The 238,294-nt window shown below is 37.7% G+C and overlaps 21 protein-coding genes, 2 long non-coding RNA genes and 3 pseudogenes across 42 annotated transcripts; 7 read left to right on the forward strand and 19 right to left on the reverse strand.

Annotated features, from left to right (window-relative positions):
* Window positions 1–27: 27 nt before the first annotated feature.
* LOC137725936 (SNARE associated Golgi protein family) lies at window positions 28–6,080 on the forward strand. The gene is made up of 4 exons (XM_068464782.2): window positions 28–658; window positions 1,917–2,187; window positions 2,269–2,439; window positions 5,632–6,080. Exons 1-4 carry the CDS (start codon window positions 402–404, stop codon window positions 5,761–5,763), a joined length of 831 nt encoding a protein of 276 aa, XP_068320883.2. The 5' UTR covers window positions 28–401; the 3' UTR covers window positions 5,764–6,080.
* Window positions 6,081–6,810: 730 nt separating this feature from the next.
* On the reverse strand, window positions 6,811–10,846 carry LOC137722610 (calcium-dependent protein kinase 4). Its single transcript, XM_068461654.2, has 7 exons — window positions 10,007–10,846; window positions 9,172–9,315; window positions 8,885–9,037; window positions 8,655–8,770; window positions 7,605–7,772; window positions 7,240–7,464; window positions 6,811–7,157 (listed from the first exon to the last, which is right to left on the reverse strand). Exons 1-7 carry the CDS (start codon window positions 10,527–10,529, stop codon window positions 6,999–7,001), a joined length of 1,488 nt encoding a protein of 495 aa, XP_068317755.1. The 5' UTR covers window positions 10,530–10,846; the 3' UTR covers window positions 6,811–6,998.
* Window positions 10,847–15,814: 4,968 nt separating this feature from the next.
* LOC137722619 (subtilisin-like protease SBT3.11) lies at window positions 15,815–18,573 on the reverse strand. The gene is made up of 3 exons (XM_068461666.2): window positions 18,117–18,573; window positions 17,930–18,027; window positions 15,815–16,028 (listed from the first exon to the last, which is right to left on the reverse strand). Exons 1-3 carry the CDS (start codon window positions 18,323–18,325, stop codon window positions 15,955–15,957), a joined length of 381 nt encoding a protein of 126 aa, XP_068317767.2. The 5' UTR covers window positions 18,326–18,573; the 3' UTR covers window positions 15,815–15,954.
* Window positions 18,574–18,916: 343 nt separating this feature from the next.
* Window positions 18,917–21,589, forward strand: LOC137726088 (NADH dehydrogenase [ubiquinone] 1 alpha subcomplex subunit 8-B). The gene is made up of 3 exons (XM_068464956.2): window positions 18,917–19,064; window positions 19,145–19,354; window positions 21,342–21,589. Exons 2-3 carry the CDS (start codon window positions 19,167–19,169, stop codon window positions 21,472–21,474), a joined length of 321 nt encoding a protein of 106 aa, XP_068321057.1. The 5' UTR covers window positions 18,917–19,064; window positions 19,145–19,166; the 3' UTR covers window positions 21,475–21,589.
* A 1,057-nt stretch (window positions 21,590–22,646) lies between these two features.
* Window positions 22,647–31,373, reverse strand: LOC137725671 (uncharacterized; annotated as a pseudogene). Its single transcript, XR_015963098.1, has 11 exons — window positions 31,232–31,373; window positions 29,946–30,519; window positions 29,270–29,614; window positions 29,073–29,188; window positions 28,658–28,865; window positions 28,038–28,561; window positions 27,662–27,913; window positions 27,358–27,549; window positions 27,199–27,273; window positions 24,554–27,070; window positions 22,647–23,441 (listed from the first exon to the last, which is right to left on the reverse strand). The product of XR_015963098.1 is annotated as an uncharacterized LOC137725671 (transcript).
* On the reverse strand, window positions 31,111–34,738 carry LOC137725670 (pentatricopeptide repeat-containing protein At1g71210, mitochondrial-like). Its single transcript, XM_068464440.2, has 2 exons — window positions 31,570–34,738; window positions 31,111–31,420 (listed from the first exon to the last, which is right to left on the reverse strand). Exon 1 carries the CDS (start codon window positions 34,347–34,349, stop codon window positions 31,662–31,664), a length of 2,688 nt encoding a protein of 895 aa, XP_068320541.2. The 5' UTR covers window positions 34,350–34,738; the 3' UTR covers window positions 31,111–31,420; window positions 31,570–31,661.
* An 8,363-nt stretch (window positions 34,739–43,101) lies between these two features.
* On the reverse strand, window positions 43,102–46,657 carry LOC137726045 (uncharacterized). Of its 2 annotated transcripts, XM_088694932.1 has the most exons (4): window positions 46,441–46,651; window positions 46,023–46,076; window positions 45,198–45,273; window positions 43,102–43,766 (listed from the first exon to the last, which is right to left on the reverse strand). In XM_088694932.1, exons 3-4 carry the CDS (start codon window positions 45,264–45,266, stop codon window positions 43,203–43,205), a joined length of 633 nt encoding a protein of 210 aa, XP_088551058.1. In that variant the 5' UTR covers window positions 45,267–45,273; window positions 46,023–46,076; window positions 46,441–46,651; the 3' UTR covers window positions 43,102–43,202. The 2 variants fall into 2 exon arrangements, with proteins under 2 accessions (XP_088551058.1, XP_068321005.2); XM_068464904.2 differs by lacking the exon at window positions 46,023–46,076 and having other exon boundaries at window positions 46,441–46,657.
* A 3,328-nt stretch (window positions 46,658–49,985) lies between these two features.
* Window positions 49,986–54,412, forward strand: LOC137726600 (putative cyclic nucleotide-gated ion channel 8). Its single transcript, XM_068465537.2, has 8 exons — window positions 49,986–50,224; window positions 50,830–50,957; window positions 51,329–51,917; window positions 52,057–52,266; window positions 52,391–52,698; window positions 52,838–52,949; window positions 53,119–53,355; window positions 53,518–54,412. Exons 2-8 carry the CDS (start codon window positions 50,899–50,901, stop codon window positions 54,223–54,225), a joined length of 2,223 nt encoding a protein of 740 aa, XP_068321638.1. The 5' UTR covers window positions 49,986–50,224; window positions 50,830–50,898; the 3' UTR covers window positions 54,226–54,412.
* Window positions 54,413–55,775: 1,363 nt separating this feature from the next.
* Window positions 55,776–62,562, forward strand: LOC137726064 (uncharacterized). Of its 2 annotated transcripts, XR_015963099.1 has the most exons (8): window positions 55,854–56,316; window positions 56,863–57,618; window positions 58,656–59,011; window positions 60,534–60,745; window positions 60,949–61,047; window positions 61,165–61,421; window positions 61,528–61,706; window positions 62,002–62,562. XR_015963099.1 is itself a non-coding variant. In XM_068464926.2 (7 exons), the coding sequence occupies exons 1-7, from the start codon at window positions 56,058–56,060 to the stop codon at window positions 62,047–62,049; spliced, it is 2,067 nt and encodes a 688-aa protein (XP_068321027.2). In that variant the 5' UTR covers window positions 55,776–56,057; the 3' UTR covers window positions 62,050–62,562. The 2 variants fall into 2 exon arrangements, 1 of the variants encoding a protein (XP_068321027.2); XM_068464926.2 differs by lacking the exon at window positions 60,949–61,047 and having other exon boundaries at window positions 55,776–56,316.
* A 2,785-nt stretch (window positions 62,563–65,347) lies between these two features.
* Window positions 65,348–66,241, reverse strand: LOC137725054 (uncharacterized). The gene has a single exon (XM_068463660.2). It carries the CDS (start codon window positions 66,050–66,052, stop codon window positions 65,582–65,584), a length of 471 nt encoding a protein of 156 aa, XP_068319761.1. The 5' UTR covers window positions 66,053–66,241; the 3' UTR covers window positions 65,348–65,581.
* A 7,398-nt stretch (window positions 66,242–73,639) lies between these two features.
* On the forward strand, window positions 73,640–77,074 carry LOC137725762 (uncharacterized). Its single transcript, XM_068464543.2, has 2 exons — window positions 73,640–76,431; window positions 76,512–77,074. The coding sequence occupies exons 1-2, from the start codon at window positions 73,830–73,832 to the stop codon at window positions 76,817–76,819; spliced, it is 2,910 nt and encodes a 969-aa protein (XP_068320644.2). The 5' UTR covers window positions 73,640–73,829; the 3' UTR covers window positions 76,820–77,074.
* An 89-nt stretch (window positions 77,075–77,163) lies between these two features.
* On the reverse strand, window positions 77,164–84,964 carry LOC137725763 (dihydrolipoyllysine-residue acetyltransferase component 5 of pyruvate dehydrogenase complex, chloroplastic-like). Its single transcript, XM_068464545.2, has 6 exons — window positions 83,732–84,964; window positions 79,424–79,615; window positions 79,240–79,327; window positions 77,934–78,004; window positions 77,744–77,827; window positions 77,164–77,656 (listed from the first exon to the last, which is right to left on the reverse strand). The coding sequence occupies exons 1-6, from the start codon at window positions 84,611–84,613 to the stop codon at window positions 77,552–77,554; spliced, it is 1,422 nt and encodes a 473-aa protein (XP_068320646.2). The 5' UTR covers window positions 84,614–84,964; the 3' UTR covers window positions 77,164–77,551.
* Window positions 84,965–85,866: 902 nt separating this feature from the next.
* LOC137725867 (uncharacterized) lies at window positions 85,867–91,570 on the forward strand (annotated as a pseudogene). Its single transcript, XR_015963100.1, has 7 exons — window positions 85,867–86,330; window positions 86,850–87,002; window positions 88,430–88,671; window positions 89,284–89,506; window positions 89,644–89,793; window positions 90,977–91,101; window positions 91,193–91,570. The product of XR_015963100.1 is annotated as an uncharacterized LOC137725867 (transcript).
* A 69-nt stretch (window positions 91,571–91,639) lies between these two features.
* Window positions 91,640–96,643, reverse strand: LOC137725866 (S-adenosyl-L-methionine-dependent methyltransferases superfamily protein). Of its 2 annotated transcripts, XM_068464688.2 has the most exons (6): window positions 96,168–96,643; window positions 95,782–95,845; window positions 95,259–95,451; window positions 94,361–94,434; window positions 93,389–93,544; window positions 91,640–91,890 (listed from the first exon to the last, which is right to left on the reverse strand). In XM_068464688.2, the coding sequence occupies exons 1-6, from the start codon at window positions 96,418–96,420 to the stop codon at window positions 91,764–91,766; spliced, it is 867 nt and encodes a 288-aa protein (XP_068320789.2). In that variant the 5' UTR covers window positions 96,421–96,643; the 3' UTR covers window positions 91,640–91,763. The 2 variants fall into 2 exon arrangements, with proteins under 2 accessions (XP_068320789.2, XP_068320790.2); XM_068464689.2 differs by lacking the exon at window positions 95,782–95,845 and having other exon boundaries at window positions 95,259–95,467; window positions 96,168–96,638.
* Window positions 96,644–98,464: 1,821 nt separating this feature from the next.
* On the forward strand, window positions 98,465–101,181 carry LOC137725841 (protein SENSITIVE TO PROTON RHIZOTOXICITY 1 pseudogene; annotated as a pseudogene). Its single transcript, XR_015963101.1, has 2 exons — window positions 98,465–98,757; window positions 99,394–101,181. The product of XR_015963101.1 is annotated as a protein SENSITIVE TO PROTON RHIZOTOXICITY 1 pseudogene (transcript).
* Window positions 101,182–101,458: 277 nt separating this feature from the next.
* LOC137725840 (FHA domain-containing protein PS1) lies at window positions 101,459–105,833 on the reverse strand. Its single transcript, XM_068464646.2, has 6 exons — window positions 105,373–105,833; window positions 105,070–105,275; window positions 102,925–104,760; window positions 102,656–102,791; window positions 102,160–102,551; window positions 101,459–102,049 (listed from the first exon to the last, which is right to left on the reverse strand). Exons 1-6 carry the CDS (start codon window positions 105,689–105,691, stop codon window positions 101,813–101,815), a joined length of 3,126 nt encoding a protein of 1,041 aa, XP_068320747.2. The 5' UTR covers window positions 105,692–105,833; the 3' UTR covers window positions 101,459–101,812.
* Window positions 105,834–106,644: 811 nt separating this feature from the next.
* LOC137726766 (uncharacterized) lies at window positions 106,645–109,356 on the reverse strand. The gene is made up of 4 exons (XM_068465728.2): window positions 108,961–109,356; window positions 108,742–108,847; window positions 107,106–107,254; window positions 106,645–107,009 (listed from the first exon to the last, which is right to left on the reverse strand). Exons 1-4 carry the CDS (start codon window positions 109,099–109,101, stop codon window positions 106,914–106,916), a joined length of 492 nt encoding a protein of 163 aa, XP_068321829.2. The 5' UTR covers window positions 109,102–109,356; the 3' UTR covers window positions 106,645–106,913.
* A 5,116-nt stretch (window positions 109,357–114,472) lies between these two features.
* Window positions 114,473–116,238, reverse strand: LOC137725055 (GRAS family protein RAM1-like). Its single transcript, XM_068463661.2, has one exon. The coding sequence runs from the start codon at window positions 115,991–115,993 to the stop codon at window positions 114,566–114,568; it is 1,428 nt and encodes a 475-aa protein (XP_068319762.2). The 5' UTR covers window positions 115,994–116,238; the 3' UTR covers window positions 114,473–114,565.
* A 6,823-nt stretch (window positions 116,239–123,061) lies between these two features.
* On the reverse strand, window positions 123,062–126,440 carry LOC148697141 (uncharacterized). Its single transcript, XR_015962093.1, has 2 exons — window positions 126,204–126,440; window positions 123,062–124,764 (listed from the first exon to the last, which is right to left on the reverse strand). It is a non-coding gene; the product is annotated as an uncharacterized LOC148697141 (long non-coding RNA).
* A 6,839-nt stretch (window positions 126,441–133,279) lies between these two features.
* On the reverse strand, window positions 133,280–144,542 carry LOC137725959 (embryogenesis-associated protein EMB8). The gene is made up of 14 exons (XM_068464805.2): window positions 144,048–144,542; window positions 143,874–143,963; window positions 142,026–142,087; window positions 140,273–140,373; window positions 138,110–138,199; window positions 137,596–137,718; window positions 137,116–137,193; window positions 135,900–135,985; window positions 135,373–135,421; window positions 134,808–134,864; window positions 134,597–134,727; window positions 134,432–134,515; window positions 134,065–134,131; window positions 133,280–133,891 (listed from the first exon to the last, which is right to left on the reverse strand). The coding sequence occupies exons 1-14, from the start codon at window positions 144,320–144,322 to the stop codon at window positions 133,445–133,447; spliced, it is 1,740 nt and encodes a 579-aa protein (XP_068320906.2). The 5' UTR covers window positions 144,323–144,542; the 3' UTR covers window positions 133,280–133,444.
* An 18,000-nt stretch (window positions 144,543–162,542) lies between these two features.
* Window positions 162,543–166,277, reverse strand: LOC137721994 (sucrose transport protein-like). The gene is made up of 4 exons (XM_068461007.2): window positions 164,728–166,277; window positions 163,251–163,314; window positions 163,029–163,072; window positions 162,543–162,916 (listed from the first exon to the last, which is right to left on the reverse strand). The coding sequence occupies exons 1-4, from the start codon at window positions 165,958–165,960 to the stop codon at window positions 162,731–162,733; spliced, it is 1,527 nt and encodes a 508-aa protein (XP_068317108.2). The 5' UTR covers window positions 165,961–166,277; the 3' UTR covers window positions 162,543–162,730.
* Window positions 166,278–174,553: 8,276 nt separating this feature from the next.
* Window positions 174,554–184,016, reverse strand: LOC137725673 (protein PSK SIMULATOR 1). 2 transcript variants are annotated; one of them, XM_088694934.1, is made up of 14 exons: window positions 183,813–184,016; window positions 183,517–183,575; window positions 182,956–183,386; window positions 179,895–180,220; window positions 179,655–179,747; window positions 179,462–179,552; window positions 178,485–178,578; window positions 177,712–177,809; window positions 177,153–177,222; window positions 176,686–176,789; window positions 175,856–175,972; window positions 175,630–175,706; window positions 175,415–175,459; window positions 174,554–175,333 (listed from the first exon to the last, which is right to left on the reverse strand). In XM_088694934.1, the coding sequence occupies exons 3-14, from the start codon at window positions 183,310–183,312 to the stop codon at window positions 174,817–174,819; spliced, it is 1,989 nt and encodes a 662-aa protein (XP_088551060.1). In that variant the 5' UTR covers window positions 183,313–183,386; window positions 183,517–183,575; window positions 183,813–184,016; the 3' UTR covers window positions 174,554–174,816. The 2 variants fall into 2 exon arrangements, with proteins under 2 accessions (XP_088551060.1, XP_088551061.1); XM_088694935.1 differs by lacking the exons at window positions 182,956–183,386; window positions 183,517–183,575; window positions 183,813–184,016 and adding an exon at window positions 182,051–182,151.
* Window positions 184,017–194,525: 10,509 nt separating this feature from the next.
* On the reverse strand, window positions 194,526–201,799 carry LOC137726429 (protein-tyrosine-phosphatase PTP1). Of its 9 annotated transcripts, none has more exons than XM_088694937.1 (9): window positions 201,242–201,799; window positions 201,075–201,171; window positions 200,908–200,990; window positions 200,673–200,813; window positions 200,282–200,416; window positions 197,759–197,907; window positions 197,526–197,667; window positions 195,000–195,149; window positions 194,526–194,908 (listed from the first exon to the last, which is right to left on the reverse strand). In XM_088694937.1, the coding sequence occupies exons 1-8, from the start codon at window positions 201,425–201,427 to the stop codon at window positions 195,027–195,029; spliced, it is 1,056 nt and encodes a 351-aa protein (XP_088551063.1). In that variant the 5' UTR covers window positions 201,428–201,799; the 3' UTR covers window positions 194,526–194,908; window positions 195,000–195,026. The 9 variants fall into 9 exon arrangements, with proteins under 9 accessions (XP_088551063.1, XP_088551067.1, XP_088551062.1 ...); XM_088694941.1 differs by having other exon boundaries at window positions 197,526–197,662; window positions 201,242–201,794; XM_088694936.1 differs by having other exon boundaries at window positions 194,526–194,894; window positions 201,242–201,789.
* Window positions 201,800–212,900: 11,101 nt separating this feature from the next.
* LOC148697142 (uncharacterized) lies at window positions 212,901–213,770 on the reverse strand. Its single transcript, XR_015962094.1, has 3 exons — window positions 213,567–213,770; window positions 213,158–213,482; window positions 212,901–213,033 (listed from the first exon to the last, which is right to left on the reverse strand). It is a non-coding gene; the product is annotated as an uncharacterized LOC148697142 (long non-coding RNA).
* Window positions 213,771–216,599: 2,829 nt separating this feature from the next.
* On the reverse strand, window positions 216,600–220,556 carry LOC137726991 (MATE efflux family protein). The gene is made up of 4 exons (XM_068465944.2): window positions 220,351–220,556; window positions 220,106–220,168; window positions 219,145–220,020; window positions 216,600–217,447 (listed from the first exon to the last, which is right to left on the reverse strand). The coding sequence occupies exons 2-4, from the start codon at window positions 220,157–220,159 to the stop codon at window positions 216,860–216,862; spliced, it is 1,518 nt and encodes a 505-aa protein (XP_068322045.2). The 5' UTR covers window positions 220,160–220,168; window positions 220,351–220,556; the 3' UTR covers window positions 216,600–216,859.
* An 8,890-nt stretch (window positions 220,557–229,446) lies between these two features.
* Window positions 229,447–234,630, reverse strand: LOC137725556 (G-type lectin S-receptor-like serine/threonine-protein kinase At1g34300). Of its 5 annotated transcripts, none has more exons than XM_088694948.1 (3): window positions 231,034–234,630; window positions 230,601–230,709; window positions 229,447–230,046 (listed from the first exon to the last, which is right to left on the reverse strand). In XM_088694948.1, exon 1 carries the CDS (start codon window positions 234,392–234,394, stop codon window positions 231,821–231,823), a length of 2,574 nt encoding a protein of 857 aa, XP_088551074.1. In that variant the 5' UTR covers window positions 234,395–234,630; the 3' UTR covers window positions 229,447–230,046; window positions 230,601–230,709; window positions 231,034–231,820. The 5 variants fall into 5 exon arrangements, with proteins under 5 accessions (XP_088551074.1, XP_088551073.1, XP_088551071.1 ...); XM_088694947.1 differs by having other exon boundaries at window positions 230,601–230,720; XM_088694945.1 differs by adding an exon at window positions 230,203–230,297 and having other exon boundaries at window positions 230,601–234,630.
* Window positions 234,631–238,294: the final 3,664 nt, after the last annotated feature.

Here is a 238,294-nt window from a genome sequence, read left to right on the forward strand (position 1 = left end):
TTAAATCGTTAATGTTCAAAATAGGCTTTGGACCAATAACTATTTTTATCAATTTTGATTGCAAGTTGAACAATCGCTTTGGCTAAAAAAAGCCAATTTCATTTTTCATTCGCTTACCATTATTTTAGTTGCTTGTCAACCTAAACTGAATCTGATTTTTGAACACCAATACAGAAGAATTGAATCTCCACTTCAAAACCATATTCAATTCCCAAATTTGAATCGAAGAATTTGATCCGCAACATGTGTCTGTCTCGGATTTGATTGATGTGGGTCGCATTCTAAAAACTCAGTTCGACCTTCTTGACAACGAAACGAAGACGCAAAATTTGTCGATGAATGAGTGTTATTATTGAAGTGGCCCCTTATCATCTTCCTGTCGGTGCTGGTGCAATCCGTACATGGCGGCTCCGAGAAATCTGGCGGGGGACGCCGGGAGGCTGCCTGTGGACGAGGAGAATCCCAAGGAGGACGATTGGTCCACCGGCAAGAGGCCCAAGTCCGATAGGTTTCCGCTGTCGCGGTGGGAATTCGCAGCGGCACTCGGCGTTTTCTTGGTCTTCTCTACCGGTCTCTGCTGCGTCTACTTGACCATGCCCGCCGCCGAGTACGGTAAACTCAAGCTGCCGCGCTCCGTCGCCGATCTTCGCTTGCTCAAGTACGTCCCTCATTTCACGATTCAATCAAATTCTCATTTGGATTTGTTCATATTTTTGGAAATATATGATAATCTAGTTGTGTTGTGATGGGTTATTGAGATTTTGTTAAGATTAATTTGATAATTGCGGAAGATATGATTATGTGGGCTGCTTGTTATTGTACCTTTGGATTAACATCTGAGTTGCTTTTCTCTTTCTCTGATTTGCATAAGATAGTGTCACATATGTTCAGTTGATTTGGAATTCGAAAAAAAAATTATGAAACAAGTAGAATTCAAACGTCGATAGGGCTTATTTTCAGTCACTATGTCATCTAATTCACCTCTGCACGGTTTAGGATGTTGGTTCACATGCATACTTGAAGACTTTGGTAGAATGAGAATATAGAAAGAACTTTCATTTAGACTGCCATTTTGCATTTTAGACTTTACAGAAAGAATTTATCTTACCCGCGATAACTCAATATGGAAAGTTTTACGTGAATGTTTCTGTAAAGAAAGTTTAAGCTGGGTGTGAGATATCTGCCCTGAACTTCCCTATTATAACTCCTGAAGTTATAAGTAATTCATCCATAAGCTGAAAATTTTGATTTCTGCAAGTTTTTATGCAAATTTTTCCTAATATAAAGGTGAAGTACATAGATGATGAGCTGTCCTCAAATTAAACAAAAGGAAAGAAATCATAAATGGAGCATCAACCATAAGGGTACCAGTGTAAGACTGTTCTTTAGGAACATAAAAACCCAATGACCACAACTACAAAAAGAAAAAGGAAAAATATGTTCTCTTCAAACTATTGCGATATGGAAGCCTGAACCGAAAGTCAATAGTATCTCAAATCTCATCTCTCCATTGTCTCCTTTAGAACAACCTTGGCTTTCTTTCCATTTGTAGAGAACCCTATGTGTGACCAAGAGAACACATTTCCAAAATGTTCATGCTCACTTACTAAGACCATATCTCGTGACTTAAGTTTCCAACATTTGGAGGAGAACTGAAGGGAAGTCATTCATTTCAAACAGCCGCTTCCAAATCCTAGAAGCGACTGGGGGAACCTATATTCCACATCATTTTTTCACATGACACACCATCAGAGAGACTGACACAGTTTTGGCCTATTCCTTGAAGTAATGTCATGTTTTCACTTTTGTGTGTCTATTTTATCCAGTACTGTGGCCTCTATGGTCCCCATTTAACATTAGTCACTTCCCCTGAATGCTTGTTTTGATTTTTTAATATTTTTTATAATCTTTTGCAGAGACAATCTGGCAACATATGCCAATGATTATCCAGCACAATTTATTCTGGGTTACTGCTCTACTTACATCTTCATGCAGACTTTTATGATTCCTGGGACAATTTTTATGTCATTGCTAGCTGGAGCTCTTTTTGGCGTAATCAGAGGCCTTATCTTGGTTGTCTGCAACGCTACAGCTGGAGCGTCATCCTGCTTCTTTTTGTCTAAGTTAATTGGAAGGCCTTTGGTTAGTTGGTTGTGGCCAGAAAGGTTGAGATTTTTTCAGGCAGAGGTACTTCTTATTACTTTGTTAAATTTGGTCAATTCTGCTATCGTTCTTCCACTACTTTAACCTTAAATTTTGTGCACCCAGATTGCAAAGCGTAGGGAAAAGCTGCTAAATTACATGCTTTTTCTTAGGATAACTCCAACCTTGCCGAACCTTTTCATCAACTTGGCATCTCCAATTGTTGATATACCGTTTCATATTTTCTTTCTGGCGACTTTTGTTGGTCTTATTCCAGCATCTTATATCACAGTCAGGGTAAGTTCTTTCTACTCATTAAATGACGAAATTCTATTTTCTGTAAAATAAATGGAACTTTCTCATCTTACTATCTGGTTGTTTTGGTGTCTGTATATGGGCCTTGCTATACTTTTTAGTAACGAATTTGTCCAATAAAATAGTTAAACAGTCCACACTGCTTAGATTAGTTCTGGGCAGCATTTTACTTCATTGTTTTGTTATGCTATAGGAGGTTTTGGACTTGAAGGCCTTGAAGTATGTCATATTTAGAGGCAGTAATCCATAATCGTTGATGCTGTGGTGGGGATTGGTCAGAGAAGCATGGGTCGATTGGGTTATTATTTTTGAGTTACGTTCAAACATTTTTTGTCAAAAGTATGTCTTTTGGTGGTAAAGGGACAGAATTCTGTGGAATGTCCCTCTTTTAACTATCTCTTGGGTAATGTGGTTGGACAGAAATATAAGAACATGTGTGGAGTTTGGCTGTGGCTTCTTTAGGGAGTATAATGGGGATCTACAATAGAATCCTTGGGGAAAAAAGGTTAAGTTTTGGGTGTTCTATGTATTATTGCTTTCTTGGGTAATCATATGAGCTTAACTTCCTTGTAGTATCTGTACTGTGGTTTCTTGCTTTCTCCAACCTTTAGAGATCTTGCATATTCTTTAATTTTATTAGAAGGGGGAGCTGCCATAGGATAGTTTTTAGAGTTGTATTGCAATGTTAGAGTTGTAATTATGGATTTGGTTTTAGGTTTGTATCATATAATGGGTGGACCTCTGGTTTACTAAGTTTTGCATCGCAATTGTAGCTTTTTAATAAAATTCTATTTCTCACATTTGTGGAGTCTGGAAAACACAGGGTAACGCCAGTGGATTGCAGAAGAAACTTAGTAGATATGTGTTTTGTTGTCTTATCTTTACTCTGAAGTGTGATTCACAGTCACGTGGGATATTTAGATTGTAAGGTCTTCAACCAACTGCTGGCTAAGGTAGCCTGCTGGGAGGTCAGGCAACTGAGCCACTGAAGAAATCAACCAACTATGTTGGTTGACCTCCATTACTGAAAAAGTTCTGGTTTTGGTTCTTCTCTTTTGACAACGTGTCTTGTCCAACTCCCATTTACTTGGGAGTCCCCTTTACTCCTAGGGTCCAAGATATAAGTGAACTAGTTTTAATCAAAGTACTAGGCTATCTAGCCAGTCTAAGCTTATAGTGTGGTAAACTCTCCTATTAGCAAGATCTTGCAATAATTTGATGTTATATTGATCGAGGCCTTCAAGCTTCTTGCAGATGCTCATGATGTCTTCAATGAATACCTAAATCTGGATCCAAGTCTTTCATGAAATTTGCAAATTTTATAGGCCTTTTCTTTTGGTTGGAAAAGTTCTAGACCTACCTCATGGTGTCAAAAAAATTTATTTTTGAATACAATAAATCATAAAGATAACAAATTGACTAATTTATAGTAAACATAAAGTGAATAGAAATTTTTATATCGTTGCGATGAATTAAGGGGTATCAGTAAAGTTGTTATTGTCATGTTCACTGTGCTGTATAATTAGATGTAGGACTTGCTATGTTTGGAGGTTGATTTGTCCATGTGAGATAGACAACAACAACAACAACAACAACAACAACAAAGCCTTTTCCCACTAAATGGGGTCAGCTATATGAATTCTAGAACACCACTGCGCTCAGTTCTGTGTCATGTCTTCCGTTAGATCCAAGTACTCTAAGTCTCGTCTTAGAGTCTCTTCCAAAGTCCTTCTAGGTCTTCCTCTACCCCTTCAGCCCTGAACCTCTGTCCCGTAATCACATCTTCTAACTAGAGCGTCAGTAGGCCTTCGTTTCACATGTCCAAACCACCGTAAACAATTTTCTCTCATCTTTTCTTCAATTTTGGCTACTCTTACTTTACCTCGGATGTCCTTATTCCTAATCTTATCCTTTCTCGTGTGTCCACACATCCCATGAAGCATTCTCATCTCCGCTATACCCATTTTATGTACGTGTTGATGCTTCACCGCCCAACATTTCATGCCATAAAGCATTGCCGGCATTATTGCCATCCTATAAAATTTTCCCTTGAGCTTCAGTGGCATTCGACGGTCACACAACACGCTGGATGCACTCTTCCACTTCATCCATCCAACTTGTATTCTATGGTTGAGGTCTCCATCCAACTCTTCGTTCTTTTGCAAGATAGATTCTAGGTAGCGAACGCAGTTGCTCTTTGGTACTTCCTGATCTCCAATCCTCACCCCTAACTCATTTGAGCCTCCGTTTGCACTGAACTTGCACTCCGTATACTCTGTCTTTGACCGACTTAGGTGAAGACCTTTAGATTGCAACACTTCTCTCCAAAGGTTAAGCTTCGCATTTACTCCTTCCCGAGTTTCATCTATCAACACTATATCGTCTGCGAAAAGCATACACCAAGGAATACCATCTGGAATATGTCCCGTTAACTCATCCATTACCAATGCAAAAAGGTAAGGACTTAAAGATGAGCCTTGACATAACCCTACTATTATGGGGAAGCTTTCGGTTTGTCCTTCATGAGTTCTTATGGCAATGGCAGTCCTTGCTCCATCATACATATCCTTTATAACTTGGATATATGCTACTCGTACTCCATGTGAGATAGGCCATGATAATTAAACCTTATTCAGTTAGATTGCAGCGGATGTTTCTGTTGGACCTATCATGATGGTTTGTGTTTTTTCGCCCGACAGCTATAGAATTTAATAACTTCACTAACAATATTGTCAATATGTTTGAAGAGAGCTTTTGGATAAACATCAAGTATATATCTACTTAGAATTGCTTTCTTACATGTATTTATGTGTTGTCCCTCTCCAAATAAAAATATGACGGATTAAATTGATTTTCATCATGCTAACTTGTGTGCCTTGTTGTATGGTCACTTTGTTTGCTGCGTTGATCATAATAATAAAATAGAGCTTTGTTGCACATAGAAAAGGCATCACAATTGTGACCAAATCAAGATACACATAAACAGAACATCTGATCCCATTGCTTTATAGTGTAGTTGACATCCTAATTAATGCAGGTCATATTTGAACTGTTTGGTTACAACCGAACATCTTGGACTGTCAGAAATCTGTTTTTCAATTTAACACATGACAGCTTCTTTTCGTGAAATGTTTTCGTTGTAGTAATCGATAGCTGCTCATTTTGTTTTTCCAGGCTGGCCTTGCTCTTGGAGATCTCAAGTCCGTCAAGGATCTCTATGATTTTAAAACTCTGTTTGTGCTTTTCCTCATTGGTTCTGTGATTATACTTCCGACCGTTTTGAAGAGGAAGCGAATCTATGAATGAAAGTTCCGGTGTTGGGGACTCCATTCCATACTTCTGTCCAGAAGGCAGCTCGTGTAGTCTGACAGCTAAATAGTGCAAATGTTACAGTATGGTGAAGCTTAATTTTTCCAGGACCCAGAAGGGAGTGTCTGTTTTTCGATATAGGCTCTTCAAAGCATTCTTTACTAGGTAATGTATTGTTACAGAGTTAAAAATGATGTTTCGAAAGCTGCTGTGCGAAAATATTTATGAATTTATCATTGCTTTAGGCTCGTGTAACATTGATAGTCCTTGTAACATGGTTTACAATTATATAGCAAATCTTATATTTTTTTTCCGATGTGGTTGCCCTTTTTGTTAGTTGGAACTGCTATACTTTTCTATATGGTTAACCATTTCAGGTCCAGTGGAAGTTTGAAAAAGTGTTGATTTATACGTTTTTAAGTTGTAACTGAATGCAATGAGGATGATATGTGGAAATTGAAATGGTTAAATATTAAGGAAATTGTGATTCAAATGGGATTGGAGAAATTTTTGTATACAGCAGTGGGACGAGTTTCCTCATACGTACTTGCCAGGATTGCCTTGGATCGTTGGCTAATTATTTACTATCGGACATTGTTGACCTCCTGCCCAAGTCACCAATGTTGGAAAGGTCGTCTGCGGTTCAAATAACAGTGTTTAAAGATGAAAGAACATTTTGGGTTTAAAAACTTCACAAAACATCAATCTTCAGAAAATAGCGTTAAAAGATTCTTCTACAAAAGTTGCTTGAGCAATCTTTCCCAGAACTCTACGTTAATGATTCTCCTACAAAAGCGGCTTGAGCCATCTTTCACAAAAAGCTGTTAAAGCAACTTGAGGGGGGAGTTAATTAGGTTCATTGAACAATTTGGCTCATTAAATCCTATACATAGATTTGTTGACTCTTCTACATTAGGTTCATTGTGGCCAAGGGAGGCTAAAATGCCTTTGTGAGTTTTCCCGGCCCCCGGAAGGGGTGGATAACCGTAACTTGCCACCAGTTGTCCCCCTTTTTAAAGAGAAAAAAACTAAAACAAGTCAAAATTTTCTCTCCAAAAGACAATTAGCAATGAGATTACCACGTATTAAGCTCTAACAAGGCCACTTTGTATACATATAAAGCAAAACCCTTGGAATTAATCAGGCAGCACAAGATTAAGAAACGTAAGCTATTCATCAGTTCCTTTTACAAATTGAATGCTTACAAGAAATTGCATTTCTCTGTTACTATCTCATTCTCCAGCAGACGAAGACGTAGACTGATCTTTTATTCCGAAAGCGTCACCCAAATTAAAGTTCAAATTGTTTCTCATGGTTCTGCTCCTCCCAATTCCTCCATCACCCCCCTTCCTCATCATTGCAGCAAACTCCCCATAATCGATACGCCCATCCTGCCAAACTTATGCATTTAGGCTTCCGAAACTTGAATAATACTATTTCTCATCGAAATAAAAAATGAAACTAAACACTTACATTGTCTTCATCAATCTCTTTGACAATTTCATCCAGATGAACGTCACCTAGACCAAACTCCTTGCAAGCCTGTTGAAGCTCATCGACGGTAATATATCCACTGCCATCTTTGTCAAAAAAGGAAAAGGCTGCAATCAAATTCTCCTCTCTTTCCATCTTGTTTAAGTGCAAGGTAGCAGCAAGAAATTCGCCATAGTCTATTGTTCCGCTGTTGTCTATATCAGCCTGCCAACATTGCCGAAGCAAAAATCATTTTGTGAGGGTCATTCGTGTTAATAGCGTTGGAGATCTAATAAAAACTTAAATGGGAGGATATTAAAACTTCATAATATGCAGCCACAGTTTATGGGGATCAATCTATTAACTGCTTCCATAAGAGACTTGATTTCAGACTCCATTAGCTCCGAGCCCACTTTTTTCAATCCTTCTTTAAGTTCCTCAAATGTTATTGTCCCGCTGCTATCTGTGTCAATCATTTTGAACAGCTCTTTTAAACCACCAATCTCTTCTTCTGACAGTCTTTCCGCTATCACCTGCGCAAAGAAAACAAGAATGTCACAGTGATACACATTACACCATCACCAAAACAAAAAAGTGGGCACAGTAGAAGAAGCAACAAATCGCTGTCATCAGAAATATCAGAGATAATTGAGTGAAAACTCCAGACGTTCTGGTTAGAACTTTACCTTAACCATAACTGATTGAGATATATAAATCGTTAGTGTCTGCCAACTTCACTATGGCCAGAAGTTGCATATTTAGTGGTTAGAGAATTGAACAGTAAGTGAGAGGTCTTCCCTCACTCTCACGTCTCAAAACCTTTATTACAACAACAAATACTCTCACAAGTCACAGCATACACTCATCTTGTGAAGTTGATACGAAAAATATATGATAAAAACATGTGTATTACAAGGAGAGTGACAAGTTTTGAACAAATCAAAAGCGATATTTCTGCTTAGACCAACCATTATATAATACAATGTACACTGCAAACAAACATTTCTTGATCATTGGCAAACAAACATTCCATTGGTTGCATAAGAATTATTCTGCAGTAAAATTTGGTATACTATAGATTTTTCAACTCCATTCAAAGATGAATGCAATGCATAAATGGAGTTTCGATCTGGAAACTATAAAAACTGTGTTTCTTGGTTACAGACAACGTTTTCAAGGTGAAATGAACTCCCAAGTTCCATCCCGTATCGTATTACTTCCATTTTAAAAACTACTGGTTACTAAAGTTATGTAATTATTTGTTATCTCAGAAATAGCCTTGAAAGAGATTGGAGTGTAACTCTCATATTGGATGATAAATGAATTTACCAATTACTGCCAGGGTGCTGCGTAAAATGAAATAGAATGATCGATCTATAAAAAGATGATAATGGTTAAACATTTGCAAGACATACACGGAGTGCCATCTTCTTAAGCTTATTCATTGCTGAGAACTGCTTGAGGCGGGACAGAACCGCAGAATCTAGTGGTTTATCTGGGGCAACTCTGTCGTCTACAATCCAGGGGTGACCTGAAACGATCCATTTTAGAGTTCAACGCAGCTAGCATTTTGGATATAACCTTATCTATGCAACTATCACATAAAACTTAATTGGCATTGTAAAGTAGGTATTAAACCACTCACATAGGACTTCATGGGCAGAGATTCTTTTCTTCGGGTGCCTCTCAAGCATCTTATACATGAGATCTTTCGCACTTTCTGAAATATTAGGCCACGGCTCAGATTCAAAATCTATTTTGCCATGCAAAATCTGTCTGAAGATCCCTGATTCAGTTTCTGCAGATACATATTGAAAAATTAATCAACTCACAATATAGCAAAACAATCAAACGTAATAATAAAGGTATGCCTCACTGATATTGGTGTGATAGTCCAGAGTGCAAGAGATTGTAACCGTAGAGGATCACTACCTGCCCAAAAAGGAGGAACCCCGCTTAGGAGGATGTAAAGTATCACACCAGCACTCCATACATCCACTTCGGGTCCATAAATCTTGGACAACACCTCAGGTGCAACATAATAGGGACTCCCAACTATGTCATAGAAATATTGTCCTGGAACAAGAAAAGGTAGAGCAGAGCACGTAACCAACCATCTTTATGCATGATAAAAACACCATTCAAGCTTCAACGGGGAGAAAGAGAAGAACACAAGGTAGAACCGCATTTGATACAGGATAGTGATGGCATCAATTGTATACCGGTTTGAAAACCAAAACGAAAAAACAAAGCATTATTCTGGTAAAGTAATACATTCGAAATTGTGTTTATGTAAACGGACTGTCTTAGACATAGAGATTGATGAGTAATTTCGAACCAAAAAGACATTAAAACTGTTGAATCTAGCGATGCAATATAGAATCAGGCTTGAAAGGAAAGAAATTTCTAAATAAATCTAGCAACCTCCAAATATGGCATGGAGAAAAATACAATATCGGGGAAATAGCTCCTGTCTTCTCCCTTTTAGGCGGAGCAGCGGGGTTTATGTTTGTTCAACATATCCAAGACTAGGTAGAGAAACAATCTATAACCAATAACAGTATGGATGTATAAGTCAAGCAACCCTAAAGATTGAGTACGCAACAAGGCACGAGAAATCTAATTCAGCAAAATTAACGAGTTGAAGAAATAATCAGAAACATTCTCAAAATTGATGGCAGACCAACATTTCCAATTCCAATTCTAATAAAAAGAAGGAACAGGTAAAAGTGGATCTGATCTGGAAATGAAAGGAAGGAAGCTGAACCTGGCTTATAGAAGACGGACAAGCCGAAATCGGTGGCTTTGAGCGTGGCATCATCGGAAGGCGTGTCGAACAAGAAATTCTCCGGCTTGAGATCGCGGTGCATGACGCCGAGGGAGTGGCAGCCCTCCACCACCCCAACGATGGTCTTGATGAGCTTGGCCGCCTCCCTCTCGCTGTAATGCCCCTTCTTGACGATCCTATCAAACAGCTCGCCGCCGGCGCAGAGCTCCATGACGAGGTGCACGAAGACGGAGTCCTCGTAGGTGCCCTTGATCTGGACGACGCTGGGGTGCTCGGAGAGATGGTGCATGATCTGAATCTCCCTCCAGACGTCGTCGTAGTCCTCCTGGCAGAGGAGCTTGCGCTTGGGGATGGACTTGCAGGCGTAGTGGGCGCCGGTGGGCTTGTGGGTGCAGAGGTAGGTGGTGCCGAATTGTCCCTGGCCCAATTTCTTGCCCATCAGGTAATGGTCTCTCAGCCGCGGCGTTTCGTACGGCAATACTGAATGCGATCCTTTCTTCATTCTTTCGACTCGATTCTCCGATGACGATGAATTTCTTCTGATTTTTTTAGTTTTTAATTTTTATTTTTGATTTGTGATTCGATCGTTTTCCATGCTTCTCCTTCGCCTCTGAAACTGTTATTTCTGTTTGTTTCTATATCTCTCTCTTCTTTCTCTCTCCTTGTGTGCTTGTGGATTATGGTTGATCACTATACGACCACTCTCCCTCAATTGTTATTTATCATTATTATTTATATTAATATTTTGTTTCTTGGTGGGGAAGTAAGATTGGAGAGAGGGAGAGGATGTGAGTTTGTTAAATTTGTTTGTTTTGTGGTGTAACGAACCGTATTCAGCTTCAGCTTTGTTGCGCGCGCCTTCTCTCTCTCCTCTCCTCTCCTCAACCCACATACGTTCCCTCCACGTTAGCAATTCATAAATACGACAAAGGAAGAAAATTCCTCTATTAACTTGACATCCGACCGTAGAAAAACGTATTTGGCGCGACTTAACGTTCATTCATCCTCAAATGTATAATAATATACATACGTATCGTTTAGTCCTTTATATAATGAACTTAATGTAGAAGAGTCAATAAATCTAAGTAAAACAATTAATGAGCCTAATTGTTCAATGAACCTAATTAACACTCTCGTTCAAGTTGGATAGAAATTGCATTAACATATTTCTGTGAAAGCTGATTCAAGCTACTTTTGTAGGAGAATGGAGAGGCTTTTAACACTCCATCTCAAGTTGGAGAATGAAGGTAGAGAACTCCCAATTTGCGTATCATAACCAAGACCTTCTCCTTGCCAAAGGCTTTGTAAAAACATCTCCTAGCTATTGCGAAGATGCTTTATGTCGAGTAGCAATCGTGCCATCAATTATCTTGTCTCGAATAAAATGACAATCCATCTCACTATGTTGTGTCCTCTTTTTAAAAACTAGATTTGCCGCTATATGTAAAGCAGCTTGATTACCACAATATAAACGTGAAACTCCTGAATAAGTCAACTGTAAATCTTCCAATAAAAATCTCAATTATGTGACCTCATAACAAAGTGTCTGCCATTGCCTTATACTCAACCTCGGTAGAGGATAAGGAAACGGTCTTCTGTTTCTTTGTGCACCAAAAGATGAAAACATTACCACAAAAAAAAAATTAAAAAAAAAAAACAACACAATACCCAGTGGTGGAACGACAAGTCATGGGACAACCAGCCCAATCTAAATCACAAAAAGCAACTGAATTTAGTTATTGAGCATATCCATGTAAGGTTGTCATGGTTCATGCATAAAACGGCTAAGAACAAGTACGAAATAAGTATATCCGAACAAGTGATAGTGACACAAATTAGTCGGCCCACTAAACATTGATCTTTGGCAAGATCCTTGAACAATTCGCCGTTCTCTGAAAGTTTGACATCTTCCATTGGGAACTCCACTAGTCTAGCTCCCAGAAAACCTTGATTTTTGAGTACTTAAAGTGCATATTTGTGTTGTGAAATATAGATGCCGCTTTTGGAAAGAGAAACTTCAATGCCCACGAGATATTTCAAATTTCCAAATCTTTAATGTGAAAACAAGTATGAAGGAAATTTTTGAGAGACCTAATTGCACGAACATCATTACTTGTAATTATAACATCGTCAAAATATGTCAATAAGGCTGTGAAAGACTTTCGTGAACTGCAAGTGAAAAGTAAAAAATCGACCTTGAATTGGTTGAAGCCAGCGGCAATAATGGCTTCGATGAATTTGGCGAACCATTGCCTTTAAGCTTATTTTAAACCGTAAAGTGACTTGTTGAGGCGACACACAAGATTCTTCCCCTGTCGCCGAATACCAGGAGGAAGGGACATGTAAATTTCTTCATCTAAGTTGTCATGGAAGAAAGCATTGTTGACGTCAAGTTGTTGAAGAGACCAATTTTGACTAGCAGCAACGGCAATAAGGCAGTGTACGGTGACTGTCATGATAGTCAATGACTTCAATTTGAGTAAAACCTTTGGTGACAAGACGGGCTTTGTACCGTTCGATGAAACCATTTGCTCGATGTTTAATTTTGAACACCCATTTGCAATCAATCGGAATCTTGCCAAGGATCAAAGTGATGAGAGTCCAGGTGTTGTTGGCAGCAAGAGCATCAAGTTCAGACATATGGCCTAGCGCCTGTGAGGATTAGTACTTGCTTTTGCAAAAGAAAAAGGCTCCAAACTTCAACGGGCAATGTTTCGTTAAACTCAAATATACAATTGAAAGATGTTTCGTATGTGCCTAGTTTTAAAGTCGATCTTTTATTCGTTGGTAAAATTACAGATGGATTGAATTGTTTCGTCACCTTTTTTCCTCTTGTGTAAAATGACTTGGGTTCGAAGGCGACGATTGGTGTTGGGAAGCACCGTGGTGACCTTTACTACCTTGTTGCATTGGTCTCCTCCACCATTGTGGTAGCAAGAATCCGCCATCTTCAGCCTTTATGAATTTGTACCTACAAAACAATTAACACCTTCGATCGAAAATCAAAGCCTCACCCCCACGAGGTGGGGAAGGGTTTGGCCAATGGATCTCCGATGCCTAAGTCAGTAACTCTGAAAATATTGAAAGTTTAGGGCTTGTATGCTTGGCGTAAAGCTTACCAGTAAATGGTGGAGATGAGGTATTTATAGGAGGTCGTCAGATATGGGTGTAAGGTTTGCCCTACACATGGCAGCTTCCGAGTGGCCAAGGTGAGTCAACCAGATGGATGAGGAAGGAATAATTCTAAAATATTAATTAGGAGATAATATCTTGGAATTATCAAGTAAGTATCCTTGATTGATTATCATGAAGATTCCTTATTTGTTGGTTGTTCTCCAATCAGGAATATATTAAAGATGGGATTTGGTGATTAACCCAATCTTTAATACTTTTAATTTTTCCATGCCACGAGCAAATGAGCTTGATGGTGTCGTAGGTAGTTGTTCGAGCCTCCACAGATGTTGAACTGGGCATGGGAACATTTGTGTCTCTTGCCATATAATAAGGCATTCTTGTCTTCTTTGGAAAAAAAAGTCCACATGTCGTATTCAGGATTTCGTGATTATTTTTTGCTCCACAACCACTGCGCATTTCAACTTGGGCCCATGCGATGATGGTGGGTCCCTTGACCCCGTGTGTAGGGTAAGTCTCTTTAGCTCCACGTGGTTGTCAATGTGTAGATCTCTCACATGTGACCCACGAAGGGGAGCGTATTGAAATATCTCACAATCGAATCTCACAAAAAAGAAGAGTTTAAATATCCTAACCCCACTTCAACTAATACCAAGACCTTTTGTGATAAAACTCTACACTTAACGGATTATGCAGGTAGTAATTACCAAGTTAGAGACAATATCAGTATTGTTAGAAGTGAATCTTTGACCCATCTCTTTGATAATTTCACATGATATCACCATTTCCCTTTTAGAAGTATTGGTCAACTACCCCACCACAACTTTGCCCCAAAGCACACGAGCATGCATGGTTCCTTAGAGACCCAAATAAGAGAACATGCTTTCGTACCTGACTTCATGTTTTAAGACTAGCTATTACGTACCCGAGTTTAGGATCAGACCCGAACCTTCATACATCTTATCAGGCATCCCCAAAGGAACACTCTTCCACCAATAGGAGGACTACTGCACTCGTCGGCATGCGTACCCTAGCCTAGTAGATGACTAATGGACTTCTTCCATATCAATAGTAGTTGAAGGAAACAGGTAACCGAGAACTAAATTATGAACTCATGTTTCCTTTTCTCTGAAACCTCTGTTTAGTCCATTGATCTTTCTATGTTATCTTTTTGGTAAGTTTTCTTGTCAATATGTTTTGAACAAAAATTTATATCCACAACACATGTGAAATCGGAAAACTGTAATATTTTCCTTGACATAAACGAGTACCTAAACTTCATGACAACTTGGGGGCCAATTGACATGATTCTTTTTCCTTACTTCCCTATTTGTAAGTTCTTTGATTTCTTCTTTAACCTATTTATATTAAGTACACAAGCTTTAAGTCGAATATTTCATTTACAAGTGATGAGGAATTGTCACTACACAGTGATACCAATAAACATTACACTTTCTTTTGAGTAAATTAAAAAGGAGTAATTGTTGTTTACCCTCTAAACTATCACCAAATTTCAGTTTACTCCTCAACTAATTCTTTAACCAATTTGCCAATTTTTACCTTCATTCAATTTTTTATTAAACAGTGTGGCATGCCAAGTACGGGTGCAATTTGAGTTGGGTTAACCCGAATTCATCCATGTCCAACCTGATTTCATAATCAATCAGACCAATTAAAATAAAGTAAAAACTCGTTCAAACCCAACCCAACCTCAGCCCGATTACTAGTAGGTTAAGTTGGGTGATGCTCTGCCCACTAATGAACCACACCTAACTTGGTTTCTAGTCCAAATTGCTCATGCATATATTACTCATCCCACTTCATAATATATAAGTTAGGTACAAGTTTGGGAGGGCTATACTTGAAGTTTGCTGTTTGATTTTCATTTGAACAATAAATGATAGTGTTGCTTTTACATTTCTTTTGGTTGAAAATTTGGTATTGTCTTGTAACTTAATTTCAACTTTACAATGACATCACACGCTATTTGGTTTATCTTTTGTATGGATAATGATGATGTGTAAAATTGAATTTTAAGTCATTTTGATATTATTTGGTTCAAAATTTGAAATTTATCTTATACAATAATGTTTTACAAGATTGACCTTTATATGAGCAAATCTAAAAACTGAGTAAGCTTGAACTCAATTTAAACCTAAACCTGAATAAACTCACATGAATCGAACTCAACCCAAGCCCGAATTAGAAATGTTGGGTTAGGGTTTGGTTGAGCTTCTTTCCATTGAATAATGACACATTGGCATCTTGGTGTTGAATAATGACATCATCACCTAGGCTAAACCTCTTCCGAATAAATTGAAGAGCAACTTAGATGGACCGGCTACACCTGACGTCCAGTTCAATAACACAATACCACAGCTGCTTTTCGCCTACTTTGATATTTTTCCATCACTTCATCTGAATCCTACCCTGCCCCCATCGATGATTGACCCAAAGCCTTCTCAAATTAAACTAAAAACTTAGAGCCAGGGCCTGATGTTTGTAATCCGCACTGCAACCTTACAAATCATCTTTGGAACATATCTCATATTTTCCCTAGGAACCAGACATACGCTCAAATTACTACCTCTGCAACTTAACTGGGAATTAATAATCTACGAAATCTATATATACAACATATCAAAGTTACATAAGTACGGCAATCTTAAACTTTTATTATGAACCTTATTACGCAAAGATTCACGGCATGCCAAGAGTAAACAAGTTTGTTGTCTTATACACCAAGGTGGATACTTGAGTTTAAAACATGTTCTTATGTATGGAGTTCAGTTCCTCTACTGCAGCTTTCCCGGTCCTGAGTGTAGCTGGAGTGTCCTGCTTGGTACAACCTGAAGGACCCCAGGTAGCTCTGCCAATATCGAGTAGACAACAAAAAAATTGAGTATTTATTTCTAAGAATCCAAAACTGGCTAGTTTACCGGACTCATAACTTGCATAAAAGATCTATTGCTGTAATTCAATAGTCAGTAAAACGCCTAAAAGTGTGCATAATTGAGAAATGGCTTTGTCTAAAATGGTTTTCCTCTTCACTTGTAACTGAGAGGTCTTAGGGTCGATTCTCGCCAAGTACAAATTTGAACCACATTATTGCTAGCCCATTGTGAGGCTTAGCCCACTCCATTACCCCCTTAGTGTAGATAATATCGTTTGTTCAAAGAAAAAAGGTTTTTTCTCTTTTGTTTTCTGTTTATTTTTTGAAGGAGAAACGACTTCAACTCACTTTTGCAATGCACATGCCTTAAAGTTTTCCTAGCATCAATCAACAAATTACTCATATACATTCATCATCTGCCATAGTAAATAGATGAAATACCAAATTTGACCTAAAATGTGAAAAGCGAATTCATATCAATGCCAGCCTAGAGACATAAACAAAATGCCATGACACTTTACAATATGAAAGCCTATGCAACATTTGTCATGTGTTTAATGGTAATAATACCCAACAAAAACAACGACAACAACAAGAAAAGGGATACAGTGCCAGCCATCAGTACTGAGCATGACCAAGAAGCATTGTACAGCCTAAGTTAAGCAAAAGTAAACTCTAATAATGTGAATCAACAAGGAAACAGTAGGTGTTTTACCAATTGGACACTCGTAGGGGCAACAATAGTAGTATAAAACTTCTTTTATAAAGATAACATATAAAAAATTACATAAGCTAACTTTGAATCGTTTAGAAGTTAGAACCACAAAGACTCTTAATCAACAACAGGATAAGAGGATTATAGAGATTATATAACCAATGACAAACATTAAAAACATGATTTGAGGTTCTATTTATTTTATTTCCTCAAGTTTGGGTATGTCAAATTTAGCATATTATGAATTTCACGGGCGTGAAACTTTGGAGTGTGTGAGGGACTTTGAAGTTTCATGGAACCTAGGCTAAATTTGTCAGGAATGCACGACAAAAATTAGAGGAGGGACTAAAAGATGACTAGATATAATCAATACATTTGAGAGATTGCTCAAATGACTCCATGAAAGGTCATTTTGAAAGCCCCCTGTTAAGTGTCTTTGTAGCGCATTTGTAGTGTTTTAGTAGTAGCTTTGTGGTGTTTGACTAGTTCACTAGTAGTGTTCTCGTAGTGCATTTTTAACAATTTAGTCAATGTTCCTTGGGACTTTGGTCTAAACATAGGGTTAAAGTCCACATGGAATAAGGACCCAGTAGTGTGAGCAAAACTGAAACTTTAAGGCCTTGTTTGGTATAGAGCATTGAATTGGAATGGATAAGAAATTCTTTTCAAAGTATATTGAAGGAAGAAATGAAAAAATAGTGACCAACTTAAACGTAGCAGAGGGATTACTCAAGAAGAAAACTTATCGGTCCCAATCCTCCCCAAAATGGTAGGATTAGAGGGTTTTCCATTACAATCTCCTATACCAAATTAGTCCTAAGATTCTGAACATGCCAGAAAGTGATAACAATAAACAAGCAAAGAATACCCACAACCGTAGAAACAGATGCGGTCGGGGGTCCAAAACAAAGCTGAAAGAAACCCACAGAAGCTAACCTATCAATCACTACACACCCAATTCCCCAGTAGAAAGAATCGATAGGCTACCGGGAACTGAGAGATCAACTTTAAAAATCGACTCCTTAAGCTTGAAACATTCATATTAACCATGTGAAAGAGGAGTACAAGGGATGGGATAAATAAACAACATTTGCTAGGAAAACCTGAGGAGTACTCATTATCAACACTACAAAAAAAAAGGGGAGAGAGAGAGAGAACTAACTTGAAATTTGGTCGACCTGCTGAGGAGTGAGCTTAGCGGAGAATCCACTGGCAGCCGTCTTGTAACTGTATACAAGAGCCTCCCTCGCTGCCTCCTCACTGTATGTATAAATGTATGCATATCACAAATTCATTTTTCTTTGGTTTTCCCAGGAAACAAACAGTAGATAAAGGATGGAGAGAGAAACCTGCCGAGGACGGTGGCTAGGGTTCGGATGTGGTAGGACTCAGGCTCCTCATTTTCGAGAGGGCGCTCGGTGTAAATGATGTGGACCGCTGTTTCGGAAGAAGCAGCAACGACGGATTTGGGAGCAGATTCGTCGGCCATAGCGAATACAGAGAAGATGATGAGATTCAGAAGCAAAATTGAAGACAGGAAAGCCTTGGAGCTTATCATTCCTTTTTATACAATTAAATCACAATTTCAATTTGGGAAAATTCCTTATGGCAATTTAGGATATGACTTAGCTGCTAAGATATCTGCGTGTGTTTGGTAACTCCGTCTCTTTCTTTGGCTTTTCTGCCTTGCCTAGTTGTCTTTGCCTCTTTGGCCTGCACCTTGGAAGTTGGAAATGGAACCTTCTTCCCTATCCTTTCTCTCCCATTTTTTGTTTACTTTCTATTTTATTTCCTTTGCTTGAGTTTTCTCCAATGCGCTCTGGCAGCCGTCTCCAACCGACAGCCAAAAGGTCATAGGGCTCGTTTTAGCCCTGTCATAAAAAATCGTCTTCAACCGAAGACCAATGGGCTATAGGGCCAAACATAATTTATTATTTAAAGAAAAATATCATTTACCCTCTGTAACTTAAATGCACATAGCCCATTATGTGGCTTAACTCACTCTCCCACTCATATCATAGATAATATCATTTATTAAAAAAAAAATCGCAAATCGGTCAAAAAAAGCCTTATTCACTCATCGATTACAAATTGGGATTTATCTTTGCAGTGCAACAATTATTAGAAACTAATTGGCACAATTGAAACTATAGAGAAAAATACATGGGCCAAAATTGAAATTTGCTATTTTATCCTTTTCGTTTGCTCCTCCAACGCCAAGTCAGTCCAGGTGGTGTGTATGTTCGGCCGAGAGAACTCATTCAACCGCAGAAACACAACAGAAACGAGGCGTAAAGGTGCGAACTTTACCAATTCTGCGCTTTCTTTTCCAATTAATATCTCAAAATTTACAATTTTTAAATTTTTATTTTATCAGAAACGATCGGAGGAAGTGGGAAATGGCGAGCGCAGTGGACCCAGCAGGAGATCCGATACCAACATCGGCCGTCCTGACGGCGGCGGCGAAGCACATTCAGTTCAACTGCCAAGCGGAGAACGTGGCTTTTCTCAAGTGCAAGAAGAAGGACCCAAACCCTGAGAAGTGTCTCGACAAAGGTCGCCAAGTCACTCGATGCGTTCTTACCCTGTAAGCCATTTCAAGTTTTCACCCTGAGATTCGTATGCTTTGGACCCTTTCCCTTTGGAATTGAAAATTTTGATTAACTGGGGTCATGGTTTATAGAGAATTTGAAGCATGGATTGCTCAAATGAGCTCGATGTGGTTCATTGGTTATATACAATTTGTGGGTTGGATTACTCAAATGAGCTAATGTGACTCATGGGGTTGTATAGAATTTTTGGATTGGGGATTGCTCAAATGAGCTCAATGTAACTCATGGTTTGTATAGAATTTGATACTTCGATTACTCAAATGAGCTCAATATAGCTCATGGGTTATAAAATTTGAGACTTGGATTGCTCAAATGGCTCAACGTTGCTCATCGGTTATAGAGATTTAGAATTTGCGACTCAGATATTTCAAATGAGCTCAATGTGGTTCATGGGTTATATGGATAGTTCAAATGAGCTCAGTGTGGCTCATGGGTTATAGAATTTGAGACTTGGATTGCTCAAATGAACTCAACGTGGCTCATCGGTTGTAGAGAATTAGAATTTACGACTTGGATATTTCAAATGAGCTCAATTTGGCTCACGGGTTGTATCGATTGCTCAAATTAGCTCAATGTAGCTCATAGGTTATAGAAAACTTAGACTTTGATTGCTCAAGTGAGCTCACTGTGGCTCATCAGTTATAGAGAATTAGAATTTGTGACTTGGATATTTCAAAATGAGCTCAATGTGGCTCATGGGTTATATCAATTGCTCAAACGAGCTCAATGTAGCTCATGGGTTATATCAATTGCTCAAATGAGCTCAATGTAGCTCATGGGTTATAGAAAACTAGACTTCGATTGCTCAAGTGAGCTCAATGTGGCTCATGGGTATTAGAGAATTCCCAAATTTTTGTTGAGCTAGAGACCAATACATTGTGATGCACCAATGTTTATTACATTGCATGACCATATATCCAAACAAATGTTTAGAGCAATGCCATATGGTCTAGCTCTTATGTTTTCATCCTCCTCATTACACTCAGTTAGTAGTTAGCACCAATGATTTTTAACAGATGCATGTTACAACCTGTGTTAAATGCAATATATGTTTTAAACCATTAGTCTTGGTGCTACTTACATGGAAGCTATCAGTATTACTCTTTTCTTGTCATACATATCAACTTTACTTCATAAAGTTTGTGAGCTGCAGCTTTCAGTATCCTTGGTCCACACCTTGTTGAATGTAATAGTGCATGCTTACTCCAGGTTTCTCTTAAGTTAAAACTTAAGATACATAACCCCTTATTCATTGAACACTAATGGTGAATGTGTACAAAGTAAGCCTAACCCAGGTAGCACATTGAATCCGGGTTTTATGACGATATAGTATCATTTTGGTCAAATACTTTGTTGTTTTTCTGTTATATTCTGGACCTTTTATGCTCATTTTTTCCCCCAGTTTACATTTCATTGTCTGGTGATATTTGTAGACATCCTGAAGTTGCCATTGTCCTACATATTAGCAAATAGCAACGTGCACAAATTATGCAATGGCCTAGAACCACTAGAGAAAGCTTACCCATTTAATTAGGTTCCATTGACTTCAAGTTCAGGAGAGTGTTTCCCAAATGAAAAAGGAAAATCCCACTGGTTCCTAGATACTCACTAACAGCCTTTGAATTGGACTAATTTTCAAGGATCATCCTTTTTCTCTCTTCAAAGTTTTTTGAATTCTGCATCACATTCTTATGTTTGCACTATTTAAGATTTGGAGTTGTTTTTCTCAGTGATTTGATTGTCCAGTTAATTCAATGATGTCTATGGAAACTTGAGCGATAATGGTATTGGAAACAATCTATCAAAGTTTCCAAAGAATTCATCAAGAAATTTGCATAAAATGCTTCAGATCTCGCATCAAACAGACTGATATACATGTCAGCACGTGCTTCTTTTTTCCATGCAGCAAGGAGAGGCACTATGCCTTGTTACATTTCTAACTATGACATTTTGTCCTTGCAGGCTGAAAGATCTTCATCAGAGGTGCACGAAAGAGATGGATGCTTATGTTGGATGCATGTATTACAATACAAATGAATTTGATTTATGTCGCAAAGAGCAAGAGGAATTCGAGAAAAAATGCCCGTTGGCTTAAAAACATGTCCCTAGTCCCGCCATTTCCACAATAATAGGTGCAGCGTGCAATGAGCAATTGGCGTTACGTACAATTTCAATGGATCTTGTTTTTTGATCTGAGCTATTTTCATCGTGTTTGTATGTCGAATTTTTGCTTGGGGAATGCTCCTTTGAAACATGAAGCATGATTGACTTACTTCTGTTGCACTTGGAATTGTTGTACCTTACATGATCCGATGGCAACAGGGCAATAGCAAAATGAGTTTTACATGCTTTGGATCATTAAATTCTTCTCTACATGTGAACTCATGGTTCTTCAAAGTACCCTATATTCTGGAATTTTTATTCTTTGAATTATCTTTGAACAATAACCTAATTTGACATATTATGAATATTGCTTTTAATTTTCTTTTTTAAACCAGGTCCTACGTTTATAATTTTAAATGTAACATATGGGTTGGAGTAGAAAGAAATTTAACGTAGACTCACAACTGTTCAAATTAACATTTGACATTTATCGTTTCTTTTTTAAACCAGGTCATATGTTTATAATTTTAAATGTGAAAAACATATGGGTTGGAGTAGAAAGAAATTTAACGTTGACTCACAACTATTCAAATTAACATTTGACATTTATCTTTTCTTTTTTAAACCAGGTCATATGTTTATAATTTTAAATGTGAAAAACATATGGGTTGGAGTAGAAAGAAATTTAACGTTGCCTCACAACCGTTTAAATTAACATTTGACATTTATCTTTTGACATCTTTATTGAAAATGTTCTTAAATGCCCTAGAGTATACTATACTATAAAGATAAATGCTAAGCCGACTTTCTTAAAAGTGAGACTTCTTATGGATTCTCTGTGAGCTCACAGTTTAAAATCGATTTTCATGCCAACATTATAAAACATTCTTTTTCTTGCCAACATTATAAAACATTTTGCCAAAAACATGAAATGGCAAAGAGTCCATGAAAAATCTCACTTTTAAGAGAGAAATCTTCAAATTCATTGAATGGAGAAATTTCACTGGAAATTGCACGATCAGACGTTCAGTTTTGTTCACTTCTCACCCACACTAAAAAGGTGGAAAACAGCTTTGGAGTTAAAAACTCAAATAGAGTATCAAACGGGCTCGAATTGAGCCAACTTTTAGCAATTTTCCTTTTTTCTTCCAGGATTCTGAGACAGGAGCGTAAAGTTATCTCAATACATATTACTTACATAAATACATACATACATACATGCGTGCATGCATACAATACAACACATACATACAATGCATGTCAATTCCTGAAGCAATGCTGTGGTGGTATGATATCCAGTGCAGAATACAAAATATTACAAACCCAAGCTCTATCTCTCTCTCTCCACTCTGGTAGTCTGTTATCCACTCTGGTAGTCTGTTATCGACATATAAGTGCGATCGGGTGGTTGCGCAGAAACAAGTTCTAGATTAGGAACTCGTTTGGATATGCTTTTAAAATGACTGAAAGAGCTTTTGGTAATATTTTTGGAAAAAATCCTTAGTTAAAATGTTAGTAAATTCTGGAAAAACACTTAAAGTGCAAGCACATAATTGGTGTTTCTTGTAGAAAGCACTTAAAGTGCTTTTGAAACCCACAAACATTTTTTCTAAAAACGCTTTCAATCATTTAAAAGCACATCCAAACAAGCCATAAGATTATGATGTCCACAAGAAGTGCATAGCATCCAATTGATTCAACTTTCTGGATTTGAGGGATAATTTGTAAAGCTCCCTCAGTTTGCCAGTATCCACACACCTGTTGAATGCTGAAGCTGGCTGAGAAACCGAAGATTTGCTTGCGCGTGAGGAAAGCGCCATACCCAGCATCTTCTTCAAAAGCATCTGCAACTGATTCCAAAACTTGGCATGTACCTCGAGGTGGTTGGTTTTCGAAGAGTCCAAGTCTGTTTCCGACACATACCATCCTTCAAGCAAGCAAGACAGCTGATTCCAACATCTGGAACACAAGAAACATTTCAGCTCTTCGAGTATTTTAATAACAGAGACAGTAACAGGAAGACGAGAATATATAAACTATGAGTCTATAACTATCTCAATAAAATCATACAAAGTCGTAATATGATGAACTCTCCAAATAAAAAATAGCATAACGTTCAATATGTAGTCAATATAGTCAGTGTACTTAGCAAGACTAACTATGCAACGTAACTATGACATGTATTTATTTAATGATTCAACCCCCAAGAAAAGATGCAAACCAATATACGTTAATTAATTGCAGTATAACTAATTAAAATGTATAGATGGACTCAGTATTGTCACTGCTTGATGTGAAGACTAAGGAAGACAGATGCAGCAGTACAGATAGACAAGAAAAAAGAGGAGTTTGATCAACTTCCGCTAGTCTGAGTACATCATGTCCGATTTTCTTATGGGAGCCAGTGCGAGAATCAAGATCAAATCCCTTGATCAGATCCTAATCAAATCGCACTCCTAACCAACTTAATGTCATGATCCATGATGATAAACGGTACACGTCAGAGAGTCGTTAAGATGAATAAAAAATGTGTCAGCCAGGAATATAAAGGGATAAGATCAAATAAGCTGAAGTTATAAGAGACATAATCTGTTCATGGCTAGTTGTATAGCATTCCCCCTCTTTGCAAAGATCATAAGAGTTCACCAAAAATGAACAAATTCAAGAATAAAATTTCTTTTTATGGAACAAACAAAGGCAAAGGAAGAGGGAAAGGGAGTCGGAAATCTAGAACAACACCAATGGGAAACAAAAAGCAACCAAAATGGCCAAGACACCATGATTTCCAAGCCTATAAAAAGGCAACATGAAGGAATGCAGATCGATAAACTAGGATTCAATTCCCCTTAAAATTCCTAAATTAGCATAAAATCTCAATTTGCAAAGAAAAAGAGCAAAAGAGCATTATGCCTTCATCAAATAATTAACAAATCTAATTTTTCTCATCTAAAATACTTAATTATATTTTGATTTCGCACACAGCTCTACATGTGGTGCAATTCATGCATGCATGTGTATAAGCATTATTTGAAATTCAAAGCATTATGTATAAAGCAAGTTCAAGAACTTACTGCATTTGAGTGTAAACGGCTTGAAAGGCTCAGTGAAAGAGCTGCTCTCTCTATAAGAATAGTTAGGTACATGGTAGGATGCGTTTTTGGGCGATGAAAATCCATGGCCTCTTGCATGTTCCTCTCCGCCAAGGATGCATATTGCTTGACCCGTTGGATAATTGTGTTTTCACCTTTGGATAAGTTGTTTTTCTTATGATCTGGCTCTAAGAATTTCAAACAACAATCCCTTTGGTAGCAAGCCAACTGAAAGTAGGAATATGCAGCCTCCTGTTTCCGCAATTCACCTAATGATTCATAAACAGACAGTGCCTCCCTAATGGCATCATTAGCTGAAATCTCATGCTTTCGTGATTGTTTTCTTGATTTTCTGCCACTAGGACTAGTGAAACCAACATGCACATCTACCATCACTCCAGTTTCATAGACATCAACAGTTGTATCTTCTCTTGCCAAGAGCATTCCAAGCCTCAGATACGTATGAGCAAACTGTGTATATACCTCAGTCCTCAATTTGTTTAATTCAGAGCCAACCTCTTCAACAACAGCATTGAGTTCTACTTTTGCTGCCCCATAATACTTAAGGGACTCACTATATTCTAACTTTGCAGTCTCCAGTGCATGGTTGTATGCGTTATGAAAGATTGGATGCCCCTTGAGACTATCAATCTTTGATACCATCTCTTCTGCCAATGCCCGTCTTCCATGCCCCAAGTTACAGTTTATCAATATGATATTGGTATGATCAGAGACTTCTCTCAATGCTTTTATAGCATCTACAAGAGCAAATTCAGCTTTTTTTAGTTCTTTCCTTTCAAGCCTGTTTCGACCCAGTTCATTGCATACCCACCCTTTCTTTTTCATTATAGATTGTAGTTCTGCAGAACTGGATGGAAGACCACCTAATGTCTTTGAAGCTTCTTCATAACAGCATAGGGCATCTGAAAGTTTGTTTTCAGCATCTGCAACTGCAGGACCACCAAGGTACTTGAATATGCCTCCATTTTTCACTTTCGTTGTTTCTCTCAGAGAACCATTAGATTGGGAGGCCAGTATTGGCCCCATGTCATCCACTCCTAAATTGCCAGATTCCATGTGTTTCACTACAAGCTGATCTGTATTCGAAGATTGTACTATGGTTTTGCCATTTCTCTTTTGGTGTAGATATCCGCAATCAGAAACCTTTCCACTCTCCATTTTTAAACAAAGATTATCATCTTCTGGGTCTCTCAAAAGGGGGAAGGCATTGCTCTTAGCATATGGTCTTTTACTGTATTTCCTGCCAGAACTTACTGAGCCCATATCACCACTACTACTATTTGCACTGCTACCACTGCTTGCCCTATCACTCTGGCAGCTACAATTTACTAGAGAACATGAACTGCAGTTTTGTGTATACTGCCCCAACTTCTTCTTGAGCCTTTTAACTTCTTTGACAACCTCAGATGATACTTGCAACTCTCTAATAGAATATTTTCTCTCCGCTGGTGGAGAGATTGTACTATCCTTAGCCAAATGGAATTCAACATAAACATCTCCAACCAGTGTCCATGCCTTGGCCCAGAAGAGGTAGATGGATGAGAACTGCTCGAAAGAAAGACAACCATGGGTGGAGCTGGAGCTCAGATCTTCCTGACCACTATTAGATGATGTAGTCCTTTTATTTGTATAATCGAATTTTATCGGTGATGAAAAGAAACTATTCATGGAAGAAATGAATTTTGTGTCTTCCAGATGCTGAGGCATTGATCCACATACAGAACAGGCCAATTCTACAACCTTCAATGCTTGATGCAACTGACCCTCCTCCTAATAAGCTTGCCCAAGTGCCAAATACAACCCTCCAAGCAAAAGAACAAGTTTCCACACCTTGTGGTCCAATGTTGATGTCGGAAGCCATTCTCTAATGTCACACACTTCGATACAGTCAGCATCACCACATGCACAAACAGAAAGATTAACAGATGAAGGTGGCCTATCATGGGTTTCACTCTCCTGGTCCATCAACTTGGATTCAATAGTTTGCAGTTGGCGCATCCATCTGAGAGATTTAGTAGCTTGAGAAACATGATGTATTGCAGCTAGCTTATAAGAGATTGGTTCAGCAACAGTTTGAACTACATGTCCGTTTGTTGCAGGCAATTTGCAAACTGCAGAGCTTTCAATACCAGAGGAATTTGGTACAGCTTCTGTCAAATCTCCGGAGTCCATGCTACCTTCTGTTATCAATTTTCTTGGAGAATATGCATTTGCTTCTAAAGTCATCTTTACTGAAGCTTCAGTTACTAAATCTTCAACATTTTGACCATCATCATACAATTTCTCCTCTCCCACCAGGCGGGATTGTTCATGGACTGTCGATTCAGAAATGCTACTTAAAAAGTCCAAAGAATCTTCTTCAGCATCAGTAACGGTAAGTTCGCATTCTACAGGCAGATCATCAGACGCTAATTCCAGCTCTTCATTGTGGTTCAAAATAAGCCTCGCAAATTGTTCATGTGCAGATGCACGCACAACCTATTCAGCAGTATATCAATTACGGTTATCATTTCATTTCTGTGACTTAATTGATTTTGACAAACATCCTGAACTGGTAACCAATCAAATAAAAAGAAAACAAAAAACATTAGTTCATAACACAGTACCAGATGATCTGGCGCATCTAGGAATTCTAAACATTTTTGGAAGAACCTTGCACACTTTGCCATATTATTTGGAGCCTGCAGGTATTCCAAATGGATTAGTAATAACTAAAAAGGGAACAAAGGAAGGTACAGAATAAAGTAGTCAAAATTCTTCCACACCACTGATAGTGAAAGCCTGTGAGCACTTTGATACAAGAGAGTCCCCAATGAATACAGAGAATCACTTCTTCCTCGATGCAATAGAGAAGGAAGGGAGCTTGAGCTATCATCACAATCATTAGAAGAACAGTTCTTGGGAATAACAGAAAGATCGAAGAGTTGAATGACATCTTCCCCAGCATTTTTATACAGCTGAAATTTTGAAGATATCATGAATATTATTATGGGAATTGCAAAAATAAAACTGCAAAAAGAAAGGGCAAATGGAAAATTAGTTTAACATAAAATTAAATCACATCAGTACCCAATAAGCTCCAGGATCTTGCTTGCAGTTTTCTTGAAGGAACCTCAAAACAGAAAGGCCGTTTTGCTGCACCACATCAGGATGAAAAGCAGGAGCGCCTTCCTCAGAGATCCCTCTTAGTAGAAATATATCATCTGTTTTCAAAAGCTCGTATCCCTGCACTACACCGTTTTCATGATAACAAATGGCCATCTCAGGCACACTTGCCATGACATTGTCAAGCCAGGCTTCAAGCCAAGTTAATGGTGTAACCTGCCAATAAGATTAATAAAAAGGAAAAAACACATAAACAAACAAAACGAGGAAAACAGTTATTATGCAAACAAAAAAATGGAGGGGAAAGAACAGGACAAAAATTTTGGTACGCCACTTCAACCTGTCGTGACACATCCCAGAGATGCAAGCTAACAGCAACATATTTTTCATTACTGAACAGAAGCAAGTCACTTCCTATGAGGATGCGGAAATTGTGAAATTGCCAAAATAAAACCCTTAGAAACCCATCGTTACCAGCTCTTCTATGTTTTTCAGACTCTTGTATTGAGCTTCTGGACTTCTCGCCAACTAGTGAAGCCTTTTTTACAGGATTGCGCCCCTTATTTTTATTATCCTTCTTATTTGCCAAAAAGAAATCATCGCTCTTAACCTGTGCATAGTCTGAACGATCTGATTTTCCACCCAGAGCAACATCATCATGCTGTCCCACAAAGTGAGTATTTGCCCCAGGAAAGAACAGAGGAGTTTGATTGCTCTTGTGATAGGACATGATGAGTTGGCGGGCAATCACAAGCTTCCATCCGAACAGAATGCATAGCAAAATTCAAAAACAAAGACTGATCTGCACCTTTTGATTGACTTTTACTTCTTCTTATTAACTTTTCCCCCTCTTCAATGTCAGGCCTACACTTGAGAAAAGGATCAGATAAGACTTTCGTTTCTTCCTAAATTTTATAAAATACAGGTTAAATAGAATATCAATTAGCAGGCTATACACACCCAGTATTGAGAACAAGCGTCTGTCCGACACGCTGAACTGCAATTGATAGTCGAGCCTTGGAATACGGCATTTTGAAGATCTGCTTCAGAATGTCAGCTGGAGCAATGACGTCGATCTCATCCCCATAGTCAACCAATCCAGACACCGCAAGGGCCTCGCATTTTCTAGTGAGATTTGATGTAACAGTGCCACCATCCCAAGCTATATCTGTCAACTCAGATGATACCATATCCATACCATGTTTGTTACAGTTTCGAAATCAGAAGCCAAAAATAATTCTAAATGTATCAAGCTAAAAAACCCTCGAATTATTTCAAAATTACTACCATCCACATACCCTATATAAAATTCTAATATCAAAAACTAGAAAGGGGAAATATTATTAAACTAAAACTGAAAGAGAAGTGAGCATACCTCGGCCGGCCTTGGAGTGCACGGCAGCAATGGGAAGAACTTTGTCCGGCGGAAAGAGCGGCGGGCTCTTGAGGTCGGTCTCTGTCGGAAGCATTCGATACCGCGGAGCACTCACTCTGAAAATTCACAAACAAAATCAATGCAAACTGAAACAACTGTAGAGAGACAGAGATAGATGGAGAGAGAGGCGTACGGACCTTTGGTGGGAGGGAATGAGAGCGGAATCGAAAGAGTGGAAGGCTTTGTCGGTGGGAACAGGGATGGAGCCGCAGAGGAAGCCGACGGGGTTCGGCCTTTCGATTTCTAACTTGCCGATGCACTGAAGCTCTCGAGAGCCATCGGAGCTCGACGGTGCCGATGAGGCCCCTGATTTCTCCATTGCTGTTCAGTTTGCTAAGCTAGGGTTTCAATTCAATCTAAATTTTGGATTTGCCTTCCTTCTCAAAATTTGGTAGACTCTCTGTTAATAAGGTTGCTTCTCTTTCTTCTGGAAACTTCACTCAGATCAACTGCAACTCCTGATGGACGCGAGAGCTATTCGACTATTGCGCAAAAAAATTATCGTTGCTCCAATTTTTTTATATTTAAAAATAAAAATACATTGATGTGATCAATATGCTAGTGAATATAATATTGAGTTTCTAAGCCACTTAGTAACACGCTCAGTGGTATTCCTCTTCACTTCACTTGTAAGTGAGAGGTTTTAGGTTCGATTATCGCCAAAGGCGAATTTGAACCAAATTATTAATAGCTCATTATTATGAGGCTAAACCCAACCATCTTCCACTTGGTTGCAGATCATATTGTTTGTTCAAACAAATAAAAATAAATAAATAAGCATTTACATACAAAGAGATACTAAAGATCATTTACCTATCATGGTGGGTGTTATTTGTTGGGAGATATGGAAGGAAAGGTGTAATGCCTTTTTCAAGGACTCTGATGTAATAGCAAAGCTAAGGAGAATCTCCCTCTCTATTGCAGAGATGCTTGAACATCGGTACAGAGTGACGAGGGCTCCTGCCGCCACTAGAAGAAATGCGATTTGTACCCCTCCCACACCCTCTTTTGTTAAAATAAATGTAGATGACGCATGGAAATCATCGTCCAATCGAATCTTCTCATATCATATGTCGAGGAAACTGAAGCAGAGGCTGCACTTGCAAAACGTCACATGAGGGAGCTTGATGTGTAACGTTGCTTTGCTCTATTGTTCATTTCTTTTGCCATATCAGCAGTTTTAATGAGAATCTCACTAGACCAAGAAAACGCTTGTGCAGCTAACTTCAACGTTTACACCTATCTAAGCATAAGACGGCCTCATTGTCCACACAATGCATATATTAATGAATGAACCCGTGTCAACAATCAGTGCATTGAATGAGGATATTCTTCGAGTTGTCCATAAACTGCGAACTTTGGCAGTATCCGACACTTGGGACGAAGCCTAGAAAAGGGGGGTGAAGGAAAGAAATGTTGAAGGTAAACATTATACAAGGCAAACAAAATGAAGATTTAATCTCAGACAATAAGACACAAGACCACAACTTAATCAACGACTAAGATTACTTCAACTCATCAGACTCTAGCGTTTTGTGGATTCAATCATTTACTCTCTCGTTTATAATCTGAGAAACTCTATCATCCAGCTATAAGTATTACCTAATAACAAACACAGATATATCCTGTTTTCTTATTTTCGCTCGGCCTAGACTTCAAGTTGCATTGCTGATGAGGACTAGCTAGTTTGTGGACGACATGAAAATTTTTACAGGCATTTATGCAGCTAGCACATTAGGTTATGAGGACTTCAAATGCAAGAAACAAACACGAATACAGACACATTCACTTTAAAATCAAAATGCTCATCTTTTTACATCTGGTTTGAGAACCCAGCTGGTTTATGGATTTTTTAAGAAACGGATTTTCAGATTCTTCTTCTGCACTAAAATATCTCCGTCTCATGTCGAATATCTCAAACCACAAGGTTAATCAGCAGAGCAGGTAATGTAAAAATAAAAGAGCACAAAGCAGCAAGTGAAAACAAACCAGAGAAGCAGACACAACAGAATCCCATTGCATGTTGTTTCTTCCATTGGAAGCGGACAGATATATCTCAGGTGTTCAAAGTAGAGGTACACTGGAATAAAAAAACTAACCGGCAATCATCAGAAAAGCACCAATGTCGACGTCTTCATTTTCCTTCTTTTTCTTGCTCTCTAGTTATTTATATCAATATATACCACATTCTTTCCACCCATAACTTTCGAATTTCCATGTTGATACAAAGCAAGAAATTAAAATCTTGCATGCTTGGAATCACGACTTTTCTTAACCAAATTAAATTTCTGCATCCAAACCCGATGTAAGTATTGAATATAGATTAATTTATTTCAAATTAAATTACACATAAATCATACATCATTATATCTTTCCTCAGCAGTAAATTAGAAGTTACACATAAATCTAAATACTCCATCTGAACAAAAAATCTTACCACAGTATGAAATATATTATCATGCAGCAAAACTTGTGTAATGTCTATCAGATGCCAGACATTGGAGCACTAGTGACTTTAATGAAATCCAATTAAAGGAGTAGATTTGTGCGCCTTGTTGGATAAAACCCTTTCCGGTACATCACTTCTACCCATCTCTTTGCCTCAGATGTCCTCCCATGTTTAAGAAAACCTTGTACTATGGCGTCATAAGTCCAACGATTAGGCTCGTAACCTTTCTGGCACATCTTATCGAACAAAGCACAAGCATGCTCCATGTTGCTCTGGCTTAGTCTTCTAATCAACATATTGTGTGTGAACACATCTAGCGGAAAGCACTTTTCAATTACTTCTTCCAAATTCCCAATATCTTGGCTCACCTGAATACGACCAGAAAATGCACCAATGAGCAGACCAAGCATTGAACAACCAGACATCTCATTCTGCTCCTCTCTCAGCCGTACCCAAGAATTGTAGAGCTCTGGAGTTTTCAGAGAATGCAATAGAAGTATGTTACCAGTAAAGGATGTAATATGGCGGCCAACTTTCTCCAAGTCATTTATGAGATTTACTGCCATATCAAATTCTTTATTCCAGCACAGCAACTGTATCAGAAACTCGTAACAGTCATCGCTTGGAACGACTCCCTTCTCTTTCATTTCCATCAAGAAGTTAACTGCAATTTCTGCCTTTTGGGCTTTGCATAGACCAACGATCAGGGCGCTGTATAGCCTTCTCCCCAACACCTTTCTTCTCTCGTGCAGATCATTGAAGAAGTTCAAAGCATCCGAAATCCGTTCACCCTTCAAATAACTCTGCAACATAATAACATCAGATCTCAAATTGGGCTGAATTCCACTCCGCTGCATCATCTCATATACTTGTCTAGCCAGATCGGGCCTTTTGGCATACCCAGCTCCGTAGATGAAAAAGTTGTATACATCACAGCTGGGTTCCCTACAAGACAACTGCATCTCCAACAAATTAAAAAATTGCTCATCTGGATTTTCCATATCACATAGACAACAAATTACATCTTTGAACAGCTTGCGAGTCGGTAAGTGACCCTTTTCTTGCATTTCAATCAGAAGTCTGGCAGCAATATCCCCCTTGCTCAACCCGTTAAAACCATTTATCAAGCTAAAGTATCTACTCTTTGTAGAACCCTTGTTAATTCTATTGAGTTCCCCATGTATCAAATACGCGTCTTCTACCCTCTTAGTTCTGCAAAGAGTTGTAATGAACTTATCATATGTGGAGTTACTTGGCATAAAGTTCCGCTCTAGGGCGAAGGTAACCAACTCTTTCATCTTCTCGAGCTTTCCCTCTCGGCACAATGAGTCTGCCAGAATAGAAAACGTTTTCCTTCCTGTAAAATAACCTTGTTCCACAGAATGCTTCATAACTCGATACGCTTCGTCAATGCTACCTTCCCCACAGAAAACATTGATCAAATAGTTGTAAACCATACTATTAGGCGTGAGCCGAAACTCGGATCTCGAATTATATAACTCAAGTGCGACATCCACCATCCCCGCTTTGCAAAAGAAGCACAAGGCAGCATTCATGGTGACCTTATCAGGGGATATCTTATTCTCCTTCATCTCCATCAGCAAATCACAAACCTCCTCAAGGTGATCCTCTTTCAGAAGGCTACATATCAAAGTATTGTACCTAAAAGCATCGGGCACATATCCTTCCAACGACTTCTTTTTCTGAAAAAACTCCAATGCTCCATCCAACCTCCCAGCCTGAACAAGATCGCGTATCCACACACCATAAGCACTCTCCATGAGAGCCACCCCCAAGTCCCGAAACTCCTCGACTAATTCACCAGCCTGCTGGAACTTCTTATGCTTACAAAGGGCGTCCACAAGGACACTGACTGCATGCCCGGTGACGGGCTTGCCGTCAGACACCAATTGGCGCAAATAGGCTTCAGCTTGATCGAGCAACTTCTGCTTACACAACCACTTGAGCATGATGGAATGGGTGATTTCGTTCTCAAAACCCCTCAAAGAAATCTGCTTGGCAATGACCTGAACGGCATCAAAGCAACTCTCCTCCACCAAAGCATTCAAAAGGACATGGTAGGCAAAGGAATCCAGGTCCAGACCATGGAAGCGCATTTTACCAAACAGTTGGAGAGCAATGTCGGGCTTGCCGGCGACAGCGTAGCCCATGACCAGCGTGTCGTGAAATCGGACGGTGTGGGCGTACCTCTGCTTGCTGTAGGTGGAGAGGACGTCGAGCATAAGGGACATGAGCTTGGCCTTGGAAAGGATCTTGAAGATGGCGTTGAAGGTGGCGCGGGTGTGGTGGAAGCCGGGCTGGCGGCCGGCCCAGTCGAAGAACTTGAGGCAGGAGAGGACGTCATGGTCGTTGCTGCCGTAGCGTAGGACCTCGAGGACGAAGGACTCCGAGAGGCGGACGCTGAGATGGGAGAGGACCAAGACGTCGTCGTCGGTGGAGGATTTGAGGATGAGGAAGATGTGGTCGAATAAGGCGTCGTTGCGGGTGTTGAACCATTCTTTGAAAGAGAGGACCACGTCCCTTGCCGGAGTCAAGCGAGCTGAGGTTGAAAAAGGAGCGGGGGTAGGGGGAGCGTTGGGGCCGAAACTGAAGGAACAACAACCGCTAATGCTGCTGGTTCTGGTGGCAGCAGCGGCGGCGGTAGTGGTGAGAAGAAAAGTGGCATCGAGGATGGCGGTGGAGGAGCAGCAGAGGGAGCAGTTGGTATTGGCCTTGGATTTGGCTAGATTTCTGAGTGAAATAAGCATAATTACGACCGTATTATTAATTTAATTGGAAGAGTAGGAGGAGGAGGATTCAGGGTAGTGAGTGAGGGTTCAGCCACATTTGCGAAACCTCGTCGATATTGTCGATAGCGTAGCTCCTGCCGCCTCCGCCTCCGCTGCCGCCGAACCCCAGCGCAGGCACAATTGGTTTCCCTCTTCCGTTTGCCAGTTTGCCGGTCCTGGTTAAAAAAGGACAGGGTTTATAAGCATTGGAAATTACCAAGATGCCACTTGAGGATTTGATGAGCGGAAGAAGCTAGCATAGCAAAAATGTCAACGGTTAATGTTTCAAAAGAAAGGGAATTCCAGCAGCGACGGCGTCGTATTGAGCCTGAAGCAAGCACGAAAGTAGACATGCGCAATGCAGAATGCAGATCCACGGAGGACCGGCTCCGAGTACCCCTAGTTAGTTTTGCTAGACATACACTAGTTTCAATCATAACCGTTAACCATTGCAAGATAGACATCCGATGGTTCAGACTAGATTATACCAATTATTATTTTATGAGACACTTTCTTTCTTTAGAGAATAACTTTATAAGTAGACAAGTTCCGATCGCTAAAATATATCGTACGCTAAACTTTTTGCCTTCACTATTTCATCCAAGAGAGTACTCCCAGAGTAATGTAAGACAACCTCAGCATTTCGGTGCTACCTTATACACGGGTCAATCCCACGAGCTATCCATTCGCTTCATCTATCCTTAGGAACATGGATTTGAATTTCCCTCTAGTACAACCTTTCTACTACAGGTTCGCTACTCGATTTATTTGCTTTCCACTTTCAAGAAAGAGTAAAACATTCGTGTCAAATAATTTCTTGAAATACATACAACAATACAATCATTTGTCACCACAAATGCACTTGTTCTTCACCCACACACCCATAAAACTAACTTACTGAAAGGGAATAGTTACCGCCAATACCAAATAGTAATCCGCACTCCTCCAAAAACAATTTCTCCTTATTTTCGCACCATGAGTGCTAGATAACTTTTTTGAGTTCATACTCTCTGTTAAAATTATAAAATTCAAAAAGCATATGCACACTGTGAATGCAAATTTTCATCTTCTTCTTCTTGAACGAAAATACATCTGCAAAACAATTAAAACTTAAGATCAAAGCAAAGAGCCACATGCACCATGATGAATAGGGGGCTTTGCCCGAAGAGTCTCCAATACCAAAGTTAGAATTTGAGAGAGAAAGTGTTTAGAAAATTTTAAGAGAATAATGAACTTAGGTTTTTTGAGAAATGTGGGGCTATATATAGGGATGTAGCCGGCCCTATTTGGAGAAATAAGGATTGGCCACTTATGGTTGAACTTGCTCTAATTGCAAGATATTATGTCAAATAATATCTTGCAATTAATTTGGTAATTAATCCCAATTTGAAAAGAATAATTGGGAGTTACCTTGTGGATGAGGATTTGATAAGGAGTGATGAGAGGGTTTTAAATAAATATCATTGTAAAAGTGGTTGTAAATAGATTTTCACATGTAAATAATGTTGCTTATCGTATGAGTTTAGTCCCCCCTGCATATTTTATATGGTTTTAAAACTCATAGGCGCGCACCATTTCTTGTTAAAACTTAAATCTAAGGGTTGAATTGCAAACTCAAGCATTTCCTTGTAAATAAAAAATAATAATAATCCTTGACAAAAAATTTACAGAACACAGAAAGTAAAATCAATGGTGACTAATTATACATGAAAATGAAAGAATAAACCGGATTAAGCCATCCAAAAAGGAAAAGTAATACCACCATAGCGATTGCAGGGTTGGGGGAAGCAAAGAGCAAGGAGAAATAAGGAGGTGCCCTCCGGATGCGCAAAAAAATAGAAATGATTTCTGGGGTTGGATGGGGTGTGCAGGCTGGCGGACTTGCTGGGGAATTGTTTTTTGTTCGAATTGGAGTCGAGGAGGAACATAGAGGAGGAGGAAATAGAGTTTTCTCGCTGTGCTGTCGAAGAGAGTGAATGACTAAGAACAAAAGTAAATCTTAGAAGATGAATAAGAACGGAAAAGGCGTTTCTAGGTTGGCCTCCTATGAAATTGGGTAGTATGGAAAGCAAAGGCAGACTTAAATAATTATCAATGTCGTTGAATAATTAAAACAAAGGAAAACTAATGAAAAAAACTTAAAAACTTTGAGTTTTAACGATAAGGACAAAATAAAATGTAAAATGAATAGTACTAGGATTGACTTTATAGTGTAAAAATATGATTTTTCGTTAAAGTGAACAGTACCGGGAGTATTTAGAAATATGAAATTTTACCTCATGTGAAGCTTCCGAAATATTGATATCGTGTTCAATTCGCTAATTTTTTTCTCAATCAATGTGTTTATAGTTAGAATTTTATTCAACAATGGAGTGGAGGGTGAAAAGGGTTTTGATAATTAAAGAAGATAAATAATACGTTAAAAGTTATTTGGGATGTATTTAGAAATTTTTTATTTTCTTTAAACTTGATAAGGTGGAAATTATCATAGCATAGTAGGTTACATAATACTCAATTGCTGAGCTAATCCAATATTGATGGCAACCCTAATAGATTCCCATATGAACCAACATTGAGCGGCTCAGATGCTCATTTCTCCCACTTCAAAACCTAAGCGCCGTTTCCTTCTTCATCTCTGCCAAAATCAAATTAAATCCTCAAAAGTCCTCATCAAACCCAATGGATATTGTGAAGACGTTCTGCCGCAAGTGAATATGCAGCCAATGGATACTGCGAGGAAGGTTTTTAAAATACTTTTGCAGTCTTAAACCTGACGTAAATAAACTGTATTATTTCAAAATTTTAGAATACACATTAATTCTTTTCAGAGAATGAATCATGATTTTCTTTATTGATATATGTTTTAACAAACACTGGAAGCATATCGTGTCTACATACAAATACAACAAAAGCCCGAATGTAAATTACTCAGTTGGCATAATTGTCCTTGTTGTCCAACCCGTTTACATGGGTTTAGAAAACTGAAGCCCGGGATATATATATGCTCTAGGAAGTGGATCGAAATAGGTAATTGAGTATTTTGTTAGAGCATTGGAATAGAGAGTAAGAGGATTATCTCATTCGATATCATTGGTTATAAAATTGAGGATTTGGAGTTAACGACTAGTGTGAATGAGGTAAAAACACGAGTTTGGCTTGACTTTGAAGGCTCTGCTTTATCCGATAAGTTTACTGCAACTCCATTTAGAGGTTAGTCTAGTTATTTTTTATTTTATTTTTTTACTTAACTTTGAATCAATTGAGACATAATTTCTGAGTATATTTGAAAATTTTCTTGTATCAGTTTGCACTATTAAAACGGATGAAAAACATTTAATTGAAGGGTGTAGTTTTCTTAGACTCCACTTTTAGTTTTACCTCGACCAATATGACGAGCGATCAGTTTATCTAGTATATCCGAAGATCCTCGTGCGGAAAGATCACGGCCACCACATTGTCAAAACATTGTAAGTAGGGCTGGGTTCGGTTTGTTTCGGTTCGGTTTTTTCTCAAAACCGAAACCGAACCGAAATTTCGGTTCGGTTCAATTTTTTTTCGGTTCGGTTTTTTTTTGGTTCGGTTTTTTTCGGTTCGGTTTCGGTTTTTTTCGGTTTTTTTTTTTTTTTTTTTTTTTTGTCTCCCTCCAAAATTATTAAAAAAAAAAAAGGAAATATGAAAGTTCACATTCATATTAATAGGCCAGGCGGAATGAAAAATAAGGAGGAGGAGGGTTAGGGTTAAAGTTAAGGGTTTTGTTAAAAAGATTAAAAAATTAAATTTTTTTCGGTTTTTTTTTTTTTTTTTTTTTGTGTCTCCCTCCAAAATTATTAAAAAAAAAAAAGGAAATATGAAAGTTCACATTCATATTAATAGGCCAGGCGGAATGAAAAATAAGGAGGAGGAGGGTTAGGGTTAAAGTTAAGGGTTTTGTTAAAAAGATTAAAAAATTAAAAAAAATCTCACAAATCCTGGAGGCATGAGGGTTCGAACCCATGCCTCCATGCTTGTAAAGTTTCACTGAAACCAACTTGGCAACAGGTTCTGTTTTGTTATGATTGTATGACTAAACTATTTATAAATATTCAAAAAAATTATATATATATATCGGTTCGGTTCGGTTCGGTTCGGTTTCCGAGCCTCAAAAACCGAAACCGAACCGGTCAGTTTCGGTTCGGTTTTTTTTTCGGTTCGGTTTTTTTCGGTCTCGGTCCGGTTCGGTTTTCGGTTTTTTTCGGTTTTCGGTTTTTTGAACCCACCCCTAATCGTAAGTTATACATTTTTTGTTGTCTTTTTTTTAATGAGGCTTATGTTAGCATGTTCTTTTTTTTCGAACTTTGTGACCTAAACCTTGTATAATTTGTTTGCCGGCACTGCAAGCTTGGAAATTTTGAATTGAAAAGATTTAAATACAATAATATTGCATTGTTAGTGTTTATGGATGTTTTGTTTCCAATTTGTCAAATTTTGCATTATCAGTGTCCAAAATTTGCATTGTTAGTGGTATACAACTCTAGCTGATTTTCTACACTGTTGGAGGGTTAGGCATGTGTAGCTGCATCTAATAATCGGTTCCTCCCTGTTTGGAGAGATCAAACCGAAACTAAAAAAGGATTCGGAACCACAAATGCATTAATCGTTTTGAACGATGCGCTAGTCGGGGCGCGGACTCGAGATGTAAGATGATTTGCCATTTTTTACTGTATATATTTTTTTGTGATGAGATCCAGATGTCGGTATGATGCTTTTGGTTTTTGTTTTTAGGGTTTCTTTGTGATGAGGGAGATTATTTGTAATTTTCATATGTGATTATTTGTTTTTAAATATTAATACTGTGTTTTTGTTTTTTGCAATATCTGAGTTTCTGGCCATGGTTGCCTCTGTACAACTCTCAACAAAATGTGCTAGAATTACCCTTTTAACTAATCTCCATAACCATATGTACATGTTTTGAGTTTGAGGAAACATATTGGACAAAAATTGTTGTTTTTCCTTTCTGCATATGGGAGAATTACCCTTTAATTAGTTTCATATCCCTAATTTTGTTTGTTTTGATGAAGAAACGAACTTGCTATACCTAATTAGTTTCATACCTTATTTTATTTTTGTTTTAATTAGTTTCACAATTAAGTGTCTTGCGTGCAAGTTTTTTTAATTTGAAATTAAGAAAGCTATGTTGCTCCCTTAGTTTGGCTAAGTTTGTGATTAGTTTGAATGAGATTGAGAATACAAAGTAATTAAAATGATATCATGTATATGTTATTAATTTGTGAACATTTCCGCAAACAAAATAGAAGATGCAGGTGAGAAGAAAGAAGAAGAGGCTTTGGATGATTCTATGACTCAACTACAACTTAAGAATGCCCCGCCTACTTTAAAGAAAAAGAAGAAACGTCGCCGTACTTCCAAGTGTTCAGTTTGCCTTTAGAAGGGCTGTAACGAAAGCGTGTGCCCCTATTGGTCGAGGATCCCGCCTGGCGAGACTACTGTTGGTGAGGGCTAAGAACTAGCTTGTAGGAGCTGTATTCGCGAGGATAATATGTGTTGGCACAATATGTCATATGCTCGCGCCATTTTCTGTGTTAATTATGGCCACAGTTTTCTTGACTACCTGATTCCAGGCAAGACGTAGACGAAGTGACTTACCACCTGCCTATATCGCACAAGTCATCCGACTCATCCGTTGTTTAGCAATGACTGCATATGAGCCTGCTGAAGCTGAGGATTTCCTGGAGTCTTGCTTAATTTTCTGCTCATCCCAATCCCAATCCCATACTCTAATCAAAGGCTGAAGTGAATCCTTGAGAGATATCAACTAACCTAAACGCTATTGACTCGTCAATGAGGCTCAAATATTAATAGCAGATGGCAATTACAGCCTATTTTTCAATCAAGTTAAAAGTGTTACCAAGGATTCTGAGATTGTGTGACATACAAATTTGGTATCAGCGGAGTTGTGTTTTTCACTTTTGGTTCCACCACTTCCCCAATGGCCCAGATTCCACCACCTTTCACGTTATACAAGCGGTGCACGAATTCCTTTTTCACCTTTCCGGAAGAAGATAACTGCTAGATCACGGATGAATTTGCATGTCCAAAACCAACTATCCCATCAACTGCCGCGGGAGATCTACCCAGATTCCCAGATTGTTTAGCTCCACACCTGTTCCACAAGAGATGCAGCTTAATACACACAAAAAGAGCATATAGCAACAACGAAGTATGCAAACTCATAGTAAACCAACTCAAAATGTAATCTAGTTTTGTATCTCATATTATGCTAGTTTTAGTATGACAATTGCGCAAAACTCACTCGAATACTACAATCCTTTTTGGAAGGATGCTCTAGATATCGAGTTGTTGCATTCGACTATCTTTGCCTTATTTACTTTGAACCTCTTCACATAGTCGCGAAGCGACTTCTTTGGGTTCTTCTTGAAGTTGAACAAATGGCCGGACTTCTTCTTGATCGAGTTATAGGATGAATATTCTTTGGTGAAAACCAAAGAAAGTTCATGGAAACTCCGGATGGATTGTGGGAGCAGGGTATGGAACCAATCTTGCACCTCGTCTTGTAAAGTGGTGCGGCATGCTAAATTTGCGTGGATGCTTTGCATGCTCAATCTCGTCCGTGAAGGATGACCTGCTTATGTTGGTCATGTCTCATCGTAGTGCCTCATCAGTGACTTCGTTGTGTTGGAAATCATGCAATTGCTCAGTCAGGAGCCTCTCTACTTCTTCCTGAATTTATCTTTGTTAGGGTAGCGGAGCTCTCAGCTGCCCCCAGTCGTGACCTATTGGTCTAGGCTACCCTTCTATGTGTCCGGCTGGTCTATGTTGCAACTGCTATGCATGTGGTTCGTTCATAGTAGGCGAGCGAATTTCACGTAGGCTAGTAGTTGAACTTGAGTCAGATTGAGTGATTGCTTCTCTTCATCCACCATACTACCTACTCCGATGTGAGGTGGATGATGCTCTTTGTGGGCCTAGCCGTGAATAAACACTTTGCTTGGAAGGTTGCTTATGTTGATTATCGAAGTGTGGCCCCAAAAGTGAATGTATGCTCGTTTGTGGGCCTAACTGAAAGTGCACGCTCATCCGCGCACTAAGACGAGAGTATACGTTATCTCGGGGGCCCAGTCGGGAGTGTACACTGCCAGAACGCTCGGTTCATGACTAGTTGAGTGGCTGCTTGCCGGGATGCTGCTGGAGAGGTTCTTCGTTTGCCCTTGTCCTACTTCGGGACACCTTGTCTGGGGCACGTTGCATCTCGGTGCGCTACAAGAGCTGATTCACCAAGGTCGTCTGTTATGCGAGGGTGCTTATTCACCATTTGGGTTGGAAGAGCTTAGAAGGTATGCATTTTTTGAGTAATGGAACTGTAATGGACTCTGGGCGCGAGATTTGAGTTGGGATATGTTAAATTTGCAGAGAAATATGATGAAAATACCCTCGATTCAATTGTCGGCCCAAAAATCTGAAGCAGGGATGGTTGAACCAGTCTTGGACCAGTTTGGGCTACTTGGAAGGCCACTGGAGTGGGCTACTTCGCATACAGCGCATGTGGGTGCTGGGCTTGGGCTCGGCTCAGGATCGCACTGGGTTCGCGTTGGGTCACAGCTTGGGCCTGCTCACCTTGGGCTTATGCCCGTGTAGGCTGGAATGACGTGCCTTGGGCCTGCTGGTCTTGGGCTCACGCTGGCCTTGGGCCGGCTGTTGCTAGGTGGCCTGCTCATAGTGGATAGTGGGCTTGCCGAGGGTCGCTGTCGTGGTTGCTACCACGGTGGCTGCCACGGTGGTGCCTCGTGGGGGTGGTGCCACTCCACTCATAGTCGTGTTGAGCCTTGTGGATCATCATGGTCCAAATCCTTGAACGTAGGAAGTTCCGTTCATTGTGGTTTCCGAATTTCTAGCCATTGTACTTTTCTTTTATGTTTTATCAAAGAATTTTTATAAAAAAAATATAAGAATAAGAATGTACGAAAATCTACAAATGAACAAGAAATGAGAAACTTTGAATGCGAGAGTTCTTCAAGCGTGTGAATCAAGACTCTCAATGAAAGCACCAATTTGTAGATGCAAATTTCCGCCTTCTTTTTCTTAGACGAAAATGCACCTGCAAAACAATTAACACTTAAGATCAATGCCAAGAGCCTCACGCGTCCACGATGAATGGGAAGGGTTTTGGCCGAAGAGTCTTCAATGCCAAAATTAGAATTTGAGAGAGAAAGTGTTTAGAGAATTTTAGGAGAATAATGAACTTAGGTTTTTGGAGAAATGTGAGGCCATATATAGGGGTGTGGCCGGCCCTATTTGGAGAAATAGGACCGACCACTTATGGTGGAATTCTTGCTCTAATTGCAAGATATTATGTCAAATAATATCTTGCAATTAATTTTGTAATTAATCCCAATTTGAAAAGAATAATTAGAAGTTACCTTTGGGTGAGGGTTTGATGAGGCATGATCAGAGGGTTTTGAATAAATACCATTTTCATCACCTTTGACATCGATTGAGCCATTATTGTCTGTTGCATGCACGTGAGAATCCCGGTGTGCCTTAAATGTAATTTTATCTTTTTACCCAAAAGTCCACGTATCGCCTTTATAATTTTCTTGATTATTTTTTGCTCCACACACACGTGTCAAATTGTGATTTATGCTTTGAAAAATGAATCACCCCAGGAGTCGGATAACATTTCCCCCCCCCCCCCCCCCCCCCCCCCCCAACTGAATTATACAGAAACGTTTACCTCATACAGATTGTGATGTTTCTTTGCAATAGATTTACAAATTCAATTGGCTACGCGAAAATTAAACTCCTTCAAAAGCAATTCTAAAACCGAACCCAGCATCGCGTGCACTGTGCCATACAATCTCCCTTGCAATCAACATTGAAACCCAATACTCTTGGATTTCGAAGAAGGAGGTTTCGGAGAGATTTCCCTTTTATTCCCCACTCCTTTTCCAAGATCTGCACATTGATTTTCACCTCCTGTTCAAGATCACATCCAAGAACCTCTGGAAACTTTTTTAGCAACTTACACAGGTCATCGTCAGAAAGGTTTAAACTCCGAAGATAGTCCAGTGTTTCGCTTACAATCTCAAATTTTGGTACCTCCGTTTTCCGTTTTTCACCCCAGTAAGGTGAATGAACCAGGCCAAATGCTTTTCCAAGTATCTTCTCTCCCTCTTCATTGCTGATACTAAATGCAGATAGAGCTTCCTGGCATGTTTCCCATGCCTTCCTGTCTTCATCTTTCAAAGTCGTATTTTCAATCTCTGCAGTTGAGTGTAAAACCCATTTCTTGGTGGACAAACCTGGTGAGCAGGCTCCTCCATTTGGATTTTGTGAAAAATTGCGCAATCTGATATTTGGTGCTGTATTTACAACATCAAGCTGCAGCAAGAGTTATCATAATATTATGCCAAACTGCAAACTTGAAAGGGAAAATGGAAAAAATTTCAACCGTTCACCCCTAAAATTGGAAGCAACGCTCCTTTGCAGACCATAAGTATAAAAATTGAACATCAAACAGAATAAATAATAATGGAAAAGGCAAAGCATAGAAAAAGTTACAATACGAAGATATATCCATCACCAAACAGGTAAGAACAAATCTACAGTCGATCTTGTTCAGCCATAATTTTTGTCTCATGTCACTCATTACATATCATGCTTTTTGAGGTTGTGTCGTCATTATAATTGATTTTGTTTACGCTTATTCTTTAGAGTTCTTTTTATTATTTTGTTTCTACACAGAATGCTCTTACTGGCCAGTTTAACATCAAGTCAACTTACATTCTAGTGAAAATTTTGGAAAAGAGAACATCATGGAATTTACATTGTACCACTCAGCCGAAAAAACAGACACATACTTTTGAATGGACCAAAAGCACTAGGATGGCAATAAGAGAGGAAGTGCTTAAATTCGCAACAAACTGAAGCCGACAACTGCCAAAAATCTAACTTCCTCCCCCAAGAAATCTACTTCTTACACACCTTTTCCCTAAAAAATTCAGTCTTTTCCGCCCTAGGAAAACTACAAAACACACTGAAATTCCAACAAAAGAAAAAAAGGCCTTTATCATTGTAAAGAAAGCATAATGTCTCTTAGTAAATAAAAATTCATGGGAAGATGATATCACCAAATTCAACCTTGCTTCAGAAAACAAATTCCACAATCTGAAAGCAATAAGACAGTGAAGGAAAGGATGATCAGCTGCCTCTGCAGACATGGAATACCAAGGAGATGATAAGCTAAAATTACAATTTTCCTTTGAATAGCGTCAAGGGTAGTTACTCTTCCAAGGGCAAGAGTCTAAATCAATACACCGAGTTTGACAAGAGAATGAGAAACACTGCTAGAGGATTAAAATTTTCAGTACCTATCTTCTAACCTCAACGAATATAACATGAAATTTTTTTAACCGAAGAGCATAGAGTAGATAACTAACCAACTTCAAAAGATTCAAGTTTCTACGGAAATTGAGATTACAACCAACTTGAAAGGAAGAAGGGACCCAAAAACTAGCTATGCCAATCTAACATTCAAACCAAAGAGGGAACGAAAACTAGCTGTGACGACAAGTGTTTGAAACTCACAATTCAAAACCTTTCAAGTCTCTAGGGAAATTGCGATTCCAACCCATTTGGAAGTAAGGAAGAAGGGACCCAAAAACTAGCTATGACAAGTGTATCAAACTCACCACTTTAAAAGCATTCAAGTTTTTATACTGAGGTCAACATAAAGTGTCAATAATCAATGGAGTTATACAAATAGAGTCATACGATCTAGCATTTTAAAAGTTTCCAGAAAATGGTACTCACAGTAGAAAAGCATAAGCGTGTTGCACAATCATGGGTTAGCAATGGGGAAGCTAATGATTTTCCTAGCATCCCGGCACTGTAAAAAAATTAGAACAATAATGAAATAAAAAGTCAATAGGGTTAGAAAAATAAAACAACTGACTCATGGTTAATGATAAACGTGGAACCAAAAAGGGAACAGAGACATAAGAGTATTTTGTTGTTGTAATCATGAAATTTAGCGTAGTGAACCAACAATATAAACTGTACCATTCAGGCCCATTTGATAACCATTTTGTTTTTAGTTTTTGTTTTCCATTTCTTATTACTAGATATAGAGAGAGAGTAGATGGTAGATCAAGAATGTGGAGGGAGTGTGGTAGGAGGGAGAAGGGAGAAATGCACATGGAATGACATACAACAAAAAACAACAACAAAGCCTTATCCCACTAAGTGGGATCAGCTGTATGAATCCTAGAACGTCACTGTGCTTGGTTTTGCGCTAAGTCTTCCATTAGCTCCAAGTACTCTATCTTTTCTTAAAGTCTTGACATACAAAATGAAAACAAGTGGAGTCGGCCGTATGGAATGACATACAAAATGAAAACAAAAAACTAGAAAGAAAAAAAAAAACGATTTGAAAATTGTTTTCAGTTTTTCGGTTTTTGGTTTATGTGCTGTGTTTCATTTCTATGTGCATTTATTCCACATTCCTCCCACCACCCTTCCTCTATATTCATGCCTCCTTTGTTCCTTGTATTTCCTTCCAACCAAAAGTGAAAACTAAAATCTAAAAACGAAATGGTTATCAAATGAGCAGAGAGCATGCATCTAACAATTTCTCACCCGTCAAAAGACGAAATTAATCTAACCTTTCCCAATCCGTGCAATAATATTAAGCTGCCAAAGTTACAATCAAATGATAGAAGCAGTCAACAATTTCCCCTTACATTGATAGTAGTACTAGATTAATATTCTTTTCAATAACTCGAGTCGAGCGCTATATTTATTCAGAAGAAGATGAACAAACCAAAAAGAACAAAGGATGTGCTTCCTCAATCAACTAAGCATCTATTTTCTTAAAAGATTTCGCTCCAGCACCACATCAGTAGATATATATATATATATATATATATATAATATGTATATATGTATAACATGAAACATCTTTCCCTAGCTGCCTGAAATCGTCATCTGATTGTTCTAAAATGACTGACAAGCACGAAAAGACAGAAATTAAGGTGAAAATGGAAATGAAAAATACCGGCGATTTATTAGTCGGTGTCGACTTGGCCACCACACCAGTTCCTTCCAAGGGAGATTGCACGGAGAGAGAGAGAGATTAGAAAGGGCGTTCTGCCGGGAGAGACGGTGGGTTCCACTCCAACTACGCGCGCCACAAATTTTGGGGAGCGATCAGGTTCAGGTGGTCAACTCCGCTGCCAGTCCTTGGCCTTGGCTTTGGTTTCCTTTTGTTTTCCAGTACAATTACATAAATGCCACTGGCAATTTAATTTTAATTAGAGTGATTAAGGGCTAGTCTGGGATCAGTCATGTTTTTATTTTTAGATGTGCTATCCACACATTATTTTTTACTTTTTACACAACTCTTGTTAATTTCTATCTGTTTATTTTCTTTGATTCATTCGAACCAATGACTGACAATTAGAAGGGTGTGTTAAAAGTAAAATGGAGTGTGTAAATATCACATCCTTTTTTTTTTTTTTTTCTTTTCCAAAACTACTTCTGTTATGCTATGTTATGCTATGAGAATAAATAGTTGTGAAAAAAAAGAAGCAAGTGTTTGGTAAACTATAGTGCTAAAAGTGATTTTAGCAACAAACAAAAAAAAGCAGCGATGGAGGTAGGATTGTCAATATGAAAGTTTCATCAAGGAAAATTTTAATTGAACCCATCTAACCTCTTTCTACACTAAACTTACACTCTAAACCCATATTATTTTTAATTAAAGAATTAGTATCTCTTTATATCCAAATTTATTACCTAAAGTACCCTCCCAAATCCAATGAAAATGTATATTTATCTTTACACCCGTTATATAATAAAATCTCAAAAAAACTTGAAAGTCAAAAATCATCTGAGTCCTTTGTGTCCCCTCCCACCTTGAGCTCTTTAGAAACAAAGCTTTTGTTTTTCAAATTTTTGTATGCATTTTTTTGCTTCACTTCATCTTATTTGATTTTTTGGTAAAGTTTGAAAATTTCTACTGGAGCGGCGTACAACATTATAACATTTTTCATGGCTGCTGTTTTTGGTTTATTTGTGTTTTTTGTTGCAATTACTTAATTTTATTTGATGAAAGAAATTCATCTAACCTGCACTCACTAACATGCACTACCCCAAGCAATTAATTAGAAGGAGAACAAATGTTGATCAGCACGGCAACAAATGTAAAATGAAGTTGAAGTGAAAGGGAGAACAAATGTCAATCAGAACGGCAACAAATGTAAAATAAAGTTGAAGTGAGAGGGTTTTGTATAGGAGGACAAACTAGCATGGATTGACGAAAAAGAAAATGTTTGAAACACAAATACTCATCTTCTAGATTCTAAAAAAAATTGAAATCAGACGAACAAAAAATTTTTATAAATCGACTCATACTTTAGTTGGAGAATTCAAAACTTCAAAATCATTATCCATTGATAAAAATAAAAATAAAGAAAACTTTTTTTTCTTTTCTTTGTAAAAGTTATTGGGGTTTTAACCAGAATGAACGCAGGATAAACAATGAGTGATGGTAAGGTTTAATTATAGTGTGTGGGTTTATTGATAAATTTTGGTTTTATTATTAATTTCATTTTGTACTTGATGATAATTATGCAATACGATAAAAAAGACAATTTACATTTAGAATTTAAGTTGGGTGTAAAAAGAGATTACATAGGTTTAAATAAAATTTTCCTTTCATTAATTGGTATTGTTCACTGGCCTCCAACAAAAAGAGCACTTTTTTGAAAAGCGTAGAGTTGCTTCTGCTTTCAGTTGTTTCAGAACTATGATTTTGAAAGAAAAAAATAATTTTTTTTTTCATTTAACAAATATAATTAAGGACTCAACTTTTTTAAGAAGCTATTTTAAAAAAAATTAAGCAACCCAACCAGTGCTAAGGCCCTGTTTGTTATTGACTTTTTTTCCACTAAAAGCTGCTCATTGTAAAGTTAAGCAGTAAAAAAGTGTTCGGTAAAAATAAAAGCTTATTTTAAAAGTAATAGCCTCTAGACAATAGATTTTAAAAGTAACATGTAAGTTGTTTTTAAAAGATGATTTTCATAAAAATAGTGTTGAATTTTTAACGAATATTTTCAATTACTGTAATACTCTCATTAGTTTTCTAAAAATGATATTATTTATCCTTCTTTTTCCCTTAGAGAGTAAAGTGATTGTCACCACCTACTACTACAAACACTAACCTAACACCACCACATTAACACCACTGTTACCACCACCAAACAACCTCCACCATTGCGACAACAACCACAATCACCACCATTGGCGCTAATATCGCCCATAGAACCATTGTTTCATATGCACCCCAACCATCACACCCCATTGTTGGTACCACCACCATACCCCCCACCCCCCATGATTGTTGCAACTATCTTCACCACCACTGTCCCCGCCATTGCTCTCGTAGCCACCACCCCTACTACTATGTCCATTTTTTTATTATATATAATTATATCACTTACATTAATGTTTACCAAACTCTTTTACATTTTTTTTCATACTCACACCACTTTCAAAAATACATTTTATTAAATGTTCATCTACTTTACTTTACAACTGATTATTCTTAAAACACAATAACAGTTAAAATAAAAAATAAAAAATAAAAATAAAAAAACAAAAAATAAAAACAAAGCAGTCTCAAACTTGAGGGCATAAGGCCATCTCATCAATAAGATGGCTCAAGCTCCTTTTGATGGAGTTAACCAACGAGCTAATGAGACTTGCGAGTTAATACATAGTGACGTGTGTGGTCCGATGAGCATAGTTGCAAGAGGTGGCTATAGCTACTTCATCACCTGTACTGACAACATGTCAAGGTATGAATTTGTGTATCTTATGAAACACAATTTTGAAGCCTTTGAAAAGTTTAAAGAACTTAAAACCTAGGTGAAACTGCATACTGAAAAAAGTAGAGAGACTCTCAAATCAGATCGTGGAGGTGAATACTTAAGTGCTCACAACTTGCTTGAATATTGATCTATTTTTCTGTGTTCCTCCACTTATGTTTCGCATATGGAGTACTCGCTTAAATATTGGCCACTCAAAAAAACTTCTCCAATTGTCGAGGTCTTGCATTCCCCCATGTGAGAATGCAAATATCTCACTTTTTGCGAATAACGTGTATTCACAGTATAAATTTCATAATTAGAACCGTTGAACTTCTTAATGTTCATTTGAAGATCATCTTTACAAAAATCATTCATATAAGAGAAAGTCTAGTCCTCCAAATGTATGAAAGCAATCAACAGTGTGAGCACAAAGTAACATATTCATTATGAATTGTCCATTAAGTAGATACACTTGATTACTAAACGATCTCCGATTTGATTAATTTTCATAGAGATGGTCTTCAAATAAAGATTGAGAAATTGAACGGTTTCAAATATGAAGTTCATACGATGAAGATACGTTCTTCGCAAAAGGTGGGGAAACACAAGGTCTATTCTAAATCAAAATTGGAGATTACAATTCATTTTAAGAAAAGATTGAAAACTTAAATTGGCTATTTTTAGTTTTGATAGAAAGTAAAAATTAAAAACCAAATGGTAACCATGCTCCATGTTTTAGATTGTAACTTGTTTACATAACCGTTCTAACGGTCTAGCTCCCCCCCACCCTCCTCAATACCAGCCTTCCCTATCATATCATCCGTCCTTCTCTCTCTAAATTACCCACCTTCTTTCTCCTCCTCAAACCCTCATGTTTCCAACATCTTCCAAAACATTCATTATTATTATTTATTAATAATATTATTGGAGATTTAGAGATTACAGAATCAAAAGCTGGACATGATCCATGTAAGTTCATCCTTTTGTTACACATGCTTCTTCTTTCCTTCTTAATTCTGGTTTCAAACGTTAAATTATAGGGAAGAAAGTTGAATTTTTTTCTGTTAGGGGTGAATATTTTTACATTTTTAATTAATATATGTTTAGATGATATAGATCACCATGCAATCCTTAACAATGCCAAATACTCGGATCATAAATGGGGTACGTTACATTGAGCTCGTAATAGATAATTAGAAGATACAATTTATTATTTTCTTGCAAGCGGTGGATTGCTCTGGTCGTTAGGATTCTCATGTTCCCAACCCATTGCGTCACGAGATCAAACTATCCTCCCTAAAAGAAAGTATAAGAACCAATAATTGAATTAAACATGTAAATGACTACCATGATGTTATTTTAAGATCATGGATGAGTAACAGCATTGTATTCTTTCGATTTTTTTTTTCTCTGTTTTGATGAACAATGATCATCTCTATGCTCAAAACCCCGAATCTTGAGTGCAGTTTTTAAAGTTTTTTCTCCAATGTATACCACGGCAGCGTCGTACCTGATTGTTTTTATTGAGTATATTGTTGTACTGATTGAATTTTCTGCATTTCTTTGCCACCCAGTGACTTGATTTGGGGCATGCTGTGAATTCTCACATTCTCGTCTTGCATCTATGTAACGGCTGATACAAAATGTTCGATTGCACTCGCAAATCACAGTATATTGGTGGCCAAAAGGAGAAATTTGTACGGTATGCATTGTACATTATTCTTTGCCTTCTGCTTTCTGCTTTCCTTTTCTTTCTTCGGGAGGCTATAACTGTCGTTGACATATGGATCTTATCTGCGTCTTTCCAGTGGTTTGTAACCGAAAGCCTCAGAATGTATTTCTCATTCTTTTGTGCTGGATTTCTCTTAGCATGTGTACTTTTCAATAAGCCAAATGAATTCTAATTCATGTTCTTTGAAGATTTGAACTTGTAGTCCATGTCTTCTTTGATGAGTCAAACTGAGTTGCCGGTAAAACTTTAACGATGCAAAAGCATAGTTATGCAGTTTTCCGCAGAATTTTATGGTTATGAATTCTTGTTCTCTAGTATGACTTGGCATATGCTACTTGTAGGTTGGATGACTTGGGTTCTACGTATTCCATGAGTTCTGATACCGGTAAAATGAATAAATGTGGATTTAGTATAGAGTCATTCCCTTTTACTGGCGGAAAACCAAAGAGAGCACCATCACAATCATTCAGGTATGGAATTCAACAGGGAACAGATGGACTAAAGACATTTGGTAGATCATTAAGAACTGGCGTCACCCGTGCAGTGTTCCCAGAAGATCTTAAAGTGTCTGATAAAAAGATATTTGACCCCCAAGACAAATCCCTCCTGTTATGGAACAGGCTTTTCGTCATAACTTGCATCTTTGCAATATCCATTGACCCTTTGTTCTTCTATCTTCCAATCTTCGACAATGATGAGGATTGCCTCTCTATCGATCGAAGATTAGGAACGACAACTATAACTATACGGTCATTAGTAGATGCTTTCTACCTTATTCGCATGGCTTTACAGTTTCGTACAGCTTATATTGCTCCATCATCTCGGGTTTTCGGAAGAGGTGAACTTGTGATAGATCCTCCGCAGATAGCAAAGCGATATCTACACCGTTATTTCTTAGTTGACTTGGCTTCTGTGCTCCCCTTACCCCAGGTCTGCATGCAACATGCTCAATTTCTACCATTGACACCGCTACAAGGCGATAAATTCTTTACGCTAATATTCATAGCAATCAAATTTGGAATATAGAAACGATGGTTCTTGGATTTATCTTGTTTGCTCATGACTACAGATTGTGGTTTGGAGATTCTTGCATGGAAGAGAGTCAGAGGTTTTGGCTACAAAACAGGCATTGCTGTTTATTGTCTGGCTCCAGTTACTACCGAGATTTGTCCGCTTATTAGCTTTAAACTCAGACCTGAAAAGGAGTGCAGGTGCTTTTGCCGAAAGTGCTTGGGCCGGGGCTGCCTACTATTTGCTTTGGTTTATGCTTGCCGCTCAAGTAAGTGTTTTTATCTTCTCCTGCCTCCTCCATAGTTTCTGAATACTACCTTTAGCTGAAGTACCTTGTGGGAAGTATTACCATTCTATTGAATTGATTTGGTCACTCTTGGATAAATTTACAGGTCACCGGGGCTGCGTGGTACTTATTAGCTGTGGAGCGCTATGATGGATGCTGGCGGGGAGCATGTAGAAATAGTGGAAAATGTAGGATAGAATACCTGTACTGTGGCATCGATGCGAATGCCCCTGGATTCAAAGAATGGCAAAAAATCAGAGTGGATCTTCTAAAGAAAAGCTGCACCGCGGAAGGGGAAAATCCGCCATTTAATTTTGGAATCTTCGCAGAGGCTATATCTTCAGATGTCATTGCATCAGCCGAATTTATGTCCAAATTATTGTTCTGCTTGTGGTGGGGACTGAAAAATTTAAGGTGTGTAAGTGTAACTCGCTCATCAATGATCGTCTTGTTCAAAATTTGGTGAAACTTCTGTATTAAGTACGCTAATGTTCTGATTTGGGTTCTGAAAGTCTTAGTAATTTTCAGTACATTGTTCTTTGACTTTCTGCAGTACACTCGGCCAGGGGCTCGAAACTAGCACCTACCCTCTAGAGGTTCTATTCTCCATCGGGATAGGCATTTTCGGCCTCATCCTCTTTGCCCTTCTGATTGGAAATATCCAGGTGAGATGCAAATGAATCCTGTGAATGCTTTATGGATATATGTACGTGTTCCGAATTTTTAAGGCACAAATAACTGATACGTTGAGAGTTAGCAAACTGCAATTAGTTAGTTAGTGGCTTTATGTTCTTTGAACTGAGGCTAATTTGATGTTTAATGAAATATCAACAGACGTACCTTCAGTCTCTAACAATTCGCCTTGAGGAGATGAGGATTAAAAAGCGCGACTCTGAGCAGTGGATGCACCACCGCTGGCTTCCGCAAGAACTTAGGGAAAGGGTGCGGCGCTATGATCAATACAAGTGGTTGGAGACTCGGGGTGTGGATGAGGAGAACATTGTCCAGAGTCTTCCAAAAGATCTAAGAAGGGACATTAAACGTCATCTCTGCTTGAATTTGGTTAGAAGGGTAAGCATCCACTTTCACCTTTGTTATTGTTCGTTCTTAATTGTGAATGCCGCTATGTTATTGCAGATGTATGTTTACAAGGCATATGTTATCGTCTTCTTACATTTGCGCTATGTATTTTGAAGACGGTTAATTTCACATGGTCATGAGTGATTTATGCAGGTGCCTCTTTTCGCCAATATGGATGAGCGGTTACTTGACGCCATTTGTGAGCGTCTGAAACCAAGTTTATGCACGGATAATACCTACATTGTCCGGGAAGGGGATCCGGTTATTGAGATGCTGTTCATCATACGTGGTCGCCTAGAAAGTGTAACTACAGATGGCGGTAGAAGTGGATTTTTCAACAGCGGTGTACTGAAAGAAGGGGACTTTTGCGGAGAAGAGCTCCTAACATGGGCACTGGATCCTAAAGCTGGTTCTAACTTGCCATCATCAACTCGAACCGTGAAGGCTTTAACTGAGGTTGAGGCTTTTGCTTTAGAAGCAGAGGAGTTGAAATTTGTTGCCAGTCAGTTTCGGCACCTGCACAGCAGACAGGTTCAGTACACCTTCCGTTTCTACTCCCAGCAGTGGAGGACTTGGGCGGCGTGCTTTATCCAAGCCGCATGGCGCCACTACAGGAGAAAATTGGCGGAAAAACAGCGTAGAGAAGAGGAAGAAGGCTTTGACTACAGTGAAGGTGATGATGATGGTGGTGGTGGTGATTTTAAAGGCGGTTCTGGTACAAGCATGCTTCGTTCTGCCATCTATGCATCCCGGTTTGCAGCAAATGCTCTTCGTGGTCATAGGATCCGCAGTGGAAGGGAGCAGATATTGAAGCTGCAGAAGCCCACTGAACCCGATTTCTCTGCTTATGATGACAAGTAATCCCAGTCTCAATTGATGTTAAAAATCCGAGCTCGTTTTGGTAGCTTTGGCTGTATAAAATGTGTACCACTAGTCACTCATACACACAATTGCCATAGCATGATTTTGGTTGGTACTTCCTAGTCATTCAAAGGAATGTAAAACGTCTTGTTAAACAAATTGGAGATAAACGAAAGGAAAATCTTCATATCGTTTATGTTTCGAGCCAAGTTAGCTACACCGGCGTGCTCCCCCCGTTACCGCTTGGATACAAAAATAAAAGACCTTTATTACCTCAAAATTCTAAATAATATTTGGGCTAAAGAATTTATCTTACTAGTTACATTTTCTACACACTAGATTACCTATGTGGGTGAATCAATTCAACCAAAAATGAAATAAAATGATGGATTACAACCCATGCCTTGATTACATCTGAGAATTATCCGACTCAACTGCGTGTCCCAGGAATTGCAGCGAGCTTCCTCGTTCCTCTTGCAGTCCCAGGACCCTCAAAAGTTCTTCTTTTTGTCTAAACAGTACACAAATAATCAGCCTTTAGCATAACAAATCATGTCTAGCAACTAACAGAAAGTGACGGATGATTGATTGGAGCTTGAGACAGATATGTACTTCACCCAGAGTAAAGCCTGTTGCACTCTCTGCTACGCAAGCATGAGAACCATGGGCTGTAATATTCAGTTTGTCCATGCTATGGACATGACATTCAACTTACACGTGTATGATATATATTTAGATTGTCACAACTTTGAGATTACTCAGTAATGGTATGATTATACAGTTATATTCTCAGCTTGTCATTAATTCGAGACTACTTAGCAATGACATGATTATACAGCTCAACTTGTCATTACTTCGAGACTACTCAGTAATGACATGATTATACAATTATGCTCTCAACTTGTTATAACTTTGAAACTACTTAGTATTGACATGGTTATGTGGTTATACTCTCAGCTTGTGATGACTTAGAGACTACTTAGTAATGACATGGTTATACAGTTACACACCCAACTTGTTACTTGTCATTATTTCGAGATTACTCAGTAACGACATGATTATACAGTTATACTATCAACTTGTCATTACTTTAAGACTACTCAGTAATAATATGATTATACAGTTATACTCTCAACTTGTCATTACTTCGAAACTACTTAGTATTGACATGGTTGTATGGTTATACTCTCAGCTTGTGATGACTTAGAGACTACTCAGCAATGACATGGTTATACAGTTACACACCCAACTTGTCATTATTTCGAGATTACTCAGTAATGACATGATTATACAGTTATACTATCAACTTGTCATTACTTTTAAGACTACTCAGTAATGACATGATTATATAGTTACACTCTCAACTTATCATAATTCGAGATACTGAGTAATCACATGATTTTACATTTATACCCTCACATTGTCATTACTTTGAGACTACTCAGTAATAATAACATGATTATAACATCTAGCTTACACTAGCTATTGTATGCTATGCCCCCCATAAGTAACAGCTCACTATATGTATGTCCAAGCTTTTTAGTTACTATGACATGCTTAGATTTTCAAAAATATACGTAGAACTGTAAGTGTTTTTAAAACAGAGAGTTAAAACAGAGGGTTAATATGTGTTTTAATCACTCAAACATCGATCCATCGCTCGCTCGCTTCCTTCACACTCTTCCCGGATGTGTTTTTCTTTCTTTCAATATTCACAGATTAAACATTGAAAAATTTAAAAAAAAGAAAAAAAAAAAACAGAAAAAGTAGACTCATATGTAATTTGTGGGAGGACTCGAGCGCGAGAGAGGAGTGAGATTCACGATGCAAGAATGGCTCAGCAGAGGCAGTCAGGGCTGGAGCGGTTGGGATTACGCGGCCACGATCCCCACCATTCCAACGGCGGAGGACCACCAGATCACCTCGCCATAGGGATCCGCTCCGCTCCCCACAAGCCCCTTCGGACCCGCCGATCGGGTCGATCCGACAAGGGCCCACTTAGAATCTCCATTGGCGCCGTCCTCCTCCTCCTCCTCTTCCTAGTCCTCGTTACTCTCTTCGCCTACTATTACCTCTCCCGCAGCAATAGAGGTATGTATGTTTTGCTTCTCAATTTTCTTCAGTAACTTTCTGTTTGATTTCCGGGAAAATGTAGGAAAGGAAAAGGGAGTTAATTAGTTACTTGTCAATCTTATGCACTTTGAATGTCCGGTGGCGACTGCCTTGTTTGGCTGCTGAGAAAATATAGAAAGAAGGATCCCGTTTTACTTTACCTTCTTAGTTGATTTCACATTTCGGTTTTGGAGAGAACTAAGTGCTTCTGCAATGAAAGATCTGTGTTCTTGTTCATTTGAAGTTTCTGATTATAGAAGTATGCAGGTTTTAGCTAAGCATTGGGTCTTGTTTGTTACATAGAGATTGCGAAACATTCGGAGTATTTAATGTCTTTGCTTGATTATTGATGGGTATAGGAAAAGGATCAACCCGACTAATTGTTTGATTTCCTTCTCCATTGATGTTTAAGAAATGTTACAAAACGCTTTCACATTTTTGCTATAATTAATTCAACAGTATCTGGTTACGGAAGTATATGGATTCTAGCTTTGCATTAATGATTGCTTTCTTGTGTTGGTGCAGAAATAAATAGTTCTCATGCTGAGGAAGACGACTTAAAGAATGATCCTGACTTTCTTACAAATGTGACACGGACAGAGACTTCTAAGGTCCTTAGGTTTGGGAAGGGTTCGGTAGTTCATGGCCGAGATTCTAGGTATTGGGATAAAGATGATAGGAGAAGGGATGAAGATTACAACGGGGACGAGGTGAAGCATACTAGTGCAGGTGTTAGGGATGAATCCACATATAAGGATGATGTTCCTGTGAGTGTTAAAAGCAGCAAAAAGAAGTCCTCAAATGACGACTTAACTAAACGTTCCATTAGGAAAGGGGGATTGTACAACGAAGCTGGGCGCAATGAGTTGAAAGTTTATGAAGCAGAGTATGAGGCCTCTGTGAAGAATAGTCAACAGTATAGGGATGAAGATTTGGATAAGCAAAAGGATGTAATTCATGTTGATGACGAGTATGATGACGGGATCGATTTTTATGATGATACAAGACATCAGAATGATGACCATTTTGGTGAAGAAAAATCACATGATGAAGATAGTAGAGAGTCCCTTGATGTTCCTGATATCGAAATTCATGATCATAACGTTGCTGAGAAGGTTGATAAAGTCTTCGCCAGTCCATTTGAAAATGACTCTGCTCAGCACACTCGAAACCCGGATGAAGTTAACAGAAATTCCAGGCATGTCAGTGTAATTTCTGGTCAATCTTCAAGAAAGTCACGGTCCAGTACAAAAAGGAAAGCTAAGCGCCGCAAATCTTCCGGTAAATTATCTGTTTCTTCTTGTAAATTGGTGTGTGAGAACCATGTTGAATTACATTTATCTTTTCATTTATTGATATTGTATTCAGCTTGCATGAGTGAAATATATCTTGGCTTCTGCTTCTGGATCTTTAATTCATTTTCACATTTGATCTCGTGATCTCAGCATGCCATTGGTTATAAAGTAGAATTTTTATGAAACTCAGAGAAGGACTCCTTAGTACAGACAAAAGAGATAGTTCTTTTGCAAATCATAGAAGTGCTATAGAGTGCAGACAGAACAGAACAGTTAATTCTTTTCGCAACTAGATAACTGCATAATTTCAGTATATTGGTATAATGTGGAAGTGACTTTTCATCTGCTTCCCATACTGTATTTCCTTAATTTATTTCCATTACTTAGAAAGAAAAACAAAAAAAGGAAAAGGAAGCCGCGAGCACATAACTTCGACATGGTGATCGCTACAGTGTTCTCAAGTTGTCAGTAGTCCTATAAAATCATGACCATAGTGCTGAGTCCTTAAACTTCATTAACCTCAAAGGAACCTATCATGGTTTTGTTAATGAATTTTTACTGTTCTGTATCAAACATATTTTTGGCCTCAGATTTAGCATACCTTAAACTTATACCTATTGCCAGTCCTACATGCACTAGGAGGCACTGGGAAGAACTTGAGCTTGGTAATGATTGTTTGATGCTGCTCTTTATGTATAAGAACTGGTTCTGTGAAATCATGATATTTTCTTGAGCATCCTCTTGGAGTAACAAATTTCAGGTGTTTTATTTAAATTGAGATATTTCTATAGATTATTAGATCTAGAAATTGAGGTTGTGAGGAGTAAATGCTGTGAATAAGACCATGACTGGTTGGAAGAGCCATTATACTTGTTTTTTTCTTGCTTGGTTTTTTGAAAGATTGTTTTATGCATATAGTTGAATGCAACTTCATGACAGGAGTTGCCTTCAATCTAGCTGCTTTAGGGGATGCTCCTTATCGCTGATGTTGTGTTTTTGACATTTTATATTGAAATTCTTCAGGTTCCTCTTGTGTGATGAAGTTTTTAAACTCTACTGCACATCTTATAGAGCCTTTAGAAAGTCCAAAGTTTGCAAGATTCAGCTTGCAGTACACTGAAGTAGAGGACAAGCCTGAAGCAGATGAGCATTGGGAGCCGAGATTTGCAGGGCATCAGTCTTTGCAAGAACGGGAAAATTCCTTTTTGGCACATGATCAAAACATAAAGTGTGGCTTTGTTAAAGGTCCTAAAGGATCCCCAAGCACTGGATTTGACTTGGCAGAAGATGACACAAATTACATCACTACATGCCACATCGCTGTTATCTCTTGTATCTTTGGAAATTCAGATCACTTGAGGATACCTTATGGTAAAACGGTAAGGGGGTTCTCTTTAACGGGGGAACAATTTTCTACTGTTCTCTTAAAGATATGGCATGTGTTTTATATTCTCCGTATTATCTTCTTGTCAAGGAAAAAAAATGAAAATTAAAGCTTCATATCGTCTTTGTAAACCATTGTGCTTTTAACATACATTGACACAGGCGTAAATTGAAGTTTTATGCCATGACATGTTAAGTTGGATTGAATGAATGAAAACTAATTGGAATATGGACTATAACTCATATGTAAATGAAGTATGGAACTATAACTCGTTGGATTAACGGTATAAGTTATAAATTTTATACCATCTCATGACTTTTACACCATGTCACAACTTTTACAATAACTTTTACACCTGCCGATACTCTAAGTAACAATGTTTTGGCCCTTTTTCTTATTACATGGTTGTTGAACTCTCACCTGATAGAGCAAATTCCAGTGCATTTCTCATAAGAAAAAAAGGTCAAGTCCAAATTTCCAAGGCTTGTCTAGTTCCTATCATGAATGCTTTGTACCTTGATTTGAGTGGAACATGGACTCTTTTTGTTGAAAAAACCCCTTTCACTGGACCTTGTTCTTTGATGTAACCAACGGCAATAGACTAAACTAGCAAATATAGAAAACTTAGAAACACACAAGAATTATACTGGTTCGGCAGAACTTATGCCTACGTCCAGTTGTGATTTCCCTAGGTAGAGAAATCACCGCTTCTTTGATTAATAATAGAGATTACAGAACTTATGCAAACCCTAGAACTAATCTCAAACCTCTCTGCTGTTTGGCTGTTTTCTCTCTGCTGAAAATCAGCCTTGCCGCACCCTATTTATAGATATAGGGTTGGCTTACATGTCCTTTATAGATTATAATTCCTATTCTAAGTGGAATAGGAATTTAGACTTCCTTTCCAATTCCAAATAGACTTCTAGGATTTCTAATCTACATTGAATAAGGAAACTAAGATTCTTTCCTAGCCCTTTTAGGAGAAGAATTGTTGCACCCTTTCCCTAAAACAATCCTAAACAGAAAAGGACACATATTTGACGAGCCAAAAACTAACACTTTTATCATCTAATTCAGGCAGTTTAACCTTGCAACACTCTTTAAGTTGAAATTCAATGATGTACAATGTAGACCAACATATCAAATGTAACTTTGTGATTGAGCTTGCTTCAAATGTAACTTTGGGATTGAGCTTGCTCGGTAGGATTTTATTTCCTAATATTTCAGAATTGTGATTTTTCTTTTGTTCCATGTTCCAGTTAATTCATGCATTTGTTTAGATGCATCTTATGCTTGTTCTGGTCTTCTATAATGGACTTAGACTTATCCACTGGAAATTTCCGATCACAATGCAATTTTTAGTTTATTAATGTTCTGTTTTATCCTTTTTGGGTTTCAAAAAAAGGAAAATTCTTTGATTTAGACATGAAGTTGCAATAACTGCCATAGCCAATAAAGGGAAAAGAAAAACAGAATAAACAAGAACGGCGACTCAAGTGAAACTCTCTTGATTTCAGGTCTCTCGTTTGTCAAGGAAGAATGTGTGCTTTGTTATGTTTATTGATGAAGTTACTTTGCAAACCCTGATTGCTGAAGGGAAAACACCAGATAGGATGGGTTTTATTGGTTTATGGAGGATTGTGGTGGTGAAGAACCTACCATACACTGATATGCGGCGAGTGGGGAAAATACCCAAACTTTTGCCTCATCGGCTTTTTCCTTCTGCGAGGTGAGAATTTGACTAGTAATATGGATTGTCATCTTCTAGGTGGTTAATCATACTTAGCAGTTACCTTTAAAGGTTGTAACACCGATGCTAACTTGTGTGTGTATGCATGTTAGTTGTATAGATTAGATTGTGCATGTGTGTCTATGTGTCCATGAGAGTTATGAAAATCAGTTATTAAACTTGAATCACTACTCAAATTTCAGGTATCAGTCATTAAATCTTACCAAAAAATGATATGCATCTTTAAGAACATTAGGAGGTGTGAGATTAAGCTAGCAATTGAGGACCACTGTACAAAGAATGTAAGCAACTGCATATTACTACAATAGAACTAGTGCTTTTGTATGCTTTGCTCGTTGGATTTGTTTATTTGGTGCTTTTCCTTGGCTCTTGTCTAAAACCCTTACATAAATTTTCAGGTATTCAATCTGGTTGGACAGTAAATTGCGCCTCCAACTTGACCCCTTACTCATATTGGAATACTTTTTGTGGCGAAAAGGTTATGAGTATGCAATTTCCAATCACTACGACCGACACTGTGTATGGGAAGAGGTTGCACAGAATAAGAGATTGAATAAGTATAACCATACCGTCATCGATCAACAATTTGCCTACTACCAAGCTGATGGCCTAACAAAATTTAATGCCTTGGATCCCAACAGGCTTCTTCCCAGCAGTATGATTTGTTCAATGAGAAAAAGAGCGCTTTCATTAAAATATTTTGACTGCAATGCATTTTCTTTTACCAATCCATGACATAATTTGTTTAATCACATCTGCAGATGTACCAGAAGGGTCTTTTATCATCCGGGCACACACTCCAATGTCAAACTTGTTTTCCTGTCTATGGTTCAATGAGGTTGAGCGGTTTACCCCTCGTGATCAGCTAAGTTTTGCATATACATACCAGAAGTTAAGAAGGATGAATCCGGAAAAACCTCTCCATCTTAATATGTTCAAGGTAAAAATTTACGCAGATTATTGGTTATAGCCAAACTGAATGTAAACTGCGCGAATAATTTGGATTTGATTCAACAACTGTAAGAATTACCTCTCCTCAACACAACCAACATGAGTGAATAAATGAATAGTAAGAATAACAATACTTGGATGCCTTATGGATAAGGACTAAAAAGTTATTCTTCTTACAAGCTTAGGCGGGTAAATCCCAGTGCACGAGTCAACCTTGCAAGGAGGAATACTCCTTGTGCATAAAAAGCCAAAAGCATTTTAATCTGATTCTGTCAATGTTGCAGGATTGCGAGAGGAGAGCCATAGCTAAGTTGTTTCGCCACAGGTCATAAGAGAAGCAGAGTATTCGGAAAAAAAGCAACGGAGTAGAACTTCTTTGGCTTTTCTGAAACCTGCTTTATACGAATGGTGTTTGGCCACACTCTTCACTGTGTAGAAGTGCCGACTGACTACATGGTACACGGAAATTTTGCACTTTTAATGTGAGAAGACTATAACGATGAACTTTTCTTTTTTCCAGAGAGTTCTTGCGGGGGTGAAGTTAGCATTTCTGCGGTCGCTTTTACTGCTGAGCGGGCTCTTTAGAAAAGATACGTAACGCTTCTTGGTTGTTATTCCTCCCATTTTTTCATTCGTTGCTCCATATCTGGATTCGGAGGCAAGTAGCAATACGCTTATGGCAACTGACACTGTATCCAAATCATAGGTCCATTCATGTATTTTACACCAAATGGATGTTTTGCTGTTATATTGTTTCTGTAATTGCTTATTCAAAAGCATGTACTATATGCATATGTATATTCTTTTAGGCAAATACAATTTGACCGATTATTCATTTCCCTGAATTGACCTTGTTGAGCCATTTTGCCCTCACATTTTACTTCATTAAAGAGAGACTGGAAGAGATTACAAAGTTGGAAAGGGTTAAGGGATTTGGATCCTCTCCTGAGCCCAAAGAGAGGATCCTCCTGACCAAGAAGTGTGGGCCGTTGGATTTTTATCTAACGGTTATAATTATTATAACTTTAAAGGGATCCTCTATTTGTTATAGTCATTAGATGAAAATCCAACGGACCACACTTCTTGGTCAAGAGGATCCTCTCCTTGGGCTCAGGAGAGGATCCAAATCTGGGGTTAAGCTCTTGAGCGCTGCGGGCATGGAATTGCTTGTGAAAGTAATTTCGTGCTTGCTAAATATTTCTTTTGTGATGTTCTCAACAAGATGGTTGCTTCCCCTCCTATCATCCTTTCCAATTTTCTCTCCAAAACCACCCAACTCTAATCTGCTGTTTGTCAAAGATCTGTTTGGTTGAGGAAAGCTTGTGCTGATTCCTTTTTTCTGGTGAACTGGAACTATTTTGTACTACTGCTGTTATTATCAAAGAAACTATCGTTCTTTTTTTTTTTCTAAAAAAAAAAATAAGGATTTTAAAGCTTTGCAGCCTGCCTTTTTTCAAATTATTTTGCAATTCTGCATCTCTGCACTTGTATTTATATTTTAAGCTCTGCCATATTGCATGTAGTATCGATTTCCCTTAAGAAAACTTCTTTCCAAAACACTTCAGCAACTCGCTCAAACTTGCCCGACTGGCAAGAAAGTTTGTCCGAATAGGAATAAACTTGCATGATCTCTTGTACTTCGTATTGCTTTCAAGATTATTACTTTGTTGAAGGAAATTTGATATGTATAACGTCATTTCCTTCATGTCCCTTCATTTCCATATAGCCTGTCATGCATTTATGTGATTATAATATATGAGAATTATAAACTGTCCAATCAATTTGTGGTTATCATTTGGCATATATAAAGAAAATATTTCAAGTCCTTTACAAAATAAGGCATGGAAAAGAACATAACTAGAAGCTCCGTTTATTTCTCGTGCAAACTTACATTCCAATAAACAACATTATTCAACTTTTCTGTTAGTATTAGCCAACAGTGGCACACCTGATACAACAAATGGCTCATTTTAAAGAGTTTGATGCATTTTAAACTGACAAGAGTTTCAAACACTCGCAGGGGGAATTGTGCCCACCAACAAATCACAAGGTATATATGCAGATTGACTATATGTACGCTTGGAAGAATTAATATTGCATCTTGGTTTGTAGTCGAAAGTTCTTTGTTTTTATATTTTTAAATGAATGGAACATCGGTTGTGATGATAAATTTTTGAAAAGACATAGCGATCACTTTTTAATTATTGGAAAGGTTGTGCTTAAAAAAGTGACCTCATGCTTACGTGGGAGAATGTTAGAATGTGAGCATGAGACTGGAAAGTTAGAGCTTGTTGTTACAGTCCAATTTGAATAAGAACGGCTTACTAGAAAAGGGGCTAATCCTTATTGGGTTTGGCAAGAATTGTATAGTTGTATAGTGGTCTTTGCTCTCACAAAATATACTAGGGGTGGGCACACACCGGGTTGGGCCCAAATCTACAAGAATTGGACCCTACCCATTGTAAACAGTGAGGAGGCGGGTCGAGCCGGTGATGGGATTTATGAGTCAAGAATCGAACCTAACCCGACACATTTGAAACTGGCTGTTACGGGTCCAATTTCACATTTTTCTTTTGGTCAGGGACGACCTTGTTGAGATCGTATTCCTCAGCACACAGAAGGGGATTGATCGTGGGAGAACGCGCATCCATATCCTGATCGAGCTCTCTCCTTTGTCCCTATCTCTCTTGCTCATCTCTCCCAATCCTAAATCAAGGTCTCTGTTTCTCCACTCTGGTCGACGACGATGGCGTGAGGCTCCAATCTGACTTAGATCGACGATGGCAGAAGGCTCCATCCATATCGGTTCAACATAGATCTCGAAGCAATCGACGCAATTGATTCGACGGTGGGAGGGAGGAGAGAACGAGGAATGAGCTGTGCCGTTGAGGAGGAGATAACGCCTAAACCAGAGATCTCAATGCTAGTGATGGGGTGGTGGTTGTCGCTGCGGCGGCGATGGGTTGACGATGGATCTGTCTTCTGGGCTTTCGGTGATATCGTTGAGGGAAACAGAGAGGAGTGGGAAAGATGAGATGAGTGTCGGTACTGTGGGATTCGGGAGGGAGGGAGACTGGGAGGAGACTCGCTACGGTGGTTATGTTCTGGGTGGTGAAGAAGATGATTGACGAAGAGTGGGGGAGCAAGGGAGGGGATGCAATAAAGAGTGGAGTCTGTAACCAGAGAGACTCGGGTTTGATTGAGACCTAGGGTAAAAACTAACGGATAAGGTTGGATGTATATTACTCTTCAAATCTCGTCTGTCCATTACAATTACTAACGGGCCGGTCCGGGGTCCCCTTTTTTTATATATGGACTTGGCCCGCCCCTAAAATGGTATCGCCCCGCCCCGTTTTTCCTCTTAAAAAATTAGAACCGATCCATACCCGTCGTGACCAGCAGTTCCTACATCCGTTTGCCCACCCTTAGAATATACACTCTTTTCTGAACTGAAAACCCATTGTTAATTTGAGCATTTGAGATTCTGATAGAGAGGAGAATGTCTCTGTGAAGACGGGGCTTCTTGGCTTCTTTATTAGCTTGAAGAAGTCAATTTTATTCTTACTTTTCTTTATTGTGCTACAAAGAGCTCTCTATTATATTTAAAAAAAAACTGAAATCATAAGATGCTTTAGCAAATGGTCAAATGGATAGAGAAACTGAAATACATTCATACATAGACATGACTTGGTCATGACACGTGCCCTCTGTACCTTCTTTTTATTAATCAAACTATATATAATCAAATTATTTACATTCAGCACTAGTATATGATCACCCCATTAAAAAAAAAGACATTAGAAAAAAAGAAAGAAAAAGAAAAAAAACCAAGAACACAAGAAAGGGGAGAGGTAGGCAATTTGATCATGGCCATGCAGGTTTCTTGAGTTTGTGATTAGGGTTGTGGAGGAAGAACAACCTTTTTATGACCTTCATAATCCCCGCAACGCCGACAGCAGTAGTAGTGGTACTGTTGGTTTTCGAAAACTTGAAAGATTGAACGCAGCCCAATTGTTTTAGTATCTCTTGTGAAAACCTACCAGAGTAGTCTGATCTTGCAGCAGTTCTTGACATTGGTAGTTCTTCGTTGAAATCTTCCCAAAGCATGTCCATCGTCTTAGTCTCCTCTTCTTCCTTCTCTCTCATTTTCCGGCCGCCACGCTCGATATGTGAAACGCTCTTTCTTCTTTGATAACTACAATTTACAGCATCCGTGATGTCTTCTCCATGATTACGATCTTCTTCTGCTGCAGGAGATAAGCACCACAACGGGGGTGAGTCGATAGGAGTTGAAGGGAAATTGTGTGTGGGGAAGCTGAAATCGTCTGTGTCCATGAAGTGGTTGATCTACTGGGAATCAAATAGTTGGTCGCACAACGTTAATTAAAATGATGAGATACTCGCACAGGATTAGTTCGTTGGCCTGGAGGAGGTTTGGTGGTGGTTGACAATGGTGCAGCTGGTTGTTCTCAAAAAGTTTTAGTTCAACTGCTTCCTGCGGGTCACCATTTCTTTTTTATTTGAAGAAATATAGGTTAAGGGTGTCAGGGCCCCCCACGTAGTTACATTTTCAAGGCAGATTTATATATTTTTATCTCAAGTGAACCCAAAACACGTGGCTTAAACACGAGAAAGACTTTTGTTGGGTTATTTACGTTAAGGGGTGGAAGATTTGTGATATTAAATCACATAATTGTTCAGTTATAATAATTTGATTCAAACTCACGATTTACGAGAATTAAAGTTAAAATCTCTTATTTACAAGTGAAGAAGGGATCGTGAATCGAAATACTAGTCGAATTTAAAGATGATATGTGCTAAGAAACAAAAATGGGTAATCCAATCTGGGGCTAAGGGCGGTACAACAAAAATAAAACCTTTTTGATTGCTGAATTATTAATTAGCAATATACGTGCCAAATTGTGTTGGAAAATATAGTTTCTTGCAAGACTTGTTGAATCAGAAAGGAGCAATAGGGACATCTCATCTATCGGCGGATTGGAAGGAGGAAACACCTCCCCTTTCAAATCAAAACAACAAAGCTGTTGACTTTGAAGCTGTGAAAGGGATTTGCTTTGCCACTTATGTCCTGCCTAGGAACCAAGTGAACCAATTGTTTTTTTCAATGGATAAAATAACAAAGGTTTAATGAATTAAAATTTTAGCGTAGATAATATTGTTTGTTCAGAAGAAAAAAAATGTTTAAAATCTCCATTACAACCAGATCGTGATGGGTCAAATATAAGAGTATTCCTAGCAGACGGTATAGTTCTATCCCTATAAATAGAGCCCGTCAATAAAATGGCCGCATTAGTAATTGCATCCGCTTAGAAATTTGTCTTTCTAAAACTATTTCGTCATGAGATCGTCAAGCTTGAGAAAGAGCCACTTGATGATGTAAGTAATAGTGATTTTGAGATGCCATGCAGTAGCACATCGGCCAAGTATAGTGTCAATGACAAGTAAACCAATTGTTTAGCACTAGTTTTTATTTTTTTTCTTTTCTATTACGTCCTTTTTAGGACGGTACAAAATTATTAGTTGATTTTTTTTTTTTTGGGTTAAACGATAAAATTTGTCAGATGAAATATTAGATTAGCCATCGACGAAATTTGAACCCACACTATGGTAAATGACCACTTGCACAAAATTATTAGTTGATGGCTTGTGTTGGGTTGTTCCATCAATTACAATATTTTTGTTGGGCCTATTTTTTATTTGGGTCAAAATATTAATGTTAAATTCAAAATTAAGTAATGGGTTTGGACATTAAATGTTTAGCCATTATTTAATTGGCGAAGTCCAAAAGACCTAATTATCTTGATTGGAAATTCTCTCATGCACATTTTGTCACGAGTGAGTAGTTGAGATTTAATTAAAATGATGTGCAGGTGAACCTTGCCTTGCTCTAAGCTCGATTGTGGCAAAAGGCGATGCAGTTATTCTGCGTGAAGAAAGGGATTCTTGTAGCTAAAAATTGGAATTGAATGTAAAACCTTATGTTCTTGGATTACAAGCAGAGGAAGTAAGATCCTAGGAAGATTTTAAGGTTGAGTCAATTGGTATAAATAAAAGGGTTTTGGAGAAAGAAGAATACACACGAAACTACAACAATCAAACTCTCAACACACTATCAAGTTTTACCTCCCTCAACGGCTCCTACTGTTATCTCTCAGTACCCTTGAATCTCAAAGCCTTTCTATGGCATAAGAATTCAAGATTATTGCTCTGCTAGACTTCTTCTCTACTTCATTGTTAAAAGTTGATTGGGTTTTTTTCTTTTTAGTTTTTAATTATGTATTGATGCAACACGAGCGTAGAAAGGATACCAATGTACGCCCTTGAAGAACAATGTTCCGGAATCCACCAGATTTTAAAAGAAAATGAAAATGTTTATTTGAATAATTCCTGAATGATGTATTAAATTGGGAGCCAAAAGGCTTAAATAGACTTAAAATCAACTATGAAATAAATCAGACGAAATTTGAAGAGCGCGATTCGTATTACAAAATTTAAATGTGTTTTGAAAGTCTAAAAGACCTTTGATGGCAAAATATATCACGACAAAGCCTTATGTCTAAATCTGAACATCTCGCTCTTTTTAGAAAGGTATTATGCTCCCAAAACGAAGCTCGGATGCCAAATTTATAAATTTCCGTTGCATCCTTTTGTCTTCTTTTGCTCCACTACATCTTCAATCCACTCAGCCATTTGTTCTACATCCATTTTAAATTTTTAAATATTAATGTTTTATTTCTCAAAATATTTTTTTTATTATTTTTATTTAAACCTGCTTGGCTCTCCATAGCATAAATATGGTCCCATGTCCTTTGGTTGACGCAAAGCCTAACAGTGTTTTTTTAGGTACAACGATATATTTTATACTAAGAAGAGGAAGAAATTCGGTTAAGCCACACAATGGTGTTGAAATATCCCACATCGACCGTATCTTTGATAAATGAGAGTTTAAATATCCTAACCCCAGTCCAACTAATACCAATGCCTTTGGTATCAAATTCGCCATCCACGAGATTTGAACCTAAGACCTCTCACTTACAGTTTTAGTACGAAGGAATTATTGTTTCACATTTTGTTCAAATCAGATGCCAAACTTAATAACACAAGGGCTTTAGGGCACTAGGTGTAGAACACCTAATTCGAGTTGAAAAGGCTACGAAACCAACTAACCACTCTGCCCCATGCCAAAACTTTATTGTGTTACGTGAGGATCACTGCTGATTAGGCATGACTGGCCCATTACTAAGTAAAGCCTTGGGTGGAACAATTATTACTTTATTTATGATAAGAACTAAACTTTACTTTATGAAGAACAAAAATTAAAAGTTAACTCAGACTAAAAGTAAGTGTTCCAATCTCACTCCCCACAAACCATGTGGATGGGAATGTGCGAATTTTCAAAGTATAACTCATGAATTAGTGCCTAAGTAACGATAAATAGAAAATACTCTACTGTGGAATTAACCTTCACCATGTCACGCGAATTACTCCCGCCTGTCATGCACGTGACCTGGGTTCGATCCCCGACAATGATGCCAATTTCTTGATAAGATTTTTAGTACCTGCGCAAAGAGGGTTAAATCCACACAAAGTACTAGCAAGAGAACAAGGTAATTGTAGTAAAAATGTTCATGTCCCACATGAATTATTTAAAACAATTTATGCAAATCCAAAATATTAGTTAATTATTTGAAAACAAAGATTGGGAAGGGTTGCTTTTGAATTTAAATATAATAAAAACGAATTTAATAAAAGTAATTTAAGAAAAACAACTAGTAACCAATTAAGAAGAAATTAGATAAAAAAAGAAAAGGTTTTGAGAAATAAATTTGGAAAAGCACTAGGGTTCCCCGTTCCCTTAACAATCTTATGTAGATTTACTAATTACTTATTAATTACCTATGCAACTTTGACGGTTAGGTTTTCCTAATGTATATTCTACTTGTGGCATTCAAGATAGACCGTATATCAAAAATGCAATCCGTCTATGACATTTAGATCAAATATAAACATGCATGACTCATTATGTTTTGTGAAAACCTTTTGAAAAACCATGCAACCCTTAAGACGTGGCATTCGCCCTAAGTGAACTTACAATTATTAACCACAATAAGCATTACAAGGTGACATTCCAACATAAATTGCATCCAATGCATAATATTTCAAAATTTTTAACATCACGCATTGCTTCTTTATTTAATTGCTAGAAAATAACCACTTGGTAGAAATCGTTGAAATTTTAAAACGAACAAGCTCAGGAACACACGAACGTCCTCTAATTTGAATTATTCCAAAATTCGTCTGTTTGATCACATTTTATTCCAAAGGAAGTCGAATGTTCAATGTTGAAAATATAAAGTAAAGTATCAAAATTCTACCAAAACAAATACCAAATTATACTAAGAATAGAGTAAAATATATAATATGAAAGCAACTCATCAGATACTTTATTCAAGAACCAAAATTACAGTTCGATAATAGTTTATTTATTTATTTATTTATTTTTATCACAAAGTCAACTTTCATTATGATAAAAACTAATACAAGTCCCAAAAAGGAACAGTAAACAACTGCAGGGAAAGTAAAAGGCCTAAGCAAAACGAGAGCAACAACACAAGATACAATGGGAGACACACACAAGTTTAGACCCAAAGGTAGTAGAAAATAGATAATAAAAAACCTAATCTCCAGCAGGAAAGACCACTTCACTGCCACAGTCACATCCTCGAAGGAAGCCAAACTCCGAATCGAGAAAGTAGACACCAGATCCAAGTTCCCTTCACGAACCCTTGCAAATATATACAAACAAAGTATCATACAAGTAGAGAGTGAGGCTAAGGGGTATGTAAAATACCCATCACTTGGCCTCGATGGGGATTTGGCATAGGCATGCCCGTTGGGGGGTGGGAAGTGAATGAGGGTAGTAGGTTTGGTATCCTATTCCTGATCGGAGCATGCCTATTCGAGTACATGGTAGGATGACGATGAAGTATCACAACTAAGGAGAAGTGAGGACAGAAAGCAGTAAAAGTAGGCAAAAGATGTCAGATAAGGGACACGAAGCCCAAATCCAAGATAAACTCATGGGATAGTTGAGACCCAACTCAAGGAAAACTGAGATAAACTCAGAGAGAATCAGGAATAAAACGAAAGAAGGAGACTGGAAAGAGGAGAGGAAGAGATGGATGCAGGGATGGGGATGGAGTAGAGGAAAAATAAGAAAAAGGCAAATGAGGGAAGAAAGGAAGGGGGAAGAATGAGACTGGAAAGAGGAGGAAGTAACGGGTTGCCACCTACCCCGAGCAAGAGCAAGGGGTGGTGACTGAAAGTTGGAGCTGGAGAAGAGGCTCTGGATTTGGGTTTCTAGAAAGAGACACAAGGAGAAGGAGAGAGAGAGAGAGAGAGAGAGAGAGGAGGCGTATTTCCAAAATTTATTGACACAATATTTCAATAATAGTTTAAAGACGACTAACCCAAATTATTTATAAAAAACAGAGTTCAAGAGCCAAAATCACAGTTCGATAATAGTTTAAAGATCACTAGTGATGAGTCCATATTTTACCCTATTCTTAGTTATAGTTTATTGGTTATTTTGATAGAATTTTGATACCTTGTTATATATTTTTAATATAGGACATGCGACTTCCTTTGGAGCAAAAAGTAATCAAACGGATGAATTTTGGAGTGATTCTAATTGGAAGATGTTGTGATTCTTTCAAGATAATTGTGTCAAAATTTTAGATTTTTCTACCAAGCCGTTTGACCATAGTGATGAAATAAAGGCCCAGCGCGTAGCTTTTCCAGATTGACATTTTTGGACGTTTTGGGTATTTTGGAGGTCAAGATGGCATATTTTAAGGAATATTCCTTTTAGGACCTTTTAGGACCAAATCAGAGTTGATTTGGTTAGTCAAAAGTCTGATTTTCTGAGAAGTCCGAATATCAGTTTAAATAGGAAACCTTTTATTTTCTGTTTTATTATTTTTATGTTTCCTAGTTCTATTCTAAGACTTTTTAGGATTTTGTTTTGTAGTAGTATAAATAAGACTTTTTAGCCGTTAGGGTTAGAGGATTAGGAGGAGAGGAGGAAACACACGCACAAGCCTTTGACAATTCAAGTTTATTTTCTAGGTGTTTTCTATCATTGTTCTTAATAATATTTTATTATGATTGTTCGTAACTAGTTCTTTTGCTAGGGCGAAGCCATGAGCCTTAGCATGAATATGTGATTTTATTAATTTGCGTATGAATGGAAGCATATTTGCTTTGAATTATTAATCATCGTGATTAAACCATCTAATTGTCTTAGTGATTCGCGACCATTAGGGTTTTTAGACAAGTACTTTGATGCAATTTATATTGGAACATCACCCTGAAATTGAGGAGGGCTTCTTGTGATTAGTAATTGTAAGTTCACTTAAGGCAAACATCACGCTGTTAAGGGTTGCATGGTTTTTCAAAGGGTTTTCACAAAACTTAATGAGTCTTGCATGTTTATATTTCATCTGAACATCACAGACGGGTTGCATGTTAGATATACGTTTTCGCTTGAAAATCGCGAGGAAAATATGCATTACGAAAACCTAACCTTCAAAGTATGTGTGTGGAATTTCGTAAGTAATTGGTAAAATTGCATATGATTGTTAAAGGGACGGCGGAACCCTAGGCTTTTACAAATTGATTTTCTTTAAATTGTTCTATAGTTAATTTCTTTAATTGTTTTATTTTAAAATTGATTTTTATTATATTAATTTCTAAAATCAACATTTTCCAAACTTTGTTTTAAATAATTAATTAACAGTTGGTTTTAAACACAAATTATTCATTCAATTCATGTAGAAAACGACCTTGCTGGAGCTGCTATACTACGATAACATTATACTCTTGCAAGTATTTTTAAGTGTTTTTATCCCTACTTTTGAAGGTTTTAAAAATCCTATCAACTAGCCCAAATTATTTATAAAAAAGAGAATTGAATTTGAAACCTCAAGTGAAACTTTAGCTACAAATATTTGTGGCTCGTATAAGAAGACTTGGGAATCAAGGGTTTCGAATAGAATGTCAAAGGTGTACCAAGTTAATCCAAGTAAATAGAAAGAAAAAATAAAATAAAATAAAAAGGAACAAAAATATCAACCGCAATGATTGGTCTTGGTCAATGCAGTCCCGGTTCAAAGCATAAAATCCCAGAAAATGGGCCGGCGGAAGATTCACGGCATGAGCACTGATAATATAGTGGCGACGACTCTCAAAACCAATCGAATCAAAACCTCATCACATTCTCCGCAAACAAACGATTTTTAGTGGAATCTTATTCTCACCTTCCCATATTCTCATCTGTATTTCTAACTTGTTCTCTTTGTCTTCATTTACGCGTTTTTGAACAACCTTTGTTTTTCTAGGTCAAGCATGACTCCACAGTCCACAAGGTAGAAACTTTTTTAGGGCTTTATGAACTGAGAGATTCTTAAGTCTCCACTTTCTTGTCACGTCACGGTACAAAAACATACAAAAAGGACTCTTGCGTTCACGTCCCCCAAAATGGTCGTGTTACATTCAAATGCCAATGGGCGTTTCTCCTTTTATGTGTCTTGAGTGTAATGGTTAGTAAAATTGAGGTCTAGTGGTATTCCTCTTTACGTGTAAGTGAGATTTTAGGTTTGATTCTTACCAAAAGCGAATTTGAATTACATTATTAATAACCCATTGTGAGACTAAGCATACCCTTCTCCGTGTAGATAGTATTTTTTTATTAAAAAAAAAAAGTGTCTTTGCAAGAACAGACTCATAAGTCAAGAGTCCAGTCAACTCCACTTCCCAACCAACACGCCGAACACTTTCTCTTCTTCCCGTTCCCACAACATTTCCACTCCTCAAAAACCCCAATAACCCAAACCCAAAACCAAACACAAACACAATCAGACATCTCTCAGCAATTCTCTCTCTCTCTCTCTCTCTCTCTCCCTCTCCCTCTCCCTGACCTCCTCCTCCCACCTGAAAACCACATAAACTATTTATACAACTCTCCCTTCATATTTATAAATTATAAAAGACCAAACACAAGTGCAAACACAATAACCTTTGTAGCCCAAAAATGAGCAGGTATGGCCGCCAAACCACCTCGCTTGTCCTGTATTTCAACTTCCATTTCTTCTTGTCCTTGTTCTGCTACCATCCTCTTCCCATGGTCTTCTCTCAACTCTCCTCAAACCAGAAAACCGCCATGATCAATCTCTCCAGCAACCTCAACACTCCTACTAGAGTTGTTTCATGGGACGTCAACAAAGAACCAAACCCATGTTTGTGGACGGGAGTTCGTTGCAATCCCCCGACCAATTCATCCGTCATCCAGATTTCACTGGCCGGCTATTCTCTATCTTCCTCGGACTTTCTGCCACTCGTTTGCCGGATTCAGTCTCTGCAGATTCTCGATGTGTCCGGCAACCTTCTGACCACAATCCCACCTCGGTTTATCTCGGATTGTGGAAAGCTAGGCGGGTTAAAGCTGCTCAATTTTAGTATGAACAATTTGAAGGGTCGTCTTCCCGATTTTGTCGGGTTTTCGGGGTTGGAGTCTTTGGACTTTGCTGCGAATAACTTGGATGGAAGCATTGACTCCGAGTTGGACGGGTTGGTCAGGCTCAGAAGCTTGAACCTTAGCTTCAACCATTTTACTGGGTTTGTTCCGACACGTCTCGGAAAGTCCAAGGTTTTGGAGAAGCTTGAGCTTTCTATGAATACGTTTGATGGTCCTATCCCTGCTGAACTTGTGGGATATCAGAATTTGACTCTGATTGATCTTAGCGGAAATCGGCTTTCCGGGAGTGTTCCTGATGGAATCAGAGAGCTCGCAAAGTTGGAGGTTTTGATTCTTTCGGCTAATAGATTATCCGGCAGAATCCCACAAAGCATTTCCAATATGACCAGCCTCTGGAGATTTGCAGCAAATTCTAACAATTTCAATGGTTCAATACCTGATGGCATTGCAAAGCATCTGAAAAACTTGGACCTCAGTTATAATAGCTTGAGTGGGTCGATTCCATCGGACCTCTTGTCCTCGTTGAATCTGCATACTCTGGATTTGTCGAATAATAGATTGGAGGGACAGATACCGGAAATTCAATCTCCGAGCTTGGTCAGGTTGAGACTGGGAAACAATTCGCTTGATGGGAAGATACCTTCCACAGCAAGTGCAACACATCAAAAGTTGACCTACTTGGAGCTGGAAAACAATAACTTGACTGGATTGATTTCTCCTGAATTGGGTGATTGCCAGAATTTGGCGCTGCTGAATTTGGCTCAGAATCAACTGTCTGGGCCTTTGCCGGTGGAGTTGGGTAAGCTTAGCCATCTTCAGGTCTTGAAACTTCAATTTAACAATTTGAGTGGTGGAATTCCAATTCAAATTACTCAACCGCCCAACTTGTCCGTTCTGAATATCAGCTGGAATTCTCTCAACGGTTCAATACCTCCTTCAGTTTCAGAAATGCAGAATCTTTTTATCTTGAACTTACAGGGCAACCAGCTCAGCGGTTCCATTCCCGCCAGTATTGCCTCCATGAAGTCTCTGATGGAACTCCAACTTGGAGAAAATCACTTAGGTGGCGACATTCCAATAATGCCAATGTCTTTGCAGATTGCTTTGAATCTCAGCAGCAATCTTTTTCAAGGACCTATTCCGGAAACTCTTTCGAGGCTCAGTGGACTAGAAATTCTGGATCTCTCAAATAACAATTTCTCAGGTAAGATACCTGATTTTTTGACTACATTGGGAGCCTTGACGCAGTTGTCACTTTCTAACAATGAGCTCTCTGGAGAAATTCCGGAGTTCCCTTCTTGGGTCATGGTCGACGCACGTGGGAACAAGGGTTTGATTAACAGAACAACAAAAAGCACTCTGCCCAAATCGGAGAAGAAAAAATCGTATGCAGTGACAATTGTTCTTGCAGTTGTAGCAGCGGTGGTTGCTTTTGGAGCAGTCACCACTCTTGCCTTTGGAGCAGTCACCACTGTTGCCTTATCACTATCGAGACAGAATGACAGGGTTAATGATGAACGAGTTCAAACAGGGGAAGAACTTACTGTGCCTGAGGTCCTCCAGGGAAATCTCTTAACTGCAAATGGTATTCATAGATCAAACATCATTTTCACTAGAGCGATGGAAGTAGTTTCTGACCGATCAAACATTGTGCTGAAGACTAGGTTTTCAACTTACTACAAAGCCATCATGCCGTCTGGAGCAATCTACTTTGTCAAGAAGCTCAACTTGAGTGACAAGATATTCCAACTGGGCAGCCACGAGAGGTTCGCCAAAGATATAGAGGTCTTTGGGAAACTAAGCAATTCCAATGTCATGAATCCGCTGGCCTATGTCTTGACTGTTGACAGTGCATATCTGTTCTATGAATTTGCTCCAAAAGGAACCCTTTTTGATGCTCTTCATGGTATCTCGGGTGATGACATGGATTGGGGGAGCAGATATAGTATTGCAGTCGGAATAGCGCAGGGTCTTTCTTTTCTTCATGGGTGCACTCCAAGTCCAATACTCCTTCTTGACCTGTCAAACCGAAGCATTTTGCTCAAGTCCCTCAAGGAGCCTTTGATTGGAGAAGTTGAGCTCTTGAAGGTGACTGATCCGTCAAAGAGCACCGGTAGCCTTTCTACTATTGCTGGTTCTGTTGGCTACATTCCTCCAGGTAAGCAATTCTGTGATTTCTTCAGCAACTTGCTGGATTTAAAGCCCTTATGTCTAAATCTTGTCTCTGTTTTGTGGCAGAGTATGCATACACTATGAGGGTAACAATGGCCGGCAATATCTATAGCTTTGGGGTCATTCTGCTGGAGTTGCTGACGGGAAAGCAAGCAGTTAGTGAGGGCATTGAGTTGGCCAAGTGGGTCTCGAGTAACTCAGCGCAGCAAGATAAAAGGGATCACATTCTTGATTATAGTATCAGCAGAACATCAATTGCAGTCCGAAGCCAGATGCTTGCAGTCCTGAAAATTGCTCTCGCTTGTGTTAGTGTATCACCCGCAGCAAGGCCAAGAATGAAGAGTGTGCTTAGGATGCTCCTCAATGCAAGATAAAGTAACACGGCATGATTCAAACTCGATGTAAAAAACCAGTTCCACGCATAAGATGGGATGAAACCCCAAGTTTTGGTCAGTTCCTACGACTAGAATATCAGTGGTTCGATGTTTGTGTAGTTAAAGCGTATCTTGCCATAGAAGATAGGGCAACTATAAGAAGTAATGTAAAATGTAGAAAGTATACATACTGAACTAGATTATATTTGAGCTTTACCACTTACACAAGATAGCCAAAGCTTGGCAGAACAGCAATTTCCTGCGTAAAAAATAATGCTTGCTTGTACTACTGCTTCCAACAGAGCGCCAAGTGCAATATTTATTGAAAATAGACATGTTACGTATGAAGTCCTAAAACATTTTCGAAATGGATTTCAGTAGCAATACTTCTGTATCATGAATACGCTTAAAGTTACAAATTTGATTTCATTCAACCCGTACGCTACAACCTCAACAACGAGTTTCGTGCAATAGCCAACCCTAAAAAAAAAAAAAAAAAAAAAAAAAAAAAAAAACAACGGCCAGCAAGATTTTATGACAGAACCTTTGACGAACTAGAACTAAAACTCATTATGCATTTATATTCAAAATTATTTTCCTATTCTTCATATAATTCCCGTCAAAGCTAAATGTTAAGCAACAGTAGAAGCGTGCCTGATGAGATAAAATGAGGAAAATCCCAGACATTCTGAAAGCCAAGCAGGAATCAATTGGGGGCAAGGCATGCAGAGACTAGAAGGTAAGATCTTTGGGGTCCTCAATAATCTTGGCCAAGGTTTGCAAGAATGAAGCAAGATCAGCACCATAAATTATGCGATGGTCAGCAGTAACATTTACCTGTAAAGAATTTTATGTTCCAAGAATTAGAATTTGTAGTTTCATTCTATGTATCATACCAATAAGTATAGCTTTCAAATTTCTTACCTGCATTTGGTTCTTCCTACCAATCCGGCCATCCTTAGTAGCCACAACAGTAGGCTGAGATGATCCAACAGCCATAATTGCTCCCTATCAAAATTGAAATCAGAAACGCACAAATATTAATAACCACCTGCATAGAATATTCATCTTCACTCTCTAACAGAAAATAAAGCATGACAAATGAAACACTTACAGTTCCAGGTGGCAGAATAGCATCAAACCGATCAACACCAAACATCCCAAGATTAGAAACAGTGAAAGTACCTACAAAAACAGTAAACAGTCATCATTTAAATCAGACATAAAAATGGAGCGCTTCGATATCAAATTGTTAGTAAAAATGGCATAAAACCTGAATTGCATAAAAATAGAGACAGATACTACTCAGGTACTCAACCGCAGTAAGGTTCTGTGAGTCTAATAATAAGGCAGGCTAAACAATAAGGGCCAGACCCTTCTAACGCGCCACAATCAAAAGGTGACAGAGAACAGGCATTGTAAACTGCATCATTAAAAAATTTCTAGACGCTGTTCCTCTAATTTGCACTCTGACTGTATTAGTGATCTGAGTAAAAAGGAAAGACAATGAGGCACAAAATTCTAATGGCACGGCCAAAGTTGTGACCTCAAAGAGCCAAGATTGAGTTGAAGCATTGAAACAAATAGACTTAGCAAACCAGCATTTGCTGTTTGTAAAGCACTTCACACATGGTACAGAAAGTTGTAATCTTTTGTTATTGTTGTAAATAAAAACCAAGTTTAACGGAAGGCAGAAGAGGGAAGGTCACTCAATTTACAATTACAAAAAAGAATTTAGGCACATCCTTTTCCACAGTTATAGAAGAGAAGCCTTTGCCGCCTTTTGAAATATTGGCCTGGATTACGCTTTCAAATCCAAGTACTAATTTGAAACAAATGAACTAACAGACAGCTTAATTATGTTCATGTTTTGGAGAACATGAGAATCTGAGCATAGGCAACCAAATTATTTAGGCATTGTTGCTTGAGGCAAACAGACACTGACTGCATGAACAATAATCACCTTGTTCTCAATCTAATTATTCAGCTTTGGTGTTTAATTTCATACAACAATAAAGCATAAATTGAACTATTCCATGTTATACTTTAGCTAAATAATTGAAAGTTCAAAGTGAATGTCAGTGCATTTAAATCCCTGTTTTTCTCAAAATGATCATACTTTTTTTTGTATGGATCGAAAAAATTGTTAATTACATTTTGATCGATACAATTATTTCTTTCAAATTTAGTAACATACTTATTTTCCTATCGATCGAAAAAGTAGTTACTAAATTTGATAAAAATAATCATGAATTTTGAAGCATTTTATACAAGTCTTAAAAACTTCACATGCAAAGGTTGTTTATTATCACATTCCATTCTGCATGACAATGTAATAGAAAATATACCAAACTCTCTCATGCCTTCTCTGCTCAACATGTTGTGTAGTTACTAAGCATTTAGGCAAGTAATAATAGTACCTGTATTATACTCATGAGGTTGTAGCTGCTTGGCCCTGGCCTTATCAACTAACTCCTTCCACTTTCTTGACAATGTATATATGTCAACCTGAACCACAAAACTTCGAGCCTTAGAACCACCAACCACCTTCCCAAAACAAAAGAAAACACTACTATAAAGCACGGAAAACGAAAAGGCACAAACCTTGTCCGCATCCTGAAGCACTGGCGTAATCAATCCACCATCGACTGCCACAGCGACCGCTATGTTAATGCTGCTGTTGTATATAAAGCTCTTACCATCTCTACAGCCAGAGTTCACAACAGGATGTTTGACCAATGCAAGTGCAGTAGCCTTTGCAAGCAATGCTGTCATGGTAACTCCCTTCGACTTGATCTAGAAAAAATAAATCATAACATGTACTCGTTACAACAAAATAACATGGTAAAATTGACTTAACGAATCTACTGTCCAGATTCAGAATTCTCGACCAGTAAGCCACATTCACGTGGGGAATAAAATGTTGAATAAGAAGAGTATCCAAGATAACTCTAATGATCCCAAGAAGAAGAAAATAGAGCACACACTTAAAGAAAGCTCACAAAACAAACTAATTAGCAAAGCTTTTCTTCTTTAGCTCTAGGCTTTGTTTTTCTTTGAATGATTTACAATGCTTGAGAACTTGGGTATTTATAGCAAACCAAATGATTAAACTAAGATTATTTATTACCACACAAAACACATTAATTGCACCTAATAATTTTTATTCAACCATACCTAACATTGACTAACTTTCCTTGCCTAACTTTGACATTGATTTTCAACACTCCCCCTCAATGTCAGCTCTCATTCTTTGCACTGTGCTGAGCAGACAGCGAAAATTTTCGAGCTTGCCTGTACTTAAACTTTTTGTGAACAAGTCCGCAACTTGATCATTCGTTTTGACTTGTCTCATCTCAATCTCTTCTTGTAGAACCTTTTCTCTGATAAAGTGGTAGTGCACTTCCACATGCTTAGTTCTTGCATGAAAGACTGGATTTTCCGCCAAGCGAATTGCCGATTGGTTATCACAGTACAATGGTACTGGATAATCTACTGGTTGATGTAGATCACTCATCAACTGTACCAGCCATGCATTCTCTTGAGCTGCCATTGCTGCTGCTCTATACTCTGCTTCAGTGGTTGACAATGATACCGTCGGCTGTCTCTTGCTACACCAAGAGATGGTTCCAGAACCAAGTTTAAACACATACCCAGTTGTTGATCTCCTGGTGTCATGATCTCCCGCATAGTCAGCATCACAGTAACCAACTAACTTGCAGTCTTCAGCTTTCTTGTACAAAAGACCATAGTCAATTGTACTCTTCACATATCTCAGTATTCGTCGAACTGCTTCCAAGTGAGGCTTCTTTGGATTTTGCATGTACCGACTCATCACACCAACTGCATAAGAAATGTCAGGTCGAGTCAAGGTTAAGTAGATCAGACTACCTACCAATTGTCGATACATCGTCGCATCTTCCAAATCTTTTCCTTCATGTGCACTCATTTTGACATTTGGCTCCATCGGCGTAGAGATCAGCTTGCATTCGAGCATTCCGAACCTCTTTAATAAATCTTTGGAATACTTCTGTTGACAGAGAAATATTCCTTCTTGTGTGCGATCAACCTCTAGACCAAGGAAATGCTTGAGTTGACCAAGTTCCTTCATTTGGAAACGGACTGATAAATTCTCCTTCGTCCGAAGAATTTCTGCCTCATCATCACCGGTTATGATCAAGTCATCCACATACACTAGCACGATAGCTAGCTTTCCTTCATTGGCTTTGACAAACAAGCTGGAATCTGCAGGTGTTACTGAATAACCACTTTGTGTTAGAAATTCAGCAATCTTACCATACCACGCCCTGGGTGCTTGTTTCAATCCGTAGAGTGCTTTCCGCAGTTTACACACATATTCAGGATGATCTTGGTTCTGAAATCCCATTGGTTGGATCATGTAGATCTCCCGATCCAGCTCTCCATGAAGAAAAGCATTCTTTACATCCATCTGCCACAGATTCCAGTCTTTGTTGGCTGCAAGTGCAAGTAAGACTCGTACTGTTGTAAGCTTTGCCACTGGACTAAACGTTTCATCATAGTCTAGTCCGTACTGTTGAGAGAAACCACGAGCTACCAATCGTGCCTTGTACCTCTCGATTGACCCATCAGGACGACGCTTTATCTTGTAAACCCACTTGCAGGATATGGGTTTCACATCTCTTGACTTTGGCACGAGATCCCAAGTCTGATTTTGCTGAAGTGCATCAAGCTCTTCTTTCATAGCTGTCATCCACTCAGAACTCTGCGATGCTTCTTCGAACGTCTCAGGTTCTGTTGCAGTTGTTTCTTCAATTATGGCTGCATTGGCGTATTTAGGATTTGGCTTTCGTACTCTTGTTGACCTTCTTAGTTGTGCTTGTGGAGTTGATACTTCCACTTCACTAGGTCTAACTTCTTGTGGTTGTTGGTACACACCTGTTTGCCAAGGACTCTTAGGTACTTCTTGCCCGACATCGTCTCCAGCAAGCAAATCTTCAGGCTCATCTGGACTTGATTGGATTTGGGCAGCTCGGTCTCCCAGTTTCCCTTGCAATGTATCTTCTAAATCTTTTGGGTCGAGCAACGCCTCATTTTCTGAGCACCAACAAGATGATGCTTCTGCATCCCATTCTTCCTCCAGGGCTAGAGATGCAACGACATCCCAATCATCTTCAATTTTCTTCTCTGAGTTGGCGACGTTACTTTCTGCAGGCCTTTTGAACCAGCAATCCTTCGCCATATGGCCATTCTTTCCACAATTGTAACACTTGCCCTCAAATCTTTTATTATTCTGGGACTGACCACGGTTGCCGTGATACTTCGGAGCTCCCCCTGGCCGAGAACTCCCTCCTCCTTGATGACCTTTTTCCTTGTCACCATTTCTTTTAGATCCACCACCAGCACGCTGCTTAAAGCTGCCTTTACTTTTGGTGTAGAGCGCTTCCTCCTCACCTTTTAACGAGACCCCTCCCATTTGCTTTGCCAAAGCTTCTTGATCGGCAAGCAAATTCTCGAACTCAACAAGTGATGGTTGGGTTGGCCATCCTTGTATAGCGGCAATGAACCCTCGATATTCGGGTCTCAAACCATGGATAATTATTCTCTTCATCCTGGTTTCCCCAATAAGAGCTGTTGGATCTAATTCTGAAATTTCGCGGCATATCGACTTCACCTTGTGAAAGTACTGGGCAATCGTCATGTCGCGTTGTACCATCGATAGCAGCTCATTCTCAAGAAGTTGCAATTTTGTATCGTTCCTCTTCGAAAAGAGTGTAACAAAAGTGTCCCATGCTTCCTTTGGCGTTTTGGCATCCCGAATGTGCTCCAACATTTCTTCTTCAATTGTGGTCTTTAAAGCAAACATTGCTTTGCCTGCTTTAATTTTCCACTTTCGCAAGACGCCGTTAGCATCTTCCGCTGCCGGTTGTGTAACTTCACTACCACCGACAACCTCCCACAAGTCTTGACCTTGAAGGTAAGACTCTATACACGTTGCCCACGTGTTATAGTTTTGGTTGTTGAGCTTCTTGATTCCTCCAACAACTTGAAGATCACCCATCGTATCGGCAAGACTTTGACTACACCGAACAAGCTTGAGTGATTACTGTGCAGAGTAATACACTACTCTCGACACAAAGAAGCTCCCTCTCAAGGTTTGTGATAACCCCAGCAATAATCTCAAGAAACCTTTTCTGATGTGGAAGATCAGTCAAAACTGCAACCACAGAGCATACTCGGAATTTCAAGAGACTTTACAACCAATGCTCTACCAAGAACGATCCCTGACCGACTTGGCTCTGATACCAATTGTTGAATAAGAAGAGTATCCAAGATAACTCTAATGATCCCAAGAAGAAGAAAATAGAGCACACACTTAAAGAAAGCTCACAAAACAAACTAATTAGCAAAGCTTTTCTTCTTTAGCTCTAGGCTTTGTTTTTCTTTGAATGATTTACAATGATTGAGAACTTGGGTATTTATAGCAAACCAAATGATTAAACTAAGATTATTTATTACCACACAAAACACATTAATTGCACCTAATAATTTTTATTCAACCATACCTAACATTGACTAACTTTCCTTGCCTAACTTTGACATTGATTTTCAACATAAAATGCTACCTTATTAACGAAGCAAGCGCATACTATAGACTACAATACTCTTCATTTAAATGGAAAAAGAAATCGTATTATGATTTTAGGACAATGTCAAATTATCAAGTTAGAGACTCAATTTTGATGACACAAACTATGGATTCTCATGTTACGCAACCCAAATTATTGAATTGAAATTACCTAAAAAACAACTTTTCGGTGCTGCGCATAAATGAATAATGAATTTGAATTTGATAATAAATAAGAATTCAGCGTTGTTCTTGCAAAATGTGAAATGATACCGAAAGCATGTTTCTTGATAATTTGAAGTTACCTTTTTGTACAGGGCATCCAGCGCGTCAGTGGTGATGGTGTATCCTACTCTGAAAGTGGGCACAGAGAGACTCTCAAGCATGTTCCTACTCACAGCCCCCTGCATTGTTGTAAAAGGCACCACCGATCCCAACTCAATTCCTGCCTCCGCCGCCACAGCAGCAGCTGACTTTCCAACACTCGGTTCAGCAGCCAATGCCACCGTAGGCTGAGCAGCAAAAGCTTCAACATCCTTAGCCACAATCCTCCCCAGTGGTCCACTTCCCACCACTGACCCCAAGTCCACCTTCAAGTCCTTAGCAAGCTTCTTTGCATATGGCGATGCCACGATTCTCTTCCCTCCCTCTGACGCCGGGTGGGTTGAAGCTACGGTTGCCGCCTTAGGGACCACCGCAGGACCCACATTATCCGGAATTTTCGCTGGTTGTGGCTCCGGAGCAGCTGCGGCCGGTGCTGGTGCTGGTGCTGGTGCCGCTGGAGCTGCTGATGAAGAACTGGCCTTGGCCTTGGCCTCGGCTATCTCGTCCTCGGTTTCGGCCAATAGTGCAATAGCCGAACCGACGGCTGCGACGCCGCCCTCCTCGACCATAATCGAAGCCAAGTAACCGTCGTAGAAAGTCTCGACGTCCATGTCAGCCTTATCAGACTCAACAACGACGACGCTTTCGCCCTTGGAGAGCTTGTCGCCCTCGGACTTGACCCAGGAGACGATCTTGCCCTCAGTCATGGTGGAGCTGAGAGCCGGCATGAAGATCTCCCGGATCTTGGCCTGGACTTGGGCCCTGCCGCGGCGCCCGGAAATAAGTGCCGGCGCAGAGGAGGTGGGGTTACGGCGGAGGGGTTGGGAGGTGGGGATGAAGGAGGTGTTGAGAAGGTGAGCCATTGGAGTGGGCGGTCAGAGAGAGAGAGAATGAGGGGGTTTGTGTAGAAGAAGGAAGGAAGGATGAGAATCCAGAGGGTCTGTGGATTCGATGGGTAGGTTTTGTTTTGTGGGTTTATTTCGATTTCGTAGTTGATATCTTCATCGCATTTAGGTGTGTGTGTTTCTCGAGTGCATCGAAACGATGGCGGGCGTTCCAACCTCCAACTACTTTACCAGTGTCGATGGTGGTGATGTGCTTTTGGTTGGTTTGCTTCGTTTCCATAAGCTTCAATGTTTTTACATCACTAGTCCTTGAATTTGTTCAAAATCCTCATTTTGGAACTTCAAATTCACAATCGACAATGTCATCCTGAAATTTAGTTCCATACATCAATTTGGTTATTTCATTTAGATTTTCTCAATTATTTATGATAAGTAAGTTCATCTCTACCCAAAGACTATAGGTCACCTATAGTCAACAAAATCAATCTCCCACTAAAGAGAATCAAGCTAAAAGAATCAGGTTAAGTTTAGCCCCAAAAAATACTAAAATATGAAGACGAATATGACAAACGATTATGTTAATGGGTTAAGTTGTTAAATGCTAGTGAGAGAGTGATTAGTAACGATCCAATCCATGAACCCACTAACCACCATCACGCCTCTCCCTCACCACCAAGACCCGATCAGCACCATGGCGAACCACCAACCACCACAATCTCTCCTTCACTAATTTTTCTACCACCATTGGAGAAAATTGTGAAACCATCTTACTACCACCAAATCCACCATGACCTCAACCATCAATAAGAAAACCTAGCAGAAGAAGTTGTTCCATATAATCTTACACCATTCAAGATCCAAAATTTCAATTTTTTTTTCTATAAAAGGGGACAACTGGTGACAAGCTACAGTTATTCACCATTTTCAGGCCCAAAGAAACTATGAGGAATTTTACCTTGTCCGTGGTCACAGTCAAACAGACTCAGCAGCTCGAAATTTAATTAAATAAACAATATGGGGAAATGCAAAAGGGGAAACAACAAAATTTGAATCCACACCACCTTTCACTTTGTAAGACTATCTTATATGTTTGATGAGTGCATTTCCGTTCACTTTCAACCTTTTATTTATTTTTTTTTAGGAGAACAATTGATAACAAACCACATTATTCATCTCTTTCGAGCCCAAAGAATTTATGGAGAATTTTACTTTGCTTGTGTTACAGCCAGATAAACTCAACAATTTGGATGAATAGAACTCACAATGTGCCGTATGAAATACGACGTGGTGGTTTATAACATAATTTAGTTTAATTTGTTGGATCTGGAGTAATATCCGGCTTCTAAAGACGAGTTGCAATATCAAATTTATTGGAAATGGTAGAAGTAGCAGTTCCCACCCGCGTTCATATCAGACCCCTTCTTTCTGTAAGCCCACATCTTCCCATTCGTAGTAATAGTGTCAACAAATACAAAAGCATGCAAGATTCGTGGAGTTGCAGATTCTTCTTCTTCGTCTTCTTCTTCCTCTTCTTCCACTAGTACTTGTGGGTATAAACAACCGGTTGATGATGGACAAATAGTGTTGCCAAACAAGGCAAGCAAGAAAAGGTTCTTCTTTTTAGAGGTCAATCCTCTCTGTTATGCAGGAACCAGTCCCAGCTTACACGCTTTTGCTCATTGGGTCTCCTTATTTCTCAATCAAGTTAGCCTATCCGACCCTGTTATTGCTTGAAGTCCACTTTACCCATTTTGGCACCATGTGTTCGATGAAATGCTTCACTGGGTTTTTCCTCTTTCTCTTGACATAATGTTTAATCTTAGCTCAAAGGTTCCACAAATTAAATTGGTTAGGGAAAGATAGATAGCTAGCTTGGCAAAATATATTTGACAGGAGCCACTATGTAGCTCCACACCTGAGCATTTTTTGTGATGCTTACAGGGAAGTTTGATTACCCTATTGAAGGGTTAAGAAGCAGTTTATGATTTCTACGTGGTTAGTGGCCCGCCATTGTTTAACTCGATAGCCCAAGCAGAAACATAATATCCGTTATGCACAAAGCCATGTATTTTTATGAAGGGAAGTGTGATAAGTCATTGGACCTTGTAGACTCTCTACAAAGCTAATTATTCTTCCATGATTCTCGGAATTTGATCATCTTGACTTTGAAATTACAATTAACTAATGTTGTATCATGATGGTTAATCTTGGTAGCGGTAAATATATCTACTTTTTCTAAATTCTGCACTTGCAGGTTGTTGATGGGGAAGGAGGAAGTGAGCACCGCAGACAGTTATTACCATCTTATAAAGCACATAGGTGGAAATTCATAAGACAGTTTTCAAGGGGGCATGTTGGAAGATCACATGGAGTCATCACCAATGTTCTTCGGAAATGCAATGTGCCTGTGAGTTAGTGTCTGTTTTGGTATTATCACATGAGGTTGTAATATTATCTTTAGAGCAAATATGAATCTGATTATAGAGCTAGAAGCATTAATCAAAATTAATTTTTTAATAAGTAATAGTTTGTTAATAGAACATTGAGAGGCAACTACCGAGTACACAAACATTAACATGATGTATGAAGCAACAAAAAAAATTCTAACAGAGTAAAGAAAGAAATGGACCATGCAAACTACATTATTACTAGCACTGTCACTACCAATACTACCAACCGTTGTTATCATCATTTTCATTGTCAACACACTACAGTTATCACCTGTGTTATTTAATGCTGCTGCCAAGACATTAGCACGACCAAGGAATTAGCACACCACCTACACTGATGCTGTTTTCCCCACTATCACCACTATGGTTATATGATCATTGTTGCTTCTGTTGCCACTTGCCACCACTTACTACAACTACCAACTTATTATATTCTTGCAACATCCATTCTTTCCTTTATCATAATCATATTTTCAATGAAGTCTAAATAAATAGTTTTTTTTTTTTTGTTTTTGGTAAATAAACTGTTATTTATCTTTTGTCAAACCCATTCCTACTTGGAGCTCATATCTGATGCTACACATAATACAAGATACAGGATCTAATCCTATCCTATCCTATCATATTTGGTCAATTAGAGAAAGTTTAGTGGAAAGGGCAAGGGCACTCTCAAAATTTTTAGGTTAGGGGCAAAAAAGTGTTAGGTGGCTAGTTTTCATTGGCAACCAATTTCTTCGTAAGTTGACCCTTCAAGAGCCTTGGGCAAGAGCCGGGGATAAACTAGCCCCTTGAAGAGCCCTGGGCTATTTTAGCCTAGGCTAGATATGTCCCATTAGAAGTGTCATTTGACGCTAAATAACACTTTTTTCAAGGCTACTTTTCATGCATTAGATATGCTTTTATATCCCGTGCACCAAAGACCGACATCTATTTGATAGACTCTCCAGGTTGAACCCCTCTACCTTTTGTTTCTTATTTTTATTTTCTAAAAGACCTGGGAAGGAGTAGAAACAATAAAACAGCTATAATATGTCAAAATAGTACTGAGCGTTTGACAGTATGGGAGATCTGTTTCTTTCCTATTTTACTGCTTATCATTCCAATATACATGATTACCTGTATTTATGAACAGGCAAGGATCTACTTGTTTGAAATAAAAATTCAATAACCAGTTTGCTCACTATTTAAAAATCGTATCCTTATAAGTTTTGAATTTATACATAATTTTTTATTAGTCTGGATACCTCCTATCATATTGAATTCTTTAAGCCATGCCTGAAGCTAGTGGAATTGAAGCTTAAAACATGAAATCTCTCATAAAGGCCTGTAGATGATAAAATTTAAATATTTTGGTTTTCTGCTTTGCGTTATTTTGAACATAAAGTGGTGCAAGTCATTCAAGTAGAAGGTCATGAAGCTGATGATGTTATAGCTACACTTGTGGGGCAAGTTATTCAAACAGGATATCGGGTGGTGATTTCCTCTCCTGATAAAGATTTTAAGCAATTGCTTTCGGAAGATGTCCAGCTTGTTATGCCCTGGACGAGTTAGAATGCTGGTCGTTTTACACTCTTAAGCACTACATAGCTCAGTATAACTGTGATCCATGCTGTGATTTGAGCCTTAGTAAGTATAATTGTAATGTGGTGGTTTCATATTTCAATTAATTATGTTGGTGATAGCAATATGACTCTAATTTGACATTTTTTTATGATAAATGTTTTCTAGTTTTGTTTCCAGAGCCAGTTATGATGTTGATGTATCTTATCCTAGACAGTTTTCTTCATAATGCTATATCTGTGACTGTTCACTGTTATATAAGACTTATTGATTCATGTAGTCTATAGTTTTTAGGGCTTAATTAAAAATACTCATTAATTTAGCTAGGATGTCATAGAGTGAACACTGACATATTCAGATAATTTATTCACGGATGAGAATTGGACAGCAACTGTACTGCAATGTTTTGTAAAGCATTTGATCAAATTCCAACACACACATAATGGGTTTAAATAAGAGTTATCTGCCATACAGTTAACAGTTTTTAGGCAGCAAAAAACTAAATTGGAGTTCTTTCAGAGACTGATCATTTCTTCTTAATTTGTCAGTTTGTTTACATTTCTTCTAAGCTCCCAGAGTGGTTTTACTAGGCCGCATTCCTGTGTGATAAACCCCTCTTAATATAATATTCATTCACTTCCAGAACATGTTTTGTAATTCTGTTAACTTAATGCCGAGGGTGCATTGTGGGTGATCACACTGATGGTGTTCCTGGAATCCAACATCTAGCTCCTGGATTTGGTCAGAAGACTGCCCTAAAGCTCTTGAAAAAGCATGGTTCATTGGAAAATCTACTAAACACAGCTGCAGTCAGAACTGTGGGCAGACAGTATGCTCAAGATGCTCTAACAAAACATGCTGATTACCTAAGGAGGAACCACGAGATTCTTTCCCTTAGGAGGTAATTAATATGCTTGCGGTGTTAATTTTCTTTTATCAGTAAATTCCAGGGATAATTTTGTTATTCAGAGTTTTCTTATTACCTTGCTCTATAGTAGTCCATAGTTCTTGATATTCCCCAGTCACACTTTTCTGCAGGGATGTTGATGTTAAACTTACAGAGGAGTGGTTGGTTACGTGAGACACAAGCAATGATTCAGCAACTCTGTCCAACTTCTATAAATTCTTGGAAGAAACCGGGAATTTCAGTCGTCAAAGAGCATCTGTTTCAAATGGCTAAGCTGATAGGTAATTGCTTGTACCTTTCCATATGACAGAAACAAGTTCATGATCCGTTCCTTGTTTCCCATTGGGGGTATGGGGAGGTGGGGCGGTCTTGTTGAGGATGAGGTCTTTAATTTACTGATTTGTCTTGCCTGTACATTTCTCAAAGTTTAAAAATTTATACATTTCATTCTACATGTCCGTTACATAACTATGGCACTTCTGAAATTTTGAAATACTATAAAGTGCAGTCTACCATAACAGTTCATTCTATCAATAAAATATCATCTAGAGAGAAAAAATGAACTAATGTATGAGCAACATATTTCACTTTTACAGTGTCATTGTCTAACACACACATGTCCTTTATTCAATTTAATCCGTTCTTTACATGAGGATATTGGATTTTTCTCGTATATGCATTACCATGATACAATCTTATTCATTTTTCCAATGCACCTGGCTCTCAGATTGTTTAATTCATTATTTCTCTACATAATATATACACCTAAGCTTATATTCGTCAAACGTCTTCTTGATAGAGCTCTAAAGGATTCTCAAATGACTTATTTCAAGTAGTCATTTACAAAGCCCTCGAAGTGCATTACATCTAGTGATTACAAATCCCTCTATCTAATGTTTAGAGTATGGTAATTCTAGTTGTGTGAGTGAGATGTTGGGATTTTTGTAGAGAGAGATTTAGGAAATATAAGAGCTGATGTGTTTTTTTGGATTACCACTGTGAAAGGGTGGGAGGAGGGAGAAAAAAAATGAAGGAAAATATAAGAGATGATGTCGCTTTTTGGATTACCACTTGGAACGGTGGGAGGAGGGTGCAAACAACTTAAATTTGTTTTTAGTTTTTGGTTTTTGGTTCCCTTTTGTGTACCATTCCATATACATTTCTTCTACTTCTCTCTCACCATCCTTCCTCCTCAATTCATCTCTCCTTCTCCTGTATATTACCAAAAATTAAACATAAAAGACTAAACTTGAAATGGTTATTAAATGGGCCCCAAAATTTTCATCGCCAAAGTATTTCTTCTGAAATCTTAATCCTTTGAGCTTAAGATTACTGATATCATCTGAAAGCTTTTATAAAGAATTAATTCACTTTTATAGACCAGTGTTCTAGGATTAGCACATACAGAATGATCATGTAAATAATTTTTTCCCCCTGACCTATTTTCCATTAAAATTTGTACAGTGGGTGGTATGAAGAACTATATTATTTTAATGTGCTGGGATGTGCTACCATATAAAAGTCCTGAAATCGAAGAACAACTGAGTGCAGACTGATATACTTTTATGCTTCTGATTGCGGAATTTATCGTAAGTTCTCACTACCTGTCTTGTTCCTCCCTCCCTCTCCCATTTTTGTTGCTTCTGATATGCTTTTCTCCTCGTGTTTCTGGGATCTCAGATTTTGTTCTACGGTGGCTAAGAGAAACTTCGCGGTGGTAGATTGCAATGTGGTCAGATGGTTATAGTGCATGAGTGAGTGCTGAAAGTTTTGGGACTGCAAATCTCAGCGAAATACGCCAATGTACCAATTCCACCCAACGGGTGCATTTGAATGCTTATGATGTCGAATTTCTTCTTACCTGTGTCTAGAAGGGTCTTATTCCTTTGATACTTGGTGTTACAAGTTATTTAGGTAACTGGACAATGTCTTTTGTGTGGAGATTGGGCCCCAAGCTACCACGTGTAGTTTGTACAGGGAGAATTATTTTGTTTCCCAAAAATAAACAAATTTTTCTTTCTTTCTATTTTTAATCAAAGAGGACAAAGAATTTGAACTCGCAACAGGTTTCAATGCTGCGAAGAGAAGCGTCTACGCGGACAATAACTGAGCACGAGAAGCATGACCTTGACCGTTAACAAAGGATATGTGTATAGGAATTTCTTGCTGTTATCTTGACAGTAACAGAGATTTTCGTGCTACAAGATTTCATCCTTTGAATAAGACATGAATATTGGAGCAACTGACCGATTCAACATCTCTTGAATATGAAAACAAGAACTGGAGACCATGATCGGTTTACTGTCTGAAACTCGGAGCAGATCCACGTCTCAACCGGTAATTTGGAGATGAAATCTTGGACAGTCTTCAGTTCTTCCCTGAATTTCCAAAAGGAAAACATAAGTCTAAAACATAAGAGTCGATGAGAAGAACACAACTGCCAGTATTAAGCTAAACAAGATACGAACAAAATCATAAACAATCCTAAAAATAACATACTCCTCAGTAGCATAAATAACAGGAAAAAAAACAAACAACTCTCTGAAATCTGAAGCAGCAGATGCCCACAGAGAAGCCTAAAATCTGAATCCCACAAACAATCCAACTCCTCATCAGCCAAATTATCAAGGGGTGTGCTATCCACACACCCTTTTTTACTTCTCACACACTCTTCTAATTTTCGGCCGTCCGATTGGATCAGTTGAATAAGATCAAAGGACAAAAATTAAAAAGGGGTGTGGGAGAAGTAAAAAAAGAGTGTGGATAGCACACCCCATTACCAAAAACCTTCCTATTCAGTTCTGCCCATAAAACCCTTCTTTCGTACCCCTAAAGAAACTAAATTCTCACACAACAAAGCATTATATGACACTGGAATGGACCACCATAGGCCTGTCACCTTGAGTAATCGCGACCATAAAGGATATCGCACAGGGAAATGAAGCAATAAGTGATCCATATTTGTAGAAGCCCCCGTCTTCTTTGAAACATTTCACAAATATTAATCTTCTCACGAGCAATTAGCCAAACTAGCAACTTAGAAGGTTCTTTAGCTTCCCATATTACAAAGGAAGGTGTGACAGTAGCAAGGGTACAATTATTCAACACATCTGAAAAAGATAAGCAGGCAAATATTCGAGAAGCCTCTGACGTCCATACTCTCTTACGCGCTCAGCTCTACTTGGAACCAATCACCCAGTTTCAAGGTCTGTCAGTAAAGACTGGACCTCTCCATTCTTACTCATTAAGGTTTCTCTGACACACAAAAATCCCAACTAAGAGGGAAGGAGGACAGATTGGCACACATTCCAGCAATGGGAAAATCATGATATAAAGACAGTCTAAAGAGATGAGGCTAATTACTATAAAAATCTGTTTCCCAAACTCAAACCTCACTTTTTCCGCAACTCAACCTGTATTCTCTATCAAGCTTCCAATTTTCACTCTTCATTCCACAATAAATTCCAAGTCATGCTTCCACTTAATTAAAATCATTAAGGGACAACTAATATCAATCGTTTAAACTTTGTTTCCATATCATTACATAGTATTCTGCTGCCAAAGAACTTTTTTTTTTGTTTTGATAATAAATAACCATATATTTCAGACGGAGCTTGGAGGAACTTAATTAATCTTATATTTCCCTATGGATTTTTTCATTCTAATACTCCATCTAAGAGTTACCAGTATTCACCAAAGCTGTTCCTAACAATCCAATCTCATATGTTTATTCCCGTATTTAACAAGAAAATTACTCAGTCAGTTGTAATTGTAATATGGTTTTGCTTAAACTGCACAATGAGTGAAATAAAACCCAGGAAGCACAAACTAGCATACAAAGTGAAGAAAAAGAAAATATTAGAGCAGAAATGTTACCATCCACCAGGATGCCCCACATAAACCACTAAGCTGATAAGCCCTCCGTCCATCAGGATACCTTTTGCAGCTTCCAATGCTTTTAATGTTGTGTCTGACCGCGTGGTGAGTGTTTTGTCACCCCATGGAAGATAGCCTAGGTTGAAAGCGACAAGCCTGGCAACACCCATTTAATCAAAGTTCTCAGGAAGCAAGTTCTTCCTATTGCAGTAATGTGGTCAACAATATTGCCGTCTATATGAATAAAGATTCTATGTTTTCAGCTGTCCAAAACACTTATTTCATTTTCTCTTCTTCTGTTATATACATACATATATATATATATATATTTTTTTTTTTTGGGAAGTGTTATTGGCACTCCAAAATTCTCATTCTAAACTCCTCACAAGTGTATTTTTCTTTCCAAATATAGAAAGTTTGGAGTGTAGAATGAGATTTTTGGAGTGATAATAACAATTCCCTCTTTTTTATATATATAAAGGGAAGTGTTATTGGCACTCCAAAAATCTCATTCTACACTCCTCACAAGTGTATTTTTGTTTCTAAATATGAATGGAGTGCAGAATGAGAAATTTGGAGTGCCAATAACAATTCCCTACATAAAAAAAGGAAAAACAATGCTTTTATTGAATTTAAAGAATGGTGCAAACACAGTGACCAAGCTTAGACACTAATAACACAAAACTGTCAACTAGCTAGCAAACAATCATTATACACCTCCACAATACACTATTTTTCGAAGCTGGACTTATGCAATTGCATAATACCAGGCATGTAAGCTTTCTGAATGTATTCTTGTTTTCTTAACTGATTTTCTTTGCATTCGTTAATGAAGAACTGATGTACAAGAGACATAGAGGTCAAAGGTACTGGCATAAAATTAAATTCCATTAGGGTTTCACGTTATCACTCTGACTCAATACACAAAAGAATGGGATGAGATCATCAAGAATCTTGAATTAAAGTGAGTACCTAACAGATGTATTCCTTGGTAGAACTTCATGCATTTTACTGTGGCATTTGGAGAACAGCTTAACAAGTCCCTTCTACATATAATTGAAACTAAGAAGAATTTTCATATGTCCACAATATTACCCACAGCAAAAAAAAAAAACAAAAAAAAAAAAACTAAAAGTAAAACCACAAGATAGTTCAGTCCAGTCCCAACCACCAGTCCAGAATGAAAGCGTGATAAACATCATTATAGTTGGTTTCAATCACACTAATAAATAACTCGATCAAGGCAAACTTGTGTATGTTGATAAGGCTTTGAGTATACAAGTCAAGCATAACACAGAAGCACAAACATAGAAATACAATGAAAGCCAGAATTCTCCGTAATAAAGTGCCGTTAAAACCTCTTTTTTAAATCTAATGAGCAATCACAATCATTTTCTTTATTATTCAACAGTCAAATATGGTGCATTTAGAAGAACTAATCATAAAGACAGTGGTGAAAACATGAGTACATCAGATACTACTCTGACTCCACTCCAATGGACTCTGCAACTAAGAATAAGCAGGAGATCAAGGCAAAGCCTATATTTCCTGTAAAATTAGTCCTACATGATATGCAATGGAGGTTCAACCAGTGATGATGAGACAATAAATTACTCATGGACTGAACACAATTTTTTTATCCACACTTGTTTTGGAATCAAGACCACCGATTTCCTTCCCCCAACGGGTCCAAAACGAGCTGCCCAATTCTTTTATTACTTCACATGCAGTTTTGTTGATACAGTGACCTCTCAAGTCTCACACAACTACTCCAACTTTTTATTTCCTCAGAAGACAAAATTTGGAATCATGAATTACAAATGCATAAACTTTCTCCTTCCTCAGAAAGAAGACAATTTGTCAAAGGTACCTCATTTGGAGTGACCGAATCTTCCAGCAGAGAAGAAGTTTTCTGCAAAGCAGCTTCTTGAATGTCAAGTCCATAAACAGAACCCTTTCCCGATTCATCAGCGACCATCTTGAGCATCGCTAAGGTATCATGACCATTGCCACAAGTGGCATCAATGACCGTATCACCTTTTTGGACAACATGTTTCCATACCCTGTTAAGAAAAGAAACTAGAAGATATTCAGAGTTTAAACAATACTATAACAAAATAAAGGAAAAACTAAGAATGATAATGTATTTCATGAGACATACCGCACAAAATTACGTATAAAACTCAAAGCTCGCGAATTTAGATGTTTGTTAAACCAATTAATGTGCAGTCATTGTGCATAATACAAAACCAAAAGGCTCGAGATGCTTGCCTTGAAAACCAGAAGTGGGTTAATGGTACGCTCAAACATAACAATGCAAATGTAGGTATAAGTAAACAAAAACATGCCCGAAATGCAGACATATTTAGGGAAACTAGTGATTGATTTCTTACAAGTGGGAAACTTCTGTGGCCCTCTTCTTCCCCAAGATGAAGCTCACTAGTAGATCCTCCAATCCTGAATCATGGTCCACATTCTAATAAGTAGTTGATTCCAATTCGGTTTCACTTTAATGTCTTAATTATCAATTTTACCCCAACTCCACAACCACAGTTGACACACTAGTTATCTGTTTGGTTCCTGAGAAAATACAAAAATTAACCCAGATTTTCTCTCAGCCCAAGTAAACAAATCATAGCATAGCATAATAGTCTAGTTATTCCCCTCAAATTTTCTCAGCAACCAAACAGTTGAGGTAATTCAGACTTGGAAAATAAATGCAGCACATGAATTATCATGGAATGTAAGTGTGGTACAATTTTTGAAACACTGCACTTACCAAAGAGAGGAGAGTCTTTCGGGAAAGAAACGGAAACGGAATCACTGGCCGCAGGGGCAGGGGTTTGGGAAACGTTTCGGCGGAAGAGGTCACGAGGAGTCTGCCTCAGCGAAACGTTTCGAGGAGGAGGAGAGGGAAAGAGGAAGAAGCAGCGTGTTGAGGAAGAAGAAGTTGGAATTACCGTCAGGGGTTTGTGTATACCAAGCAAATGCGCGCCAAATCTCAATCTGACCGGCACTGCAACTGCCAGCATAGCTCCGGCGGCCTCTACCTCCTCCCACAGATAAAAGATAACGGCGTCGAAATGCACGGATCAGGATCCTCTCCCGAGCAAGGGTGAGGATACTCTGACCAAGTTCGAGTGTTAAAATTTACTAGAGACAGATCTTCAAATTATATTAATTATAATTGTTGAATAAAATTTCAACTGTACGATAAGATTAGTCAGAGGATCCTCACCCTTTTGCTTATGAGAGGATCCTGATCCGAAATGCACCTTCGATCAAATTCGACAATGCAAATGCCGCCCGAATTGAAATTTCTGTAAAATGGGTCGGGTCAGGCCGAATCAAGCCCAACTCTGGCCCGTTTAAAGTGGGCACGGCACGGTCTGGACTTTGAACTAGTTTTGGTGGGCAGCTGGGGTAAGCCCTACCCACATCATGTTTGGATGAGTATATTGTAAAAAATGCACTTTAAATCATTGGTACTGAGTCATTCATAGTGCGGTCTAATAGTATTTATCTTTATTTGTAAATAAAAGTATTAGCATTGTCTCATACGAATGAAAAGTTCGATGCCTAATTATGACTAACACATTGTGTCACTTAGTCTAAATCTCTCCTCTCAATGTCTCTATATCAATAATGATTAGATAAAGAGATTTGAGGTGATTAGATGCAATGCATGAATTTGTAATGAAGTAATAAGTCATTTGAAAAATACTTTATTGAGAAATACTAAAGAGACTCTTTCAAAAATAGGATCCTCGATAGACTATCTACCACCTTACAATTTAATGTTAATTCTTGTGTCAACATTACAAAACATTGTGCCAAAAACATGAGGTGACAGAGAGTCTATGGAGAGTCCCACTTTTGAGAGTCTCTTTAGCATTACTCTAAATTTTTTTTTAACAAACGATATTATCTACACTAAGGGGGTGTGGGAGTGGCTCAAGCCTCACAATAGGTCAGCCACAATAATGTGGATCAAATTCACCTTTGCTCGAGAATCGAACCTAAAACCTATTACTTACAAGTGAAAAGAAATATCACTATATTGTAGTATTAAGTGTCAATATTTCTCTACTTTATGTAGTGACTTTATAATACTCATGTAGTGCACTTTATTAACTTTGGCATTACGAAATCTCTCATAAAAAAAAAACAACATTAAGGCAAGATAACGCGTTTAGATGAGGTCCATGGAATGACATTAAAACCGAATCAAATCAAACCGTTTAACAAATGGTAAATTGGAGTAGTCATCTGGACAGGCAATACATGTCCTAGTTAGGTCATATCTCATGGGGATTGGAGAGTTGTTGTGAACACGAAAATGATGTCTACAGTTGTACATGCCGACCATGTTCCTAGAAGAAACCAAGGCACCTTCCCGTTCCGAGACGAAACGTTGGCGCACATTCCTCCTCCGTTACTTTACTTTGTAGTAAACCTCCACCACTTCACTCGTCTAATCGCATATTTTATTCCTCCTTTTCTTATTTTATAACATGGTCTATGTTTAAGATGCAAATTTAAGATGTAACAGCCTCATATTAGCCTTTTTAGAAAATATAAATGAGTTATTCTAAGAAATATGTAGATTAGGAATCTAACGGATCATCTCATAAAATCATAAAAAATAATGTAAATAGACATCTTTATTTACATCTTCTAGTAAAGATGAATAATTTAGATTCTGTTTTTCGACCACCGTGCAAACTTTTCATTTCAAAACATTTTGCATTTCCCATTTAAAATGCCCAAACGCTAAATAAACCATAAGTCTTAACGTTTGAAAAAATGTAATCTTCTTACCCAGATTTACGATGTAATAATAATTTCAAATGTAATTATTGTAAATAATAAGTTCGATGACGATTTATTATTTTTAATTTTTTAATGATACGAGTCAAATAACGCACACTAAACCAAACCAAGTCGAATTGAAATTGCATGCCCACAAATTCTAAAGAATTAATTACACACGGAAAAAGTCGTTCCGAGTTCTGGGGCCCCTCGCATATCCAATCAGACTCCAGACTTCGTCTCTTTCGGTGAGAAATCTCGACCATACAAAACTAATCAAAGATCCGATCACAGCCGATGAACGGTCTGATTGACGGGGTTGACTGCTAGCCCTTGGCCCCACTGTGTTAGACTGTAAACCGTAAAGCAGAGACTGCTGATATTTGGAAAAAAACACACAGAGAGATTGCTGATATATATCTACATATGTATATGTATATATATAGATGCAGCTGAGCTCAACTTGTGTGTCAAACGAGTATATAAATTTGACAGCCAACTGAGTGGAGAAGGAGAGGAGGCAAAAGAGCATATAAGCACAAGCACTCTACAATCTGGTGATTTTCTTACCTCCCTTTCTAGGGTTCTCATATATATATATATTTATATTTGATTTTTGATTTTTTGATTTTATTTTTTGTATGTGGTAGGATCTTATGTAATCTGTTTTGTCTAACTGAAATGGATTGTGCTGCTTTTGGGAATTATGAATGCTATTTGATGGGATTTTGGGTTTCTTACTTGGGTTTAGTGAAAATAATTCGGCTTGAGCTATCTTGAATTGAGATTTTGGGTTTCTTAGTTGTTAATTAGCAATAAGTTTGTCATTAAAGTTGTTTAATATGCACATAAAGCTCCTAATCGGTCAATATAAATTGTTTTTGGAAAACTAAGTTGAATTCTGGATGGGAAATAGGTAGGGATTAATGATTTAACTCTGAGAATTGTTACCCTATGAGGATATTTACAGTTTATGCTGAAAGTTATTTTATTTTTTGAATCATTTCATGAATAATTTGGTGATAATTTGGTGGGGAAACTGGGTATTGAATTTGTTCAGATTTTCGGTTGCTTGTCGTGCAGCTGTATCTTAATTGGATGATTCATTTCTGTTTGCGGTTGCTTTGACTTACAATGACGATTCTCTTGTCTCGTATATTAAGTTGGATTGGTGTTGGATTTTGATACATCAGGTGAGCATATAAGTTGAGAAATGGATCCTAAAGAAAGGCAATGGGACACCTGGGAGAATCCTTCCACTGGGAATGATGTGACAAATACGATTTCCTCAGATCATCCATCTTTTCGCAATTTCAAATCGCGGCAGCATCAACGCGAGTGGGAAAGTCCCTCAGTTTTAGATTATGAAATGAGGATGGAACCGTCCTTCAAGAAGTTCCACCAGCCTTCTGATTTGCAAACGTCACATACTTGCAACTCCAAGAATGATACAAAAATTCCAGATCGAGAAGGTGGTAAGATGCATGAGGCGCAGCAGCCTAATAAAATCCAAGACTGGGATGCAAGAACGACATTGAGCAATCTCACATTCCTGGAACAAAAGATCCATCAGCTTCAGGATTTAGTGCATGTGATTGTTGGCCGGAGAGGTCAAGTTCTAGGACGACCAGATGAACTTGTGGCTCAGCAACAGCAGCTTATAACAGCGGATCTTACTTCAATAATTGCTCAGTTGATCTCTACAGCAGGTAGTCTTCTACCATCTGTGAAGCATACGCTTTCCACCACATTACCTTCTACAGGACAGTTTGGGCAGTTTGGTGGGTCATTTATTCCTTCTGCAGCAGGAAATGATGCGGGTGTTAAGATGCAAATTAATAGCGGAAGCAAATTAGCTGATCAGGCCAACCAGACTGGTCTAATAAGTAATTATGGGACTGAGCATGTTGAAGAACATGAAACCAAAGATGAGGAGGATGCTGATGAAGGTGAGAACCTTCCGCCTGGTAGCTACGAAATTTTACAGTTAGAGAAAGAAGAAATCCTTGCACCTCACACTCACTTCTGTGCAATTTGCGGAAAGGGATTCAAGCGGGATGCAAATTTAAGGATGCACATGAGAGGTCATGGAGACGAGTACAAAACCGCAGCAGCACTTGCTAAACCAAACAAAGAATCCAGCTCTGAACCAACGCTTATCAAAAGGTATTCATGCCCTTATGCCGGCTGCAAGCGGAACAAGGATCACAAAAAGTTTCAGCCTTTGAAGACTATTTTGTGTGTCAAGAATCACTACAAGAGAACCCACTGTGACAAAAGTTACACTTGCAGCAGATGCAATATCAAGAAGTTCTCCGTTATTGCAGATCTGAAAACTCATGAGAAGCATTGTGGTATGGACAAGTGGCTTTGTTCTTGTGGCACTACCTTCTCGAGGAAAGACAAGCTTTTTGGGCACATTACCCTTTTTCAAGGCCACACGCCTGCCATACCCCTCGATGAAACAAAAGGAACTCTAGGGCCAGCAGACCATGGGGAAGGCAGTGAAGCGTCAAACAGAGTTGGAAGCATAAACTTCAGTGTTAGCTCCACTGCTCCTGGCGGAGGTGGTGCAGCTCAAAATCTCATGGACGTGAAAGAAAGTATTGATGATCCGACCAGTTACTTCTCTCCATTGAATTTTGAAACCTGTAATTTTGATGGGTTTCAAGAGTTCCCTCGACTCCCGTTTGAGGATTCAGAGAGTTCATTCTCTTTTCTTATGCCAGGGTCATGTAATTACACTCACAAAACTGGAGGAGGTGAGTCGAATTTCAACAATCTTCCTCGACAGTAATGATTACTCGCCCCCAGTGTATGATTTCCTATAAGAATTGTAAGGTTTAGATGATCCCATATATTTATGATTTCTTGAGCTTAAATAAATGATTTTCTTTGCCAGTTTGGAGCTGCTTGTAAGTTTTAGGTGATCCCATGTATCTGAATAATAATGCATACATAATTTGAATTTGTCTTAAGTATGTTGCTCTTGACAAACAAGAACTTTCACCACTTTACTACGATCTAGTGGTATTCCTCTTCACTCAGAAATGATAGGTTTTAGGTTCAAATCTCGTGGATGGCGAATACGATACCAAATTAGGCTGCTCATTGTGTGGCTTAGCCGAACTCTCCCTACCTTTAGTGTAAAAATATCGATGTACTAAAAAATAAAAAATAAAAAATAAAAACCTAGAACTTTCTTTCAAGGCTTCAAACATATTACGCGTATATTTCGTAAAGAATTTGAATCAGAGCTCTTTAAAAGCATCGTTTTATTTGAATGATGTAATGATGCATAACAACAAATTTCGATTCTTCAAGTTCTTGATCTAATCCCTTACATCCCCGACAAGGTTTTGATGAGGCGACCCTTATCCTTTGTGTATACAAGTTCGTTCCTTCTTTAGTCAATAGCACATTACTTTCAGAAAAAAACCAACACATGGGGACAATTTGATTCCTCAAGTTCTTGATAAAATCAGTTGAAAAGAAGTTGAAGTGCTTCATAAAGCACAAATAAGTTGACTTCTTCGGCATCATTTTGCTCGACATAACAACACCATTACAACTTGAGTTGAGAACGGAAATGAACGCTGTTTTTCAGTTCATCTAACGGATCTGCCCGTAATGAGAATTGTGGTGCAGAATGAGCTTCAAGCCCTTTGCACCTTCACCATTTGACAACTTCTTCAGAGGGCCGCAGCTATTGTACTTTTCTCTCAAAGCTACATTGCCGGAGTAAGACCATGTACGCCCACAGGGAGAACTGTCTGGCCACATAAACCTCTCAGAAAGTGGGTTCACCAGACTCACACGAAATTCTTGAGCTGTCTCACAAAGAAAACCCTGAAACAAAACCAAAATCATGTTTAAAAAAAAAACGCCTGCATTATGCGCAAGGATGCGTCAAGGGTGGAAGGAAAAAATCGTTAAAGTAATAGTTGTAGCATCATTACCTCTGCCATGGCTTTGATCTTCAGGGTAACATCATTACTGAGAAGGATAAGTTGTCCATCATTCCTCTTCATCCTTCTATGTAGAAGAGCACAATCTAGGATATGGTCTTCTGGGGATGGTGATACAAGGTCCATCGTGCTCCCACACCTCGAAAAAGTCAATGAGCCCGTTGTCCCAGAAGGAAAGCACCAACTCTTCTCACTAAATAGAGACTGCGGAGAAACAGGAGGGGTTGGAGCAATCAGTCTTCCATCTTCCTTTGAGCTCTGGACATGGATCCACCAATTTGTTTTAACCATACATTCTTCGATCCATTCCAGAACCGATTCAGCCTCTGTTTTCTTTCTGAAAAGGCCGCCACGTTGCTTCAAGCAATCCAGTTCCTGTATGACTGTTTACAATAAGCGAGTGCATTCACAATCATCAGCAACAACGTTACTTAGCAAATAGAATGACCAGGCATGAAAACTGATGCACGTATTCAAATTTCATTACCCATTCTTGGAATGATTAACTGTGTCCCATTAAGACCTTGTAGAAACTGCAATGACTTCCTTGATTCCTTGTCGAGAAGAGTAGTAGCGTCTGCAACCATAGTCCAGCTCCTCTTTCCTTCTCCAACAGATTTATTCTGAAAATTAACTTTGAGTTACATGTCTATGCTCGATAAAGCTAGTTAGAGCCATGGAAATAAATTCATGGAAGAAAGTTAGAGCAGTGGGAATAAATTTATGAAAAATTTAACCTAGTATTGACCAACTTACAGAGTGTGCATTGGCAACCTCCTTATTTTTAGTAGAACTGAAAGATATGCTGCTTTTTGTCGCTGTGTTAGGGACTGAGTCTTCTGATATGTTCTTGCCTCCGGAGCTTTTCAGTGATTGAAAGGGAATCCTTTCTCTTCTTAATTTTGTTACTGTCAACTTTTTCCCCACCCTTGCTTGATTTCCAGACGTATTTCCTGCTAATTTTGTTTCCTGGAGTTCCTTCATTATCTGGTTCTCTTTTCCTGGGGATTCAATCAGCTCTTGTTGATGGATATTGGAGACTAGATTTAGTTTCGATGAGGATGATGTGCTTGATTTGGAAGGCTTAACTTTTATCGTACCCTTCTTTTTCAAGGACCTCAGTCGAATAGTATTTGGGGTGAAATTTTCCTTGTCTGGGGTAAAGATCTCCTCGTCCTCTTCAATATCATCATCATACCCAGCCTCTGTAGATTTTCCTCTGCTCTTATCTGTTTGAAGCTTTACAGCACTAGCAGGTTTGCCTCTTCTTGTCCAAACGCTTCCCATCCTCGTGCTTGATTTATTCTCTGATCTCAGTGGAGGGCTTTCACAGAATTCCGATTCAGGCTGTCCTTCTGCAGTAAAGAGAGATTGTGGGGTCTGGCTCTCTTTGTCATCTATTATCTCTGACATAGATGAGTTTCCACATTCTGTCACAAGAGGTGTAGAAGAAATGCTTGTATCCCTCTTTTCATGATCTTCTGGTGCCACACTTTTGTTTTCTGATTCTCCACAACTCACATCCACTAGACATTCTTTTTCATCAGAATGTTCAAAATTCAGGTTAGAGAGCAAGTTGGATCTTGGTTCTGGGGTCAGGCTTTCTTCTACAACTTTCTGATCTTTGGTCTCCCTGAGGACTTCCCCGATTGGCAATGATAAGTTCTCCATCACAAGAGGTCCAGAAAAAAGACATGAAATATCAGTCTGTCCATTATCTTTTCCCAATGGGCTTTGGTTCTCAAGTTTCTCAGGTACAGAAGCAGCAGCATAAGCTTCCTTTTCCTTTTCATCAAAATGTTCGAACTTTTGGCTTATCAGCAAGTTCGGTTTTGGTCCTCGGGTCAGGATTTCTTCTGGAATTTGTTCATCTTTGTCCTCCTCAAGGACTTCCCCAGTCCGCAAGGATGAGTTCTCCATCACCTGAGGTCCAGAGGAAAGACATATACTATCAATCTGTCCCTGATATTTTCTCAAAGGGCTTTGGCTCTCAAATTCCTCAGGTACTTGAGTAGCAGGATATGCCTCATCTTCCTTTTCACCAGTAGAATGTTCAGCATTCAGGTTGACTGGCAAGTTTGGTTTTGATTCCGGGGTCCGATTTTCTTTCCCAACTAGCTGAATTTTAGTCTCCTCGAGGATTTCTCCATTCACAAGAGGCAAAGTCGAAAGAATAGAAAGATCATTCTTTCCATGATAAGCTTCTCCTTCCTCTGCAGTAAAAATGGAATTCTCCGGGTTCTCTCTTTCAGAAACCTCTTCTGTGACACAGTGAGGCTGTGGGTGCTGGTTTTCCTTTTGACTAGGATTAGATTCTTCCATATTCATAAACAGGTTCACCGATTCCGTTCCAAATGCCCAGAAGCTTGACACTTCATTCTCTTCACCGCTACCTTTTGATAAGTTCTCACCACCTTCTTCACTTTGATCACAGATTGAGTAAATGGCATTTTCCGGCAGCGGAGGTGCTGATGGGACCTCCATCTTCCCAATTACTCCCACAATTTCATCGGAGAACATCGATTCTATACCCACTGAATTTGAATCTGGAGATTCAGGTTTTTTGTTTTCAGCTGACAAAGAATTCTCCCACTGCACGAACCCAAATAGAAAACGCAAAAGAAAATTTGAATAAAGGTCATTGGCAACTGGAAAATCCCTATTCAATTCAATTAAACTGAATTCGGATAAAATACGAAACAGATTGAACAAACAAAAGAATGAAAAACCATTCAAGAAACAATCTTTTCTTTTGGGCATTCCACACTAACCATTCAATTCAATTCGTAATAATTCAAAGATGCATGAAATTAAGAACATAATCAAGAACAATTCAACAAACAATCTTTTAGGCATTCCTCAAATTCATGTCCAAAATAAACAAGCTACATAATTTCTTACCAGGTCCACTACTTGTTCTGCACTTTCATCATCTTCGTGCTCTATGAATGGCAGGAAGGGGGTTTCAGAATCATAGGCCCGACTCATAGGAATCCAGTGCAGGCTGTAGACCCTGCTGGAACCACCAAGCTGGAGCCTGTCCCCTTCGCTCAGCTCCACTCGAACTCCCGGCTCGATCTTCTTGTCCGAAACCCAAGTCCCATGTACTGCAACGAAAACCCCAATTAACCCAACTAGCCACATATTTTGGGATTTTCTCATTTAATTAAAGAAAATTTAATGAAATGCCAAATAAATAGTTACCTGAAGACAAATCGGTGAGAGAGAGCTTTTGGGAAAAGGGGTCGGAGAGGATTTGGAGGTGGAATCTGCTGATGCTGGGGTGAGTCAAGACGATGTTGCAGTCCGGGTGTCGGCCAACGATCAAGATTTCTTCATGGGATTTCCGGTGGACTGCGGAGATGGGTTTGGAGTGCGGCGGCGGCGGGGATTTGTTGACGATAAAGATGTTCTTGAGAATGGCTCCGTTCTTGAGGACTGTGAAGACGGGTATTTTCGGCTCCTCTTCTTCTTCTTCATTTTCTTCTCCGTTCAGTTTCCTGTTCACTTTCTCGTTCGCCATGACTGCTCTTTGCTCAAGATTTGAATTTTGCGCAGGGCAAACTGGGTTCGAGAGAGAGAGAGAGAGGACGAATTGTTGTGATTCCTTGAGAAAATATGTGGGAGGTTGTGGGGGGATTTTATTTCAAAAAGGCTACCGTTGTGATTTTTCAATTATATAACGGCTATTTAAGGCCGACTAAATTTTCGGATTTTAAAACTAAATTCTAAATTCTAAAGATTATAAGAAAAGTAATGTTCAATAAATAAATAAAGGTTTGCTTTTGTGAGTCTTCTCGTTGCTGGTGTGAAAGTCAAACTTGTGATAACAGGGAGACTGAAATGCTTCTGTGAGTCTTCCCGGCCCTCCCGAAAGGGGTGGATAACCGTGACTTTCCACCAATTGTTCCTCTTTTAAAATAAATAAATAAATAAAGGTTTGCTTAGTTAAAAATTTCAAAAAAATGCAAAGGCAGACATGGCAAGGAGAAAGGTGAGTGTCGTTCGTTGGGTTCAGTTCACTTTCATACATAAAATTGAAATTGAGCCTAATAAAATAACTAGTTTAGTTAGGTTTTGGTTCGATCTGATTGGTTTGTATTCGGTTTGAGCTTGAACCTTCTTTTGGTTTGTACATCATCATATAACTCATCTGGTTTGGAATTTTAAGTTGGAGGATGCTGTGAGTGGGTGCAGGGGGGGAGGTTACTAGATTGTCTTTGACAGACTAATCAAGTCATTGTCTTTGTTCATTTGAGTCTGTAGAAACTAGAACATTAAATGGCTCATCGGAATGAACAAGAAAATCCGATCATTCACAACTCAGATGAACAAAAACAGGGGCTCAGCGTGACAGATTATAAGTGCGGTGCAAGCGACGCAAGTTTAGCAAACGAGAGTTTGAAACCATAGGCGTTATGAACGACAGCAAAGAATAGCCGTTAACTTATAGTACAGGATTCCATCCACAAGAAATTAACAGCCAAAACTATCATACGCGGATTGAGATCAATTATCATACAAAAAAATAGGTCAAAATTTGATGTTACAATAAAAAAGATTCTGATATGGGAACCTTGAGCACAATGCTTTAGTTGGTCCTTTACGTCGGACGGGACAAACTTATCCCAACTCTCATCTAACTTGTAACAATGGCATTACCTAGACAAAAAAAGTTTTGAAATAAAAAGCCAAGAAGGGCAAACCCCATATTCATTTGGCTGGCAATCCGGCACGAGAGAAGCTCAATCCTGCTTGCTTTGAGAAAGCCTTGCACGATGTCTTAGCTCAGCTCTTTTCCACTTAACAATCAGGCGACATAAGGAAAAGAGTGTGTTTACCTGTGAAAGAAATTAGATTCAAGTTAAAGCAAAGAATTGAAAATACGGAATCAGACAAGATACGATAATAGTTGAATATCAATCGCACGTACTAACCAAAATTATGATTGCAATGACGAGAAGCGGCCCAGACCAGAGTGTTGAGAGAAAAACTCCACCCTCATCAAAATAATCCTGACTGGCAAAGCTCTTCCAGTTCGCACGCAGGAAACTATTCAGCCTCTCTGCAAGATATACTCCAGCCACTGCAAAACAATTTCCACATATAAGTATCTAGATAGGCAAAAGGAACATATGTAAGTTGACATGCTCAGTTCCACCCTTGTTCTGAAAGCAAACCCCCTTCATACTCACAGCACACAAAAGAACATCAGTACTTAACACTGATGCCATAAATAAAAATTCTATAACCCCTTGTGATAAGTACCGGTTGGTGGCTGAGTTGGCAAAGTTTCCAACTAATCTCAAAAACTGGAAATTACTACAATTCTCCATTAACAAGCTTCTACAAAAGGTATGAGGAGCATGATACACTAGTTGTACGATTCGTGCATAATGTTTTGAAAACATCAATCTTCTGATAAAGAATGAACAGATGATCCAAACCCTAAAGAGAAACAAGGCCACCAAAATAGTAGTATTTTTTGCAGTTCTTTCTTTGAGACTGATATCAGATATTTCAATGGATATCCTAAATAACCAGAAATCGAAACAGAAGAGATTCATACACATTCTGGAGAAATCACACAGCATACGAAATACAAAAAATCTATTTATATTTAAAGCTTCAAATAAAAAAGCACAAAGTGATTAAATAAATGGTTATATTTTGAAAGTGAAAAAAGCACAAAGTGATTATAGTTTGATATAAAGCTTGGGCATCTTGCCTAACAACAACAACAACAACAACAACAACAACAAAGCCTTTTCCCACTAAGTGGGGTCGGCTAATCTTGCCTAACAACTAGGAAAAAAAGTTATAGCTTGATCGAGTTTGTTCCTCAGTTTTATGTTCCCTCATCAAACCAGATCCTCAAACCATGTTTGAAAGTCTCCATCGAACTATCAAAGCACAAGTTCACCAATCTCCTTGGAGGCAATCAGAATCATTTGATGAAAATGAATTGGGCTGCATCTAGCAGCACATAAATCCAAATTCTTTTGCTGAAAATCCAATCGAATAAAAGAGGATTTCTGCTACCATATCACAAGGTTTCATTAGAACCATATAAACGAACCAATTTACTTAGAAGAACCAGAGTAGAACCCCAGGTTTCATTACAAGCATTTTCCCCCTTTTGAACCAAGACAATAAACAAGCTGCTCAGATCTTGTCGGGGTCAACCCCAATTACCATTCTCAATTATGCTTTTAAATTTCGCAGTAAAATTGCTTCTGGAATCAACTCATTCTAATGTTAAAAGTATGCAAAAGGAAAAGCACACATTATATGTTTCATCAACGATCTAGCCACAAGCGAAAAAAAAAAAGCGATTTTGCTCAAGCCACAAAAGGACTAAAGACAAGGCATAAATCTAACTTAAATGAAAGCATTTCAGCCATAACTCATTACATGTATTATCAAACAACTACTCTATATATTGTTGTAAGGGTAGAACAATCCTTCACGGATTGACTGAAGGCGCAATCACACATTACGCGATCTCGCAAACAACACAGAACACTAGCTATCATACAAATTTCATATGAAAGCAATATAAAACGAACTTACATGCCGAAAGGAACAGAAACATTTGGAAGTTGAGATTCCTCCTGGAGGTAATGGCTACTATCAGAAACACAAGATGCATCCCCATTAAACCCATCAACCAAGGTTCCTGCCAATCACCCATTAAATTAAATTAGATTTTCTTTTCAAATTTGGTTACTTTCTGGGAAACCAAACAGCGAGAGAGAGAGAGAGAGAGAGAGAGAGACATAATGGAGGTACCTTCCAGTCGATGGCGTGGAAAAAGCCCAAGAAAGTATTTACAGCAGGTGCAAGACCAGAACGTAACTCTGCGGATATTTTCTGGACGAGATCTGCCATTTGATCCAGGTGCTCCTCCACTGCCGACCGAACCTGCTCCATTTCTCACTCTCTCACACTGCTCCTTTCTTCTTCTACCTTCTACCTTCTTCTTTTCTTTCTTCTTTTAATTTCTGGAAGAATAAATAATGATCGAGTCTCTTTCTCTCCTCTTTCTGAATTCTTCTTCTCAGATCCAAAGCTGAGAGTGTCGCTGTTATTAGTCTGATGAGTCCAACGTTGTAGAGACAAGAGAGACAAGACAAGAGACGAGAGGAGATGAAATAAAGTCCAAGTCGACCCAAAAACTATAAAATGGGCCGGCCAATTTCCACTTTCTTATTTATTTGGGAATTGCTTTGATCGCGGTTTCTAAGGTGCAGACCTTGCATGCGGGAGGATTGTAAGCCGTTAGATGAAAATTTGACCCCTGAAAACGAATCTATCATAATGAGTTTAGGGTAAAATCGGGACTCGTCATTTAATGAAAATGGTATCCGGTATGAGTTCAAAATTTCTTGGGATTTAAACTCCCCCAACATCAACACTTGCCATCTTTAATTAGTCTTGTCCTCCTCCAAAACTCTCCCTCACCTGTATTTGCTCAAACATCCTTGTCATTGAAAACATCACTTCCGTTTGAAAATTTGCTTCTCGTTCCAAACCCAGTTATAGTATGTGCTTGTGTTCTTAGGCCTTACAGAAACCCCAAACAACAGTAAAGAAAATTAGGGGAATTTGGTTGGAGGCTGTGTTGTCGGTTCCACAAATAAGAGGTTCTTTTCGCTTTATTTGAGTTGGGTTCAGAGTGCTTCAACGATAACCAACGTCATATTTGATTCCCCAGTGAATTTCAAATTTGGTGAGTTTTGAAAATGGAACCCTAGAATTTAATTTTGTTATTTCTGTTAGTTAGTATAAATTTAAGATAGTGTAAGGTTAATTATGCATGTTTGTTGATGTAATTAGCTGAATTTTGTGGATATATGTGAAATTTTTGAGAAATTTGGGTGCATTGTGAAGTTATGAAGCTATGTTGATCGGTTTTGTAGAGGCTGGGTCGTTATCTGTTGTTTTTGTAAAGTTGTAGTTTTGGGTAGGGATTGATTTTGTATCTGAATTATTGCTAATTTTATGGTGGTAGAGATTGATTTTTTCATCTGAATGATTGTTAATTTTATGGGTGGGACTTGAAATTGCTTAAGTAATGAGCATTATTCATAATAAAATTTATAACTATGAAACTTTGATGACAGTTTGTTGTAAGGTTATTTGTTGTTATTGTTAATTTTGTGGTGGGATATGAAATTGCTTAAGTAATGATACTCTGTTCACAGTAGATGTATAACTATGAAATTTCATGATAGGTTGGTGTAAGGTTATGTGTTGTTGATTGTTGTCTGTGTATTGTTATATGTATAGGATATGACAACCCAGGATGTTCAACTAGCAACCCGAGAAGAAGAAACGTATAAGGAAGGGTTAACAACCTATCCTAAGCCCCCTATGTGTTAGGATTGTTTAGGGAGAAGTTTAATGAGGCACAACTTTGTGATTTTAGGACACTTTGGCCACCTACAGAGTGTGGATGAATTGGTCATCATTAGGCAATTAGTCCATGAGTTATCGTTTCATAGAGTGGCAAATCAAGGGGTTAAAGACCTAGAGGGCTGACTTATTTAATAGGCTATGAATTGACCTGGTTCACAAAGCAGGACTTCTACCTCATTACCAGGCTTCGATGTGACGAACCCCATGACATAGAGCTTGAACCACAAAGGATTAGTCTGCTAAAGGAGTATTTTCCTAATAAATTAGGCTTGGTAGGTGAAAGTAGCAAGGGGAGGAAGGAAAAGGGGAAAGGTAAAGCCAAATCCACCGCCAAGAAAGTCACCAATATGGGGAGCTTGAAATGGCATTTAAGGAGTGCAAGAACAAGAAAAATGCCTTTAAGCTAGGTTTGTTATATTTTGCTGTATTGATAGGGGCAAAAAGCAGCGTTGCTGTGAATCTAAAGTACCTCCACCTCGTGAAACTAAAAGATAGGTTAAACAGCTTTGCATGGGATTCCATCTTCTTCGAACAATTTCATGACAACCTCTCGTTTGTTGCTTTATGAAGAGGTAGAGGTACAGTTAAGGGAGATGGTGAGGGAGATGAGGAGGAAGAAAAAGAAGAAGTTAGGGGAATGAAGAGGGTTGTGGTCTAGATGGGGTTGTAAAGGATTTTCGTACGGTTTTCAAGTAATATGTGCTGCTTTCGTTGGTAAAATTGGCTTTATTAATGTGATTGAGCATTAATTTATTGAGGAATACATGCAGATGTGGGTATACGAAAAAATTCCCCAATTTGATAAGCCTTTACGTTATTGCAAGATGGCGGATCCGGCAGTTTCACAGAATTTTGCGATGAAAAACAACGAAGAAATAGCCGATCACATGGAAAAACATCATCACCCCAAAATATAATTCCATGATTACAAATCTAGTAGAAACACAATATAAAATTTCAACCACAACCACACCCAATCACATGGAAAAATAACGCTATTGTTTGGAAAGTCAACTGGACAGTGATCATCCAGATAGGCTGGTGTATATCGCAGTAAGGTTAGCATGGTTTCATGCTACGCATGTTGGATACATGATGGATATACAAGTGCTTGTTTGTTGAACAAGTTCACTGAACATTGATTGTCCAAGAAGTTTTAACGCATCAAACATTACAAGGTTTCTGGTTGTAGTATGCAAATAGTTCTTAGTCCTGAGGCATCATAGCTATCTTATACTTGTAGATAACTTTGATTTCACCTCAGGGCCCTTAATGAGACCGCAAAGGCAATAGTGTGAAAAACCCGAAGCCAAAACACCTTAGTGTCGCCCTTTCTATGCTGATCAAAGTGAGAGATATTGCTAGCACAGTTAAATCAATCACTTTATCACTGTTGCTAGATTTATCAGTGTGGATGCTCTTAGAGGCTCAACGGGAGTTTCATGTGATCAACCAGGAAGATGAAGATTGCAAGCAAAGGGATGATCCAATCATGAGGCATGCACGTAGCTAGAGATTTCAAGTAATTCAATCTCTACGAGTTCTTACTTTGTTTCTGTAACAATTACAACCAACCATTTGGATAGTGTATTGTATGTTATTTGTTATTATCCGCTACGTATTTAATTATTCAAATTAAATTAATCTCAATAATATGACCGGAAACCCAACGTGCTGCTAGCATGATGTATGTCTACAGACTTGATGACTTCCAAATCTCGAACTCAATTGAGTTCCTTGACCTTCTCTTTTACAAGTAATTCATATTAATGTTTCCCGTATATTGCTCCATAACTCGATTTATCAATGGCAGCTCGATTGTCACCTTGAATGCATTAACATCTTCATACTCGGACAATGATCTAAAAGGTGGCCGCCTAGGCCCTACCTAGGCGCTAGACCGCTGGCCACTGCGAGAATTAATCCCTACACCTTTAAAAATAAAAAAAGCACACCTAGATGGGCTTGGCAGTTTTGTGACTTCTTTTATTTTTTTAAGAAAATAACTTAGGGTCGCGACTCTATCTCTCAACAAAAAATAGATGATTTCCATTTTACATTTATTTTTCAATAAATTGTGAGACTTTTGTTGGATACTTTGGATACTTGGATAAACATTCATTATGTTTCAATAAATTGGAGTACTTAATTTATATATTATTCTATTTTGAAATTTATGTTTCTCAGTACAATTGTTGTATTTTTTTAAGTACAAACAAACACTTATTTTATATGTTATATAATAAATTTAATTAAGTAAAGAACCATTTAGGCCCCTGCTTAAGCTCTCTCCTAGTCCCCAAGCTCTAGATCCCTACCCGTTATCTGACTAACACAATTTTTAGAACAATGATCATACTCAAAATGCCATGCAGGGGTTGAACTGTTTGCAATCATTGATAAAGACAGAGTAAGCGGTTTGCGTGGTGCGAGGAAAATAAAGGGAATATGTATGAAAGGCCATCCCATGTAAGTACCATGATGCATAGGGAGAGAGTTTTTAGTGTGCCCAGAAAACTAACACTACATGTTTTTATATCATTGGAAGGAATTTTTTTAAGTGTCCTCCAATTGTACAATGACATAAGATATTACGCCCCATATTCCGGACACACTGAAAAATCTCTGATTCATAGGATGAATTTGCGGTATTAGTGCTCACTTACCTGCCAAAATGGTAATTTTTATTTAGGGTTTGACACACCTTTCCCTGCAACCACTTGTTAGGGCTAAACTATAGTTACATCTAATTAGGGTTTCTTGTGCGTGGGACTTTTGAAAAACGTGATAACATATGAAAATCCCAAGTGGTGTATATCTGAAAATCCCAAGTGCAAATGCATGAAATGTAGTGCATGTGATCATACCTTGAATTTGTACCAAGCTACTTCATTTCTCTTATGAAATCCACCTTGAATTGCCACTACTATATTTCTAAGTCTATCCTATTAGATGATTGAGTGATAATAGCAATTACAAGTAAATATGTGTGTAGTTTTATAGTCAAGTAAGCCTATTGACAAAAGTCCTAACTTAGCACATAAGTTCTAGACTAACATGAGCCCTTGCTCGATCGAGGGCCCTAGGCGGCCGTCTCACCAGACTCTTCTTAAGACCGGCCAGCCTAAGGCAAAATGGTGATTAATGTAGATGAAATGTATAAGACATGTACATAAAGTGAAAACTAAAACTATTTCAAGTTGTTATGTCTTCATTCATTCTTCTTTATTTCTTTCTCTCCCTCTTACCACTCTTCTTTCATCCATCATTCCTTCAAATACTTTCCTTATATCTCAAGTAAAGAGATGAAGTAATGTCAATTATTATATATAGCGGATTGGAAGACGTTCTTAATTAATTCATACTAAAACAGATGAAGTAAATTGGAATTCCTTATTATATGATTGATACAATCAAAGTTCTAAAAGACGTTATACACTAGCCGGGTGGCGGGTTGGGCAGACTAGACAGACTATACGAATTTTTAATTTTTATATAACATATAAATATAAATGTCTACATATACATTAAGAATACATATGATTGTATTGGGACCCATAAATTGCAAAATAAAATGACATGTAGATTATAAAGTATTAGAACATATTGAAAATCTAAGGAACAAGTATATTGAATGTTCATCCAAGTATTTAACAAGTCTCTTACAATTTATTGAAGAATTAAATGAAAATGAAAGTTATCTAGCTTTTGTCTAAGTGAGAGTCACGACCTAGGTGAGGTAGTCGCCTTGCATTTAGGTGTCCTTTCTTAATTTTCAAACGCATGAGAATTAGTCGAGACGATAGCCTGCTGCCTAGCGAGGATTTTTAGAATAGTGCATACAATATTAGTGTAAAGAGTCAATCTGATATATATGATAATCAGCAAACAATAATTGCTTAAATTCAAAGTTATTGTATCTGAAGAAGAAGAGATTACAAAAATAATGAATGTGTTAGAAGATAAATATATATATTTATGATACAGTGCAGTGCCATGCAGAAATTGTAAGCAGATACCTGTCTTGCCACCCAAGAGATATTGTTCTTCCGTCGTCTCTTTCGAAAACCTTGAACCCAGCTGCAGCTCCACTACTCCCATCAAACTCAAGTGGAGAATAGTGAGTCCTAATTTTTAAAAGAAGTCTTGCTTGTATCTTGGACTTAGAGCTTAGATTTATTCCTTCAAAACCATGACTCTCCATCTTCGCCTTCCATGTTTCCGTCTTTTCAGTTTTTGGACAATTCTCATCGTTGTTATTGTCGTAATTGAGCATGCTTTTGATCTCTTTTCCAAGGTGGTTCTTCTCAATGCTCAACCTTTCAGCACTCTCTAATGGCAGACAATCATCTAAAGAATCAAACATGGCTGCAAAATAATGCAAAGTCTCCATGAATCTCGATAAGAAACTTCGAGGACTTTTGCTCCCTTCTTGTTCAACCAAGATTACAATGGAAGGGTTAAGTAAATGTGCAGAATTTAACAAGTCAGATATCTTCAAATTATTGCTCAAAGTATTCAAATGAAAAACCAAATTCACTGCAATTGTTTCGTTTCTCTTCTTCCTCAAGTTTATGAGCTTTGAGCTTCTCAACAACCCTTGAAATTCAAAAAAAAGATTCCGAAACCCCTTTGAGAAGCTTGTCAGTCTGTTCTCCGTTTCACGTAGCTCATCCACGCTTCTTCCGAACCCTGTTATTCTGAGCGATATACGATTGCTACTGCTTGCCTTCTCGGACAGAGACTGTATAAGAGAAGGCCACTGAAATCCATAGGAGACATCAAAATCAATAACATGTAATGCCCGATTGTTCTTCTCTTGTTCCTTCTCAAATGCCTCAATGATTGCTTGGTTTGCCGTGAAATGAGCAAACTGGTAGTACGGAGACACCCGGTAGAGAGCGGTGAACGCTACAAACTCTTCTTCACTCGTCGGTTCCTTCATGATCATGTCATAAAACGGCGATTTTCGAGTGAGAAGCCTTGCAGCCAAGCCGTCTGCAAAATAAGCCACTACTCGTTGGACAGAGTCACCGCATAAGGAAACAATTTTGTACAACTCAGTAAGATGCTCCAAGGCTGAGCCGACATTGTTTTCGTTAACTGCGGTGGCTGTTATGAGCAACATGTGGATCAGGTGGAGGCCCTTTCCATCTTCATCATCAAAAGCAACCCCTTTCTTCTTGTGAAGGTCTAGTTTTTTTAGCATTTGTTCCCTCATTTGAAGAAGCCTAAATATCTTCCCTTCACAACCTTCATAAGAGTTTAGAGGGCTCACCAAAATACTATTAGCGATACCATCATCTCTTGATCTCTTCCTCTTCTTAAATCTCTCCCTCCCTGAACTTGTAACAATTGCAAGGCTAAGATTCAGAAGCTCCTCCTCCTCATCTATGTCTTCCATGATTTAAAGAGAGAAAAAACACACAAAACCCTAAAAAAACAGTCGAGAGAGGGAGAGAGAGAGAGATTGTGTGTGTGTGTGTAGTACTGATTGATGAAAGAGATCCTGAATGAGCATTTAAGGTAGTGGGGAGGGATGGAATATCTCATTGCGAAAATTCCCTTCTGTCATTACATGGGAATGGATCAAAAGACGAGGGATGTTGAAGAATAGTTTATATAAAACATTTTTTAATATTTGTTCTTCTTCTTCTTTTTTTTTTCTTTTTTTTTTGAGAGATGGAGAGACAAGAGATGAATATCTTTATATTCTTCTTGAGAGAGAGAGTGTGTGAGTGTGTGTCTTGGACCAAGAAAACGTACTGATGATTTTTTATTTGTGTATTAAAATATGAAGGCAGTTTTGGAAATTTATGAAAAGTGTTTGATTAGTAGTTCGGATGGGTAAGAAGATGCCGTATGCATTCTGACAAAAAAGCCAGCGGGCAAAAATTAGGGTATCAAACCTACCGTCCTTGAAAAATCGTCGTCATTTGCCAACATGTGCTTCTAGAAGTATATTAGATTTATATCCTAACAAATGCTATTTTCTAGTTTTTACCCCACCAAATCAAAACCATCTTGCAATATTCCTCTTTACTTCCTTTTCTTTAACTTTTGTTTTTCCTGAAAATGACTGCCATTTTGATGCTACAAAGAAGAAGGGCATTTGATTCCATTTTGTCAAATGGTTTAGGAAATTGGCGATGATTACTCATCAAATGGTTATTTTTTTGGTATGTCATCAGTATTTGATTGGTATGTCATCAGTATTTGATTGGCATGTCGTCAATTTTTAATTATTGTATCATCAATATTTGATCGATATGTTGTTGATTTTGATTAGTTCAACAACTGTTCAAGATTTAATTTCTAATTTATTTAATTTTTGACATATGAAAGAGTAATATTTGCTCCTATCGTTGTTAATGTCTTTGTCCATCGTTGTAGGACATTATGTAAATTATATCTTTTTTTTTTTTTTTGTCATATGATAGATTTTATTAGGTTAGATGCTAGATTAGTCACCGATGGGGTTCGAACCCACGCCGTCATGCTCTTTTATAGGAGCAATGGCGTAGCCACCCACAAGGCTAAGGTGGGCTGGAGCCCACAGAGCTTTTTTTTTAATTTTTTAATTGTTTATTTTATTTTATTTTTGTCAAACATAGAGGTTTTCTGTTAGGGTAGTGCTATCCATGCACTCATTTTTACTTCTCACACACCTCTCTCAATTTTTGGTTGCTGGATCGAATGAATTGAAAATGATCAATGACAAAAAATTAATAAGGGGGTATATTGGAGGTAAAAATAGGTGTGTGAATAACACTATTCTTTTGTGTGAGTAGCACTATTCAATAGAGGTTATTATTTAATGTATATTTAGTGACGATAGGTAATAAATAATACGTTTTATGCTAAAAATGAAAAATTAGTTCTATCCTCTGTCCCCTTTTATCCTATTCGTAAAAAAAAAAATGATCATTTATCCTATGCGATTTAAGCTATGTGCTTCTTTCAAGAAAAGAAAACTAACTTTTTTAAACCACAATAAAATCTCTTATTTCCGCAATTCCTTAATTACTTTCCATTGCGATTTTTTAATAAATATCACCTTTGATACGTTCTTAATCTCTTTATTTACTTATTCTTGATTTAATTAGTGGGTTAATTATTTACATGGTCCTTGAATTTATCAATTAGGGTTATGATTTTAAGAATAGTTTATATTCTATTGTTGTTCTTTTATATTGATTATTATATAATTTTATATAATTAAAAAAATAAACATATGATTTTATGGTACTAATTTCAGTTAGCCCACTCAAGAAAAAAATCCTGGCTCCGCCCTTATATAGGAGATGTTCCTATTACTTTTTTTATTATTAGTAAAGTGATCAAGTAAAATTATGGTCTATATAGTATATTTTGCTTCCAAATTAGAATATACTTATTTATTGGTTCCGTTGTGTCAAACTCTCTTTTATTTGAACAGTCCGCTATTAGTATTTGATTTGTTTTCGTTCACTCTTAACAACTAATGATTCTGAAATATGCAAATCACTCAGAAGTTTGGTGTAAATTACAAGAAAGTTCAACTTTGGTCCTAATAATTTATATTCTCTTATGAACTTTCCAAATTATATTCTTGACCACCTAATTGACTGTTTCAATGGGTCGTTGCATGTTTCAAACCATGTATTCATATTCCTCATTTCTTTATATTTATAATTAAAAAAACAATGCCAAATATATATATATATATATTTTTTTTCCTGAGGAGAACAGACAATATATAGCTAGCAGCATGCGTTAAACCAAAGAAAAAAGGAATTGGCTTCTTAATTATATTTTCTTTGAAATAGCCGTTTGAACGAGTCCAAAGAGGACATTGAGTCCTCAAAAGTCACATAAAACATGGAAGCATCAAAGCTCTCTCTCTTGGTGGTTGTCTTGGTTACGGAGGACATAGTTTAATAAAATGGAACTTTATATTTGGCTTATAGGACAATTCCAAAATTAATATTGCATTATTTACAAGTAAGCAGATTCTGTCCCATAGAGTGTGAGTTCGACATATGGCAGATTCCCAGATGCTCTTTCGAATACAGCATGCTCGATCGAATATTATCGTTAATTTATTTGGTTGTTTCGCAAGACATAATTTTAAATCACAACACATAATTTTAAATCGACATGATCCGTTAAAGGAGGTTTTGCATGCAGTCTAATGAAAATCTGCAACTTTTTTAGGAAGCCTGCATGCATGATCGGCACATAGCAGCAGCCTCACCATTTTAAACAAGATATTCAAACCAGTTTAGCTCATCATGAACTGTAAACATCTTATATAACTAACGACATATATTTGTCCTCTTTTTACAGTGACGAAACCAGAAATTTTACCAGGAGAAGTCGATCTTAAATATCTACAAGCTTAAAGTGGAAAAGAAAAAACATTACAAAACTTATATAGTAACACAAAATCATAGTTTGAAGATGATTTTAGATGTATTATGTATATTAATATTTGGACCCAAAATAATGTTTTGGGCCGAGCCCATGATTGTTCTCGGTCCAGTATGAGGTACCAGGAATATTTTCATCATGGGCCTGGCCCAATGGATTTCTGCTGAGTCCTATTAGGAGAAGGTTCCATCCAGATAAAGGTGAAGCGGCCAAGTCCTAGTACAACAAGGAATCATTAGAAGCCAAGAATGCTTCGAATCAGAAAGGATGTCGAGAATCAAGGGTGAATATGATTGATTAAAGAGCTTAGATCAGAGTCCTACAAGAGTCAGGATTGGTTGACATCTATTCGGATTGGGTTAATGAATTATAGCCCGAGTAAAACTCTACCCCGGCCACTAGGAAATTGCTACTATAAATAGAAAAGGGAGTGCATCATTCAAAACCCCTCCAAATCAACACACAAAATTGCTCTACGCAAACTCTCGCTCTACGTGAAATCTCTCAAAGACCTTGAGATTTTTATTTTCCTTTTTCCTGCCAACACACCTCCAGTTTGGATAAATAGCATTGTGGTGGCAACCAGCATCATCTTCAGTTTGGATAAACAACATTGGAGCCGTAGAATCAGCCGATCGAGGAGCACCTTCAGTTTGGCTAAACAACACTGCTTCGAGACTTACTGGTTATCTATCTAAGTCTCGGCCAACAAGGATTTCTGAGTCTTTGTTGGAAGAGGTCATCTCATTATTCTTCTCGGAAAAGTGAGGTGTTACCAAGTTACTTAATATTCGGCACACTGAAAGTTGAATTCGATATTAAACTTCGCAGAACTAGCAGCCTTGTCTTCAGACTCTAGAACCCGAATACTGAGATGTGTTCCTTCCTCAGCCATAGTCGTAAGATCAAGAAGTCAACAGCGCACCCAACACCACATCAACTTTCATTTTACTCCCCGACCGAGCTCGGCCGACGAGTTGGCACACCCCGCATTCAACCGAGGGACGTAGTTAGCTTATTAGCTATTCGGTCTGCGCGCCATGTAGGCTAAGTAGATTTTAGGGTCAACAATTAACTTCTACATTTCTAATATGACATGATTAGACATAAATTGTAGTATTTAGGATTAGTTGATTAGCTAATTAGTGATTATTGACATAATAGAGAGAGAGAAAAAAAATACAAAATGGTAAATTTTATTCATGAGTTATATCTTTGAAGATTCAGGAGTATCATAATTTTCAATGGACCAGAAGGGTCAAACCCTTAAATATTTTGATACACAAAAAACCAAATACAAAGAATCATATAATAGAAACTTGGAAGTGAGAAAGATCAAGTGACCCTCCTAAGTCTTCATTGACTTCGGTAGCGCCTTTTCATCTACATATTTACAGTCTAGTTTGGTATGCTGTATAAAGCATATTGGATAGGAAATATAATGCAAAATCAGTTGTGTTGTGCACTTATGTAGCAAATAGTCACTCGCTTGATTATGTTAGGCCCATAATATCTCATTTTCTAGAATTAGTTAGACTTTATTGGAGTACATGTATTGTATTCTTGTAGATTGAACTGTATTAATTTACGTAGCTACCTCAATTAGGTCTGTTGCATTCCTATATATTGTAACCTTTGATATCAATCAAATGCATCGAGTCAATTATCTCAAGTCTTATCCTCTCCAATGTCATTTCTAGGTTTATATTTTTTACATGGTTTCATTGACTTCTAAATCTTCCACCGAAGTTTTCGATCCTCTTGGTTTTCTGGGGATAAATGTGTAGAAGAAGGCAGTATATTGATAAAGATTTTTTTTTTTTCAAAATCAAAAAGGCGATTGGATTGGAAAAATAAAGGACTTTTAATCGTCTTGTTACTCTATAATGAACATAAATCAATTAGATGGAAAAAGAAAGGCTAGAGAGTCTGTTGATGAGTCTTACTTGTTCCAGGTATCTATTATTTTCTTACCTTTTTAATATGACTCATAACCAAATACTTAATACTATCACATGCACAGATTAAGCTATCCGACACATTATAGTAAACAAGGCCTATGTGTATAACAAAATTAAGACCATCTCCAATCCAAAAATTAAAAGTTCAACTAAGGACGGGACACGTTAAACAAATCTGGTATTGCAAGTGGTTCTCTACCACAGTGATGAATAAGAGTTGAGTTTTTGCATGACGGTGTAGGTTCGAACCCCGTCGGTGGCTAATCTAACAAAATCTATCGTTTGACCAAAAAAAAAAAAAAAACCAATCTGGTATTGGAACTAACTGTTAGAATGTGGCTTTTCTAAATGAACCTAGTTTGTAACTCATTGAGCATCTCCAATGCAAGATGCAAATGAAATTCTTCGGAAAGTTCTTTAATGGAAGAATGTGCAAATGCAATTCCCCATTTTGGCTGAAAAAATTAATCTTTGAAAGTGGGCCCACTAAAAATTAACTACATAACGATCGATATTGACAACACAACGATTAGATATGAACAAATTGTTATAAACAAGTGTGAAGAACATATTTGAGTTTTTGAATCTCAAGCAGTTCTATTTTTGTACAAGTTACAAAGTGAACCCTTTTAAAAGATAAAGGGTTTTTATCACAAATGATCCCTGAAATTGACCATCACCATCAAGATATTCTCTGAAATTGAAAATCAATCAACGTAGTCCCTACAAATAGGTGTCACAAATCAATGTGGTCATTCTGTCACAATTTTGTTAAAAATTCCGTTAAGTGCTGATGTGGCACGTAAATGGGTCCCATAAGTCCTTTTTTTTCTCACAAATGGTCATTGAAATTGACCTGCGACATCAAAATGGTCCCTGAAATTGAAAATCGATCAATGTAGTCCTGCAAGTAAGTGTCCCAAATCAATGTAGTCCTTTTGTCACAATTCTGTCAAAAATTATGTTATGTGCTGATGTGACACGCAAATGGATTACACAAGTCTAATTAAATTTAAAAAATTACAAATAGGTTTAATAATTTAATAGTTAATAAAAAGTTATGAACCCAAATACCCAGTCCGGCAATCACCTCTGATCCTAGTCCATATTTCTCTACCTCATTTGCTATCTATCCTCTAAAAAAATCTCAATATACCCATCTTTACACACTTCAACACCCTTCACCGAATTGAACTTGGATCGAGATCACTTTTGGTGATGGCTTAGCTGATTGGCAATAACTTCTGGGACATCACAGTTAATATTTAGGCGATCAACATCCTCACAACCTTAATCTTAGAGAGTTTGTTTAGGGTTTTTTTTTGTGGTCTGGTGACTCAAAGAATGACGAGGTATGCCTTGAGATAATGAGGTTATAACCGAGGTGCGTCTATTGTTGGTTGAAAACTATTTTCAAACCCCCTTTGAGGCCTTGGTTAAACCTTGTGCCTTTGAATTTATGGAAAGGATCTCTCTTCGGAGTAGGTCTTACTATAAGAAAAAAAATTTGTTGTGCAAAAAGGTATTTAGATGACTTTTTTAATTAATTATTAAACCCACATCAGCACGTAACAAATTTTTTTTACAGAATTGTGGCAGAATGATCATATTGATTTGCGACGCCTATTTTCAAGGACTACATTCATCCATTTTCAATTTTAGGGACCATCTTGATGGTGGGTCAATTTCAGGGATCATCTTGATGGTGTGAGTCAATTTCAAAGACCATTTGTGATAAAAACCTTTCTGGGGCCTATTTATGTGCCACATCAGCACTTAATGAAATTTTTATCAGAATCGTGATGGAATGACCACATTGATTTGCGACACCTATTTTCAGGGACTTCATTGATTGATTTTCAATTTCAGAGACTATCTTGATGGTGAGGGTAAATTTCAAAGATAATTTGTGATAAAAACCCAAAGATAAAAGGTTGAATGTTATCGCATTCAAAATTGGATGGAGCAAAATCTTCTAGTTCAATTCTCAATGTTTTTAGCGGTAAAGAAGCCTTTTGTTTCAATTCTTACCAAAACCATCCATCCTCCAACACTACAGAAAACATACAGTTCAATTTGCTGGTAAGAGAGAAATAACAAGTCCACGACAGTAGTCAGTGATATTTATACGTCTGTTTTGTCCTCTTGCACTCATGTTGAGTGTAATAATAACTGTAAAATATTCACCTTAAAGTGCAGATGACTGAAATAGTAGCACAAAAATCACCATCGAGAAATAAAATATGACAGTAGCACCCAATTCCTTTAGCTTATTGACAATAGGCTCTTCCTCCGCCTTGGTTAACCCTTTCTTCACCACAACAGAGACCTTATTCACTAATTCTTTAGCCTCCTTCAGTCCCAATTCAGTGAAAGTCCTAACCTCCTTTATGATCTTGATCTTTGCCGCTGCGTCAAATTTTTCAATCTTTATATCAAATGCAATCTTTTTTGCAACCTTGGATTCTATAGAAGCAGGCCCAGAGTCAGAAGATGCTGATCCAATACTCGAGATTGCTAGTCCGTACCGATTGAGGCCCATTTTCAACCTGAAAATGATGGAATAATCGTGCCTCTCAAGCTTTGTGAGGTTAAGGAGCTTGTCGACAATGCGCTTAAGCTTCTAGGTCTGAGTCTCATTTGTTGTAGTGGCTGTGCTGATGGCACGGAAAAGGGTGAAGGTGGCAAATGTTGCAATTACACCCTCGTCAAGTAGTTTGGGTTTGGTATTGACTCTAAGAAGAGTGGCATGATTCGTCACTATGCAAAAAAATCAAGATGAAATATAAATAGATATTCAGATAACTTCAGTAGAAAACAAATATGATTTTCGATAGAATATTTACATTGTTTAGTAGAGATCCTGGTGCACAAGATTACGTTAAGCATAAAGTATAATACCTATATATCGCTATTACATTATTTACAATAACAGAAAACACCTAAGACAATGATTTCTAACAAATCATTTACACTAGTGAGCAGAATTCCTAGTGCACAAAGACAAATCTTATGTAAAAATTGTTAAAAATGTATTGCCGTTAACTATAATAGAAGATACCTCAAACACAGAAAATCCTAACAATTAAATAAACAAATTATACAATAGAATTTTATTCATCAAAACCCACATACTTCTTTCAATTGGAACTAAAAAAAAGGAACGGAAAATGAAACAAAATCCAAAACATACTTCCATCTAGACGTAAAGTTGATTTTCCACCTTTCTACTTACCCTGATCCTTGTTGAGTGGTAGTTGTAACTGGTAAGTCTATTACAAGTTGTCACGTGTGCCAATGAAAGAATTAGAAGGAAAGACAAAGGACAACTGATACTACCAAGCACAAAACAAAGTAAAAACTGGCTTGCTGACTATTCAAAACTTGTGTGTTCATGGAAAGAAAAAAATTATGGCCTAAAGTTTTTAGTTTCACAGAAATATAACAATTTGCGTAAATGCCCCAATTGGAATGTACTACCAAAAACTATTTCCCTAACATATGTGAGATTACTCGAAGAAATGGATGATGTTCAACATGGAAGAGTCAGTAAAACATATAATTAATCAGACTAAGTTGTAGAAAGAAAATGATGAGGGTTGTACTCCACTATGAATATGTTCTTCTGATGCCAAGGGCCATCCTTACCTCACCAGATTTGACCTCCCCAAATGAATCCACCAAAAAAGGTTTGGACCCTGGGATGAGAGTGGTTCGAGAAAGACGAGCATGGCTGGAGAAGCGTTGTAGAAAGCTCGCCATCAGAAATTAACAAATCAATTAAGATAGCCAAACTTGCACCCTGTTGAATACAAAATCATCAGGATATTAAAAATTCAAAATCAACATATGACATTCTCAATTCGTAAATCTCAGACATAAACTTGTATCACACTTTAATAAGGTGAGTCAAACTGTTGAAACCCTTGTAATGTTGTGTTCATGAATCTTGTTCCGTGATGCATATAAAGTGCATACTCTAGGGTTTAGTTAACTATTTTATTATCTTATAACCTAGTTTTTTTTTATTTTTTAATTTTAATAATTGGATTTTTGTGTTTGGTCTTTAGTGGGCCAATCAAATCACATGGGGTTGGATTTGCGGGGGATTTATTAACTAAAAAGTTGTATAATTATCAATTTGCCTTTGCAAACCAACAGGACAAAACGTGCACTATTTTTTCAAGTGGGCGCCGCTGCCTACACTAGGCATGTTGTAGCTCCGCCAGTGACTGTCATACAATAAACCCAATCAGTAAACTTCCTCTAAGTGCACAATAACCCAACCATTTTAGTAAAATCTTCATGTCACATTTAGAGCTCCACAGCAAACTTAAATGGCAAATCTTTTGAAAAATTTCAAAAAGAATAGAAATCAATTTTATTTCTAATAGCCTGATAATTCTTAGAGAATAACATCACCAATAAATTTTAGATGTGAACATGGCTCAAGTTATGGAAAAAAAATGGAATAGCTAAACAATCTTACAAGATTAACAGAACTTTGATATGCAAATTTGATGAAACAAAGTTAATATTTCACAAATAGTTGTTGGCTATACACAACAGTAGTTTAACAGAACTTTGATCGAATGGATCAACGAAAATACCAAGAAACAACTTAAAAGAGAAGTTCATCCCTTCAAAAATAGTTTCCATGTGTTTCGTAATGGGCTTATCTATCAAGATAGAACCTCTACCATTATCCAGACAACTTGCATCTCTTTTAGGTACATCGAGCAAAGTAACAATCCGTCAATAACTACCAAAAGATACAAAAACTCAGAATGATTTGAAAACAGATTGACCATAGCATGGTAGAGAGAATTAAACACATAATCATACGACTCTAATCTCAATTCAGTCAATCCTTACAAATAAAAATGGAAATTTTTGCACTCAAAGACATGCCGACAACAACAATACAGCTCGACACCCTTTTAACCCTTGAGAAAAAGCTTGTTTTTTCCGCTCTACTATTGCAGGATCACATATACAAGAAAAGTTTGACACTAATGCAGAGGTGGCAATTATTAAAGAATGCAAACCAAGATACTAAAAACAAACAAACAATCAAAACAGGGAAATGAACAACATTTGAATACCCAGAAACCAAACATCATCAACTAAATACGAACAAAGTTAAGGAAACATAATACATATACTAAATCAGAAAGTTTTTTATAATTCTTTCGTTTCCTATGTAGGATTGACTATTTAATAAACTTCCATGCAACTTACCTCTCCAGTGTAGAGTGTCGATTAATCTGTGGTGGCTCTGTGGGGGGATGTCGGTCGGGGTGGTCATCTGGGGAAATGGTTGTTACTTTGTTAGGAGAGGAGAGAGATTGAGAGAAGAGATGTTTGTAGGTAGTGGCATTGGAAAAGAGAGAGTTGTGGGTAGTTGAGGGCTGAGGATGAAGGTTGGCGCGGATCGAAAAAGTATTTGACTGAGATTTTAAGGCTTAACATAACAGCCACTAGTGATTAAGTGTTAGAAGGTACATGGTATTTCCTCTACTGTTTTAAATCACAATTAAGGGTTAATTTGAGAGGGAGATATCCTTAAATGGGACAATTTTTTAATTTTGGGACATAAATAGGATAAATTGGCCATGCACATCATGCACAAATCGAAAATACAAAAATAGCCACATATAAATGGGTTATTCCTCACTTTCTCTCCCCTATTTTCTGATTTCTCTCTCTACTCTCTTGCCCTTCCTCTATCTTCTCACTTTTTCTCTCTACTCTCCTTCATTTCCTCAGATCTCTAAGCTTCGATTTCAAAGAGATGAAAGTCCAAAGAGAGGCAAGAAGAGTGAGTTGGGCTTTGGGTTCATCTTATACCTCTGATTTCGAACAAAGGGATGCGAGAGAGAGGTGAGAAGAGTGAGCTGAGTTTTGTACCATATTTTCTGTTTTGGCCGAATGGTTCCATTTTTTTCCAGCGATTGAAGCTTCAGCAGGCATAATGTATAGGGTGTTAGCTTGAAGTTCCTTCATTAATGATTTATGGAATAAATGGGTTGTTTGTAACATGAATTAATACTTAGAAGTTAATTAAGGTTTGTGTTTCATGTTAGGGCATATCGGTTGTTGAATAAATTTCAAGTTTTGACGTGCTACAAGACTGAGATGGAACAATTTTTGGTTCAAGTGTTCAATTGCAGAAATTTGTGAAATTTTTTCCGTGGTGGACATATGGTGTGCATGGCTACATTTTAATATGAGAAGTGGGAATGTTCACTAGTTAGTTATGATGCACATATGTTGTGCCTCAGAATTTAGTGAGTATGACCACAACCTAGTTAGCCTCGGCGAAAAACAAAATTAAGAAAAAACTTAGGGGATATTAAGGATTATGCGTCTCCGTGAAATAACGACAACGAGTAACATGTTTTTCACGTGAACGGTTAAGCGGTAGTTGATATACGTAACAAGACTTTTCAAACTGTCACTATAACCTTATATACATAACAATTATATTTTAATTGTATCCATTATACCAATATGTTGCTGTTAAAGTTTCTCTCGTTATATGCATATCATGTGCATGTACTGTACATATTATGTGCATGTGGTGTGCATATAGTGTATTTTGTGTAGATGGTGTGTATTTACATCTTTGATACTTTTCACATTAACGTATAGTACTTTTTCCTTTGATTCCGAGGCAAGTGATGAGTAGATTTTATATTATATATTTAACCCTACTCTTAGTATGTTTTGGCTATTATTTTGGAAGAATTTTGATACTCTGAATTATATTTTCAATACAGGACTTTCGACTTCCTCTGGGGCAAAACGTGACCAAATGGATAAATTTTGGAGTAATTCCAGTTGGAGGACGTTCATGAGTTGCTTAGCTAGATCGTGTGAAAATATCAGATTTTTCCACCAAGCGGTTATTTTCTGGAAATAGAATAAAGGAGTAGTATGTGGTACTGAAAAAAGTTATGTTTTAGGCTGGATTGCAAGTTTTGGAGCTCAAGATGACCTATTTTGGATTCAGCCCCTTCTAGATATGTATTCAGAATGTTCTGATCTTTAAACCAAGTTGTCATAGACCAGATTTGGAGGATATTTGAGGCTAAAATGTGGCTGAGCAGTTCCTTTACAAATTCTCCTAACTTAATTAGGACTTTATTTTCTATTATATTTTATTATAATTAAGTTAGGAGATTGGTTATGTATAGCCTTATATCGCTATACATAAACAATCCCTCAATAAAAGTCTTTGGAGATAGGAAATTGGTTAGGGTTCTTGAAGATTTTCAGACTTTTACTTTAAAGTGTTTTCAATCTTTTTCTTCATAATAATATTTTTTATGATTTTAATTATGAATATGCGTAACTAATCTGTTTTGATAGGGCGAAGCCTTGAGCCTTAGCATGGATATGTAATGTTTATTTAATTGCTTATGATTGATTCCATGCACGCTTTGAATTATTGATCACCACTTTAAACTATCTAATTGTCTTAATACTTGACCACCATTAGGATATTTGGAAAAGTAATTTGAAGTAATTTTGGTCGGAAGGTTCCCTGAAATTGACTCTGGTTTCTTATGGTTAATAATGTAATTTCACTTAAGATGAACACCATGTCTTAAGGGTTACATGGCTTTTCAAAGGATTTTCACAAAGTATAATTGTCGATACAAATTTCCGCCGTCTTCAGTCTTGACGAAAATGCATCCACAAAAAAATCAACACCTTTGATCAGAGACCTAAGCCTCACGTGCCCATGAGGTGAGGGGGGGGGGTAGGTCAACGGATCTCCGATGCCTAAGTTAGTTTCTCTAAGAGAGTAAAGTGTTTAGGGCTTTTTAGGGTTGCAAAAGCTCTCTGAATTTGGTAGAATATGGGGTATTTATAGGGTTAGGGTTGGCCATATATTGTTTAATGGAGAGATATTCTCTAAATATTCCCAAGATATTTAATAGGAAATAATATCTTGAGATAATGGGGTAATTATCCATAATTGATTTAAATTAGGATTACTTACTTGATTGGAGTTAATCTTCAATTAGGAATGTATTAAAGATAGGATTTGGGTAATTAATCCTTATCTTTAATTCCGTGCCAAGGGCAGGTGAGCTATGGGCAGTTGTGTTTAGCTGGTGAGACCTCTAGAGGCGTGAGCTGCGCGTGGGAGCATCTGAGAAGCCTGCCCATTTATTGAGGGCAATCTTGTCTTTCTTGAATAAAGGTCCACGTGTCACCTCTAGAATTTATGGGATTATTTTAGGCTCCACAAAAATGAGTCTCTCATGTTCATATTTGATTTGAACATCTGGACGGATTACATGTTAGATATACGTTCTACGTTAGAGGTTCCAAGAAGAATATATAATAGGAAAACCTTACCTTCAAAGTGGCATGTATAGATCACAAGTAATTGGTAAAAAAACATAGGATTGCTAGGTGATGGCGGAACCCTAGTGTTTTTATAAATTGGTATTTAAAAACTCTTTTCTTTTATCGTATTACTTTTGGGTGAATTTACTATTTGTTTTTAATTAAAATTCGTTTTTTATTATATTACCCAATTTCTAAATCATATTTCTAAATTTTAAATTTTAAGTAGTTCATTAGGAATTGTTTTTACATAAATTATTTAAATAGTCATTTTGGAGAACGACCTTGCAGAAGCATCTATACTTCAACATCCTTGTACTCTTGCAAGTATTTTGTGTGATTTTAACCTTCTTTTCATAGGTACTAAAAATCCTATTAGCAGGCCCTGCAAATACAAAAAAAAAAAAAAAAAAAAAAAAAACGAACGAGTTCGTGAAACAATTTCCTTTGATTCAGTTGGGTTCTTTTGTGCCCATTCGAACTGCAATTTTTTCAAATTCTTGACCAAATTCAAATTAATGAATCTTCGATCCTTCATATAAAGTTTAGGGTCATTTTTTAATTTCGAAGAGAGAGCTATGAGCTACGAGTTTTTTGCGTTGAGCTCAGATATGTGAGCATAACATATATGATAAAAAAGAAAAAAATCAAAATTGAAGGATTTGGATCTCCTCCAAGAAACACCAAACCAATCACTTCAACTCCAAAAATCCATCAGTCAAAAAGCAAAATTAAGCAAACCCAGTTCACAAAACCTACAAATGAAAAGGTAAAAATCGAAGAAGATGAGTGGGTTAGAGAGAGAGCTCTTGTGCATATTCGAAATGTAGAGAGAAAGGGGAGAGAGAGAAAGAGAGAGAGAGCTCTTGGATGCAGATGGGTGGGTTAGGGTTCTTTGAACTAGAATTGGGGAAGAGAGATTTTCTCTTTCTCCTCTCTGTTTCTCTCTCTACAAAATGAGAAATGAGAGCTGGAATTTCTAGATAACCCATTTATATGAGAGGACAATTTGGTCATTTCAAGGTGTAGAAAAAAAAATCCTATTTCTGTCCGATTATTGTGCATGGCGTGTGCATATTTGAAATGTCCTATTTCTGTCCCAAGATAGAAATTGTCCTATTTTTGGGTATTTCCCTTAATTTTTATAATGTATTGACACTAATTAATGTTTTATTTATCTATGTTAAAAGGTCTATCTCCCGATTAGTATAAATATACTTATCTAGAACATAACTTTGGTAAATGTTCCATAACATATATATTATTTTCTTGCCCACTGCTTGAGTCACAATATAGCTTACTAACTTGACCGTTGGACAACATTTGGTTGGTAGACACGCCCCAATCCTGGTGTCCGAAGGACAATGACATAGCCATGTGCTGGTTGACACCCGAGGGTGATGCAAGCTATTTCATGAATGCAAATGCTGAGAACATGTAAAGCATGCATATAAAATTCACGTGTAACAACGCAATAAAGTAATCAAGTACAAACCTTAATAAAATATAATATTCAATTGCCAACAATTTAAAAGTGATAATGCATGACATGTTCAGAGCATACTACTAAATCGAAAAACAAGCGGAAGGAATATTAGAAGGTGCGATTACAAAAGATGTCCTACGCAGAGAGGAGGACACAAATTCATTGATATGGGAATGCCTCGTAGCTCGGGTCGTGTGCCTCGTTCCTAGGTTCTGAGGGGGCGCAAAACAAAACATGAGTGAACCAAATTTCTATATTGTAATACTAAAACAATTATTCTTCAACGTACTAACACCCAGCTTTAGAAAATTCATATAAAATAATAAGTAATAGGTTTTTCAAAAACCCTAGCATGCCATAAAACCTTCGTAGAACATATATCATATATAGTGTGCTTTGTAGTGGTATCACCAATGCTCGAAGGCACTACATCGCCCGCCTGAAGGCATATATAAATATCTTCCGCCCGAAGGCACATATGTATGAATATCCACTAAGTAAGCACAAAAAATCATGAACATAATCTTTCCAAAATATATCTCATCGGAGCTCGATAGCTTAAACATCATATCATAAATCATATTCATAAATATCTTAGTAACGTAAATTTGATAAAGCATGATATTTCATAAAGCGTAAATCCGATAACTCAATAAACATTTCATAAAACGTAGTCATAAAATCATGCTTTTTATGTATGCATTTCTAGTAATAAAATCATGCATTTTGGAAGGGGTCCATTCACAAATATTCTGTCGCCGAAGAGCTGTTCGAACTAGGGAGGACGGAAACACCACTAACAAACGCACCTAAGTACATAAAGGGACCAATTAATAACTATGCTAAAACGATTGAATTTGGGAAAATGAACGTCATAATCGAATTTAGGACGTCGAAAAATCTAAGGGCGGACCTTGGGTTCCCCCAAACGCCACCATGGGGCGGTGGCCTAGGAGGCCACGGGCCACTGCACGAGTCGCTACGCGCCGAGATGGGTTGCCAGAAAATTTGCTGGCTCCACCGTGGACAGCAGCAGAGCACAGTACCTTCTACAGAGGCGCGTGTGCTCCACACACCGGCCATGGTTGCACTACGTGCAGCCTCACGCACCCGCGAGTAAAGACTACTCATCTTCTTCGCAAGGCCTGAAACTGGTCGGTTTCTGGGCTCAACTTCTCGAGCTTCATTTAAGCTTGTTTCTCAACCATTTTCGATGTTTCAAAAGCCAAATGAAGCTTGACACAAGGAGAAGAGATTCATACCAAGTTGTGATCGAGTGGTGGCCAGAGTTGGTCGAAAAATGGCTGCAAAGTGGTGGTCCTTGCTGGAATGCTGGGGAAGTTTTCCTTGTGGGTTTCCTACGTCCAAACATCACCAAACTTCTCAAAACTACTCCTAAACATACATCAAAGTATGATCTACAACTTTTGGACAAGGTTTGAGGCTTACCTTCATCGAAGAACGTGGAAACTCGCTGGAGAGCTTCGGTGAACAGTGAGTTCACTGTGCAGCGAAGGAGGAGGGGTTTTGGGGTGTTTCTCGTTCGTTTCTGGGTTCACAACTAGGGTTGTTGGGTGGTGGGAGGTGTTGTCATTGTTGTTTGTTGTTGTGTGTGGTGCCCTTGGGGAGGGCAGTTCCAGAGAGAAACGAGAAGACCGAGAGTGAGAGCTTAGAGAGATAGAGAGTTTTGAGAGAGAGACAGGTATATTAGAAATGGGAAAAAGGAGAGGGGGCCACGGGGAAAAGTGAGAGGATTGGGGGACAAGAATTCATTGTGGGCCCCAGTGGCTCACACATTAAGGTCATTAAAGATGAAACACGAAATATTCGAAAAACATTGGACGTTTCGTAACGTAAAATCTTCGTTATAACTTCAAATTCGAATCCATTCATGCTCACGCGTTCGTGGTGATGATTACAAAAAGAATAAACTAAGAAAATTAGTCATACACATTACGTTGAGACTGTCAACGAAAGTCAACGTTCATGCCTCAAGGGCAATTTGATAATTTCATACGTTCGATACAATAAAATACAACAAATTTAGGACGGGGTATCATAACCACACTTGTACTTCAAGTTGAATGTGGTTGCTTGCTTTCTTATAGATATCCAGGCTTGCAGACCTCCTCCATCCACAACAGTGCAGATTTGGTTCCAACAGTACTCGAATGATGTGAATTTGTCTTATGAAAACCAAAGGCAAAGTGAATGAATTATTGCAACAGTGTCATAAGATGATTCAATGTCAGTACAAGTTTGATATATAGGTGATCCACAGTGATAATGAAGGTGAATATTTGAGGACCGAATTGATGTAGTTGTCCAAATTATTCATCAGAATACATGTTCCTATATACCTCAGCAAAATGGGGTGGCTGAGCAAAAGAATCAACATGTCGTCGGACCGGACTGATGACTCAACTGGTATATAATCTTCTTTCATTTCATAATATTTTACAGAATATTAATATCAATAGAACTTGATTTTTATTTTTTTTTCTTTTTTTTTCTTTCTGAAAATAATGTAAACATTACAGCGACGATTGTCAATGTGTTTTAAGACGAAACAAGTTTCTTACATGTATTATCATTATCTAAATTCCTCGGATATTAGGGGGTGGCAATAGAATCACCCAAATAAATTTCTGAGCTTCTTTTGCAAGACAATTTTAAGTGCAGAACCAATCAATGGCCAACTTGTCACGATGGAAACATACACAAGCAACCACAACGACCACTTAGTCCGTCGGGATAGCTGATCTAAGCACCGTCTAACAGTAGTAGTTACATCAAGAGGCTTCGCATCCTGCGCGTTAGTAACTTGTTCAGATGATTGGGGGATTTCTGCCAAAGAGTGTGATTCTGGCTGAATCATCTGTTCATCTTGTTCTCCTGAAACCATTTCGTTAGTTTCTCTGTCATGGATCTTTTGTGGTTCAAGTACATCTTCCATCTTAGTCTCCATTGCCTGTTCATTTCCAACGGCAACTACCATTCCATCGTCTGCAATGTTTACATAGGGACCTTGATGATCTATTGAAGAGTCCAACGACAACTGCGGGCCAGAACTCACCATCTGAAAAACATGAAGATCAAGAATATTAATTTGCAGAAATGGCCTGTATGCTGCACAAACAACAATTTGCATATACTTCTGGACAGTATCAGAATCTAAAACCTCCGCTTCATGCACCCAATAACGACATTCCTTCATTAAGCACTCAAAGACTAAGGAAAATAAAATTATACCTTCTGTACATGCATATATTGGCTAGAGTGAAGAATTTTAAGAAATTCGTCAACAGCCCTTACCCACCTGCAAGGGAAAGAAAATTAATCACGCATGTTAGAACAAAAGCTATGATGAAGCTACCTAAAAGTGCGCATGCCAACCATAGCAAAGAGAGTATTATGACCACAATAGCCGCAATGAACACAAATATACCATATTACGACAGCTTCAAAAGGACAAGCTATAAAGTATCGTTACACAGGTTGCTAGCCACGTATAATAATATAAAGTTTATAGGAACAAATACATTAAGTTAATCTCCAAAGTGGCGACTAATGCAAACATAAGAGAAAGGTATAGAAATAACATGGAACCATGAAGTACCAGATGCCAGAAGCAGTTAATCCTTCAAAGAAAGCCAAGTGTCCTCCATGCTTTGTTGTAGCTAATACAATATTTTTGTTTGCCCTATTGAAGACAAATACAAGGCATATGCTTAACTTATGTGAAAGAAGAAACTGATGAAAGAAAACACTTTAAGAAGTCCACCTGCATTCATCCCAAGGAATGGCTTCCCTAGTGCAGACTGGATCATCTAAAGCACTGATACAGAGCAACGGGACAGCTACATTTCCCACATAAGTAGCACTGCTACAGCGCCTGTAATATGTGTCCACAGTCTGTAAAGGAAAAACAGATGCTTAACGCAATAAATAGAGCAAAGGTAAGGTATGAGGAACTAGTGAAATCTACATTATACCTCAAATTTCCCAACAATGCAGGTGGCGTGCTGATCAAAATCACGAATAGAGCGCGACTATTGAAGAACAAGATAAGAACAAAACAAACATTAGTACAAGGCAGGTAGCGCCACTCAACGAAGCATACACAGACACACACAGACTATTTCCACACAACTGTTTCATTTGGACGTTTCTTATTTTTCATGAGTAATATTTAAATCCACAATTAAATTCAATTTATGGGGTCCATGGGTTTAAAGGAAAACTAATGAAAAGGACTTGAAAACTTTGAGTTTTAACGATAAGGACAAAATAACGGGTAAAGTGAATAGTACCAGGATTAATTTTGTAGTGTAAAAATATGGCTTTTCGTTAAAGTGAACAGTACTGGGAGCTTTTCGTTAAAGTTCCCATGGGTTTAAAAGTTGAACATTCCAGAAGTAAAATTACTTGCTGCAGGTTTTAACAATATTTCATAATGTGATAAACTTTCTAGCAGAGTACAGAGGTCCAGTATCAACTTTATTCGCTGCTCTAACAATGATGCTGAGCTCAACAAAAAAATCTTAAAGAAACACCGACCTTTTTTATGCCTTCCCAATTAGCGAGCCGTAAGAAGTGAGGCTGGTTTCTGCATTAACCATTTATGATTTGTAAAAAGGACAGAAACTATTGTTAATAAATAGATCCTATTCCTACCTTTTTGATATTGTAAGCAACTAAATGAATACGGTGCATACAGTGGAGCAAATATACATACATAGTCCTAGCCTTTTAAAAATAACCCCTTTGTAATTCAGATTAAAACAATGAAGAGTTGATGAATAAAAAAGTTTGGTTTTCCAGAGATTGGAATTCTTATCCTGCAATTTGATTATTTTGGTGAGATGCCAAAATTCTTGGTGAGAGCCTAAGAATGGGTGTGATGCCTCTGGAGTGATTCCAGTCATCTTTTATTATTGTTTTACTTTAATTTATCTTTGTTTTCACTTCCGTTGAGCTATCTACATTCCTTTGCCCAACTCTATCCTACACCACATAATGTTTTATGAGGTATTTACTACCAAATTAAAACTTTATCATAATATTGTTTAAATAAACAGACATACAGTTGAGCATAGCCTTGAAGGCCAATTGTTAGAGCTTTATCATAAACTTTTTGCAACAGCCTACGGCCTATAAATCTATCACCAATCTGCAAGAAAAAAAAAAAATCATAGGATAAGTAACTTCATTCAGTATGAAACTACTGCAGAAACCAAATGCTAATTTCAATTCCATGACACATGCGAAAGGAGGAAACACCTTCTTTTCTTTTTTTTTTTCTTTTTTTTTGTAACAATAGCATCAAATGCACAATTAATTTTTTCATCTAGCTGAAGCTTGTTTGGCAACTTGCAGACAGGTGTGAGCGGAGGAGAAAGCAACAGCAAAATGGTTTGTTTGCCTAGCAGTATATGGTACGACAAAGGATGTCTAATATTTCTTTTCTTTTTGTTTTTCATTTACTCAAACGGTCATATATTTCCAAGATACGTTAAATTAGAGTTGCCGTTCAGTATATGCTACACTGTGAAACCATGCATGTCTCACGCTATTGTGCCATACCAGCATGAGTGTTATTATAGATTTTAATATTACGGGCTAAATGATGAATGCCGAAGTCCAACATGATACCAAAACTTTTGGAACCCAATTAGCCACTAAGGCCTAAAATAAAAATGATTCTCATGCAAGTTCAAATAAATAAAAATATCAAGTCACGTTGCGCTGCCATGCAACCCCAAAAAAAACCAAGAGATTCCAAAAGTAGAAAACACAGGGTACAATATATGATGCACTGCAATTTATTGCTAAGCAACACCTTAATATGTTGAACTAGTACACAATAGGTTTACTGAAAGGTATCTCTGCTTGGCTAACTAACATATTTAGCTCTTTCTAACAAAGTTCTGACAAACAAAAATGTTCAGAAGTTAAAATACTCAACTCTGAAACCCAGACCAAAGTATTATCCCCTAGTATTATCCCCTGCTAACTAACATATTTAGCTCTTTCTAACAAAGTTCCGACAAACAAAAATGTTCATGAGTGTTATTATAGATTTTAATCCCTGAATCCATACTATGGAGCCCCTAGTATTATCCCCTGCTGACCCCTTCATTAATCACTGTGGACATATGCAACAGCCTGGAATGGTTAACAGTAGAAAAGAAAATTTGGGACAAAACCATATACAGAAACTTGTCCACAGACACTGCCAATGCATTTAGTCACAAACCAGAAACATTGCTCTTCACATAATCATTAAGTTGAGACACTAACCAAAAGGTCCCAAGGGGAACATATCGCTACAGCCCCAGCAGCAGGAGTCTTCTCGCCATCCTCCCCAAGATACTTGACCTGAAAACAATTAATTAAAATGGATGTCAACTTCAGGCGATTAATGAAACAGAGAATGTTGAAAACTAATTTTATATTGGAATTATTTTAAAAGATCTCCCAACAACTCATATAGCTCGGTGCTTTGCAGAGTTGATGCCAAAAATACTAGCAAATGAGAATATAGAGAGATAATGAAATTGACTTGTATAACGTTCTATAAAGATCTGTTTGATCTCAGAAAAATTAGAATAGTGCTAAAAACTGCAAGGTGAGTGCCTCTAAAACAAAAATGAAGTTAATATATGATTAAGGGATCCAGAATTAGAAAAGTAGTGAAATCAAATGATACCATAAAATATCAAATCTAATTAATAATTACAAAAGGCTTAAAAACGAATCTAACACTGCCAAATAACATACCAAAATATTGGCACCTATACTTGTTCCAACAATAAATAAAGGAGCCTTGGGGTATTCGTGGTGGAGGTTATTAACGACAGTCCGTAAATCCTCTGTCCATCCAGCATTATAAAAGCAATCGGACTGAAAATAACAAGAAACAGAACACTGAGATTACTTCATTGGCTTAATAAGAAAACTAATTATTCAAAGAGAAACGCACAACATCCAGAAAGTTAGACAACAGAGAAGCAGCACAGAACACATTACTATAACAACATGCTCGTTTGGATCCTTTTCTTTTTTCCTTTTTCTGTCTGTATTTGTAGAAGCTGTTTGCTAATGGATGTTATTTGTACTTCTGTGGATAGGTTGCCCACTTTTTAATTGTTTTCTAGTTTCATAGATAATGAATAAGGTGTGCTTCTCAATAGAAAAATAACAACAAAATACTAAACATTAACGATTGAGAATTATCAGAATCTTTAATATCAATAGCTTGTCAACTTTTGTTGCTTCTAAAACAGCTTCTTACTGTAATTGAAACGCCACCCAATCCTCTGTGATTGCTAACAACAGCATTCCATCCTTTTTTTGCTGTATTGAAAGCAAAATGCTTTATGTACTGCAGCAACAAGAAGTAACATCAGCAAATCATCATGAATGCAGACAAACCATATCTCACACATAACAAAAGCTTATTATGGAATGAGTCTAAAGAAGATATCAAGAGGAGCACTTATATTTTTTCTATAAATGAAAAAGACTTCGTAATTCATATCATAAACTATCTATTCATATGTTAAATCGATAAACATGATTTATTGATGTAAGTCCTGCATAAGGGTGCAGATTTTCTTTAGATTTTGTGGTAGCTTGTTAATCATAGGTTGTGGCCAGCTCTTTAGTTTTTATGGACTGTTGGTCCAGTAGATTGTACTTCCTTCAATTTAATTGTTATGCTTCCTATAAAAATAAATGAAAAAACATAGTATTTCCTAATGTGACAGCACAATGAAATAAATGTGAAACATAAAAAACAAAGTAAAAATAACTCTAAAGCTAGGAGCTAGGTCCTCTCCTTTTTCCATTTCCTCCATTTGTTGTAGGAGCAGGACAACAGTGAGAGAACAGAAGAGTGAGATTCTTACCCTAAAACCTGAACCCAGGCCTTTGCAATCCCAACAAATGTGCATTTTGTTTTCATAAGAAACAAAATTATTAATAAAAAGAAAAAAGGTACATGAAGAGTGAACATGGAATCCACTTCTATTAAATCGTGAAACCTAAAAATCAGCTCTACACTAATAGATACAGCATCACATTAAACAAAAAGAAACGATGCTAAGGTCAATTTCTGACTTCATTATTGAATCAGGTCAATGGCTCACTTTTGTGTAAATTTACATTCCATGTGTGGTAAGGAATCGAAATACGCTCTTAACTGGAATCCTAACCCTCCTCTTTGTTAAAATTGACCGGTAAATTGCAAGCCAGACAACGTGCCAAACATCTAATATTGGTAAAATAGGAATTACTTTCCCATTCCTGGACTGGATTATGGCAAAATAAACACGACCTAACAGAAAGGGACAACTCCTTCAACTCCTTCATCATTAATCCCATCATCAAAACTTTTAAACCACTCACGTATTAGCGCATTCCACGAAATTGGGATAAACCAACCGAAGCTTCTCCTTCAGTAATCATGATCATAAAGGCTCCCATCCACTTTCGGGTTGATTAATGTCAGCATCTGGGGAACGGTGTGGGTGGTACAACATCTATCATGATTACAGGGTGTAATCTTGTTGTAGATGGGATGGCATAGATTGGACCAACTACTTCAGTTTGAAGAACCCCGGATAATTTAATTCCTATTTTGGCTGAGACTAGGAGTGATGTGGCCATGGCCAGGTCTAGTTGTAGTTAGTTTTGTGTTTCAGACATATAATAACCAACAGGACGAAAAAGTCCTTGCGAAGATCTTAAAAGTTCCCCAATAGCAATTTCGTACTAAGTTTATAACTGCCAGTGAGCTCTAGCTCAAATTCCATTGGGATAGGGTGGGAAAGGTTCTATCTTAAAGACATTTTTTCTGAAGAAAAAAAAACTCAGTTGAGATTCTAAGATTCAACAGCTTTCGAAGTTCTAGAGAAATTTATTTTACTATTTTAACTTCTTGCTTGACTAAAACCAAAATTTCTATTTGAACCAACTAAATTAGTTCAAATATTTTATTCCTAGAGACTCTAAAAAAAGACATGGAGTACTTTTATTCCTAGAGACTAAGAAAAGACATGGAGTGGTTGAAGCTAATAGAAGACTTGGCGCAAAACCGAACGCATTGGCATTCTATAATTCATACAGCAGACCCCACTTAGTGGGATAAGGCTTTCTTGTTGTTGTATTTTATTCCTAGAGACAGGGACCACAACAATAACTACTAGAATATAAATACACTAAAAAATTGAGTACCAATAAGGGTTTAGTCAAGTAGTTTGCTCCCACGTGGTAACGGGTTCAATTCCTTATAGTACCAATCTAATCTAGCAACTGCAAGAATTTCCCACCTTCCAAATTGTAGGGTTTGACACAGAGGACCCCAGTTTCGAACCAGAGCCCTTGATGCGGATTTGGAGAATTCTGTTTATACAAAAAGGCAAATAAATAATGAAGAAATAAAGATTAAGCTTACAGCAGATTCAGAATCGCTGGTTAATCCAGGAATCACCAGCACGATAGGGGTTGTGTCATCTTTAGGAATAGCATTGTTTGTGCTAAAAGCACCTCCCAGAACTGCATTACAAGCATACACATGGATCAGAAAAGAAAAAGCATTTACAACGACGATTACCATGAAATCAAGAGTGTCAATACACTTCAGACGAGCATGATAACTAAATAATTAGTAAAGCCACTACACTGGGACACATTTTAAGATTGTGAAAATTCTTTTTGCAACCAATGAAAAAAATGGTTTTATTTACTGTATGAGAAGAACCAAAATAATCTTTTGGGTGGGTTTTAGAAGATACAGGGGTTTGAATCAAGGAATATCATTGAGACTTGCCTGGTCAAGTTTACAAAATACTAGGTAGTAATTATGTTTAGGAGGCTCAAAGGCTATGTGTGGTCGTTATTGAAATATGGAAGTGTACTGAGTTGTTATTATCCTATAGTGAGTTTAAAGGGTCCGTCTGTCTAGATGATGCTGTCTCGGGATTAGTTACTAATGATGTCCATCTAACGTGAAATGGACCGGAGTACAACCAATTGAATTGAAAATTCAGTACACTAAAGTGAGGAAAGAAAGATGAGAGAAATGCAACATACGCAGGAGATTAAAAGAATAGCCCTAGTACTAGCACAGCAGCATACAAATTTAATAACAAATCTCATATTGAACAAAAATAATACAGAAATTTCAGTTTGACATAAAATTCCATTTTTCTCCTGTTTCAGGCCAATTACCAAGACGGAAAAGATTGGTTGCCTAAATTTAAATTTTTTTACAACATTCCGTAGAGAGATCAATTCACCATCTAGCTGATAGAACTTCAACTCTTCAGTTAAAAAGATTTGACAATATTGCAATGTCCAACCAATAAAGGTCACACAATGGAACAAATGGTATCATGAAGCCTCACAATAAAAATAGACGATGCCAATTTAGAATAAAACCTACAACTGCTTTCTCCAAAGATAACGTCACTGAGGAACTATTGTCAATTAACAAGTAAGCATTCTTTTCTTTTGAGAAAGAATTAATATATGAACATGAAAGACCACATTTTTACAAACACCAAATATAAATACAGCCCACATTACACATCCTATCAACATAAGCCAACACAACATGAGTGCCAAGTAGAACACAACCAAAGAAATACAATATACGATCGAACGAAAACAAAGTTACAAAAACAATGGAGCTTATGCTTGTATTTTTACTGTATATCAGAAACATAAAATTAAAATGATAAGGCTAGTATGATTTAGTGCTAACTACATTACATACCCCTGAAATTTGGGGTGATTTTAAAAATGTGTCATGAAGTTTCAATTTTCTTATTTAATACCATAAGTATTCAAATTGTATCAATTTATGTCTTTGGTCAGATTGATCACTTGATCCTTCATTAAATTGATGGCATAGTGAGTTGTGATCATTATGTGGGCTATCGTTTAAGCCACATTAGAACCACATTGACAAAAAAATCATCAATTAAATGGAGGATTAGATATTCAAAGAGACAAGGTGTAAATTGATACGATTTCAAAACTTCAGGGTGCAAATAAGAAAATTAGAACCTCGTGGTCCATTTTGAAAATCAACCCCAAACCTGAAGAGTGTACAATGTAATTAACCCTTTACTTTGCGTTCACTAACGTCCATAAAAGAATATACGTACATGGTCATTAATTTCAGGTAAATGAATAATAGTTACCATCAGAATTCCTTAGCCAATCCAAAGCAATGGTTCCACCATCAGATAGATGAAAAATTTCTCTGCGAGGGAATATACATTGCTATCTGTTAGTCAAAAGCATGAATCAAAATTCAAGAGGAAGAATAGTCAATGACAGTTGTATAATCTGTATTAAAAAATATAAACATATTTTAGTAGAGACACAAAATTGTAGCAAACCTATGCGAGAAAGCAAGATCATGGAAAAAAATGTTAAAGTATCAAAGATCCAAGCAAACCTTTAAAAGCGAGACAGAAACAGTTAAGGATCAATATAGAACAATACAGTTACATTTCTCATTTCTTGACAGTAAATTAGTAAACTAACAAGCCAACTGATTCATTTCCCCAAATAGACCCATCTCATATATCATTACGGCTATAAATCACATTGTAATCATGTTACATCTATCCTTGGGTGTCAAACAGGACTATAACCACCTTATATAAAGTTAAACTCAGATTCTGGGAAGCTCGTTAAGCTTCAGTTACAACGGAAAGGTTGCTCCTTTGTGACCGAAAGGTCACGGGTTTGAGTTGTGGAAACAGCCTCTTTGCAAAGCAAGGGTAAGGATGTGTAAACTAGACATCATCCCACCCCTACCCTCGCAAAGCGGGGAGCCTTGTTGGCTTGGGGTCGCCCTTTTTTTGTTTGTTTATTTAGATGGAGGGTGAGCCTTGGTGCAATGGACAAGTTGCTCCTTTGTGACCAAAAGGTCACGGGTTAGATTTGTGGAAACAACCTCTTTGCAAAGCAAGGGTAAGGCTGTATACGATAGGCGTTCCCCTCCTCCCTCCCGACCACCCCCGACCCTCGCAAAGCAGAGAGCCTTGTTGGCTTCTGGTCACCCTTTTTGTTTGTTTATTTAGATGGAGGGCGAGGGATGCAACGGAAAGGTTGCTTCTTTGTGACCGAACGGTCACGGGTAAAAGTTGTGGAAACAACCTCTTTGCAAAGCAAGGGTAAGGCTGTATACAATAAATGTTCCCCCAACCCCCCGCCGACCCTTGCAAAGTAGGGAGCCTAGTTGGCTTCAAGTCGCCCTAGATGGGAGCCAGCTATGTGTTAATATCAGCTGGGATACTCAGTATTTTTTCCCTCTAGAACCTTGTTCAACAAGCCCGAAACCTTAAAGCCAGCCAGAAAAGCATACAGAATAAGGTTTCTCTTCTGTATTCTTTCCTTTTACAAGAAAAAAATATGTAAGCCCGATTTAAACTACACCAACCTGGAACATAATGCAACTAAATACATAACAGGCCTAAAATGGCGGTGGATGAAAAAATTTAGGCATAACCTGTACAACTCCTATTCAAATGATCAATGTTATAACTTTTAAGCATATCGACAAGACTACATCTGAACCAAATAAAATCAGAGACATATAAAACCCACTGAACACTAAAACCTCCTCCCAAAATCACACTGAATTGTAAACTGAGAGCATTCTGGTTTAAGATATCATCCAGACAGACAACTCATATAATACATCACATTTGCTTTGCGGTTTGCATCTTTTAACAGACTCAAAGAACAGTAAATTCGTGTGTTTTTATTATTCATAAAATCCTAATCCACATACGAAGAATTGAAGTAGTAACAATCGCAGCCGAATTGGGTTTTGCAGCAGTACACAATACTCCAAAAGATTTCACTCCCAAAACACACATTGCACACAGATGCAAAAGAACCCACCACACAAAAACAACCACAAATTTCAAATCTTGAATTAACCCAGATGGCGAAAATGCATAAACATAAATAACCCCCATTTTCCCACAAAATTTGAAAATTGGGTCGACCACATGGGACAGATGCAAGCGTACCTTTGGTAGCTGAAAGCAGGAGGCCGTCCAAAGAAGCTGAGAAAAAGAGTCTGGAAATGGGGGCTCGAGAGCCACGGCGTCGCCAAATACCTGCAAGTTAATAGACTAATTAAGTTAATTGAACAACAAAATCAAAGATTTTAGCTGCTTAATCAAATAGTATTGAATTGGCACCTGGAATGGAGAATCCGGCACTTGGAAACGACGCCGTGGTAGATATGGGAGGAGGGGTTGAAGGTTAAGGAGACGGCTGAGCCTCTGAAGGCGGTGAAAAGGTCTTGGAAGAAATGGAATTCGAGGAAGTGGTAAAGAATTGCAGCGGAAATCGCGAGGGAGGCGAAGAGGTAATGCCAAACGGGAATCAGAGAGAGGTCGTTGAACAGAAGAATGTAGGGGTTGCCGGAATCGGAATCCCGGCGGAGGAGAACGTCCCTGCAACTGCAATCCATCGCCTCCTATGATTTCTGGCTTCTGGAAATGAAAGTTGATTTTCGTTTGACGTATGAAATGGTTGGACAGGTGAGCTAAATATTCAGCAGCTCTCGGGAGCGGGGCCCATGCTGACGGATACCAACGGTTGATGAATGGGAACGTTATTCATAAGAACGTTGAATATGAATGGGAACGCTATTCACCTAAGATTTTCCTTGCAAAAACTAAATAAAATTCGAGAGTTTTAACGAAACATTTTTAGTACTGTTTATTTTTAACTTTCAGTTGTATCAAATAGATAAATAGTTTAGAGTATTGTTATTTATACACTTATTTGACGTCAAATCGAGTAAATTAAAAAAGATAAATGACAAAAAATTAGTAATAATGTTTAAGAAAGTGTATGAATAACAATATTCACGTTTTATCAAGTTTGTCATCTGTTTTTGTTCTGTTCGATAACTAAACAATCTTAAATTAATTGATTTTTTTTTCCAAAAATGATCAGTACGTAATGATGAACCGAATATCTAAATAGAGTTGCATGAACAGCCCACAAACTATTTTAAAAAGGTCATTGAGAAGGATTTGGATCCTCGAGAGCTAATGGAGAGAATTTTCCTCATCAATCATCTTGGACCGTTGAATTTTTATTCAATGACTATAATTATTATAACTTTAAAATGACCTCCTATTTGTATTCGTTGAATAAAAATTTAACGATCCAAGATAATTGACGAGAAGGATCCTCTCCATTAGCTCAGGAGAGGATCCAAATCCCATTGAGGAGTCGAGGAGCCAAGTCTTTTTATTTTCAAAATTAAGATACTTGAGTAGTGATTAGTCAGTATCTAATTTGCTGACATCTTGATGTGACAAATAACATTTTAACACATCTTTAAAAAGTTTCCTAATATTTGTTATTTTGCAAACCGAACACCAATCATCACTTTAAATGTACAGCCAAACACCACCGACATTTTCTAGCTATAAATCCATAAGTTGCTAATTTAATTTTTAATTTATCCTCTCAAATTTCGTAAACTTTTTTTTTCATAACAATAAGTCCTTCAGCTCAAGAAAAACTATCAATCTACAATTTTTAATTTACCCTTTCAAATTTCGTAAACTTTTTTTTTCATAAAAATAAGTCCTTCAACTTAAGAAAAACTATCAATCTACCCTATAAATATTTTACATGCAAATTATACGTAATAACCTCCAAACAAAGAATTCAACTTCTGATTATATGAGGTGGAGGAGAGGAAATTGGTTCTGTCGGTTCATGAAGATGAAAAGGTAGCACAACAAACAAGATAAATTACCATCAAAGAAAAATGCCTTATGGGCGTGTAGCTACCTTCTCTATTTGCCTTTCTTTTTTCTTTTTCTTTTTTTCTTTTTTTTTTTTTTTTTTTTTGTGTGTGTTTTTTCTTTTCACTCATTTTTTTGATATGTTATCTATATATTTATCAAAAACTTCAATGTTTTAAAATTACTAATTCTTATTTTCCGCTTCTATTCCTATACAGTTATAAATAAATAAAAAAGTGTTGAAATTAAATTCACCACAATCACTGAGAGGGGAAGAGATGCACAAAATCAACTATATGTAAAGTAATAAACCACATAAAGTAACATTTGGCACTGATGGGGTGCCGTCGAAGGCTTTCTGATGGTCAAGTTAGTAAGCAATTTATAAGACTCAAGCAATAGAAGTAGGTGATTATTGTGTTCCCAAAGATGAACCATAAATGGGTGTATTCATACCATGATTCTAAAAAAGGCTAAGTCCTAGTCGGGCAGTGAGCTAGAGCCTAACATCTAGGCGAATTTAAGTAATTTTTTTTATTTATCATTATAAATAAGTACATATAATAAGATTCTAAAAATTGTTAGGCGCTAGTCGGTTGACGGGCTGGAGCCTACCACCTAGGCGGCTAGGCGGGCGCCTAGGTAGATAAGTGTCTGCTTATACTTAAAATATACATAAATATACATAACTTCATCATAAACTATAAAATAGAATGACGTATATATTATGAAATATTGAAACATAATGAAAACATGAGGAACAAGCATATAATGTGTGTTCATTTAAGTATTCAACAAGTCTCTTACAATTTATTGAAAAAATAAAATAAAATGCAAAATGAAAGTTATCTATTTTTTATCTAAGTGAGTCGCGACCTAGGCGGGTGCCTAGGCGAGTCTGGGTGGGCTAGGTGGGTGCCTAGGTGGTTTAGACAGGTGCCTCAGCAGGTCTGGGCACCCTTTCTTAATTTTCAAATACCTAGGCATTAATCGGGGCGGTGGCCAATTGCCTAGCGCCTAGGCAGGACTTAGATGGCGCTAGGCGAGGATTTTTAGAACATCATTATTTACACATAAAAAACTATACTTACATTTTTGTTAGTTTTTAGTTCGCAAAAAATGTTCTTTAATAAATACGTAGTATGAAAAAAATTTAACAGTCAACTTTCATTTATAGATTGACTAGGTTCATTTTGGACTTTACTAGTTGGTTGGGTGGACAAGCCCATTAAATTGTGTGCAAGTCCAGTACATGGAAAGATTCTTTATAGCATTCCACTTAAACAAACCAAATCGACGACGTCGTTTAGCCTTAGGTTATTTTAAGAAGTTACTATTCATCATCTTCTTCTCCTCTTCTCGATCCACGACTGCACAAAGCTTTTTTTACCCAAATGTCGAGAAGATTATACAGTTACAGTTCCAATATTTTCCAAAAATTCAACTGGTCTGCAGCCCGCCCAACGCCACCTTGTCTTGCCTAGGCCCCTGCCTAGCACCTTGCCCCGCCTTGTCCTCCGCCTAAAGCCGCCTACTTGGTTATTCAATTTTTCTAACGATTAGGCTTTAATCGGAACAACAGTCAGCCATGGAGCGCCTAGGCGGCCGCCCAATTTTTAGAACACTGATTTATACTAAAGCATCCTTTTGGTACACAAAATCTATACTAAACTGAGAAAATCCCAAAAGGATATCAAGGAGTAGATATGCATCTTATTTAGAGTATAATTACTTGTAGTGCACACCAAATCCCTAGATGGTAGGAATCTCCAATAATATAGAAACCTGGCTAATTCCATACTAGATCAGGTTTTCATATCTTGTGGATCAAGTGACACTCAGAGAAATCGATGGATTTTGCCCATTTATCTAGAAAATGGTGATGGTGGCATCGCTGATCATTTTGTGCAAATTTGCGATAGATGCTATTGAGTCCATGACATAACTTCTAAGCTACATGTACTTCGATCTGTCTTACTCCATCCCAAGACACTTTTGTCCTTAACTATGTATCTCAAATGGTTATTTTCCTTGAGGATGAATAGTTACCGAAAGACCATACCTTTCAGAGTAAATCAAAACACGTATCGTTTAAAATCTTTTGACACGTGAAAAGTTAGCCTCGTTACTATTGCAAAAATAGTTGAGACGTTGCGAATTCAGGTGTGCGCTCCTGAAAGTCGTGCCATAAATGTTGCAATAATGAGAATGTCTTAGTTGTGTATGCACGAGAAACATGTTACTGCTTTTCAAGTATTTAACTGTTATGGCCGTTAGATTTGTTGATCTCAAGGAGTGACAATTGGGATTCAAAGGTGAGATGACTTCTAAATATCTCCATAAATATCTTTGAATTTCTTCTTTGTCTTCTTCACACCTCAAAAGGTTTAAGCCATCAACTTTAATTCTGAAATTTCTACAGAGCCTTTCCTTAAATTTCCATCTTCAAATTATTTTCCCCAATTCTTTGATTAAAAAATGTCTTTTTCTAGTGTTCTTTCTGCTTCCGACACCAATTATGACTTATACTTTGACCCTCTAAAGGTAAGGCTACATAACAAGGAGGAAGTCGGCTACATTATCCAGGCAGCCTTTGTTGGAAAGTCAATGAGATCTTATCTTTTAAGGATTGATTTACAAAAGAAACTGATTTGTAATTTATATGTAATTGATACATTAGTTAGTTTCCTTTGTTGTATAGCAAGATTGTATGGCGTCAGTTATATAAATCAAGTTCATCAAATCAATGGAAAGTATCTTGGCAGAATATTTTTCCATACCAGTTTTACATGGTATTAGAGCTAGGAAGTGGGCCCATATTGTACTGCCACGTGATGGGTGGGTCCCTTTGGCCCCGTGCGATGATGGTGAGTCCCTTGGCCATGTGTGTAGGGTTTGTTCCCTTGGCTCCACATGGTTGTCGATGTGTGGATCTCCCACGTATGATCCACTAATTGGGTCTCACGTGAGGGGGCGTGTTGAGATATCTTACATCGACCGTATCAAAGAAAAGAAAAGTTTAAATATCTTAACCCCACTCCAACTAATATCGAGGCCTTTTGTGGTAAAACCTCACACCTGATGGATTGGGCAAGTGGTAACTACCAAGTTGGGGACATTATCGATGTTGTTAGAAGTACGCCCTCGGCCCGTCTCTTTGATAATTCTACATTATCGAAATGTCTCACATTGACCATATCAATGAGAAAATAGGAGTTTAAATATCCTAAACCCCACTTTAACTAATAACAAGGCATTTTGTGATAAAACCTAATACCTGACGAATTGGGCCGATGGTTATTATCAAGTTAAGGACAGTATCGATGTTGTTGGAAATGGGTCTTCGACCTGTCTCTCTTATAGTTGTACATGGTACCAAAGCATGTTAATCCCTAGCTCTTTGCTTCCGCCATCGATCTCCTCCTTAGAATATTGTGACTTGCTTTGAGCTATTATCCTCTTCACAATGGGCAGCAATCAGGACATCAAGGATGAAAGCAAGACTAACGTTTTTCATCCAGTTCTTCTTCGTCACTTTAATGTTTCTTGTAGTCTTCCCAAGGGTTCCTCTATGCCGAGATAAACTTATAATAAGATAACTAATCATCATACATGTTTGTCAATGTTAGTGCCTGATCTTTGTTGGATTATTGATAATGAGGCAACGGATCACATCGTCTCAACCCCTAACTTACTAAATAGGAAGATTATGAAGCCTTATATGGCGCCAGTGCTTCTTCCCAGTGGAGAGAGTGCACCCATTACTTCAACAGGGACTCTATCTCTTAATTCTTACCTTTATTTACGTGATGTCCTATGTGCGCCTACCTTTCAAGTTAATCTTATGTATGTGAGTCGACTTATAGAAGGATTACAATGTTTAGTGAATTTTTTTCCTCATTGGTGTATTTTGTAGGACTTGGCTACGAGGACGACGATTGGTTTGGGTACAGAACGTAATAGACTTTACTATCTCGTGGCATTGTTGTATGACAAAACACCTTTCATCCTCCGCCCAACTTGTCACCTAGCTATTTCTCCTGCTGATTTATGGCACCGTTGTTTAAGACACATCTCTTCTTCTTCCCATTTGCAATTTTTAGCTAAGTCATCGTTGATTGTCCTTCGTAATTCAATGGTGTGTGTGATGCTTGTTATTTGGCTAAACAGACTTGCCTTCCTTTTCCCATTAATTCAATCTAAACTTCAAGACCATCTTCCCTTATTCATTGTGACATTTGGGGTCCTTATAAAATTCCTACCATGTTTGGCTATAATAGATTATTCTCATTTCACTTGGGTTTCCCTAATGCACCATAAACATGAAACACAAGGCCTACTTAAATCTTTTTTTTTCTATAAACCATACCCAGTTTAATATTACTATCTAAAACATCTGTGTGGATAATAAGGGAGAGTTTGTTTTGTTGAAGATTTTTTCCTAGAACAGGGGACCATTTACCAACATACTTGTGTTTATACTCCTTAACAAAATGAGGTAGCCAAGCGCACACACAGCCATATCCTTGAAGTCACTTAGGCTTTGCAATTTTAAGCACATCTTCCACTTCATTTTTTTTGGGGGGGGGGGGGGGGGGTGGGGGGGATTGTATCTACACAACGATTTACTTGATTAACCGTTTACCTACTTTGCTTCTTTCATAGAAAACCACCTTTGAAAAGCTGTATCATAAATTCCCTTCTTATAGCCATATGAAGGTTTTTGGGTGTCTTGCCTTTGCCACTACTGTTGGTTACCCACATGGGCAAAGGGCTTACAAACTTAATGGTTTGTCCACAAAAAAAATCTTTACAACTCGTGACGTTGTGTTCCACGAAAATGTTTACCCTTTTCAAGGTTAAGATCACAGCAGCACCAAACCTTTGTCCATCTCCCAATCTGTCCTTTCTATTCTTGAACCCCTCCTTGATTTGGTTAGTCAACCACAAGAACTTCATGACTCATCACTACTCCACAAAACCCCCAAGAACATGAACCTTCATTCACACCATATCACGACCTAACCATTGTACCTGCATTGTTGAACCTCATTCTTTTGTAGAGGCTAAATCTGATCCCCGATGGCAGCAAGCTATGCAATCTGAAATTGATGCCTTGGAATCCACCAACACATGGAGCTTTACCACTTTCCCTTCAAGGAAGCAACCCATTGGCTGCAAATGGGTATACAAAGTCAAGCATTGTTCTGACAGCTCTATTGAAAGGTATAATGCTCGTCTTGTCGCCAAAGGTTTCACCCAAATCGAAGGCTTTGACTACCATGATACATTTTTTCCTACTGCAAAGATGACTATTGTTCGTTGCTTGCTTGCTCTTGCTGCTGCACATACTTGGTCACTTAATCAGCTTGATGTCAATAACGTATTCCTTCGTGTTGATCTTCATAAAGAGATTTACATGTCTCATTCACCTGGTTTTCAACGACAGAGGAGAATGTGTTGCCTTAAAAAATCATTATACAGCCTCAAGCAAGCCTCTCGCCAATGGTTTGCAAAGTTGACAGAAGCTATTCACTTTACTGGTTATGTTCAATCTAAAGCAAACTACTCTCTCTTCACACATAAATGTGGAAAGTCTTTGACTGCCCTTTTGATTTATGTTGACAACATATTAATTACAGGTAGTGATGATAAAGCCATCGCTTATCTCAAACAGTTTCTTCACACTAGGTTTCGTATCAAAGACCTTGGGGATTTAAAATTCCTTTTGGGGATTAAGATTAAAGTCTCTCGTTCAAAGAAAGGTATATGCATTTCACAAAGGAAATATGCTTTGGATATGCTCAAAGATGTTGGCTTGTAAGGACACTACTTGTCAATTTTCCAATGGAGCAAAACCTCATGCTCTCGGATTCTAGCCAAATATTCAATGATCCATCTTGATACTGAAGGTTAGTAGGACGTTTAATATATCTAATCATCACTTGACATGACATCACCTACATAGTTCACATTCTTAGTAGGTTCATGCATGAACCTTGCAAACCACATCTTGATGCATCTCTCAGGCTCTTACAGTACATTAAGACTACTCTAGGTCAAGGCTTGTATTTTTCAACAGAAAATAATCTAAAATTAAGAGCTTATAATGACTCTGATTGGGGAGACTATCAACTTACTCAGAGAGCCACTACTAGGTACTGCATTTTTATGGGAAATTCATTAATATCTTGGCCGTCCAAAAGATAAAAGACGATCTCACTTTCTTTAGCCGAAGTTGAATATCGAGCCATGGTGGAGACTAGTTGTGAACTCACATGGTTGCGATACCTTTTACATGATTTGCAACTAACTCATACTGAACCTGTGACACTTTACTGTGACAACAAAGCAGCATTACACATCGCTGCTAATCTAGTTTTTCATGAGAGAACCCGACACATCAAAATGGATTGCCATTTTATTAGGGATAAGATTTAAGAAGGTTCAATTGTGATTAGTCACATTCGTTCTACACAACAGCCAGCTGATGTGTTTACAAAGGCTTTAGGGGAAGTTACTTTTAGTGGAATTTTACACAAGTTAGGAGTTCTTGACATTCATTCTCCAACTTGAGGGGGAGTGTTAGAAGGTTAATGAGATCTTACCTTATAAGGATTGATTTAGAAAAGAAACTGATATGTAATTTATATGTAATTGATACATTAGTTAGTTTTCCTTTGTTGTATTATTGTGGAAGTTTACTGAATCAACTATTTGGATCTACTGATGGAGTTAGTTTACAGGGCTTTCTTTAGGAGTCTTAAATCTTGCAATTGTCATACCACAAGTAATGCTTGCTTTCATTGCTTTAATTAAAGTTTAATTTCAACTGCCATAAGTAGTTAGACATGCATGGTAGTTAATTACTTGTTGAATTTGTAGATGGCGGTGTCTGTAGTAAGCGGACCGTGGGATGCTTTGTTTGGAGGTGGCAATTTACCAGCATTTGTTGTAGGATCCATTAGCAAGTGGGGTATTGGCAATCACTATGCTACCATCTCCACCACCTGGTCTTCCTGCAGCTTCTAATAAAACTGTAACAGCTGCAACCGCTGCTGCCTCCAATACATGCATTGTTTGTGATGTAGAACGAATGGCCGAGAGGATTGAAGAGGAAATAGACCGATGGAAGAGGAAATGGATACAACAAGAATTTGCAAATATGGCGTCTGAGTTCTGATTTGGGCCCATAATACCTTTCTGAAAAAAGAATGACACCGTGTTTCAAACACAACATTTTGCTCGTATATCGTTTAGGCTTCCAAAAATACATTTTAAATTCTATAATAAAAATCAGACTTTTCATTTGTCTTTTAATTAATTTCGTTTTGATTTTGTTTAATTCCTAAGTCCTTTCAGCTTACCCAGGGTATTTTGATTATGTTATTTAAGCCTTTGGCTTCCACTGTAATGTCATCTTTCAATCATTAATCAAACGAACTCTTTGGGATTTGATGTGAATTTAAACTAACCTAATAAATAGAATAATTCAAACCAAATTTTCTCGCAAGTGCACAAATCAGTTGTAGTAGAAATACGTAAATACAAGATCGAATCCACTGGGGTTGAATTACCAATTGAATCTTATAACTATTACTTGATGAATTGAAACAAAGATTGGGTTTGTATCGAATAAGAATTAAACAAAAATATGTTTGAAAACAAATGTAAGAAAACACTAAAGCTTTAATTCCACCACTAATTATCATACCCTAGGATCCAATTGTCAACTCATGAATTATCAAATTAATGAAAACAACTTTCATACATATGTCCGTGGTTAGGTACACATGCTAATAATTTTCCAAAAAGATGTGAATTTTATCGTGGTTAGGCTTAAACTCAACCATTTCTACGGTCCATATATCCATGGCCCGATATACACAATCAAGCAGAAATCCAATTAAGCACAGTGAGAAACAAATTAACTACTTATCAACTTGATCACGTCAAACAAATAGCTAATTTTCTAGAAAGCCACGCAAGCCAATATTCGTCAACGGTTAGATCAAAATATAAGTTCATGATTCTCATTCACAAAGCATTGATAGAATTCAATTCATGGTCCGAAATAAATTCATATGCATATAATTTCAATATCAAAATCCTAGGCTATGTTCAAGCACAAAGAACCAAATATCAAAATTGCAATTCAACTAGTGAATGACTATTAATTATCAAATATGAATCCATGAATCAAACAATCAAATAACTAAAGTACTCATAATTGGGGCTTCCTCTTAGCCTTAGCTAAGAGTTTAGAACCCCATGAACGACGAATTCATATTAGTTTTATGGAAAATATGCATAAAATAAAACTGAAGAAGAGAAACCAAATTGTTGCTACTCTGCCGCTGCCTTGTACCACGCAAGAAGAAGTCTAAGTCCCTATCTACTTCTCATATCTTCCCTTTAATATATGTGCCTCCAGTCCAAGTTTGCTAAAAAATAGGAGTTCCAATCAATTTGAGATTCTTTCCTAAGATATCTCCACCGCCTTATGTAATCATCTTGTCCATCTTTCTTTAATTCTTTTCATCCTTGCTTTTCTATATCAATTGTCCTTTGCACTACCTCAATTAAAAGCCATAGACTGGAATTTGGTTTTGGGCAAGTGAATTTGATTCATCCTTCTAGAATAAGTCAAAAAGCCCTCCTTCGAAAGTATTGGCTCTTGGTCCAAATAAGTAAAAATCAACCCCCTATTCATCTTCAACCTGCAAATAAAATAACAATTAATTAAATGGATGAAGCCAATGTAATTAGGAAGACTAAAATGTATAGAATGTGTCAAAACCTTGTTAAATTCCACTTTTTATCAATACACATCCTAATACTTATAAATTACAAAAGTATAGTAATTAACTCCAAATTAATCTAAACGAAACACTAACAAATATAAATAATAGGTAACAGATGTAATAAATACATGTCTATCAGGATTTCTCTCAAAACTGATGGATTCCAGAATTTCGCTCTTCAAAGAATTATAATCCTTTAAGCTTCGTGTTGCGTCAATTTGTAGTGGGTTTTGATTTTTATTTCAAGTTAATTTGATCATAATTTAAATGTCAATAGCTAGAAACCAAACTATATAGCTTCATAAAAAACACAAAACTAGCTACATTAATTCTGATTCTACCTAGTTAGAGTGTAGATGAATCGACATAGGCTTCATTAGCACACATTGCTGCGTCTTCTCATCTATTTTCAACTTATGCACGGTCAGACCTTTAGGCTTGGTGTTTCTAGCGGCCTCTTGTAGTGTGAATATTGTTGTATGAAGCCGATATCCCAGACAACGATATGATAACTGGGAATAAAAGGGAAATAAAGGAAAATTAGAAGAAAAAATAATTCTAATATCTCATATATCATTCATAGACGGCAACAATACAATATAGTAGGAGAGTTTCTAGAAACCCTAGTGATTCAGTGCTACGCCGCAGGTAGCAATCCAAAAACTCAGAGTGATATTTCGGGAACCAAAGTTAGGATATGACAACTAAATAACAGAAATGAGAAAAAGGGTATGCTGATAATTTATCATACCAGACAATGACATTAACTATATATTTTGTACAGAAGTTTGTGTTGTTAATTAGGGTTTCAGAAAGAATTTGTTATTAACATTCCGAAGTACGTACATAGTTAGGCTTTCTATTGGAAGAAGCAGGACACAACTAAGGCTTAGAGGTCCAACTGCAACAAATCAATCAAGTCATATCTTTTGTTCAATGTAGAACTCTCGGCTAAAAGCTAGGGTTTTATTCAAGATATTATTTCTAGCTTGCTTTAGCCTAGAATCAAGGGATTGTGTTTACTTGTTAGTTGGTAGTCCTTGTAGGAGTGATTTAAGGACTGATTGGAGGTTGCTTTCTAGCTGCTCATTTTCCTTACTGTCCCTTCCATATATACTTGCTTAAACCTTGTAAATGTTACTTATGAAATATACATCCAAAATTCAACATGGTATCAGAGCAGGAATTCTAAAATCCTGACTCTGAATTTTTTTTTCCGTTGCATTTTTTTCTTCACACTACGATGGCGGAATACAGTTTCTCTGAAGCTGGAAGCTCTTTGGCTACTGTAGCAGGTTCCGACGTTGAGGTTAATCCAAACCAACGTCTCAGTTTTGTCTTGTTGAATGAATTCAACTATCTTCCATGGGCTAGAGCCATATCTCTTGCGCTGGGAGGAAAATCTAAGCTTGGATATGTCAATGGTGCTATACAGGTGCCTGCAGCCACGTGTTCTACATTTGAGTCATGGCTGTGTAAAGATCAACTAGTTATGTCCTGTCTACTTAATTCTATGGAGTGTAGAATTGCTGAAATTTTCAGTTATTCAGAGTCGTCCATGCATCTATGGAATCAAGTCAAAGAAATGTATAGGAATAAAAACAACATTGCTCGTGTTTTTCAACTTAAGAAAGAGATTGCAAATCTGCAACAAGAAGGCAAGTCATTTGTTCAATATCTTGGCAGCTTGACGAGTATGTGGAACGAACTTGACGTTTATCGACCTCATACCACTGATCCTATTGTCTTAATAAAGAGAGCTGAGGAGGATAAGATCTTTCAACTCTTGGCAAGCTTAGGCCCGGAGTTTGAAGATCTTAGAAGCCATGTATTTATGAATTCCGAGCTGCCATCTTTCACAGGTGTGTGCGCTATCATTCAAAGAGAAAAAGTAAGGAAAAAAGTGATGAACTTGGAGACCAAGCCAAATATGCCTGAAACTAGGGCTTATGTTTCTAATCATAGTCGCATTGAAAAAAGGTCTTATAAAGGTAAAAAGCCTGACTTGAAATGCAACTATTATGATGTTGTTGGACACACTCAAGATAAATGTTGGATTCTACATCTAGAGCTGAAGCCAAGCTACGTAAAAGATAGCAAAGGCTCCCATAAAAGCTTGAATCATCCCTCTCATTGAGCCAATCATGCAGTTGGTTCTTTAACTGAGGGAATGATAAACTTTATAGAAAATCATGCCCTATTAATCAACGAGTTCGCAACCTATCTTCACAAGAAATGGTTGCCCAATGACTGTTTGGAAACCTCTATGTCTGAAAGCAAAAATCACACTTCTTTATTGGGAAAGTTTGCTGGATTTCTTGCAGAGACTGACTGTGTTCCACAAGGTGATATTCCAAGTATCTTAAGTTTCTTCTCAACTGCTCTTAATGCTAGTTGTGTGCATGATTATTGGATTATAGATTCAGGAGCTACGGATCATATGACAAATCAACTCACCAAACTGCATGATTTTAAAACAATGTCCATTCCATCTCAAGTGTCATTAGCTAATGGGAAAGGAGCCTCAGTTGTAGGAAAAGGAAAAATCAATCTTCTTTCAGATCACATAGAGTCAATAATACTTTATGTTCCTTCATTTCTTTGTCAACTTTTATCCGTTGGAACCCTCACATAATCTTTAAATTGCCTAGCAACTTTCTCCCCTCGCAATGTTATTTTTCAGGATATCATCACCAAGAAGACGATTGGTGAAGCTTTCCTTTTGAATGGACTTTATTACCTGGCCAAAGATTTCAAGACTTCCAAAGTTTTTGAAGCTAGCTCCAGTATACCACAAGACCAACATCTTTGGCACCAACGGTTAGCTTACCCCTTTAAAAAAGTGATGTCCTTTTTGTTTCCAAACCTATGTAAAGACAAGATTCAATGTGATGTTTGTCACTTGTCGAAATCTGTCAGATTACCTTTTGATTCATCCTTGTCTAGGGCTAGTAATCCTTTTGAAATCATTCATTCAGATATTTGGGGACTAGTTGTTGAGTCCTTTGATGGATATAGGTATTTTGTAACCTTTGTGGATGATTTTACTAGGATTACTTGGTTGTACCTCTTAAAGTTTAAAAGTGAATTTGCAAGTGTGTTTCAAGATTTCCATAAACTTGTTGGCACTCAATTCTCGTCCAATATTCACATATTAAGATCCGATAATGGGACTGAATATATGTCCAATAATATGTCTCAACATTTGAGTAACCATGGCATTCTTCACCAAACAAGTTGTGTCGGTACTCCCCAACAAAACAGGGTTACCAAGAGAAAAAATCAAGACATTCTTGAGAAGACAAGAGCTCTCATGTTTCATATGCATGTACCTAAGAAGTTTTGGTCACAAGGGGTACTTACAGCTACATACCTCATCAACCGACTCCTTAGTAGAGTGCTAGGTTTCAAATCTCCTTATGAAGTGTTGAAGGAGAGGAAGATTGATCTATCTCATTTAAAGGCCCTTGGGTGTATATGTTTTGTTCACACTCAACCTACACACAGTGACAAACTTGATCCTCAAGCTGTTAAGCGTGTGTTCATGGGTTATTCATCTACACAAAAGGGTTATAAGTGTTATAATCCAGTCACTAAGAAGCTTGTAGTGTCTAGAGATGTTAGATTCGATGAGTCAACTCCTTACTTTACAAAAAAATTGGTTGATACAAATTAGGGGGAGTTCCTACATGATTTCTTTCCATTACCTCACATCCCTTCTTATCAAGAAAAAGTAGTAGGGAATGACACTCCAAGCTCACATATAGAGTCCTTATCTTAAGTTTCCGAGCCACTGCCTTCACCACAAGTTTCAACTCGAAGAAATCCCACAAGAGATCGCCATCCTTCATCTAGGCTTGTTGATTATGTTACCTAGACTACAAGATATCCCCTTGCAGATTTTGTCACTTACAAAAAATGTTCATCCTCTCATGCTACTTTTCTCAGTGCCCTAGATGCTACTCATGATCCACAAAGCTTTCAAGAAGCAAATGAGCATGATATTTGGAAAACTGCTATGAAAAATGAACTTCAAGCGCTCTATGACAATGAAACCTGGAGTGTTATTAAGCCTCCTTAAGGAAAAAAGGCAGTGGGCAGTTGTTGGGTAGTGGCTCGTGGTTTTACTCAGACATATGGAGTGGATTATAAAGAGACTTTTGCTCTAGTTGCCAAGATGAACACAGTGAGAGTATTGTTGTCTGTTGCAGTTAATCAATCTTGGCCTTTATATCAAATGGATGTGAAGAATGCATTTTTACATGGTGAGCTAGAAGACGAAGTGTACATGAAGTTGCCCCTAGGGCACCCTCAATCCCATGATCTAGACATGGTGTGCAAACTTCATAAATCTATCTATGGTTTAAAGCAATCTCCACAAGCATGGTATTCAAAACTTAGCTCAGTGCTTGAAGAAGTTGGCTTTCATAGAAGCAATGCTGATTCCTCACTTTTTGTTCGAATTGGTTCAATAGGCAAATTGGTTATTTTGATTTATGTTGATGATCTCATCTCATAGTGATAGGTGATAATATTGAGGAAATTAATTCTCTTAAGCATGCCCTCCGATTCTGGTTTGCTCTCAAAGATTTAGGAACTCTCAAGTATTTTCTTGGCATTGAAATGGCTACATCTCATAAGGGACTCTTTCTAAATCAAAGGAAGCACATTCTTGACCTTCTAAAAGATGCTGATATGGTGGATTGTAAGCCTGCTCGGGCTCCCCTTGATAGTAAACTCCAGCTCGACATGCAAAGTGATGCTCCTACCAATCTCACTGACTATCAAAAGTTAGTTGGGAAATTGATTTATCTCACAATCACGCATCCTGACATTTCCTATGCCGTGAGCATTGCCAGTCAGTTCATGCATGCTCCCACCATTGTTCATTTACGCGTTGTTAAAAGAATACTTCGTTATCTCAAAGGCTCTTTTGGTCGAGGTATATTGATGAAAAGGAATGGTAACACTGCCATCATGGGGTACACAGATGCTGATTGGGCTGGCAGCACTCTTGATCGTAAGTCAACCGCTGGATTTTGCACATTTGTGGGTAGAAATTTGGTTACATGGAGAAGCAAAAAACAAAGTGTCATAGCTCGATCAAGTGCTGAGGTTGAGTATTAAGCAATGGCATCCACTGCTTGTGAGCTCATTTGGTTAAAATGTCTTCTCTCAGATTTAGGGTTTCCAAGCAATCAGCCTATGTCTTTGTTCCGTGACAATCAAACTGCTATACACATTGCTTCCAACCCAGTTTTTCACTAGAAGACTAAACATATCGAGGTTGATTGTCATTACATTCGAGCACAAGTTCAATCTATGGTTATTAACACTTATTACACACGCAGTCATGATCGGTTGGCTGATATTTTTATGAAATACCTTCCCACTGCTCAATTTCAGCGTTTATTGTTCAAGCTTGGCTCAACGAACCCCCTTAATCCAGCTTGAGGAAGAGTATTGGAAGAAGCAGGAAACAACTAAGGCTTAGAGGTCCAACTACAACAAATCAATCAAGTCATATCTTTTGTTCAATGTAGAACTCTCGGCTAAAGGCTAGGGTTTTATTCAAGATATTATTTCTAGCTTGTTTTAGCCTAGAATTAAGGGATTGTGTTTACTTGTTATTGTAAATAGTTGGTAGTCCTTGTAGGAGTGATTTAAGGACTGATTGGAGGTTGCTTTCCAGCTGCTCCCTTTCCTTTCCGTCCCTTCCATATATACTTGCTTAAACCTTGTAAATGTTACTTATGAAATATACATCCAAAATTCAACACTTTCTCTCTCCTTTTATTGGTTTTTTTTTTTTTTTTTTTTTTTTTACTATGGAAGTGTTTATGATGAATTTTTTAGAATGTCAACAAATTATAACCTATTTATACACAAACTATATGCACGTTGGGCCAACATTTATAACAAAAAAGAAAGTTACAATGGTTTCCTAATAACAGCATAATGGCAAAGGGGAAGACGTCTGCAATGGTTTCCTAATACAACCATTTAGAGAGTAAACTTTTTTGTGAAGACGTCTGCAAGTTGAAGTGCAAAGGGGATGGACTGAACTTTGTGACTACTAGAAGTAACCTGTTCATGGACAACTGGATGACTAATTGGACGGCGAAGTTCAGAGAGGAGACCTTGAACCCATATGGTATCAGGATAGGCAGAGGCAAGGGCGCGATACTTTGCTTCTGTACTCGAAAGAGATACTATCGTTGCTTCTTGGCACTCCACAAGATAAGATTAGGTCCCAAAAATGCACAATACCCTATTGTGAACCCAGTGTCAGCCCTGAGGGGATGCAATAAGTGCCACTGCACAGGGCCCCCAAATCAGAAGGGCCCCAGATTTTTCAAATTTGCATGCATTTATGTATATATAGTAGTTTGTGTAGAATATTACAAACTTAAGTCTTAGTGCAAGTGGTATTAGTACTCATCTCCATCATCTTTTCAGTTTATTTTTATTAAAAAAAAAATACGTCACCTTTCCACTTGTTGATTTGTTAAATTTGTTTGTACTATTAGAATTTATAGAAGTTCAATTGAAAATAAAATTATTTTTTCGAACAAAAAAAAAAAAAAAAATTCTTACTGCTTTTTAGGGCCTCTAATTCGCTTTCGAACAGGGCCCCTAAAATCTCAGGGCATTCTGCCCAATTAAAAAAGAACAAGCAAGTGACCGTCGAACAGGAGAGCCAACACCAAGCATTCCCTTGAGATACAAAGAATTCTTTTGACAGCTTCATGGTGAACATCACTTGGAAACCAGACAAATTGACAACATATATATGAGATATCAGGACGGGTTATGGTGAGATATTAAAAGGCACCAACCATCTGTCAATTGTGTAGGATCAGTGATGGGCATTACCATGAGTCGGGAAAGGGTACCTTTGGAGGCCATGGGGGGAAACAAGTTTACAGTCCAAGAGATTGTTGAGTTCGAGAAGATCTACTATGTACTTTGAGTGAGATGAATAGAATATGTGCAGTAGTTAACATCAACAGCAAGAAAATAATGCAAACACCCCAAATCCTTGATGTCGAACTCAGCTCCCAATGTACGAATAAATGAATGTAAAGCTGACGAATTACTGCAGTGAGAACTATGTCGTCCACATAAAGCAGTAAGGCCATAATGAGGGAATTATCTTGGTAAACAAACGTAGAATTGTCAGCTTCACTTTGAATAAAACTTGTGCGAATAAGGAAGGAACTGAACCTCTGAAACCATGCCCGGGGAAACTGCTTAAGGCCATAAATGGCCTTATGAAGTTTACACAAATGATTCGAACGAGTAGGATCAACAAACCTAGGCATATAAACTTGTTCATATTTTCTTTAGGTCTTGGCGGCGTAAGCAAGGACGTTTGGCAGCCATGAAAAAGGCGAAAAGGGCATTGGCAGTCCGCATTTTCTTTAGGTCGGATCTTGAGATGTCAATGAGGACGGCCATTAAGATTTTATGGTAGCCACTAGTGATAACATTTTAAATTGATGATCGGATTCGTTCATTGTATTCTTCTAGGGTTGAGGAGTGCATTTGTAAAAAAAAAATATCACAATAAGAGCTAAAATAACAATTAAATATGTAATTGTCGTTTCTTCAGGTAAAGTTTATTTACCCGATGAAATTTCGTTCCTCGGACAAAATGTCATCGGCGAATGCTAAGTTCTAGTAGGCTGTGAAGTTATAGCTGCTCGAGAGGGTGTTTCAAAAGTTTTGCAACAATGGCAGCATATGGCCCTTGAAAGTGATGTGCTCCAAGTTGTTCAAGCCATTGGTTGTCTGCATAATAGTTTTTCTGCAGTCGGCTTGATCAAAGATGATGTTAAGGCTGGCCTACAGGGCTTTCTTGAATCTAGAGTATCACATGCTCGTAGATCCGCCAATGTCTGGGCCATAAATTGGCCCACATTAGCTGAAATTTTTATTTTGATAACTGAGAAGCTTCTGGATTTAATCTAAGATGAGCTCTTAGATCGAATGTTTTCTTGACCGTTTTGAATAGAATTACTACCGTTTTGCCTAAAATGTTAAAAAGAAGACATTGCAAAAATATTGAAAGAAAATAAATAAAAGAAAGAAAAATTGCGACTATATCCATCTTAGCTAGGCTTGGATACATACAGTAATTGATATGCCATTAACGCATATTGGATTTTTAAAGAGAATTCGGTTACAATCACAACACCTGCTAAGATAAAGAGGGAGTAAACCAAAATGAATAAGATAGAAAAGAAAGAGTTTATTAACTATATTATATATAAGTGCGAAGCTAGAGGCCGTAGGGCAAGCAAATCAATGGAAGGCAACAACAGCAGCTCCTGCATTGTTGTTCGATGGAAGATCGGGTGGCGGAGACGGTAGCATAAAGAGAGCCAATATTCCACTTACTATGGCAGCAACCGCTCCCGCGACAAATGCCGGTAAATTACCACCACCGAACAAAGCATCCCATGGTCCACTTACGACGGACACAAACATCTGCAAGTTCAATAATTTAGTAATTAACTGTACAGTTTGATTTAAAATTTAAGCGAACATGTATTTTTTTTAACCAAAATTTACTAAAAAGATGAAACTAGGGATACATTACCTGTGGTAGGACAATTGCAAGATTTAAGACTCCCAATGAAAGCCCTGTTTAATTCAAAGATCCAAAATAGCAGAATTTAGAAAATATTGCATTCAGTAATCACCAAAACATAATGGTTTAGTTCTTAAATTTATTTATCAACAAATGTCGTCCTTTAATAAAAAAAAGGAATTCAGGTTTTCCAAACTTAATAGAATACGGGTAAAAATTAAGTTAATTTACCTTGGCCTGCACCAGAATCGCTGGAAAATATGGATGCCAGGGCAAAAGGAATACTGTATGTCACCTATGTAAAGATAACAACAAAAACGATGATTAGCTGACAGTTAATTAGAATAGGTCAATTTAATTAAGAACAATACTTGGCCACTTAAAAATGAGTAGGAACTCCTACTCAAAATTTTTAGTGTTTTAATCACGGAGCTTTGTGCTTGTAATTCATACTATGAATCACACTGTAAAGATCATCTCTGCAAAAAAAGAAAAAATTAAAACTAAACTTTTACAAATACCATTCATTTGTTTTTACACAGTTTGATGATTAAACGACCTTAGTTTTAATTGATTTTTTTGTAGAGGTGATTTTTATAGGATGATTTATAATATAAACGGTTCTGATTATAAAACACAAGGTTCTATAAATTGTCAACCAACAATTTTGAGAAATTTTGAGTAGGAGTTCCTACTCATCTTTGAGCCAAATGTTCTTTAATTAATATTAATCCCTAAACTTAATTGTCACAAATACAAACACATCACATATGGGTGGAATTATTTAATTGTGGAAATGGAATGCATCTCACTTTCACTTTCCCTTCAACATATCAAATGCCTTGAGGATTATGAAAACTTCTTTTGTTCTGTTTAATTTAATTGTGAGGATGAAGAAAAGTTGTTGATAAAAAGGAGTAGAATAACATGGGACGTGGGTATTGACAAAAGAAAAACATGGTAATTTTACCCAAGCACATAATTAATCAACCCCTTAAATTGTGATAAATTAATTTGTAAAAATAAAAAAAAAAATAAAATTTAAAAAAAAAAAAAAAACAAAGGAAAGTTAAGAAACAGATAAAATCTAATTGAAATTCCCAACAAAATTTTTATCGAGACTCATGTAATTGTACTCTATCCTCCATGTTTGTACGTATTTCTAATTTTCAATAAATGAATATCGTAACTGATTTAAAAAAAGTAAAAAAAGAAACAGATAAAATCTAATTGATCCCCTTAATTACAAAAAACCGCAAATTGAGGAGCTGTTCGAAGAATCAAAATGATGATACGTCAGATTTGCATGTATAATCAATTGGCACTGATAAGTTTCCTCCATCCTGGTAAATGTTGCTAGTAAATGCACGGTGAAACCTTATCTGCATGCACTAAATGACCTTGGATAAAATCAAACAAAACACCTTCTGGATAATGGATAACCCTATTTGTTCTTCAAAAACCAGGCAAAAATTTTACCACCCAAAAATTGAATAGTAAAAAAACTCCGTGGTCCTAAGTGAAAATCTGTTCTAAATCCATAGCATCATTTGTCAAGCAATTTTCAGGAAATTAATAAATAAATTATCATATTGTATACACTATCAATATTTTTTCCCCTTTTGTGTAACAAAGTAATTAAGAATTTACTAAATGTATCAACAAGATTTACCAAAATTAATTGTACGTAATAATCAAGAATACTTACCGCCAGAGGAATACCAAGAACGGCGAACAGAGACAATGCGCCGGCCTTGACACTGGCAGGTGGCGGCGGGGGCTCAACACCGCCGTGACCGTGTCGGCTGGCCTCAGCCAATTTAGTGATCAAAACAGTCATGGCCAAACAAACGGCGAGCAAGAAGTTGACAATGGCCCACAATCTCTTGACACCACCAACCCAACGACCGAGAAGCTCGATCCCAAGGGACATGAACCCCAAAACGACAGAGTTTAACAAGAGGCCAAGTGAACCAACCCTCACACCCAAATCGTACAGCCGCCCTTTACCGACTTGGCCGCCGTACACCTCCTTCCCCATCCAGTCAGTGTCGAACAGCAAGAACGGGAACCACGCAATCCAGTTTAGACACGTCACCAGAAGCAACACCAGCATTGGCCTCTTCAACTCCTTAAAGGCCCCAATCATTTGACCAAAAAATGGCACCTTCGAAGTGGTCGTTGACTCCTCCTCTGGCTCGTCTGGCTGAGCGACGTCGGCGGTTGTTTCCTTCACGTTGGTAAGGGCCAATACGGTGAGGATGATGAGGAGGGCGATAGAGAGGAAGAAGCAGCTCTTGAGATTAGCGCAGTACATGTCGCAGGCTTTGGTCATGGTGAAGGGGAACATTCTGTGGAGGTTGTTGTAGGCCCCAGCGGCGTAACCAAGTACGTTTCCGACAGCCATGAAGAAGGCGAAGAGGGCGTTGGCGGTCCGCATTTTCTTCGGGTCGGATCCAGAGATGTCGGCGAGGAGGGCCCTGCATGGCCCCTGCAGCATGTTGTTAGCGACGTCGAGGATCCAGAAACCGACCACGAAGATAGAGACAGCACGGGGCTTGGTGGCTTTCTCAAGGGAATCGCCGGTGAGGTGTCCGAGATCAGCAGCGTAACCGATGAGAAAGACGGCGACGGCGACGAGGGCGGAGCCGGAAGCGATGAAAGGGCGACGGCGTCCAAAGCGGGAGGTGCAACGGTCGCTGTGGTAGCCTACGATGGGCTGAACGAGCAAGCCGGAGATGGGGCCGCAGAGCCAGATGAAGGCGGCCCAGGTGTGGGGGACGCCGAGGAGCTGGACGTAGGGGGTGAGGAGGGAGAGTTGCAGTGCCCACCCGAATTGGACGCCGGCGGCAATGGAGGCGACCAGGATGATTTTTTTCAGCGGGCTCACCTGCTGCTCCAGCTCGGCCTGAGAATTCTTGTCGGCGGTTTCAACTTCCATGGCTGGGTGGCAGGACACACGCTTTCTGTCTCCGTGACTCTCTCTTTCTCTATGTCTATATATGTCGCTCTGTTGGGGAAACGGAAACCTAATCCTCACTTTTACAATAGGAAGATTGAGAGAAGTTTTAGAGAGAGTTGTGATGAGTTGTCTGGAATTTATAGAGGTGGTGGGGTGGTGGTGATGTTTGCATGGAGGAGGAGGAGGAGGAGGAGGCAACTGGTGATAGATGGGGTTGGACTTTATCTGGTTGGAGTTGAATGCTATTGAGTCAGAGTCCGTCACAGTCTCTCTTCTGAGTCACAAACTTCATTGACTAATTGTTGCCAAAAGTGTAGAAAACTGCCTTTATTACTTGCTTTTATTTTCCGGGGACCGACGAACTAAACTTATTGAATTATCCAAATTAATCCAAATTGCCTTAATTACGGTCTAATATAATCCTCTTTTTCTTTACTTTCCCTTGCTATATAATATATGACTTAATTATGATCTAATCTTTTTCTTCTTCCCCACTCAAATTATGACATTAACATTTCGAAAATATTATGTGCCATGGATTTTGATTGGATTCAAATGGAAAGTTAATCCGGGTAAAGAGAATATTTTGTTCACCACCCGACAGTGATGTTTATAACCTCATTTATCACTATTAAATGAATTTAAATTTTGAGATATGTATATTGAATGAATTTAAATTCAGTAATACTAAGTATGGTGTGGTTTGTGGTAAGAAAAACGCATCTGGTAAAGAAGTTGTTGCCATATTCTATATTACAAGAGTAATGCAAGGGAGACTAAATTTTATAAATTAAATGACATAAAAGTTAATGATTATATTATTACTTAAGTGTTATTTAACGTATTTATTTCTTTATTGGTAATACATCATTTAGTTTGCAAATACATAACATTACTTATATAAAAATAGGATAATGCTAGAGAGACCAAATGTTTAGAAACAATTTGCAAACTGAATGATGTGTCCATCAATAGGAAATAAGCATGTTAATCAACACTTAAGTAACAATTCAATCATCAACAACCATGTCATTTGGTTTATAAAATTTAGTTTAAAATTTTGATTTCCCTAGCATAACCTGTAAAATATCCAATAAGGACCAGGAACTTGATCTTGGACAAGGACGTCAATCGAAGTCATGAGAAAATAAGTGGTAGAGTCACATGAGGACCAAAAATTGTTATAAAACTCCAACAATTTTTACATTGCATAATGAGTTATTATATAAGCAATTAGACTGAAAGCATAAATTGACACAATCTCAATACCTTAAGGTGCAATACGAAAAATTGAAACTTCGTGGCCCATGTTAAAAATAACCCAAACTTGAAAAACATAAAATTTAATTAACCATGTTGTAGGCTTATTTGATTGAATTGTATTTAGGACTAGTAAGGGATAAAGGCCGGCGGCAAGAGAGAGAGAAGAGAGAGATTTAATTGTGAGGTGTGTGTTGTATCACCCCATTGTGCCTTTATTTATAGTAGTAGGATAGGTTAAATCATTACCCTAATAGGATAATAACTACTAAAGGGAATATTCCAAGATATCCCTAGATACACTAGGATGTACACAATCACATTCCTATTCTAAATATGACTGCAACACTCCCCCTTGAGTGTGGAAATACTCAAACAAAACATCACATCAGATCTTCAGCAGTTGATGTAGAACAGTTGATGAAGTCGTCGGCACAACGAGCAAATGTGAGTCTCAAATTTAAAGAAAGTATGCATTAGTAGTAAAACTCATAAAATCTTGCTATGGTAAAACCTAAGGCAGGTGAAAACCCCTAGACTAAGGAGAAAAGTGAGAAGCATGTATAATGTCTAAAACAAACGTCAAACAAGACAAAAGTAGTGAACTCAACGGAGTATAATCATCCCAGGATGAGTGCCTCATCAAAACCTCATTAGGTAGCAAAAACCCAGTAGGAAAAATGCTCATAATTGTAAGAAAAAAGAGTACAAAGATCAAGTGAATATACTTTAGGATACTCCCCCTGAGTTAGACGTAACTTCCAAATAATATAACTATAAGCAATTCAACTCAGATAATTTACGCATACCAATTCCTTGGACGAGTTTCTGAAAAGTAGACTTGGGCAATGACTTGGTAAAGATATAGGCCAGGTTGTCCTGGGAACGGATTTCTTGACTTTAATGTTCTGATGCTGTTGTTACTGGTGAGAACAAAAGAACTTCAACGCTATGTGCTTGGTGTTGTCTCCCTTGATGTATCCCTTCTTTAACTGCTTAATACATGTTGGATTGTCTTCAAAGATCGTCGTAAGAAAGTCAACAATGGTAGTAAGACCAATTGTGCTTCGAATGTGTTCCATGACTGCTCTCAACCAAAAACACTCACGCAATGCTTCATGCAAGGCGAGGATCTCGGCACCGTTCAAAAAAGTCTCAACTAGCATTTGCTTGGTAGACTTCCAAGATATAGCAGTGTCTCAAACAGTACAAACATAGCCCATTTGAGAACGTGCCCTATTTGGGTCAAACAAATAACCAACATCTGCATAATCAACAAAGTGGGAATCAACCTGAGGACCGAAGGGGGCGGTGGCTACTTTCGAGGTTTCGTGGGTGTAGAACAAACCCAAATCCGTTGTACCTTAAGGTAACGGAAAATGTCTTTAACACCATTCCAGTGTCTACATGTAAGCACATTGCTCTATCTAGCCAAAAGATTAACAGTGAATGAGATGTCAGATCTAGTGCATTGAGACAAGTACAATAAAGCACCAATTGCACTTAGGTATGGAACTTCAAGCTCCAAAATCTCTTTCTCATCCTCATTAGGATGGAAGGGATCTTGTTTAGCATCTAGAGTTCGAACAGCCATAGGAGTACTCGAAGGCTTCGCTTTATCCTTATTAAAATGTCGCAACACATTTTGGGTGTAGTTCGATTGATGTACTAGGATTCTATCTGAACAATGCTCGATCTCCAAGCCGAGACAATATTGAGTTTTCCCAAGATCTTTCATCTTAAATTCCAATTTTAAGTGAATGGCAATTTCCTTAAGCTCTGCTGGAGTTCCGATTAGGTTCATGTCATCAACATAAATTGCAATTGTGGTAAATCCGAAATGTGACTTCTTAATGAAAACACATGGGCATAGTTCGTTGTTCACATAACCCTGACTTGTCAAATATTCACTCAAACGATTATACCACATATGCCCGGATTGTTTCAATACGTAAAGTGATCTTCTCAATCTAATAGAGAGAGTATTTCGTGGTCTAGAACTATTTGAACTAGTCAATGGAAGTTCTTCTAGAACTTTTATGTAGATTTTTGTATCTAGATCCCCTTAGAGATACACAGTTACCACGTCCATAAATTGCATATTCGGTTTTTCAGAAACTACCAAACTAATAAGGTAGCGGAACGTTATGACGTCTATTATGAGGGAATACGTCTCCTCGTAATCAATCCCAGAGCATCGAGAGAAGCCTTGAGCTACGAGGCGTGTTTTGTGTCGCACTATTTCATTCTTCTCATTACGCTTCCTCACGAAAACTCACTTGTAGACCACGGGCTTCACATGTGGTAGAGTATGAGCTACAGGTCCAAACACCTTACGTTTCGCAAGTGAATTCGAGTTCGACCTTGATTACTTGTTTCCAATTTAACCAATTTGTTCTATGTTAGCATTCATCGACGGTACATGGTTCAATATCATTACTAAGCATGATGCCAGTAGCTACTATGTACGCAAATGCATCGTAGACGATCATGTTATTCTGATTCTAAACCTCATCCAATACTGTGTAGTGGATCGAAATTTAACGATTCTCAGGAGGTCGGGTTGTCTTATCTAAGACATTACCATAATCTGGGATAACCTTATGCGTTGGAACAGATGAGTGAGCGATGGTTAGATTCATACTAGGATCACTAGTTTGTGCCATTTCCCTCTTCTATGGTTGTGAATCCTTTGAACCAGGGGGGTCTACCATGCTTCAGGGTAGGTAGATGATTGGCTAGCTACTAGGTGCGGCTGTTTCACCCTCAGGGACAGTTGGGCCTTCCTAGCCGGTACTACGGCGTACTCAAGGTATGTTCATTCTTACAGGTCCGTTTGCAGCGGGTATATGTGAGCTCATCACCTTTGTTAGATCAGTAAAAGTATCTGACATGCTTTAAGCAATGCTCTGAAGATCTAGAATACGATGCACTTCAGTTTCAAACTAGGCAGTGCAAAAATTTAAATAAGACATAGTAGGAGCATATCACAACAATTCGTCTACAGGAACGTTACGTTCTTATCTCCCCTTAACGATGAGAAAATTGTCTCATCAAAGACACAATCCGCAAAACATGCGATAAATAGATCTCCTGTCAAGGGCTGTAAATAGGAAATAAGTGATGGCAAATCATAACCGACATAGATTCTTATTCTTTTTTTATGACCCATTTTGGTACATAGTGGTGGCGCTAGTGGCACATAGATTGAGGTTGGGTAGCGGTGGGCCTCAGGCAGACCAACATAGCTGCGTGCAATATTGCATAACCCTAGGCAGATACCGACAGTTTGGTTCACATAACCAAAGTCCGACTAACATGCAATAGTCGTCAAAAGTATGTGACGTAAACTCTCCAGCATTATCCAATCGAATCAACTTGATCGGATAATAATGGTGGTGAACCCTGAGCTTAATAATTTGTGCTAGAAGTTTGTAAATACAGCATTACGTGTGGACAATAAACAGACATACGACCAATGTGTCAATGCATCAACCAACACCATAAAGTATCTAAATGGTCCGCATGTTGGTTGGATAGGTCCACAAATATCCCCTTGAATCCTCTAAAGAAACTTAGAAGGGTTGTGAATAATCTTTGTTATTGAGGGTTGAGTATTCAACTTCCCCAAAGAACAAGCTTTGCATGGTGGAAATCTAACGTAGAGATGTACATGAAGCCCAAGTGATGATTTGAGGATACGGCACATCATGTCACGTCTGGGATGTCTCATACGACCATGTCAAAGCAGTAAAGTGCTTTGGAACCCGAGCTCAGGGTCAGCCACATGGTGGGTCTTTATGCCACGAATGGTTGTGATGTACAACTCACTCGGGAGACGATCCAGCTTCTCGTGAATACGCTTCTAGCCATACTCATAAGAAGTGATACATAGAAATTCAGAACCATTCTCTTTAGTGGTTTCAATATGATATTGATTATCTCGAATGTCTTTAAAACTCAGCAATGTTCTTCCAAAACGTGGAGAATAGAGGGCCTCTTTAATGGTTAAGACAATACCATTAAACAACATTAAAATGGCCTTTCTGTATCCTTCAATCGGGTTGGATAAGCCTGAGAGGGTTATCAGATGTGCTTTCTTAGGTACGAAATTAGTAAAATAGTATCGCGCACGCAATATAGTATACATAATAGCACTATCAGCCAGACAACTAACTTCCCCACTAGTCATACCTAGAAATAAATTAATTGAATTGATCACATATATAAATATAATTTCATTCATTCAATTAATCAATCAAGAAATAATATCCATAATTCAAAACAAACCAAAGCCAAACAAATTATTCCAAATACTTAGAAAAATTGTCCATAAATTAAACCATAAACCTAAAAAATAGAGGGGGTGTTCAGCCACTCCTAGTGGGTTCAGCCACTAGGGGTAAAAACACCCTAAAAACATGTCTAGAAGAATAAAACTTATTCGTCCATAGGAGTTGATGCCTCCTCAAAATCTGATATCTACATGGATGTAGTAACATCTTCAGATGTTCCACATTGGCAAAGTTAGACTCGCGACTGGAATGATTTGGCAATAGCCTCGAGGGTAGCTCCGCATACGCGTGACCAATGATCATTTGATCCACAACGGTAACACATGTCCATTTCAGTGGAAGCCAATTAAATGGTAGCTTTTCCCTTGTTCTTAAAGTCTGAGGCCTTAGGTGTAAGGGGTTGGCGCTTCTGGGTCAAATTTCCTCTCTTGGGTGGGCCTTGACTCTGTTGACCTTGGGCCCATAGGTGGGCTTACCGCCCATTACCACGGCCATGACGTTTTTCCATCGTTTGTGGTTTCTAGAATGGGTCACATGCGCTTCATGCGCAGTATTCGAGCTAGTGGAGCCTGATGATTTTTCATCAAAAGCTGGTTCTGCTTTCCAGCGAGAAGTAAAACAAAGATCAAATCCAAAAATTTGGTGAACTACTGTGCCCTATGTTGTTGCTGCAGGACAATATTGGTGGCATATAAGGTCTAATAGGTCTTCTCCAAGAGATCTATATCTGTTAAGTCCATTTTAGAGAACTTAAGCAATGATTGGATTCTACAAACTTCAAAGTTGTATTCATTCACGGACTTTAAGTTTTGGAAGCGTAGATGCTACCAATCTTGTCTTACTCTAGGCAAGTAAATGTCTTTCTGGTGATCGAAATGGTCAGCTAAAGCAAGCCAGGGGTGCATGGGTCCTACTCAGCAAGGTACTCAGTTTGCAGTGCATCATGGATGTGTCTTCGAATGAAGATCATTGCAGAAGCTTTCTGAGCTTCAATGATGGGGGTGGTGTTAGTAGGTGCCTTGATGATGGCTCTAATACCCTTTGTAGTAAAATGAAGTTTAACATCTTAAACCCACTTCAAGTAGTTTCTTCCAGAGACTTCCAGAGCAATGAAATCGAGCTTGTTCAAGTTCGACATGTCCTTAAAATTGGAAGGTATAATAAAACGTAGTTAGTCATATGGTAATCCATAGACATACATCATAGAACATTCAGGTGCTACAGACATGTATTGGTTTAATTTAAACATGAAAGCTACAGGTTTCATCTGGTAAGTTTTGAATGAAAACTTCGGGTTTCAAATGCACTAAATATGAAACTGCAGGTTCAATTTAGTTTTATGAACGACTGGTTAATAAGGCAAAGTTTCCTGCAAGAACACATAATGCAATATGTTGATTTAAGTGTAGTGGATTTTAGTTGCTTCGGGAACTCAAGTTTGAGAGCCTTGGGACTACGAAAGGATGTTAATGGTTCAAAGTAGAAAAATAAATTATTGAATTGTTAATGTTCAGAAGTGATCTTCAGGTCAATAATTTTGGATTAATTATCAGATTAATAGACTATAGGTCACTTTTAATTAATTCAATACATCAGAACCAAACGAGGTCGATCATGGAAGCAAAATAATGACAAACGGGTCATATTAGCTTCGGTTGGTGATAAACCAAGTGATAATTAAATTAGAATTAATTAGCGTAAACCAAAGTACCCCAAAAAAAAAAAAATATATATATATATATATATATTTGGGCATGGTTTAAAACATCGGGATGCCAAAAATTGGCATTGGGTCGAAAAAATAACGCGGCCCAGCCAAAAGTGGGCTGGTTGCAATGTGAGGACGGGCTCCACAGCGCGGCTGCAAGCCTCTAGGCCATGTGGTCTGGGTGAGCCTAGCAGCAAAAGTTGCTGGTTTAGGCAAAAAACAAGGCACGAGGCAAACCCAGCCTAAAGCTGGCTTGTAGGTTGGTGTGAGGAGGCCTAGCCGAGGCTAGCTCCTAGGTTTTTGGGTCGTGGCAAGTCAAGCCTAGCATCATAAGCTGCAGGCTAGTGGCCCGAGACATAGGCAAAGCCCAACAAGCGATACGGGCTTGCTGCAAGTGAGCCTTGGGCACAGGGTGGACTTAGCAAGCTATAGGCTTGCTGCAGGTTTGGGCCAGGGACTTAGGACAAAGCCCAACAACTCAAAAGTTGTTGATTTTGGGCTTGGATAGGTTGCAAGTCCATGGTAACCCTTACCAGGCTGAAGCTTGATGTTCGTGTAGGCGCAACAAAGCCCAAATGGCTGCTGCCATAGTCTAGACGTCACAACAACGTTGTTCTAACAATGTGTTCCATGCAACTAAGGTTTTAAGAACCTTAAATTGCTTCTACTTTATTTATATGCTTTGACTCACAAACTCCACATAGCAAAATAATTGCGTAATGCATGAAATGTGTGTGTGTGTGTGTGTGTCTATATATATTGACAAATATATGAATCATATACAATATATATATATATATATATATATAAAGGAAAATATAAATATAGGGGATTCATGCATTATGGGGAATGTTTTCATGTTTCGTGGACATTTCAAATATCTTACTTTATTTTAAGCGTACCTGATTGACAGAAAACAAATAAAAGCCTTTGAATTTTGTAGAAGAAAACCTCTTCCGATGATCCTTCAGTTCCTTAGCTTCTGGTAAGAGCGTGTTGATAACGTGTTATAGGCCTATTTCACTTGATTGTATTTAGGACTAGGGAGGGAGAGAGCTCGACGGCAAGAGAGAGAGAAGAGAAAGATTTAATTGTGAGATGTATGTTATATCATCCCATTGTGCCTTTATTTATAGTAGTAGGATAGGTTAAATTCTTACCCTAATATGATTACAACTCTAATAGGATAATAACCACTAAGAGGAATATTCCAAGATATCCCTAAATACACTAGGATTTACACAATCATATTCTTATTCTAAATATGACTGCAACAAATCCTTTATCGTTAGTATAGTCTTGGAGAGAATGGGAGAAGCATGAACTTTGGATTATTAATTGAATATTCTGTACATATTAGCCACTAAGCTATAAACCAGCATCCTTTCCATCTACAGAAATTTAACCTACATTGAGCAAAATACAGTTCTCACCCTACATTTTGACACCCAAAACGGCAATGACTTCTCTCTTTTCTCAGCTTCTATGCTCGCTAACGTAACATCCCTCGCCACAACATAGAGCACCCGACAAGGACAGTCGCCATACCCAAGAACCCCTTCGCATGTGTATTCAAATACTTCGAATTGTGTCCACTCGATCAATGACATCCAGTGATTTGCTCCGGTTGAAATCAAAGTCAATGATAGGAACGGAGGACGGCCTCCTTATTGGAAATGGATCCTTCCGACGTTCATTTGTTGGGGAGTGGTTACTACTCTTGCTCAGCCTATTATGCTTGCTGAACCTGGTCCTTGCAGTGTCAAATTCCTGACTCTTACTAATCCCCGGTGTCAGTTTTCTCTTACTTACATATCGAAGCATTTCTTGATCTTCAACTGTTAATATGGGTGATGGACAGTTGGTTTTGCTTATGCATAACTGAGTTGCCTTCTGGTTGGGGGAGCAGAGAGGGGATTTAACAGGAGATCTAATTCCACTGTTTCCAACCCTCGTTTGGTTGACGAGATGGTGAAGCCACACCACCAGTTCAAGAATGTAAGACTCAGTTCTTTTTGTATCAGCATGGTGCAGTGTCTCAATCCTCAGCAAGTCAGTTTGACCAGCAGATTTTCGGTTCATCTCAGACCTAAAGAATTCCAACTAATAAAATTAGGAAAATATCAGGGATCATAAGTAAATGGAAAGACATCTGCAATTAAGAACTCACCCAGTGTTTGCCCATTCTCCAACCCAACCAAAGCCATGATGAGCTCTACATAAAACCACATTGCAAAAAGTAATCAGTAAACAAAACTGAAGGAAAATGAGACAGTTGTGAAATATTACATCGTCGTAAATGAAGAATGTGGACACCAAAAAAATTGTATAATATGTCAATCACTCCAGTTAAGAGGGATAAAAGAAAAACTAATGAAGCTTTACTTGGTTGTTTTAGTGGCAATGGGAACCAGCCACTGTAATGTTTTCTCCATTTCAGCTTTAATTTCAGCGATTGTATGCTGCGAGAAAAGAAAAAAAAAAAAAGCATTTGAAAATTAGTTATAGGTTAATACATTCATGGGCAAACAACTGAGCTTACTTTGAAGTAGTAAAATACAATTTAGGCGAGTTGTTAATAATTCCACTCATTAAATAAAACTATGGACACCTCTTCCTTAAACTGAAATGACTGTAGTTTTGAGCGCAAAGCTGACTTCACGTCAGGCGGGAGCCCCTGATATAAAGTATCCCGAGTGTTTGAAGGCACAGAACTTGATCGAGACACCTGGTTACATTCAAACTCAGAGGTCATGGCCCATGTGATTTGATATAAAGCATAAAATTCTATTTATCAAGCAACATAAACATAAAATTTAATTGAAGGGAAGAATGATTATTATGCTTTAACAGAAAATGGGAAACTTCCCGACATAGACCAGATAACTACTATAACCTGCTATTTGCTAGTTATGGTATTCACAACTGAAGAAAAGCTAATAAACATAAATTGTCCGAACATCCTATATTTATGGAATCCAACTGACAGAAATCAGAACCCAATACTTTACCACCACGCTTGAAATCCCCCAGGCTTAGGACTGCTCATTAAAAAAGAAGTCTAGAGGTAGCAAAAACTTTTAAAAGAACAGTACAGAGAGACAGAGAGAGACAGAGACAGAAAGATAGATTTTGGCACTTATGAGGTTGCATAAACCCACAAGAATATGGAATTGACCTGAATACAACCCTCAGTCAAAAGTTGGTTGCTCCACACTAACGAATGAGAGGTTATAACCCCAGAATAAACACAGCTCAAGTCTCAAATGGTATTGAAACTTAAAACCTGCTAGCTTACAGTAAAAAAAAAATTGTAATTTCACCACCGTAATAAGTAGTTCACCGATGATATGACATACTTGTTTACACTGAATTAAAAGGATAGAAAAAATATTATCACAAAGGTTGAAAATTTCAGAAATGAATATAACATCAACTCACAAGAACATCAATTTGACTGATAATATTTGCATAATGCAACGCAAGACCAGCAGAACCCAACTTTTTGTGATTGTTCCGAGAACCTGTCACAGGTTTATCAGTATCTGCAAGACCACAAAAATCACACAAAGTCACTTAACAATTGAACACAATGAACAACTTCTACATAATTGTTATGCACTAGTGAATATTACAAAAGATGTTAGCTTTCATTTTGGTGATGTTATCTTTTACCAGATTGGAGTGTTTTCAATACCATCCCATATATCAATTACACTTGAACTTTATATTAATTCAACAATGCCAACTTTCTAGCAGTCGAATGCAAATTTGTTTTGCAAGTATTAGATTTAATCAAAAACAAGAAACAGCCATTATCTTTCTCAGCATCGTGTCCTTCTTCCTGCTTTCCAAGCAGACTTAAAATACCAATATAATATATTCCATCAAAAACTTTTGAGGCATACCTGCATTTCCAAATGCTTCATGAATCTCCATATGTAAGAAATGAACAATGTCGACAAGTTTCTCCATGACCTGTAAATATGAGCTATTAGGATGGTTGTAGAACTTCAAGGGCAATTCTATTTGCACAGTGCACCGTTCAACAACCCAGAACTTAATTTAAAAAGCATAAGAGATAGAATTCACACATCCTAAATATTCTCAAGACATCATAATAAAAAAGCAATCTTTTTATTTCTTCGAAACCAAATAAAAGTAAAGGATCCCTCCCCATTGCTGGCATTGTTTGTTTATCTTTTTCCTAAATTAAGAAACTTTTTTTTCTTTTCCTCAAGTGGTTTAGGCTTTAGTGTGTTTTTATGAAATCCTTTCTAGAAATTCGGAAGAAGGGTACTTTAAAATAAATGGGTGCGTTGAGAAGTTCTCTAGCTGCAAATTGAAGCTTCCAAAGTTGTATTAGGTGACTAACAAATATATACCACCCATTTTAATCAACAGAAAAGTTATTTTCAGTAGCACCTAGACCTAGGTGAGATACAATTAGAAATACTGACTTGCTACCTCTTCCAAAATTCGGGACCAAAGTGATTTTTTCTTCAAACTTCTCACATGCTTCCTTTGACTCTTCAACTCTGCTCTCAAGATTGCAAGGCTATCTCCTACACGTGACAAGAATATACAAGCACAAAAACCAACTTTACTTTCAAGTAATTGTCATCATTTCATTGCAAACAAAACAATAAATTGAAAGAAATCAAAATTTCAAAAATATGGAAGGTTTTTGTAGGACACATTTATTGAAGCCAACCACCGGTATTATAGATTTATTGGCTTAGACCAACAATGGAAAAACATTTGAGTGCCCAGGCACGGCATTATAAAGGTACAAACAAAGAAAAACATCAGGAAATACCAAAACAGTAACAATTAAATAATTACATAAGGAACAAACTTCAGAACAAGTACTAGCGTGGTATCATTATTAGATATGAGAACTGCCGAAATAGACCATGGAAAAATCTACAGTTCCACACACACAGAAACATATGGAAAGGATATTGATGTGCTCTCAACTCAACACAAAGTGAAATGTAATCTTTTCTATATGACAATCGGACATCAACTGGAAAAATAAAAGCTGGATAATGTTACCCCAAAAAAAAAAGATGGATAAATACAAAAGGACACTCTGTCGTCAAATGAAAAAAGAAAAAAGAAAAAAGACGGGAGAAATACAAAATAGAATAACTATATTCATCTACAAGACCAAAATATGGAGATAAATTTTCATATGACATTGTAAAGGAAATACAAGATGCAACTATGCATGTTACCTCTTTGGGTAGTGCTTGAGTTGTCTTCCTCTTGAAGCTTACGCTGATAATCTTGTTCAAATCTGTCCAAGGCATGTAACTCATGATATAATTCCTGTAACCGAGAAAAAAGTTTGCTTTCGTTCAGTAAGGAACAACATATGTCCAGCAGTTGCAGTAACATTTTTTAACAACACCAATGCTTGTTTATAAAATTTGAAGTTATATAATGATTCTGCAACACTAAAGAGAGCTAAATCCTAAATGCAGAACAGCTAAATTTAATTGTCTTGATTGAAAGCCCTTCAACTGAATAAGAACTACAAGGAAGCTCAACAACGTTTTGAGTCATTAACTATAATCTTCATAGGGATAGATGATTTACCAAACATTTGGCACTCCGAGCAACAAAACCTGTTATACTTAGAATACAGTTGACAGAATATAAAAATCAGAAAACTTATTAACTTTTAATGCTATAGAAACAAAGAAATGAGGAGAAACAGCTTCTTTCGTCCATAATACCATGAAGCATATTGGTTCAGTTTCATTTCATATCCTAGTTATAGAATTCAACCATATCAGCCATGAAAGCACATAGCCTGAGGAGGGAACCTCATTCAAGATAACTAAAAACAATGATTTAAAACTAATCCAATGATATTCTTATGCCATTATGTTTCAGTGGAAAGGAGATATAAAAATTAAATACTTTATTATTTTCTCTTTAACATGTGGTGTTACAGAAATTTCTAAGGTAAGTCACCAATGGACACAACTGCTACTAGAGGTTGCATTATTTGGGAGTTTTAACGGAACATTCCCGGTACTGTTCACTTTTAATGAAAAACCACATTTTTACCTTTCCCTGGTATTATTATTATTTTTTTTTCAAATTCCCTGGTACTATTCACTACACCTTTATTTGTCCTTTTTCATTAAAACTAAAGTTTTTTTGGACTTTTCGTTAGTTTTCCTTTCTTTATACGTGTACTTACAGCTGTATTTAGAACTAACGTCATCAATTGCTGCATCACTGTCTCTGCATCTTCCTGCAATTGCCTCTGCGGTGTGATTTCTGAATCCAACCTAACATTTGGGAGATAGCACAGGTGGCAGTGTCATAACATCATCTATGGAGTTAAACAGAAACACACATGAGGAAAATATCAAATTTCTTTATAGGTTTACTTTTCAAAATATCGATCCAGATTATGCCACTGAGGATCTTTACAGCGATTTCCAAAACGCACTACTTCTCCCAAGAAAACTTTGAGCTCTTCTCTGCCAGAATGTTACCACAAAATTATTAATTCTCCAACATTCATACACAATTATTCAAGACATAAACACCACATGTTAAGAAACAAAAATAGTTATAGCTTGTTCTGATTATTCAGAAAATTATATAAGGGATTTTCAAATATCAACCTCTTGTCAGCCGCAGCAATTCTCAGGAGTTCATCCATATCTCTTGATATCAAATTCTGTACCCCTTCTGATGGAAGCACCACCTCTTTCAAATGTTTGATGTTATCCTTAGAAAGGGACTGCATTAAATTTGAACCCTTGACAATTGTGTTTGCGACTTCAAAAGCCAAAATTGAAATTTTATTCCCTTTTGTTGTCACCCCTGAGGTAAAACCACTGCTTGGATTCAAATTTGTCATGCTACTACCAAGGGTGTCCAATACTTCGACTGCCTTCCCAAGGCCAACAGTACCAGCCCTGCCCAAAAGTGAGCTCACTTCTGATACCTATGACAAAAGAAGAATTAAATAAACAAAGAACCAAAAACGGTTATGTCTATTCAACCACAAAGCAGTAGAATTTTCTTCAGTCACTTCAATATCTATTTTAAAAACCAACTATCATATGTCCTGAAACAAAAGACAAATATAAGATAAACAGGAAAAATTAAGTACAAGATGAACAGGGAAAATATGGGATAAACTGATAAATTCCATCAGACTACATGCATAGTGTAATTACAAGCTCAATCATAATTTATGCAGTCTCTGCACCGCTTTGTACATGCTGAATCATGGAGAACCCAAAGTATAGAAGACATAAGTGAACTTCTGAAATAGCAACAAATTTATGGTTTAACCATGTTTCAAACTTGAGAAAGCAATAGAAGAGAAACTTGAAAATCATCCACAATCCAATGACTGAAACTGCATATTTTAGGTCCCTTTAAAGGATTACCCACTTTAAAATTCAGCGGACAGAAAATCATTTAGCCATTTTGATATTCACCATCATCATCATTTCCGATTATTGGAAACATTCTGTTTGTCTTTTAATATGATCATAATTAGGAGACTAGACGATATTGGATTCAAATAATTTTTACAAGGTTTTTTTACAGCATTGTACATTGTTGGGTTTCTTCCTTTCTTTTCTTACAAAAGAGGACATCCACTTTACAGGATTGTCATATATATATATATATATATATATATTAAACAGAAACTTTCCTGAGACCATTAGGCCTTTTTAAAGTTCTTCTAGATATGCCACCTCTTCTCTTCTGGTTGCCCTAAGTATTTTAAGCTTCAGATGTATCATTATTCGAATGTCACATGGTCGCTTGAACAAAGCTCCAATTGGTGCCTCCATTTTGACAAGTTAATGACTTTAGAATATAGAAACATTTGGGTCTAAGGTCTTAGGTTTCAACTGTCAGATATTACACTCCAAAAAAGCAAGTTTTGACCACAAAAAGAATATGCCATTTGAAACAACCCAGTAGAATCTTCGAATGAGGCGGTACTGGAGTATAACTCGTCCAGACATGTGTTTAAGAATTTTCAAGTGAGGATGCCCTCACCGTAATTAAGGAATGCAAACATCCTCCACAGCGCACCATGCAATACAATTCTTAATGATTGGAACTGTCTTTATTTTAGGTGCTTCAAGGGTCATCCATGCAAAAATATAGCTAAACCTGTTAGGTAATCTAAATTGTGAAGACAAACAAAATATGCCCAACAAACTGAAATGACAACGATGGTAAGTGGAACATCATTCTGTGAAGCTCTTGATCTGTGTATAACAGACCTCCAATCAGGAAAGAAAAAAACAATGGGAATTCCTCAAATTCTGGAGATTGAAACCCACAAAATTCCAAATTTCGATTCTATTCCACAAAGCCTCCATCCTCTCTCCTTTTCTGTCAAAAAACCTTCTACTTATCTGCATTCACACTACTCAAGACACAGCCTTTGCACAACACCTCCACAAAACTACAGCCCTTATCCTTTCCCCAACAGCCTGTATTCTTCTCACTAAATAAATGTGTTACAAGATACCAGAATAGCCTAGCTCAAATCAGCATCTTTATATACTTCCTTCCCTACTTTCTAATAATGTGTTCTGAATATTTGTTCAACAAAAGACACTCTAGAGAAAGCCCTGATTATTTACTGAAGTTGTAAAGGGTTTTTCCTCTATGAATGGTTATCAAGCAAAAATTATAGGGATACTAATTTCTGCTCTGCATGGAGAAGTATCTAGATCTTGAATTGCAAGCACAGTTTATCACATTCTAATTTGCAATGGTAAGATTAGATAAGTTTTCTTACCATTGGGGTTTTGGGATGGATAAGTTTTCTTCATGAGTAATCCATCTTCAACCTCCAAGTCGGATACATTTTTTTTTTATCTTTTTTTCCTTCAACGTGCCCTGAAAATGGTGTTTATCTTTTCAATCCAATCCTCTATGCCAAAATTAGGCCTGTGTTACTTGGGAATGACAGGATGAGCATCTATGGAAACGAGTGGTGAAAAAGAATCAGACAAGTGGAGTTTAATGCGTCTCTCCATGCTTTAAATTAATGTACAGTTGTCTTTCTAAATTTTTTTGAGTAAGAATGCTTTCTAAGAACTGTGTGAAATAAGTAACCATGTCATTTAGGCATACAACTTGAAAATAGAACAGGAAAAGGCTAAAATCATTTCCCACTATTTCTCACCGCTGTAGCGAGAAGGTTGGAAGGTTTTCCTCCTTACCACTGCCTCACTTAAAAATCTAACTGTGGAAAGAAAATTCCTGCTTAAAGTAATTCACTTCTATTATCATTTTCAATCGACTGCCTCAATCGAAACGAAGTGTAGGAAATAGACGGACAAACTTTTCTCTCCCCAAAGAAAAGGGTCCCAACAACTATAATCCACAACCAACATGAGGCCTTCTAGTCCAAGTTTCACACTAGTATTTCTATGTCAAACCTGATTAAAGGTCAACTTAGCACACAATAACTCATAAAATGGCGTCTTTGAACAGCTTGTCACCCTCATTCTGATGACTCCACTTGTAGAGTAACAGTTCCATCCCAACCACTACGGAATGGTTTTGTGGTTCCAAAGGGTATAGAAACCAAAATGTGCATCCAGTAACCATTCATACCGCAATTTCAAATTATTCATTCCAACACAACATAGACAAGAAGAAAAGGACTAAAAACTAACATATCAAAGTCAGGATTACCTTTGCCACAGCCTGCTTAGACTTGGTAGATCTAGTTTTGTGTGATAAGGTTCTCGACAAGTGAGGAATCCCGTCGTTGACATCATCTGTAATGAGCCCATAAGGAACCATATTATTTGTCTCTGGCAACGTAAATGGGTCTTGCAATTGTTTATCCACGCCTTCACTAACTGGGGATGGAGTCGAATTGGAATTTACTTTCGGAGGCAGACCACGAGACCCATTACCAGGATGGCCATTAGCAGTGGGAATGCCTCCACTGGAGGCATTACTTGCATTGACATCGTCTACAGTGGATCTCCTCGTGTTGGAGCACATCCCACCCATTGTGTTGATAAGCCACAAAGTATATTTCATACAAAATCCAAAGACAAGAACTTGAAGCCTTTTCAAAAGTTAAAGCCAACCGGACTCCAGACAACTATTGCTATCTATAAGAAGCTCAAGATTGAAGCAACCAGTGGCGAAATCGGAATCATCCTCAGCGAGTTACAAAACAAGAATGACAACACCAAAGCTGTGAAATAAGTAATACAGATATCCGGGTTCAACATAGATTACCGCAAAACCACCTCTGATCACTGTTGGAGTTCCAGTCCATCAACTCTGGATCACAGAAGCTGGAAATCAAGAAATTAACCAAAACCCATTAATCAGAAATGTTCATAAACAACCATAAAATTACAATGAGGATGAAATCTGCAAAGCACAGAAAAAACCCACATCCACAAATTAGATAAATTACATAACTTGAGATTTTACAAACAGGTACAAAGCAAACCAAGCAACAGTAGTTAGAGATTGTACAAGTTAGAGAGAGAGAGAGAGAGAGAGAGAGAGAGAGAGAGAGGACTTACAGTTGGATCTGTGAGAAAATGGAATATTTTTCAATAGGTTCAGAAACAAAGACGGTGATGATGGCAGTGATGGTGATGGGAAGGGAAAGATGAGTTCTTTTTTCCTCTATTTACCAGTATATGCAACTCTTCCCATTTTCTCCCTCTAGGTTTGGTCAGTGGACTGGAGGCTTTGGGCCTGGCACAAGCAGTCTCTTTCTTTCCAGTCTGAGGAGAGAGAGGAGAAGGTAGTCAAAACGCAAAGTCACCCAACCGGCCACTGCTAATTAACCATTAACACCAGTTTAACACATATTCTTATGTATTTTGCTAATTAACTGTTGGATATGATCATTATCAAGAAAAGACGTCAAAATGAAATCATGAAAATTTTGCAGCCGAAAAAAACAAGAAAATTAACCTGTAATTTTCACCTGAAAAATCATTAGCATTTGACAAAAAAACAAAAGATTCTAACAGTTCTGATTCCCTTGCACCCAACCTTTTACCTAAGTTATTCCGTTTAACCCAATTAGTCGTACCATATGAGATGTGTCTATGAATGTCTAAACGCCACGCCAATTAAACATTCCATTTTATCGAGTATTATTATTATCTTGTTAAGTGTTGATTGAATGTATGATGAGGTGTTAAAATGTTGTACAAATACGTGGTAAGTCAACTTCGAAATATATTACCCACCTTTTTCTAATATGTCCCAAATTTCTTTGGTTAAACTTTTTTGAGTGATGATACACCCATCTTATTGTCTTATTTTTACACTCATATTATAATTTTACCCACCATAAAAATTAAAATATTATTTCTCCACCCATCATTATTCTTAAAATAACCTCTAATGTCTAATTTTTTAAAGAATAATATTAATATTTTTTTTTTTTTGAAACTTCATGCTTCCTTAATTGCCACTACCCTAACTGCACCAGAACCTCCTCCCACCCCCATTTTGGAAAGATAGAGAAACCAAGGGGGAAGGAAGAGAGAAGCACAGAGGGAGTTTTCCAATACAAGGGCAGATTGCTCCAAATCGATTTATTCCAATTGGAATTGGGTCTTCTTCAATTTTAAAATATGGATTGTCGTCGTTGTTCATTAATGAGGAAAAGGAGGAGAAGATGGAGGTGGTAGTACCATAATTGAAAGGGAGAGTGGGACGGTGTTTGTTGCTGGGGATTTGATAGTCGTCGGTCCATCGTGGATGATTTGGGAGGAAGATGGATTTATTTTTAATTTTGTTAATTTTAGTTTTTCTTTATTCCCTTTTAGTTTATTTAATTAAAGTTATAATAAATGAGTGGGAAAATAAGACAATGGGGCGGTTTTAGTTGCACTCTTTTTTCTTTTTTCTTTTTTTGAAAATTCTAATTTTTCTCTATAATTATTTACTAAAATGCATTTTGTAATCAACTTTTCTATTTATACCAACTTCAATGTTAGTTTTGGGCAATTAATTCATTATTTATATTTAATTAGGCTTATTAGTAGAAATGCCCCTTTGAAACTATCATTGAGTTTCAGTTTATCCCCTGAAATTGGTTTTGTCTCACTTTGCCCATTGAATTGATATTTTCAACTCTTTTGTCTCACTTTACCCACTTTTGTTAATGGACTGTCATATTTAAGAGTATTTTAGACATTTCATTTTTTTACACATTTATTTACTTCTAGCCTACACACTAATCAAGTCTCAATTTTATTTTTGAAACTCTAATTCAAACCCATAAATTCAACGGTTTGAAACTCTAATTCAAACCCATAAATTCAACCATGTGAAATTTTTTTTGTGTCAAACTGTGCACATTTGCTTTAAATGATTTTTTTGGTTTGGGAAGTATTTTGGATATGATAGCTTAATGGGATAATGATTATTTTGTAATGAATATTTTTCATTTGCAAAGTTTCGAACCAATACATGAATGTTTTACAAGTGAAATGACTCTACAAACAGAATGTAACCCTTACTTGGTTGATACAATAATTTTGTTACTTGAAATTTTTCTATTGATTGAATAATATATTTTATAAAATGCCCAAAATTTATGGGTTTGAATTAGAGTTTCAAAAATAAAATTGAGACTTGTTTAGTGTGTAGGCTAGAAGTAAATAAATGTGTAAAAAAGTAAAATGTCTAAAATACCCTTAAATTTAACAGTCCATTAACGGAAGTGGATAAAGTAAGACAAATTAGTTGAAAATGTCAGTTGTCAGGGGACAAAGTGAGACAAAACTAGTTTCAAGGGGTAAACTAAGATTCAATGGTAGTTTCAAGGGCATTTCGAATAATAAGCCATTTAATTATATACTTTTATAGTCCCCATCAATTAAGAAATTCCTCAAATAATTTTACTCAAGAGATACCTTATGGTGTCTATTTTGTAATTTTTTTTAACAATTTAAACCATCTATATTTTAATTCATCATTCATAGATACTTATAGGATATTAGAGAAACCCAAAACAATTAAGACACTCAATTGCAATGAAGAAAATCAACAAATACGATTTTCAACACTAAAATGACTACATTTAATCCAAAGGTCATATAGTTTTGGACTTGGATGATTTATAGTAGATATTGTGGAGACATAAATTAACCACATCCAGTAGGAGAACGACACATGGACCATTAGCTCAATATAATAGATTTACTCTTGATGTCACTAGTTGACCACACACTAGGTCTAGTGGGCAAAAGCATATGCATGTCCTATAGGTCTTGGGCCTTCGGGCTCATAAACATATCAAGGTGTCCTTTGGGCCTTTGATATGCCCTCTTCTACCATCGGGCCTTCCCCGGCTCAAGGAGGCAGGGGTCGATGTTTCAACATCTCCCTTAGGTGTCCTCCACTCTTGCGTGAAGTGCGATTTGCACCACTCTAGCAGAACACAAAGGTTTATGTAGCACGACCTACAACCTTGCTTTCAGGATGCCTATGAGATGTCTATCCTATAAATAGCCAAGTCAAACAAAGAAATCAGTGGTTACCACTTACTACTTGGAATTCTTTCAAACTATAAATAGCCTAGTCAAACAGAGAAATCGGTAGTCTCTCCTTTTTCTTAGGTGTTCGTCAATTAACCTAACGGTATTAGTGTTTTGTAGTGTAGTTTTTGTCAATCCATTCATGGTGAAAAATTGCTTCCATAGGGATAATCTTTAAGGAAATTCCTAAAATACAGATGGGTGAGATTGTTGAAATAAATTATAGAGCGACCCTACAAGAGATCCCTCAAATAAGCTTATTTGAGCAGGGACCTCAATTGAAGCTAATTGTACACTTATATGTTAAAAAAGATAAACATACTAGTGTATTTCAAAATTAATTGAATATATACACAACCATAATAAGAAAAAATAATAAATTGCATGTATGAAAAAGTTAAAAAAATATATATCCAAACACTTATAAAATATATGAATTCCAAAATTTCAAATTTGAAATTTCTAATATGATCTGATCCGATCCGATCCGAATTGTTTGGAATGAAAATTGAAAACTACCCCTAGCCGTGACCAACTGAACCCTTCTATTATGTCATTTTTCATCATTTCATTCGAGGCTAGTAATAATGTGGTACTCCTCTTCACCTAATGCTATTCCTCTTCACCTGTAAAATTCAACAATCTAATCCTAGTGGTATTTCTCTTCACCTGTAAGTGAGATGTCTTAAGTTTGATTTTTGCCATAGCGAATTTGAACCACATTATTGGTAGTCACATCTACGATTATTGTGGTAGATTTATTTCAACAATCTAACCCGTCTATAATAATGTTGTTCACTTACAACTAAACCCTTTAAATTTGAAATTTTACTAGCATTTGAACCACATTATAATACGATCGCCTAGCTAACCCTTCTATTTGTGTGTTTGCTAGGATTGATAACGTTGTTGGTGCTGGTAGCCGTATGAACACTGGAATTTCCTTGCAAATAATATAAGGTCAAGGAGAAAGACTCACATATACATCTAAATAATGACATCCCTGCATGTTTTCTTGTAGGTAAACCTATGCTTTGTCTCTGTCTCTGTCTCTGTCTCTGTCTCTGATTTAATAAAAAAAAAATTAGTTGCCGGACCTTCATTTAGATCTATGATGAACTTTTGTCGAGTTAACTGGGGAGTCATGAGATGTAGGGTACTTTCGAAAAGGATGGACATCAAGTTTAGCATTTGGATTCTTTCTTGGGACAAATATATGATATAGTATTCCGTATAGCTAGCTACCGACATAACTTGTGGATTAGAACTCTATCGATGGCTAATTTAATATTTAATTTAATTATATTTATTGCTTGACAAAAACAAATGGATAAGTTCTTTAATGATTAATAATTTGATATGGAAATAATTTGCACAAAAATATAGAGAAAGTAAAACCCCTACATGACCACTACATAAACAAGAACTAGTAACTGTCAATATAAATCTACCACAATAACGGTAGATGAGACTTATCAATATCAGAGTCCACACACAAAGTCATCACCAAAAGGCAAGAACACGTTACCTACTAAAATGGCACAAACAACTAAAAAAACTAAGAACGATCAGCTCCATTTTCATGAATGTTAAACCAGCAGCTAAACTACATGCCTACAATTATATGTGATATAATAGTTTCAGTTTATATGTGACCCACAGGATATGCAATGGTATGGTAGAGTTTTCGTTTTCCCATTTATATAAGATGAACATTGATGGTGAAGATTTATTTGGTGATACCGTGATGGAAAAATGATGTCTTGCCTTCGTTTTCAGCAAGACCAAGTCAAATATATAACTTGGAATATCAAACAAAAACTTTTGGGGCACGTTTCGTCTCACTTTATCTAAAGAAAACGATGTTGCTTTCGTCTAGTTGACACACACGATAATCTCTGTTAAAAATAAAAATAAATAAATAAATAAATAAAAAATAAAAAATAAAAAACGCACGCACACACAATAATCATAGCTACTACTTTACCACGGGATAGTTCGTAAGCAATTTACACCTGAATTCAAAAACAAAGATAAAAAGATCACTCAATATTAAGGTCTAATGATATTCATCTTCACTTGTAAATGATAAGTTTTAGGTTTGATTTTTGCTAAAAATGAATTTGAACCCCATTATTACTAGCCATTGTAAGGCTAAGTTCACTCCATCTCCTTAATGTAGACAATATCGTTTGTTAAAGAAAAAAAGAGGGAGATAAAAATGATTGGATGTGTGAATTGGTTAGATTAGGAAAAACTTACACAATATATTGTAAATTGTTGTTAATTTTTCCCTTACATTTGGGAAGAGTAAGGGAGGAAGACTATTAACTATTACAGCATTCCAATTATACGTGACATCTTTGTTTATTTAGAATTGGAGGTTATGAATCGGAATGATCCATGCTTGCTCATGTTGAGATAAATTACCCTTTTTTAGTTGATTTGAGATTAGTGATTGTAATATATGACCCCTTTCTAGTTTGATTCCTTATATGTTGGTAAAATATAGAATCAAAGTTTGAATGATATTAAATTAAGTCTCGTTTGAAACTGGTTTTAAAATGGTTAAAAACGTTTTTTTGTGAAAATGTGTTTGGTATGAATCCTTAGCAAAAATATAAGTGAATCTTAGAAAAACACTTAAATGTTTCCTATAAGAATCACATAACTAATGCTTCTTGTAGGAAACACTTCAAGTGGTTTTAGAATTTAAAACTATTTTCTCTAAAAACGCTTTCAATCGTTTTAAAAGCACTTTCAAACGAGTTCTTAGTTCTTAATTCTTAGTTCTTATTAATATATTGTATTTGGCTACCCACTGTTAATAGCAAGCAAACTATTAGAATATTAAAAGGAGTTATTTCTTAATGTTATTAAATATCCTAGTATATCCATAAATTTTAATAATTTTCACTTTCTACGCAATATTAATAGACAATTAGACAAAATATTGAAACTTTGGTCATATTATAGCTGCTGGTATGAAAGCCAGACTTGTGATTAGGAGGAGGCTGAAATATCTGTGTGAGTCTTCTTAGCCCTTGGAATGAGTGGATAACCATAACTTGCCACCAGTTGTGTGACATCCCACGTTGCCCAGGGAAGTGATCCTTATATGTATATTCTCATCCCTACCTAGCACGAGGCCTTTTGGGAGCTCACTGGCTTCGGGTTCCGTAAGAACTCCGAAGTTAAGCGAGAAGGGGGCTAGAGCAATCCCATGATGGGTGACCCACTGGGAAGTTGTTCGTGAGTTCCCAAAAACAAAACCGTGAGGGAATGGTAAGCCCAAAGCGGACAATATCGTGCTACGGTGGTGGAGCGGGCCCGGGAAGTGATCCGTCCCGGGCTGGGATGTGACAATTTGGTATCAGAGCCTAACCCTGGCCGTGGTGTACCGACGAGGACGTCGGGCCCCTAAGGGGGGTGGATTGTGACATCCTACATCGCCAAGGAAGTGATCTTTATATGTATAATTTCATCCCTACCTAGCACGAGGCCTTTTGGGAGCTTACTGGCTTCGGGTTCTGTCGGAACTTCGAAGTTAAACGAGAAGGGGGCTAGAGCAATCTCATGATGGGTGACCTACTGGGAAGTTGCTCGTGAGTTCCCAAAAACAAAACACGGAACCCGAAGTTAAACGAGAAGGGGGCTAGAGCAATCTCATGATGGGTGACCTACTGGGAAGTTGCTCGTGAGTTCCCAAAAACAAAACCGTGAGGGAATGGTAAGCCCAAAGCAGACAATATCGTGCTACGGTGGTGGAGCGGGCCCGGAAAGTGATCCGCCCCGGGCCGGGATGTGACAAGTTGTCATCCTTTTTAAGAATAAAAAAAAACTTTGATCATATTATAGTTATGAATATTATTTTTTAATTTTTTTTTTTTATTAGTTTCATATGTTTTGTGAATTGTGTATAGATTTGGATAATCATATGACATTTTTATGGAATCGTGAAGACGGATGCAAAATCTGAAAGATTTGGCAAGATTCTGACAATTTTCTCGTGCGAATACGTTGCCACTCTTTTGACTTGCATGAAACCATTTCGCTCTTGTGAAAACAAAAAAGCTCAAACACATTAAGCAAGTTTTATGGACAACATCAGGTGGGATCCTGCTGGAGTCTAAAATTGTGGTCAAAATCTGGATAAATAACAGCAACTAAATTGCATTCACATGAAAAAAATAATGAGTTTAAATATGATTAATCCATTTTGACTATTACCAAGATCTTTTGTGCTAAAATTTCACATTTGACGAACAAGGCATGTGATAATTACCTAGTTTGGGTCGTTATCGGGTAACCCGATAAGCACCTGTTAAGATATTAGGTTAATTCGGGTATACACGTGGGTAACATGATACATGATAAGCAAAATATTAATTTTATAATTTTATAACCCTAAAAAAATACTATAATAATTATATATATTAATTTAACAATTTTATACCTCTAAAAACTATAATAATTATATATATATATATATAATTAAATTTAAAAAATTGGTGACCATTGGATCGGCTGAGATTTAATCTTAGCCGTCCGTTGTGCATTAGGTTGGAGGCTATCATTCTCTTCTCTCTCATTCACTCTGATCTCTCCAGTCCAGACTTACTCTCATATCGTCTCCTTAATCCGCATCTCTCTCGCATCCTCCTCCGTTCACTTCCTTCAACTCAACTCCGGCAGCCACAAGAAAACCACACATAGGCAAGCACATGCTAAATGTATGAATTTTGTATTTTTGGGTATTCTTGTTTTTTTCAAAAACTAATGATTTGGGGTTTTTGTTAAAATTAAAACTAACGGCTGGGGATTTTTTGGGTTTGGGATTTTTGGGGTTTTCTGATTTTGGAGTCTCTGGAGTTTCTGGGTTGGGGCATGTTTGCAAACATTCAAAAAACCCAGCGATTGAGCAAGCGTGCTTCGCGTTGGCTTCGCAAGATTGAAAATCACAAAAGGATAAGGCAGAAATAGAATCAAGCATTGGAATTTGGGAGCATAGATGTAGTTATGTAAATTAACTTTCTTATGTCATGCCATTTAGTCGTATTGGAAGCTGTAAGGAGAGATTCATTACTTAATGTCATATATATATATATATATATATATATATATATATATATGTATGTATGTATATTGGGGATATGTTATCAAAGGACTGGGGAGGTTAGAATTCAGGTGGCCTGTGAGGTAGGCAATGACAAAGTAGTGACACCCCACCTATTTTTGTTTTGTTGTAGTAGATGCAATGTCTTAATTATTTGTATGGAATTATTTGTCCCAAGTATTGGCAATTGGCAGGCAGGTCCTTTTTTTTAATTGTGAATGCCATGAGTTCATTTGTATCTATGTTTCATTTGGGGTCTATTTACTTGAAGTTAATAAGTGGGGTCTATATTTGTTTTCAAATTTGGAGATTTGGAACAAGTAAAGCAATTAAGCAAGGTTGCAACCTGCAAGTGCAAGGTATTTTTAATTGAATTGTGAATTTGAAAGTAAATTTGAATTGGATTGTGATTTGTGGATATGTGAATTGGATTTTGAAATTGAATTGGATATGTGAATTTGAAATGGATATAGATAGGTGAAATTGAATTGGATATGCGAAATTAAAATGGATATGTGAATTCAAAATGGATGTGGTATGAAATTGGTATGAGCAAGATTTCGCATCTTGATAATTCAAATATTCCAGTGAATTCAGTGCCTAATCATCAAATAGAATCTGGAAATGTTCTCTTTGAGGTAACCTAAGTTTGTTTTTATTTACTTTATATATTTGTAGTAGTAGTACTATAAAAAGTGTTGATATTATATTTGAAATTGACATGATGCATGATTCTTATTATGTTTTCGTTTTTACTTTTTATGATGAAGGATTTTGTAATAATTACGATGGTTCAAGTTCGATTGAAAAAAATGAATTGCAGAAGTATTTGGAGGATAAAAGAATAGATAGAAAAGTAGACATAGATGCTCTTTCGTGGTGGCAAATGAAGCGTTTTCATTATCCGATACTTTCTCAGTTAGCACGAGATGTGTTAATAATTCCCATTTTAACTATTGCATTAGGATCTGCATTTAGTATTGGGGGGGTAGAGTACTAGATCAATATTGTAGTTCATTGTTACCAAAAACAGTTCATGCTTTGTTGTGCACACAAAATTGGCTATTTGGAAAAGGAGGTAATATATTTTTATATGGTATAGTACTATTGTTTTATTTCTTTTCATAATTATTTTGGTAAACTTCTTATAATTTGAATGATTTTTAATGTTTGGTTTTTCTATATTTAGTTTATACGGAAGAGAGTTTTGACGTGGAAAACCTTACTAAAAACATCATCAACATAACTCTTGCAGGCAATAGATCAAGCCAAAGTTCCAATACAATTTCCTCATGATGATCGATGAAAATTGAGGATTTTGTAAAAGAAATAACATGCAAGCTTTGAGTTCCATTGGCAAGGTTTAAACTTTTGAGAAAAGTTTCACAACCTTGAAAACAAGAACTCTTCCATTTTGCATATCCTTGCACATTTCATATTTTGTAATAGACTAGGAGTGTATGAATGTTTTTTTTATTAGGCAATGTGTGGTATGTGCAAATTTAAGAAAGAAAAAAAAAATTCTTAACAGGTTGGGTCACTTTACCCAGTGACCCGACCTGTTAAGGACCCATTAAGATAACGGGTGTGATACAACACGACCCGTTAAGATAACATGTGTTACACGAAAACGACACGAACACGACAGACACGACCCGTTTACCAGGCCTACCAGGAAGTGGGCATGTGGCTACCCTACATCGGTGAGGGAAAGAAAAAATAATGAGCTTAAATACGATTATCCCACTCTAACAAATATCGAGGTTTTTTGTGATAAAACTCTACATCTGATGGATTTGGTATTTAGTAATTATCAAGTTGAAAATAATATCGATGTCGTTAAGATGGGGGCCTAGGGCCCGTCAATCTAAAATTCCTACAAAAACTCCCAATTTCATACATTGATTTACTCTTGTGCCAAAAGTGAAGGTCCCTACTTGTGCCTCTGATTTTAGGCCTTTAAAAGGAACTTAAAGACCAGTTAGCTGGTATCACGTATGAATAAATATGCCTCCATCTCAAATTCTAATTCATTTCTGGTTATTAGGTTTTAGTAGGAGCCTGACCTACACTACACTAGTACAAAAAGGTCTTAAACGACAGTTTTTTTGTTTTTTTTTTTAACAAATGATATCATATACATTAAAAGCTTAAACAACAGTTTTAAAGTGTCATCTGGTATAGACTAAAAAACGTCGTATACCATTTTATAGCTAAGCAAACAACGGTTATAAATTAGCGAATCAACACTTAAGCAGAAGCAGGCTAAACTTTTACTGTTAACCTGCACCTAACCCTTGTGGAACCCCTCTCTCTCGTTTTGCTCTCCTGGACTCCATTTTCGTTCTCTTGTTTTTTGGCAGAAAAGAAAGGACGCAATAACACAAATGAAGATTAAGACGGAACCGTTGCGATTATAAAATTTGTCCAGTGAAGATACGTTATTTGCGAGAATTGGATACGTGTCCATCTTTTTCTACCTTTTTAGCATATTCTTTTGCGCCTGCAGTGGCAGGATTTTCGGGTTGTTGCCCTTAGACATTAAGTATTGTGATTTTATGAGTACATACTACATATATCCAACAAACGCGCCCACTTTGTAGTAACAAAAGAGATGAAAAGGAAAAGCAAATGCCGAGCGGGAATGCCAACTAGCAGTTTATACAACCTTTCGACTATCAGAGTTATACAATTTAGACATGCAGCGGGTCATACTTGTCAAATCATACGACAAACAGGACCTTTGAAATGCCTAATTATAGAATCGGGGAAAAAATGAGGCAGAAAGATCATTCAGATCCCTACTGTCTTTGTCTTTTGCGTTAAAAAAGAGTGGAACAGATGATTCGGGAAAAGTTGATTAGCTCTTAGCAGCACGCTATTTGTTCCACGAGAATAACGATGCATCAGATCGCTGTAAAGTGGACAAACACCGCACAGTTGGTCAATAGCAAGCGGACTACTTCCATCTTCACTGAACATTCCTGTTATCATCAAGCTGCTGTCAAAGAACAGAAGACAACCAACGGACAGAATTTATTCAAGATTAACAGCAAAGCTGAATGTCAACTGTTCAACAAAAGTTCTACCTGAAAATGTAATTCTGCAAAGTAGGATTAACAATGCTGCGGACAATCTTCTTTTAGGACACAAGAATTTGAGCTCGTTTCACTATTCAAATCCGAGATGAGGTCTTCCAATTCATCAACGATGGCAGAATAACAGAAAAAATATTGCTCCTAATAAATCACAAGTGCGAGAGAGTTAGAATAATTGTTGAAGTAAAAAGTTGACACACATATTGTGACAGAAAACAATAAACTCTGGTTTGCCCTACACAGATTTGCACCATCGTCTAACACCTGTGGTTGTTTTTCCTAGATTGACTTCTATAACCTCCTATAAACTCTGGTTTTCCATACACAGATTTGTAGTTTATATTCATCAGACTCTATAGGCAAAAGGATTCCCCCAAAATTATCAGGTCAGTAACTTCAGCTCCGGTAGCAACACCATATGTTATCACGGAAGAAACTCAAATGCTCTACCTTTTTTCTCCGTGCATACTAAGAGGAACAAGGAATGGCCACCCAAACTTTTACTTTTATTTGACAAAAAAAAAAAAAAAAAAAAAAAAAAAAAAAAAACACACTTTTAATTTTGTCAACAGATCGCACGTGGTAACCAGAGTTTAACTCAGTTCCCTATGTTGGCATACCCAAACAATCCATACAGAGACAAACTTGCATATATAAATCCTATAAGTCCCTAGCAACAAGGCAATGCACTTAACTAGCACAGCCATATCTTAAGTCTTAACGTAATGTAATAGGACTCTTAAGAGCTGATTCCATGTGCCAACAAGGCTTAAGAGAACTAAAGTTTTAGACTTGTGCTGGTTCCATATTTGCTTAATGTAATAGGACTTTTAGGAGCTTAGGAGGATTAAAGTAATTGATTTCAAGTGTGACCTGCGCACATGCCGTAAGTTATGGGATTTTGAGCCTTGGATATTTCCTTTTTCCCTTCAATTTATTTATTTACCATTTTGTTTATCATCATTCTTTTGCTTGTTGATTTGAATGTGAATTACCCTCGAACTTGAACACACCCCCTGAATTGGTTTGGGTGTTAAATATAAGGTACATCTTCAAATGCCAGATTCACCATTTTCCATATATTCTAGAGTACATAGTCCGAGTCGCCATGTCCTTAGGGAGGATGCAAATATATTTCCATGTGCCAGATTCCTAATTCTTGCTGCTAAAATTCTGAATACCTACCTGATAAGCCATGACCTAAGGAGCCTAGCAATGCTTGGTCTTCTATTTGGGTGCTTTAATATAATCTAAAAAAATAATACAATTTTGACAAAGACCAAAAAATTCAACAAATGAATTTCAAGAAATACAAATATCAAATCAACATACAAAAATAATATGATTAAAAATACTTTTTTGTAATTATGGTTGGAACTTATGAAATAAACCTTGCGGTTTTTTCTCACTTATGAGTTAAACTTACACCCCATGTGCTTTCCTAAGGGCCCATTATGTACTGCTTTTGGTTTTGGAGAAGGAAAAATGTGAGAATAGTGAGACGAGAGATGGTAAATTTGATGGGGGAAAGGGGGAGACATATAATTATAGAACAGTTGGTTAGAAACAAAACTAAAAGATAAGGGGCCATCTGGTAACACCTTCGTTTTCAATTTTGAGCATCTAGGAGCTTCTTTTGGGATACAACAATCAATTTTCTAGATCCAACAAATTTTTTGTAAGATTTAAACTCCAATCTTATCCTCCCAATAAAATTACAAAACAAAAAAAAAAAAGGAAGAAAACTTAAAACTGAAAAAAAATAATAAAGAAGTTAGAACAGTAACTGCACCAGTGCTTCCGGGGACTAAAATCTGAGGAGGGTGGGGTCTCGCTGGACAAAGGGCCATAATGGAAAATCTGAGACTAGTTTTGCTGGGTCTCAATAGAATTTCCCCTTTTTAAAAAAAAAAAAATTATTTAGGCACTGTCTGGAATAAAAGAGGGAGACGAAGGGAGAAAGGGACAGAATGTATATGGAAATTGTACCAAAAACAAAAGCAAAAATCAATTTAGAATAGTTCTTTTTTCAATTTTTTATTTGAAACATTCTCTTAATTTCTCCCTTATTCCTCCCTTCGCATGCACATCCTGTTTCTAACTAAAAAGAAACCTAATACCATCAACAAAACCAGACCAAAAACAAAACAACCAAACCATAAACATGCTACAAAACACTCTGAATAACTATTTTGAAGGTTTTTGTTTTTCATTTTTTTCAGCCAGAAATAGAAATTCACCCAGCAGGATTACGATTATTTTACTCTCTTCAGTTTTGTCCGCAATATAGGCCAAGGGGAGTTTCCATTTTCCACAGAAACATACTGCGAGATAGGGACCGGTTCCTATAATTATCAAATACTACTTTACATTTAATTATGTTTTTGACGTGTGTTCTATTATACTCTCAAAACCGCAAAACATTTGCACTAGCGAACGGCTCAACCAAAATAAATTGGTATTCATAAAAAGAGAATAATTAATAGTAAACATTTAGACAAATATCGAAGAAGTTACCAGTGTCTGGACCATTCCAATTCGCTGAGACCGAAATGTGGTTATTGTATCAACAAGATCTAAAGCAGACATGTCCCCAGCAAGAATTCTTTGCACAGTATTATGAATTGTGCAGTATGTTCCAGTTCTCCCAATACCTGCACTGAGTAAGAGAGTCAGGGTGTCAGGAAAACATTCACATATAACTTAAGTAAACATCATCTAGACATGCAAGTCATAAAAAAGAGTTTAACCTGCAATGCACCACAATTGGGCCAAGGTTTGGTGGCATGTTATATAATCTTTTCAAGATTTCACGGACAGCAATCGTGTTGTTTGGAACTCCATGGTCAGGCCATTCAGGATACTGAATGTGCAAAACAGACATGGGTGGTTCCTCGGACTGCAGCAGTAACAAATAGAATATGAGGTAATACTAATCCAATCTATGCACAATGGTGGCCATAACTCCAACAATATAACATGAGGGAATACCAATCCAATATTTTCATAAAACATTTGATAAAGAATAAGGAACATTTAAAGGAATATGGACAAGAACCCAAAACTTGAGTCTTATTTTCTTATTATAATAATCACAAAGACAAAGTGACTTGGGAGCCAAAATGTGAAGCAAAGGACTGGCATCTTCAAAATAATTTCTAAAGGTGGGGAACAAGAAAGAGAATCTCTAAAACCGAACTTAAGATGACTAAACACCATATAAATATCGAACAACAGAAGTAGGCCCAAAATAAGTGCCTTTTTTCAACATTCAGAATTTCAGAGCCAGGAAATGTTGGACATTACCATGACCCTATCTGCCAAAACTAGGTAAACTCACACAAAACAAAATAAACAACCCACAACAAAAGACATAAAGAAAGATGCACAATACGATTATTGAGAATTCATGTCATGGGGTTCAGCGGCATGCTCCAAGACATCTGTGCCTCAAGGTGATGCAACAGAAACGCCAAAGTATTTGGTATATTCCTCACACCTTTATGCTGAGGAATATGCGAATTGAAATACATAAAACACAACCCCAATTCATTGACCATTCCCTGCCTAATACCATTTCTCCTTCTGCGTGTTCCCTCATTAATGGCTTTCGGCAAAATTTTTCCCTTGATGTGGCCAGAAAACAAAGAAGATAGGAACAAATCTTCAATAAGAAGATTATAGTACAGAACCCTAATTGTCCTTCCACAGCCATCATCATGACTCATGCATACACTTCAATGCAAACCAGTCAATAAAGATGAAAGGCCTTATACAATGCCATCTAGTACTTCTTGTTCACAAACAAAGTTTGGGATTGCCAACAAACTATGGAAAAAGAAAACGCCTCATAGCTCCGAAGTTGTTCCTAGTCTGTGAAAACATGCATCAGAAACAGTCAAAACAGAGCTGTTTCATTGAGAGTGGAATAATATAGAAAATCTGTTCAGAGACCAGAGTGATCACTGATCAGATATCTGTTGTTTTTTTCCTTTCTTTTAATTAAGCCATAAACTTACTGAATGTGATACAATAAAGATCAAGGTAGTGCAGTAAAGCTCATATTGTAAAGCTCTGAATGATAAAACTAAGACTTAATATTGAACTCTTTTTCTAACCAGTCAAGCACTGTTACATCATTTGATATTAAATGCATTAAAATTTAAGGATAATGCATCAGTAAAGTCATAAGATAGTTATAGGCCATGTAAGTAATTTTTTCATTTCTTTGAACTTTAGGTAATATGCTCTACTAATTAATCTTTTTCTTTTTCCTCTTCATCCCGATAACTTTTCAATTGCTAGACATGGTTTCAGTTGTAGGTCATATATCTTGTTTTGTTGTCAATTTAGGTAACAAGCTTTTTTCTTATGTGTATCCCTTAACTTAGTTTATTATTAAGAATCTTGCGCTTATTAGGTGAAGATCAAGCAGCAGCCCATGAAATCGATGAAAACCCAAGGACCAACAGTTTGTATTTGGATTCAAAGGTGATTTCACCATCCTGGTGATCCAACACACTGGAACTATATGATATTGGTCTGCTTTCCTAATTGGACAATAAAGTATTTGTTTTATTTACTTTATTTCCTCTCAACTCTTATCCACATCTTCACAAGGTAATTGGCGGAAATTTCTTATATGAACTGGTTGGCACTCTATACTGCTTACTTGTAACTTGCAAGTGTTCAGGTCGAGACCAAATGAACAAGTCGGTGAACCCAAAGGTCCAGTGATGGTATGGAAAAATATGTTGGCATCTAATGCTTTCGTTGGAAGTGGGCGAATACTAGTCAGAAGAAGGTAAAAATAGAGGTATAGCAACTGTTTTGAGTTTCAAAATTTCTTGAACTTTACATCCATGTCTCAGACTCTCACATGATAATCTCTCCAAGTGACTCCTATTAGGATGCTCAGGATCCCAACTCCCGTAATAACGGTTGACATCAGATTGACTCTTTGACTAACTCTTCAATGAAAAATTAACGGACAATGAATCTTAAATGACATTTTGTCTTTTGATTACCTCCAACCAAATGAAACATCCTTACTTTTCAAAGACTATTCTGCATTATTCTATTCCAGATGTACCAAAACGCTCCCCAGTAATCAGACTTTTTAAAGGCCCTAGTAAAATCAATCGTTCCTGTCCCCAAAATTCTATAAAAACAAAAAGGAGAACTGATACAGCATGATTTCTAAATATATTCTTTGACTTGGTTTAACAACCATTTGTATCCTGGACAACAATGAAAATCATGTGATGCCTTACCTCTTTATTATTGACCTCCAAAAGGCGTAATACTAATGAAGTGTCAGTAGTTCTTAGCCACTTAGTGCTTATACATATGTTACCGAATTCTCTAGGGCCATCTTCAGCCTGATAATAATCTCCACATTTAACCATCTGCAAACACATGTGAAAGATTAAGACATCAGGAAAAGTAATATTCGTAAATTTGTTTGTCCACCTAATTTTCAAAATGACAAAATGGTTTTGTTAAGAAGAATATATTACACGGATTCAAGAATAAGTTGGTAGGATCTCTCAAAAGGTTTGTAAAACATCGAATAAGCTTTGTAAATCAAAGTCTCTTTAATTGTATATCTTCCGACGAGGTGATGCCCAATAAAACTACTTGCAACTCAAAACCGGAAAATACCGTGTAACAGTCGATTAAACGAGTAAGCATGATGACCACCGGGCAGCGTTGCTCAAGTACCATCTCCCAGAAATCTTCATAGGTGTGGGGAAGTGGACCTTGTGTTGCTATAAACTGAGAAATGCTTTCGGAAGAACTAGTCTACATTTAACAGTTATTACCAAGCAGTCATTAATGTGTTACTAATATCACTTCAGTTTACAATTCTCTACTTTAAAAACATGAATCTGAATACCGTGATTAAGCTGGCGTTGATGTAACCTCTTGCGGAAGGTCTGTAATCCTTCGAGCAGTTGAGAACAACCCTATTTTTGTCAACTGAATCCAACAACAAAAACTCAAATCAATTTTTCAACAATGTAAATTGTGTAAAATGTAAAGAGAGCCCAGATTGAGGCATACATGGCACGACATCGGTGTATCGGTTTTTGCTCGAATTGACATTGTCAAGAGCCACAGTGCAATTTCTCTTCCTCTCAGAAGATGTCATCCTCTTGGCCTAAGCATTCATGGCAGATTTTAATAGTTTATTTTCTGAGAGAAATTAAATAAATCAGGAAAGCAAAGACCTGCAGCTGAGCGAACTCCTGGTTGATATCGTCACGCATCTGGAGCTTTCCCTTAAAGAGCTTGAGAGCCTGAGAGCAGTACTTGTACTGATCGGGGGTGAGGGCGAGTTTCGGAGGAGGAGAATCCGCCGAGACGTTCAAGGAAGGGAGGGGTTTGGCTGCGGCGGAAGAGGCGGTGGCGGCCATCGCCGTCGATCTCCGGTGGCTGCGGGAGCGCCTGGAATTGACGTTCCCCAGTTTTTGGAGCTTTTGGTAGTACAGAATTTTGATTGGAATTTTGATTGGGCGATTGCTCGGAATTCCAAATTTGCTCTATTCTCTCCAAGGTTGCGATTTGATTGAAATCGGAGGACGTTGGTTGGTTCGATATATTAATAATTTGGCGGAGTTTGTTAACTTTATGGATCATGATTGTGTAGTGTGTACTCGACAAACAGAACGAACAGTTTTATCATGTTCGTTTACATGTAAATTTCAACGAAATAAATACACAACAAATTAAAATTTTGACATGAAAATGTTTATATCACACGCATTAGGTCTCCCAATTGCACGTATGTCTTGTGATTCATCGAAACCAGACAAATCATTAAAAATGACACGTGTTGATATTTGATAAAAAGTAATTAAGAAATTATTTTTAATTAACTTCTTTTTTCTCTCAAATATCTTTAATTAATCATAATATAAATCAAACAAATTAATTGATTTAAATTAAAAGAAATAATAAACAAATCAAATGAATGGCAAATTGGGAGATTGGCCAAACTAAGAATGAAGGTGAATGATTTATTTGATTAAATTAAAGATTTTTTCATTAAATCAAGATTATTTCATTAAACCAAATCAGACATGATTAAGTCAAATTAAAGGGGGTGTATACAATTGAGATTTTAAGATATTTTAATTCTTTTAATAAATCTAGGGGTATTCAATCAGGATTTTAAGTGATTCTCTGAAATTTAATGTGTATTCAATCAGGATTTTAAGATAGTTTATTAAAATCTTTAAAAATTTGGGTGTATTCAATTAAGATTTTAAAGAAGTTTATAACATTCCAGGTGTATTCAATTAGAATCTAATTTTAAAGAATTTCAAAAAGTTGAGGAATTTGAGGGAATTTGAGAGATTTTGTAGTGTATTTTAAACATCCACAAATTTCCCCTCTCCTCATGGGATTTCGAGAGAATTGAATCAAAATTTTACATGAAATCTCTACAAATCAATTAAACTCCATAAAAATCTATCTAATTCCCAATTAAATACACCCCCTAAGTTTTGATTATTTCTTCAGTTAATCAAGTCCAAATCAAGTCTTGATTCTTTCGTCAATTAACCAAGTCCAAAATCAATATCAGACCAAGCTTCAATCAAGACATGGAGAGTCCTATAAGTACAAGGCTTCAAACCAAAGAAGATCATCGCATCCTTCAAACGCTCAAACTCTAAAACACTTTACACACTTAGAAGACTCAGAAAACCCTCTACATTATTCACCCTTCTTGTGAAGAACCATCAAGCACCACTTACACGTGTCAGTTCATTCATCACTAGAAATCAATATCCATGGTTTTGAAGAAGGGTTGAGTTGTTCTCACGATCAAAAGAAATAGTGTGAGCACTTCCATTGCAAGAGATACTCTGTCGGCGTCACGACTTGAAGCGAGGCAAAGGTGGTGACCACAATTCAACACACCACCTTCAAGTTGGTACTGCTAAAGGTGCAAGGAGAACATCAGAAGCCCGAGCTTGTCATCAGCCTAGCATCACTGAGGCAACGAAGCATGCTTCTATAATAAGTGAAAAGACTTCCCAAAGCGATGAGTGGAGTTCTTCGGCTTAAAAAAAAAAATTTCAAGGAGTGTTACTTTTATTTTTATTTTTTGAGAACTGAATGAGCGTTCCTTGTCACTGATTTCAAATGCGGACTCAAGCATGGGGTCATACCATGAATCACCAAATGCGACTAGCAGAAGGGGATTTCGTTGACGCCTTTGATGTCCATGGGAGAGTTTTATCCTATGGCTATGTTGGTTAAGACGAACGATGCCACCTTTATTGCAAAACAACTTGCTCAAATAAATGAATTGCAAAGCTAACAAGGGTCATCGAGGAGGAGGACACACAGATCGCTACATTTATGAACAGGTTGGAGTTGCAGCATGATGAAGATGTCGACCATGACCTAAAAAATAAGGAGAATCAATGTGATGATGAGTCCGTGAAAAAAAAGCACATCATGAAGACAAGGTTGGAGAGGAACCGAAGCCAAAGTCCGAAGTTACATTGATGGGCTCTCTTTCCATCCAACCACTTTATGACATGATCGTAAACACCATTAGAGCACAGTACGGAAGTGCCTCTCGGGATGCACTGATGTATTCCAAAACATACACTAAGCGGATTGATAGCTTGCGATAATGCTCTAAGAATCTTCGCCTAGCGCCGCCACCTAGGCACTAGGCGGCTAGCCACCGCACCGATTAGTCTCTAGGTGTTTGAAAATTAAGAAAATTCATCTAAACCGGCTTAAGACCATCCTCCCCTAAATCACGGAAGCCTCCCATCATCAATTCATCATCATCTTATATCAAACAAAAACCAAGATCAATTTCTTGTCATGATTTTTCACGTACCAAAACACTTCCCCTCCACCTCTCACCTACAAAGATACCATCAATGAAAAAGAAGCATAGTGGAGCAATGGAAGATTTGGGTTTACGGAGGTGGGGGATCGATAGAGACTGGTAGCTGTAGGTCGACGAAATAGAGCACTTGGAGGAGGGGACGAGATTAAAATCAATAGGAGACAGAAGTGGAGGTTGGAGGAGGAGATAGAAGTGAGGTCGATAGATGAGAGAGGTTGGAGGAAGAGATGGGGTGGGATTGACAGAGGGTAGTGGTTGGAAGAGGGGAGGACTTCGCAGATCTTTGGCAATGTCTATGTGAGGAAGAAAGTGAGTGTTTTGTTACAAGCTTAGCAAGAGTATGAAAGAACATTTAATTTTTTTTTTCTTTCCAAAATAATGAAATTTTATTATATTCGAATGAAAATGTTTACATCCGGGGCCAAAGTATTAAATAGCCATTCTAGCTCAAGACTATCCCAATTATGGGCAACAAAAGAAGCCACTAGATGCGCTACCTTGTTGCAAACACGAGGAGCGAAGATAAATTCTACTGACCTCAACTGTTGTTAGCCACTTTAGCAACCTAAAAGATTACTAAAGTTTCTAAACTTTAACCTTGCAAGTGCACAAAGATGTTGATAGTATATAGTAAGCAAGCAAGGGTATTGTTTATTACTTTGCAACTCAACACACACACACACATTTAAAAAGATTTAATTTGGTTTTGAATTGGTACTAAACATAGAATTTAATATAATAAACAAAATAAACAAAATTAAGCATGGATTTTAAAATGAGATATGAGTCAAAGTTAGAGCATGTAATCCACGACTAAACATTCATCAACCAACATTATAATACCAACTTACAATCTCCAGTAAATGGAATGAAGACATTCATAACACATCCATGGCATGTAGATTATGTTATATCGATTCTCTCTAAGATATGTAAGGTGCATGTCGTTTAGCTCATTACAAGTATTCTATCAGACAACCTAGCATGACGTTCACTCAAGTTAACGAAATAGAATCCATTAAGTTCAAAGAGAATATGAATATCACAAGAACCTTAGAATATGTTGCATATTACTAAGAATTCGAGATGTTACTTCATTTAATTACTTCTTATCATAATCAATTGCTGCCAAAGAAAATATGATAGCTATGTTGATCATCATATAATCACAACATTAATAACCCAAGACAAGATTTATAAGGTGATCAATCAAAGAAACAAGTCATAGGCATCCATTATAATAGTAAAGTAAGCATTCATCCAAAAATTGAGAATTATAAACTGGAATTATATTATTACGAAGCAAGAATCATGTATAGGGATTCGTACTAAGCCCTAACTACAAAGAGTTTAGTTACTCATGTCCAACAATAAAATAGCAACTTTAAAACTCATAAATAACTTGATAAATGGAGAAAAAACAGAGGAATGAGGAAGCACTTTGATCCAATCTTCTCGTGCGGTTGCTATCACTCTAAAGTTTGACAGACTAACACATTATAAACTCCAATTTCCGTTCGTAAATTTCATCCCATTTGAATTTGACTCCCTTCCGGGTGAATTTAGTAAGAGGCAAGGCAATCACCAAGACATCATGCGCAAAACGTTAGTGATAATCAGCTAGCCCAAGAAAACTCCTCACTTCTGTGACATTCTTCGGTTGTTCCTACATAGCCGCTACAGAAATCTTCTGAGGGTCCACATAAATTCCCTCAGCGGAAACCACATGCCTGAGAAAACTAATCTAGTCCAGCCAAAATTGACACTTACTAAACTTCGCATACAGCTGATTCTTCCTCAACTTCTCCAACAATAACTTCAAATGTTTCATATACTCGGCATTACCCTTGGAGTAAATCAAGATTTCATCGATAAATACAATCACAAATTGATCAAGATATGGTCTGAAAACTCTATTCATCAAATCCATGAAAGCTACAAGTGCATTTGTTAATCCAAAAGGCATGACATGGAATTCATAGTGTCCATACCAGAGTGCGAAAAGTGGTCTTCGGTACATCTTCAATCTGGATTAGTAGCTGATGGTAACCTGAATAAAAATCGATCTTAGAGAATACCCAAGCACACCTCAATTAATGAAACAAGTCATCAATACGAGGTAGGGGATAATGGTTCTTCACTGTCACCTGATTAAGTTGTCTATAGTTGATGCAAAGTCTCATCGACCCATCCTTCTTCCTCACAAATTGTGAAACCCCGTCCATATTTTTACGTATTTTGTAATATTATCGAATGTATGAAATTACAAAAATTGCCCTTGAAGCATGAACATGGACTTTACGTTTCGAAATGTCGAACGTTTTTCGGATATTTCATGTTTCGTCTTTAGTGGCCTTAATTTGTGAGCCAATGAGACCCACTTTGGATTCTTGCCCCTTTGTTCCTTCCCCCTACCCATGAGCCCCATTCCCCTTTCTTGATTTCGGCCAACGCTCTCTCTCTCTCTCTCTCTCTCTCTCTATCTCTCTATACACAGACACTCTCTCTATCTCTCAGCCCTCTCTCAAACTAACCCTTCCTGAGGGTTTTCACTTAAACAAACCACACAACAACGACAACAACAACCCTACCATCACCCTTGTGAACTCAGAATCGAAAGAGAACCCTCCAAGCTCTTCCAAACTCACTGCACAGTGCATTCACTATTCATCGAGGTTTTTCGACGAGTTTCCATGTTCTCCGGCAAAGGAAACTCACAGAGAAAGCTTCCCCAGTTTTTAGGAGAGGACTGCTACTTCGAGGCATTTTCCGGCCAAACCACAGTGAGTTAGCCATCGAGAAAGTTTCAGATAAGTTCCCCAGTTTCCCACGAACCATCCAACTTTCAAACCATTTTCCAGTCAACTCTGGCCACCATTCGGTCCCAACTTAGTGCGTTTTTAGTGACGTTTTCATCATCCCTAGTTTGAACGCCTCTTCGGCAACGGAGTATCTGTGAGTGGACTGATAGGGATTTTACCACCTGCAAAAGTAGGGATAAAAATACTTAAAAATACTTGCAAGAGTACAAGGTTGTCGTATTATAGCAGCTTAAGCAAGGTCATTTTCCACAGGGATTGAATGAGTAATTTATGTTTAAAACCAACTCTTAATTAATTATTCAAAACAAAGTTTGGAAAATGTTGATTCTAGAATTTAATATAATAAAAACGAATTTTAAAATAAAACAATTAAAGAAATTAACTAGGGAACAATTTAAAGAAAGTCAATTTGTAAAACCTAGGGTTCAACTGTCACCCTAACAATCCTACATAGTTCTTCTAATTCCTTATGAATTACACATGCATATTTTGAAGGTTAGGTTTTCCTAAAGTATGCTCTACTTGGAACCTCCAACATAGAACGTAAATCTAACATGCAACCCGTCCGTGGTGTCCAGATCGAATGTGAACATGCAAGACTTATTAAGTTTTGTGAAAACCTTTTGAAAAACCATACAACCTTTAAGACGTGTCGTTCATCCTAAAAAGTTACACATATTAAGCACAATAAGCTAGCACCAATTTCAGGGACAGCCCTCTGCCAAAATTGCATCAAATTACTTTTCTAAATATCCTAATGGTGGCCAATCATCAAGACAATAGATAGTTTAAAGCACAGTGATTAATAATTCAAAACTTGCATGCATAATATTATAAGCAAATTGAAAATAAACTACATATTCTTGCTAAGGCTTGTGACCTCGCCCTAGCAAACGAAACTAGTTACTAACAACCATAAAACAAAATATTATCAAGAACATAGATAGAAAACACCTTGAAAATAAACTTGAATCATCAAAAGCTCTCCAAAGCCAAAGTATTGTGTCACATCCCGGCCCGGGCGAGAGCACTTTCTGGGCCCGACTCCACCGTAGCACGATATTGTCCGCTTTGGGCCCCTACCACGCCCTCATAGTTTTGTTTCTGGGAACTCACACGAGAACTTCCCGATGGGTCACCCATCTTGGAATGCTTTCACGCGCTACTCGCTTAACTTCGGAGTTCCAACGGAACCCGAAGCCAGTGAGCTCTCAAAAGGCCTCGTGCTAGGTAGGGATGAGAATATACATTTAAGGATCACTCCCCTGGGCGATGTGGGATGTCATAATCCACCCCCCTTAGGGGCTCGACGTCCTCGTCGGCACACCACGACCAGGGTTAGGCTCTGATACCAAATTGTCACATCCCGGCCCGGGCGAGACCACTTCCCGGGCCAGACTCCACCGTAGCACGATATTGTCCGCTTTAGGCCCCGACCACACCCTCACGGTTTTGTTTCTGGGAACTCACACGAGAACTTTCCAATGGGTCACCCATCATGGAAATGCTCTCAGGCGCTACTCGCTTAACTTCGGAGTTCCAACGGAACTCGAAGCCAATGAGCTCCCAAAAGGCCTCGTGCTAGGTAGGGATGAGAATATACATTTAAGGATTACTCCCCTGGGCGATGTGGGATGTCGGGTGATGTGAGATGTCATAATTGTGTTCTCCCCCCCTGTCTTAACCTAATGACTAAAAAGCCTTATTTATACTACTACAAAATAAAATCTTACCTTGAAAAGGTCTTAAAAGAAAACTAGGAAACATAATTAAATGAAAAAACAAAAAATAAAAGGTTTCCTATTTGAACTAGAATTCGGAGTTCTCAGAAAATCACACTTTTGACTAACCAAAGCAACTCCGATTTGGTCCCAAAATGTCTCTTTTTAAATCTGAAGACGTCCCCTACAAATTCTCAGAAGGAATCTTCCTCAAAATATGCCATCTTGACCTCCAAAATACTCAAAACGTCCAGAAATGTCAATCTGAAAAAGCTGCGCGCTGGGCCTTAATTTCATCGCCACGGTCAAATGACTTGGTAGAAAAATCTAGAATTTTGATACAATCATCTTGAAAGGCACACGAACATTCTCCAATTTGAATCACTCCAAAATTCATCCGTTTGGTCACTTTTTGTTTCAGAGGAAGTCGAATGTCCTACATTGAAAATATAATTCGAAGTATAAAAATTCTACCAAAATAACCAATAAATTAATACTAAAATTAGGGTAAAATATATAATATAATATGGACTCATCATGGACCCCTTCCAATATGCATGATTTTATTACTGAAAATGCATACATGAAAAACATGATTTTATGACTACGTTTTATGAAACGTTTATGAGTAAGTTGGATTTATGCTTTATAAAATATCATGCTTTATCAAATTTAAGTTTACTGAGATATTTATGAACATGGATTTATGATATGATGTTTGAGTTATTAAGCTCTTATGAGGTATAATTTGGAAAGATTATGTTCATGATTTTCTGTACTTACATAGTGGTTATTCATATTATGTGCCTACGGGCGAATGATACTTATATATGCCTTCGGGCGGGCGATGTAGGGCCTTCAGGTGAATGATATTTATATATGCCTTCGGGCGGGCTATGTAGGGCCTTCGCGCTAATGATATTTATATATGCCTTTAGGCAGACGATGTAAGGTCTTCGAGCAAATGATATTTATATATGCCTTCGGTCGAGCGATGTAGGGCCTAGGGCGGAAGATTTATATATGCCTTCAGGCTGGTGATGTAGGGCCTTCGAGCGATTGTGATACCACCTAAGCACACTATATACGATATATGTTTTACGAAGATTCTTATGGCATGCTAGGGATTTTGGAAAACCTATTACTTATTATGCCATATGAGTTTTCTAAATTTGGGGGTTAGTACGTTGAAGAGTAATTGTTTTAGTATTACTATATATAAACTTGGTCCACTCATGTTTTGTTTTGCGCCTCCTCAAGACCTAGGAACTAGACATACGACCCGAGCTACGAGGCATTCTCATATCAATGAATTTGTGTCTTTCTCTCTGCGTAGGACATCTTTTGTAATTGCACTTCCTAATATTCCTTTCACTTATATTTCAAATTAGTAGTATGCTCTGAACATGTTAGGCATTATCACTTTTGAATTGTTGGCAATTGAATACTATTTTATATTTTTAAGGTTTGTACTTGAATATTATATTGTGTGGTTGTTCGCAAAAATTATATGCATGTTTCACATGTTCTCAGCATATGCATTCATTAAATGGCTTGTGCCACCCTCAGGTGTTGGCTAGCACGTGGCCATCCTGTTGTCTTTCGAACATCGAGAACGGGGCATGTCACAAATAGTACAGGAGCACCCCGGAGAGACATGCTGGGTTGGATATTACTTTTATCCACAAGCTCCTATAGTTGAACTTCAACTCCCTCAATTCAGCTGGTGGCATTTGATATGGTGCTAAAGAAATAAGGTTAGTACCAAGAAGTAAGTCGATGGTGAATTTAACTTCCCTTGTAGGTGGTAACCCTGGCAAATCTTCAGGAAAGTCATCGGTGAATTTATTCACCACTAGCACACCCCCAGCACACAGGGAAGGTTCACCCTGCTTGATCATGTGGGCTAAGAATCCCTCATAACCTTTCTGTAATAACTTCGTCGTCCTGATGGAGAAAATAATACTATTTTGAAGAATCATTCGCTCACTTTGAAACATGATTGTTGGTCGCCTAGGCCGATCAAATGTCACCAATTTATCTCTACAACCGACATACGCATTGTGCTTGGATACCAAATCCATTCCCAAAATGATATCGAACTCCACTAGTTTAAAAAGAATCAAATTGGCCTCCATAAGCTCCCATTCTACTATAATTGGACAATCTCTAAATTCCCATTGTCCACGAAATAGATCTCCAGGGGCAATTGTATAAACATATCAAACCCAAGCGATATTGCTGGTTCACAACTCGTGCACATTGTGGAGATATGCATGAATATTTAGCACCAGGATCAATCAGAAGACAAGCCCAATGACTAAAAACAAGTAACGTACCCGTGATAACTCTAGGAACCTGTTATGCCTCCTACTGAGTCATGGCATGGATATGTCAATGGGCCTATCTTCCTGTACCACCTCTACGACCTCCACGAGTTCTAGCACCCTGATTATTGCGGCATGCTCGGTTACCCTGAGCACGACTACCAGAAGTTACACCAGAATACTACGGTTATTTCTGAACAGGATTTTAAGTACCCGAACTACTACTTCCACCATAACCTGAACCAAAAGTAAGATCCTCTGGTGGGCGTGCAGTAGCGCAATTATGGGCATAGTGTCTAATGCCACCACACCTGAAACACAAGCCTGCATTTGCAATACATTCTTCCCGATGATGCCTACCACAACACGCATAAACCGTGACAGTTAGATTAAAGTGATTGAAAGATTGTTTCGCCATCTCATTGCCAGATCCTTCACTATGAGATCCTGAACCCTGACCACGGCGTTTAAATGAAAATGAGTGTCTGGGGTCGAAAGAAGAAGAAGAATAAGTGGAAGGTTCCCTCGTGCTCTAAGATCTAAAACCTCGACCTCGCTGATTCTGATTTCGAGGTTGATTCTGGGTAACTTAGTTCCAACGCGACTGGTTAATCCTTAAAGCTGCCTGAATCATCTCATCATATAATGCATAAGTTTATGGTGCCAAGAGTTCACATATGTCATTATCCAGAGCAATTTCAAGTTATACCATCGTCTACCATGGGTTTCCACAGACCAGGAGGTGGTGTCTCGCAATCGTTGAAAAGTATTATCCAGCTGCGTAATCGAGAAGTTGCCGTGGCGAAAACTCAAGAATTCCTGTCTCTTTCTCAACTGGTATTCGAGGCTCAAAAAGTGTTTACTAAAGAGTCTCCTAAAAGTAGCCCAAGTCATCATCGAGTTAAGTGGCCGAGAGTCCTTTATTGATTTCCACCAAAATCTCGCATTACCCTGAAGAAAGTAGCATGCGATCTTCCCCCACTCAACCACTGGGCAAAACATACCCTCCAGAGTGTTCTTCATCTTCTCAAGCCAATCATCGGTCTCCTCACAAGCACCAACTACATTCCTCTCAGTAACACTGGCTATGAGCAATCTCCATGTAAGTACGACTTTGCCTGCTATTCCTACGAAAAACATATCACAGATCGAAGGTCAATTGCTGAATTCCACCCATCAAACCAGTACGAGGCACATTCCTACCACGAGTATCCATGATTCTGATAAGAGGCAGACAAGACTTAGAAAGACAAAAGATTGTGGTTGCATGAAGGATTATGACTACCAAGTGGAAAGAATGAAATCCTGAGTATGCTCTAATACAAATCTGACACGCCCCCGATCTTGGTGTTCGAAGGACAACGGGATGGCCACGTGCTAGTCGACACCCGAGGGTGATGCATGTGATTTGATGAATGCATATGCCGAGAACATGTAAAACATGCATATAATTTTCGCGCGTAACAACGCAATATAGTATTCAAATACAAACCTTAATAAAATATAATATTCAATTGCCAACAATTTAAAAGTGATAATGCATGACATGTTCTGAGCATACTATTAATTCTAAATACAAGCGGAAGGAATATTAGAAAGTGTGATTATAAGAGATGTCCTACGCAGAGAGGAGGACACAAATTCACTGATATGGGAATGCCTCGTAGCTCGGGTCGTATGCCTCATTCCTAGGTCCTGAGGGGGCGCAAATCAAACCATGAGTGGACCAAGTTTATTTATAGTGTGCTTAGTAGTGGTATCACAATCGCCCGAAGGTCCTACATCGCCCGCCTGAAGGCATATATAAATCTTCCACCCGAAGGCCCTACATCGCCCGTCTGAAGGCATATACAAATCTTCTACCCGAAGGCCCTATGTTGTCCGTCCAAAGGCATATATAAATCTTACACCCAAAGGCCCTACATCGCCCGTCCAAAGGCATATATAAATGAATATCGACTAAATAAGCACAGAAAATCATAAACATAATCTTTCCAAAATTTATCTCATAGGAGCTGATAGCTTAAACATCATATCATAAATCATATTCATAAATATCTCAGTAACGTAAATTCGATAAAGTATGATATTTCGTAACGTGTAAATCCAATAACTCATTAAACGTTTCATAAAACGTAGTCATAAAATCATGCTTTCTATGTATGCCTTTCTAGTAATTAAATCATTCATTTTGGAAGGAGTCCACTCACAGATACTTTGTCGCCAAAGAGCCGTTCAAACTAGGGAGGAGGGAAACGCCACTAACAAGTGCACCTAAGCACATAAAGGGACTAATTAATAAAACTTTACTAAAACGATTGAATTTGAAAAAATGGATATCGTTATCGGATTCAATATGTCAAAAAACCTATGGGGGGATGACGGCGGAGTACAGTACCTTCGGGGAGGCGCATGTGCTCCACATGCCGACCATTGCTACACCACACATAGCCCCACGTGCCCGCGAGTAGAGGCTACTCACCTCATTTGAATTTCTGGAAATTTCCCAGATTTTCCTCCAACTTCAAGAGCCCATTCCGAGCTCGATACATGTCCAAATAGAGTGATTCAAAAGCCAAAATGTAGTTAGGAATGTGGAGAAGAGATTTATACCAAATTGGGACCGAGTGGTGGCCAGAAAAATGGCTAGAAAATGGCCATATTACCACGGTTTGGAAAATTCCAGATTTGCACAGTGACTTTCTTTTAGTTTTTCCGCATTTCTACACCACCAAAACCACCCAAAAACTTACTAATCGTGAACCTAGACACAATCTACAATGATATGGACCAATTTCGAGGCTTACTTTCACCAAGAATGGCGAGAATTCGCTGAAGAAGTTCCCAGTACAGTGCAGCTCGAGGATGGGGGTTTTCAAATGATTTTTCTCTTCTTTTCTGGTTCAAGAACTCGTAGGAACTACAAGGGAAGATAGTGGTGTAGTCATGGTTGTTGTTGTTTGTTGTTGTGTGCTTGTGGTGCCCTCAGGGAGGGCTGGTTTGAGAGAGACCGAGAGGTAGAGAGGGAGAGAGTGTAGAGAGATGTGAGAGTTAGAGAGAGATATTTTTCAAAAAATAATAGAGCGAAGAGGGGAAAAAGGGTCACGAGGATGGGTCTGGGAACAAGGGAACATGTGGGCCCTAGTAGCTCACAAAACAAGGTCACAAAAGATAAAACGTGAAATATCCGAAAAACGTTCGACGTTTCGTAACATAAAATATTCGTTATAGCTTCAAATTCAATTCGAATCTGTTCGAGCTCACACGTTCGTGGCGATGAGTATAATAAGACTAAATTAATAAAATTAGTAATACGCATCATGACGAGATGGTCAACAAAGGTCAACGTTCATGCCACAAGGACAATTTGGTAATTTCACACCTTCAATATTACAAAATACGTAAAATTGTATCACATAAGATCATCCAGTAACGAATATGAGAAGCCAGTATATTCACCTTATGAACACGTTGAAGGAAGATAGTAAAACGATCAGCATGCCAGGTAAAAGTACTCAAAAAAACAAGAAGGTAATTCATGTTAAGCGAGACGACGAAGAAGAAGAGGATGATGAAACTGGGGACCAGCAGGAAGGGGAGTTGTGTGATTCATCTGATGATGAAGTTGAGTATGATGATGTCGACAATGATAGTGATGAAGAAGATGAAGATCAGAGTGAGACAAGCGTTGAACAAAATGCTATCAATAATAGAGGACAAAGAGCTAGGAAATCTAATTGCGATGGGAAAGCACCTTTCAGAAATGCTGAAAGAGGAAGGAAGGTGGGATGGAAGAAGAGCTAGGAACCCTGCTTTTAATGTGACAGCACCTTCCAGAAATGCTGAAAGAGGAAGGTCGGACAGAAGAAGAGCTAGGAAATCTGATTTGATGTGAAAGAACCTTCAAGAAACTCTGAAAGAGGCAGGACTGGTCGACAACACTCTGGTAAGAGCGGGGATGCTGTAACTTTGGAAACTGCTAGAGGAAGACAAACTCATTTGAGACATAATATCCATCAGATTTCAAGAGCAAGATCGAATTTCTCTCAAAGCAAGGGGAGGTCATTACCAGAAAAGAGGACTAGAGCTTAGAGAAGATTCAGCTAATTATTCTGCAACGACATTTTGATAGGTTTGTCTCAAGTTCTAGATCATCCCTTGTTATGAGTTGGAAATTTATAATTACCCTTACCTGCTTAATGATTTTGTGATTGAGTATAACTTCGCACTTGGATGTCTACATGAATACGTGTTTATAAAAGAAAGCCATCAGGCGAGCATTCTTAGGGGGATAAAGAGAGGTACGAGCACAGCTGCGAGCCTACGAAAGCGTGTTGATGCCAAACAATATAAGTAGAAAGGCCATTTGGAATGTTTTACTGTGTGATGGTTTAGTAGAACAAATTGGCGAAAAGTAATCGCGAATAAGATTAGTAACTTAAATTATTGTAGCTTAGTACCAAATTTGGAAGAGAACACAATTTGGTGAAGGAAAGAACACAATTTGCTCTATTGTCAATCAACTAGTTTCTTCTTTGAGCTGGATTTTGTTTTCAAAGAAACTTGAATGAATCAGCAATCCGGAAACTCACTTCTCTGCTGTCTTTGTTGGAGAATGTCTGAATATTTTCTTCAGGACCAGATAGCAGAAGACGACAGTTCGAATCTTCTGCGGTTTTTTTTTTTCTTTCTGTGCAAATCATATTTTAGAGACATGTGACAGTTCTCTTTCCACTTTCCAACCGTGTCTTTGATTTGGAAGTCCAAGGTACTTGAGGTATGAATTCTAGCTCAGTATATATGTCATGGTAGGGGTCGAAAATGCAGATTGTTTCTCGTCACCGCCTTAAGTTGTGGTTGAGGCCTGTTAGACAAGTCCAACTGAGTTGGGCAAACTCCAGCTTCACAGCTTATCGTGTGTCCCTTTCTTCCGAGAAGCAACAAGTCTTTTGGTGCACTGGATAACTCGGAGTTTGTAACCCCAAAAAATGCACAATAGTCGGACCTAATTTTTGAGAGACAGCGGAACTTTCCTGATTTGTAGTCAATGTTACCCAAGTGCTTGTTGTCAATAGTATTTTTCATTGAAGTGAAATGCAGTTAATAAACAGTATTTGATTTGCTCTTTCTTTTCTTCTTAGTTGGTCCACTGAATAACGAAATTGTATTTCGGAATAAAACCGGAGTTCCCGCATGTCAACGTGTTTTCAGGTGCGTTTACCGATCACTCTTCCAGCGTGCGAAGTACAGCAAGCTATAAGGACTTTGCGGGTTGTTTTTTACAGGTCTCAAATTCTCCTTCCCTTCATAAATCCTCTGCTGTTGTTTCCATGCTTCAAGGCCATTTAAGAAGCCGATGACTTGGGGGCAAAAAAATCATTTCGTTATGAAAATGCGACTCATCTACTGTTACCGAAAAAAGAGAAGAAAATACGGCTCGTCTACTGGAGGTAGAAGGAACCGAACTTAGAACTTAGAATCACGGATGCAAGAGTAAATGCTCTTAATTATTTTACGTAACATAAAATGTTAATGCTATTATTTCTTGACCATCTGGGCGAGAAGTCCTTTGCACACCTCATCTACTTATAAATTCATATATTAATTAAACTCTCTAGTACTACGGTCCAGTGGCAATGTCTTTATTTTTGGCTAGGGCTTTTCAAAATCCGCCCATTGTATGCAATAACGCACAACTAAGTAGGATTGGTGTGGAATCGGTTGGGAAAGAAAGAAAAAATAAGAAGCCCTGTTTTCGTGTCTATAATCGTATGTGAGATCTTGTTTTAACCGCCGGACTTAAGAATTTCTCCTCTTCCAAATAAGCATAACACAAAAAATATGTTTAAAACTAGAGTCTTTATTGTGCGGCATTAGATTGTCAAAACCAAAAATACGCCTTCTTAAAGTGGGACGAAAATGCAGGGCATACTGAATATTCCTCTTGACAATCTAATGCAGCACACTTGGCTGGACCCTGGCCAGCGATCCTGTCCCTTTCCTATCGGGACAAAAGCACGCCCCTCAAAACTATACAACCCACCAAACCAACTTGTCCAAACGAAAACTAAAAAAGTCAACACAAATCCCACATAAAAAGTCAAATAAATTCATCTATACTATTACTGTTACCATCTCCACCGTTGATCAACAACCCTTTGCTTTCTTCTTCATCTTTCTCATGCCCTTGCCTTTTATCTCTGCACTCACCCATTTCTAACCCCGTCAGCATCCTGGCGTTCAAAGACTCAGCCTCCCAATCCGTCCTCGCCACCACAACATACAGAATGGACACAGCGCATGCCACCTGAGCAGATAAGAGCCCGAACCAAAGCCCTGGAAACCCTACCTTGAGCCAGAAGGCAAGCCCGACCGCCACAGGGGTGCCCACAAAGTAGAACGACCCTAAATTGATGCGGGCACCCACGGCCGGGCGTGCCGTGCCGCGTAGGATGCCACAGCCAGTAGTTTGGGGGCAGTTGCCTAACTCGCAAATTCCCATGATTGGCATGACTGATGCAACCAAGGCTTTGACGAGCTCGTCCTTGGTGAAGACGCCTGCCCACCTCTCTCTCAGAATCACCGTCCACGTCACGTTGATGATGCCGATCACAAATGCACATCCCAATGCCACCATCGCTGCTAGCTTCGCTTTGTATGGCTTCCCACACCCAAGCTCATTCCCAACCTGCAAAAAAGATACATGTACACATCTCAAACATCCATACAAGTAGCGAAACGCTCACATATAAGTGACTGTCAACCGTTGACAGAAGTAGAACCCGTTTATCAACGGATGACAGTCACCGACTCGCCCATGCCCTAGCACGGCTCATATAAGAATCTCATTGTGAATATAACTACTGTGGCTTGCCATACCCAAGCTCATTCCCAACGTGCAAAACATACATGCACATCACATTCAAACACGTATAAAATAAGAAGCGAAAACACTACTGACAGTCGTCCATGCGCACATAAGCGATTGTTCAACTATTAACGAAATTACAAAGGCTCGTATATGGATGTCATTGTGAATATAAGATTGTGGTGACTACTATACCACTAATAAAATCTACATTTTACAGATATTTGATGGGACCCAGGAACTCAGATATTGTAATGGGATAGTGTGAAGAGTATACATCTAAAGGGATAAATGGGGTTGCTGGTGGCGATGGCTGGTTTCACTTTCTTTTGTTGGTCGAATGGAATCGTCACAGAAAGTGGAGGGAATCTTTAACAAAAGTAAGGCAATCGAATTGGGCAGTAGAACACAAGTACTTGCGCATCTTGTACAAATTTTGTCCTATCACCTTGCATGTGTGACCTATCTGGTTCCATTTAAGTGATGCAATCCCCCTCACAGATAATGAAAGCACATCTTTCCATAAATAATTTCCACTTCAAATAGTTGGAATATCTCTACTCGACTGTTAGGAAATATCTTATACTCTAAAACTCTTAAAAGGAGTAAATTTTGATCATTGTATCTTTGACTAAGAGTCGAACAACTAAAATTTTAAAATATATAATATTCAGAAGCACCGACAGCGCGAAAGAACTTATTCTGCAAACAGAGGATTCTACTTGTCTTAGCATTTGGCAATGTTGCAAATATTATAATAAAAGCATTGAATTGGATGGTGCTTTAAGGGGGACCAGTGACCCTGTTGACCCTTAAAAAAAAAAAAAGACTACAAGAAGGTACTAGATATACACGTTCACACAAATCTTCATCGCATATAAATTTCAACCAACTGTAGAGACCATAACTAATTTCATGTATAAACTAGAATACTTGTTGTCTTATATTTTTATGTAAAGGAAGGGAAGGAGATTCGAACTTGTGTTTGTCGATAGAAATGGAGGTTTTTGGACATATTTCGACGTTGGGGAGGGTAATTTCGTTGGATTTAAAGCTAGCTCGTTCGATGAGTAGAGAAATTTGATTGGATTGAACACTCTAATGCTAAAGTTGTTATCGGGAGTGCCAATCCTAAAAAACATCATGCCTGTAGACTTTTCGAGAATGCCAATAACAACTCACTTAGTTTACTTCGATCTATGATGAATTTTGTCCCTTTTGTTCCTTCTCGTACCAAGTTGCCTAAAAAGCAAGGAAAGAACAGTATAGACACGTGTGCAACTGAAATGGTAAACAAACTAACCTGCAAGAAAAACAATAAACTCTCGAGCGTATATGTGAGTTAGACCAATCAATTGATTACCTAGTGCCCACCACATTGCATTGGAGTTTAATTTTCCGTCCGTAAACGCCCCCCCCCCCCCCCCCCCTAAACTAGGGCAGTTTAAAATATCGCTACGTCCAAAGTAAAGAGACATAAATTGATAAAGGGAATAAAAAGGAAGTTGGGAACTTACCCTGGCAGAAACACAACCACAAAGGGCCAAAGGGACTGTGTACATCATGCTAGTGGTCTGAATAAGAATCCCGGTGGCGGCCACCGCCAGCGTAGGATTCGGCAGATAACCAGCCATGACAGTCACAATCTCATACCACCACCACTCCAAACATATCGCCAAGCAGCTCGGCACCGCCAGCTTCAAAAGCGGCCCAATACCACTGCACAAATCCCCAATCCCAAACGTCCATCTCATCTCCCCCTTCTTCCAACCCCACCACACGTACCCCGCCATCAGCACCGCCATGTTCAGGTTCGTCAGCACAGATGCCACGGCCACCCCCGGCACTCCCAGCCCCATCACCACCACCAAAACCACGTTCAACGGCACGTGAAACGCCACGGCTATCAGAGAGCAATACATCATGGGCTTGGTCACTTTCTGAGACCTCAGAAAAACCCTCAAAGGCTGCAAGACCGTGTTTGTCAACAAGTCCGGGAGAGAATACAAACAGTAGGTGGCGGCCATTGCAGTGATGGCCTTGTCCTGTCCCATGAAAACCATGATGGACTGGAGATTAATCCAGAGGAGGCTGATGGGGATTACGGCCAGGAGTAGGATTAAAACCATGCGCTGGAGGGAGAGGGAGAGAAGGTCATAGTTCTTGTTGCCGAATGCTTGGCTGCAAACAGGTTCGAGGCCGGATGCTAGTCCCATCAGGACAGAGTATCCGGTGATGTTGGTGAAGCCGATGGACAGTGCACCACCGGCTAGCTCTAGGCTTCCAAGCCTGCCCAGGAATAGAACTGAAACGGCGGCTCGGACAAACACCAAACAGTTCATGGCCGTTATGGGAAACGCCATCCCCCATAGCTCTCTCAGCTCTTCCCACACCTGTAAAAAATAAACAAAAATACATGTTTGAAGACAGAGAGACAAGTAATGGAAATTTGACGATATGGGTTGGTTAAATTAGTACCTGAGAAGCAGAAGGGAACTTGTGGGAGCAAATATCCGGGTCCTTTTCTGCCATTTGTGTTTACTGCGCAAGAAAATGGTGTTTTTATTCTTTCGGAAAGAAGCGTTTAATCAAACAGTTGTTAAACTTAAACCAAGTGGAACCCAATAGAGATTTGGAGTTGTACCCCTTACTAGGCGGATCAATTGGAGAAATAAACAGAAAAGAAAGCCAAAGATTGAAGAGAAATCAAGGGAAAAACTCACTTTTTTGTTAGCTTTTATAACCAGTGATTGCAGAGGGCAGAAAAAGGATGTCAGGAGTGATGGAGGAGAAAAGGTGAATGCTTAAAATGCAGAGAGAGAGGGAGAGAGAGAGTTGGGAACGGGGCTTGCTTTTTTGGGTTGATATGAAAGTTGAGGAGGCAGAAGAAGACACAGGGCTATTGGGGGCTATAGAGTGAGAGTAGACTGTCAGGGCGTGGGTGGGGGTTTTAATTTAAAGGCGTACAAGGGAGGAGAGAGACCGTATAAAGTATCGTTTTTCTTTTGTTTAGAGGGAGTGAGTGGGAGAGACGGAGGCGGATGGAGAGATTATTTTAAATATGTTTATTTAAACTTAAATATAAATAATACTTGATAAAAATTGAGCACATGATTTATGATAAACAGACACAATACACGAATTTTTAAGATCTTCACCAAAAGGTCAGGAGAAGATCCTGTTGGTATAAAAAAGATGGACATGCAGAAGAATTATGAATTGTTCATCATTCGAATTTGGAGGGTGTTATTTATAGACTTACAAACCATGAGTATTTAGCACTCATTTATATTCATTACCTTAAATAAATATACGTTATAAAACAAATTTATGGTATTAACTTATGAATTTACAATATTTCAGCTTGAATGTCACATTATGTCAATAAATTCAGTGGAACAAAGGAAAAAGAATATGTTAATGCAAAGTACTTTTAGGCCTGGTGCAGGTCGTGAAAGAAGCCATGAAAAGCCTAAAGAAGTTCAAAACACACAATGTCCAAGGAGCTTAGAAAAGAATGCTCCCAAACGCTATAGCCGACTGCCTACAAGCTAAGCCCAACTAGGATATTGAAAGAGCTTTCCGACCGCAAGGCACACGTGGTCTGCTGACAGTTTTATGGCACAAGTCTTCAGGAACAGATCTACTCAAATGTTAATTAGGCCACATGGAAAAGACCTAGGATTGGACGTAAATGTGGTCGGAGCAATGCTCAGAGAAGCAGGGTTAGATAACCAAGGTCGAATTGGACACTCGGTCCGCATCATTCTTATAGAAAGCGTAATTTTCGATTAAACACATGTCACCTCACCGACCAAGTATTCATAATCTTGGGCTTTTTGGCCATCGTTCGCAGAATCTGAAGTGGTTGACATTTTGTGTGCTCGATATATACAAACAATTTTAATTTTAGAAAAAGGAGAAACATGAAGGCAATCTATTCAAAATTGCAAAGTCCTAAATGTTAGTGCTAGGAAGTGCACACTCGGGTATGTCGTGAACCTAGTCGGTCTAGAGGGGCAGTCTGTCTTGATTCGATTATTAAAGAACTCAACAATTGTGATCCTCGCTAGCATCAGTCCACGTTGGTGACGGTAGCAACTAAAGATTAAGAGAAAAAGTTTTAAAATAGTGATTAAGTTGCACTCTATCATGACCAAGAAAAGTGTATGTGTATGACAAACTTAAGAGAAGCCAATGGAGAATCCTAGAGATCTTTTGTATGTTCTTGGTTATGAAGAAGAAGGTAGAAAGAATTTGGCAGATCTTCACTTTAAAAAAAAAAAAAAAAAAGAGACAGCCTCGAGCAACGGATCATAGCCATTGGAAAAGAGGCACCAAAATAACAAGATTGTGACATGTGGCATCTTGGTCGATTTAGTTTTCGAAATAGAAGAGACGTGAAAAACCATTGTTGTGTGCGAGGCCATGCTTGCCTATAATGCATTTAATATGGAGGCTCATCAATCACTCTGCCAGTCTGCCACTAACATTGGCCTCGGGCACCCAATTGTCTCATGGCCATTGTTTAGAAAGGGGACTGATAAGACAAGGCCGAGCAACTAACAATGATGAGCCAGGAACGCTCGAGACGCTTACTCTGGCTGAGCACCACTTAGAGTGCTGACCGACCATTGCAACTCCATGCCCAAGAAGAAACCCTTGGCCAATGAGTTAGGGGTACTTGTTAATGCAGGGCAGTTTTAAGCCCATATAGTGGTACGGACCGGGAAAGAAGCCATGAAAAGCGTCAAGAAGTTCAAGAAGCTCAAGGTCCAAGGGCTTTAGAAAAGAATGCTCATTGTGCTATTTAGCCAATCGCCTACAAGCTGAGCCCGACTATTATATGAAAAAGCTTTTCGACTGTTAGGAGCATATGAGATGGCTAACAAATTTATGGCACAAGTCTCTGGGAATATGTCTACCCAGATGTTAAATTAGGCCATATGGTAGCCCCCACTCAAGGGCAAAGACCCAGTATAAGACCTAAAAATGGTCGGAGTGGCACTCGGAGACGCAACGTTGGATAACCAAGACTAAGTGGGACACTCGGCCCACTTTACTCTAACAGAACGTGCCATTTTGATTGAATACATATCGCCTCACCGTCGAATGTTTGGTTGATAGGTGGAAATGTGTCAAAATGATAGTCTACATAGGTTGCGCATTAAATGCCAAGTTGGGAACCCCCAAGGCTGGTGGGTTCATTGAGGGCCTATATAAAGGGTTGGGAACCTCCTGTATTAAGGTCAGACATCTAAAAAGAGAGAGAGAGTTCATATAATAGCCGAGCACTATTTTTAGTCTTGAAATCAATATAATCCGAGTAACATAGTGAATGTAACTCAATTTTGAAGGGTGGACCACTTAAACCTTTGAGTCCATTTCATTTCAGTCCATATCCCAACCCCACCAAGAGTTTGGTATTTATTTTGTTAACTTGCAAATTCTGAGCATTAACAGAGTAGACATCTATCATCTATGTGAAACATAAAACAAGGAAATCATGCGTCAGTGCCTCGTTAAAATTTTGACCAAAAAATCTAGTGAGATAAAAATTTAGATGAAAGATAAAAGAGTACAATGTGAAGATATTACTAACGATGTGCTACCTCTGATACGAGGTTGGCATATTGTTGCATGATTGCTAATGCTCCCTCTAATGCTAGGTTGACACATTTCAATGTTATAAACCATCTTCCTGGAGAGATTCTTCAATGTAACCGGAACACGGGGTGATACATCACGTGTCATTGTACAAATGGTGGGATGTGTGTGTTACAAAATTAATAACTTAAAAAATAAAATTTCTCACCACTTATATAAAAACACACGGTGTACCACTCATGTTCCGGTCACAATAAAAAATTCCTGAATGTGGTAGTTGCGTTGGAAGTGTTTTAGTGAAGCTCATGTGTGTTAATTATATCTCTACAAATTAATAAAACATTCATTGTCAATCAAAATTTTATGAAATTATCAGTTTAACCCTCTAATTAAAACAGAATATGAATAAGAAATATGGGGCAAAAATGCAATTTCACACAACCAAATTTTTCCTTTTTTTTTTCTAAGCTTCACCTACATGTAATCCTAACATATCTCTAATTAAAAAAAAAAAAAAATTTCCCACTCCCACATTCTCCATCACTCTTTTCCTCTCTCTTTCTATTTCAAAAACAAAAATAAAAAATGTTCTCATACACTTTGTGTATGCCCATATGCTAGTACATATTAAGTGTGGCATCTAGATTACGTCGATCTGAAAGATTACCAGCATCATAGCCAATAATTTGAAAATTTTGATTCTTTTGAATAAAATTAGCTCGTGTAAATTGTTTCATGAAAATAACATAATGCATACATAATACCGTTCAAATGTCTTCAAGTTGGTTGGTGCATAGATATATCTTGCTAATAAGGCCGCTAAGAAAGCTCATATTAAATAATTACATCAAGTGATAAAACAAATATAGTAACCACATCAAGTGATGAAAATGATCTTTCACACTAAGTATTCACTTAATCCATATATGAAAAGACATCACCAACAATCAGTTTCTTTCTACCCCAGTTTTCTTTTGTATTCATATAATTCAAATAGATGTATTTATAAGCTTTCTCTTGTACTCATCAACTGTCACATTTTTTTGTTGTATTAAATTTCAGAAAGCAGTAGAAGCAAGGCTATTGGCGGCTATAGAGTATATATATGGACTGCCTGGGTGTAGCCCGTGTGGGTGTGAGTGGTATTTTAATTTCAAGGTAGATGAGCAGAAGAGAAAGAAAGACAAGGTGTTAACATGGATATTTGTTTGACCCGGCCTCATTCTTGCCATGTCATCATTTTTAGGGAAGACTCTTTGAAGGGGAACTAGATCACCATTGGACGGAAGACTCTTTGACCCACGCTTCATCACCCTTAAATGGTAGACCTTTTGGTGCATGTAACACAAACATATATAGTGGTTCACCCATAAACAAGCCGCGTCCATTGTAGTATGTGTACATTGTGTGTGTATATATATAGTGGATCACCCTTCACCAAGGAATGTATATTTGTGTTACCACAAGGAAAGGAACTTTTTTTCTTTTTCTTTTGAGGGAGTTAAGTGTGGGGGTGAAGGCAAAGAGAGAAGGAATTTTTAAGCTTTTCGTTATAATTATTGTTGCAACAAAAAAAAAAAGACTTTTAGTACAAGGAAAATACAACAATCTCCAAAATTGAAGATGAAAGAGAGGCGCGAGGGAGGGGAAACATTTGGAACGACCATGTTGGTTTTGGCTCAACCATTGTGTAATTTTCCTTTTTTGGTCTTATTTACTCCTTTATTTTTTATGGTTTAAAGTTTGGCTTTTTACATTATTTACTATTACGGTTTAGTAATATTCTTCTCAATCTAAATGGCAAGTTCGATACCAAATTATTATAAAAGACCCACTCGAAGCTTTCTACCCCCTTTGTAAAAAAAAAACGCGATGTGGGACCATGATTTTTTTAGGGCTAGAGTTACACGAATCGGAATACAAATACCTCAAAGATCTGGTCATGAGCTCAACATCTCTTATCAATTGAGCTGCATAAGCGGACTAGTGATGCCACCATTATCTTGTGTTCTCAAATGATACGCAAAGTTAACCAACTTCACTGAGATTGACCATTCTTATTCCGCAAGATATGGAAACCTGATCCGATTGGAGATAGATAAGTTTCTTATATTCTTGGAGATTCCTACAATCTAAGGATTGGCGTGGACTGCAAGTAATCACACTCATAAAATGATGCAATACCTACTCCTAATATCCTTTTGGATTCTCCTGGTTTCATACGGATTATGTATCCTAAAATAATTCTCTCTCGACTAGTATAAATATACTCTTCTAGCGTCAATCTCTGGTAACACAATTATCACATACTCTATTCTCTTTCCTACTGCTTGAGTCACATAAATTGCTTGCTAACTTGACCGTCAAAAAGCTTTTGGATGGTACCTCACCGGGGCCAAGGTTATCTTACGATTGTTTGCTCTTTTACATGTAATCGAGTTTGTGCATCTTCTTCACATACAATGGTGCGCGAATTTAGTACCAACATCATAGATCTAGGAAGTCCACAATCGCAGGCCCCTTTCTCCGACTTGGGGTCAGTGACATCCCTTCATGCCTCCATCCTAACTTGTTTACTTGCTTAGTGTGAAATGCTAAGGATGGTAAGTTCTGAAACAAGGACTTCCTATACTATATTAAGAGCAGAGTTAGTGGACATAGGACATGTCCCCCTTCTGGCGTTCCCCTAGCATGTAATCGCATATATTATCAAAATAAAAGAATTGAATCTTATGTATAGTTTTATAGAGTGGCAGTAAGAGTGACTTATCTGTCAACTTTTCCTTTCTCCCTCAGTCCCTTTGTCCTCCTTCAACTTCCACATCCCTTATGTTTCTTCACTCCCTTCCCGCCCCTAACCTTCCACGCCTCGTCTTCCCTCCCATCTCATTCTTTTTCTACGAAATCTCCAACAATCCTATGTAGTGTGGTTGAATTTGGTCATTAGTATTCTTAACGAGAATGTACCAATTTTGTTGCTCTTAAACGTAAATGCATGGGGGTGATTATTGGTTGTTCCTGACAATGGTTTGGTGTGCATATATGAAGCGATAACTTTCTTTGGCGAGTTACGATAATGTAGTGTGTTGTTGGTTTTGTCTTGGTAACATTTGCCACACATATTGTTGCCATTGTCCTTGCTAAAGCTATAAGTCACACCAACTGGCGAAATTTTTTTGCATCACTGGTGCTATCAAATCTTATGCAGGTCTCAGGCTAGGGATCCCATGCCTTTGCTACCCGTGCCTCCTGCGAAATTTGTACACGGGTCTCCTCTGTGGACACATCGTCGGCTCTAATTTTTGTTTTTCAGTTTACATTTTATGCTTTGTTTATACTGCCTAGAATGGGTTAGGTAGTAAATTTTGTTTGTGTCGCTTCAATGATTTGTGTGGCCGAGCTATTTTTAATGGTTATGTGAGGATTTTGGTGCTAGGCATGTTCATCTTTGTGACTCTTGGTCCCAATGGTCTCGTGTGGTGGTTGCATAGAGGTTTAAGATCATTTTTGTTATGTGATAATTATCTACAGACTAAGGAATTGGTCACCGGAGAAAACATACCCATATGGTGCATCTTGTAATTAGGTTTTCTTGGTAATGAAACACTTTATCGCTTATGTAAAAAAAGCTAATAACATTTCGCACATTTTAAAGTTTTTATTGAATTTCAAGCTAGATCACAAAGTATCAATTTTCTAATATTGCACCATAAGGTTTTGAAATTGTGTCAAATTAAATTTTCAATAGATTGACTATTTGATCGTTCATTAAATTTAGGGTAAATTATATTCTACCTCCTCAGGTTTAAGTGAAATTGCAACCTCATACAACATCGTTAAAACATTTCATCTCATATACAAACTTATATTTTGTTGCACTTTCATATATCTGTTAGTTAAACCGCCAATTTAACCGCTAAGTGATGATATAGCAAGTTCATTACCCACACATTTTAATAACGTGACATAAAAAAATAATTTAAATATAAAATATATTAAAACAAAATAAAAAGGGGCTCACCCCCTTTTCTCCCACCCGAGCAAACGGTGTCCATCTTCATCTACTCATCCCTTATGGGCTTATACGTTATCTTATAAACAAATTCCACATATCACACATCATCAATTTAACAGATGTTAGATTTTCAAACAGACAAACAGTATAAATTAATAGATTCAAAATCTCATAATGTAATGTGAGAAAATCGAAACCTTTTTCTGAAAACCAACTCAAACCTAGAGAGTGCAAAATGCAGTTAGCCTTTTAAGTTTAAATGTTTTTAACATAAGTTGTAAAGAGTTTGTAACTCAATTGATTTAAAACATTTACCTGTACATCTTGAGTTTGATTCCCTCACCTCCTAATATCTATTGTATAAAAAAAAATATTACACCCCAAAACAACCAAACCCCTAGAACAATATTGCCAACACCTAAAGTAAAGTCGTCATCAAACTCATTGCACTTAACCATTAAACATTATGGAACACGGGACAGATTTAAGGATAACATGATTTCCGGTGATCTAAATACACATAATATCAAATAAACCTCTCACTTGTGAAATGAATTTTTACTTCTAGACTGTAATACTAACTTATTGTATTTGAGATATTATGTCATGTTGAATTTTAGATTTTTTGTTTACATTCTTCAAATTTTCAAATTTGTGATCGATTGTAAAAAAAAATCAAAAGGAAAAGACACAAAGGTACACTCCACAAGCATGGCATGCGTGCACTCTTTGTGATACTTTATTTATGAAGGCAGCAAGTGACATATCCACTATTGCGCTCTAATGTTTATTTCTATTATATATGACAATATCGTACACGATTGGAATTTCAAAATTGACCAAATAATAATAGTAATTATTTAATAATTAATAATAATAGTATTTTAAAATTGAAAAGTTTGTAAGCATTGGTCATAGGTAATGTTTGGGAGACTAACATTGTAAACTAAATAATATGTAAGTTAACGATTAGATTGTTACTTAAATATTGATTTACATGCTTATTTTTTTATTAGTGACACATCATTTATTTTGCAACTTTAATTTATAAATTTCGTCTACCTAACATAACTCTTCGTCATAATATGATACGCATTTACGAGAGAGAGAGAGAGAGAGAGAGAGAGAGAGAGAGAGAGAGAGAGAGAGAGAGAGAGAGAGAGAGAGAGTTGACAGTTTAGCGAAAAAGATGATGAGCAATGTTAGTTAGTTAGGTAGGGAAAGGAACTTATACTAAAACAACCCAAACGCACATCGTTAATAAAGCAAATTAGAAAGATTGTTTAAGTGAGTAGGGCATCAAAAGAACCAAGAGAGACAACCTTTATCCCCTTTGTCCAGATCAAATCCAACTTAAAAGAAGCACAAAATCTTGTTATACACAAATTATTTTTAGTATTTTTCATCCAACCAAGATGAGAACATCGTTATCGAGATAAAATCAAATTATTCTAAGTGAGAATACTTATATTTTTCTTTTTTCATTCCATTTCTCAATCAAACTATATTATAATCTAATTTAAATTAGATGGAGAAGAATTTGGACTTTGGTTTTTGGTTGATTTGACTTTGAAATTGTCTTTTAGTCTCACTTTGTCATTGAAATTGAATTTGTCTCATTTTACTCCTAAAACTGCCAAAGTCGAGCCATTTTGCCTCATTTCCATCCTTTTGTTGTCTCATAAAGGTTAAATGAGAGGGCATCTAGAGAGAGCCATTATGGTTGGCGATGAATGACTTTATTTTGACAGTTTTAGAAGACAAATCAACAAATTAACCTTTGTACATACATGCATAAGGGGATAAGAAGTGGGGGAGAAGAAAAATAATGCTCTAGTCAGCTTTCGTTAGACGTACATATATTTGTTTTTCACTCTATTGGTCCTTGTATAACTATGTTCAAAATAATGCATCTCTTTTATTTGTGTTTTTTATGTTGTGACTATTTTTTCTTTTTTTCATATTTAAGAACTTTGACGTATGGTCTACTGGTGCAGCGGGTACGATCTCCTTTTGAAAAGGAAATTATTCCAAAGTTGTAGTGGAGCAATTAGATTAAATTTAAGCAAGGTTTATTAGTGGTTTGGTACTGGAAGCTTTGCATTTTAGTAGTAAACAATAGGGTCCCTAATTAATATTTTATTACTGTAATTACAATTGACGGCTTCAGATTTTTGTTCATAAAGTGAGTCTGATATTTTCGGATGCACAAATAAATACTCGTAATCATTTGAAATGAATCACACGTCGCAACGGAGCACTTTCACTCGTCTAATTCTTAAGATTTTAAAACGAAATGACTAATCAGCTAGTGGAAAACACACAGACGCGGACAAAGACCTTGAAACAACAAAAATAACTTGACTTTTAAGAAGAGAAGCTTCCCCCTTCTCTCAAAAGTTCTCGTGCTCCACTGCTCCTTTCCTTGCTGCCTGTTTGAGAGTCGACGGTAGACTTTCTCTAAGGCTTTAGACTTTCGTATAGATTAGACATACAGAATATGCATTCCGATCTCACATGTAAGATTCACCAGGCATTTGCATCTGCAGGAGCAGCAAAAGCGGAAAACTCCGTGGTAGCCTCAGAACGCAAGGCACCTGTATTCGGAGTAACACTTGAGCTGCAGCATCAGAATAGAGTGAGACCGTAGCTTAAAGTCAACATTTGGATCATGTCACTGAAAGACCGAACTTTAGCCTTGACTCTTGAAGCACAGAAAATGAAATACTGATGCGGAAAAGAGTGCCATTAATGCCATGTCGTCTGTTCAGTGCATTCTTCTGAAATATCAGATTCTCTGCAGAGGCATAAACAACATCAGTGGAGTAGCAAAATATACATGCTATGATGACTTTAATAACATCGACATCCATCAATAATCAAGGAGTGAGTGAAATCCTTTTACAAACATAAGCAATGTTGTACAAAGCATTCTCCATTCAGAAAGGCATACCGTACTCACAAACAAGTCACCGTCAAGACTTAGTAGCTATCAACAACGACAACATGCTTGTATTTGCACAGTTCAGACAATATTTTCCTCGCTTTCTAACGTATGAGAAAATAATCAATCAATCAATGGAAGGCATTCTGTACATCAAAACTATAACTTAATCATATGTATGTGTGAACACTTAAGGCATGGAGACTATCTCGATTATGGCCTACAAAACTCTTGGTAAGAGGCACTCAAACATTCTTACATCAATAATTATTTTACACTCCATGACTCATATGCTGCAAAGAGGGAGACGAAGATCATGCTTATTACAGTATAGAAATGACTGATGCACTGTCTATATAATATTTACATAGCACTGCAAATAGAGAAATTAAACTCTGGTTACTAACCTTGAAATAAATTCTGTTCGCCTTAACGAGACCCACCCCCTCTCCTCTTATCTCTGAAACTGGAGAGTGGAGATCAACTGCCCTTAGCTTGCTAAAATTAGAACTGAGGCTACAGAATCACTTAAACCAAACTTGGTGATTAGTCTTTAACATATGCTCAATCTTAACTGATGTTAATAGCCTATATCACCAACACCCACTTGCAAATGTTTATGAGATTGTACGAAGTAAAAGGAGCACAAAATTTGGTCTAAACCGTCATATGTCATAGTAGATGTAGTTTAGACTGCCTCTTTGGTGGACTTTAAATAAATTATCAAACTAATATAAGGTTTTGCACGAAATCATAGCAGAATATAACGCCTTGTAAAACCAAAAGGCCACTTATTTTTCAAAAAAAATTCAAAAGAATGATTCATTTAAGGAGCCTTACCTTCACATAATTTTTCCTCATCCACCTGCATGCTTCCCTCATAGCAAAGCAGCTACATCATGTCACGCACGGTTAGAGATACAGGCTTCTTTTACAAAAGAAAAGCACCAAGTAATCAGCCACAGAGTGTTTCACATCAATCTCCTGAAAAGTACAAAATCGATGGATAAAATACTATGAAAGGAAGAAATATGCACATGATGGAACCTTCATGAAAACAAAATCATAACCACCAAGTACCAAGCTTGATTGGGTACAAGGACAACCTAGAAGAACCAATTATATACACATATTATTCAAACACAAGTACAAAGGAAACTAAAGGTTTATTCCGCTCCAGAAATCATAAATAAGAGCTCATATAAGTAAAAGGTTAACTAGGAGATATGCGAATTCAATACGACTGATGAATCCAGAAATACTGACCCTTGTGAAAAGAAAATTTTAATTCAAATAACACCTCACTCCTATGAAAATAAGAATACCGAACTGCTTACCTAATCTGTAAGCGTATTACATTAGCAAAGAAAATAATGCACTAATCAAACCGGAACCTTCAGTACATCAATTATATAACAACTAAACTATGAATCTTCAATGAACTTGATATATTAAACAATTGACCCGAGTCTAATAGCAAGCTCTACTTAAAAGCATCATATAATATCAATATAAACAATTTTTATTGATTTAATTAATGTAAGACTATGACTTCCTAGTTTCACTGTATTGGATTGGATAAATAGAACTAGAATACAAGAAGAAAAGATATGTGTGGAAATGAGATTCAATTTGGGTCTGACTGTATAAGGGATGCAGTTGCCTTCTCCGTATTCCTCCCTGATGTTAGAGGCGATACACCTGAACTTTGGAATGATGAAAATGAGGAAGGAGCTGGGGCTGATTCTGCGGCAGTAGATAAAGGGTTGACATTACTGCTCACAGTCATGCTGGTTCCCCCGGCAGACCCTTCGATGACAGCCCTTGGGTCTGGGGGGTTTTCAATATCCGTAATTCCTTCCAGCATCTGCACAACTTTTCCCATCATCGGCCTGTGAGATGGTTGTTCCTGTATGCACCAGAAGGTTACCTGAATTGCTCTCTTCACTTGATCCATATCAACATCTTGGTCGACTAGCCTTCTATCAACAATTCCCTTGATGTTACCCTTCTCAAATTCCTCAAAAGCCCATAAGGAGAACTTCTTCCTATTTGTTGCCTCAGAAACTTCAAAATTCCTTCTCCCACTCACTATCTCTAGCAAAACCATACCGTAACTGTAAACATCAGATTTGGAAGTTATTGGAAGATTTGCTAGCCATTCTGGTGCCAAATACCCTCTAGTACCCCTAACACTTGTCAAGGTTCGATACCTATGGTCCTTTGGATTAACGAGCTTTGCGAGGCCAAAATCTGACACCTTGGCATTGTAATTCTCATCTAACAGAATGTTCTCTGGTTTTATATCACAATGCACAATGCAGTCTCGGCATTCCTCATGAAGGTATGTGATCCCCCTTGCAGTGCCGAGGGCAATGTGGAACCGAGACTCCCAATTCAACAACTTTCCTGATTGCTCTTCTGTTGCAAAAAGAAAACTATCAAGGGACCCATTTTTCATGAACTCATATACCAGAAGCCTATGGCGCCCCTCGGAGCAAAAACCAATCAGCCTAACCAGATTCAAATGGTGTGTGCTACTAATTGTTGCAACCTCCATCCTGAACTGTTTCTCCCCTTGCTCAATCCCCTCAAGTTGCTTAACTGCAACAACAGTTCTATTAGCAAGAATGCCTTTATAAACAGCCCCAAATCCTCCTGCCCCAAGCTTCTCCTTGAATCCCTTCGTTGAGCGTTGGAGCTCCTTATACGAGAACTGAACCGGTGCACCAGAAGCATACTCAAGAAGCGCATATTGAGCAGACAATCCACCAAAGCTGCGACTGTTTCTGCAAAACCACCACCACAAACCACCTTCAAATGCCATCAAACCAAAGACGGTGGCTAAAACTACAACAACCACTATCCATCTACGCAACTTCCAATTCTTTTTGTTGCCAGCAGTCCCCAGTGATGATGATGGATTTGGAATCACTGGTCCACATACCTTGATATATGAACTACTGGACATAGCTGGACTGTGATACCCACTCAGAAAACCTGGTGTCTTGGTGTAACATAGCCCTGTGCCATCAGACAAAGACGTCAAAGCATCACAAGCACTACTTCCAAGACAATTCAACCTGCAAGTCAATATTCCCGCAGAGAAAAAGAAAATCGGCGACTCTGTCTCAGGAGGGTAGGACAAGAACCGAGTATGTTCCAAGTCCAACATAATCACACTCTGAGGACAATCCTTAATCTCCATCTTCCTCTTACACCCTTTCCTGCTATCCTTGGGATCAACAAGCTCAAAATTAAGAGACATACATCCGCATACCGGATCAGTATCGTTATAACTACAAACTCCCATGTCCCCACAATACCCGAAAACCTCACACTGATCAGTAACAGCTGCCCATCTCTCTGTTACAGTCCCGCTACCTCTAGTAGAGCTATAAATCCTCAGATTCCCATCACTCCCCAACTTCAAAAACCGCAAAATATCACCCGCTTCGGCATAATCACTACTATAAGCAACAATAGCATCAGTGGACAATTGTGGATCAGAAATTGACAGAATACCAATTGACCGCAATCCTAGAGTAGGCGAACTCAAATTCGTATTAACAGAAGAATTCAATCCCTGATTCCAATACACAGTAATATCATTCCACAAAAGTGTAAGGTTCCCCTTTTTTACAAGCTTAAACGAGTACAACCCAGACCGCAAAACCTTACTCACAGTGAAGTTCTGCCCGGGGACGATCGAATCGGTGGGGTTGTCGAAGCTGGACCAGACCGTAACGGTGCCATTTCGGAGTACCAAGTTGCCCGAATCGTCAATCTCAGCCGAAGAGACGCCGCGGCTGGTGGTGTTGGAGTCCCAGAGAGTGGCGCCGGAGCCGTTGACGAGGCGAAGGGTGCCGGATGGGAGGAACTGTAGGGTTCCACCGGAGTCAACTGCTTTGCCTGCACCGGCGGACCAGACGGGTACGCCGCCGGAGTAGGAGATGGCGGCGATGTAAGAAGGGGGTGAAGTGGGGGGGTCGGAGGGGATGAAGCCGAGGGAGAAGGTGTCGTTTGGGGAGGACCAGTTGGTGGTTAGGTTGGCGGCGGAGAGAGAGGAGCCTGGTGAGATTGTGGTGGCGGCGGAAACGGCGGCGGAGAGGAGAGAGGCGATCAAGAGAAGATGTGAAAGACTGATGTGGGTTTGGAGCACCATTTTTGGGTAAGTCTTGGCTTTTGGGCAACAGTTCATTGGTGGGTGGGCAGAGGAGAAAGTTGGGGGTGTTTTTAAGGAGGAGGAGGAGGAGGAGGAAGGAGGGAGGAGGGAGTGAGTTTCTTTTGAACAAAGGAGGCTTCATTAATGAAAGGGAGAATTTCAAATTTGTTAGGCAGAGTCTTCCTTCCTTCCTCCGGGGGGAAGACGGAGTGAGTTGAGGATGGAAAGAAAGACTCTGACTAACAAATTTGGGGGAAGTACGGTGTTTTGACTCATGCGAGCTTAGAAGTAATAAGGTCGGGTTCTTCTTTACTTTAGAAGTAAGAGGTTTTATATTTGAATATTGTGGATGGCGAATTTGATATCAAATTAGACTGTTATTGTGTGGCTTAGCCGAACTCTTCCTCCTCTTAGTGTAAATATCGATGTACTTAAAAAACTAATATAAAAATATGAGGAAAACTCAAATTAGGTATTTAGGTTTTCAAATATTTTTATTGAGCAAAATGATTCAGTTTTGTTAATATGATCTCTCATCAATCCGTAAAGCATTGATTTATTTATCAACAATACTTGGCTAATCAAAGATGAGTAGGGATTCCTACTCAAAATTTCTCAAAATTGTTCGTTATCAATTTATAAAACTTCATGTTTATAATCAGAATCGTTCATATTATAAATCACCCTATAAAGATCGCATTTGCTAAAAATCAATTAAAACTAAGGTCGTTTAGTCATCAAACAGTTTAAAAACAAATGAACGAAATTGGTAAAAGTATTACGAATCATATATGTATTTTGCTACAATAGATTGACTAAACGACCTTAGTTTTAATTTATTTTTTGCAAAGATGATCTTTACAGTGTGATTCATAGTATGACCGATTATGATCATAAGCACAAAGCTCTATGATTAAAATACTAAGAGTTTTGAGTAGGAATTTCTACTCATTTTTTAATAGTCAAGTATTGTTCTTTATTTATTGGAAGTTCATTATTTTTCTCGAAGATTAACGTAAAACAAATGGGAATGATCGACCATATTACGTATGATATTTGCCATTGGCAACTATGTCAACCAACGGTTGCTAAAGCCTCTTCATGATTGGTTACCGAACTTTGCTTCCAAATTCATTAATATCAAGTGGAATCACATCTTTAACTAGACTGATTTTGTGGCTGATGCGTTAACTCGTTAGAGTCTCACTATTTCTAGTAGTCATATTTGGGAGTATTGTATCTCAAACTCTACTTTTCTGCGCTTATCCTTGCTTATAGTGGAAACAGGTGTATTTGTGGTTTTTTTTCTTTGATGAATTTTTCTACATCAAAAAAGATAAAAATATCGGAAATCACTAGTACTATTTTGTGATTTTTTAAACGCAACTCCAACTTTAATTATGAGTTTTTATCACTAATAGTCAAAATTTAACACCAAATTTCATAAATGTCACTTTTTATAAATTCTTTCAAAAATAATAGAAAATACACTTAAATAGACTTAAATACCCTCAATATTAAAACCAAATAAACATAAAGATAACAACAGTTCTTATAAGTCGTGGAACATACCCTTTTGAGACTAGCATCTAATATCTTCCTTAACACAAATTCTTATGCAAAATTATATTATCAAAAGCTGTAATATCTCCATTTTATCGTTGTTTTGTAATTTCAGAACAATGTGTCTTTACACTACTGATTAATCACAAAAAAGAGTCCTTTAACCGTTCAACCTTGAACATGAAGATGTAATTAAAGTATCTACATAAGCTACTATATACTTAATTAACAATGAGAAGGATGAATCTCTTCACATTGCAAAGCTCATCTCCTCTATTAGCAATCCAGGATAACGATCTGAGCCATGAGCGGTCTAAATTTTATTTTTTATTTAATAGATAAAGCATTAAGTATAGCTGGCCTCAAGAATGAATGGAAAAAGAAGCATGTTGTATTAATGGATGTCCTCAATTCATTTTATCAAATTTTATTTGTTTGAGCTATTAATTAATGCACAAACCCAATTAAATTTCAACACAAACTTGAATTTTGTTTTAATTTTAATAGTTGGAGTTAGTAATATATATTATTGATTTAACTTTGTACAATAATTCTTCCCTGCTAGAGCGGTTGAGTTGCTTTCTACAACTCCCACCATAATTTTATTGACCTCCCATGTTCAATGATAAACTAATCAGAAACTGATCTGCACAAGTTTGATACTACCAACTCTCCTCGCAGCTTCACACTTTGAACAAAGATGTACAAGAGACCTATTCAAGTGTTTTGGCTTTTATATGCAAATGAATTTTGAATTTTGAGGGTATTTAGGTCTATTTACGTGAGTTTTATGATGTATTTGAAAATTTGTATTAAAAGATGACATTTATGAAATTGAGTATTAAATTTTGACCATTAACGATAAATTAACATTTCTTCAAAATTTATATTCTGCATTTTAAACTTTTTATATTTATAAAAAATAAAACATTGGGAAGGGGTGGCTGATGAGATTCTTTAATCAGTAATAACAATTTGCAAAATAAATACCAAATCATTATTAAATAATTTAAATTCCTCAGCTTTTGGTTGCTGTGTTTTCCAGCCATTAATTCTTTTTTATTTAGGGAAAGTACTTTCTCAACAATTGAAGATGTGGGTTTGACTGTTTGAGCAGAAAGTTCCAGCGTTTAATATGCGTTAACGGCGTTAAGGCATTTCAAAGTCCAAGGGGGAACCCGTGACCTGACAAGACTCCAACTTCTGACAGACGCCGGATCTCTGTTTTCTCGGACTTGTTTCGTTTTCTTTTTGGGGTCCAGTTGACCAACAAATCCTCTTCAAAGTTAACCTGTTCAATTTCCGCGCGTATCATTTGGGTTTGAATAAATAATAGATTATCTTTGTAAAAATTCAATTTAATCTGAAATCATTGAACTTCAACGATCCGAATTGTCTATTTTGTAAGTCATGATTCATAGATCATTCTTGCAAAAATTCAATTTAATCCGAAATCATATGCCTATTTAGTTATCAAGATAAAATTTCATTATTTCTTGTATAACAAAGTATTCGTTAATTTCTTTAAACCCAATTAGATGTCTTAAATATTTCCGATTTGGCGGATCGTTAAAATTCGATGTAATGTGAACCCCACAACTAATCCTTATTTTTATATAAAAATGGAAATCTCTTCCCTTAAAGATTTCCCTAACTAATGTTCTATATATATATATATATATATATATATTTTTTTTTTTTTAAAAAATAAACGTGATGCTCATCTTTGACTTCTTCTTACTTTACTTGCAACTTACAAATTTATTAAGAAACTTATGTGGAGCAGAAAATAATCTCAAAAATTATGGAGCTGACACGTGGATTATTCTCCAAGAAAGACAAGACTGCCTGACACGCCCCGATCCTGATATTCCTGAAACAATAAGATAGGCACGTGCTGAGCGACACCCGAGGGTGACGAAAGTCATTTATTGAATGCAAATCCTGAGAACAAGAAATAAATAGGACTTAAAAATTTAAATATAATGAATATGCATTTAAGGAACGTGTTCAGAACATACAACTAACTAGAACACTATAAGAAATTAATATAAAATTGAATGAATAAGAGGATGGGTCCTACACCGAGAGGACTCGAAGATGCCAATGTGGAAGTGCCTTGACGCCGAGATTATACACCTCGATTCTAAATCCTAAGGGGACGCAAAACAAACATGAGTGGACCAAGTTGATATATATAATACTAAAACAGTTATCAAGATACTAACCCCCAAAATTTTATGAAAACTAATGGCATAATAAGTGATAGGTTTTCCAAAAACCCTAGCATGCCATAAAACATCTCATAAAACATATCTCGTATATAGTGTGCTAACTAGTGATATTAATATCAGTATCATACGGCTGAAGCCA

This window comes from Pyrus communis, chromosome 5, assembly GCF_041283825.1.
Source record: "Pyrus communis isolate YQ-2024b chromosome 5, ASM4128382v1, whole genome shotgun sequence".
Lineage (NCBI taxonomy): Eukaryota > Viridiplantae > Streptophyta > Magnoliopsida > Rosales > Rosaceae > Pyrus > Pyrus communis.

Bases quoted from the DNA above. Each gene is read 5' to 3' on its own strand.
- LOC137725936 (XM_068464782.2), top strand. From the start codon at position 402: ATGGCGGCTCCGAGAAATCTGGCGGGGGACGCCGGGAGGCTGCCTGTG. The intron at 659-1,916 runs GTACGTCCCTCA...AATCTTTTGCAG, and splicing joins GCCGATCTTCGCTTGCTCAA to AGACAATCTGGCAACATATG. The intron at 2,188-2,268 runs GTACTTCTTATT...TTGTGCACCCAG, and splicing joins TGAGATTTTTTCAGGCAGAG to ATTGCAAAGCGTAGGGAAAA.
- LOC137722610 (XM_068461654.2), bottom strand. From the start codon at position 10,529: ATGAAGAAAGGATCGCATTCAGTATTGCCGTACGAAACGCCGCGGCTG. The intron at 7,773-8,654 runs GTATGTCTTGCA...TTCTTTGCGCAG, and splicing joins TTAAGAAGATGGCACTCCGT to GTGATAGCGGAAAGACTGTC. The intron at 7,158-7,239 runs GTAAGTGTTTAG...TAAGTTTGGCAG, and splicing joins AAGAGATTGATGAAGACAAT to GATGGGCGTATCGATTATGG.
- LOC137722619 (XM_068461666.2), bottom strand. From the start codon at position 18,325: ATGATAAGCTCCAAGGCTTTCCTGTCTTCAATTTTGCTTCTGAATCTC. The intron at 18,028-18,116 runs GTTTCTCTCTCC...TTATACATACAG, and splicing joins CTAGCCACCGTCCTCGGCAG to TGAGGAGGCAGCGAGGGAGG. The intron at 16,029-17,929 runs GTTAGTTCTCTC...CGATATTGGCAG, and splicing joins GCAGGTCGACCAAATTTCAA to AGCTACCTGGGGTCCTTCAG.
- LOC137726088 (XM_068464956.2), top strand. From the start codon at position 19,167: ATGGCGAGCGCAGTGGACCCAGCAGGAGATCCGATACCAACATCGGCC. The intron at 19,355-21,341 runs GTAAGCCATTTC...TTGTCCTTGCAG, and splicing joins ACTCGATGCGTTCTTACCCT to GCTGAAAGATCTTCATCAGA.
- LOC137725670 (XM_068464440.2), bottom strand. From the start codon at position 34,349: ATGCTTATTTCACTCAGAAATCTAGCCAAATCCAAGGCCAATACCAAC.
- LOC137726045 (XM_068464904.2), bottom strand. From the start codon at position 45,266: ATGCTAGGAAAATCATTAGCTTCCCCATTGCTAACCCATGATTGTGCA. The intron at 43,767-45,197 runs GTGAGTACCATT...CTCTTGCTGCAG, and splicing joins CACGCTTATGCTTTTCTACT to CTTGATGTTGTAAATACAGC.
- LOC137726600 (XM_068465537.2), top strand. From the start codon at position 50,899: ATGTTCGATTGCACTCGCAAATCACAGTATATTGGTGGCCAAAAGGAG. The intron at 50,958-51,328 runs GTATGCATTGTA...TGCTACTTGTAG, and splicing joins CAAAAGGAGAAATTTGTACG to GTTGGATGACTTGGGTTCTA. The intron at 51,918-52,056 runs GTCTGCATGCAA...TCATGACTACAG, and splicing joins CTGTGCTCCCCTTACCCCAG to ATTGTGGTTTGGAGATTCTT.
- LOC137726064 (XM_068464926.2), top strand. From the start codon at position 56,058: ATGGCTCAGCAGAGGCAGTCAGGGCTGGAGCGGTTGGGATTACGCGGC. The intron at 60,746-61,164 runs GTGAGAATTTGA...ATAAATTTTCAG, and splicing joins CGGCTTTTTCCTTCTGCGAG to GTATTCAATCTGGTTGGACA. The intron at 61,707-62,001 runs GTAAAAATTTAC...TCAATGTTGCAG, and splicing joins TCCATCTTAATATGTTCAAG to GATTGCGAGAGGAGAGCCAT.
- LOC137725054 (XM_068463660.2), bottom strand. From the start codon at position 66,052: ATGGACACAGACGATTTCAGCTTCCCCACACACAATTTCCCTTCAACT.
- LOC137725762 (XM_068464543.2), top strand. From the start codon at position 73,830: ATGAGCAGGTATGGCCGCCAAACCACCTCGCTTGTCCTGTATTTCAAC. The intron at 76,432-76,511 runs GTAAGCAATTCT...GTTTTGTGGCAG, and splicing joins TGTTGGCTACATTCCTCCAG to AGTATGCATACACTATGAGG.
- LOC137725763 (XM_068464545.2), bottom strand. From the start codon at position 84,613: ATGGCTCACCTTCTCAACACCTCCTTCATCCCCACCTCCCAACCCCTC. The intron at 78,005-79,239 runs GTACTATTATTA...CTGTTTTTGTAG, and splicing joins ACCTCATGAGTATAATACAG to GTACTTTCACTGTTTCTAAT. The intron at 77,657-77,743 runs GTAAGAAATTTG...AATTCTTTACAG, and splicing joins GTAGGAAGAACCAAATGCAG to GTAAATGTTACTGCTGACCA.
- LOC137725866 (XM_068464688.2), bottom strand. From the start codon at position 96,420: ATGCTGGCAGTTGCAGTGCCGGTCAGATTGAGATTTGGCGCGCATTTG. The intron at 95,846-96,167 runs GTAAGTGCAGTG...ACCATGATTCAG, and splicing joins GAAAGACTCTCCTCTCTTTG to GATTGGAGGATCTACTAGTG. The intron at 94,435-95,258 runs GTACCTTTGACA...AATTATATGTAG, and splicing joins ATTCGGTCACTCCAAATGAG to AAGGGACTTGTTAAGCTGTT.
- LOC137725840 (XM_068464646.2), bottom strand. From the start codon at position 105,691: ATGGCGAACGAGAAAGTGAACAGGAAACTGAACGGAGAAGAAAATGAA. The intron at 105,276-105,372 runs GTAACTATTTAT...TTTTCGTTGCAG, and splicing joins TCTCACCGATTTGTCTTCAG to TACATGGGACTTGGGTTTCG. The intron at 102,552-102,655 runs GTAATGAAATTT...TATTGTAAACAG, and splicing joins GTTAATCATTCCAAGAATGG to TCATACAGGAACTGGATTGC.
- LOC137726766 (XM_068465728.2), bottom strand. From the start codon at position 109,101: ATGGAGCAGGTTCGGTCGGCAGTGGAGGAGCACCTGGATCAAATGGCA. The intron at 107,255-108,741 runs GTAAGTTCGTTT...ATTGTTTTGCAG, and splicing joins GTTTCTGTTCCTTTCGGCAT to TGGCTGGAGTATATCTTGCA. The intron at 107,010-107,105 runs GTTAGTACGTGC...TTTCTTTCACAG, and splicing joins TCATTGCAATCATAATTTTG to GTAAACACACTCTTTTCCTT.
- LOC137725055 (XM_068463661.2), bottom strand. From the start codon at position 115,993: ATGGAAGACATAGATGAGGAGGAGGAGCTTCTGAATCTTAGCCTTGCA.
- LOC137725959 (XM_068464805.2), bottom strand. From the start codon at position 144,322: ATGGATTGCAGTTGCAGGGACGTTCTCCTCCGCCGGGATTCCGATTCC. The intron at 140,374-142,025 runs GTAACTATTATT...CTTGTAATGCAG, and splicing joins TTGGCTAAGGAATTCTGATG to TTCTGGGAGGTGCTTTTAGC. The intron at 133,892-134,064 runs GTATAATTTTAT...CATGTTTTTCAG, and splicing joins AATATATGCATGTACAGAAG to ATGGTGAGTTCTGGCCCGCA.
- LOC137721994 (XM_068461007.2), bottom strand. From the start codon at position 165,960: ATGGAAGTTGAAACCGCCGACAAGAATTCTCAGGCCGAGCTGGAGCAG. The intron at 163,315-164,727 runs GTAAGTATTCTT...ATCTTTACATAG, and splicing joins TTCTTGGTATTCCTCTGGCG to GTGACATACAGTATTCCTTT. The intron at 163,073-163,250 runs GTAAATTAACTT...TGAATTAAACAG, and splicing joins CGATTCTGGTGCAGGCCAAG to GGCTTTCATTGGGAGTCTTA.
- LOC137725673 (XM_088694934.1), bottom strand. From the start codon at position 183,312: ATGAAATATACTTTGTGGCTTATCAACACAATGGGTGGGATGTGCTCC. The intron at 179,553-179,654 runs GTAAACCTATAA...CCCAAATGTTAG, and splicing joins CTGGATCGATATTTTGAAAA to GTTGGATTCAGAAATCACAC. The intron at 178,579-179,461 runs GTAAGTACACGT...TCTCGGTTACAG, and splicing joins CGTTAGTTCTAAATACAGCT to GAATTATATCATGAGTTACA.
- LOC137726429 (XM_088694937.1), bottom strand. From the start codon at position 201,427: ATGGCCGCCACCGCCTCTTCCGCCGCAGCCAAACCCCTCCCTTCCTTG. The intron at 201,172-201,241 runs GTCTTTGCTTTC...ATGAATGCTTAG, and splicing joins AGGAGTTCGCTCAGCTGCAG to GCCAAGAGGATGACATCTTC. The intron at 200,814-200,907 runs GTATTCAGATTC...TGTTAAATGTAG, and splicing joins TCAACGCCAGCTTAATCACG to ACTAGTTCTTCCGAAAGCAT.
- LOC137726991 (XM_068465944.2), bottom strand. From the start codon at position 220,159: ATGGCAGAAAAGGACCCGGATATTTGCTCCCACAAGTTCCCTTCTGCT. The intron at 220,021-220,105 runs GTACTAATTTAA...TATTTTTTACAG, and splicing joins AGTTCCCTTCTGCTTCTCAG to GTGTGGGAAGAGCTGAGAGA. The intron at 217,448-219,144 runs GTAAGTTCCCAA...TCTTTTTTGCAG, and splicing joins GTGGTTGTGTTTCTGCCAGG to GTTGGGAATGAGCTTGGGTG.
- LOC137725556 (XM_088694949.1), bottom strand. From the start codon at position 234,394: ATGAACTGTTGCCCAAAAGCCAAGACTTACCCAAAAATGGTGCTCCAA.